Raw genomic sequence first — 288358 nt, 5'->3', positions numbered from 1 at the left:
ACCTCTCTCTGGGGACCCAGAGCCTTTTATATTAAAATAGCTAAAATGGACAGCAGATAAAAAGAAAGAAAATCTTCTAGGACTCTTCTTGTAAGACCAAAACTTGTTGATTGGATCCTAATGAAAACTAAAAGGTATAAAAGTTGACAGAAATGAGATGGAAGTGTATCAAATTAGTACACTTAAATAGGGTTAAAAAGATTGTTACATCACTTTTGCTTAATTATACTGTGGGTTGGACATGTTTCACTGTAGAATACTTCCCCTGTGTGGTATTATAAGACAAAGCATAAAGATCCGCCCTTATTAAACATACTAAAGGAAAACCAATAGTGTTACTCAAGCTGTACAATAAAGTAAAAACTGGGAACTAATATTCAGGGACTAATAAAAATAATAGTAGTGATTTTGCTCTGGGTTTAACTTGTGCACTCAGAAAGTGGGCCCTTGTTGAATGCCTTATGTAAGCTTTTGAAGGTATGATAAATTAAACCCTAAAGTCTAGAACAGAGAACTCTTAAATTTCAGTTTAGTTTGAAATCTTCTTACTGTTATAGAAAAGCAAATTAGAGAACATATATAGTTGGACAAATCTATCTTTTAATATCTCATCAGTGACAGACCAGTTCTTTGGGGAATTAAAAGTCTTTGTCTTGAAAATCTCTACAAATCAGAAATGTAAATACAGCCCATAATGACCTAATTAGCTCAACCAGGTACAACCTGAAACCAAAGGGCAAACAAGGAAACAATGGCCTTTTAAAACTCAAGCCACTAGAAAGTCTCCCTCAGCCGAAATCTGGCCTCCTTAAAGGCCTATCAAGGAAAAATACAAATCTTTTTTTTCTTAATTTATTTTTTTATTAAAGTATAGTTGATTTACAATGTCATGTTATTTTCAGGTATACAGCACAGTGGTTCAGTTCATATATATATATATATATATATATATATATATATATATATATATATATATATATATATATATGATCTTTTTCAGATTCTTTTCCCTTATAGGTTATTACAAAATATTGTATATAGTTCCCTGTGCTATACAGTAGGTCATTATCCATTTTATATATAATAGTGTGTATATGTTAATCCTATCCTCCTAATTTATTCTTGCCCCTGCACCTTCCTCTTTGATAACCATAAGTTTCTTTTCTGTGTCTGCATCTATTTCTGTTTTGTAAATAAGTTCCTTCATATTTTTTTTTCTTTTTTTAGAGTCAACATATAAGTGATATCATGTAAGGACAAAAACAAATATTAAAAGTCTTTTCCACAAATAGTAAAGCCTTAGCCATCTGAGCAAGCAAATTTAATTTATCCCAACTATTATTTATAAGCTATAAATAAATATATTTATATATTATTTATAGATTTATAGATTATTTATATTTATATTTTTATAGATTATTTATAAAAAATTAATTTATTTATATTTATATTGTAATACCTGATTCATAACTAAGTTTTTTAAGTGAAGCCATGAGATCTCTAGTTTAGTCTGTTTATATATCTGTGTACACATTATATATATGAGCTGTCTCTATTTCTAGAAAATATTATCAAACTTAAATTTATAAGAGCTCTATTTAACTGACTTAAAAGTAAGCTTTTACAAATTAAATATTTCTAAATATGAAAAAAGAAAAAGACCAAAATGATTTTCAGCTTCATGTGAACAGGGAAATATTCAATATTATGTTGATACCTTGTATTAAATTTAGTTTATTGATCTAATTAATACAGACATGTTTTCAGAGTCATCAACATTAAGTATAATACTTTTATTTTCTCTGGGTTTAATAAAAGTCAAATAAGATTTTGTTATATCTGTTACAAATTTGTCAATAAGAAAAATAACTTGGTGTGATGACATTCTTATATGTAAATTAAATGCAAGTGAGAGAAGAGCTTTTAAGTGAAATATTTTGAAATAATTATGTTTTAGAAATGTTTACTTAAAGATGATCTCTCCAGATGTTTGGTAACTTAAAATTCTAGAGTTGTGCTAAATTAAGTTAAATAATGTAAGTTTATTGAATAGCTAGGTCATTTCCAAAGAAAATAAGATACTGGAACATTAATTGCTAAACAGGTTTAAATTTACCTACTTATGAGAGGGAAACTAGAAGAAAGATGTTTCATGAGGCTATGGGATATTCCAGTCAGGAAATGCTGGTATGACAAACAGTTTACAATTACTTGTTGCTTGTCAGTTTTTCGTAGAGATCAGGTTTTTAAAAGTTACATTTGTAATATGTAATGAAAGCTACTAGAAATAATAAAGGAAACATTTCAGTATGCAAGGAAAGGAGGATTTTTGTTTTCAGCAAAAGAAGTATGAGGGGTGGAAAAATATTTTGTTAAGGGAAAAAAATTTTTTTACCTAGAGCTGGTTGTTTTTGGATGGAAAAATAAGGGACAAACTAATATGGATACAGAAAGTTTTAGAAGACTTGTGAAAAAAGAAACCTGAGAAAAGAGTTTTATGCATGGTCAGGATTAGCTAAACGTAGATTGAATTTAATTAAGTAAATTGATTTTGTCGTTAAAAGTAAGCTAGCACAAGACTGGAGTTTGATTTTCTCTCTCTGTTAAGAGAACAAATATTTCTTGGAATGCTGCTTCTGGTTAACAGATTGTGTGAGCTTCTTTGCTTTTAATTGATCTGTATTTTTTTTTAATCTTTGTCACTTTGCTTAACTGAATAAGTATTGTTTCACAGTGACTTCATGTGTTTTAAAATCTTTTTGATATTTTTAACAAACTTCTCAAATATCAAATTCTAACTAAAATTCTTTTAGCCTCCAGTTAACTCTGGGATGCTTCAAAGGAACCCTGAGACATCTCAGAGAGGAATGTTAAACTAGTTAGGCTTATTTAGTCTGTTAAAATTATTGTCAAGTGATTGGAGATGAATCTTAGGTTATATTGTGTGGGTAAATGTCATTAATATAGATATTGCAAAATTTATATGGAATTCCTATAATCTGATATGCCCTGATATAATGATATCAGTCATGATTCTAGTTATCCTAAAATGTTGTCTGTCACAGAAATGTCCAAGTTTCTAATCAATTGCATTATAATCAAATCTTTCACCATGCCATTTTAAGTCTTGTCATTTATACACAATTATTGGTTTACTCTGATGCTTTTGAAGATCTCCCAAGAAAATTCATAAAAAGGACTTTTTGACAAATATAAGTTTTTGATAACTTTTAAATCATACCACTGAACTGGGTAAAACAAAACAAAACAAAACAAAACAAAAAACTACAAAACTCTAGTGGAAAACTTGATGACTTCATCCAGATCTACAGGAATTAATTGCATGGGACTGATGAACTGATAAATATGATTTATAACTTTATGACTTTTGAAATATACTGGCTTTTAACTTTGTTTTCCAGAAAAACCTTTCTTCTTATGCTATGACCTGCCACAAGTTGATAAAGCATATCTTTGTAAACAAAGATAAAACATTTATCTTTAATTCTACCTGATCCTTCCAGAATTTGGCTTCTCCATCTGGCTTTCCTGTGGATTTGATGATTTATTGCACCTGGATTACAACTAGTTATATTAATCATTGTTTTAATTTGTTCTTTGTTTCCAAATTATTTCTGCTTTGTGTCTCTCTCTGCTTCACTATGACTTTATTAATGTTCCTAGCTGTATTACTTATATTTTTTTTATTTTATAAGATTATTGTCTCTTAAATTACCCTATGTGTAACCAGGCCTCCAACAAAATCAATGATGGCTAAACATCTTGAGGAAGGAGATCACATTTATAACTCTACACAGAATAATTGTAATGGTGTGATTCTAGGTATGGGAAGAAGCGATGAGGGAAAATATTTCCTGGATCATAATAAACTAGTAAGACAGGGGATCCAGAGAATTTTAAAGTATCAATGGGCTTAATTCAGAAATTAACACCTTGAGTGGCATACCAACAGAACTTTTGCTTGATCTAGGAATGAATCTTCCTAGCACTGTGGGACAAAAATTGGTCATGAAATGTCTCCCAAACTTTGGTTAAATTTATGACCAAAGTGAGGGACTGTGAATGAAAAAAATGCTGCCTGCCATATCAGTAAACAAAGGATGTTGTAGCCATCAAGCCATCACATTACAGCCACCCCTGACAGTGAGCCCTGAGGAAACTCAGGATGGAAACAGGATGCCTACCATCAAGCAGTCAGGCACTGCACGACCCACAACGATGCACCCTGAAGAGACTCAGGATGAGAAAACACAAGACACTGGCCCCAGACAGCTGAGGTGCATATCAAAGGAATGATTTCAATGAGCCAGGATTTTGGCATCTTCCCATACATAGAAAAGCATTAAATTCATTAACTTGAGATGTCTGATTTTCTTAAATTAACATTGATATTTTGAAGGTCCAACTACCTGGTCTTTGCTGCAAAAACTCCTATATATCCTGACTCCTCCTTTACCTCTTCAGAGCAGTCCCTCAGAAATATCCGAGAACTGGGGCTTCCCTGGTGGTGCAGTGGTTAAGAATCCGCCTGCTAATGCAGGGGACACGGGTTTGAGCCCTGGTCCAGGAAGATCCCACATGCCGCGGAGCAACTAAGCCTGTGTGCCACAACTACTGAGCCTGCGCTCTAGAGCCCGTGATCCACAGCTACTGAAGCCCGTGCACCTAGAGCCCGTGCTCCGCAACAGGGAAAGCCACCACCATTAGAAGCCTGCGCACCACAACGAAGAGTAGCCCCCGCTCACCGCAACTGGAGAAAGCCTGTGCACAGCAACGAAGACCCAACGCAGCCAAAAATAAAATTAAATAAATAAGTTTATTAAAAAAAAAAAAAAAAAGGAGATGCCGCACGGGGCAGGCACCGCGGGGCCGCACTCGGCGTTCCTAAGCCGCCGCCGAACTTTTCTCCGAGAGATCTCACATTTGGGGGCTGGAGGAGCAGGGCGGGGAGGGGAGAGCGGAGTTTCTGGAAGGAGCCGCCGCCGCTCCACAACATGGCCTCCTCCACCTCCTTGTCTCCGGCTGGCGCCGAGAGCGCCCCTCCTGTGCAGGGGGGCTTCCCTGGTGGCACAGTGGTTGAGAACCTGCCTGCCAATGCAGGGGACACGGGTTCGAGCCCTGGTCTGGGAAGATCCCACATGCCGCGGAGCAACTGGGCCTGTGAGCCAGAACTACTGAGCCTGTGCGTCTGGAGCCTGTGCTCCACAACAAGAGAGGCCCTGATAGTGAGAGGCCCGTGCACCACAATGAAGAGTAGCCGCCGCTCGCCGCAACCAGAGGAAACCCTCACACAGAAACGAAGACCCAACACAGCTATAAATAAATAAATAAATAAATTTATTTAAAAAAATTTTATATTAGAACCTCTGTAATCTGAAATTTGATTTTACATGATTCAAATTATTCATAATAGTAATTCTGACTAGAAAAAAAAAAAAAGAAAGAAATATCCGAGACTGTGTCCCAGGCGCTGAGACTTAACTCCTCAGTTTTGACCACCAAATAAAACATAATTCTCAACTTTTAGGTTTTGCATTTTTTTTAGTCAACACTATCCTTAATGTGGGTGAGCTTCTTTGGATTTTTGAGGCAACATATTCCTCATTTGGGTGCTACATTTGCATGCCCATTTACTAAGTGACTGGAAAAGCAGCCAGGTTTAAATAGGGCCTAGAATAAGAGAAGGCTCTACAACAGGTCCAGGCTTCCATGCAAGATGCTCTGTCACTTGGGCCATGTGAACCAGCAGATCCAGTGATGTTTGAAGTGGCAGTGACAGATCAGGTTGCTGTTTGGAGGCTTCGGCAGGCCCCTACAAGTGAACCAGAACCCAGGCCCTTACAATTTTGAAGCAAAGTCCTGCCATCCTCTGTAGATAACTACTCTCCTTTTGAGAAAGAGCTATTGGTATGACAGATTTTAATCCAATTATCCAATCATATCAATCATTATATTAAATACAAAGATTCTAAACATGACAATTAAGTGATAGATTGTCAGGTAAGATTTTTTTTTAATTTATTTATTTTTGGCTGCATTGAGTCTTCGTTGCTGTGCACGGGCTTTCTCTAGTTGCGGGGAGCAGGGGCTCCTCTTCATTGCGGTGCGCAGGCTTCTCATTGCAGTGACTTCTTTTGTTGCGGAGCACGGGCTTTAGGCGCACACAGGCTTCAGTAGTTGTGGCTCACAGACTCTAGAGCTCAGGCTCAGTACTTGTGGTGCATGGGCTTAGTTGCTCCACAGCATGTGGGATCTTCCCAGGCCAGGGCTTGAACACGTGTCCCCTGCATTGGCAGGCGGATTCTTAACCACTGCGCCACCAGGGAAGCACCCAGGTAAGATTTTAAAAACCCAATAATGCGAATTCTGCAAGAAACTCATTTTAGGTAAACCATCTAGATAGGAGAAAAGTAAATGGATGGAAAAAGATATACTTACAGGGGAGAGGACAAGATGGCGGAAGAGTAAGACGTGGAGACCACCTTCCTCCCCACAGATACATCAGAAATACATCTACACGTGGAACTGCTCCTATAGAACACCCACTGAACGCTGGCAGAAGACGTCAGACCTCCCAAAAGGCAAGAAACTCCCCATGTACCTGGGTAGAGCAAAAGAAAACAAACAACAGAGGCAAAAGAAGAGGGACAGGACCTGCACCAGTGGGAGGGAGCTGTGAAGGAGGAAAGGTTTCCACACACTAGGAAGCCCCTTCGTGGGCAGAGACTGCGGGTGGCAGAGGGGAGAAGCTTTGGAGCCACAGAGGAGAGCACAGCCACAGGGGTGCGGAGGGCAAAGCGGAGAGGTTCCCGCACAGAGGAGCGGTGCCGACCAGCACTCACCAGCCTGAGAAGTTTGTCTGCTCACCCGCCAGGGCGGTCGGAGGCTGGGAGCTGAGGCTCAGGCTTCTGTCAGATTGCAGGGAGAGGACTGGGGTTGGCGGCGTGAACACAGCCTGAAGAGGTTAGCACACCACAGCTACCCGGGAGGGAGTCTGGGAAAAGGTCTGGAGCTGCCAAACAAGCAAGAGACTTTTTCTTGCCTCTTTGTTTCCTGGTGCGTGAGGAGAGGGGATACAGAGCGCCGCTTAAATGAGTTCCAGAGATGGGCACGAGCCGCGGCTATCAGCGCTGACCCCAGAGACGGGCAGGAGATGCTAAGGCTGCTGCTGCCACCACCAAGAAGCCTGTGTGCGAGCACAGGTCACTCTCCACAACTCCCCTCCCGGAAGCCTGTGCAGCCCGCCACTGCCAGGGTCCCGTGATCCAGGGACAACATCCCTGGGAGAACACACGGCTCTCCTCAGGCTGCTGCAACGTCACGCAAGCCTCTGCCGCCACAGGCTTGCCCCGCATCCATACCCTTCCCTCCCCGCCGCCTGAGTGAGCCAGAGCCCCCAAAGCAGCTGCTACTTTAACCCCGTCCTGTCTGAGTGAAGAACAGATGTCCTCAGGCGACCTACACGCAGAGGTGGGTCCAAATCCAAATCTGAACCCCGGGAGCTGTGCAAACAAAGAAGAGAAAGGGAAATTTCTCCCAGCAGCCTTAGGAGCAGTGGATTAAATCTCCACAAACAACTTGAAATACCTGCATCTATGGAATACCTGAATAGAAAACGAATCATCCCAAATTGAGGAGGTGGACTTTGGGAGCAAGATATATTATTTTTTCCCCTTTTCCTCTTTTTGTGAGTGTGTATGTGTATGCTTCTGTGTCAGATTTTGTCTGTACAGCTTTGCTTTCACCATTTGTCCTAGTGTTCTGTCTGTCCGTTTTTTCTTGCTTTTGTTTTTTTTTTTACTTTAAAATTTTTTTTCTATTTTCCTTAATAATTATTTTTTATTTTTTTTAATAACTTTATTTTATTTTATCTTACTTTATTTTATTTTATCCTCTTTCTTTTTTTTCTTTCTATTTTTTCGCCCTTTTATTCTGAGCCATGTGGATGAAAGGCTCTTGGTGCTCCAGCCAGGCATCAGGGCTGTGCCTCTGAGGTGGGAGAGCCAACTTCAGGACACTGGTCCACAAGAGACCTCCCAGCTCCATGTAAGACCAAATGATGAAAATCTCCCAGAGATCTCCAGCTCAACACCAAGACCCAACTTCACTCAACGACCAGCAAGATATAGTGCTGGACACCCTATGCCAAACAACTAGTAAGACAGGAACACAGTCCCATCCACTAGCAGAGAGGCTGCCTAAAATCATAATAAGGCCACAGACACCCCAGAACACACCACCAGACGTGGACCTGCCTACAAGAAAGACAAGATCCAGCCTCATCCACCAGAACACAGGCACTAGTCCCCTCCACCAGGAAGCCTACACAATCCATTGAACCAACCTTAGCCACTGCAGACAGATACCAAAAACAACAGGAACTACGAACCTACAGCCTGCAAAAAGAAGACCCCAAACACAGTAAAATAAGCAAAATGAGAAGACAGAAAAACACACAGCAGATGAAGGAGCAGGGTCAAAACACACCAGACCTAACAAATGAAGAGTAATCAGGCAGTCTACCTGAAAAAGAATTCAAAATAATGATAGTAAACATGATCCAGAATCTTGGATATAGGATAGACAAAATGCAAGAAACATTTAACAAGAACTAGAAGACCTAAAGAGGAACAAAACAACGATGAAAAACACAATAAATGAAATTAAAAATACTCTAGAAGGGATCAATAGCAGAATAACTGAGGCAGAAGAACAGATAAGTGACCTGGAAGATAAAATAGTGCAAATAACTCTGCAGAGCAGAATAAAGAAAAAAAATGAAAAGAACTGAGGACAGTCTCAGAGACCTCTGGGACAACATTAAATACACCAACATTCGAATTATAGGGGTCCCAGAAGAGGAAGACAAAAAGAAAGGGACTGAGAAAAATTTGAAGAGATTATAGTTGAAAACTTCCCTAATATGGGAAAGGAAATAGTTAATCAAGTCCTGGAAGCACAGAGAGTCCCATACAGGATAAATCCAAGGAGAAACACACCAAGACACATTTTAATCAAACTATCAAAAATTACATATAAAGAAAACATATTAAAAGCAGCAAGGGAAAAACAACAAATAACACACAAGGGAATCCCCATAAGGTTAACAGCTGATCTTTCAGCAGAAACTCTGCAAGCCAGAAGGGAGTGGCAGGACATACTTGAAGTGATGAAGGAGAAAAACCTACAACCAAGATTACTCTACCCAGCACGGATCTCATTCAGATTTGATGGAGAAATTAAAACCTTTACAGAGAAGCAAAAGCTGAGAGAGTTCAGCACCACCAAACCAGCTTTACAACAAATGCTAAAAGAACTTCTCTAGGCAAGAAACACAAGACAAGGAAAAGGCCTACAACAACAATCCCAAAACATTTAAGAAAATGGGAATAGGAACATACATATCGATAATTACCTTAAATGTAAATGGATTAAATGCTCCCAACAAAAGACACAGACTGGCTGAGTGGATAAAAAAACAAGACCTGTATATATGCTGTCTACAAGAGAACCACTTCAGACCTAGGGACACATACAGACTGAAAGTGAGGGGATGGAAAAAGATATTCCATGCAAATGGAAATCAAAAGAAAGCTGGAGTAGCAATTCTCATATCAGACAAAATACACTTTAAAATAAAGACTATTACAAGAGACAAAGAAGGACACTACATAATGATCAAGGGATCAATTCAAAAAGAAGATATAACAATTATAAATATTTATGCACCCAACATAGGAGCACCTCAATACATAAGGCAAATACTAACAGCCATATAAGGAGAAATTGAGAGCAACACAATCATAGTAGGGGACTTTAACACCCCACTTTCACCAATGGACAGATCCTCCAAAATGAAAATAAATAAGGAAACACAAGCTTTAAATGATACATTAAACAAGATGGATTTAATTGATATTTACAGGACATTCCACCCAAAAACAACAGAATACACATTTTTCTCAAGTGCTCATGGAACATTCTCCAGGATAGATCATATCTTGGGTCACAAATCAAGCCTTGGTAAATTTAAGAAAATTGAAATCGTATCAAGTATCTTTTCTGACCAAAACGCTATGAGACTAGATATCAATTACAGGAAAAGATCTGTAAAAAATGCAAACACATGGAGGCTACAGAATACACCACTTAATAACGAAGTGATCACTGAAGAAATCAAAGGGGAAATCAAAAAATACCTAGAAACAAATGACAATGGAGACACGACGACCCAAAAGCTATGGGATGCAGCAAAAGCAGTTCTAAGAAGGAAGTTTATAGAAATACAAGTCTACCTCAAGAAACAGGAAACATCTCGAATAAACAACCTAACCTTGCACCTAAAGCAATTAGAGAAAGAAGAACAAAAAAACCCCAAAGTTAGCTGAAGGAAAGAAATCATAAAGATCAGATCAGCAATAAATGAAGAAGAAATGAAGGAAACAATAGCAAAGATGAATAAAACTAAAAGCTGGTTCTTTGAGAAGATAAACAAAATTGATAAACCATTAACCAGACTCATCAGGAAAAAAAGGGAGAAGACTCAAATCAACAGAATTAGAAATGCAAAAGGAGAACTAACAACTGACACTGCAGAAATACAAAGGATCGTGAGAGATTATTACAAGCAACTCTATGCCAATAAAATGGACAACCTGGAAGAAATGGACAAATTCTTAGAAATGCACAACGTGCCGAGACTGAACCAGGAAGAAATAGAAATTATGAACAGACCAATCACAAGCACTGAAATTGAAACTGTGATTAAAAATCTTCCAAAGCACAGGGAGATCAACTCGGTGCTTTGTGACTACCTAGAGGGGTGGGATAGGGAGGGTAGGAGGGAGGGAGATGCAAGAGGGAAGAGATATGGGAACATATGTATATGCATAACTGATTCACTTTGTTATAAAGCAGAAACTAACACACCATTTTAAAGCAACTATACTCCAATAACGATGTTAAAAAAAAAAAAAAACTTCCAACTAACAAAAGCCCAGGACCAGATGGCTTCACAGGTGAATTCTATCAAACATTTAGAGAAGAGCTAACATCTATCCTTCCCAAACTCTTCCAAAATATTGCAGATGGAGGAACACTCCCCACCTCATTCTACGAGACCACCATCACCCTGATACCAAAACCAGACAAAGATGTCACAAAGAAAGAAAAGTACAGACCAATATCACTGATGAACATAGATGAAAAAATCCTCAACAAAATACTAGCAAACAGAATCCAACAGCACATTAAAACAATCATACACCATGATCAAGTGGGGTTTATTCCAGGAATGCAAGGATTCTTCAATATACGCAAATCAATCAATGTGATACACCATATTAACAAATTGAAGGAGGAAAACCATATGATCATCTCAATAGATGCAGAGAAAGCTTTCGACAAAATTCAACACCCATTTATGATAAAAGCCCTGCAGAAGGTAGGCATAGAGGGAACTTTCCTCAACATAGTAAAGGGCATATATGACAAACACACAGACAACATCATCCTCAATGGTGAAAAACTGAAACCATTTCCACTAAGATCAGGAACAAGACAAGGTTGCCCAGTCTCACCACTATTATTCAACATAGTTTTGGAAGTGTTAGCCACAGCAATCAGAGAAGAAAAACAAATCAAAGGAATCCAAATTGGAAAAGAAGAAGTAAAGCTGTCACTGTTTGCAGATGACATGATACTATACATAGAGAATCCTAAAGATGCTACCAGAAAACTACTAGAGCTAATCAATGAATTTGGTAAAGTAGCAGGATACAAAATTAATGCACAGAAATCTCTTGCATTCCTATACACTAATGATGAAAAATCTGAAAGTGAAATTAAGAAAACAGTCCCATTTACCATTGCAACAAAAAGGATAAAATATCTAGGAATAACCTACCTAAGGAGACAAAAGACATGTATGCAGAAAATTATAAGACACTGATGAAAGAAATTAAAGACGATACAAATAGATGGAGAGATATACCATGTTCTTGGATTGGAAGAATCAACATTGTGAAAATGACTCTACTACCCAAAGCAATCTACAGATTCAATGCAATCCCTATCAAACTACCACTGGCATTTTTCACAGAAGTAGAAAAAAAATTTCACAATTTTCATGGAAACACAAAAGACCCTGAATAGCCAAAGCAATCTTGAGAACAAAAAATGGAGCTGGAGGAATCAGGCTCCCTGACTTTAGACTATACTACAAAGCTACAGTAATCAAGACAGTTTGGTACTGGCATAAAAACAGAAACATAGATCAATGGAACAGGATAGAAAGCCCAGAGATAAACCCACACACATATGGTCACCTTATCTTTGATAAAGGAGGCAAGCATATACAGTGGAGAAAATATAGCCTCTTCAATAAGTTGTGCTGGGAAAAGTGGACAGGTACAAGTAAAAGTATGAAATTAGAGCACTCCCTAACACCATACACAAAAATAAACTCAAAATGGATTAAAGACCTAAGTGTAAGGCCAGACACTATCCAAATCTTAAAGGAAAACATAGGCAGAACACTCTATGACATAAATCACAGCAAGATCCTTTTTGACTTACCTCCTAGAGAAATGGAAATAAAAACACAAATAAACAAATGGGACCTAATGAAACTTCAAAGCTTTTGCACAGCAAAGGAAACCATAAACAAGACCAAAAGACAACCCTCAGAATGGGAGAAAATATTCGCAAATGAAGCAAATGACAAAGAATTAATCTCCAAAATTTACAAGCAGCTCATGCAGCTCAATAAAAAAAAAAAACAACCACCCAATCCAAAAATGGGCAGAAGACCTAAATAGACATTTCTCCAAAGAAGATATACAGATTGCCAACAAACACATGAAAGAATGCTCAACATCATTAATCATTAGAGAAATGCAAATCAAAACTACAACAATAGATATCATCTATTATAGATATCATCTCACACTGGTCAGAATGGCCATCATCAAAAAATCTAGAAACAATAAATGCTGGAGAGGATGTGGAGGAAAGGGAACCCTCTTGCACTGTTGGTGGGAATGTAAATTGATACAGCCACTATGGAGAACAGTATGGAGGTTCCTTAAAAAACTAAAAATAGAACTACCATACGACCCAGGAATCCTACTACTGGGCATATACCCTGAGAAAACCATAATTCAAAAAGAGTCATGTACCAAAATGTTCATTGCAGCTCTATTTACAATAGCCAGGACATGGAAGCAACCTAAATGTCCATCGACAGATGAATGGATAAAGAAGATGTGGCACATATATACAATGGAATATTACTCAGCCATAAAAAGAAACAAAATGGATTTATTTGTAGTGAGGTGGATGGAGTTAGAGTCTGTCATAGAGTGAAGTAAGTCAGAAAGAGAAAAACAAATACAGTATGCTAACACATACATATGGAATCTAAGGGGAAAAAAAAAGGTCATGAAGAACCTAGTGACAAGATGGGAATAAAGACACAGACCTACTAGAGAATGGACTTGAGGATATGGGGAGGGGGAAGGGTAAGATGTGACAAAGTGAGAGAGTGGCATGGACATATATACACTACCAAACGTAAAATAGATAGCTAGTGGGAAGCAACCGCATAGCACAGGGAGATCAGCTCTGTGCTTTGTGACCACCTAGAGGGGTGGGATAGGGAGGGTGGGAGGGAGGGAGATGCAAGAGGGAAGAGATATGGGAACATATGTATATGTATAACTGATTTACTTTGTTATAAAGCAGAAACTAACACACCATTGTAAAGCAATTATACTCCAATAAAGATGTTAAAAAAAAGGTATACTTACATAAGCACTAATCAAAAGAATGCTAAACTGCCGATATTAATATCAGAAAAATTTGAGAATGTATAAACAAACTATAGCACATCCATCAGTGGAATTACTCAGCATTAATAAGGAAAGAACTACTGATACATGAAACAACATGGATGAATCTCAAATGCATTATGTTGAATGAAAGGAACAAGACCCAAAAGACTTACTTTCATTTATATGACATTCTAGAATACATAACTCTGTAAGGACAAAAACAGATCAGTGAATGTTGGGTACTGAAAGTGGTGCAAAGGGTTGATTACAAATATTTTTAAAGGAATTGGGGGGAGTAATTGTTGCTGTGTATCTTGTTGTGGCAGTTACACAACCATATGCATTTGTTAGAACTCAGAGAACCGTAAAATACTTTAGTGTTACTGTATCTAAATTATCCCTTAATGAAAACATGAAAAGAATACAGCCTCTAAAAATAGGCAGATGCATAAAATTAATACAAACAATATGTGATATCTGTTTTATGACTTTGGCATCCATTTGCGGAATCCTATGGAAGAATAAATATTTTTCCTATGTAATGTATTGACATATCGTTGATATTTGATTTATTTTTCTCATGTAATAATTACAACTGCTCTCTCATATCAAGGCATGCTTCCTGGTTAAGTGCTGAGAAAACAGATACACTTAAAATTTTCAATTATCTGTATTATTCGCTAAAAAAATATTTTTATATAAATAAAATTGTAATCAATCTTATTCACATAAAATCAATCACTTTGTTAATAATCATGAAATTTTATTATTTCAAAAGTTTTAATATATGGCAAGTATTATTTTTAATGGAATAGTACTATTGTAGAAAAATGAAGAAACTTTCTTTAACCAGCTCAGTTTTAACAATAATTCAGAAAATATTTTCATCTAATAGGATTTGTATTTCTTTCTGTTTTGCGAGAAATACCTTGCTGTACAAAATATTAAATATATCTGTATATCAAGCAGGGGAACTTACAACTGAAAGAGAAAAAATAAAGTTAGTTGTAACTTCTTCTTTAGCTGCTGAGTTTTGATCAAATGATTAAGATACAAACATAATAGAGAGGGAAAAAAACCTTTTTTTTGCTTTTTGCTTTGAGTCACCACAATAGTGCAAAATGCTCCACAAATAAGAAATAAAAATAGAAATTAAAATAAAATGACATGAATACAACACTAAGGCTGAACCAAAATATTACAGGAAGAATATTATTTATAAATATTCTGCAGAAATCTACTCACAGACATAGAAAACAAACTTATGGGAAAAGGAGAGGATAAATTAGGAGTTTGGGATTAGCAGATACAAACCACTATATATAAAATAGATAAACAACCAGGTCCTACTGTATAGCACAAGGAACTATATTCAATATTTTGTAATAAACTATAATCTGAAAGAGAATATATATATATGTATATATCTGAATCACTTTGCTGTACACCTGAAACGAACACAACATTGTAAATCAACCATACTTCAATTAAAAAATAATAAAATAAATTCCAAAAACAATTTCTTCCTCCCTCTTGCTTTCTTGTGGGGTTAGCCCTTCAGGGCAATCATTTTGGTGATCTGCTGGAAAGAAGCCCTGAGACCTACTGGCCACATTGTACAACCCAGTCTTCAACTTGTGCATGTTTCTTGAGAGGCTCCTAGATAATGATGGTCATCAGTACATTTCTGAGAGGGAAATCCACTGGTATCCATAGCCTCTTCTTTGGACTAACTGAAAAAAAAATGAAACATTGTGATTGTCACACAATCGTCCTTATAGGCAGCTTTGAATGTTCTTTGTTTAGGTTGACTGTTCACTTGGAGACAACTGCTGTTTCTGTCAAATGTATCTAAACATTGAGGAATTTCTGGAAGTTTCAGTAAAAAGCAGCAGTAATTTCTGACTGGGTAGTTGATAGGTGTGATTTGAAATAAAAGTTGAAGCTAAAACTGAGTCTGTAAAGTAAACCTATCAGAATCTATTGTCTACAATAACTTTAAGAAGAGTGAATAAAGATATTCTGCTCTGGCCACAGTGAAAGGACAGGGATCAAATATATATTCCAACCTAGAACAACCAGGAAACAAACAGAATATATGAAAAATAGTCTTCAGACGTGTGAAACAGGCATCACAGGATAGTGATTCCTGAGAGAAAGGAAACAAACAAGGTAAGTCCTACAATTACATCAATTTACTGCCTGAAGTCAATCTACAGGCCATAGAACAAAAAGAAAGAACTCAAAAAGAGCCCAGTAATCTTGATGAATTGAAGGGACAGAAATCAAATCAGAGTTCACAGAGCCCAGGACTGCTAGAATTTGTGGCCAATGAAACAGAGAAGAGGAAACCAGAGATCTGCAGAGGGATTGCCCCAAGTCTTTGTCTGAATTGTGTATGAATTAAAGAAACTACCTGAAACCAGGGGAAGAATAACTTTAAAGGAGCAGGAAGAACATTTCTTGGAGCCCACACAGAATGAAACATTGAGTTTAATCCTAAAAATGATATAGCTATAGTAATGGGGCTAAATTGGCCCTAGACTAAAAGCTTCCCTAGACTTATCCTAACAAACCTTAAAAGACTTGAGAAGATCTAACAGATTCTAATTAACTCAAATTTATGTCAGAAAAACATCCAACATTATATTTAAAGGAATACAACAAAATGCAGCAATGAATACTTTAAAACCCACAATGTACAGTAAGTGATAAAAAATAATCAAATAGGAAAATATGGCACAAAAATGGTGGTGGGGGGGAATAATCAATAGAAATATATCTAGAAATTATGGCAATTATTAAACTAGTAAAGAAGGACATTAAAACAGCTATTATAAATATAATTTATACTTTCAAAAAATAAAGGAAAAATAAGCACAACAAAAAGAGAAATGAAAACTATAAAATAGACCCAAAGTTCATTTCTAGATATAGGAAATATATCTAAAATACACCAGATGGGATTAATAGCATATTAGACAGTGAAGGTAAAAAGATCAGTGAACTTAAAGCCATAGCAATAGGAACTATCCAAAATAAAGCACAGACAGGAAAAAGACTAGGGGGAAAAAAAGAGGCTCAGTGAACTATGAGACAACATCAGCAGTCTAACATATGTATAATTGGAGTCCTGGAAGAAGTGGAGAGCTAGAAAATTATTTGAAGATATAATGCTGGAGTTTTTCCAAATTTAATGAAAATTATAAGACCACAGGTGCAAAAAAATCAAAGAAACCCAAGTAAAAAAAAGGAAACCACTTCAAGTCACATCATTATAACTTGCTGAAAAGCAGTGATGAGAAAATCTCAATAAATGGATAAATGCAGATGTCTCTCCCTCCCCTATAAATATTCTCCCTTTCAAAGAACAAGGAACTCTACCATCTCTTAGTCTACGTACAAGAAGAAATGTCCTTAAAGAGTGCTTGGCATAAAGCAGATCCTAAACGTTAGCCTATGGAAACAGGCCTGGATGAGGTTCTCATTAAGAACCAAGGGGATCCAGCAATTTGAAGTACAGGGAACAGAAAGAGTATGATTAGCATGAAAATAAGAGTTGAGAAAACAAACTTAGTTGTCACAAATGTACCCAATACAATTAATGTAATCATTTGTTATTTTTATTGGCAATGTGCTAACATTAATGCTTTTTGAAGTAAATTCTATCAGGACACAGAGAATAGAGGAATTCAATCTCCTTAAGTTGGATACTGATGACTCAGAGACACCAATCTCAACAACTGTTATCTAGTAGTGAACTGGAACCGTGGTTTCAGGACTCTTAGCCAGTTTTTCTAGAGACATCATAAAGAGGAGCTCAGCTGAGATGTACAACTTGTTAAAAAATCTGGGTGTTAGAACTAGTAATCATTGTCTAGTTGAGTATTTCCTTTAGGAAAAAAAAATCAAACCTTTATTTCCCAGGAATAGACTTTAGTTCATGACCATAGTTGTCCATTAATTAACATGTATTGTTCCCTGTCAGCAAGATTTTAAATAATAATGTAATTAATTAAAGGAACATATATTTTAGCCTCATCTCAATTACTTTTGGACAGGAGACTCAATTAAATGACCAATTTCTATATGCTTTCAAATCACATCTCCTTAGTGGAGTTATTTCTCCATCAGGCTCCCTGTATTCTCCAGTTCAAATTACCAACATAGTCTCAAAGTGTTTATAAAATTTTGTAATCCTAGATAATAATCAAAACTCCATACTTGATTTAAAATTAACATCTCTTTTTCAGCCCCTCCCTCCCCAGCTTGCTGGGCATGGTTTTGGACCCCATGGCCATGCTTGCTCCTCAGGAAGGAGTAGCAAGAAAGTCCTTACTTCATTCAAAATATAAGAAGACTTTGTTTTCAAAACCTCTGGGCTTCCTATTTAATGATAATGCTTACTCTCTGGGAAGATTATCTGACTGAAATTTCTGTAAAGCTGTTGATAGATTCTATTCTTGCTTTTCACCTGTCAGTCCTCAGGTTTCCAGCAGTCAACTCCATGGAACTCTCTCTACTGGAGTCCCATCTCCCTTCCTTTACCAAAATACTCTGGGAGAGCAGCAACTCTCCTTTGCTTAGTCTCCAAAGGGCCCTTCTCTCTTGCCCATGAGATTCTCCAGGCACAAGTCAGACAACATCCAAGGAGCCCTGAAAAATAGGAGGGAGGAAGGGAAAGTCACACATTAAGCTCTTCGGTGTTTCCACTGAAGCCCCCCTTACTAGGCTTGCTTTGCAGGATTGGACATTCTCTACTCCACAGTGCAGCTCTCTCCAAAGTAATTTTTTTCAAATCACTCCTAAACTTCCTCATCCTAACCATTCAACCATTTTATTCACTTTTGAAGGGTCTATTAAGTTTCTAGAAATCTACTTGGAAATTTTTGCATCATAGTGTATCTTCTAAATCACTTTTAGACTCTGATATGTATCATATCTTGATTCTACACTTGACTCTTCCATTTTAACATGTGTTACCATTTTAAATTTTTTTATTACAAAGGTAATATGTATTCACAATAACAAGAATATATGAGGAAATATTCCCTTATCTTTAGTCTCTAGCCCAATCCTACCCCCAATTTCAATCCCTGTGAAATAACTAATACTCTCAGTTTGATGTGTCTCCTTCTCCACATTTATTTATGTTCTCTGTATATTAAGAATAATAACAACTTTGTTATTTTTTCCATTCTAAGTTTTATCTTTTGAGCTTGTTTGTGTAATCTTTTGCCAACAAATATATGTGTTTTACATAACCAGATATCCCTATATTTTTCCTCAGGGTTTCCCTTTTGGTCTCTTGCAAACAGATATTTTGCCACTAATTTTAATAGTCAAGAACTTACTCTAGGGACTTCCCTGGCCGTCCAGTGGTTAAGACTCTGCACTTCCACTGCAGCGGACACAGGTTCCATCCCTGGTCGAGGAATAAGATCACACATGCCACACTGCGTGGTCAAAAAAAAGAAAAGAAAAAATAATTAAAAAATAAATTAACTGAAAGAGCATTGTAAGTAACTTTTTCAAATGATCCACATTATCTTAAAATGAATATTCTTTCTATGTTAATTTGACTAGAAATACAACATTCTGGTTGTTATTCCTATATTGTGAAATACTGTAACAAACTACTATGGGAATTGCCTTTTACACACAAGGATGCCATCACTTGTATAGAAGAAGGTTATTTTACCTAGAAACAGGAAATGCATTCAAAAGATGACCTTGGAGGTTATTCCCAAGTCTTTGGGAATGGCACATAAATTTTTAGAAAGCTCTAGGAATCATATACTCAAACTGGTACAACAGGTATAATAAGAGCTCAGTGTTAATCACTTAAAACTCCTCTTAGCCTGTGGTTTATTAATAGGGACCACAGAGCAACCTGTTAAAACTGCTTTCCCATCAACTGCATCTTCTAAGATCAGCGGCAAGAAAAAAAGAATTAAGCTTAGGGCATATAACCCTAAAATGTTAATGCATTTAAAAAATCCAAAGTAGAAAGTGTTACTTAAGCCTACCAAACAATATATATTAAGATGCTTAATAGAAAGGTGACAGAAAAATAGAAAACTGCTCAGTGGTGGCAGGAGATCCCACTAGGAGCTGGCTTCCCTAAAATCACTGCCCTATAATCACTGTCTGAACCCTTTATTTCATAACATGGCCCAATTCAGCAGTCACTTTTGATACAATGTTTCTAAATACTACTTGCTGCTCCCTCATGCTGCTGTGATTAAATTTCTTCGACTTTACTCTCCAAAGCAAAAATATAAGTTTCAGCTTTATGGAAACTACAGGAAAATTTGAACAAATGTTTTCTCTATTTTTGCCCATTACTAACCTGATTGCTCTTCAATCCCAAATCATCACTTTGGGATTGTTCTTCAGCCAACTTGTTACAGATGTTTATAAGTTTATCCTCAAACATTGAACTCACCTAGTCTATCTATAAATTTTAATACAAGAGGGATTATGGCAAAGCTTTTTCAAATCAAGGTATGTTTTCTGGCTTCCAAAGTTTTAATAAGTTTGTAAGGAAAATTATATCTCATTAGCATTACACTACCAACAAAACCACTTTGCAAATATCAATCTGTCACAATTCTAGTTCACTACTCCTCAAACTTGGCTATAATGGAATGATCTGGGAGGTTTAAAAATTACTGGTGGCTGGGACTCATCCCCAGAGATTCTGATTTACTCTCACCTTTCGAGTATGTAAATTTAGAAATACTCTAATACTCAAAGTAATTATAATATAGGAGTCCAAATTTATTCATGAATCTCAGATGTGCAAAATCAAGTAGTTATGTTTGTTTCTAAATCCGATTTCACTTTGTTCTTGAGTCTTATTTCTACTGAAAAATTAGCTGGACAAAGTTATTTCTGTTTCTTCTGGCTTTAAATAATCTCTATGGGTGGGAGAGGATGCTTTCTCTTCTGAAGAAATACTTAAAAATATCAAAGTTCAAAATTTCTCACAAGATTTTTATCTTTTCTCTCAAAATATATCCCTTGTACCCTTGCTTCCCAAAATACTATCTAGTTTGGGGAGGACTTACATAGCTCAACTTGGGAAGGGAGAAGAATGAGAATGTGGTTTCCAGTCTCATTATCTTCTTAGACATCCATCTGATTATGATTCCTGGATACCATAAATTGTACAAAGTAAATAAAAATTCAAAAACAAAAGACTGGAAAATAGAGTCCAATAAAATTTCCAAGATATGTACAAAAAGACAAAGTGACAGGTAACATGAAGGAGAAAGGTATAGGATGTGGCAGTAAGTTCTGAACACTAAAGAACAAAAGGGCACAAAAAAGACACTATGAAAAAGTCAAGGTCCAAATATAAAACAAAATTAAGTGTAGCATTATTTTAAACAATTGGAACATCTTTGCAATAGAAGAGAAGAAACATAATCATTTTATCCCCTAGTCACAAATTGAATTTTATGTACGTTGTTATAATAATATCATTTTCTGTATCATTGTCCAGCATTGGATTTAACATATGGACAAAACATGGAAGATTTTGGTGTGGTTTCTGAACAGAAAACAAATTTTAATAACCTTTATAACATAAAGCAAAATCTTAATTGGTAGTACCATAAAGTAGATGATAGAGAAAGGAGGAAGATCAGACAAAAGGAGAAGGATGTTGTATTTGTATCTTACATAATAGGATGTCAAAACACCCCATGGAAAGTAAATAAAATAAGAAACAGAGAATTAAAGTTACTATTTAAAGTTACAAGGTTAAGGAATTCTGAACTATGAGAGTAATATAACCATTAGACACAGGCAGGAAGAAGTAGAAGGAAACAGGAGGTCAGTGAAACCAAAGCCTCATCTTTCACAACAGAACTCCAATCAATGTTATCTATTTTACACTTTTATCTAAATTGATAATTATTTATTGATAAAGTAAAAAGAGAGATATAGTCATATTTTCTGGTTCACGGAAGTAATGACCAAAGGATGAAACAGAAATTATCAAAGAGTTTACCTCTAAGTTATGTGTTTGGAGAATAGGCAGGGGCAAACAAGAGTTTATTGCTTTTCATTGTATAAGGAATTAAATTTTAAATTTAAAATTAGTGAAAAGGAGAAACAAAAATGGAAATGAATTGAGGAAATAAAAAAGCAAACCGGGATCAGCAGGCGGATGCTGTGGCATAGGCACCCAGCCAGCTCTTGGTTCCTGGCGGCTCGCACGATACAGTAGAAATACATCTACACGTGGAACTGCTCCTACAGAACACCCACTGAACGCTGGCAGAAGACGTCAGACCTCCCAAAAGGCAAGAAAATCCCCACGTACTTGGGTAGGGCAAAAGAAAAAAGAAATAACAGAGACAAAAGAATAGGGATGGGACCTGCACCAGTGGGAGGGAGCTGTGAAGGAGGAAAGGTTTCCACACACTAGGAAGCCCCTTCGTGGGCAGAGACTGCGGGTGGCAGAGGGGGGAAGCTTCAGAGCCACGGAGGAGAGCGCAGCCACAGGGGTGTTGAGGACAAAGCGGAGAGATTCCCGCACGGAGGATCGGTGCTGAGTAGTACTCACCAGCCCGAGAGGCTTGTCTGCTCACCCGCCGGGGCGGGCGGGGGCTGGGAGCTGAGGCTCGGGCTTCGGTGCTAGCCGGCAGGGAGTCCGGGAAAAAGTCTGCAGCTGCCGAAGATGCAAGAGACTTTTTCTTGCCTCTTTGTTTCGTGGCGCGCAAGGAGAGGGGATTCAGAGTGCCGCCTAAACAAACTCCAGAGACAGGCACGAGCCGCGGCTATCAGCGCAGATCCCACAGCAACAGGGGCACAGAGGGAAAAATGGAGAGATTCCCACACAGAGGCTCGGCGCCGAGCAGCACTCACCAGCCCAAGAGGCTGTCTGCTCAGCCGCCGGGGCGGGCGGGGGCTGGGAGCCGAGGCTCAGGCTTCGGTCGGATCTCAGGGAGAGGACTGGGGCTGGTGGCGTGAACACAGCCTGAAGGGGTTAGCGCACCACAGCTAGCCAGGATGGAGCCCGAGAAAAAGTCTGCAGCCGCCAAAGAGGCAAGAGACTTTTTCTTGCCTCTTTGTTTCGCGGCGCGCAAGGAGAGGGGATTCAGAGCGCCGCCTAAACGAACTCCAGAGACGGGCATGAGCCACGGCTATCAGCGTGGACCCCAGAGGCGGGCGTGAGCCACGGCTAACAGCACGGACCCCAGAGACAGACACGAGCCGCGGTTATCAGCGTGGACCCCAGAGACGGGCAGGAGACGCTAAGGCTGCTGCTGACACCAAGAAGCCTGTGTGCAAGCACAGGTCACTCTCCACACCACCCCTCCCGGGAGCTGGTGCAGCCCGCCACTGCCAGGCTCCCGTGATCCGGGGACAACTTCCCCGGGAGAACGCACGGCGCGCCTCAGGCTGCTGCAACATCACGCCGGCCTCTGCTGCCGCAGGCTTCTCCCGCATCCGTACCCCTCCTTCCCCCCGGCCTGAGTGAGCCAGAGCCCCCGAAGCAGCTGCTCCTTTAACCCCGTCCTGTCTGGGCGGGAAGCAGACACCCTCAGGCGACCTACATGCAGAGGCGGGTCCAAATCCAAAGCTGAACCCCAGGAGCTCTACGAACAAAGAAGAGAAAGTGAAATCTCTCCCAGCAGCCTCAGAAGCAGCGGATTAAACCTCTACAAACAACTTGATGTGCCTGTATCTGTTGAATACCTGAATACAAAACGAATCATCCCAAATTCAAGAGGTGGACTTTGGGAGCAGGATATATTAATTTTTTCCCTTTTCCTTTTTTTGTGAGTGTATATGTGTATGCTTCTGGGTGAGATTTTGTCTGTATAGCTTTGCTTTCACCATTAGTCCTAGGATTAGGCCCGTCCGTTTTTTTGTTGTTGTTATTTTTTCCTAATAAATGTGTTCTTAATAATTTTTTCCTTATTTTCTATTTTTAGAAATTAAAAAATAATTTTAATAAGTCTTTTCATATTTTTTATTTTAAAAAATTAAAATTTTTTTCTTAATTGTTCTTATTTTTTATTATAAAAATTAATAAATCTATTTTTAAAAATTAAATTTTTTTTTTCTGAATACATTTATTCTTAATTTTTTTCTTATTTTTTATTATAAAGGCTTTATTTTATTTTATTTTATCCTCTTTCTTTCTTTCTTTCTATTTTTTTCTCCCTTTTATTCTGAGCAGTGTGGATGAAAGGTTTTGGTGCTCCAGCCAGGCATCAGGGCTGTGCCTCTGAGGTGGGAAAGCCAACTTCAGGACACTGGTCCACAAGAGACCTCCCAGCTCCATGTAATACTAAATGATGAAAATCTCTCAGAGATCTCCATCTCAACATCAAGACCCAGCTTCACTGAACGACCAGCAAGCTACAGTGCTGGACACCCTATGCCAAACAACTAGCAAGACAGGAACACAGCCCCATCCATTAGCAGAGAGGCTGCCTAAAATCATAATAAGGCCACAGACACCCCAAAACACACCACCAGACGTGGACGTGCCCACCAGAAAGACAAGATCCAACCTCATCCACCAGAACACAGGCACTAGTCCCCTCCACCAGGAAGCCTACACAACCCACTGAACCAAACTTAGCCACTAGGGACAGATACTAAAAACAACGGGAACTACAAACCTGCAGCCTGTGAAAAGGAGACCCCAAACACCGTAAGATAAGCAAAATGAGAAGACAAAAAAACACACAGCAGATGAAGGAGCAGGGTCAAAACACATCAGACCTAACAAATGAAGAAGAAATAGGCAGGCTACCTGAAAAAGAATTCAGAATAATGATAGTAAAGATGATCCAAAATCTTGGAAATAGAATAGACAAAATGCAAGAAGCATTTAACAAGGATGTAGAAGAACTGAAGAGGAACCAAGCAACAATGAAAAACACAATAAATGAAACTAAAAATACTCTAGATGGGATCAATAGCAGAATAACTGAGGCAGAAGAACGGATAAGTGACCTGGAAGATAAAATGGTGGAAATAACTACTGCAGAGCAGAATAAAGAAAAAAGAATGAAAAGAACTGAGGACAGTCTCAGAGACCTCTGGGACAACATTAAACGCACCAACATTCGAATTATAGGGATCCCAGAAGAAGAAGAGAAAAAGAAAAGGACTGAGAAAATATTTGAAGAGATTATAGTTGAAAACTTCCCTAATATGGGAAAGGAAATAGTTAATCAAGTCCAGGAAGCACAGAGAGTCCCATACAGGATAAATCCAAGGAGAAACACGTGAAGACAGATATTAATCAAACTATCCAAAATTAAATATAAAGAAAACATATTAAAAGCAGCAATGGAAAAACAACAAATAACACACAAGGGAATCCCCATAAGGTTAACAGCTGATCTTTCGGCAGAAACTCTGCAAGCCAGAAGGGAGCGGCAGGATATACTTAAAGTCATGAAGGAGAAAAACCTACAACCAAGATTACTCTACCCAGCAAGGATCCCATTCAGATTTGATGGAGAAATTAAAACCTTTACAACCAAGCAAAAGCTGAGAGAGTTCAGCACCACCAAAGCAGCTTTACAACAAATGCTAAAGGAACTTCTCTAGGCAAGACACACAAGAGAAGGAAAACACCTACAATAACAAACACAAAATATTTAAGAAAATGAGAATAGGAACATACATATCAATAATTACCTTAAATGTAAATGGATTAAATGCTCCCACCAAAAGACACAGACTGGCTGAATGGATACAAAAACAAGACCCATATATATGCTGTCTACAAGAGACCCACTTCAGACCTAGAGACACATACAAACTGAAAGTGAGAGCATGGAGAAAGATATTCCATGCAAATGGAAATCAAAAGAAAGCTGGAGTAGCAATTCTCATATCAGACAAAATAGACTTTAAAATAAAGACTATTACAAGAGACAAAGAAGGACACTATATAATGATCAAGGGATCGATCCAAGAGGAAGGTATAACAATTGTAAATATTTTTACACCCAACATAGGAGCACCTCAATACATAAGGCAAATACTAACAGCCATAAAAGGGGAAATCGACAGCAACACAATCATAGTAGGGGACTTTAACACCCCACTTTCACCAATGGACAGATCCTCCAAAAAGAAAATAAATAAGGAAACACATGCTTTAAATGATACATTAAACAAGATGGATTTAATTGATATTTATAGGACATTCCACCCCAAAACAACAGAATACACATTTTTCTCAAGTGCTCATGGAATATTCTCCAGGATAGATCATATCTTGGGTCACAAATCAAGCCTTGGTAAATTTAAGAAAATTGAAATCGTATCAAGTATCTTTTCCGACCACAACGCTATGAGACTAGATATCAATTACAGGAAAAGATCTGTAAAAAATACAAACACATGGACGCTACACAATACACTACTTAATAACGAAGTGATCACTGAAGAAATCAAAGGGGAAATCAAAAAATACCTAGAAACAAATGACAATGGAGACACAACGACCCAAAACCTATGGGATGCAGCAAAAGCAGTTGTAAGAGGGAAATTTATAGAAATACAAGCCTACATCAAGAAACAGGAAACATCTCGAATAAACAACCTAACCTTGCACCTAAAGCAATCAGAGAAAGAAGAGCAAAAAAAAAAAAACCCAAAGCTAGCAGAAGGAAAGAAATCATAAAAATCAGATCAAAAATAAATGAAAAAGAAATGAAGGAAACAATAGCAAAAATCAATGAAACTAAAAGCTGGTTCTTCAAGAAGATAAACAAGATTGATAAACCATTAGCCAGACTCATCAAGAGAAAAAGGGAGAAGACTCAAATCAATAGAATTAGAAATGAAAATGGAGAAGTAACCACTGACACTGCAGAAATACAAACGATCATGAGAGATTACTACAAGCAACGCTATGCCAATAAAATGGACAACTTGGAAGAAATGGACAGATTCTTAGAAATGCACAACGTGCCGAGACTGAACCAGGAAGAAATAGAAAGTATGAACAGACCAATCACAAGCACTGAAATTGAAACTGTGATTAAAAATCTTCCAACAAACAAAAGCCCAGGATCAGATGGCTTCACTGGAGAATTCTATCAAACATTTAGAGAAGAGCTAACACCTATCCTTCTCAAACTCTTCCAAAATATTGCAGAGGGAGGAACACTCCCCAACTCATTCTACAAGGCCACCATCACCCTGATACCAAAACCAGACAAAGATGTCACAAAGAAAGAAAACTACAGGCCAATATCACTGATGAACATAGATGCAAAAATCCTCAACAAAATACTAGCAAACAGAATCCAACAGCACATTAAAAGGATCATACACCATGATCAAGTGGGGTTTATCCCAGGAATGCAAGGATTCTTCAATATACACAAATCAATCAACGTGATACATCATATTAAGAAATTGAAGGAGAAAAACGATATGATCATCTCAATAGATGCAGAGAAAGCTTTCGAGAAAATTCAACACCCATTTATGATAAAAGCCCTGCAGAAAGTAGGCATAGAGGGAACTTTCCTCAACATAATAAAGGCCATATATGACAAACCCACAGCCAACATTTAAAACCATTTCCACTAAGATCAGGAACAAGACAAGGTTGCCCACTCTCACCACTATTATTCAACATAGTTTTGGAAGTGTTAGCCACAGCAATCAGAGAAGAAAAAGAAATAAAAGGAATCCAAATCGGAAAAGAAGAAGTAAAGCTGTCACTGTTTGCAGATGACATGATACTATACATAGAGAATCCTAAAGATGCTACCAGAAAACTACTAGAGCTAATCAATGAATTTGGTAAAGTAGCAGGATACAAAATTAATGCACAGAAATCTCTTGCATTCCTATATACTAATGATGAAAAATCTGAAAGTGAAATTAAGAAAACACTCCCATTTACCATTGCAACAAAAAGGATAAAATATCTAGGAATAACCTACCTAAGGAGACAAAAGATTTGTATGCAGAAAATTATAAGACACTGATGAAAGAAATTAAAGATGATACAAATAGATGGAGAGATATACCATGTTCTTGGATTGGAAGAATCAACATTGTGAAAATGACTCTACTACCCAAAGCAATCTACAGACTCAATGCAATCCCTATCAAAGTACCAAAGGCACTTTTTACAGAACTAGAACAAAAAATTTCACAATTTGTATGGAGACACAAAAGACCCCGAATAGCCAAAGCAATCTTGAGAACGAAAAATGGAGCTGGAGGAATCAGGTTCCTTGACTTCAGACTGTATTACAAAGCTACAGTAATCAAGACAGTTTGGTACTGGCACAAAAACAGAAATATAGATCAATGGAACAGGATAGAAAGCCCAGAGATAAACCCACGCACATATGGTCACCTTACCTTTCATAAAGAAGGCAAGCATATACAGTGGAGAAAAGACAGCCTCTTCAATAAGTGGTGCTGGGAAAATTGGACAGGTACATGTAAAAGAATGAAATTAGAACACTCCCTAACACCATACACAAAAATAAACTCAAAATGGATTAAAGACCTAAGTGTAAAGCCAGACACTATCAAACTCTTAGAGGATAACATAGGCAGAACACTCTATGACATAAATCGCAGCAAGATCCTTTTTGACCCAGCTCCTAGAGAAATGGAAATAAAAACACAAATAAACAAATGGGACCTAATGAAACTTAAAAGCTTTTGCACAGCAAAGGAAACCATAAACAAGACCAAAAGACAACTATCAGAATGGGAGAAAATATTTGCAAATGAAGCAACTGACAAAGGATTAATCTCCACGACTTAGAAGCAGCTCATGCAGCTCAATAACAAAAAAACAAACAATCCAATCCAAAAATGGGCAGAAGAACTAAATAGGCATTTCTCCAAAAAATATATATAGATGGCCAACAGACACATGAAAGAATGCTCAACATCCTTAATCATTAGAGAAATGCAAATCAAAACTACAATGAGGTATCATCTCACACCGGTCAGAATAGCTATCCTCAAAAAATCTAGAAAGAATAAATGCTGGAGAGGGTGTGGAGAAAAGGGAACACTCTTGCACTTTTGGTGGGAATGTAAATTGATACAGCCACTATGGAGAACAGTATGGAGGTTCCTTAAAAAACTAAAAATAGAACTACCATACGACCCAGCAATCCCACTACTGGGCATATACCCTGAGAAAACCATAATTCAAAAAGAGTCATGTACCAAAATGTTCATTGCAGCTCTATTTACAATAGCCAGGACATGGAAGCAACCTAAGTGTCTATCATCGGATGAATGGATAAAGAAGATGTGGCACATATATACAATGGAATATTACTCAGCCATAAAAAGAAATGAAATGGAGGTATTTGTAATGAGGTGGATGGAGTTAGAGTCTGTCATACAGAGTGAAGTAAGTCAGAACGAGAAAAACAAATACAGCATGCTAACACATATATATGGAATCTAAGGGAAAAAAATAAAAGGTCATGAAGAACCTAGTGGCAAGATGGGAATAAAGACACAGACCTACTAAAGAGTGGACTTGAGGATATGGGGAGGTGGAGGAGTGAGATGTGACAGGGTGAGAGAGTGTCATGGACATATATACACTACCAAATATAAAATAGATAGCTGGTGGGAAGCAGCCGCATAGCACAGGGAGATCAGCTCCGTGCTTTGTGGCCACCTGGAGGGGTGGGATAGGGAGGGGGGGAGGGAGGGAGATGCAAGAGGGAAGAGATATGGGAACATATGTATATGTATAACTGATTCACTTTGTTATAAAGCAGAAACTAACACACCACTGTAAAGCAATTATACTTCAATAAAGATATTAAAAAAGAAAAAAAAAAGCAAACCAAGAGTAATTGCACTTTTAAAACTATCACTGTTTCCTATAAAGTGGATGACACAGAGATTTCGTGTTTTAATGCTAATTTCTTTAAGAGTTTCTCGCTGATTTCTAGTGATTTTTTAAACTATCAGTCTGAAATAGAAAATGGTGATGAAAATACACCTTGCTTACTTCCACTTCAAGATATTTTAGGAATAAATTTGTAGGTTCTTTTTTGACATGAAAGAACAAATCCATCTGCTCCATAGGATTATTGACAACCTGTCTTCTACCATATGGATTTCATTTTATGCAACAGCACGAAATTTCAATTCTGCAGTCTAATTTTCTACCTTTTATTTTCTTCTTTCTTTCTTCAAAAAAAAAATACATGCTGATTCTTAGTCAGAAATTGAATTCCTACTTGGGTTTCCTTCTACTCTTTGGTTTCTTTTTTTTCTTTTGAGGGATGTAATGGATTTCTATTATCTTGAGCCACATTATCAAGCAGTACAGTACAGCACCCACAGATGGCATATTAGACATATAAAAAATAAATCAAGCAAAAAGATAAAGTCAAATAAATTCTTCAATGAAAATATTATAGACCACAAAAATAGTCTGATCTTATTTTTGTATGCATCTTAATGTGTCAAGGTTTAGAAAATGACATTTAATGATTGATCTGGTGGGAGGGGATATATTCTGGCACAAGAGATTAAATAGCAATTGTCAGTAAGTAACTGATTTTATTTTTTTTTAAATTAGGTTTTTAATCAACCCAAGTCAAGTCCTTCAATTCAACAAAGAACTCTAGAGCAATTCATGTAAGCTTTGACCAGGGAAAACACCAAAAGAGCATAAGAGTTTAAGGGGTTAACAACGTTATTGAGAAGACACTTGTATGTTGACAAAATTGAAAGACAATCAAAGATTAAATACTTAATTGAACACAAACAAACCTCAAAATGCCTGGGACATATGAACTTATTTCTGAAATATTCAGGGGGAGATAAGAGTGAGATGGGCCCTTGAAAGCACTTAACAATTCCACCCTACCTCGTCTTACCACAGGTAAAAATTTGGAGAATGTGGGAAATTACAAAGTCCAGCACAATCAAAGCTGAGAAACCACATCTCACTACTCTAAAGAAACACTAAGACCTCAAGTCTCTCTGTCCTCCTGTTCTATTCAACAACTCTCCAGCTATTGCCCTAATTGCCCAGCCTGATGCACAGCAAGGTCTGCATGCCTTGCCTCCACTTCCTCCTCACTCTTTCTGGTTTGGTTCTTTGTAACACTCTAACAACCTCCACTACCTTTACTCTCACTAAAGTTACTAGTGGCTTCTCACTGGCCAAATCTGAAGTCTAACTTTCAGTTCTTATTGTTTCTATACTTTTCAGATTATTAACCACTCTTCCTTGAAAATGAATTTTCATTGAAATGGTTTCTATTTTGCTTGTTCCCTAACTCTATGTTCATTCATTTGAAAAATAGTTATTGAGGTCTTATTATGTGGATACAATAGTAAGTTAAACAGTCAATCCTTGATCTCATGGAACTTTCATTATAAAGGGAGACATAGAAAAATAAGTAAACTACTTAGTATACTAGAAAATGAGAACTGCTAAGAAGAAGAAAAATAAAACAGGAAAGTTGGGATAAAGAGTTCAAGCAGTTTGGGGTTGTAATTTTAGATAAAGTGGCCAGAAAATGTGATATTGGATATTGATTAAAAACCTGAAGAAAGTAAGGGAGTAAACCATGTTGATTTCTAGAGGAAGATAAATCCAGGCAGAGAGAACAGTAATTTCAAAGGCCCTGAGGCAGCATGTGCAGGGCATATTAGAAGAACTTCAAGACAAGTGTGATTGGTGCCAAGTCAGCACAGGGGAGAGAAGCAGGAATTGAGTAAAGAGAAGTATTTGGGAACAGATTATATAAGGCCTTGTATTACCATCGGAAGGAACTACCTTTTAGCAGAGAAGTACTTAAGATGTATTTTAACAAGATAACTGGCTGCTCTTTTGGAATAGAATGAAGGAGTTCATGGGTTGAAAGAAGAAGATCAATTTGGAGGCCACTGCAATATTCCAGATGGTAAATATTAGTAGTTTTCATCAAGATGTTAGCAGTGAGGTGATAAGAAGTAATTAGAATCTGGATGTACTTTTAAGTAGAGCTGCCAGGACTTACTGCTTTTTAGCCTAAACAATTGGAAGAATGGAAATGTCATTTGCTGAGATTGGGGGAGACTCAGGTGAAAGAGGTTTAAGTGAGAGACGATGATAAAGTGTCAGAAGCTTGCTTTTGACCATGTTAAATATGAGATGCCTGTCAGACATCCATGTGTACACGGCAGTTGGTAACAGGCAGTTGAGTGTATGAGTCTAAAATTCAAGGGAGAAGTGAGCTAGAGATATAAATTTGGGAATCCTAAAACATACGTGATATTTTAGGCTATGAAACTGGATGATAAACAAGGGTAGTGAAGAAAGATAGTAAAGAGAAGAGCTCCAAGGACTGAGCTCTGGGTCACTCCAACGTTTGAAGTTCTGCTTCTTCTTTCACCAGTCCAGTACACAGGGGTGAGCCCCAAGTTCTGCTCTCACTCTACTCTCAACCAGCACCACTGGACAAAGAACAATCTATTTCTCCTTTCTCCTCATCTTCCTCCAAGCCATAGGCTTGGGGTAACCAATGTGACTTCTATTTCTTTCCCATTTCATCTTTGATCTTCATATGAACCACATTTCCTGTATAGCACTCATCACAATTTGTACTTGTTATATTTGCATGTCTTCTTATTTACTATCTGCTTATTTCACTATACTGAACCTTTCATGAGCACACAGACCAGTGTGTTGTTAACCATTTGTACCCCAAGCACATAGCACAAGGCCTGACATACTGAAGGAAAATATTTATATTTGTTGAAAGAATGCATATCAGCCATTCACTGATGACTCCTCAGTATGTAATCCCAATCTCATTTTTTTCCTAAGCTTAAGAATTCACCAAATTGGCTATGAGCTTTTCGTTTAGATGTTCCACAGATTCCTTAAACTCAATATACACAAAAAGAACTATTAATATTGCTTTGCAAAACAACATGGCCCCTCATTTTCTAAAGTAATCCTAAACTGTTGGTTTAGGATTTGATTACCAAATCTTGCCAATTCTTCTAAATATCTCTTAGCTTTATCCCTGCTACTTTTGCTTTAGTTCAGCTTCTCAATTTTTATTTCAAAAGCCTCATAATTACTCTTCTTGACTCTATTCTAACCTCCTTCAATTTATTCTGCTCATTATATCCAGAATAATCCTTCCACTAAGCAAAGCTGATCCCATCAATCACCCTTTTAACATTTCACATGGCCCCTTTCACTTCCCATGGGATCAGAAAACAAAGACCAATACAGTCGATGTTTAGTCTGCCCCATACATTTGTTAAGTAAATTTGAATTTGTTTTCAGCATTTAAAATTGGAATATTTTGTGTACAAAAATTATGGCTCCACTTGAAAAATCCAAGTGTCTGGTAACACTGGACACAAATTTCCACATAGCAACCACCTGGAAGTGAACACCACCTACTTCCTGTAGAATGGGAATGTCCTGAGCTCCAGTCCACCATAGTCCGCCCCAACCCACATCACTCAGGTTATATGACTGGATCCATTGGCCTAAAAAGTAAAATTCAAAAACCTTAACATGGCATACAAAGCCATCTAGATACACATCTGCTGGGCAACCTTTCTGGAATCCTCCTCTTCCAGTTGCCCCCTCACCTTCTGATGCCCATCTCCAACTGACCTCACCCTATATACTTTAATCATGACAAACAGTGTTTGGAGAACTGTTCCCTCTAACAGGAATGCCTTTGAGCACCTTTAAAATCCTACTAATCCATCCAAGAATAGATAGGTTTTGATGGGTCTGCAGGCTCATGTCCTTCACTTTGGTTAGATTAGCAAAGAGCTGGCTCAGCAGGTCTGAATTAGTGCAAAAAAAAAAAAAAAAACAACCCTGGGCGATACCAGCTGCTAATCTTCAGAGGTTCCCCCTTTCTAACAATGTAACAATGTCACCCACTGTTACTTAGTCACAGACGTGTCCCCTGTTCCTCTAACCCTATAAATATGTAGAGTTATAGGGCTGGAACCCCTTTTAACTGGAATATTGGCCATCACATATGCAGTCTAGCATTGGCCTGAACTGTGGGTCAGTGAGAAAGCAGAAGATTGCATGTGCTCTACTAATTTTCTGCTTGTAAGTTTCCTCCCAGTAAACCCTTTAAAATACCTGCTCCATGCAGTGGTGTGTGTCCATGATCTCTTGGCACAATACCTTCAATTTCCTGCCCAAGACTTCCTTAATTTGTAAAGCTTTCCCTGACTTCTGCAGGAAGACTCAGATCTTTACTCAGATCCTTGACACCTTGCTCATTCTCTTAGAGTTCACCCTACCACTTAGAAGATTTATCAATTCAATTGTAATTCTTTGTGTGACTTCATACTTTATTCATGTTTCTAATACCACACTAGGCACAAAACAGAAACTCAATAAGTGTTCATGTGAATTCACTGAAATATATCAATAGAGTCACTCAGATAACTTACAACATTTATTCACAAGACAAAGCAGTGAGTCTTTCCATCTAATTTTGTAAGAATTGAAAATGATCTGGTGGGGCACAGGGTACACCAACTTGAAGCAGAATCTTACTTCCCTGACTGGGAATTGAATCCTGACCATGGCAGTGAAAGCACCGTATCCTAACCACTTGACCATGAGGGCCAGTGGGCTTCAAGCAGAACCTCGGTTCTTGTCTTCTTTGAAGAAAGAATTCAGCAAAGAGACAGAGACAGCCATAGTAAAACAGGTAAAGTGCTTATTAAAAGCAAAGTATATGTGGAAGAACACACAGACAGACTCAGAGAAAGAGATGTGTGCCAAAGGGGTAGTTTAAATCACTTATAAAAGGGGCAGTTTTCCATGTTCCCTCTGACCAATCATCTGGCTCGTGTCCATATTTGGTCTGACTCAGGGCCTTCCCTGATGTGTGTGTGCATCTTTTAGCCAAGATGGATTCCAGCATGAGGGTTTCTGGGAGATTGGCAGGACATATTATGGGCTGGTGCCCCCTCCCTTTCCTGACCCCTAAGGATCCTTTCTATGCATGTGTGGTCTGGGAGGTCTCCTTGACCCCAAGAATGAGAAATGTGTGGCCTCCTTATACTGAAACAGGGCCCAGCACCTGTCTGAGCCTGCCTTATCTTTATCTTGAAGTTTCTACAGGAGACAAATTTCAGCTGCTCAGCCTGGGGCCCAGCTATCTCCTGTCTCAAAATTAATGGCATTAGGTTTCATTTTTCTTCATTTCTTAGTATCATATTTATTTTTATTCTTTATGAAATAAGCTCATGGAATTTTTATAACGATTAATTTCAATAAGACATCTAAAAATGCCTAGCAAAGAGTGGGTGCTCAGCAAAACGGTACTACACAGGGAGGCAGCATTTGAAGTAGCTGAAAACAAATGCTTTGAGCTAAACAAGATTCCAGTCCTGGAGCTGAAACAGTGCAGATCCCAGAGCAGGCACTGAGACTTGTTGAATAAATGAATGCATCAGTGAATGGGCAAATCCTGGCTCTACCCATTATTCTCGGGTTGCCTCCAAACCTTTGCACTCACTGTTCTCTCCACCTGAAACAATCTTTCCCCAGATATATGCCCTAGGGCTCTGTTCAAATGTATTCTTATTGAGAGGCCTTCCTGGCAACATAAATGAATTAGAACCCTGACATTCCCTTTCCCCCTTACTCTACTTTCCTCTCCCATTTCTTACCCTCCACAACACTATACAGTTAGTTCTCCTCCAGCTGAAACTTAAGCTCAAGAGAGCATGGACTTTATCTGCTTTGTTTACTTCTGTATCTCCACCCAGAACAGTGTCTGCATGAATGAATCCTGAAGAATTTTGGCATGACTCCTCTTCCTCATTTGTAAAGTAATGTGGAGGAAATAAATGTACTAATGCCTTCTAGATGAAACTTTATATGATCCATTTCTCTTAGCTCTTAGCCCATTGAATACAGGAAGGAGCCTTCTTCTTTTATAATTAAGTTCAAATTCTGTGTTGCCAGATAAAGTTGGTAAAGGGTTCCCCCTCCATGTCATGCTGAAAAACATCTTCCACAGAGTTACTCTGAGCTGTCAATCTGGTAGCTAAATCTTACAGTATGAATGATTTGTGTTTTCATATAATTTAGAATTTTATGGTTGTGATGAATCCAAAATCTCACTTGGACCAACTGACTCTCTTTGCAGATATGAACTGTAAAAGAGCAGAGGGGCCAAATGACTTAGTCAAGATGACACAGTTAGTGGCAGAGCCAGGAAAAAAAGCTCAGATTGCAGGATCCTAATCCATACCCATTACAGTAAGTGATGGTCCTCTGTCATTAAAAGGGCTGCACCAGGATTTAAATATCTTCTTCTGATTCTGAGTCTATTCCTCTTTCTACCATAACCATCATGGCTCCTCAGTCTTGCTAAAAGGCCCTGCCCATTAAACTTACCCCAGTAGAAACATAGCTTATTCTTCCAGCAACCAAATCTCTCCTTGAAAAAAAGAAGGACCATGTGATGCCCTCCTGGGTACAAATCCTTTCCGTGTCCCTCATTTCTTGTTTTTTGGAAAAAATACTTCAGACTCCTGGACGTTCCCTGAGTACCAAAGTTCAAACAGTTGCTAATCAGGGAAGTAAGGGAATGCAGAAACAAAGGAGGAGCAATCAAGAAACAATAGTGCAGTAATTAAAGCAGGATCCTGGTTCCTCCTCAAGGGATATATATATATATATATATACATATATATATATATATATATATATATATATATATATATATATATATATATATATATATATATATATCTGTGAGTTCTTCTGCAAGAACTAAGGCCCCCACCCAGGTGAAGGATGGCAACTTCAGGCTGAGCACGAGATTCCAGGAACACCACCCTGTTACCCCACCAACAACCAATCAGAAGGAAATCACACACCTTACAGACCTCACCCCAAATTTTGCCTATAAAAACTCCCCAAAAACCACCAGGGAGTTCAGGTGTTTTGAGCACGAGCCACCCGTTGCTTTAATTGGCCCTGCAGTAAAACTTTCTCTGTTCCAAACTCCGATGTTTTGGTTTGTTTAGCCTCACTCTGCACCAGGCACACGGACTTGTGTTCAGTAACATCCTGACTAGCTAAGGTGGAATTAGTGACAAGATGGAGGTTGAATTCATTGAGTTCAGAGGTAATTCTCCCTTGCCCTCTGTACTACAAAATTTGCTCCTTACAGTTTAATGCGACACATAATTCTTGCCAAATCAAAGTCCTCAGACTTCCTATGGCTGCTAGATAGAAACTTCAAGAATTATGAATTTTCAGTCTTAAGATAAGTACTCAATTTAACCAACTGTGGCAAGTGAATTAATCAAGTGGCAACTCTGGTTTAAAAGACTCTATAGTTCTTCAGGTGCAATTTAGCCTTCCTCACTCTATCTTCTGCTGAAATTCAGTTCCAAATCTACCCCAATGTCCATGGGCAGTCAGAATTAAGCAGTTCTTCCCACTCACACCCACTTCAAGTCAAAAAAAAAAAAAAGATAAATTTTTCTATCCACCCATAGTCACCAAATTGTAGACCACCTCACTGTCCCCTGGTGGAAATACTAAAATCTGTTTCTGAGAATGTTCCCATAAATATCAAAATCTTCGAAAGACAAGAACTTTCTGCAAGCTTATCAAGAAAAAACTAACCCTTTAGAAATCTGCAAGTTAAAAGGTCATGGGATCTTACTCACTATTATTCGATTTCCTTTTCCCCCTCTCTAATCTCTCAACCACTGACTCAGCCTCAGGCACCTATAATTCATCATCAGATAGTCTCTAGGATAAGGACCCTGAAAGACTAAAATCTCTCTTAGACAAAGTACCAGTGATCACTTCTTGACAAAGTTTGTATTCATAAACTAAAATTAGTACACTATTGGAATTTATGGAGAACTCATTCATGTATGTACAAAAATCTGGCTTCTGTACAAACTTAGCAAATTTGCAAATCATGTCTTAATTTCTTCCTAATTTTTCATGTTCTTTTTCCTGTTAAGAAAGATGAAGAGTGGGTAGGAGTGCCTCAGGGACTATTTTTCCTCTTCCTGTGGATGTAAAAAGAGTATATGAACCACTTTCATAGAATAAGCCTTCCCCAACTTTATTCCTTCTTTGCACTCCAGAATTCTTATTTTCTAAGCCTGTGGATGCCAATTCTGATTACTCAGCAGAGTCATCTGGAGACTTTGTTGTTTTGTTATTGTTGTTATTATTTAACACTGATTCCCAGGCATCATCCTTACTTACTGAATCAGGATGTCAGAGAATACAAAACCAAATTGTTTTCATGAATGAATGAAGTCCCTAAGTAAACTTTAAACTTCATGAGATAAGCATTTCTTTTGTATTTCTTACATAACTAATGCCATGACAATTAATTCTCTTTTCTCTTTCCTAATTGCCACCACTTTCATTCATACATCACCATCATCTTGTGCCTGGGTTATTGCAATGGGTACAGTATATTATGAGAACAGATATACATTCCACCTATCCTCTACACTACTTTCAGAATGATATTTCTAGAGACCAATTCAATTATTTCTCTACATAAAACCCTCTGTTTGCTCTCCATTAGGTGTATGGTAAAATTCTTATTTCTTCACATGACATGCAAGAGCTATGCTTCAATCATGACCAACAACTTACAGCTCCTCTGAACACACCACACCATTTCAAGCCTCTAGGTTTTTGCTGAAGGTTCTTCTTGGACTGCCTTTTCCCCATCCCTTTCTACAGGACTAACATTTATTATGTTTCAAGATTCTTAAGGATCTTCTTTTAAAAAGCATTTTTCTGACATTCTTCCCCTTTCAAAAATGAGTTGGTCAGAGTACCTATAATGCTTCACTGTAATTTCTTGTTCATCTCCCTCTGGTAAACTATACCTTCTATGAGAATGAAAGAATTATATCTGAATCATTTTTATATCTCTACAACAAATTACTGTTGAGTGAATTAATAAATGAATGAATAGAAATGCCTAATACGTGCACAATTTCAGCTTTGACTCTCAATTTATCACTTCTCCATTGATAAATGGATGAAGAAAAACCTGATGTAAAGTCATATGATTGAACAGACCGAATTAAACTCAGCATTCAAGAGCTCCTCCTTAGGTGGAAGGTGAAAACAGCAACTTCACTGGACAGGTCACAATGTGGACTCCACACCCAAATGGGAGTAATCAGCACAGATAGAGGAGCTAGACCCTGAGAGTGGCCACTGCTCCCCCCCAGATTCTGTAAGAGTTTGATTCAGTTCAAGCTCTGAGTAATATTTAATCATATAATTAATAACTCATCAGGATATCACTTTAATTGTATCATAATTATGCTTGCATTTTGCTATGTTTAATTATAACTATCACATAGACTTATGATGGGTAATCAATTTTATTTGTAAACCTATACTCCTCTAATGAATAATTGTTAAGAATCAAATAACAAAAACTTTTGAGCATTCTTTTTAACATCAAATAATTATACTACTACTACTAAGTAGTAATACTACTAATAATAAACATTGCCCTCCAGGCTCATAAATACATGGGAACAGAATGCATTTATATTGACATACAACTGCATACATGTATAATCATTATTAAATAGATAAATTGAGTTATTCCTCCTTTAGATAATCAGTCTTTGGCAGTGACATATATTGCAATAATTGAAAAGTGGATCAACCAAAGTTTTATAGCCTGCTCTCTCTAGGTTTGAAAAGAGGGAGGAAAAAGAAAATAAAAGACAAATGTATCAACAGGCAGAAAATGCAGTTATTGGTCTTCATCCACAACTGGAATAGTTCTCTGATTTGTCTATTCCTAAGATAACTTTTGCAGTAAATCGAATAATTTCTTCCTTCTATGGTACAGCTAGATCTAGATTTCAATTACAAAGAAGAAAAAGTGTAAACGGGGAAGAAGGAATAACATTGGTATGCCAAATTAATTGACTTTGAAGCATAAAACCATCCCTTTAATTAAAAAAATAAAAGCAAACAAAACAATACAAACAAGAAACTGAATATGAACATATCCTCTGTCAACCTGGACAACCTCCTGGGAGATAGAAACCCTTATAAATTTCCATTACAGTGGAGGAAACAGTAGAGTTTCCAAGGCCTCTACATATATGTTGACTAAATGCCCCAGTGACCCAGGTCAGTCCAAATTCTAATTTCACTTCCTTCCTCATTTCAAGAGTAGGAAGCTTTGGGGGAATTCCCTGGGGAACCAGTTATTAAGACTCTGTGCTCCCAATGCAGGGAGCCCAGGTTCAAACCCACCTGCTGTAACTAAGACCCGGCACAAGCAAATTAAAAAAAAAAAAGATCAAGAATCTTCATCTCCCATTTTTTAGGTTAGTTTCTGGGAGAAAAATTCATAAAAACATAAATTCCCAATTCTGAGCTCATAACTGAGGAATTCACTCCTGGAGGAGATAATTCAAGATCAATTGCTTACAACTGTGCTGTCCTGATACAATAGCCACTAGCTACATATTGCTGTTGAGTGCTTGAAATTTGACTAGTGCAGCTGAGGATAGGAACTTTTTATTTCAGCTAATTTTAGTTAATTAAAATTTAAACTGAAAATAATGACGAATTCAGCCAATGGAAAGATTTTAAGTATGTGTTGAACAACTTCAATATGTGAATTTCCTTTTTTAACTCTAAATTCTATAAAATCTAAATGCAGATAAAATATTTCCAGTGAAAATTTAGTGTCTAAATTGAGATGTGCTTTCAGTGTTAATATACCCTAGATTTTGAAAACAGTGAAAAAAGGAATACAAAATATCTCATTAATTTTTTATATTGATTGAATGCTGAAATAATATTTAGATAGATTGTGCTGAATAAAATATATTATTAAAATCAATTTTACCTATCTTTTTTTACTTTCTTTTAGTGTAGCTACTAAAAAAATTTAAATTACATAGGTGACTCACATCATATTTCTAACAGATAACATTGGCTTAGAAGAATTCTCCATAAAATGAGTTGAACCAGACCCCTCTCACACTTCACCTGCTTCGTCACCTGACCCTACCCCAGCGGGAGACCTCTCCATACAAAGATCAGATCTGTATTTGTTCTCAGTTTCCCATCAGCATCACAGGGTTCTCCTAATATGTTTACACATACAGTTAAGGTCATTACCTGATATAAGTACCAAGACTACAAGAGTGAAAAGAGTAAGTAAGATGCCTCAAGTAAAATAACTAGCCCTGATAAATGTGTCTGGTCATATTTCCCACAGATACAATTATGCAATGCATAAAGCGTCTTAGCAGCAGAATTTAATAGGCAAATACTTGGTATTCTCAAATGATAACATCAATAAGAGAATATGCAAGCCCTAAATTAATAATAAAGTTTGTCCTCTATGCAGAGGTGCCATTGTATCACTCTAGTAATCTTGTGTCATAATCTTTATTCAGCAGCAAAACACCAGCATTCTTTCCTGTCTTAAAAAACAACAAAATGTATGTAATTGGTATATTTTCCTAAGGGACCATTTGGTTTTGATAAGAAGAAAAATTGATAGGAATATATATTTTCCTTTCTTTGCTGGACAATTGTCAAGAGTATCAAAATTCACAGGTGAATGTCAAGTATATTCCCTAGGCAACATTAATCAAATTATGTCACTGATAATTTCCTTGCATGTTGACATTTTAATATTTTGATGACTTCGTAAATCAAAGTTTTATTACTTTTGACTCTGAATAGGCTCCTTGTTGTACAAGACTGTAAATTAACAAACCACTTAAAAATTTTGGTTTAATGAGAGTATTTTCCTTACTGCCTGGTGGTACAGATATTATATGACTTTGTGTTCATATCCTCATTGGAGCAGATTATAGTAGGAAAATCCTGTAAGAGAAAGTGATCTCACCTCAACTCCCACAGATATGCCAGTGACCCATGACTAGGGTTCGTAAATCGCTAAGCCAGACAGCTGAGAAACTTCATTTTACCAGATACATCATCGGTAATTTATCTGATTAGGTTTCCTCTTCTCCCAGGTGCTCTGATCTCTGTCTTGGTTCTATTCACAGTATCCTCTAGCCCAGAGTTTGACAAAATTTTTGATCATGACCCACTGTAAGAAATACCTCTAACATATCACCTCTACTCAGAGACACACATACATAAAACCAAATATGTTCTTCACCAAAAACATTACCCTTACCAAGAAAGATGCTCTCTGATGTTTTCTATACTATTATTAGTTATCCATTCTTTTTAAAGTAAATTGGTTTCAAGCCACTGAATTGATTTCAGAATACACTAAGTGTTGGAACCCACTGTTAGAAAAACACAACACTAGTTTCTGCTGAACTACATTATTAGTCAAGAGAATTTTTGAATACAGGAGTAAGATGGCTCTCCAAAGAATATTTTTAAAAAATATACCTTGTTCACTATTTGGTACTATTATTAATCTTTTCAATAAATGAAAAATGAAAACTTACATTATAACCACATGATATGGCATGTTTCTTTCAGATATATTTGAAAATTTAAATGAGTTCTTTCTTAAACTTCAAAGAAATGAAATCAATCCCAGTAAAGTGAAGGGAAAGACCACAAACCTATGTAATTTTTAAAAAAATTGTTCACTAAGGATTTTAGTTTTCATCTTTGCAGTATTTAGCCAAGTTTTGGTTCAAAGACACTGTTTTAGAAATCTATCACTCTCATTTGTATTATATTAAATATGATAGGATGATTCGATTTGAAGATCTTTATAAACCTAAAAACTCAATAGCATGATAAACTCATTGAAATGGATATTAAATATATTGACCAATGTACTCAGGAAAGGTTAATAATCTTGAAGTCAAGGAGCAATTTTTTCAGTATAAAATTTTCCATCTAATTTAGATTTCCATAACCATTTGTTTGGAAAGAAGTCAAATTACTTTTTACAGCATTTACAACTACATACTGTAGTTGAAAAGTCTTCCAGTAAAGTAGTGCAATTATGAGAAAAGCAAGAAAACCAACTGAAAATACCAACTGCAATCTGTTCTGCTATAACTTGTGTTCTCTAAATGTGCATTGTCTTATATCAAATGGACCACCACAGGAAATGGTGACAGTATACCAAGGAAGTGATGTTGGTTTATGCATATGTTTTACAATTAATTTCCCACAATTAAAGAAAAAATTTAGCAAATTATGAAGACTTAAGAGCTGCAGAGCCTTCCTTTGGTGTAAATAGTGGCTGATTTAGTGGCTTCAAGAATTGGAACCCTTTTCATTGGCTAAAGCTGCAGGCATAAAATATGTTACTGGGACATTTTCCATGTTGCTATAAAACTTGTTGAGGAAGTTTACACTATGAATTAGTCTTGTTTTCATGAAACTGCTCTCTATTAGAAGCAAAAGCCCTTAAGTTCACAAATCTCAAAGAAAGAAACAAGAGCCCCAGAACATAAAGTCACAAATATTTGTTTAAGTGGGATGCTGGGGGGCAATGCTAAAAAGGAGGCCTTTGGGTTTCTGTTGGTTACTAGGATTATGGTTGTTTCTGTTATTGCTTTGGTTAAACTCCCAAACATCTGGAGCAGTCTGTTTCCCCCTTAAGCCCTATTATTTTCACTGTGCAATTTTGTAGGACTTCAAAAATGCATATATTATGGCCACTAAAAAACAAAAACAAAAACTAACGAGTGTTGGTGAGAGTGCAGAGAAATTGGACCCTTTGTATACTGTTGGTGGGAATGCAAAATGGTTCAGTCACTATGGAAAATCGTATGGAGGTTCCTCATAAAACTAAAAACAGAATTACCTTATTTTCCAGCATCCCACTTCTGGATATATAGTCAAAAGAGTTGAAAGCATCTGCACACCCATGTTCATTGCAGCATTATTCAAAATAGCCTAGAGCTGGAAGTAACCCAAATGTTTATTGACAGATGAATAAAGAAAAGGTACGTATATGCAATGAAATATTATTCAGCCTTTAAAAAAAGAGGAAATCCTGTCACACGCTACAACATGGATGAGTCTTGAGGACATTATGCTAAGTGAAATAAGCTTTTACAAAAAGACAAACACTATATAATCGCATATGATGTACCTAACGTAGTCAAACTCATATAAACAGAAAGTAGAATTGTGGTTGCCAGGGGTAAGGATAAGGGGAAAAGGGGAGCTGTTGTTCAAGAGGTATAGAATTTCAGTTTTGCAAGATGAAAATCTTCTAGAGATCTGTTGCACATGAGTATACTTAACACTACTGTACTCTATACTTATAAATGGTTAAGATGGTAAAGTCTACATTAAGTGTTTTTTACCACAATTTTTAAAAATCCATATATTTTATTATGGATTATAGCCGAAATATATTAAAATCCATATATTATATTATGGTATTATATTATAATTATATTATTATATTATATTATGGTATTATAGCAGAAACTCCTGTATTATTAAATTATCTGAGACACTAGGAACACAGTAATCATGTTGAATTTTATTGATAAATGTCACTTTCTTATTTATTTATTTATTTATTTATTTATTTATTTATTTATTTATTTATTTATTTTTGGCTGTGTTGGGTCTTCATTGCTGTGCAACGGGCTTTCTCTAGTTGCAGTGAGTGGGGGCTACTCTCTGTTGCGGTGCGCGGGCTTCTCATTGTCGTGGCTTCTTTTGTTGCGGAGTATGGATTCTAGGCACACAGGCTTCAGTAGTTGTGGCACATGGGCTCAGTAGTTGTGGTTTGCAGGCTCTAGAGCTCAGGCTTAGTAGTTGTGGCGCACGAGCTTAGTTGCTCCGTGGCATGTGGGATCTTCCCCAGCCAGGGCTCGAACCTGTGTGCCTTGCATTTGGCAGGCAGATTCTTAACCACTGCGCCATCAGGGAAGCCCGATAAATGTCACTTTCAAACATTTTTTAGAATTGACATCTTGTATGTATGTACATTTTTAGGTAGAATTACATGACTGTGTCTTGTGAAAATTACACATTGATTTAAGAAAAATTTTAGTTACTGGTTAGTTATTAATCTTTCAGTCATTAGAGATCTACCATATCTTCTCTGCATTGTCTTATTTCTTTTTTCCAATCCGTCTTCTATTTCCCATTGTTTAGCAAAGATATGATCTCCAAAAGTTTTTAAGAACTTCATACTGAATACATACTTCCATATGATAAGACTTCCATATGATAGCTATGTTTTCTATACCCTTTCTTTACCCTGTTCTATTTTATGATATAGGAAACTATTTTGATACTAATAAATAACACACAGCACATATGTGGGAATATAATTTCCTCTTCATTGTTATTGTAAAGCTTACAAATAAGCTATTATTCAAGGGGTTACTCTGAAACTTATTAATAGCACTGCTAAAATGACATTCACAAATTTGGGGAAATTTCTCTAAGATCTGTGATGATTAAGTGTTGACACTGGATAAAGCATCCAGTACTACTTTTCTTAATTTAGTATGCCCTCATCCCATTACCAGCCTCACTCAGTGCTCCCTGTGTCTGTGCAAGCAATAGGTTTGGCAAAGAAAATACTTTTTCTCATAATATAGCTTTTAAAACTCTCAATGTTGACAACCCTTTTGTATCCATTGTCAGTAACATTAAAATAACATTTCCTCCCAGGCTTTTTCAATTCTTATGAATATTACATGAGTGAACAGGAAAACATCCTTTTATGATCATTTTATCCTCCTGTGGTGATCATTATTTTGATTTTTTTTATATCTTCTTCATCTCATTGACTATTCTCAAAACCATATTATAATTTAATGGAATAGAATAAATTAATTCATTTGAGGTTCTTTCCATCATAGCACTAAAAACTTCTAGTACAGAGGATAATGTTAATTTTTTCTTCTTTATTGTTGGCTTATCACATTTTGAAATAATTTGTATAATTCTTTGGCAAAATGATTTTTTTCTTATATTTTTAAACAGTTCAATGACAGGGGCACACTGTTTAAATTTTCCCTTTAAAGTTCAGAAATATGAAATATCTGCCAATATTATCTGCATGTTGATTTGTAAAATATTCCATTAATTTTGACATTTTCAGTGCTATAATAAAAAAATATCATTGGCACTTTAGGCTAACACTGGAAACTTCTCACTTGTGAGCAAGGCTATTAAACCCTGTCTCAAATATTCCATTGAGTAATATCAACCTTTTTCTTCATTTTGGACATTTTGAACCTGCCCTCTGTAAAACTAGCTGCTAGATACTCCTTTGGGTTTCCTGCAAGCATCTCAGTCTCTGATATCCAAAAGAAACTCATGATCTTGCTCCCAAAACAAATTCAATCTTTCATCCAACAAATATTTATTGAGGTCTTTTTATGTGACAGGCACTGTGTTAAATGTGGAGGGTGAACAAGATTAAACAGACCTTTCTCTCAATGAGTTGGCAGTCAAGTAGGGAAGACACACAAATCAAATAAGCACAATAAGTAATTACAAATTGACATAAGTTATGTGAAGAAAGGGACATAGCTCTTTGTTGTAAAGGAATTTTTTTTACATTCAGAAATTATGACTTCCTGAGGAAGTCAAGCTTGAAATAAGATTTGACGGATGGACTGGAATTAATCTATTAAATGCAGGACATACCACGTGCAAGGACTCAGTGAGTAGCTGAACAAAGGCTGATCTGCATGGAGGCCTGGTCACAGAGAGCTGAGCCCCAAAGCCCTTGGTCTTTGGCCAGAGAACCATGGAAATCCTCTGAACTATTCTAAGCAGAAGTTGACTGAAATAAATTTTCATTTGGAAAACAGTTTGGAGAAGTGATATGAATGGAAGAGAAGAAACCAGAATGTGAATACAGCAGAAGCTGATGGTGGGTAGTGGCAGTAGAGATGGAGGAAGGTTGAGAGATGTGAGGAATTTGGTGCAAGATCTGACATAATACCTGAGGGAGAAGAAGGTGTCAAAGATGACTTCTAGGCTTTGGCTTCTGTCTCCTTCCTATCCTGACACTACATCCATCCAACTAACTCACAAGAGATCCCTGTGACCCTTCATCTCCTTTACTTCAACATCCCAATCATCCTTTTAAAGAGGCCCTTATAGTTTTCTCTCCATTTTCAAGATTGCTGCCCTACTTCATGCCCTTGAAACGTCTCACCTGGGTTATTCCCATAGCCTCCCTGGAGTTTTCCTGTGTACAATATCTGCTTCAATCCATTCTCCATAGCACCACCAGAGTAATTTGTCATTAATGTATTTAGAAACCTTTGTTGTCTTCACCATGGTGCATCAAAGCTCAAACTTTTTAACTCAGCACATGAAGTTTGTTATGATCCGGCCCCTGATTTATAACTCATTATTCCCCCTGATTTATAACTCTTTATTCTGTCTGGAATTCTCTTTTGCCTTCTCCTTCCTATTTTCATTCTTCACTGCTACCTTTGCCAATTGAAACTCAAGCATCATCTCTCAGAAAAAAAAGAGAGACCAACCTTTATTTTTCTGTTTACCTGAGATAAAGGTAGATCAAATCCAGCCTAAGACTTTTAACCAAATTAAAGAAAGCTTCTACTTAACCCACTCATCAAATTCTTTCAAACTGCATCTTATTTAACTGCATGTATAGATACATCTCTCCTGGTAACATTGTTTCAATAGGATGTTTTCAAGGGCTGGGAAAGAAACCCCAGCTTTTATTAATAAGAATATATCATCTCACATAGTGGGACTCCCAGGTTTTGGTAGATCTGAAGTCAGCCTGCTCTGACATTCATATCACTGTAATCATTCCGAAGCTGGATTCCTTTGTGCTTATAGATGGCTTCCAGTAGAAGATGGAGCTACATGCTTACTAAACTGCTGCAGAGGGAGTGTGCTGTCAGCTTCTCCAGTCATGGTATAGTAGTCCTTCCCCTCAACAGACCCAGGAACTAGATCAGGAGTCCTTAGTTAGACTAATAGCCTTCCCCAGGGGATTACTGATTTTGATTGGTCTAAACCAGTTTCCTGAGCAAATGGGAATAGAATCAACTTAGACCAGTGATTTTCAAAGAGTGTGCCCTTCACCAGCAGCATCAATATCATCTTTGAACTTGTTAGAAATGTAATTTTTTTTGAACCAGTAATCTGGGGGTGTGATTAGGCAACCTGTGCCTTAACAATCCCTCCAGATGATTCTGACTGACACATGCTAAAGGAAAAGCTCTGGTTTAAAATTCAGGGTTTCCCTGAATCACATAGACTATGTAAATGTAGAATGAACTCCTGATTTAGAGCTTAAGAAAAATGTAATATGTATGCATCTTAGCGTCTGCCCAATTTGAGACTACTTCTCCACTTTAAGGTTGGCTGTACTTTGTTTTTATTGTAATAAGACAAACATTTCAGAACACTAAGAGAGACCAACTAAACGATTTTCATGTGCCCATTATTCCATACCAAATGCAATGCACAACAATTTTTAGATATTACACTTTTTCTATCTGAAGGTGGGAGTCTTTAATTATTCAAAAGAGTTGCCAAGATATTATTGCTCATACAGTGATAGGGGCAGTTGGCCATTTCTTACCCCCCCCCACCCTATATTTAGTCCCTGCAGGGACTACCAGAACTTGTTCCAGTAAACAGCAGTGTTCCTGGTCTATGAAATGTGTTCCTTAAGGCAGAAATGATGGGCTCAAGGAGAAATCCAGCTACAACTTTTGACTAATTTGGGATACAAAAGGACAAGATTTCCTATTTATGGAAAACTGAATATCAAATACAGCAACTAAGCAACAATACTAAATAAAGGTGCTTTAAGCAAGGGATTGCAGAGGCATTTATTCTCAATGCAAGTAACTAGTCATCTAGCAAAGGACATAGTGATCTTGGCATGCCTTGCTTAAGCAAAATAGTCAAAATATATTAATAATTCTTGAGATAGAAAAATGTTTATAATGGAAGGACCTATAATCTCAGATCCCTTCTGGAGATTTTTCTGTGAGTCTCTCACAGGACTGTGAAATAGACAAGGCTACTTTAATTCAGGGAGATGCTTAAAGTGAACATATCAGAAAAATGAAAATGACCTATATTCACTTGTTCTCTGTTGCTGACATTTGTGTCACTTCCAGGGAGTGGAAACTCAGTTTCCAACAGATCTTCATCCTTTGTCTTAGCCATTGATCCAGTTTATAAATAGGGGTTCTTAGCTGCAAATAACTGCAACCTACTCTGCTAGTTCAAACAAAGAGAAATTTACCAGAGGATATTAGGTAATGTGCACAACATCCAGAGGGGCCAGAAAGTGAGGTTAGGAGGCTATATAACCAGGAACAATGTCCAAAATCATCCTTCACAACTGGTTACGTCTTTCTTTCTTTCTTTTTTTTTATATTTGTTTATACAGCAGGTTCTTATTAGTTATCCATTGTTATACATATTAGTGTATATATGTCAATCTCAATCTCCCAATTCATCACACCACTACCACCTCCCCCCCCCCACTGCTTTCCCCCCTTGGTGTCCGTACGTTTGTTCTCTACATCTGTGTCTCTATTTCTGCCCTGCAAACCATTTCATCTGTACCATTTTTCTAAGTTCCACATATATGCATTAATATACGATATTTGTTTTTCCTTTTCTGACTTACTTCACTCTGTATGACAGTCTCTACATTCATCAACGTCTCTACAAATAACCCAATTTCGTTCTTTTTTATGGCTGAGTAATATTCCATTGTATATATGTACCACAACTTCTTTAACCATTCGTCTGTCGATGGGCATTTAGGTTGCTTCCATGACCTGCCTATTGTAAATAGTGCTGCATTGAACATTGGGGTGCATGTGTCTTTTTGAATTATGGTTTTCTCTGGGTATATGCCCAGTAGTGGGATTGCTGGATCATATGGTAACTCTATTTTTAGTTTTTAAAAGAACCTCCATACTGTTCTCCATAGTGGCTGTATCAATTTACATTCCCACCAACAGTGCAAGAGGGTTCCCTTTTCTCCACACCCTCTCCAGTGTTTGTTGTTTGTAGATTTTCTGATGATGCCCATTCTAACTGGTGTGAGGTGATACCACATTGTAGTTTTGATTTGCATTTCTCTAATAATTACTGATGTTGAACAGCTTTTCATGTGCTTCTTGGCCATCTGTATGTCTTTTTTGGAACAATGTTATTTAGGTCTCCTGTCCATTTTTGGATTAGATTGTTTTTTTAATATTGAGCTGCATGAGCTGTTTATATATTTTGGAGATTAATCCTTTGTCCATTGATTCGTTTGTAAATATTTTCTCCCATTCTGAGGATTGCCTTTTCATCATGTTTATGGTTTCCTTGGCTGTGCAAAAGCTTTTAAGTTTCATTAGGTCCCGTTTGTTTATTTTTGTTTTTATTTCCATTACTCTAGATGGTGGATCAAAAAAGATCTTGCAGGGATTTATGTCAAAGTGTGCTCTTTCTGTGTTTTCCTCTAAGAGTTTTTTTTTTTTAAACATCTTTATTGGAGTATAATTGCTTTACAATGGTGTGTTAGTTTCTGCCCTATAACAAACTGAATCACTTATACACATAAACATGTTCCCATATCTCTTCCCTCTTGCATCTCCCTCCCTCCCACCCTCCCCATCCCATCCCTCCAGGTGGTCACAAAGCACCGAGCTGATCTCCCTGTGCCATGCGGCTGCCTCCCACCAACCATCCATTCCACATTTGGTAGTGTATACTTGTCCATGCCACTCTCCCACCCCATCACATCTTACCCTTCCCCCTCCCCATGTCCCAAGTCCACCCTCTAGTAGGTCTGTGTCTTTATTCCCGTCTTGCCACTAGGCTCTCCTTGACCTTTTTTTTCCTATAGATTCCATATATATGTGTTAGCATACTGTACCTGTTTTTCTCCTTCTGACTCACTTCACTCTGTATGACAGACTCTAACTCCAACCACCTCACTACAAATACCTCCATTTCATTTCTTTTTATGGCTGAGTAATATTCCATTGTATATGTGTGCCACATCTTCTTTATCCATTCATCCAATGATGGACACTTAGGTTGCTTTCATGTCCTGGCTATTGTAAATAGAGCTGCAATGAACATTTTGGTACATGACTCTTTTTGAATTATGGTTTTCTCAGGGTATATGCCCAGTAGTGGGATTGCTGGGTCGTATGGTAGTTCTATTTGGAGTTTTTTAAGGAACCTCCATACTGTTCTCCATAGTGGCTGTATCAATTTACATTCCCACCCACAGTGCAAGAGGGTTCCCTTTTCTCCACACCCTCTCCAGCATTTATTGTTTCTAGATTTTTTGATGATGGCCATTCTGACCGGTGTGAGATGATATCTCATTGTAGTTTTGATTTGCATTTCTCTAATGATTAAGGATGTTGAGCATTCTTTCATGGGTCTCTTGGCAATCTGTATATCTTCTTTGGAGAAATGTCTATTTAGGTCTTCTGCCCATTTTTGGATTGGGGTGTTTGTTTTTTTGTTATTGAGCTGCATGAGCTGCTTCTAAGTCGTGGAGATTAATCCTTTGTCAGTTGCTTCATTTGCAAATATTTTCTCCCATTCTGAGGGTTGTCTTTTGGTCTTGTTTATGGTTTCCGTTGCTGTGCAAAAGCTTTTAAGTTTCATTAGGTCCCATTTGTTTATTTGTGTTTTTATTTCCATTTCTCTAGGAGCTGGTTCAAAAAGGATCTTGCTGTGATTTATGTCATAGAGTGTTCTGCCTATGTTTTCCTCTAAGAGTTTGATAGTGTCTGGCCTTACACTTAGGTCTTTAATCCATTTTGAGTTTATTTTTGTGTATGGTGTCAGGGAGTGTTCTAATTTCATACTTTTACATGTATCTGTCCAATTTTCCCAGCACCACTTATTGAAGAGGCTGTCTTTTCTCCACTGTATATTCTTGCCTCCTTTATGAAAGATAAGGTGACCATATGTGCGTGGGTTTATCTCTGGACTTTCTATCCTGTTCCATTGATCTATATTTCTGTTTTTGTGCCAGTACCAAACTGTCTTGATTACTGTAGCTTTGTAATATAGTCTGAAGTCAGGGAACCTGATTCCTCCAGCTCCATTTTTCGTTCTCAAGACTGCTTTGGCTATTCGAGGTCTTTTGTGCTTCCATACGAATTGTGAAATTTTTTGTTCTAGTTCTGTGAAAAATGCCTTTGGTAGTTTGATAGGGATTGCATTGAATCTGTAGATTACTTTGAGTAGTAGAGTCATTTTCACAATGTTGATTCTTCCAATCCAAGAACATGGTATATCTCTCCACCTATTTGTATCATCTTTAATTTCTTTCATCAGTGTCTTATAATTTTCTGCATACAAGTCTTTTGTCTCCTTAGGTAGGTTTATTCCTAGATATTTTATTCTTTTTGTTGCAATGGTAAACGGGAGTGTTTTCTTAATTTCACTTTCAGATTTTTCATCATTAATGTATAGGAATCCCAGAGATTTCTGTGCATTAAGTTTGTATCCTGCTACTTTACCAAATTTATTGATTGGCTCTAGTAGTTTTCTGGTAGCATCTTTAGGATTCTCTATGTATAGTATCATGTCATCTGCAAACAGTGACAGCTTTACTTCTTCATTTCCGATTTGGATTCCTTTTATTTTTTTTTTCTCTGATTGCTGTGGCTAACACTACCAAAACTATGTTGAATAATAGTGGTGAGAGTGGGCAACCTTGTCTTGTTCCTGATCTTAGTGGAAATGGTTTCAGTTTTTCACCATTGAGGACGATGTTGGCTGTGGGTTTCTCATGTATAGCCTTTATTATGTTGAGGAAAGTTCCCTCTATGCCTACTTTCTGCAGGGCTTTTATCATAAATGGGTGTTGAATTTTGTCAAAAGCTTTCTCTGCATCTATTGAGATGATCATATGGTTTTTCTCCTTCAATTTGTTAATATGATGTATCACGCTGATTGATTTGCATATATTAAAGAATCCTTGCATTCCTGGGATAAACCCCACTTGATCATGGTGTATGATCCTTTTAATGTGCTGTTGGATTCTGTTTGCTAGTATTTTGTTGAGGATTTTTGCATCTATGTTCATCAGTGATATTGGCCTGTAGTTTTCTTTCTTTGTGACATCTTTGTCTGGTTTTGGTATCAGGGTGATGGTGGCCTCGTAGAATGAGTTTGGGAGTGTTCCTCCCTCTGCAATATTTTGGAAGAGTTTGAGAAGGATAGGTGTTAGCTCTTCTCTAAATGTTTGATAGAATTCACCTGTGAAGCCATCTGGTCCTGGGCTTTTGTTTGTTGGAAGATTTTTAATCACAGTTTCAATTTCAGTGCTTGTGATTGGTCTGTTCATATTTTCTATTTCTTCCTGGTTCAGTCTCAGTAGGTTGTGCATTTCTAAGAATCTGTCCATTTCTTCAAGGTTGTCCATTTTATTGGCATAGAGTTGCTTGTAGTAATCTCTCATGATCGTTTGTATTTCTGCAGTGTCAGTGGTTACTTCTCCTCTTTCATTTCTAATTCTATTGATTTCAGTTTTCTCCCTTTTTCTCTTGATGAGTCTGGCTAATGGTTTATCAATTTTGTTTATCTTCTCAAAGAACCAGCTTTTAGTTAAATTGATCTTTGCTATTGTTTCCATCATTTCTTATTCATTTATTTCTGATCTGATATTTATGATTTCTTTCGTTCTGCTAGCTATGGGGTTTTTTTGTTCTTCTTTCTCTAATTGCTTTAGGTGCAAGGTTAGGTTGTTTATTCAAAATGTTTCCTGTTTCTTGAGGTAGGTTTGTATTGCTATAAACTTCCCTCTTAGCACTGCTTTTGCTGCATCCCATAGATTTTCGGTCGTCGTGTCTCCATTGTCATTTGTTTCTAGGTATTTTTTGATTTCCCCTTTGATTTCTTCAGTGATCACTTCGTTATTAAGTAGTGTATTCTGTAGCCTCCATGTGTTTGTATTTTTTACAGATCTTTTCCTGTAATTGATATCTAGTCTCATAGTTTTTTGGTTGGAAAAGATACTTGATACGATTTCAATTTTCTTAAATTTACCACGGCTCGATTTGTGACGCAAGATATAATCTATCCTGGAGAATGTTCCATGAGAACTTGAGAAAAAAGTGTATTCTGTTGTTTTTGGGTGGAATGTCCTATAAATATCAGTTAAGTCCATCTTATTTAATGTATCATTTAAAGCTGGTGTTTCCTTATTTATTTTCATTTTGGATGATCTGTCCATTGGTGAAAGTGGGGTGTTAAAGTCCCCTACTATGATTGTGTTGCTGTCGATTTCTCCTTTTATGGCTCTTTAGTATTTGCCTTATGTATTGAGTTGCTCCTATGTTGGGTGCAAAAATATTTACAATTGTTATACCTTCCTCTTGGATCGATCCCTTGATCATTATATAGTGTCCTTCTTTGTCTCTTGTAATAGTCTTTATTTTAAAGTCTATTTTGTCTGATATGAGAATTGCTACTCCAGCTTTCTTTGGTTTCCATTTGCATGGAATATCTTTTTCCATCCCCTCACTTTCAGTCTGTATGTGTCTCTAGGTCTGAAGTGGGTCTCTTGTAGACAGCATATATATGGGTCTTGTTTTTGTATCCATTCAGCCAGTCTGTGTCTTTTGGTGGGAGCATTTAATCCATTTACATTCACGGTAATTATCGATATGTATGTTCCTATTCCCATTTTCTTAAATGTTTTGGGTTTGTTATTGTAGGTGTTTTCCTTCTCTTGTGTGTCTTGCCTAGAGAAGTTCCTTTAGCATTTGTTGTAAAGCTGGTTTGGTGGTGCTGAACTCTCTCAGCTTTTGCTTGTCTGTAAAGGTTTTAATTTCTCCATCAAATCTGAATGGGATCCTTGCTGGGTAGAGTAATCTTGGTTGTAGGTTTTTCTCCTTCATGACTTTAAGTATATCCTGCCGCTGCCTTCTGGCTTGCAGAGTTTCTGCCGAAAGATCAGATGTTAACCTTATGGGGATTCCCTTGTCTGTTATTTGTTGTTTTTCCCTTGCTGCTTTTAATATGTTTTCTTTATATTTAATTTTGGATGGTTTGATTAATATCTGTCTTCGCGTGTTTCTCCTTGGATTTATCCTGTATGGGACTCTCTGTGCTTCCTGGACTTGATTAACTATTTCCTTTCCCATATTAGGGAAGTTTCCAACTATAATCTCTTCAAATATTTTCTCAGTCCCTTTCTTTTTCTCTTCTTCTTCTGGGACCCCTATAATTCGAATGTTGGTGTGTTTAATGTTGTCCCAGAGGTCTGAGACTGTCCTCGGTTCTTTTCATTCTTTTTTCTTTATTCTGCTCTGCAGTAGTTATTTCCACCATTTTATCTTCCAGGTCACTTATCCGTTCTTCTGCCTCAGTTATTCTGCTATTGATCCCATCTAGAGTATTTTTAGTTTCATTTATTGTGTTTTTCATTGTTGCTTGGTTCCTCTTCAGTTCTTCTACATCCTTGTTAAATGTTTCTTGCATTTTGTCTATTCTATTTCCAAGATTTTGGATCATCTTTACTATCATTATTCTGAATTCTTTTTCAGGTAGACTGCCTATTTCCTCTTCATTTGTTAGGTCTGGTGTATTTTGACCCTGCTCCTTCATCTGCTGTGTGTTTTTTTGTCTTCTCATTTTGCTTATCTTACTGTGTTTGGGGTCTCCTTTTCACAGGCTGCAGGTTCGTAGTTCCCATTGTTTTTGGTATCTGTCCCCAGTGACTAAGGTTGGTTCAGTGGGTTGTGTAGGCTTCCTGGTGGAGGGGACTAGTGCCTGTGTTCTGGTGGATGAGGTTGGATCTTGTCTTTCTGGTGGGCACGTCCACATCTGGTGGTGTGTTTTGGGGTGTCTGTGGCCTTATTATGATTTTAGGCAGCCTCTCTGCTAATGGATGGGGCTGTGTTCCTGTCTTGCTAGTTGTTTGGCATAGGGTGTCCAGCAGTATAGCTTGCTGGTCGTTGAGTGAAGCTGGGTCTTGATGTTGAGATGGAGATCTCTGGGAGATTTTTGCCATTTGGTATTATGTGGAGCTGGGAGGTCTCTTGTGGACCAGTGTCCTGAAGTTGGCTCTCCCACCTCAGAGGCATAGCCCTGATGCCTGGCTGGAGCACCAAGAGCCTTTCATCCACACGGCTCAGAATAAAAGTGAGAAAAAATAGAAAGAATGAAAGAAAGAGGATAAAATAAAATAAAATAAAATAAAGCTATTATAATAAAAAATAAGTAAATTTATTAAGAAAAAATTTATGAAGAAAAAATTTTTTTTAATTTTTAAAAATAAATTTAATAATTTTTATAATAAAAATAAGAAAAAATTATTAGGAAAATAATTTATTAGGAAAAATTTTTTAAATTTTTTTAAAATAAAAATATGAAAATACTTAGTAAGAAAAATTTTTTTTTAATTTTTAAAAATAGAAAATAAGGAAAAAATTATTAAGAAAACATTTATTAAGGAAAAAAATTTTTTAAGTAAAAAAAAAAAAAAAAAACGGACGAACCGAACCCTAAGACAAGTGGTGAAAGCAAAGCTATACAGACAAAATCTCACCCAGAAGCATACACATATACACTCACAGAAAAAGGAAAAGAGGAAAAATATATCCTGCTCCCAAAGTCCACCTCCTGAACCTGGGATGATTTGTTGTCTCTTCAGGTGTTCAACAGATGCAGGCACATCAAGTTGTTTATGGAGTTTTAATTCGCTGCTTCTGAGGCTGCTGGGAGAGAGTTCCCTTTCTCTTCTTTGTGCACACAGCTCCCGGGGTTCAGCTTTGAATTTGGATCCGCCTCTGCGTGCAGGTCGCCCGAGGGCGTCTGTTCCCCGCCCAGAGAGAACGGGGTTAAAGGAACAGCTGCTTCGGGGGCTCTGGCTCACTCAGGTGGAGGGGAGGGAAGGGTTCAGATGCGGGGCGAGCCTGCAGCGGCAGAGGCCGGCGTGACATTGCAACAGCCTGAGGCGCGCCGTGCGTTCTCCCGGGGAAGTGGTCCCTGGATCACGGGACCCTGGCAGTGGCGGACTGCACAGGCTCCCGGGAGGGGCAGTGTGGAGAGTGACCTGTGCTCGCACACAGGCTTTTTGGTGGCGGCAGCAGCAGCCTTAGCGTCTCATGCCCGTCTCTGGGGTCCGCGCTGATAGCCGCGGCTTACGCCCGTATCTGGAGTTCGTTTAGGCGGTGCTCTGAATCCCCTCTCCTTGCACGCCGCGAAACAAAGAGGCAAGAATAAGTCTCTTGCCTCTTCGGCAGCTGCAGACTTTTTCCCGGACTCCCTCCCGGCTAGCTGTGGTGCGCTAACCCCTTCAGGCTGTGTTCATGCCGCCAACCCCAGTCCTCTCCCTGCAATCCGACCGAAGCCCGAGCCTTAGCTCCCAGCCCCGCCCACCCCAGCGGGTGAGCAGACAAGCCTCTTGGGCTGGTGAGTGCTGCTCCGCACCGATTCTCCCTGTGGGAATCTCTCCACTTTGCCCTCCGCACCCCTGTGGCTGCGCTCTCCTCCGTGGCTCCTGAGCTTCCCCCCCTCTGCCACCCGCAGTCTCTGCCCGCGAAGGGGCTTCCTACTGTGTGGAGACCTTTCCTCCTTCACGGCTCCCTCCCACTGGTGCAGGTCCCGCCCCTATTCTTTTGTCTCTGTTATTTCTTTTTTCTTTTGCCCTACCCAAGTACGGGGGGGAGTTTCTTGCCTTTTGGGAGGTCTGACGTTTTCTGCCAGTGTTCAGTGGGTATTCTGTAGGAGCAGTTCCACGTGTAGATGTATTTCTAATGTATCTGTGGGAAGGAAGGTGATCTTCGTGTCTTAATCTTCTGCCATCTTGCCCCCCCCTCTCCCCTCTAAGAGTTTTATAGTGTCTGGCCTTACATTTAGATCTGTAATCCACTTTGAGTTTATTTTTGTTTATGGTGTTAGGGAGTGTTCTAACTTCATTCTTTTACATGTAGCTGTCCAGTTTTCCCAGCACCACTTATTGAAGAGACTGTCTTTTCTCCACTGTATATCCTTGCCTCCTTTGTCGTAGATTAGTTGACCATAGTTGTGTGGGTTTATCTCTGGCCTTTCTATCCTGTTCCATTGATCTATCTTTCTGTTTTTGTGCCAGTACCATATTGTCTTGATTACTTTAGCTTTGTAGTATAGTCTGAAGTCAGGGAGTCTGATTCCTGAGCTCCGTTTTTTTCCTTCAAGACTGCTTTGGGTATTCTGGGTCTTTTGGAACTCCATACAAATTTTAAGATTTTTTGTTCTAGTTCTGTAAAGAATGTCATTGATAATTTGATAGGGATTTCATTGAATCTGTAGATTCCTTTGGGTAGTATAGTCATTTTCACAATATTGATTCTTGCTATCCAAGAAAACGGTATATCTCGCCATCTGTTTGTATCACTTTTAATTTCTTTCATCGGTTTCTTATAGTTTTCTGCATACAGGTCTTTTGTCTCCCTAGGTAGATTTATTCCTAGGTATTTTATTCTTTTTGTTGCAATGGTAAATGGGAGTGTTTCCTTAATTTCCCTTTCAGATTTTTCATCATTAGTGTATTGAAATGCAAGAGGTTTCTGTGTATTAATTTTGTATCCTGCAACTTTACCAAATTCATTGATTAGATCTAGTAGTATTCTGGTGGCATCTTTAGGATTCTCTATGTATAGTACCATGCCGTCTGCAAACAGTGACAGTTTTACTTCTTCTTTTCCAATTTTTATTCCTTTTATTTCTTTTTATTCTCTGATTGCCGTGCCTAGGACTTCAAAACTGTGTTGAATAATAGTGGTGAGAGTGGATATCCTTGTTTTCTTCCTCATCTTAGAGGAAATGCTTTCAGTTTTTCACCATTGAGAATGATGTTTGCTGTGGGTTTGTCATATATGGCCTTTATTATGTTGAGGTAGGTTCCCTCTATGCCCACTTTCTGGAGAGTTTTTTATCATAAATGGGTGTTGAATTTTGTCAAAAGCTTTTTCTGCATCTATTGAGATGATCATATGGTTTTTCTTCTTCAGTTTGTTAATATGGTGTATCACATTGATTTATTTGTGTATATTGAAGAATCCTTGCACCCATGGGATAAATCCCACTTGATCATGGTGTATGATCCTTTTAATGTGTTGTTGGATTCTGTTTGCTGGTATTTTGTTGAGAATTTTTGCATCTATATTCATCAGTGATATTGGTCTGTAATTTTCTTCTTTTGTAGTATCTTTGTCTGGTTTTAGTATCAGGGTGATGGTGACCTCATAGAATGAGTTTTGGAGTGTTCCTCTGCAGTTTCTTGGAAGAGTTTGAGACTGATGGGTGTTAGCTCTTCTCTAAATGTTTGATAGAACTCACCTGTGAATCCACCTGGTCCTGGACTTTTGTTTGTTGGAAGATTTTTAATCACAGTTTCAATTTCATTACTTGTGATTGGTCTGTTCATATTTTCTATTTCTTCCTGGTTCAGTCTTAGAAGTTTATACCTTTCTAAGAATTTGTCCATTTTTTCCAGGTTGTCCATTTTATTGGCATAGAGTTGCTTGTGCTAGTCTTTTAGGGTGCTTTGTATTTCTGCAGTGTCTGTTGTAACTTCTTCTTTTTCATTTCTAATTCTATTGATTTGAGTCTTCTCCCTGTTTTTCTTGATGAGTCTGGCTAATGATTTATCACCTTTTTTTATCTTCTCCAAGAACAAGCTTTTAGGTTTATTGACCTTTGTTACTGTTTTCTTTGTTTCTATTTCATTTATTTCTGCTCTGATCTTTATGATTTCTTTCCTTCTGCTACCTTTGGGTTTTGTTTGTTCTTCTTTCTCTAGTTCCTTTAGGTGTAAGGTTAGATTGTTTGTTTGAGATTTTTGTTGTTTCTTGAGGTAGGCTTGTATTGCTATAAACTTCCCTCTTAGAACTGCTTTATCTGCATCCCATAGGTTTTGGGTCCTCGTGTTTTCATTTTCATTTGTCTCTAGGTATTTTATGATTTCCTCTTTGATTTCTTCAGTGATCTCTTGGTTATTTAGTAACGTATTGTTTAGCCTCCATGTGTTTGTGTTTTTTATGGTTTTTTCCCTGTATTTTATTTCTAATCTCATAGCACTGTGGTCAGAAAAGATGATTGATATGATTTCAATTTTCTTAAATTTACTGAGGTTTGATTTGTGACCCAAGATGTGATCTATCCTGCAGAATGTTCCATGCGCACTTGAGAGGAAAGTGTAATCTGCTGTTTTTGGATGTAATGTCCTATAGATATCAATTAAATCTATCTGGTCTATTGTGTCATTTAAAGCTTGTGTTTCCTTTTTAATTTTCTGTTTGGATGATCTGTCCATTGGTGTAAGGGAGGTGTTAAAGACCCCCACTATTATTGTATTACTGTCAATTTCCTCTTTTATAGCTGTTAGCAGTAGCCGTATGTATTCAGGTGCTCCCATGTTGGGTGCATATATATTTATAATTGTTATATCTTCTTCTTGGATTGATCCCTTTATCATTTTGTAGTGTCCTTCCTTGTCTCTTTTAACATTCTTTATTTTAAAGTCCATTTTATCTCATATGAGTATTGCTACTCTGGCTTTCTTTTGATTTCCATTTGCATGGAATATCTTTTTCCATCCCCTCACTTTCAGTCTGTACATGTCCCTAGGTCTGAAGTGGGTCTCTTGTACACAGCATATATATGGGTCTTGCTTTTGTATCCATTCAGCAAGGCTGTGTCTTTTGGTTGGAGCATTTAATCCATTCATGTTTAAGGTAATTCTTGATATGTAAGTTCCTATTACCATTTTCTTAATTGTTTTGGGTTGTTTTTGTAGTTCCTTTTCTTCTCTTGTGTTTCCCACTTGGAGAAGTTCCTTTAGCATTTGTTGTACAGCTGGTTTTGTGGTGCTGAATCTCTTAGCTTTTGCTTGTCTGTAAAGCTTTTGATTTCTCCATCGAATTTGAATGAGATCCTTGCCGGGTAGAGTAATCTTGGGTGTAAGTTATTCCCTTTCATCACTTTAAATATGTCATGCCACTCCCTTCTTGGCTGTAGAGTTTAACAGCTGAGAAATCAGCTGTTAAACTTATGGGAGTTCCCCTTTATATTATTTGTCGTTTTTCCCTTGCTGCTTTCAATAATTTTTCTTTGTCTTTAATTTTTGCCAGTTTGATTACTATGTGTCTCACCATGTTTCTCCTTGGGTTTATCCTGTATGGGACTCTGTGCTTCCTAGACTTGGGTGGCTATTTCCTTTCTCATGTTAGGGACGTTTTCGACTATAATCTCTTCAAATATTTTCTCGGGTCCTTTCACTGTCTCTTCTCCTTCTAATCCCTACAATATGAATGTTCTTGCATTTAATGTTGTCCCTGAGGTCTCTTAGGCTGTCTTTATTTCTTTTCATTCTTTTTTCTTTATTCTGTTCCTCAGCAGTGAATTTCACCATTCTGTCTTCCAGGTCACTTATCCAGTCTTCTGCCTCAGATATTCTGCTATTGATTCCTTCTAGTGTATTTTTCATTTCAGTTATTGTATTGTTCACCTCTGTTTGTTTGTTCTTTAATTCTCTAGGTCTTTGTTAAACGTTTCTTGCGTCTTCTCGAGCTTTCCCTCCATTCTTTTTCCGAGGTCCTGGATCATCTTCACTATCATTATTATGAATTCTTTTTCTGGAAAGTTGCTTATCTCCACTTCATTTAGTTTGTTTTTGGGTGTTTTATCTTGTTCCTTTATCTGGTACATAGCCCTTTGCCTTTTCATCTTGTCTATCTTTCTGTGAATGTGGTTTTTGTTCCACAGGCTGCAGGATTGTAGTTCTTGTTTCTCCTGTCTGCCCTCTCACAACTGGTTACTTCTTCTCTACTAGACACAGGCTCCACAGTTTGCACCATTGGTTCTGACACTCAAACTTCTGCCATTGCTTTCATGGAAAATGACATTAGCTCCCACTACCTCCATCATGGGATTCAGTGATATGCCAACATTTTGTATCACTAGTTTCCAATTCAAAGTCTGCTGTCAGTGGCTCTAAGAAGCCAAGTCTATGTCACATGCCACCCTGGCCACAGGATGAAGTTGGGAAATTGAATCAATGCTTCTCACCTATAGTGATAAACAATAAGGTGTGAATACCCTTAGCATAGACAATTGTTCAAAGAAAGGGATCCAAAAGTGTGGCAAATAGGAAAGTGATCAAGATGAGAGTGTAGGAAGACACTGAGCTCACCCCCTCCCATGTGCACATCAAAATTACAACTATTTACAGAGCAACTATTGATGAGAAAGACCAGAAGACTAGCAGAAAAGATCTACAACTAAAGATATGATGGAAGGAACCAAAATGAGACAGGTGAGAGGGGCAGAGATGTGGTATAGTCAATACCCATTCCCCTGGGTCACCCTGGGTTGGTGACCTACAAACAGGGGGATAATTACAATTGCAGAGGTTCTCCCCAAAGAGTGAGGGGTCTGAGCCTCACTTTGGTCTCCCCAGCCTGGGGGCCTTGAACCAGAAAGAAGAGCCCCCAGAACTTATGGCTTTGAAGGCCAGCAGGATATACTTTCAGGAGGGCCAGAGGACTATTATAGGACACACAAACTCTAACATGCTCCAGGGCCCAGGGCAGAAGCAGTAACTTGAAAGGAGCCTGGGTCAGACCCATCTGCTGATAATGAAAAGCCTCCCAGAGAGGCAGGAAGCAACTGGAGCTCACCCAGGGGACAAAGACACAGGTGGCAGCCATTTGGGGGAGCTCATTCTACCATATGGATGCTGGTACTGGTAAGCACCATTTTGGAATCCTCTAACTTATTATTGCTGGGATCCAGCCCTGCCCACCAGCTTCTTGGCACCAGTACTTAAAGGCCTCAGGCCAAGCAGGCAGGGACACAGTTCCACCCACCAACAGGGCAGCTGCCTTAAGACCTCCTATGCTCACAGCCACCCAGGGACCTAGCCCAGTTCACCAGAGGATTCAGGACCTGGCCCCACCCACCAACAGGCTGAAACCAACTTCAGAACCCACAGGGGCCTGCATCAAGACCCCAGGACATGGCTTTACCTACCAGTGAGTCAGAAATAGCCACTGGATCACCTTTACCCACCATTGGGCAGGCACCAGCTCTGGGATCCCCTGGGCACCAGCCCTGACCACCAGAGGCAAACATCAGCCTCAAGACCACAGCAGCTCTGCACCTGCCATGTCAGAATCCATCCCATCCACCAGCAAACCAACACCAGCTCTTGGACCCCCAGGGCCCTGCAGCCAGCTCCCTCGGGATCTGGCTCTGCCCACCAGTGGGTCAGCACCAACCCCCAATACCCATCCAGGCCTTGGCCCAACCCACCAGCAGGCCAACACCAGCTATGAAACACCTTGGACCATTCAGCAGGTGCCCGAGGATCCAGCCCCACTCACCAGCAAGCCAAAACCAGCATTGGTATACCCCAGACCCTATAGCCAGCAGGTCCGAAATTGGTCTCACTCACAAGCAGGCTGACACTAGACCCAGGACACCTAGCCCTGCAATCACCCACCCCAGAACATGTCTCCAGCCACCAGTGGACCAACACTAGCCCTGGGACACCCTGGGGCTCTGCAGAAATCCACCTTATGACCAAGCCTTGCCAACCAGTGGCCAGGAGCCTCAATACAAAGCAGGGCCTGGCAATCAACCAGACTGGAGCAAGAAACACCTACCAGAAGGCCAACAGTAGTTAGCCCACCACAACAGAAGGACCCATGCAGCCTACAGAAGGGCACCTCTAGCACATGTAGCTCTGGTGACCAGAGGAGAATATGCTGCTGGGACACATAGAAAGTCTCCTACTCCTAAAAAAGGCCACTTCTCCAAGGTCAGGAAATACAACTAACCAACCAAAGACATATAAATGAAAACAGATAATTAGGCAAATTGAGTAAAGAGAAAAGTAGGTTCCAAATGAAGGAACAAAATAAAACCCCAGAGTAACTAAGTGAAAGGGAGATAAGCGATCTACCCAATAAAGTGTTCAAGGTAATAATCATAGATGTTCAAAGAACTCAGGAGAAGATTAGATGAAAAGAGTGATACGTTAGAAGTTTATAACAAAGAGTTAGAAAATATAAAGAAGAACCAAACAGAGCTGAAGAATACAATAAATGAAATAAAAAATATACTAGAAGGAATCAAAGTACATTAGATGATACAGAGGAATGGATCACTGAGCTGGAAGACATAGTGGAAATCACACAAGCTGAACAGAAAAAAGAATAAAAAGAAATGAGGACAGTTTAAGAGACCTGTGGGACAACATCAAGTGTACTAACAATCACATTATAGGGATTCCAGAAAAAGAAGACAGAGAGAAAGGGACAGAGGACATAGTTGAAGATGAATAATAGCTGAACACTTTCCTAAACTGGGAAAGAAAACAGAAATCCAGGTCCAGGAATCACAGAGAGTCCCAAACAAGAAAAACCTAAAGAGGAGCACACAAAAATACACTGTAATTAAAATGGAAAAAATTAAGGATACAGAGAAAATCTTAACTGCAGCAAAGGAAAAGCAAAAAGTTACATAAAAGGAAACTCCCATAAGGCTATCAGCTGACTTTTCAGTAGAAAGTCTGCAGACCAGAAGGGTTGTACTCTATGGTACATTTAATGTACTGTATGATACATTTAAATGATGAAAGGGAAAAATGTACAACCAAGAATATTCTACATGGCAAGGCTTTCATTCAGATTTGATGGGGAGATCAAAAGTTTTACAGACAAGCAAAAGCTAAAAGAGTTCAGCACCAACAAACCAGCTTTACAACAAATGTTAAAGGGACTTCTCTAAGCCAAAAATAAAGCTCACTACTATAAATATGAAAATTATGAAAGGAAAAATCTCATTGGTAAAGGCAAATATACAATAAAGGTAGTAAATCAAACATGTATAAAGCTAGTAGGAAGGTTAAAAGACAAAAGTAATAAAATTGTCTATATCTACAATAAGTAGTTGAGAGATACGCAAAACAGAAGATGTAAAATATTATGTCAAAAACAGTGACTGTTGGGGACAGTACAAATGCAGGATTGTTAAAATGCATTTAAGCTTAAGAGGTCAACAACTTAAAGAAATATATATACATACACACCTCATGGTAACCACAAACCAAAAATCTATAATAGATTATAGGACATGCACAAAAATGAGAAAGGAATCCAAACATAACACTAAAAACAGTCATCAAATCACAAGTGAAGAGAGCAAAAGCAGAAGAAAGAAAGAAAAAGAAATACAAAAACAACCCAAAAACAGTTAACAAAATGGCAATAAGTATCTACTTAATAATTACTTTAAATGTAAATGGACAAAATGCTCCAATCAAAAGACATAGAGTGGCTGAAATGATACAAAGAGAAGACCCATGCATATGCTACCTACAGGAGACTCACTTCAGGCTTGAAGACACACAAGAGACAAAGTGAGGGGATGAAAAAAGTTATTTCATGCAAATGGAAATGAAAAGAAAGTCAGACTTATATCAGACAAAATAAACTTTAAAATACAGACTGTAACAAGAAACAAAGAAGGCCATAACATAAAGATCAAGGGATAAATCCAAGAAGATAGAACAATTGTAAATTTATAATCACCCAACATAGGAGCACCTAAATACCTAAAGCAAATATTAACAGATATAAAGGGAGAAATTGGCAGTAACACAATAGTAATAGGGGACTTTAACACCCCACTTACATCAATGGAGAAATCATCCAGATAGAAAATCAATAAGGAAACACTGGCCTTAAAGACCAAAGAGACTTAATAGATATATACAAAATATTTCACCAAAAACAGAGGAATACACATTCTTTTCAAGTAAACATGGAACATTCTCCAGGCTAAGTCCAGGATAAGTCATATGCTAGGCCACAAAACAAGTCTCAATATATTTATGAAAATTGTAATCATATCATGCATCTTTTCCCACCACAATACAAAAAAGATAGAAATCAAGCACACAAAAAAAGAACAAATACCACAAAAAACCCAAGCCCGTGGAGGCTAAACAATATGCTACTAAACACCCAGTGGGTTACTGAAGAATACAAAGAAGAAATAAAAAAAATACCTGGAGACAAATGAAAACAAAAATAACTACCCAGAATCTATGGGAAGCAACAAAAGCAGTTCTAAGTGGTAATTTTTATAGTGATACAAACTTACATCAGGAAGCAAGAGAAATCTCAAATAAGAATCAAACCTCACAGCTAAATAAATTAGAATAAGAAGAACGAGCAGAAATACATGAAATAGGTACTAAAGAAACAATAGAAAAGATCAATGAAACTAAGAGCTGGTTCTTTGAAAGATCAACAAAATTGATTAACTTTTAGCCAGACTCATCAAGAGAGAAAGAGGGGGGGGCAAATGAATAAAATCATAAATGAAAAAAGGAGATATTATAACCAAGACATTGGATACAAAGGATCATAAGAAATCATAAAAGATGGCTCTGAACAATTATACTCCAATAAAACGGACAAAATAGAAGATATGGAAAAATTCCTAGAAATGTACACTCTCCCAAGACTAAACTAGGAAGAAACAGAAAATGTGAACAGATCACTTACCGGTAGATGAAATTGAATCACTTAATAAAACAACTCCCAACAAACTAAAGGCAATGACCAGATAGATTCACAACTGAGTTCTAGCAAACATTCAGAGAACAGTTAACACCTACCCTTCCCAAACTACTCCACAAAATTTCAGAGGGATGAATGTTTCCAAACTCATTTTACAAAGCCAGCATCACCCTGATACAAAAACCAGACAAAGGTATCACAAAAAAGAAAATTACAGGTCAATATCACTGACGAACATAGATGCAAAAAAAATCCTCAACAAAATATTAGCAAACTGAATTCAAGAATACATTGATAGGATCACACACTATGATCGAGTAAGATTTATCTCCAGGGATGCAAGAACGTTTCAATGTCCACATATTATTTAATGTGATACACCGCATTAACAAATCAAAGAATAAGAGCCATAAGCTCATGTTGATACATGCAGAAAAAGCTTTTGACAAAATTCAACATACATTTATGATTAAAAACTCCTCACAAAGTGAGTATAGAGGAAGCACATGACAACATAATAAGAGCTATATAAGACAAGCCTACAGTGAATATACTCAACAGTGAAAAGCTGAAAATATTTCCTCTAAGTTCAGAAACAAGGCAAAGACACACATTCTTGCCACTTTCATTCAACATAGTATTGAAAGTTCTAACCAAAGCAATTAGACAAGGAAAAGAAATAAAAGGAATCCAAACTGGAAAGGAAGAAGAAAAACAGTCACTGTTTTCAGATGACATGGTACTATACACAGAAAATCCTAAAGATGCTACCAAAAAACTACTTGACCTTAATAAATTTGGTAATCTTTCAGGATACAAAATTTATATACAGAAATATGCTGCATTTCTATACACTAGCAACAAACTATCAGAAAGAAATTAAGAACACAATCCTATTCACAATCATATCAAAAAGAATAAAATACCTGGGAATAACTCTAAGGAGGTAAAAGACCTGTACTTGGAAAGTTATGAAACAAATTGATGAAAAAAATTGAAGGTGACACAAACAGATGGAAAGACATATTGTGTTCATCGATTGGAAAATTAATATTGTGAAAACGACCATACTACCCAAGGTGAGATACAGATTCAATACAATCCCTATCAAAATAGACATAGCATTTTTCACAGGACTAAAACAAGTAATTCTAAACTTTGTATAGAAACACAAAGGACCAAAATAGCCAAGACGATCTTGACAAAGAACAAAGCTGGAGGATAACACTCCATGAATTCAAACTATACTGCAAATCTACAGAAATCAAAACAATATGGTACTGGCAGAAAAACAGACACATAGATCAATGGAAGAGAATTGAGAACACTGAAATGAACCCACACTTTATAGGCAATTTATATATGACAAAGTGGGCAAGAATATGCAATGGGGAAAAGTCTCTTCAATAAGTGGTGCTGGGAAAACTAGACAGCTACATGCAAAAGAATCAAACTGGACTACTCTCTCACACCATGCACAAAAATAAATTCAGAATGAAATAAGACTTAACTATAAGGCCTGAAACTATGAAACTTCTCGAAGAAAACATAGGCAGTAGAGTTTTGACATCAGTCTTAGTAATATTTTTTTGTATGGGAAGCAAAAATTAAAATAAACAAACAGAAATGCATCAAACAAAAAAGGTTTTTCACAGCAAAGGAAACTATCAACAAAACAAAAAGTCCACCTACTGAATGAGAGAAGATATTTACAAACAGTATATCTGATAAGGGGTTGATATCCAAAATATATAAAGAAACCTTACCACTCGACATCAAAAAAACAAATAACCTGATTAAAAAATGGACAAAGGATCTAACAGACATTTTTTCAAAGGAGGAATACAGATGGCCAATAGGCACATGAAAAGATGCTCAACATCAATATTCTTCAAATAAATGCAAATAAAAAACAAAATGAGATATCCTCTCACACCTGTCAGAATGGCTATTATCAAAAAGACAACAAGTAACAAGTGTTGGTGAGAATGTGGCAAAAGGGAACACTTATGCACCATTGGTGGTAAGGTAATTTGATGTAGCCACTATGGAAAATAGTATGGAACATGCTCAAAAGATTAAAAAGAGAACTACCATATCATGCCACTATCCACTGCTGAGTATTTATCCAAAGGTAATGAAAATATAAATTGGAAAAGTTAAATCAGACCGGTGTTCATTGTAGCACTATATACAATAGCCAAGATATGAAAGCAACCCCAGTGCCCATTGATAGATGAATAGATAGAAAAGATATGGTCTCTGTGTGTGTGTATGTATATGTATATATAATATATATTTATACAATAATATATATTTAAATATTATAATAATATATATTTATATATAAATATATGAAATAAATTTAAATATAATTTATAAATTTAATATATAATTATATATAATTATTTATGCTTATTTATAATTTATACATATAAATATATATGTATAAATTATATATAAATATACATTATTTTGCAAACGAATCAATGGACAAAGGATTAATCTCCAAAATATATAAACAGCTCATGCAGCTCAATATTAAAGAAACAAATAACCCAATCCAAAAATGAGCACAAGACCTTAATAGACATTTCTCCAAAGAAGACATACAGATGGCCAAGAAGCACATGAAAAGCTGCTCAACATCAATAATTATTAGAGAAATGCAATTCAAAATTACACTGAGGTATCACCTCACACCAGTTAGAATGGGCATCACCAGAAAATCTACAAACAACAAATGCTAGAGAGGGTGTGGAGAAAAGGGGACCCTCTTGCACTGTTGGTGGGAATGTAAATTGATACAGCCACTATGGAGAACAGTATGGAGGTTCCTTAAAAAACTAAAAATAGAATTATCATATGATCCAGCAATCCCACTATGGGGCATATATCCAGAGAAAACCATAATTCAAAAAGACGCATACACCCCAATGTTCATTGCAGCACTGTTTACAATAGCCATGTCATGGAAACAACCTAAATGCCCATTGACAGACAAATGGATAAAGAAGTTGTGGTACATATATACAATGGAATATTACTCAGCCATAAAAAGGAACGAAATTGGGTCATTTGTTGAGATGTGGATGGATCTAGAGACTGTCATACAGAGTGAAGTAAGTCAGAAAGAGAAAAACAAATATCGTATATTAACGCATATATGTGGAACCTAGAAAAATAGTACAGATGAACCAGTTTGCAGGGCAGAAATTGAGACACATGTAGAGAACAAACGTATGGACACCAAGGGGGGAAATCGGCTGGGGAGTGGTGGTGGTGGTGTGAATTGGGTGATTGGGATTGACATGTATACAATGATGTGTATAAAATTGATGACTAATAAGAGCCTGCTGTATAAAAAATAAATAAAATTAAATTAAAAATTTGAAAAAAGATTTGAGGCATAATTTATAAATGTATATTTTAAATTACATACATAATTATTTATATATTTATCTATAATTTATATATTACTAAATAAAAATAAATATATATTATAAATTATATGTTTATAAATAATAGATATAAAGAGATATGTTATCTTTCTGGCAGGCACGTCCATGTCTGGTGGTGTGTTTTGGGGTGTCTGTGGCCTTATTATGATTTTAGGTAGCCTCTGTGCCAATGGATGGGGCTGTGTTCCTGTCTTGCTAGTTGTTTGGCATAGGGTGTCCAGCACTATAGCTTGCTGGTCGTTGAGTGAAGTTGGGTCTTGGTGTTGAGATGGAGATCTCTGGGAGATTTTCATCATTTGGTATTACGTGGAGCTGGGAGGTCTCTTGTGGACCAGTGTCCTGAAGTTGGCTCTCCCACCTCAGAGGCACAGCCCTGATGTCTGGCTGGAGCACCAAGAGCCTTTCATCCACACAGCTCAGAATAAAAGGGAGAAAAAATAGAAAGAAAAACAAGAAATAAGATAAAATAAAATAAAGTAAGATAAAATAAAGTTATTAAAATAAAAAAGTAAAAAAATAATTATTAAGGAAAAAAGAAAAAAAATTTTAAAGTAAAAAAAAAAAAAAAAACAAAAACAAGAAAAAACGGTCGGACAGAATCCTAGGACAAATGGTGAAAGCAAAGTTATACAGACAAAATCTCACACAGAAGCATACACATAACCACTCACAAAAAGAGGAAAAGGGGAAAAAATAATATATCTTGCTCCCAAAGTCCACCTCGTCAATTTGGGATGGTTCGTTGTCTATTCAGGTATTCCACAGATGCAGGTACACCAAGTTGATTGTGGCGCTTTAATCCGCTGCTTCTTAGGCTGCTGGGAGAAATTTCCCTTTCTCTTCTTTGTTCGCACAGCTCCCAGGGTTCAGCTTTGGATTTGGCCCTGCCACTGCGTGTAGGTCGCCTGAGGGCGTCTGTTCCCTGCCCAGACAGAACGGGGTTAAAGGAGCAGCTGATTCGGGGTCTCTGGCTCACTCAGGCCGGGCGGAGGGAGGGGTACGGAGTGGAGTGCGGGGAGAGCCTGCGGCGGCAGAGGCCGGCGTGACGTTGCACCAGCCTAATGCACACTGTGCGTTCTCCCGGGGAAGTTGTCCCTGGATCACGGGACCCTGGCAGTGGTGGGCTGCACAGGCTCCTGGGAGGGGAGGTGTGGAGAGTGACCTGTGCTTACACACAGGCTTCTTGGTGGCGGCAGCAGCAGCCTTACTGTCTCATGCCCATCTCTGGGGTCCGCGCTGACAGCCGCGGCTCGCGCCGGTCTCTGGAGCTCCTTTAAGCAGCGCTCTTAATCCCCTCTCCTCACACACCAGGAAACAAAGAGGGAAGAAAAAGTCTCTTGCCTCTTCAGCAGGTCCAGACCTTTTCCCGGACTCCCTCCCGGCTAGCTGTGGCGCACTAACCCCTTCAGGCTGTGTTCATGCCGCCAACCCCAGTCCTCTCCCTGCAACCTGACCTCCGAAGCCCGAGCCTCAGCTCCCAGCTCCCTCCCGCCCCGGAGGGTGAGCAGACAAGCCTCTCGGGCTGGTGAGTGCTGCTCGACGCCGAGCCTCTGTGCGGGAATCTCTCCGCTTTGCCCTCCGCACCCCTGTTGCTGCGCTCTCCTCCGTGGCTCTGAAGTTTCCCCCCTCTGCCACCTGCAGTCTCCGCCCGCGAAGGGGCTTCCTAGTGTGTGGAAACCTTTCCTCCTTCATGGCTCCCTCCCACTGGTGCAGGTCCCATCCCTATTCTTTTGTCTCTGTTTTTTCTTTTTTCTTTTGCCCTACCCGGGTACGCAGGGAGTTTCTTGCCTTTTGGGAGGTCTGAGGTCTTCTGGCAGCATTCAATGGGTGTTCTATAGGAGCAGTTCCACCTGTAGATGTATTTCTGATGTATCTATGGTGAGGAAGGTGATCTCCACGTCTTACTCTTCCGCCATCTTCTCCTCTCTCCCTTGCCTATCTATATAGATTTTTATACTATAATATATAGTATAATATACTATATATCGTATATAATATAAAAATCATAGAATGTAATTGTATATATTAATGAATTATAATTATATATAATTATGTATATAAAATATAATATTAGATTAGTTATATATTATATATATTCATTATTATACGTAATAATATAATATGTAATTTATACATAAATATATATTATTTATAAATATATAAATATTATTATAAATATTTAAGTATTGTTTATAAATATTTATGAATATATTTATTATATGTATGTACCTTTACATTATATATACTATATAATCATATAGTATATAATTATATTATTTTATTTATAATATATTATATTAAATAATTATATATTATATAATTTTCTTATGTATATATTATATTTATATATTTATTTTTATAAATATATAAAAACATACAAATAATATAAAATATAAATATATAAATATATTTATAAATGTAAATATTATACAGAAATATATATAATGTATATTATATATAAATTAAATATATATAAATTCATATATATTTATGTAAATATATAATATATTCATTTATTTATTTATATATATCATTATATATTATATATATATTTGTGTGTATATATGATGGAATATGACTCAGCCATAAAAGAAGAATGAAATCTTGCCATTTGCAAGAACATGGGTGGAGCTAGAAGGTATTATGCTAAGAGAAACAAATCAGACAGAGGAAGACAAACACTGTATGATTTTGCTTCTATGTGACACATAAGAAACAAAAAAAATGAACAAGCAAAACAAATCAGAAACAGAGTTACAGATACAGAGGTGAAACAGGTGGTGTTCAGAGAGGAGGTGGATCAGGGGGAAAAGAAATAGGTGATGGCGATTAAGAAGTACAATCTTCCAGTTGCAAGGTAATGCTTATGAAATATACAGTGTGGGGAATATAGTCAATAATTATGTAATATCTTTGTATGATGACCGACTGAACCTAGACATATCATGGTGACCATTTTGAAATGTATAGAAATATCAAATCACTATGTTATGTAACAGGATTTATTATAGTGTTGTAGGTCAATAATACTTCAAAACCAAACACACAGAAAACTTATAGAAGAGAGATCAGTTTTGTGGTTACCAGAGGTGGGATTTTGGGGAAGGCGGAATTGGATGAAGACCATCAAAATGTACAAACTTCCAGTTATAAGATAAATAAGAACTAAGAATGTAATGTACAATATGATAAATATTTAACACTGCTGTATGTTACATATGAAAATTGTTAAGATAGCATAGCCTAAGAGTTCTCATCACAAGGAAAAAGATTTTTTACATTCATTTAATTTTGTACCTATATGAGATGATGGATGCTCACTAAACTCATTGTCATAACCACTTCATGATATATAAAACTCAAACCATTATGCTGTACACCAAAAACTTATACAGAGCTGTATGTCAATTATATCTCAATTACACTGGGAGAATAAAAAAAGAGTGATAACTATCTACTAGATCCAGACTTAGGATCTTTTATGTGTTTACACTCAGCTTTCATTTTCCTTTTGGCCCTCAGGTATGTATGGAGGAGGCAAGCAAGTACAGAAGTTACACATTGCCCAAGGGCACATTTGTGGACTTTTTAGCATCTTAGTGGAGATGATAGAAAGCAAGTGCCGTCAATGTTCATTGCAGCTTTATTTACAATAGCCAGGACGTGGAAGCAACCTAAGTGTCCATCAACAGGTGAATGGATAAAGAAATGAAATTGAGTTATTTGTAGTGAGGTGGATGGACCTACAGTCTGTCATACAGAGTGAAGTAAGTCAGAAAGAGAAAAACAAATACCATATGCTAACACACATATATGGAATCTAAAAAAAATAATAAAAAGGCATGAAGAACCTAGGGGCAGGACAGGAATAAAGATGCTGACATAGAGAATGGACATAAGGACATGGGGAGGGGGAAGGGTAAGGTGGGACAAAGTGAGAGAGTGGCATGAACATATATACAATACCAAATATAAAACTGATAGCTAGTGGGAAGCAGCCACATAGCACAGGGAGATCAGCTTGGTGCTTTGTGACCACCTAGAGGGGTTTGATAGGGAGAGTGGGAGGGAGACGCAAGAGGGAAGAGATATGAGGATATATGTATATGTATAGCTGATTCACTATGTTATAAAGCAGAAACTAACACACCATTGTACAGCAATTATACTCCAATAAAGATGTTTAAAAAAGAGAGAGAGAGAGAGAGAGAAAATTAACTAAAACAAAGAAAAAAAAGAAAAAAAAAAAAAAGAAAGCAAGTGCCTTAAGAGTGCCCTGCCCAATGGCTGCCATGTTACCCCATAGGATCCAGAGACAACATAAGAGAATCTGTATTAAATAAAATTCTTTTCAAAAATTTCAGTTATCCACAGAATAATTGGTTATTAGTTCTAGATGAGCTATTAATACGCCATCTATTCAAACCTTTCCATTTAAATAGCTATTTTTATCACATTATTTTTTAAAAAGCATGTGAAAGAAAATATTGTGATTCTTAAATTTTTAGTAAAAATTACATGAAGCCAGAGTTTCCTGAGCAAGCAATATTTTTTAAGGAAAGAAATTCATTATTTTGTAACTGACCTTACATAACAAGGAATGGAGATCAATGGTCACTAGTCCATAGGCACACTTGTTCAAATTAGAAAAAAATGCCTTTCTGAATAGACTTTTTTTCCATATGTTGAAATTATCATTATATTCTTTTATTTTTAAGAACAAAATGACTTACTACCATCCACTCTAATTTTTTTTTTTAAATTGGGGTATAGTTGCTTTACTATGTTGTGTTAGTTTCTGCTGTACAATGAAATTAATCAGCTGTATATACACATATAGTCTCTCCTTCTTGGACCTCCCTCCCCTCCCCCACATCCCACCCATCTAGGTCACCACAGAGCACCATGCTGAGCTCCCTGTGATATATAGCATGTTCCCACTAGCCATCTGTTTTACACATGGTAGTGTATATATGTCAATCCCAACCTCCAAATTCATCCCACCCCTCTTCCCCCACACCATGTCCATACATCCATTCTTTACATCTTCATCTCTATTCCTGCCCTGCAAATAAGTTCATCAGCACCATTTTCCTAGATTCCACATATATGCATTAATATACAATAATTGTTTTCCTCTTTCTGACTTGCTTCACTCTGTATGACAGACTCCAGGTCCATCATGTCTCTACAAATGACCCAATTTCGTTTCTTTTTATGGCTGAGTAATATTCCATTGTATATATGTACTACATCTCCTTTATCCGTTCCTCTGTTGATGGGCATTTAGGTTGCTTCTATGTCCTGGCTATTGTAAATAGTGCTGCAATGAACATTGGGATGCATGTGCCTTTCTGAATTATGGTTTTCTCAAGGTATATGCCCAGTAGTGAGATTGCTGGGTCATATGGTAGTTCTATTTTTAGTTTTTTAAGGAATCTCCATACTGTTCTCCATAGTGGCTGTATCAATTTACATTCCCATCAACAGTGCAAGAGGGTTCCCTTTTCTCCACAAGCTCTCCAGCATTTACTGTTTGTAGATTTTTTGGTGATGGCTGTTTTGACCAGTGTGAGGTGATACCTCATTGTAGTTTTGATCTGTAGTTTTGATTTCTCTAATAATTAGTGATGTTGAGCATCTTTTCATGTGCTTCTTGGCCATCTGTATGTCTTCTTTGGAGAAATGTCTATTTAGGTCTTCCCCCCATTTTTTGATTGGGTTGTTTGTTTTTTTGATATTGAGCTGCATGAGCTGTTTGTATATTTTGGAGATAAATCCCTTGTCAATTGCTTCATTTGCAAATATTTTCTCCCATTCTGAGGGTTGTCTTTGTCTCATTTATGGTTTTCTTTGCTGTGAAAAAGCTTTTAGGTTCAATTAGGTCCCATTTGTTTATTTTCATTACTCTAGGAGGTGGGTCAAAAAAAGATCTTGCTGTGATTTGTGTCAAAGAGTGTTCTGCCTATGTTTTCCACTAAGAGTTTAGTGTCTGGTCTTACACTTAGGTCTTTAATCCATTTTGAGTTTATTTTTGCATAAGGTGTTAGGGAGTGTTCTAATTTCATATTTTACGTGTAGCAGTCCAGTTTTCCCAGCACTGTTTATTGAAGAGACTGTCTTTTCTCCATTTTATATTCTTGCCTCCTTTGTCATAGATTAGGTGACCATAGGTGTGTGGGTTTATCTCTGGGCTTTGTATCCTGTGCCATTGATCTATATTTCTGTTTTTCTGCCAGTACCATACTGTCTTGAATACTGTAACTTAGTGTAGTCTGAAGTCAGGGAGCCTGATTCCTCCAGCTCCATTTTTCTTTCTCAAGATTGCTTTGGCTATTCAGGGTCTTTTGTGTTTTCATATAAATTGTAAAATATTTGTTCTAATTCTGTGAAAAATGCCATTGGTAATTTGATGGGGATTGCATTGAATCTGTAGATTGCTTTGGGTAGTACAGTCATTTTCACAATATTGATTCTTCCAATACGAGAACGTGGTATATCTTTCCATCTGTTTGTTTCATTTTTGATTTCCTTCATCAGTGTCTTATAGTTTTCTAAGTACAGGTTTGTACCTCCTTATGTAGGTTTATTCCTAGGTATTTTATTTTTTTTCCTGCAATAGTAAATGGGATTGTTTCCTTAATTTCTCTCTCTGATATTTTGTTGTGAGTGTATAGGAATGCAAGAGATTTCTGTGCATTAATTTTGTACCCTGCAACTTCACCAAATTCATTGATTAGCTCTAGTAGTTTTCTGGTGGCATCTTTAGGGTTTTCTATGTATAGTATCATGTCATCTTCAAACAGTGACAGTTTTACTTCTTTTTTTTCCAATTTGGATTATTTTATTTCTTTTTCTTCTCTGATTGCCATGGCTAGGACTTCCAAAACTATGTTGAGTAATAGTGGCGAGACTGGACATCCTTGTCTTTTTCCTTATCTTAGAGGAAATACTTTCAGCTTTTCACCATTGAGAACAATGTTTGCTGTGGGTTTGTCATATATGACCATTATTATGTTGAGGTAGTTTCCCTTTATGCCCACTTTCTGGAGAGATTTTTATCATAAATGGGTGTTGAATTTTGTCAAAAGCTTTTTCTGCATCTATTGAGATGATCATATGGTTTTTATTTTTTAATTTATTAATATGGTGTATCACACTGATTGATTTGTGTTTATTGAAGAATCCTTGCATTCCTGGGGTAAATCCCACTTGATCGTGTTGTATGATTTTTTAATGTGTTGTCAGAATCTGTTTCCTAGTATTTTGTTGAGGATTTTTGTGTCTATGTTCATCCGTGATATTGGTCTGTAATTTTCTTTTTTTGTGATATCTTTGTCTGGTTCTGGGTGATGGTGGCTTTGTAGAATGAGCTTGGGGGTGTCCCTTCCTCTGTAATTTTTTGGAAGAGTTTGAGAAGGATGGGTGTTAGTTCTTCTCTAAATGTTTGATAGAATTCACCTGTGAAGCCATCTGGTCTTCATTTGTATGTTCACGTTTGGCTCATCACCACTGTTTCCACATCTTAGTTAGTGCAAAGGGTACAGTTAAAGTAAATGTCAAGGAATTCTTTTTTAAAAGTAAGATCAGAGGTTGCACACATCACTTTCCCTTAAATCACAGGGCCAGAACCATGGCATATTGCCATGGCGAACTGCAAGTTCAGGTGGGAAATGTAATCTCTGTCTGGGCAGCCATGTGCTCAGCAAAAATCCTTAGACTTCCATTACTATAAGTAAGTGAGGTAGTAACTGGTAGTGGGTAACTGGTAACTGCTCCAAGTACTACACAAAATCCTCCTGATTTCCTCAGTGGGTGTTTAGTTGTTTCAAACAATTAAAATATCTCATCCTTCACCCACCCCACATATAAGGATAATTTTCATGAAGTGCTTTTCCTCTGTGGGCATTCCTATCAACAGCCAACAGAGCTTTTAATAAAAGCAAGCAAAAAGCTGAGAGAAGAGGGAGTAAGGAAAAGGAAGTGGGAATAGGGAACAGGATGGGGTAAGACAAGAAGGGAGGTATTTTAGGATCCTTTACTTAATGGCCAAAGTAGCTGAAAATGACATTACTAATGTCCTTGGCCACTTAATGTCTTTGCTGAGGAGGCTTGTGGAAAGCACTCCTAGTTGCCTGCCTTATAAAAACTGTATAATAGTCTAACCAGAGGGTAGTAAACACTAGTCAGTTTCCTGGTTCAGGCAGGTGAATCCAGTCCTAACTGATATTGGGCTTCTCATCATCCTGTTTTTAATTTTTGGATATTTTTCAGTGACGGTGTTAAATAGTTTCAGTGGGTAAGGAAGCATGAAACTGTATCTCTGATACTCTCTGCTTCAGCTGTTGAATAAAACACCAGACAGTTCTGAAAGCCTGAAGAGTCTGTCTGTCTAATAGGGTTGTCAGAGACATTAGGAAAGAAGACAGAGGAAGAGCAGCACCTCTGAATGCCTGTCGTCCTGGGAGACATGCAAAATCTTCCAGGCCCAGTAGAGCTGTGAGACAGCTGCACATATGGCAGAAGGCTAACACCTGCAGATTAGGAGGCGAGCAGAGTGCTGTGTCCCCGTCACCAGTCTGTCCTGACCACCCAGGGTCAACAGAATCATGAGTGGACAAAGAAAACTAAGAGCAACTATACCTAAGAGGGACTAAGCAACTGGAGAATGGAAGACAAACAGAATAACTGGTGGGGTTTCCTAGCAAAACAGAACTGCCAGATGGGAGAAAAGAGGACTAAAAGACTAAAAGAGGACATAAAAAGACTCTGGGCAACTAAAAGTATTGTTTTCAAAAATTAAGTGGCTTAAAAACAATTAAATATGTTAATGAGAAAAGAGTATAGTCATTCTTGAGAGCTGAAATAGTGTCCAAAAAAATTAATGGAAGAAATACAGTATCTTAAAACACAGGTCACAAAGAAGTGCATCTTTTAGTTCAATTGCAAATACAAAAAACATTTTAGCTGATTTAAGCAGAAAGGCATTTCATAGAGGGCAACAGGTGCTTACAAAATTGTGAGTAGGTGTTTGTTAGGTTAACCCCCAGAACTAGCCCACCAAGTTACCATTTCCACCACAATTAGGAAGATGGGTGATGGAGTGAGGAAACCACGGCCCTGACTGCAGACTTCAGGACTACAGCCTCAGCCGGATGCCAACAGAAAGTGTGCCCTATGCCCTGCCTCTCAACACCTGTACCTTGTGCCAAAAGCTGGGGCCCTGGCACTGCTTCCACTGGAGAAACAAAGGCCTTTCCAACTTGCTGCAGAGGCACTGATTCCACTCAGTCCACTTTGTGCCTGGGTTCATGTGCGTGGTGGAAACCAGGTTAAATGTAGAACCCATGTGGAAAGAAAAGTCTGAGAAATGTAGTCTTCGCTTTTCCTAAATCTAACATAGACAAAAACATATTAGAAGGGGTTTGAAATCATATTATCTGCCATACATGACATAGTGGATATTTGTCGCTATTTTTGTCTGTTTGGCAGAATCACCCATAATACTATACTTCATCAATTCTAGGATGTATTTCACCAATACTGGATTTCACCAATTCTAGGATGCGTATTTTTTCACAGTTAAACATCTCTGAAATCAGGTGTTCCTGACTCTTATGGCACCTTAGATTCCCCCCATTTCAGGGATGCCCAAACAAAGGGGAAAATAAATGCTCAGTAAGTGTTGGCTATTACAATTATTAACTTCATCTCAAAAAAAAAAAAAAAAAAAAGGGAAATTAATGGCAGCTGTTAACATTTTAAAGTTAGTTGAGCATTTCATTATGGTTAGAAACTAGATGGATAGATAACTCTTATTTTTGTACCATGATGCTCATATAGAGCTATCTGTACATTTTATATCTGTAATTTGCAAATACAAAATCCCAACTATCAACATCTGCATGATAGTTGGTAAATCAAATCCTCAACAACATAGCAAGAACACAGTCTATTCTGAGGCTGAAAACAGAATTTGAAAAAAAGATTCTGAGTTAAAGTATAGGCAATGCTTAGGAAAAAATTACAAACAGCAGCATGGAACACTTGTTACCTGCTGATTATGTTAATTTAAATTTTTATAAAAGACCCCACATCAGCTGGGAATTAAATAAATGTGGACATAATTAATATGCAAAACTTTGCTGTTACTCTTTAATTAAAATGCAGACATTTTGATTTGAAAGAAGAAATAGTATCTTCCAAAGGAAGATGCTATTCTGGGAGGACAAGGCATATATTTAATACAGTGAGGAATAAATCATATTTAATCATAGTTAAGTTTTAGTTAACTCTTAACTATTTTAAGAGTTGTTGTTAACAATTCTGGATGGGATCTTTAGGGGTTAACACTATCTTTTGTTGGTTCATAAACCGGCCCCCGTACATGGAGGGCAAGGAGAGACTGAAGAAAGAGGCAGACCACTCCAGATTGGTACGTGGCAGGTTTAATAAGCAAGGGAATTTGCAAACAAGGCTAAACTTGGTGGCCACAAGATGAGCTCTTCACCCCTGCCCACCAGAATTTAAAAGTGTATATAGAGGCCTTAACTGGGTTCAGTCATATATACCGTCCAGATGGTCTCAAATAACACATTGCTCTCTCAAGGCTGCATCCTTGAAACAGCTCTGGCTATGGGAATGGTGAGTGGAAGGTACGTGAGTGGAATATACTTTACAAGGACAGGGAAGGGGGTGAGAAACCTCTAATTGCCTAGGTCCAGATTGAGAATCAATCGGCGGCCATGTCCTCTTGATGAACTCCTCCAACATTTTTCAAAATGTAAGTCTTTAAGAGAACTGCCTCATTTACATATTCATTTAAATTACTTGATTCATATTAACTCTGAGCCTCCAGCATTTTAAAAGGTAAAATAGACACTGGGCTTTGTGTTCTGCATAAGCAAACACAGTGCTCAGGACCACATAAAAGACCTCTAATTGAACTCACAATTAGGGTCGAATGCCTTTAATAGGTATCGAGCACCTGGATTTTCCTTATCAGAGCACTTACTAGGCTGTTGTGTAATTATCATCTCTCTCCACCCAGAGGGCAAGCATCATCTCAGTCTTGTTATTTTTTCCATCTCCAGTACCTGGCCCAGTATATGCTCAATAAACGTTTATTGAATAAATTGTCCAGAAAATGAACTGTTGAGCAACAGTCCCATGAAAAGAAACACCCCAAGAGTATTTAAATTCAAAATAGTCCGGACAATCTCTCTCAGGTATTGGCATAGTATCTTCCTCCAGGGAAGGAGGCAAAATTACAAATTACAAAGTAGCTGAGTTTCTCTTTATAGGAAAATCCCTTCTTTAAGTATATATATATATATATATATATATATAACTTATAAAGAAGGGATATATATATATATATATCTCACTGTGAAATATAGCATACGTATATAAAATAGGAAAGAAATACATTACAGTTTAATATGTCACTTAGGACTCAGGTCACGAAATAGAACATTTCTAGGACCTCCACACCCCTCTACATTCCCAACTCACCTCCTGCAACACCTGCCAGTCACCATGCCTTCCATTTCCTCTCCAAGTAACCAAGGTCATTATTGTCCTAACTGTTATGGGAATATTTTTCACTTGTTCAACCATCTATGTTCAAATCCCTAAACTATATGGTTTGATTTAATTCCTTTAAATAGTGAGTTTCCTTGGTTCCTCAAGATTAAGTTATGGTTTATATTTTTCAAGAATATTTCACGTCTAGTGAGCAAAAAAAGGAATGCATATGTAGCACTGGATAACAAGAAAATGTCTTTCCTTATATCACACAGATAAAATAAAGTTTTACAAACAAACACTGGCCATTTTCATATTAGGAAAAGAACAAGAGAATAAAAATAATTCACAGCGACATGTTTATTTAAGCCCTAGCTAAGCTTTCATTTACAGACAAATATTTTTGGGGAAAAAGATCACAAGACAATATTTCAAGTGTCATACCATCCACATAAAAACTAAACTTGCAGAATTTACAAATTAATATTCTGAGCAGACAGATAAATTATACATCCTTTTGCAAAATCCAATCTACAATATTTAAAAATTCATAGTTACAACATAAGACATTCTTTCTTTACAATCTACCTATTTACATAGCTTTCCTCACTGAAGGTGATATAGTTCTCATCATAGCTACCAAGGTTTGCAAACACAGTACATTTAAAATATATTTAGCAGCATACAAAAAATTAGATAAAAAGGGAAAGAAATACTACTATTAAATAAAAATGAAATTAAAGGGTGATAATAGAAACAACTCCATAGGAAAATAGATCAAAATATATTTCTGTTAGGACATCAAAAATGTTTCCCATCACAGAATGTATGCACAGCACTAATAAAACAATTTAACAGCATTTTAGTCCTGAGCACAGAATATAGCACACCTGCAAAACTTTGGTCAATACAAGTAAATGTCGACATCTATCACAGTCTGTTTAACATTCTTTGTTAGCAGATTAAAGTTAATTCCATTTTATGAAAAATCACCATCAATAATATTCTCATACCTTTTTTCCATTACATTAAAAGAGCTTTTAAATTTGGGAACCCTCTGTAGACTGATATAAATACCAGACAAACCAATGTTTGATTAACATTCTCAATATGTTTTAAATATGTAAATCATCTGAACAGACTATATGAATGAGTTAACAGTGGGTTGCTTTGTATTCCAAGTGTATTTTCTGACTGTCACAAAAGCAGACATGTTGTACTTCAAATAATTTGAAGATGTTCTTTATAGCTAGGCATAAAAATCCAGCCACGATATAAGTGCAAATCAAGCAGCATATCAATTATAGGTTATATATGCATTGGTAGATATTAAAATTAAGCACACAGGATAGTACACAATTTTATTAGAATACCATTTATATTCAGCAGTTGGATTCAGATATATTTTCCAGTTAATCCCATTCACAAGTTTTTGCCTAATAAATGCAGGACAACATTTTCCATAAAGAACATAGAGTATAATCACAGTATTCAGTTTATGACTATCTTCATTCATGTTTAACTACTGGCAATATCTTCCACCGGATCTCCTGTGTCAAAGAGCTGACCATCTTGCAAATTTCGACTCTTCCAAATTCTCACAGTTCGATCACTACACAATAATAAATTAAAAATGAACATGTGAAAAGAGGTGGAAAGATAAAGAAATAGTTCATAGAATTACTTATCATGGAAACATTTTCTGAAAAGATCTCTAATAGATGTAAGTAAAAATATACATTGTCCCATAGGTATATCAAACAGGTACCCATAATAATGAAATTAAAAATAGTTCATATTATCAAGGGCTTACTGTATGCCAGGTATTGTTACTATGTTTCCCTCACATACATTAATGCATTTAATTCTCTTTACATATCATAAGATATAGATAATGCTATTCTCCCCTATTTATTGATGAGCAAATTGAGGTCCAAAGAAGTTAATTAATTTGCCCAAGATCGGGCTTCCCTGGTGGTCCAGTGGTTGACTCTGCCCTTCCACTGCAGGGAGCGTGGGTTCGATCCCTGGTTGGGGAAGTTCCACATGTCTCAAGGTGCGGCCAAAAAAAAAAAAAAAATTTGCCCAAGATCACAAAGTAAGTGATAGTGCCAATATTTGAAACCAGGCAGTCTGGCTCCATCTGTTAAAGACTTTACTGATATGACATGGTCAGAGGTCTTCAGGCATAAGAGCCCAGAGTAAGATCACAGTGAGGGGGCCAGGGCAGGAATTCCAGGGAGTTGGTGAATCTGTTGATATTCAGGAAGAATTATGTTCAGGTTAAATCAACATAAGCCCACAGAAAAAGCAGGAGGCTACTAAGAAGTAGTCTAACATTCTGCCTATCATAGAACATAGACAATTCAAAGCTTTTCTGAGAAAACTTATTTTTATTCACTTAACATGTGGGCTTTGGGGACTAGTCATTACACAATCACATTTCTTACCATGTCTCTCGTGGCTCTAAAAAGTGAGTGTTGCTTTTCTCCCACTTCCTAACAAACCCAAAGCCAAAAGAACGAGTTGCCATAGAATTGTATAGTTAAAAAGTATTTCAAAGATTATGTAGTCCATTTCGAGGATAAAGAAAGTTTAGTGACTTGTTCAATGTAATATAGTAGAGTACAGAGCTGAGCCTAGAATCCAGGCTTTCTAATTTTTAATCAACAATCTCCTCATCCCTAAGAGTTCTTACCACAAGGTAAAAAAAATCATATTTTTTTCTTTTCCTTTTCTTTTTTTTTTTTGTATCTACATGAGATGATGGATGCTAACTTATTGTGATAATCATTTCATTATATATTTAAGTCAAATCATTATGCTGTATACCTTAAACTTACACAGTGCTGTATGTCAATTATATATCAATAAAACTGGGGGGAAATAATAATCTCTCCCCATCCCACACAGCACATGTAACTGAAAACAGAAGGGGATATGTTCACTCATCCACCCATTTATCCATTCCATTTATTTATACAACCATCCATTCAACAAATGTTTATTGGGAACTTGCAGTGTTCTAGGCATTATTCTAGGTGCTTGGGATCAATTAAAAATAAACAAATAAATAAAAAACACAACCTTATGCCTTTGTAGATCATATATTCTAGCAAAAGGAGACAGACAATAAAACTTAATAAATAATTAAATTACAAAGTTTATTAGAAAGTAATAAATGTTATAGAGAAATTAAAGAGTATGGCAAAGGGGATCAGGATCAGGAGTGGTAGTTGATAGGAGAGATCACAATTTTAAATAAAATGGCAAGGTTATTCTTATTGAGAAAGAAAGACATTAGAAGATCAGGATCTCTGAAGGCACTTTGGGCAAATGTCCTAAGGTTGGAGTGAGCCTGATATGTTCAAGAACCAGCAAAGATGTTATTGGTGTTGTAAGAGAAGGAGCACGCCAGAGGGTACTAGAAGGTAAGGTGAGAGATAAATGCTCGAAGGGTCAGATTAAGTAATGGCCTCTACTTTAGATAAAATGGATGACCAATGCAAGGTTTTGAGCAGAGAAGGAATAAGATCTGACTTGTATTTTTAAAAAATTACTCTGGTGTCTGTGTTGAGAATAGACTACATATGGGCAACGGACCTTGTTTAGGAGGCTACTGTAGTAATCCAAGAGCTGATGGTGACTAGGGTCAGTGAGGCAGCAAAAGGCATGGTGAGAAGTGGTCAGATTCTAGATATAATTTAAAGGTAGAACACCAACAGAGTTTGCTGATGAATTGGATACGGAGTGTGAAAGAAAGGGAGGAATGAAGGTTTCTAAACTAAGCAACAGAGAAGACAGACAAGCCATAAACTGAGATGGAGAAGGCTTTAGGATGAGCAGGTTTCTTAGGAAGGTCAGGAGTTTTTGGACATATGAAGTCTAAGATGAACAAACTTACACTACTAGTCATGACAGAGTAACTTGTGCCAGGTTAGCGCTCCTGTTGTAAACAAAATGAAAACTTGACAGAATATATGGAACAACTATTTTCAGAAACTGGGCAATGGGTAGTTCAGGCCTGTAATCCCTGAGAAAAGGGAAACAGAGAAGGTGAGCTCTGTGATGGCCCTGGTTCTCAGTCTGGCAGCACTTTCTAGACTACAGCAACATGGGGAAACCAAGCAGAAAAATCACAGAATCAGAGTTGAAGAGATAGTAATAAAAATCTGGGAAGTGTGAAATAGTTGGAATTTGTAGAACCAGATAGAGAAGAGAGAGAACTATGCAAAAAGAACTATGGAGCTATATAGGAAAAGAATTCCATCAATCTACATAGGGGTCCCCTAATGCCTTTGACTGAAGGCTAAGCTGCACATGAGTAGAATCAGACTATAAGGCCAGACCAAAAAACTACTAGTGAGTATAAGTCAAACAAATCCCAGAGTTCACAAAGGGCTGTGAGATGTTCAGGGAACATTCAAGACATTCAGTAGAACTCCAAGAAGAGTTAAAAACAAGTCTCAAAAATATGAGCTGAACCACAAGTAACTTATGTGCCTGACAAACAAAGCCCAATACTCTTTAAAGGAATACAACAAAATCCAGATACTCAAAACACAATACTATAATTAATGTTCAACATTCAATAAAATGTTACTTGACATAAAAGCAGAAAAAATAAGACCCATAATCATAAGAAAAATCAATCCGTGACAACAGATCCAGAAATCAGATATGATAGAATTACTTATACAAGGACTTTGAATTATAAAGTCCCACCTATAAAATAGGGATTATAATAATACTCACCTTCTAGAGTTCTTATGAAGACTAAATGAGTTAAAGCCTGAAAACACTTCGAACAATGCCTGGTAGATACTAAGCCCTATACAAACATTTGTTAGATAACAAATAAGGAGCACCAATTTGAAAATAGGCCTTCTGATTTTATTGACTATTTTCCTGATTTTATGTTACATGGTAAATACATCTGCATCTGATGCTCCATGGGTAAACTGAGAAAAATTTCAATTCTTCAAAAATAAAACTGTATCAGTGATACATAATACTTTTATAGTCTTATCTTGTGTGTCCCACAGTTTTGAGGGATATTAATTTATTTCCCATAAATTGTGAGGACAAAACAAATTTCCAAGGGAACAAATAAAAGTGATGACTCTTAAGAAAGTAATGCATCTTGGAAATAGCATCAATGAAGCACCAAAGGTAAGCACCTTAGAAAAACACAAAAGAAATTGGCTTTGATGTACTTTAGAGATGAGAGAAAGTAAATCTAAATGAGAAGAGGGATTCAATGGAAACAGCACAAATAATAAGAGACACCAGAGAAATATAGCAGAGGTTTCAAAATAAAATCAGGGTAATCGTGCATTTAGGACAGACGAATCAAGCATTCGGTCAAATTAAGTAACATAATTGGTATGCAAATCACATAGGGAGATTTTCAAGATAGATATTCATGAGAAATTACATTTTATTTGAATGAGATGAACACCTCACATTACAGTTAGTATATATGCTTTCCTTTTCAAAGTACTTATATACATGTTATGTCATTTTTATGGTCACATCTCTACACCTCCTTCAAACATCTTCTTAAATGTCACTTTCTCAGTAAGGCCTTCACTGACCACTCTATTGTGTAACCCCTGCCCCCCAGTGATGCTCTCATCCCCCTTCCCTGCTTTATTTTTCTCCATAGCACCTCTCACCATGTAACATATTTTACTTATTTATTTTCTTTACTCCTCCTTAGAATGAAACTACGGTTTGTATCTATTTTGTTCACTTCTCTATTCCCAAGGGTCTGGAACAGTGCCTGGCACATAGGAGATTCATCTTGAATAAGCAAATGAGCAAATAAATTAATCAATCCAGCCATCTTAAGAGGGAAGTAGATATTATTACTATGTACTTAAACTTTAAAGGAGGTGGAAGATGCACAAAGTTTTGTTTTTTTTTTTTTTTAATGAATTGGTCTAAATGTGAAGAATGACAGGTTTGTTGCCTTTCTGGAAAAACCTTTTAGAAACTAGTCACTTATGAATGATTTTTTAAAAATTAAAATCGCCAGGGGAAGATCTGGCAGCAGACTTCTTAGTCTAATCAGAGAGCCGATATAGGAGTAACACTATTACCATGTAACCAGGGGAGCCCAAACTCAGTGCCCACAGTGTATCTCAGAAAATATAAATAAGACATCACAAATAGACATTAGAATAACTGTAATAAAATGATTCATATGTTCTACATTTCCAGATACTTACAACTTACAGGGTTTATTAAATCTGAATACAAGTAAACAATATAGAGAAAGATCACATAGGAGAAACTTACTCAGCTGCAGTAAAAATGTGGGTGGAATTAACACATATGGCATTGATAGGACTCTCATGACCTTTCATCTCTCCAACTGGCACAAAGGTATCTATGTTCCAGAGTTTCAGAATGCCCCCTCTGCAGCCACTGAGCAAAACTGGGTGGCCTGGCATCACCCCAAGGGCACAGACCCAATCCTTATGTGCATTTGGAACTTGCTGAGAAAAAAAGGAAAAATCAGCAGTTTAAGGGGAGTAGTCCAAACTGACATTTTCATACCAAAATAAGTTACAAAAGTTTTTATTGACAAAATTCAATATTTGGAACACTGAACTGGCCTGGAAACCATAAAAAACATTTTCTGTGAAGTCACTCTTCATGATTTAAAGAAATAAATCTGTAATTTGCTCCTAAATTTGCCTCACTAGTTATCATCAGTGTTATCAGTATTAAAGGCCTAGAATGTTAAAAAAACCAAATCTATAGAATCTAAAACACCTGGAAAATATACAGGATTTTTCAAACATCACTTTCTCTTCAAAGGAGTAACTATCTTACCTTTCTCCAAAATGTATCTCATGCAACTAGTTTGAAAACTACAACCTGGTGTGTAGACTATAAGGGTTGTCTCATAAAATCACTGCCTTAAATTTTGGAAGAGAACATAGAGGCCTAAAGGTTTTTGTTGAAGGCTGGAGCTAACCTATATATTTCACAATGAGTAAACAATAATTATAAGCTCAGACTATACACCATATTTTATGCATAAATATATTTATATACATAACATAAAAGTCACATCCAAGAATGTATATCTATAAAAGAAAAGCTTTTGAGTGCAATATATGCATCTGTTGCCAGGTTTTTTCTATTAACATTCATGCTACTTGTTCATTTTGTTTTCATCTGGTTTTAAGCAGGAAAGTAGGAGTAATTGCAATACATACACATGCATACATTTATAAGGAAAAGCCTGAAATTGAGTACAATTTTATCTGTTAACTAATTTCTTCCTCTGGGAATTAGGAAAAGCCACCAATGTTTGATTGTATTGACAGAACACTTCAATCCAACTATCATTCTATAGGAAATGAGAGAACCACCGCTGTTGAATGTATGAAAATGAGATGAGGAATCATTTAGACTGCTTTGACCTTAGTGAAACTTGGTACTCTTTGGAATATGTGTACATAAAACAAAAAAACAAAAACAAAATGAGAAACTGACTGCTTTACTCCAAGACTGATTTCATTTAGTAAACAGAAGCATGGGCAATCCCAGATCTTCCAACTCTTATCTATTCCTCTTTTATTTAGGAGATATCATTAAATGTTGAATGTTGCCCTTTTCATAATTAGTAACTCTGGTGGCTGATGATGAAACACTTTTTAAGAGGAAGCCCTGTTTGATACCAACCCTAAACTATGAAAATCTAAATAGAGGCTCTTCGCGTTCTTATATAGAATACTGATGACTTTGAAATACCCACTCCATCCCATGAAAAGGTTTTGCATTACCTGTAGAAGGTCTTTTTGAGCTAAATCCCATTTCTTGATTCCATTATCTCTGGAACCACTAAATAGGTTATCCCCTTGTATGGTTAATGCTTCAATGCCATCATAATGAGGGGGCTCGAAATTGTGGGTGGGACTCACAGCTCCAAGAGCCCCTTCAGTTACATCAAACATCTAAATAAAAGCAGAAAGGAAGCAGTCATCCTATTTAACTTACAAATAAGCACCTATATGTGTTCATTCATAGAAACACACACACATATATTAACCAGATATGATTTGTTTTATTTTACTAAGTTAACTAAAATAACCTGCTATGAATGACTCAGGATGAACCTGAGCCTTATCTTCACACTACTTTTGCTTACATGTCACATGTTTACAAGACTGTAAGCTCTTAAGAAAGGCAACCAGTTTTCTCATGTGTGAGTGTACAAATGATACGTTAAATAATAAAAATGCTACATATCAATCCAGTTGAAATTCAAATAAATGATATGATTGTTATTTAAACACTATTAGGTAGCTCTGCAATCTTGGTGGTCATCTCAAATTCTCCAAAGCTGCTATTCAAAACCTTTCACTCCCCTCGGTTGCTCTCATCTCTCTTAACTGTTGAACTTGTGATTTCCTAAAAAGGTTAGTATGACCAAAAATAAACTTTCTGGACCATCCTCCCAGTTACAAAAGTTTCCTTTTATTCTCAAACATTCTCTTACCCTTCCCTTCTTTTCAGATGCTAAAGTGTACCTACTTTTTCCCAAGGTTCACATCTTTGATCTGATTCACCAATTGCTACCACTTCACTCTTCACACTTTCCCTCTCCACTGAGCCCATTTCCTGAGCATATAAACATGCTCAAGTCTACCAAATATAAAATCCTCTCACCTTAACCATTCTATTGTCAAGTCACTAACCGATTTCTCATCTCTTAATCTAAGTTTCTAAAAAAGAGTACTTATACTCTTCCTATCTCTCTTTATTACTGTTTCCTCTTTTTATTCCCGTTGGTTCTTATAGGATTCCCCAAGGCTGAGTCATATCAACCCCTCTCCTTTGGCCGTGTCAACTACTCTAACTCCTTAACCATCTGCTTCTGTTTGAACAGCTCTGAAACATACATGTCTAGTCATAACTTATCTTGAGCTCTGGACTTGCCTTTCAAATGGCCTACTGGACTACATGAGAAGGTCCTCTATTAAGCATCTCAAATTTAACATCTCCAGAATCAAACTATGCTTCTCTCCTCATCTTATCTGCTACTTGCATAAAATATGAAGACCATAACATGTTCAGCATTAAAGGTGGTGATGATGAGACTTAAGCATTAGTTGGATGACTGAGCCAAAAAATTTTTTTAAATCCCTCCCAACCTATCTTCTATGAAAAGTGAGAATACATATTTAAATAATAAGACAACACAACCAGGAACCGAGTGAGGAAAAAAAGATCAGGAAGAAAAAGCAAAGGTTAGAAATGAGAAAAAAGAAAACTGATTAAGAGAAAAGGGTCCCAGGTGCATCTCAATACTTCAAATCTATCATTTAATAGGAGAATGTAATTAAACAACTTTATTATACACACTTTGATATAATGATCCTTGGAGCCAGTGATGATTAAATCTTGTCCACTAGAAATCTGATCTACAGTAAGACACATAACAGGGCCTAGGTGTCCCGTTAACTTTCCTGTGGACTGAAACCTTTAAAAAGAAAGAAAAATAATTATGTTTGAAAATATTTCTTAGCATGCTGAGCCTAAGCCTCAGCAAAAATAATCAATAGTCTTTGCTAAAACTGTTCTTTTTGATTTAACTCCACCTCTATGCAACTCTGTTCAAATTAAGAGTAAAAATAATGGCCAAACTAATCAATTCTCTGATCGAAGTGTGAGGAGTCCTAAATAAGTTATTCCAAGGCAACTAATATCATTCATGTAGTAAAAAAAAAAAAAAAAAAAAAAAATCAAAACTCCAAAAACTTGCTAAAGGCTAATTTTAACTAACCTAAGTCCAGGTAAACCTTAATCTGTTAAATGTCTCAACATGTTATAGACATATGATTGATGTTATTAGGGCCAATTTGAAATTTGATTAAAACAACTATGTCACTGATATAACTAGAAAATAACAATATGAAGAAAGTAAGATTATTTTACTACACTAACATATATTCTCACATATACACATACACATATATGTACACCCATCATATATACACATACACACATACATGTATGCACACATATGTGTATATACATGTATGTCAGAAAATAGGTAGTCCATTTCATCAGTTATTACAAAGACATGAAAATGACCAGGAATATATCTGACTGGTAGAAAAAACATGTGATGCCCATTGTTAGGGGGTGACAATGAACCTTTGTTTCATAGTCCTACCTCAAATCAAGCTGCTGGAATACAGAGATGTATTTGTCTTCTAGAATATTATTATTTCTTGTAACTCTTTTCTTAGTTACTTTGTTAAGATGAATCTGTATTTAATCATGTTGCTGAAATCAAGCAACTTGAAAAAGGATCTAACTTTTCAGCAGAAAAGAAAGTAAAGATTTTCAAAAGCTGATATCTTTTCTGCCTCATGTCATGGCTTTGAGTATCTTCCTTCATGGTACTACAACTACAAATCAAGTTTAATATCTTCAAGAATAAACCCAGTCCTCATCTCATTCCTAATTTTCTTAAACAAGCACTGTTTTCAATTTTCTACTTTTTATTTCTAAAACAGTACTCAGGACTGTTTCTTCTTTCTCTTTCTCTCTCATTTATTTATCTATAAATTATGCTTATAATACTTTCTCAGTCATGCGTTAAAATGTTACAAGTTATAACCAGTTTTCCTCAGAATTTCTAAAATAAATTTCCCTTTGTTTTACTACTGACAAAGACCTTCTAGATGGGATTATTACCTGAATTACCTATATTACCTGAATTACAAACTTTACTCAAAATCTTGTAATTGCCGGGCTTCCCTGGTGGCGCAGTGGTTGAGAATCTGCCTGCCAGTGCAGGGGACACGGGTTCGAGCCCTGGTCTGGGAAGATCCCACATGCCGCAGAGCAACTAAGCCCGTGAGTCAGAACTACCGAGCCTGCGCGTCTGGATCCTGTGCTCCGCAACGGGAGAGGCCCACGCACCGCGGTGAAGAGTGGCCCCCGCTCGCCGCAACTAGAGAAAGCCCTCGCACAGAAACGAAGACCCAACGCAGCCAAAAGTAAATAAATTTATTAAAAAAAAAAATCTTGTAATTGCCTTTTTTTAAATATAAATTTATTTATTTATTTATTTTTGGCTGCGTTGGGTCTTATTAAAAAAAAAAATCTTGTAATTGCCTTTTTTTAAATATAAATTTATTTATTTATTTATTTTTGGCTGCGTTGGGTCTTCGTTTCTGTGCGAGGGCTTTCTCTAGTTGCGGCGAGCGGGGGCCACTCTTCACCGCGGTGCGTGGGCCTCTCCCGTTGCGGAGCACAGGATCCAGACGCGCAGGCTCGGTAGTTCTGACTCACGGGCTTAGTTGCTCTGCGGCATGTGGGATCTTCCCAGACCAGGGCTCGAACCCGTGTCCCCTGCACTGGCAGGCAGATTCTCAACCACTGCGCCACCAGGGAAGCCCTTGTAATTGCCTTTTAATGGCCTTTATCCTCCATTACAAGATGAGTTCTAAGAAGATGGACACCAAATTTGTCTTGCTCAGTCTTTATCCCCAGTACCTACCACAAGTGTTGGTATAGTGCCTGCCATAATTGATATTGAATAAACATGTTAACTAATAAATAAATATTCCCTTGCTGCCAAAATTTTAAGAACTAGAAAAGAAGCTAAAATAAACACTCAAATGAAGGATAAAAGTTCATACTTCACGGCAAATAAAAAATCAAGTCAAAGATGTAATGCCTTACATTTCAATTTATCAGTTTTCTCTTTGTATTCACTTCATCTTCTTAATACTTCATCATATATATGTGTATATATATATAATCCTATATTTATAAAACTCCCGTGAAGATTTACACTTAAAGTTATATGGTTTGTAAACTGAACATTTTGAGATAATGATGCATAAGTGATGTTACAAAAAATAATTCTTTCAAAGATTTCTGTTTACCAGAAATCTTGTTCTCTTTCTGGTAAACAACACAACTTATAGACAAATATTAAGAAAGGCTATTTTCCTTCATATATATTTTTCCCAGCAATGGAGATTAAAAGAAAGGAACATTGTGAGTTTGCTAACGAGGACATAGACATTCAGAGGTGCTGAATCAAACAGAAAAGTCTAGGTTTTTATATTAACTTCTGGGGTTACACAAATTAGATTTCACACACACTAATGTTATTAATGTGTGAAAACTGCATTTGCCATATACAGGAACTACATTTTCTTTAAAATTCTACCTTTTAAGATCCCACATTCTGACAGCATTTCCAGAAGCTGCATAGAGGAAGGTGCCAGTTGGGTTCAGTGCAATTTGATTGATTTGGTTTTCCCCAGAAGGAATAGCAACTGTCCGGCTGGTGGTGGCAGAACAAGCATCTCCAAGAGTAACTTGACCTGAAGACCTTAACAGGGACAAAGTAAAGCAAAATAAGTCACATTTCTGGACAAGAGTTAGTCTTAGAATTCCTTAAATTCCTAGGAAACTGGCTGTAGACAACAGGAAGATCTGTGTTCTTTGGTGACTGTATGCACTGTGCCTAGCACAGCACCTCATACACACTAATAAATAAACATTTTGATAGTTAAATGAATAAATGAATGAAGAAAACAAGATGACATGGCTTAAAACTCTTAATTTGCAAGTTACTATAACACTAGGAATTCTGGGCCCTGTTAGGGATGACTTAAATATGAGTCAGAAAAGATTAGATGACAAAGACAAAAAAAACTCAAGAAATGATACAGTGTCACAAAATTAGTTCATTTTCCTGCAGCTTCCAGAAGTTCCCTGAGGAACAAGCCTACCAGTATTCCTTTCATATATAAGATTTGCCCTTATGAATTAAAGACATTAAGGACTTTTTGTTTTCAGTTTTTGTTTATTTTAACCCAATCATATAAGGATTATTTACTATATGCGAAAGACTTAAATATGATTTATTTCTATTTCCTCAGCTAAATTCTAAATGGTAAGTATATTTTAAAATTCTGAAACATTTTATTAGCAAACTTCTAAAACACCAAGTTATAATCAATCTTTTCAAATTTGATTTTAATGAGTCAACTGGATTGGTAAATTTCTAACATAAGATACAGTGGTTTTTTTCTACAAAATTTTCCACAAGAGACCTGTATTCATTTCAGTAAATAATTAGTAATTCTCAAAATATAAAATAGCACTCAAATGTTAATAATCCTCACTCTACAAATTAGTAAAAATTAACCATTCCTATGCTCCCTTCTCTTATTTAAACCAACAGAGTTCACCTTAATTTTAATTATGTAAAACAGTTCATCAATCTTACAGCAAAAAGAATCACTATTTGCTCTATATTTTAAAGACATACATATATGATAACAGACGTAGAAAACAAATTCATCCTCCAATTATCCAACATAACCTACAGTTATGAAATATAGGCTAGCATCAAAGCAGTGTAAGTCTTAAGAAAACTCCTCAATTAATTAGCATGTATTATTCAATACATGCTAATTAAATTTTGCAAGTACTTCTTAACAGTCTATAATGGTGATTTCAGCCATTTTCCAAGGAGTGGTACTCATCTGAAGCAAGTAATGTAAATCATTTAACTACATCAATTAATGAATACTATGAAAATTTAATTCCTTAGTTATTTGGGAGGGAGGAAATATGAAATGTGTATTTAGTCACAGATCAAATATGACTTCTCCTTTCCTGTTTAATATTGAGCTATTGTATTTTATTTTCTCAATAGTTTTTTTTTCACCTTATTTTATCTGTGTTCTTATTATAAACACTTTCATATTCTTTGCAAGTGGATAGGTATAAATAAACAAAAATGCATAAATAGGCCTATCTTTTCTTACATTTTGTAAACAAGAACTATTTGCCCTTTATGCTGTTTGTCTTTAAGTTACTTACGTTAGCGTTCGAATGCACTTTGCTGAATCTCTGATATCCCACACCTTAATATAAGATGTTGACACAGTGAAGACCAAACTTGTATAATTACAGTATTTTACAGATACTACATTGTTGGGATGACCTCCCAGTGACATTATCTCCTGCCCAGTCACCAGATTCCATACTTTACAAGTACGATCTAAAAACAAACAAATAAAAAAGAGGAAATACTGTCAATATGAGCTAAATTAGATTCTCTTAACAATAACAATTTCTCTTCTATGAGAAAAAAAATGAGATAAGAAAACAGTAATTATTTAATTAACTTGCAGCAGGCATCCTAACTCTATCCTTGACACTTTGCAGCAGGTTCAAAGGCAAAGTAGGTATAAAGGATTCGATGAAAGCCAGGATATCTGGTGTATGCATTATGTGGTATTAAAAAATAATTATACAAAATTTTGAAATAGACATATTAAGAGGATCTTGTTTCAAATTGCTCCTGAATTTAAAATGGCAATCCCAAATCAGCCTCTTTGAGACATTTTGCTTTGATCACTCTTTTATGTACTCACCACACTCCACACGTGGGAATACACACAGCTTTCTTTTCCAGGGGTCACTGATTGATTTCATTTTTGACCCAAAAACATAATCATAAAACTATTCTATTTTTTTTTTGACATGCTAAATATCTAATTATCCTGGACTAATAAATTTAATTTGAATCATTAGAAAATTCTTTTACAGAGCAAATTTTTTAAATTGGGGAATTACTTGCCATTATTCACAATTCACAAGTTCTAGCTAGACTTTCCCCTCACTTTGTAACATCCCTAAATGCTAAAAAGCTTTGACTAGCTTCCCAAATTCCTGTACATGCTTCCTTCTCACTTTTCTAACCTCACTGTCCACCACTGCCCCTACATATACTCTACTTTTCAATCCAACTGAATTCAGTTTCCAAACCCACTTCTACCTCCAAGTCTCTGCTTACACTGTTCTCTAATCTTGGTTGCCAATTCTTACCTGTCAAATCCAAACAATCCTGTAAGGTTCATCCTAAATGCCTCCTTATCAAAGCCTTCCTTATTTTTCACAATTTAGCATAACCTCTCCCTTTTCTGAAACCCTGAAACTCTTTGTCTATAACTCTTCAAATCGTTTACAGTTAATTTCTATTTGCCTACAATTGCACCAAAGGGGTTAAGAGTGCAGGTTTGGAGATGAGTAGACCTAGGTTTCTAATCCTGGCTCTTTCACTTACTAGTTAAGTTTATCTGGGAAAATTATTTAATTTCTTGAATCTTCAGCTTCTTTATCTGTAAAATTAGGATGCAACATGTATTTCATTGGGGTTATTGTGAGAATTAAATGAGATAAAATTTGCATAGTCTCTGACATAGAGTAAGTGCTCAAGGAATGGTGGTTGCTACCCATCTTATTCTCTTTACCACACTGTACACTGTAATGGCCTTTTGTAGATTTTCATATAGCCTGCATTACTAAGCTCAGGGCTTTGCATGTATTAGGTGCTCAATTACCAAAAGGAGATGTATTCCCTCACCATTCTGTTCACATAACATCAACACAAGTTTTACTATCTTCCCAACTATGCAATGATTTTATATTTTATATAATTCAGGAGTTGAATGAGATTATCTCTCAGGTTCTTATGTGTCTTAAGCAGTTTGACATTTTTAAAAACCTGTTAAAATGTAATCATTAAAAAAAATATATGTTAAATATCCACATGGCACAACTACTAGCACCTTTTGATCCAGTGAAGAGAAGATCATCAGTAGAATCGACACAGAGCACAGCTTTTGTATGCCCTTCAGCTATGTGAATACACTGAAGTGGAGACGCTCTGATTCCTTTCGAAGCTGGAAATGGGTTGATTATGCCCCTGAGGTGGGGGAAAAAAGTAAGATTTACTTTAGTAGCTATATCATGAAACTACTTTTAATTTTTTTCTCTGGCTTTAAGAAGTCTTTCTAAATAATTAGTACTGTAATAAAATCCAGATTGCTCCCTTGTCTCTTTTTTAAGCAAAAGGACAGAGACAAAGTGTGAAATTATAATAGTAGTGATGGAGTGCATCAACTAATTTGGCATCAACTAGCAGGTGCATTCTGCAAAGAGCAAAGTCATGATAAACTGGATTTTCTTATTAACAATTTCATCTCTTCAAAATTTAATGAAGTAATATTGGGAGCTGTTCAAATATAGTGAATTATGAAAAATGAGAAAGCATAAATGATGGATAACTGGAAGATGTGACTATCAGCCTGGAATGCGACTCTATGTCAAAAAAGACATTCTAGGGCTTCCCTAGTGGCGCAGTGGTTAAGAATCTGCCTGCCAATGCAGGGGACACGGGTTTGAGCCCTGGTCTGGGAAGATCCCACACGCCGCGGAGCAACTAAGCCCGTGAGCTACAGCTACTGAGCCTGCGCGTCTGGAGCCTGTGCTCCGCAACGGGAGAGGCCGCGACACTGACAGGCCTGCGCACCGCGATGAAGAGTGGCCCCCGCTCTCCGCAACTGGAGAAAACCCTCGCACAGAAATGAAGACCCAACATAGCCAAAAATAAATATAATAAATAAATAAATTTAAAAAAAACAGAACAACTTTTTTAAAAAAAAAAGACATTCTAAAGAAAGTATAATACATACCACCTAAAATACTAAGGAAGCAAATTTCAAACAAATTTGAATAAATACAAGAATGATTGCATAGCCAGAAATTCTAAAGGGAGAATGGCTCAAAAATAACAAAAACTTTTAAAACTCTCACCATCTCAAAGAAGATTTCTAAAAAAGAGTAAGATTTTAAAAGAATAGTGATGCTCTTTAGGGAGATTTCTCATAATTTTAATATTTCTGGAATTTCTGCTTTATGCCACTAGACTATGAACTGTGAAAATATAAAATTTATCAAAACACTGTCCCTATCCCAAAGGAGGTTAAGACAGGATCTGAACTGAAATAATTGTATTGGGAAGACTAAAAATGAGAGTGAATTAAGAAATGATAAATATATAAGTTGGATGTATCTTTGCTCAGAGCAGGAAGAAAAATTATGTTGAAATATGTCCATTATATAAGACAGATGGCATAATGTTAGGACAGATTCAGGAATAAAACAAAGCTGTCTGTTTCCATCTTCCTGATGAATGAGAACAACCTTTAAGATTCAAGGGACAGAAATAATTAAGAAGAAATGTAAGCCCAAGATACATTAGATCTGACAATGAAGACTTATTCAGTGAGTTCAAGTATTTCTGTTTTTACATCATTAGATCACAGGGTTGTGAAAGTATATACCATTGCAGAGACAAAAATCATTGTTGGTATACTAAGAGGATCAATAAAGGGGATAAAACATGTAGACCCAATTTTCCAGAAAGGAGAAAAAAAAGTGGATTTCAGAAATTACAGATGAGTAAAACTTCTTGTTGAGTCTCACAGAGGAAAATATTAAACAAATAATTACAAACACTTAAATGCTCATCAGTAAGAGATAACATCTCACAGGGGAAGTTCCTTGTAGAATTAATAGGCAGGAGATTAGGGGAATGTCATATTCACAATATATGTTGATTCCAATAAGGTCCATACAAAAAGCTTTTCAAATGATATCCCTATGGACATGTTGGGTAAGTATGAAACTGTTGTAGTAAGGTAGTTCCATCAGTGGCTGAAGAGTCACCCCTAAAGAGTCAATGTTCCTCTCAGTCTAGAAAAAGGTCTTCAATATCTAGTCAGTCTTTCCCCAGAACTCAAGACAGATATGGCATGTTTATTTAATTGATATTTTAAAGAGCTGTATTGTCTAGAAAAATTACCCAAAAAAATCCATTTAAGTATGTACTTAGCACTAAAATATTCATTGGATAAAATTTAAACATAAAATTTATGTTGAAGATAGAACAGAATGCTCCAAGTAGGAAAGGGGCTTAATTAGATTTTAAAAGCTAAAGAAATTTGTTTATTGAATACAAGATCAATGGATCAACAATTTATGATTCCTCCACCAACACTTTCAATGACTTGTGCAATAGAAGTAAGTATTTCAGGAGAAAGAAAGCAATAGAGCTACTATATTCTGCCAAGGCCACATCTGGAATGAGGCTGAGTTCCAGATGCCACATTTTAAAAACAGCTTTGAAAAATCAGAGATTTTCCAAAACAGTGGAAGCAGAAAGAAGGATCTGCAGACAATATCACATTAGGAACAGATGAATCTAAAACTATGGAGCTGATAAGAGAACCTTCATCGGAGAGAGCATACAAAAGCACAGTTAAATAGCTGAATATTTAAAGAGCTGGCACATACACACAAAAAAGGTATACTGGATTAAATCTAGCATAGCTCAAGAGGGTTGATGACAGACCAATGAATAAAAATTTAAAGGAGGTAAATTAGGCTTAGGATTTAAAAAGAAAAACTTTATTTTTGGGATTTAGTTATAATGATTTCAAAAAGTCAAGGGAGTTCCCCATTACCAGAAATAAGACCAGGAATTGTTACCACATGGGTGTATAATTACAAAATAAAAAGTAATATTTGCATTCACACATCAATTTGAGATTCTTGAAATTAATGCTCAGTAACTTGTTAGATTACCAATCTAAGAACTTAACCAGATTAAAACTGAAATGGTAGCAAAACCTCCTCAAAAGCCTAAAACTGCCATTTTGAAATCCTATCAATATTATGTGGGGTTTATAGCTATGAACTGAAGCCATTAAATTATAACTATTGCTTCAAATGTTGAAAAGTTATGATCTAATGCATAGTCAATTGCTGCTCTTCTAAAACATTAAATATATATGTATGTATATTCTAACAAGCTGATTATAAAGAAAAGAATTAATGTTAATAACCTAAGAGCTGTTTTGATCTGCATTTAATGACACAAATCATCCTAAGAAAAAAGCTAAACAGTACCCTTGGTTATTTAGCACTATGTCTCCAAATGAGTTCCTTCCTTCAGATTACTATCTTTATCCTAAGAATCTATTAACGTTTCCTGATGATATAATGTGCAACACAATTCTGTCATGTCAAAGGTTGTAATATTACAAAAGTGAATATTTGCCTCCAGTAACTTATGTATGGCATAGCCCTAGAGACCAGGATGTGTCTTTTTCATTCTTATGTGTTTTATTCATTCAGACTTCTGAAGAAAAATAATTTCAACATTAAATATAGCATCATATTTATTAGATACTGAAAGATACTCTCAAATATTCAGAATGTTAGAGTTAATATTTTATAGAGATTACCTTATACAAAAGATAATAGAAAAAGTACAGAAATTGGAAACATAAATCCATGGTATTTCTTTCTCTATTAAAATTAATCTATCCACATTCTGAAGTATATAAATCAACTTTAAAATAGTTTAAGGTAAGGTTAAATATTGCAAACTTATACAACAGATCTGATGTGAAGGGAAAAAATGCTTATTTCTGATCCATGCAAAACCAGTAAAGTCTTGTAATACTGTGAATAAGATTAATTTCCTCTCCCTTCCCCTGCCTACCTTCTGGAGGATCTACTGATGATCAGGAAAATGGCCATAAAACATGGGAAAGAAGTGCAAAGTGAGAGGAGACAAACTGATTAGTGGGAAGAGGAAATGAAAGGAAAAAAGAGAAATTAGGGGTCCAAAAAACCCATAAACATGAAAAAACGCAACATTGTTATTTGAAAAACAGCATCTACCAGTTAAAACTATTTATTATGCTTTTAAAATTCTTTTACTTTCTATATCTTTCTATATTTTAGGTACCATAGTGTCCTTTTTTTCCCTAGTATACCTTTTTTTAAAATCACAAAGCCTGCCATAAACTTTTTATTTAAAATCAATAAATCAACATGAAAAAATACCTTATTCACTTCCCATGCCTTGAGGTGGAAAAAACCATTGAGGAGCAAACCTTTACATTAATTTTCATAGAACTTAATTTCTTTAAAGAAAAGTTTTAGATTATAGACAGAATATAAATAGCACAAATTTTTATGCTATTATATAAAAAGTTTACCACTACTTTGAAAGGTATGATCACAAAAATATATTAAAATTAATGTTTAAAAAATCAGTGTATTTATATGGTTTATAAGTTATGAATGCAACAAAAATGAGATTTGTTTAAAGTTTCTAGGAAGGCATTTTAGAACATCACTGAAATGCCAGAACGTAGGAAAGAAAGAAAGTACCTGTGTACCTCCGACAGAGAGGAATCACTTTCATCAGACCTACAGTGAAAGAGTTAGAATTATGAGGAAAAAGAATACAGATGTCAACAGGTAAAGACACTGAGATTGAACTGATTCAACAGTATGAATAACAGAAATACAGCAAACATTTCCTTTACAGTGTCCTGCTTTTCTATTTGCACTGGATATCAGCAAATTCAGTGACAGCTAAATTAGTTAAAATTTTGTGCTTATGTTTTCTACCAAGATTTGGGGGGAAAAACTTTCTCTTACTGATCCACAGAACCCAGCTATCCTCACTTTCTAAAATGTAGGCCCTGAAAAGGAACAACATCAAGCAAGTGAAATACATCACTTCAAGACTCTATTTAATTTGACTAGTACTAGAAAAATTTTTCGGTTTCAGTAGTCATTGACGAACTTTATTCCTCTTGATAATTACTTTAGATTTAGACTCTCACGTGGAAGTTTCACAAATACATTATATGTTTGCATGGAAAGCAAATCATTCAAAATTTAATAACCTTTGATTTTAATTCATCTCAAAAACATGGAGTTCTTCTGATTAGGCAGTCCCTCAGTAATAGTTGGGAGGTTTTACTGGGATTTTAAAAACAGGTGAGCCACTCCTGTCAGCCTTAACCTGAAACCTCCAGGACTGACAATAAGTCTGGTTATCATGAAAATCTATTTAGCTTGTATTGTTATATAATATCCTTGGGAAGAATGAGGATAGAGTGAGTGCTGGCATATATGTAATCAGAAACAATGTGTGGGACCTACTTCTAGCTGGTGAAATATGCTAGACTCAAAAAGGAGACCAAAGAAAGTCATTAAAAAGGTAGGTGAGTTTTTTGAAAGTGTAGTCAGTTATTCTAAGTTTTAGTTTATAGAGACTACAACAGAGTTAAATGATTGGTAGGTAGCTCATAAACTATTTCAGTAAAAAATATGGAACTATAATTAGATTGTCAAGATTATCAAAAGACCAACAGAAAAATTTTATGACTGTGAATGCAAGGGAGACAAAATTTAGTAATTCTTCATCATCGCTAGTGAAAATGGACTTCCTAAAGACATTCTTAATGTTCTTCTACTCTTTCTCAATTAAATGAGAGGTATGATTTAACAATGTTCAAGAGTCTTTTTTTAAATATATTTTTTAAAAATATAAAAAAAAAAAAACCTATCTAGATCATTTGAAAGGACATGTCATCTGATTAAACTATATTAAAATCTAATTTTAATATAGTTTAATCTAACTGATTAAACTATATTAAAATCTAATCAAAAATGTTATCCAAAAATTAAGTAGATTAAAGAATCTTTCAAAATGATGGTGTGTCTCTCTAAGTCTATAGAGCCATTTGGCATGATCTAAACATGCCAGACAGATCTTAAACAATACCCTGTAAATTTCAGAAATCGTTGATATATACAGGGAGATTATAGCATAGAAAACAAAGAACTGGTGTGGGATACTGAATATCAAGTACATATATTATCCAAAATGCTATCATTCAAAATCAAAGCAGACAAGTCAGAGTTAATAAACACCTTATGGCAACACTGTTAGTATGAAATTCTTGCAAGAGAGATTCTGGCTCAGTGTGGGAATATTTTTCCACTTCAAATTTAATGAAAATTATATTTTCCATACCCCTCCAACTTCTCTTCCCCAACAACCCCTGAGAACCCCTGAGTTCTACCCCCTCTACCCATAAAGGTACTCTTTTATCCCAAGAATACAATTACTCAAGTTTTGTGGCGGATTTGTAGAACAACCAAATGATAACAACATGTTACACATATGGCAATGCTTTTGTAAGCTGTTATATCCACCAAAGGTAAAATAATTTGCCTCTTTTCAAAGCAGGCTATCTGGATTAGAGGCTTTTATAGGCTCAATGAGCTGAAAAATCCCAAGAAATGTAACTTCAAGTGGTCTCAAAGATTTTTCAATCCCAATTTACTTGTAAAAGAAAAGGTAAGACAAGTGCTTAGTATAGCAATGCAAATCTATAGCAGGGAATAATGTTCAGCAGGAAAATTAATTTCTCTAATTTTGTCTATATGGTTCATTTCCCATTGGAAAAACACATGAAATATGGCAAGAGTTCACAAGTCAGACTCCATCTCCCACACAGAGAGAAGGCTAAATGTTTTCTAACAGACTGTATTGAAAGGTTCAGAATATTATAATGAATAATTGGGGCTCTTTTACATAATGACTTACTTATCCTGCTGAACTGATGTGTTTCCCTGAGAAACAGTAAGACGATTAAAAACATTCAGTTCATTACGGGGCCGGCTTGGTGGGGAAGAAGGAGGTGAAAGACTAGCCTCTGAGGTTCCAGAATCTGAGCTACAAGAAAAAAAGAACATTAAATAGGTGGCTTTAATTGGCTTTGATTTGTTAGAAATGTTGTAAGAAACATGCTTTTTTAAAAAAGCTTTTCATTATAGAATTCCTTCCTTGCTTCCTTTCTTCCTCTGTTCCTTTTTATAAGATAAAATGCACTCTGAACAATTTAATTAAAATTTTTTTTCCACTGAATCTTGTTACACTGGCCACAAGATGGCACTAAAGAAAAAGTTCTGTCTGCTAAAATCTAAAGTCAGTATAAATAAAGCAAGCCAAATTTAAAATTATACAATTTTAGAGTTGAGAGCAAGTTGTTCACTTTACAGATGAGGAAACAGACCCTGAGAGTTTAAGAGGAATTTGCCTATTCAATTGATTCATTCATTTATTTTTAAATTACTTATTTGCTCCATCCCCTACCTCCTGCTTATTCTTAAGACATTCGATTCAGTAGAAACAGGTAAATTACATCTTTAAATACAGGAAACAAGGATGATTAGAAGAGCAACTTCCATGACATTCACGTCAGCTAAACCAGTGGTCAAAGTAGAGAGTGTGCATGTTGGTACAAGGGAGGAGGATGGTATAGGATCATCCACTTGGGTACAGAAAATATATGAAAACTTCTTTCATAATTATTTTTATGTTAAAGAAATTGGCTTTATCAATACTTAAATATAGATTAGTATTGATACTCCTACTCAAGAGCATGTCAGAGATCTACCTGCCATATGCAGCTCCTTAGGTGACCTGAGGGAGATCTCAGTGTGCCACAGGGTAGAAAGGTGACAGTGGCTCTAACCCATTTTTAACTTTCTGTGTGTTGTGGTGTTGTAATTTACAAATGCCCACGTAAGTGGACCATCAGATTATATTGTGTACTATTAAGCAAACTAACCCTCACAAAACACACAAATAGCTTTTAAAATATTTCAACAAAAAAAACAATTAAGGATAATACCAATTTAAACATAAAAGAACAGCAAGAAAATGGCACAAGTCACACATCTTCTAAAACTAGATTTCTGTTAACCACTTTAAAGAGGTGAAATCAATGTCAGTTTTATCAGATGACAGTCAAAATTAATTTCAAAACTTTCTAGAAGACTATTTGAATTGTAGTTTTAATAAACCTCTCCTCAAAGGTATATTAATTCCAAAATGATATGCACAAATAATTGAAAAATAAATCAGACTATATGAATGGGGACAAGTGCTCAAATTTATTTATAGGTGTTACCAAGAAAGTTAGACTACTTATACAAGCCAACAGCGGACTTGATTGTCTTGATTAGTCAAATCAGTCACAATCCCAGAGTCAGTCTGAATACGGAAAATAATTTCACTATTGTGCTTTAGCATCTAAGTGCATCAGACATTTTATACAATCTAGTAGATAAAAAGCATGGGTAACTTACTGTTTTTGTTCCTTGGCCTTTGATTTTTCCCCTTTCTCATATGCCTTTCTCCTTGTTACAGGGGAAGGCTCTGGTAGCTTTTTTTCTGATAAAGATGACTGTCTGGAACTAAGAGAGAGAAAGGTTCTGTAATCATCTAATTTTAAATATATACATATAACTTTGGCAGATAGTCAACCTAAATTTTTAATAGATTAATAACTGGAACTTGAGAAAGATTATTTGGAAATTAGAACTAGGACAGGAAAATATCACATGAGTTATTTTTAATTAATGGGAGCTTGATAACTATATATTTAATTTTTAAACTGGCAATTTTGTCAAATACATACATGCCCATTATCTTTGAATGTAAACATCAATGCTATACTGCCAAATAGCTAAAATAATTTTTTAATTTTAAACATTAAATGTTTAAGTTTGATTAGAATTGCTTCAGTTGAAGAAAAATTGTCTTTATAGTTTTGCAAGAACAAAAATATTAGAATATCAGAATATGAGAAACAAAGATTTAATGAATTAATATTTACACAGTCACAAAAGAATACTACAGGTAATCACAAAAAACTACATTTTACTTAACTAGTATTTAAGTATTAGTTATCTATATCTATTTTAGTACTAAAAATATTTGTTTTATTATAGACTTTAAATGTTCAATAGTGGCTATGTAATTAACAATTTAAGACTATGATTTTTGTGTACAGTGGTAATGAATTTTAATTGAAAAAAATGAATTTTTTGCTATCCTTGACTACTTTTATTAATAAGGAAAAAAACCACTAAGGAATTAGCAAGCAGGATCCCCAGAATGGGCTTACAATGATTCCTATTTGAAAGTGAAAACTAAATATAATTAAACTTCACGTGCCTGATTTTTCTAATTAGAGGAAATCACATTTTAGAAGTTCTGGATCATTTAAATCATAAGGCCCACTTGAGTAAATTCTTTTACTTTATGCAATGGAAGTCATGTAGTAATGGGATATAAGAGTTACTGCACCAAGCACATGACCAACTTTTAAATTTGTACAGAATTACACAAGCATCTTAATTTATGAAAACTTGATAATAAATCATGTGAAGAGACAGTGTCTAAAAGACATTTTCTACAACCTGTCATAAATGATACATTTTTAAAATGAAAAACAAAAGGGCAAAAAGAAGGTATTACCTGAATTCTGGATTCCAGGTCATAGATTTAGTCTTGAAGTTCCAAAAGTCTCTATTCATCTGATAGACTAAATGCTGAACACATAGGCGTCTCTAAAATCTGTTCTCAGTTCTATATCACTACCTTCACCAAAAGCATTTTTCTACTGTTATCTTATCAAAAAAGCACTGAAGCCATAAGCTATACTGGTTAGCAATCTCCAAGAGCAAATCTAATAGTTAATTACATAAGTCACCTCAAGCACATGCAAGATAGTTCTGTCATTAAAACTAATTTTGGAACTAAAGGTAGCAGATGGGCTTACTGAATGGAAGACAGTGAAAATATCTTCATAAGATGAAGAAAGTTATGGGAAACAGATGTTCAAGTTAGGGTGGAGAGTTTGTTATATTTTATTATTTACAGAGTCATATAGTATGAACCATTTTTTGGGCAATATTTCCCAATGCAATGATGTGTTCATTCAATAGATCATTTGCTAGATCACATGTGAGAGTTAGTTTGGAAAAAAGCCATTAAAAATCTTTACCAGTGAATGACTGATGTAATTTTAATATAACTAACAAAACACATACACACACACACACACACACAGGCCTGTGTAGGGAAATCTTTGTTCTCAAGATAATAATGAAGAATTTCTAAATAAGTTTTGTTTTGAATGGAATGTTTTTTGCTAAGATTATCATAGAGAGGAGAGGTAATATTTCCTCCTTCAAATCTTTAATAATACAATATTTATACTTTATGTGTACACTCATCCCAGACATGCAATGTGCTTCAAGGCAAAGAATTAGGAAAATTCAAAATGTATTATTTGTAACTGATATTTGTATTTTTCTTTGAAAGTGTCAGCAAAGGTTTACTGTCTTGACCAGGCTCTTAGAACTACGATATAATGTAATTTAGAGTAAATTTAAGAATCTTTAAAGCTTCTGTTTTATATAATGGTTTTATAGGTATAACTTTAATCTAGTTTAGGTGTTTCTAAATAAATTTTGTCTGTAATTCACAACTTAGCCTTTATAAAAATTATAATCTTTAAGAAAGACCCTAAAACTTAGAAATAAGACTAAGCAATTCAACAAAGAACATCTCATTTAAATTATTTTGAATGTCCAAAAATTTGGAGACACAACACCTAACAGAAATTACTTTGAAAACTAGAGATCTTATTTACATAAATTTTTAAAAATAGAAATAAGAAATAAGCAACATGCATTTTTTTTTTTTTTTTTTAAAAGAGAAAGCCAAAAGAAAGGAAGTTAGTGTAGCTGGGCCAGACTTACATGCTGCCTATCTTAGAAGGGAAGCCAGATGGGGGAGGGAGCTCTTTTTCCCTAGCAGAAGTACTTGTCTCTGTATTCATTCCAATCTCTTGCCCTTCTGCAACAGGTGTAAGAGGGCCAGGCAAGGAGCCATCTCCTGTACTAGTGTCTGAAGCTAGTTCACTGCTATCTGCATACAGCAATTCCATTTGAGTGGTGGTTCTCCTTCGGGCCTAGTCAGAGAATGGAAGGAAAAGCAATCATGTGCACATTTTCGCAGGAAAGATGATTAGGCGATATTTAATATTAGTTTGAAATAGGTAAAACATTTAGCGTGTCTTTTCCTAGCAAGTGTGTCAAACATAACATGTAAGATAGTGGCAAGCCAGAGCTACAGCCAGGTAAGACCTTTAGAGGCCATAATAATAGCCAACATTTCTATTGTATGCCAGAAATTGTTCTAAATACTTTACTATATTAGTATATACTATCATTATCCCAATTCACAAATGAGAGAACTGAGGCACAGAGAAGCTAAAAGTCCAAAGTCACACAGCTAGTAAGTGGCAAAGCCAGATTCAAAACCAGGCAATCTGCCTGCAATATTACTGTGCTATCCTGCCATTCATCGCCAGCTCCCTCAACATATCATTAAAAAAAAAAGAAAGAAAGAAAGAAAGAAGAAAGAAATTAAACCAAAAGATAGTTGCAGGGACATTCAACTAAATTCTGATGTTTCCCAGGCTTAGATGATTTATTTAATATAAATTTTAATTTCATTTTACTATCAATTTTTACATCTGTTTCTCCTTTTTTATGACCCTGCCCCCCTGATGCTTTAATTGGGTGTTTAATCTGCCTGCTGGATATCTACCACCAGTCCACACCAGCTTTTGGCAGCATGGTGAGGCAGGTGAAGGTTATTTTCCTAGAATCTAAATTTACCATAAGCATTCCCTTCCATACTCCTGAAAAACCAATGGGACTATCTTGTTGTTAATGCTTAGAGTTGGCTGCTATGGCTAATGTATTAACAGATAATCAAGGTGTTTACCAGATTAGAAACCTCTAAAGGGCAGACAACCTGTTTTATTCAACTTTGTATCCCCTGCATTTAACATAGTGCTGGTAAATACCTATTTAAAATACATACTCAACTTCACTTTTTCAATGAGTGAAAAGTAAATAATATGAGATCCTTTTAGGCATCTTTGCAGTTCAAAAGGAGTGGTAGATATTACCAGAAAACTTTTGGAAACAGAAAGCCCTGCAGGCCAACCTTTTACCCTGTCAGTTCTCCCTACTGCAAATTGAGTCATTTTCTTGGGAATTCCTAACCACAGTGGTTTTTTTTAGGAGATGACCTTCAGGCTACCACTTCACATTTCTCTCTGGCTTTCACAGGGCCTGAAAGACCAAGTTACCTTAGGAGATTCTCTCTTCCACTTAAGACTGGATCCAAACTATACTAGAATGTTTTCTTTGAGTTTGGGTAACTTCTACTTAGTCACTTAGAATAATAAAACACAAACCACATGTCACCAAGCCAGTAGCTCAAGGACCATACATAAAGACTGGAGATGTGTTTCAGTTGGCTAGCCCAGTATTTTAAAGATAAGGAAATTCTCCATTTAAATACATATTTAAAGCTTCTCTTTAAAAAGTTGAGGATCTGGTAGCCTTAGGCCCATATTCCATCATGGCAAACATAAGCAGTAGTTGAGTGGTGGCTATTTGCTTTAGATGGAGCATGTCCACTTCAGGTAATCATAATGACCCCTATTAATTACCTTACATCCAGCCAAATTACTCATTTATATTACCTGGCTAGCCACTGTTGCCCTTAAATCCATCCTGTCCATTAGCACAGTACTATTCTTTTGAGTCCTGATTTCATCCATTCATTCAACTAATATTTACTAAGCACTGCAAGAATTCTTTGTTTTCAAACATGTTAAGATAGTTAATTCATCTAGTATCAAATGCTACAATCAATCTGAAATATACCATGTGTTTCTTACACATTTAACACTATGTATCCTTTATTTTTTTAAGCTTCATAAATATACATTATAGCATCAATTTTCAATACAAAATGATGATTAAGAGTTGGCCTATTCAAATCACCTCAAGACACAGTTAAACAAAATAAATAAGGAATACTTAAGGACATACTAGAATGTTAAAATTTCAAAAATCTCCTGTCAATCTAAATTATTTTTAAGGATTGTTTTCCATAATCATATCTTATCTAGTGGAAAAAGTACAAGAATACAGTAAATCACAAGTTTCACAAAGGAGCAATTTTTCAATAAAAATTTTTTTCAAGGGGGAATATGATAAAGAACTAAATTTCTTACACATGAAATCTTTGGTAAAAGCATGCCTACTTGCTGACCTATTAAGAGTCAAACCGGAGGCCTATGTGATTAATAGTGACAATAAAGAACAGCAGAAAAAATGTTTACCTGGTATTTTCAATTCTCCTTACCTTGTTTTTAGGTTTCACTTCACCACAAAGCTTCATAAGGTCTGAAGAGAGTGAGCTATGTGCAAATAAGTAATTAAACACATGATTAAAAGGGAACTTATAGAAAACTGTATGTCCTCTAATGAGTACAAGTATGGAAAAAAATTTATATGCCTACAGAAAACACAGAAAGACAATATTTAAAATCAAAATAAACTAAAATAGTCCATTTTCCTTCCTTAAATATCCCAGTATTTTTATTTTAAAGTTTTTGATGGTTAAGCATTACTTAGTTTGGCTTCCATATTACTGTTTCTAGTTCTCTTCACTTAGCCATAAAATCCAAAATTATTTGTTTTATGGTAATTGTTTGATGCACAGGATAAAAGTATTAAAAATATTACAGAAATAAGTCAAATCTATAAAGTTTCTAAAGCCTCTCTTACCTTCCTTCTGATCCTGGGCTGTTCAAAGGTACATCCTCATCAGTGCTGTCCTCTACATTTTCTAAAAAAATGTCCAAAATGTAAGTATTATCCACATGTCACAATTTGAATGATGACTGTAATCCCTATGCTATAATAAGCATCAGCCTAAGTTCTCTCAATATGGGCACTTTGGTTTTAGTAACTGAATCAAATTAGAAATGTAAAAAAATATTTCTAAGAAACTCCTTTGATTACATGTCCTAGGATGAGAAAAATATGTTCAAAATAGGAAAGCTATGAGTTGAATGGTAAAACAAAGAACAGCATTCACAGGATGGAAATGAGATCATGTATTTATCAGAGTATGTATAATTATTTATATATTTTTCAGAGTATGTATTTATCCCACACCATCCATTTATCCCATGTATGAAAAACCACTGAGTAAAACAGAAGATTAAAGTAAATGCTGCATGCGCTCCCTTTAATGTACTGAGCCAACTTCAAAAACCACATAGGTATGAACATAGTTGTTGTACTTTATCAGTATTCCAACTTATATATTTTCCTTTATTTTTATTTTTGTTTTCAAGTAGAGAGAGGGCATGTGTGTGTGTGAAGGTATTCAGGAGTTACATACCAGCATGCAGCTCATTCACATGTACATAAAAGACTAAAACTACAGGTTTCCATGCAACAGTTTTGTAGATAAATACAAACAAACCACTGCTATTTCAGAACAACTGTAGCACACTAATAAAAAGAGAGGAAAAAGCAAACATATAAAACTAGTAGGAAGTCAGTAAATAAAACAGCCACTGAAAGTAAATTATTTAAAATGTCAGTGAGCCCCTAACACAGGTGCAAGTTTTCAAAACTTATACATTTTATTATAAAGCCATTCCACAAAACTAAAGGCAATATTATCAACAATATATACGTTGGGGACCTCCCTGGTGGTCCAGTGGTAAAGAATCCGCCTTCCAATGCAGGGGATGTGGGTTCCATCCCTGGTCAGGGAACTAAGATCCCACATGCCGCAGGGCAACTAAGCCCGTGCGCCACAACTACCAAGCTTGCGCGCCTCAACAAGAGAGCCTGCCTGCCGCAAACTACAGAGCTCATGTGCTCTGGAACCCACGCGCTGCAACTACAGAGCCCACGTGCCCTGGAGCCCGTGTGCCACAACTAGAGAGAGAAAACCCACACACCACAACTAGAGAAGCCCAGGCGCCGTAACTAGAGAGAAACCCGAGCAGACTGTGCACCGTAATGAAAAGATCACTTGTGCCTCAACAAAGATCCCACGTGCCACAACTAAGACCCGATGCAGCCAAAAAAATAAGGAAAATAAATAAATAAATAAATATTAAAAAATAATTATATATATGTCAATGAAAAATATACAGCATTCATCCCCCTTTAACTTTTACTTTTATATCATACAGGTGGATTATGCTCATAAGTCAACTAATTCCTTTCTCAGATGCTCCCATTCTTCCTCACTGTTTAGCAGGTACTTCAATAGAAATTCAGTAATACTTGATAGCATTATCTAAAATGGAGCCCATCTAGGACCCACACAAAGGGAGTTTACTTTCTGAAATAAGCAAAATGGTGGTCTTTAAGGCAATGTGTATCTCAAAGCCCACGCTTGCAGGCTGGAGGATGTTCTTCACAGAAAGGATAATTGAGTGCTAAGGTGACTGAATTAGTCAATAACATAGAAAATGTAAAGAAATGACAAATCTAGTCTATATTTTTCCATGTATAAAAGCAGGCTAAGATTGACTAGTAATTTTCTTGTAGGGAGTGATGAAACAAGTTAGTATATTAAATATCATATGAGTGCTCAGTAAAAACTACTTAGCTCCTGCATATGCATATATGCCTTATTTAGAGATAATTACAGTTTGACATAACCAACCTAGCCAGAGGATACAACCCTCCACCCAGGCATTCATCAAATTAGACACCTCTTCAGGACTGAGCTTTGTCTGTAGCACTACAGCCATCTGGGCAGCAGGACATGCCATCACCTCACTGCTCTACTCTCAACTCTAAGAACATAATTCCAGCCCAACACCAGCTTCTTTTCTCATCACTGAGCATTAAAGCTAAAAACAGAGACTTAAAACTTCGAAATGCTTTAAAGTTCATCCATATTGGTACATAGCTGCATAATCTCACATCACTAGAAGTTAACCAAACAGTTACTATTAAAGTCTTTTTTAAAGTTTATATAGGTATATAGATATGTATATATGTATGTATATGTGTGTGTGTATATATATATATACATATATATATGTATATATATATATATATATATATATATATATATATATGTAGTGTACGGAATAGAGTTAACATAGCAGCCCAGAGACTACTATCCTTAGAAAGGCCTTCTTGCAAGGTTGGACTTTGTCTGTCATCTGAAACTTGGCTCTCAGAGTATCCCTAGTCATCAGTTAACTAATGAGGGAAGTTCATTACACCTAGAACATTTGTGCAAACAATATGGCTTATGCTGAGAACTCTTGCTTTCCTTCTGGAGTCTGAAATTCTGGTATATACTAGACAAAGTATGCCTATGTGACTAGTTCCCAGTAAAAACCTCAGGTGCTGAGTGTCTAATGGACTTCCTTGGGTGTAAACTATGCACACACGTTGTTGCATTTTCATTCCAGGGGGAAAAGTGCACTCTGTGTGATGTTTCCTGGGAGGGAGAGAGCATAAGGCAGCCTGGACATGGATTCCTCCTGACTCCATCTGCGTCTTTTTCCTTTACAATCTTGTTGTGTATCCTTCCTACATTGCTCTCATGAATCTTTGCCATGAATACAACTATATGCTGAGCCCCCTGAGTCTTCTAGCAAATCCCCAAACATAGGGAAAGATCCTAGGAACACCAACATAGGTAGGGAAAAAAGAAGGGGCAAATAAAGATGTTCTTCAAAGGCTACAACAATACAAGCCTATTAACATGGAGTACCGGCCCTTGCTCCCCCTCTAGCCTTATGTTCATCATCCTATACCACATACTTGTTGCTCCAGAGCACCAACCTGCTTGAAGTCCTCATGCATACAATATTTTGGTTAGATGTCCAACCTTTAACTTACTCGCTGCTCAGAGTGATGCTTCTGCCCAGCCCCTTTCCACCTTGTCTCTTGCCTGGCTAAATCTTTTTCTTCATTTATGTTTCAGCTCAAATTTAACCCCCTCCAGAAGGCCTTCATCAACTCCTCCATTCTTGTTGGGTAGCCCCATTCTGTGCTCCCATAATTCCCTGTACATATCTCAATCTCTGCCCTCTCTGCAATGTATCATAATCTGTTCATGGTCTGTCACCCTCAGCAAGGTATCAAGTCCATGAGGGCAAGATTCTGTGTCTTATTTATCTTTGAATCCCAGCACCCAGCCCAAAGTTGAGATAAATTGAAACTAAATAAATATTTTTTAAAGCAATGAATATAATATGACTGTCTAGTTTCTGTGTATTTAACTTCCATGTTTTTCTCCTTCCATGCTTTTCTTCCAAGAACCTCTGGTCTAGATTATGGCCTTAGGGAAAATTTATGCCATGAGTCACAGGTTATATCAGCTGAATGTGTTTCCCCTCTCTGCTTTTGACCCTTCTTTAAGCTACAGATAATTGAAAGTTGTTTGAAAGCTGTGAGAAAGTAACAATGCACATCAAATAGCAGTTTAATATTTTCTGCACAAAAGGACATCAAAGAGGGCACTGCATTTTTCTTCCAAGTTAAAAGAGATAATGGACTTAAATAAGAATTTACTTATTACTATAAATTGAGCCACTAAGATGAAGAAGAACAAAGAAAAGTCAGAGGAGGAGGAGGGGGAGAAGAACAAGAGGAAGGAGGAGGAAGAGGAAGAGGAAAAGAAACATGCTTAATGGCACATGGAATGGCAAAAATTCTGGTGATAATTCAGAAATTTGGGCAGCCTAACATGATTCCTTAATATAACCAATCCTTTTTCTACCTGTTTTTGTTATAGCTTGAGCAGGATAAAAGTTGTAGCCTGTCCATATCTGTATTATGGAATTGATCTCAAGGAAATACTATTTTGAGATTTAACACACAGGGTAAACGTCTAAAAAAATCAAATAGCGCATGTATTTTATTTGCATCGTTTAAAATAAATTCAGATTCATAGGTTATGTTTATTTTAATAACCCAGAGAGGAAATTACATTTAATCTTTCAGTTACATTCCTCTCCGTCAAGTATAAGTATTAGAAAATTTTGACAGCTGCGTGATTAGAAAAAAAAAGTTAAGATCAGATTTTGACATAATTTTAATAAAAACTGCTCCAAAATAATCATTCAGGAAAATTGCAAGTAATAAAATTACACTGATACTCCTGATCCTTCATGTATATAACCACTAGGAGGAGTATAGATATTACTCATGAATGGGCGTAGTTCACATGAATGTTGTAGTGGCAAGGGAGAATGTCAAAAATCTCAATACTCAGTGATCTCTAAAGCTCTAACTTGAAAATATTATAATTATAAATAATGTTTTAATCTGTTCATATAAAATCCTTTGGATAGTTTTATTCAATTTACAATATTAAAATATACGTGGCTTAATTTTATAAAACTTAAGAACAGCTGAGAATCTAGCAAATATATATGAAAGACAAATATATATAAAAGATAAATAACACAGAAAGTTATTTATGAGGGTAAAACAACAGATTCAAGTTAACAGATAGATTTAAAAATTAAAAAGGAATATATGTTCCATTTTTTCCTACAAGAAAGAGGGGCTTATGAAACTGGAACCAAATCTGGAGTTCAAATAATAAAATAGAAAAATAAACATACTTCTTTAAACATCTAAGAACTTAAAAATCAGGAAATGTGTAAGAAAGACAAAAGACTTAGTATGTTTGTGGTCACAGATACATTTCATAAAAGATCATGCAAAAACCAGCTGGCTGCCAATAAAAATTTTTAAATAAGATGTACCACAATTAGTGTACATGAACAATTAGTAATTCATGCAGCTGTAGGGTACACAGAAAGCTAAACATACTTACCTAATGGTACGCTATCTAGATCTGTGTAAATAACAGCAAAAAGGAAACAAAAAGCAATACTCCAATCAAAACAAATCCAATGTTAAGAACTCTCATATAAAACAAGATTATGTACCATTTATAAGATATGTAGAATAGATGCCATAGCAAACACTTATAAATTTATTTTTTAAGGCAGTTAGATATGTAAAGTAATGAAACTTGGTTAATACTTTAAATAATTTAAACAACCAATTCAGAAGCATGGTTGATCTTATTTATTCATAAAAACTAATTGCTTAATAATGCTAAGTAAGCCTTTTTAAGTTGCTAATCATTTCTTGCAATGACAATAATTACATCCCCCAAAATTTATACATGCAAATTAAAGCAGGAATAATTATCAAAAGCATAAGTAAATATAGCATCTATTCAGTCAAGCTATAGGGAAAAAAGGTAGCATATAGCATACTCAAAGAGCAAAGTTACCATGCAATTTATTTAACTAAAATTTAATCCAAATTACCTTGTAAAGCATGACCTAGTAAAGCATCTAGCTCAGGATTTAATTCTGCTTTCTCTTTCAACATGTGGAATAAGAGCTGGTTTTGTGTAGCACTGGTTATTTCAGTTTGTTTAAGCCGACCTTCAAGTACTTTAATTTGAGCCTCTTTCTGGGCAGCCTGAAGACCCTATAACAAACCCCCCCCCCAAAAAAATTTATCTTAGATTATACAAAACAGAATCTACCACACAAAGATCTGTATCAAATAGCAAATGCGTATGATGTATGGACTTTGACATTAAATAGATCTCGATTCATCCCAGCTCCTGCACTTGCAAGCTCGTTAACCCTGAGCAAGTTACCTTATCTTTCCGATTCTCAGTTTCCAAATATGCAAAATGATATGAATGATTCTTACTTCCTTCCACATTGTGAGGATTAAGTGAGAGAACAAACCATTAAAGGTCTAGCACAGTCTCAATGTGGGAAAAAAGGTGAGTCAGAAATTATCACCTTTAACATTTAGGCAGAAGTTTCTGAAGATAAGGAGAGTGCAACTGTATTTTTTCCTTTCTGATTTTTTTGAGCTGTAAAGAATCATTATTAAATCAAAATTATGATACTAAATTTGTCTGCACCCTAAGAGATTTTTCTTTTAACTTTTCCTTTGTTAAAGTGAAAAAGAAAGCATTTATTCTTTAAGTTGTTTACCTGTTCTAATACACAAGCACAATAGATGAGAAGCTAACGGAATTGATGTAAATACTGCTGAGTTTTCTTAACTCTAAGGAAAGGTAAAAGGAACACTTTCTATTTAAAAACAATCTTCCTCCTTATTACAAAGGAAAGGGTCACTAGAGAAAGATAAGCAAAATTGCAATGAATTAACCAAAGCTTAGGTTTTCAATAATAGTGTAGTTAGAACTTACCTTATTGATGCCCATTGACAGGAAGTGATCTAGCAGGTATCTGGCTTCTGTAAGTGTACAAGCATTAATGACTGCAGTGACATCCAACGTTTCTCCTTCTTCCTACATCAAACCAACATATGATGTATCATTACCTTGAGCTGAATGTATTTAACAGAAGACAAAGCCATTGTTTCATGCATTTATTTGATATTATTGGATTAGCTAATGTGACTCCTCAGAAAAGTATAAAATATGATCCCTACACTCCAAGAAACATATGGTCTAGTTTAAAAGACAAGACATTTGAACAGTTAAGAACTCAAGGTTGATTAATAAATTATATATGTCTTTTGTAAACAATAATAATATCACAGAATATGCAGAGAAATGGAAAGCAGGCAGGGAGTGGTATACATGCAAAACCTAAGAATCACATTAAACCATAGATAGAAAATCCCTTCATATAAAAATTCAAAGTGTTTTTAATAACAAAAAATACTTCTTATTAAGTCATTAAACATTTTTTTAGTTACAAACCTTTGCTTCTTCCATCTGCATGATGTTGGCTTGACAATCAGAAATACTGTCATTGATATAATCTATATTAGCAGTTAATGACTCCATCTCCTCATTGATGTTAACCACATTTTTATCTCCCTCTCCATTTTCCTTGACTATCTTTTCCCTTCTTTTTGAAAGTTTCTCTCGTCTTTTTGTGAGTTCTTCCCTTTGCTATTGAGAAAAGAGATTGGATTTTAAGAAATTATGTTCATCTAGGACCTTGAGAACATTATGCCAAATGAAATGAGGCAACAGAAGGGCAAATACTGCAGGATTCCACTTATATAAGGCAACTAAAAGAGTCACACTCATAGAAGCAGTAAATAGAATGGTTGCTACCAGGGGCTGGGGGAAGGAGGAAATGGGGAGCTGCTGTTCAGTGGATATAAAGTTTCAGTTATGAAAGATGAGTAAGTTATAGACTTCTTCTTTACAACATTGTGCTTATAGCAAACAACACTGTGCTGTACATTTAAAACTGTGTTAAGAGGGTAGCTCTCATATTATCTGATCTTACCACAATTAAAAAAAAGAAATGGAGATAGCCTCATCCACCAGAGGGCAGACAGCAGAAGCAAGAAGAACTACAATCCTGCAGCCTGTGGAACAAAAACCACATTCACAGAAAGAGAGACAAGATGAAAAGCAGAGGGCTATGTACCAGATGAAGGAACAAGATAAAACTGCAGAAAAACAATTAATTAAGTGGAGATAGGCAATCTTCCACAAAAAGAATTCAGAATAATGATAGTGAAGATGATCCAGGACCTCGGAAAAAGAATGGAGGCAAAGATCGAGAAGATGCAAGAAATGTTTAACAAAGACCTAGAAGAATTAAAGAACAAACAAACAAAGATGAACAATACAATAACTGAAATGAAAACTATACTAGAAGGAATGAATAGCAGAATAACTGAAGCAGAAGAACAGATAAGTGACCTGGAAGACAGAATGGTGGAATTCACTGCTGTGGAACAGAATAAAGAAAAAAGAATGAAAAGAAATGAAGACAGCCTAAGAGACCTCTGGGACAACATTAAACTCAACAACATTCACATTATAGGGGTCCGAGAAGGAGAAGAGAGATTGAAAGGACCAGAGAAAATATGTGAAGAGATTATAGTTGAAAACTTCCCTAACATGGGAAAGGAAATAGCCACCCAAGTCCAGGCACACAGCAAGTCCCATACAGGATAAACCCAAGGAGAAACATGCCGAGACACGTAGTAATCAAATAGGCAAAAATTAAAAACAAAGAAAAAGTATTGAAAGCAGCAAGGGAAAAACAACAAACAACATACAAGGGAACTTGCATAAGGTTAGCAGCTCATATCTCAGCAGAAACTCTACAAGCCAGAAGGGGGTGGCAAAATATACTTAAAGTGATGAAAGGGAAGAACCTACAACCAAGATTACTCTACCCGGCAAGGATCTCATTCAAATTCGATGGAGAAATCAAAAGCTTTACAGACAAGCAAAAGCTAAGAGAATTCAGCACCAACAAACCAGCTCTACAACAAATGCTAAAGGAACTTCTCTAACTGGGAAAGACAAGACAAGAAAAGGACCTACAAAAACAAACCCAAAACAATTAAGAAAATGTTCATAGGAACATACATATCGATAATTACCTTCAACATGAATGGATTAAATGCTCCAACCAAAAGACACAGGCTTGCTGAATGGATGCAAAAACAAGACCTATATGTATGCTGTCTACAAGAGACCAACTTCAGACCTAGGGACACATACAGACTGAAAGTGAGGGCATGGAAAAAGATATTCCATGCAAATGGAAATAAAAAGAAAGCTGGAGTAGCAATTTTCATATCAGATAAAATAGACTTTAAAATAAACAGTGTTACAAGAGACAAAGAAGGACACTACATAATGAGCAAGGGATCAATCCAAGAAGACATAACAATTATAAACATATATGCACTCAACATAGGAGCACCTCAATACATATGGCAACTGCTAACAGCTATAAAAGAGGAAATTGACAGTAACACAGTAATAGTGGGGGACTCTAACACCTCACTTACACCAACGGACAGATCATCCAAAATGAAAACAAATAAGGAAAGAGAAGCTTTAAATTACACAATAGATAAGACAGATTTAATTGATATTTATAGGACATTCCATCCAAAAACAGCAGATTACACTTTCTTCTCAAGTGCGCATGGAACATTCTCCAGGATAGATCACATCTTGGGTCACAAATCAAGGCTCAGTAAATTTAAGAAAATTGAAATCATATCAAGCATCTTTTCTGACCACAAGGCTATGAGATTAGAAATGAATTACAGGGGAAAAAACGTAAAAAACACAAACACATGGAGGCTAAACAATACGTTACTAAATAACCAAGAGATCACTGAAGAAATCAAAGAGGAAATCAAAAAATACCTAGAGACAAATGACAATGAAAACCTATGGGATCCAAAACCTAAGGGATGCAGGAAAAGCAGTTCTAAGAGGGAAGTTTATAGCTATACAAGCCTACCTCAAGAAACGAAAAAATCTCAAGTAAACAATCTAACCTTACACCTAAAGGAACTAGAGAAAGAAGAACAAACAAAATCCAAAGTTAGCAGAAGGAAAGAAATCATAAAGATCAGAGCAGAAATCAATGAAATAAAACAAAGAAAACAATGGCAAAGATCAATAAAACTAAAAGCTGGTTCTTTGAGAAGATAAACAAAATTGATAAACCATTAGCCAGACACATTAAGTAAAGGAGGGAGAGGACTCAAATCAATAAAATTAGAAATGAAAAAGAAGTTACAACAGACAGCGTCAAAAAACAAAGCATCCTAAGAGACTACTACAAGCAACTCTATGCCAATAAAATGGACAACCTGGAAGAAATGGACAAATTCTTAGAAAGATATAACCTTCCAAGACTGAACCAGGAAGAAACAGAAAATATGAACAGACCAATAACAAGTAATGAAATTGAAACTGTGATTAAAAATCTTCCAACAAACAAAAGTCCAGGACTAGAGGGCTTCACAGGTGAATTCTATCAAACATTTAGAGAAGAGCTAACACCCATACTTCTCAAACTCTTCTAAAAAATTGCAAAGGAAGGGACACTCCCAAACTCATTCTATGAAGCCACCATCACCATGATACCAAAACGAGACAAAGATACTGCAAAAAAAAGAAAATTATAGACCAATATCACTGATGAATATAGATGCAAAAATTCTCAACAAAATACTTGCAAACAGAATCCAACAACACATTAAACGGATCATACACCACGATCAAGTGGGCTATATCCCAGGGATGCAAGGATTCTTCAATATATGCAAATCAATCAATGTGATACACCATATTAACAAATTGAAGAATAAAAACCATATGATCATCTCAGTAGATGCAGAAAAAGCTTTTGACAAAATTCGACACCCATTTATGTTAAAAACTCTCCAGAAAATGGGCATAGAGGGAATCTATCTCAACATAATAAAGGCCATATATGACAAACCCACAGCAAACATCATTCTCAAAGGTGAAAAACTGAAAGCATTTCCTCTAAGATCAGAAACAAGACAAGGATGTCCACTCTCACCACTATTATTCCATAGTTTTGGAAGTCCTAGGCATGGCAATCAGAGAAGAAAAAGAAATAAAAGGAATACAAATTGGAAAAGAAGAAGTAAAACTGTCACTGTTTGCAGATGACATGATACTATACATAGAGAATCCTAAAAATGCCACCAGAAAACTGCTAGAGCTAATCAATGAATTTGGTAAAGTTGCAGGATACAAAATTAATGCACAGAAATCTCTTGCATTCCTATACACTAATGATGAAAAATCTGAAAAAGAAATTAAGGAAACAATCCCATTTACCACTGCAACAAAAAGAATAAAATACCTAGGAATAAACCTACCTAGGGAGACAAAAGACCTGTATAAAGAAAACTATAAGACACTGATGAAAGAAATTAAAGATGATATCAACAGATGGAGAGATATACCATGTTCTTGGATTGGAAGAATCAATATTGTGGAAATGACTATACTACCCAAAGCAATCTACAAATTCAATGCAATCTCTATCAAATTACCAATGGCATTTTTTATGGAACTAGAACAAAAAATCTTAAAATTTGTATGGAGACACAAAAGACCCCAAATAGCCAAAGCAGTCTTGAGGGAAAAAAACGGACCGGGAGGAATCAGACTCCCTGACTTCAGACTATACTACAAAGCTACAGTAATCAAGACAATATGGTACTGGCATAAAAACAGAAACATAGATCAATGGAACAAGATAGAAAGTCCATGAACCCATGGTCAACTAATCTATGACAAAGGAGGCTAAGATATACAATGGAGAAAAGACGATCTCTTCAATAAGTGGTGCTGGGAAAACTGGACGGCTACATGTAAAAGAATGAAATTCGAACACTCCCTAACACCATACACAAAAATAAACTCAAAATGGATTCGAGACCTAAATGAAAAACCGGACACTATAAAACTCTTAGAGAAAAACATAGGAAGAACACTCTTTGACATAAATCACAGCAAGACCTTTTTTGATCCACCTCCTAGAGTAATGGAAATAAAAACAAAAATAAACAAATGGGACCTAATGAAACTTCAAAGCTTTTGCACAGCAAAGGAAACCATAAACAAGATGAAAAGACAATCTTCAGAATGGGAGAAAATATTTGCAAACGAATCAACGGACAAAGGATTAATCTCCAAAATATATAAACAGCTCATGCAGCTCAATATTAAAGAAACAAACAACCCAATCCAAAAATGGGCAGAAGACCTAAATAGACATTTCTCTAAAGACATACAGATGGCCAAGAAGCACATGAAACACTGCTCAACATCACTAATTATTAGAGAAATGCAAATCAAAACGACAATGAGGTTCACCTCACACCAGTTAGAATGGGCGTCATCAGAATATCTACAAACAACAAACACTGGAGAGGGTGTGGAGAAAAGGGAACCCTCTTGCACTGTTGGTGGGAATGTAAATTGATACAGCCACTATGGAGAACAGTATGGAGGTTCCTTAAAAAACTAAAAATAGAATTACCATATGATCCAGCAATCCCACTACTGGGCATATATCCTGAGAAAACCATAATTCAAAAAGACACATGCACCCCAATGTTCATTGCAGCACTATTTACAATAGCTAGGTCATGGAAGCAACCCAAATGCCCATCGACAGACGAATGGATAAAGAAGATGTGGTACATATATACAATGGAATATGACTCAGCCATAAAAAGGAACGAAACTGGGTCATTTGTTGAGACGTGGATGGATCTAGAGTCTGTCATACAGAGTGAAGTAAGTCAGAAAGAGAAAAATAATTATCGTATATTAACACATGTATGTGGAACTTATAAAAATGGTACAGATGAACCGGTTTGCAGGCCAGAAGTTGAGACACAGATGTAGAGAACAAATGCATGGACACCAAGGGGTGAAAGCCGCGGGGGGGGGTGGGGATGGTGATGTGATGAATTGGGCGATTGGGATTGACATGTATACACTGATGTGTACAATATTGATGACTAATAAGAACCTGCTCTATAAAAAATGTTTAAAAAAAGAAAGAAATGATATTCATCTATTCATATACAATGCAGACACCACCCTGCAAAAAAAACTTGGCAAGTATTCAATTTACCCAGGGACCAAATTTAGAAAACTAAAATTAACAGTTAAGGGAGAGCATATCTACTTTCTATTTTCCACACCTTGAGGAGCCTATTCATATCAGCCTCCATATTGGAAATAGTCATTTTCTGCATGATGATGTCTGTGACCCTGCGTTCAAGAAGCTGCCACTTCATGCGAGCTGTCTTAGAAGTAAACACTCGGCCTGTCAATCCTTTCCTCAGATATTTTTTTCTAGAATCATATAAAAGCAGACAAACATAGTTACTTATTTGCTTATTTGATTATGTACTGCCAAATAATGAGCTGTTTTTCATTTAAGTTCAACATTCAGTAATGCAAAGATTATGTCAGGAGGAATAGAAGAATCATGTTGACCTGGTTCCATTTGTCGTGGGTGTTGGTAAGGCCTGGACTCTTGCCACAGGAATTCTCATTTTCTGCTGGGCTCCAGCCCTTGATGCATCTGTTTCTATGGTGGTTGCACTGGAACCTGTGTCCTGAACAGGGGTATCAGATGAGCTCAGCTTCCGAGTGACTTTCCCAGCCACTTTATCTGACATGGGCCTTACTTGCCGACGAAGAGCTGTAACCTGAAATAGCAACAGAGATTGACTCATGCTCTTAGTCTATAGAAATACATCATTTATCTCAAAGCCAGAATGTTTCCTCCAAATGGTCAACTTGCCTCTTCTGTTTTGCGACGAAGAACCACTTCTTGGTTTCTTTTTTGGGCTTCTAGAAGTCTAAGTTGATGCTATAAAATAATATTGAATAAGTTAAAATAGGAAACTGAGAGATATAATACTTCCTACTCCTGCATTAACATGTTTCCCCATTCCACTCGGAACTGTAAGGGTTCTTAGCAGCATCTGAGCTAACACTCAGCTTGCATCCATTACTACAGATATAGATATTTTATTCCAATAAACACAAAGGCATACTTATATAGCCATTTCTCTATGAAAATAAAAACTTATCTCTGTGACACATACTTTTATTTAGCAAACACTTATATAGGGCTTACTATATACAAATACTTTTCTAAACGTTTTACAAATATTGTCTCATTTCATTTTTGCAGGACATTTTGTTTTGGTTGCTGGCTAAGGCATGATTAGGAAAAAACACAGCTTAGAATATTTTCAGTATTCTAAGAGGCATCTTACAATATATACAGTAGTTATAAACTATTTTAAACATAGGGAGAATATATATTACTTGTATTAGCACTTTATAGTAACTTTGGAAATGTTATTTCCAAATAACATTGGAAATAAATGTTTTATTGTTGGACAATAAAACAAACTGGCTACCAATTTGTTTTTTAGGTAGTCTATATGATAAAGACAATTAATTATTAATTATTTTAAGCCACTTTCTAGGGATATAATTTAGGAAATAATCTTGATCACAATAGTCTTGATCACAGATAGCCTTGATCACAAATGTCACTTCTAGGGCTTTAATTCTGTGATGTAACAAATAACTCTCCATGTTCTGTATCCCAAATTCAAACAGATGATACATCTCAAGTTTATACATATTCTTATGTTATCAGATGGGCATTCTTTGAGAAAAGGAAGCTATCTTATCACTGACATATCTTAATTGCCTACACAATAATAGACATAGAAGCAAAGTTAATAAACCTTTTTTTAAATGAATGAACTATCAAAAACTAAAATTAACCTATAGTTTTAAGCTTCTTACTACATTTAATTTCTTCATATTAAAAATCAAATCTCAAGCTCATTCATTTTTTTTTGTATGATATACAAACATATTTGGTTCTCTAAGTGTTCAAAGTTGAATATTACAAGAAACAATATAGACAGGAGTTGAATATGCACACAAAGCAACAAATTAAAGGGAGGAGAACATCTGAAATGGTAGCTTTGTATGTGATTAGCCAGCCTCTGATCTTTATAATAGAATAGAGACATCATATGTTGTGGATAAGATTCAAAAGTTCAATCCCAGGAGTTAATTGTTCAATATTAATCTCTCTATAAATCATATGAATTAGTAATAAAGAAATAGGTAGCATACATTGTAAGGAAATTATTCCTGTTATCCAAAAGTTTTCATTAAAAACAAAATAAATAGCCCAAAAGTCAAAACAACCTAAATGCCAGCCAATCGAGGAATGGATTAGCAAAATGTGCTCTATACATACAGCCATAAAAAGGAATGAACTACTGATACATGCTATAACATGGATGAACCTTGAAAACATGCTAAAATGAAAGAAGCCAGACACAAAAGGCTACATATTGTATGATCCATTTTTATAAAATGTCTAGAATAAGCAAATCCATAGACAGAAAGTAGATTAGGAGGCAGGGAGGAATGGAGAGTGATTGCTAATGGGTATGGGGTTTCTTTTTGGAGTGATGAAAATGTTCTGGAATTAGAGTGGTGACTGTTGCACAAATTTGTGAATATACTAAAATCTTGAATTGTATCGTTTAAAACAGTGAACTTTATGGCATATAAATTTTGTTTTTTTAAAAAAGCAGAAAAAAAAGACTAGACAATATGTTAAAATGTACTTCTACTCGATTCCAGTAGGAATGTATTGGTATAAACAAGATCTAAAATGCCCAGGAATTGAAAGTGATAAAATAGACTGATTATTAAAATACATTAATATCCTGGGAAAATAAATAAATAAATACAGTGATAAATATGGGAGTCATCTGGCTAAAATATCTACTTTTCTATCTCATTGCTCACTCTTCTCTATCCCCTTAATTTCCTCTTTACCCCCCAAAGTAGATTTCTATTTTCTAAAATATCCTGTATGTTTATGTTTTCTTCAGGGCGAATTTAGAAAAAGTTGGTGAGAAAAAAAGAACAAGGGCTGAAACCTAACTGATATTGTGGAAAGGAAGGTGATGACTTCTTTTTTTTAAGAAAAAAATGTCATAAGAAATAACTATATTGCCAAAACTTTGGAAAGAAAAAAATCCAATCAACTATAACCTATAACCCTAATACAACCACATTTAGCATATTGATATGTATCCTTCAAATTTTTCCCTCATTGTAAACAAGCATGCATATATAAAATGTTACTTTACACTTAATGTGAAATCATAGTCATTTTTCATTTTACTATGCAGTTTCCAAATCCTAATTTTTAATGAATGAATAACCACCTTTTAAATGGGATGAACCATAATTTATTTAACTGTTACCCCTACTGACACACATCTTAGTTGATTTTACAGTTTTCATTACTGCAAATAACCTTAAAGTGAAGATTTTAACACACTGTAATTTGTCTTAGTTTAAATTATTTACTTAGTCTGAGTTCATGGAAGCAGAATTCTTGGGTCAAAGAATATGAAAATTTTTATAGCCCTTAGTAAAGCCTCTTCTAGTGAAGCCTGGTTATTATTCCAGGAACATTTATAAAAATCTCTAGTGGAAGCTGTCTTTGGAACCATCTTAAAATTACTATCTTATATAATACTGCAACTACTTCCTTGGTCTCCCTAGAAATAACCAGTCATTATTTGTCATTTTCTTCCATCTGATCATCTAGGAAATACGCCTCCAATAAAATTTATAATAATATTATAGTGTTTTTTCATAAACTTTTATATGGAATTACTATAATCTACATACTATAATAAATGCCAAATTATAAAATGCTTATTTATTGTCCTTAACTGTATTTAATAAAGTTATCAAAAAATTTCTTTCATTTATTGAACAATCTTGTTGATGTACAATGTTCTTACATAACTGAGAGTTAAAGTCCACTCACATCTCTTTTACGTTGATCCTTTTTCAATTGAGCAATCTCTCTGTTTCTTCTAGACTCTGTCAATCTGGCTTTTTCTTGTTCTTCTTTCATTTGTTTCATTAAGCGAACCTAAAATATTAGGTAAATACATCTATTGCGATTACCCTATCACAATATTCATTAAATAAATCACCTGTATGGAAAAATGTTCTTAGGATTCTGAATATTTAACAAGAAAAAAATGTGGAATTTTGCTACACATTAAATGGTCAATTCTTATTTTTGTAAGATTAATATATTTATATTTCTAATACATTTCTAACATACTTCTATCAAATTGCTTAGTGTTCTATGCTTTTTATATTCAACGTCCAACTGTTCTATAACTTGAATGATTTTTTGGTATCTAACTTATTATCAGTAGCTGTGTGACCTTGAACAAGTTACTTAACAACTCTAGACTTTGGTTTTCTCATCTATAAAATGGAGGTAATAGTTCTATGGGATTGGATTCCTCTGAGAATTCAATGAGTTAATACCTGCACTGTGCTTATAACAGTGCCTGGCACATAGTAAGCACCTAGTTATTTTAGCCATTTTTGCTGTCATCAGCAACTACACAACATAATAATCTACTTCTTAAATCATTTCCACATTTCCTATTTTAAGGAAACAACATTGATTTTCATGCCAAAAGTTAAGAATAATCCATTCCACCACAAAAACAATAACAGATTAGAATTCACATACTCTCTCTGGTCAAGGGAAGAAAACTTGTACTTTTCTATTCATGGGAATGACAACCACCAAATTCAAGATAGTGGTTACCTCTCAGGGAAAAGAGAATATGATCAGGAAGAGATATATTGGAAGCTTTGTGCATATCAGCAATGTTTAATACCTTAAACTAGACAGTGGATATATTGTTCATTATGTTATTATCTGTGCTTTCTTGCATGTTTGAAATATTTTATATTTTTGTTAAGTTTGTATAAGAGTTTTGTTTTGTTTTGTTTTTAAAGTCAGAGAAGGCTTGCTGACCACAGGATTTTCAGCTACTCCAAAGAAAGACTTTGACTATAGATGACTTAACTGCCAAAAGGAAGTGCATCATTTCTAAGACTGGGTTACCTTTTATTGAATACAGGAAGAACCACAATAATTTTTTTTGGTCCCAAAAGACACAAGCATCACCAACATCTACCGTTAATGGAAAATATAATCAATACCTTTGTTTTTTTCATTTCCATCACATCCTGCTGTAATTTCTTCAATTGCTTTTCATATTGGGACTGATTTTTAAGCAACCTTGCATGCTCTTTTTGAGCTGTCTGAAGTCTCTGCAGTTCTTTATTCATGGCTTGCAGTTTCTTTTCATATTCAGACCTAACTTTTTTTGCTTTTTCTTCTGAGTAAGATTCCACTGAGCCTAAATGACCAAACAATATTTGTATTTGTTTGTGTGAGATACAGATTTTTATTTCACAGATTTACAACTCATGACCTTAGACAAGAACTACCTCCTAAATACAAACCTCAGGAGGCCAGGATGCCTTTCAATCACTCTGCCTTTTAATATCTACTCTTATTTAACAATTATTGAAGTTTTTATCTTTTTAATTTAAAAAAAGTTCCCAGCATAAAGCAAGGCATTAAAACAATTAGCCACAACTTTGGAAAAAAAATTAAATAGCCTAGACAGGTACCAGCATGAAAAAACAAAATAAACAGTAATATTTAACATAATGGGACAAATTAACATTTAATGTGACTTCTAATATAATTTTTTTCTTGTAAAGGAAGACAGGATAAAAATCTATTTTGACAATTTAGTTTGCACTTTAATTTGAATTAAATATAATTCTTACCTAAGTTTTGAAGCACCTGGTCTCTTTCAAGCTGAGTGTCCCGAATTTTATGTTGCAGCATCATTAGCTTCTCTTCATACTGCTTTTTCAGTGTCTGCAGTCTTTTCTGGCTGTTTTCTAGTTCATCAATCAGCTTTTGCTTGATTGCAATTTCACAAGTAATGTTTGCTAAGTCTGCCTGATAATTGGCTATTATAAAAGAGGAAAATAAAAATTCTGGGATAGGCTATAATAAGAGCATGACAACCATCGTCTGTATCCAAGTATTCACTTGGCAGCTGTAAGGAAAATATCCTGAATATACCAAAAATTAAAAAAGGTCAAAAAGATACAGAGTGTTCACTTTGGTCAAGGACAAGAGATACCATTTGCAGCAAATAAGAATGGAAGTTACACAATGACTAAATCCAATAAGAGAAGAACATGAGCCTTGGAGGGCATATATAGGCCAGCAATTATAAAAGGTGCTTTCATCAAGGATGAAATGGAGAATGCTAAGAGTTTTCTGCCATGTTTTAAACAAGTGCCCAAAATAAATTTTTGTCCTTGTACCAAAGGACAAGTACCTTTTTCATCTGATTCGGAATCTGATTCATCAGAGCTTTCACCCCCTTCAACGTCATCTTCTTCCTCCTCCTCTTCCTCTTCCTCATCTTCATGATCACTCACTTCTTGACTTTCTTCCTAAAATGTCATTTGTGTATTAATAGCACAATATTGGCAAAGCAAACTGAGTACCTCATTAAGAGAGACTGTGTGACAGAATTAGAACAAAAATTTTTACACTTTGTGTGGAAATACAAAAGACCCCGAATAGCAAAAGCAATCTTGAGAAAGAAGAACGGAGCTGGAGGAATCAGGCTCCTGAACTTCAAACTACACCGCAAAGCTACAGTCATCAAAACAGTATGGTACTGGCACAAAAACAAAAATATAGATCAGTGGAACAGGATAGAAAGTCCAGAAATAAACCCACACACCTATGGCCACCTAATCTATGACAAAGGAGGCAAGAATTTACGATGGAGAAAAGACAATCTCTTCAATAAATGGTGCTGGGAAAACTGGACAGCTACATGTAAAAGAATGAAATTAGAACACTCCCTAACACCATACACAAAAATAAACTCAAAATAGATTAAAGACCTAAATGTAAGGCCAGGTACTATAAAACTCTTAGCCAAAAATATAGGCAGAACACTCTTTGACATAAATCACAGCAAGCTCGTTTTTGATCTACCACCTAGGGTAATGAAAATAAAAACAAATATAAACAAACTTAAAAGCTTTTGCACGGCAAAGGAAACCATAAACAAAACAAAAAGACAACCTTCAGAATGGAAGAAAATATTTGCAAATGAAGCAACTGACAAGGGATTAATCTCCAAAATATACAAAGAGCTCATGCAGCTAAATATCAAAAAAAACAAACAATCCAATCAAAAAATGGGTGGAAGACCTAAACAGACATTTCACCAAAGAAGACATACAGATGGCAAACAAACACATGAAAAGATGCTCAACATCATTAATTATTAGAGAAAAGCAAGTCACCTCACACTGGTCAGAGTGGCCATCATCAAAAAATCTACAAACAATAAATGATGGAGAGGGTGTGGAGAAAAGGGAACCCTCCTACACTGTTGGTGGGAATGTAAATTGATACAGCCACTATGGAGAACACTATGGAGGTTCCTTAAAAAACTAAAACTAAAGCTACCACATGACCCAGCAATCCCACTCCTAGGCATCTTTCCGAAGAAGACCTTAATTTGAAAGGATGCATGCACCCCGATTTTCACTGCAGTGCTATTTACAATAGCCAGGACATGGAAGCAACCTAAATGTCCATCAACAGTGGATAAAGAAGATGTGGCACATATATACAATGGAATATTACTCAGCCATAAAAAGGAATGAAATTCTGCCATTTTCAGAGATGTGGATGGACCTAGAGATTGTCATATAGAGTGAAGTAAGTCAGAAAGAGAAAAACAAATATCATATAATAGCGCTTATATGTGGAATCTAGAAATATGGTGCAGATGAACTTATTTGCAAAGGAGAAATAGTCACAGATGTAGAGAACAAACTTACGGTTACCAAGGAGGAAAGGGGGGAGGTGGGACGAACTGGGAGATTGGGATTGACATATATACACTTATGTATAAAATAGATAACTAGTGAGAACCTACTGTATAGCACAGGGAACTCTACTCAATGATCTGTGCTGACCTAAATGGGAAGGAAATCTAAAAAAGAGTGGATGTATATGTATACATATAACTGATTCACTTTGCTGTACAGCAGAAACTAACACAACATTGTAAAGCAACTATACTCATTTAAAAAATAAACAATAAAAAACAAACAAAAAAACAAAATCAGAGTTAGAATTTTTCTTCCTCCCTCAATATTATGAAGTGTGCCTAGCCATATGACTTAATTTTGCCCCAGCTTCTATTATGGTGCTTTATATTTAATATGCACAATATAGTCTCAATGAATAAATGCAAAAAAAAAGAGAGAGAGACTGTGAGTATAAAGTACAAGAGCACAAAAATTTCACTTTTCATAAGTTAAAAATATCAATCCACAATTTTAAGGTTATTTTACAATAATTCTGTCTTAAATCAAAGAGTACTTCATCTCTCTTAGTATTCTATCACCCCATACACAATGCTTTCACAGTGCACAAGATTGTGAGTTGCTAATATTTAATAGCTCACATTTCTGAAGAAAAGAAGTCCTCAAGGACACAATTTAAAATGGATGTATGATAACCGAATCTCTTTTCTACGTATAAGTTAGTACAGTTATCAGCAACCAAGAACAACCTAATCCAGGGACTAAAAATTACAAGTTTATTCTCTCATACTTACAACTTCTAATTCATTGCTTTCTCTTTCTGAAATACCCTTTTCTTCTTTCTTCTCTTGGTCAGTGTCTGCATTATCCTCTTTACCAGCCACACTAAAAAAAAAAAAAGAAGCAAAAGTGTATGATGTTAAAGTAGAGAGGAAAATTGTTCACTTTTTTTTCTCCCAGATTTTTAAAAACCATCATTATTTTTTAAAACAAACTAGAAGAGTTCATCATTTAACTTAGTAAAGTTATCATGTCTGATGCTTCAGAGGAAAATTGAAACTGCCATTCAACTCATAGTACAGTGATTTATATCAATGGAGAAAATCTTATTTTCTAGAAACACTGAGGAATAGATTATACCCTGGAGCATGACACCTGATGAGACAGCTAAGAACTAGTCACCGTAACATTCAATCAACTAGAATGTAGGCAAATTAAATTCAATGGAAATAAAAAATATTTTTGTTTTCTCATCTAAATATATAAATTTTTCTCATCTTAATACAAAGATATAGAAACTGCATTTTTTATTAATGTCCTAATACATTTAAGAATAAATTTAAAGATCAGAATACATCTGCTCACAGTAAGTTTGTCTATACCGGCTGCATCCATCCCAGTGTTCAGTCTCCCCTGGTAATAGAATAGTACAGGTTCTTTTCTCCTAGGTCGTACCTGTAGCACAGGGCTATTTCTCATAATGTTCTCACAGAAATGGGTCTCTGCTCATCAGAACTGTCTGAAGTTCTGCCTGACCCCTGATTGAATAGGAAATTCCAGGATCTGCCACAAGATTCACCATACAAATAAAAGCTTCCTCTTCAGGTATCAGTAGAGCAGCCCTAACTATTGATATATACTAATGTCACATAATGTTATAGCTAAACTAATTACTTCAGCCCTAGTGGCCATGAGAAAAAGAAGACTCTATAGTGAGCAAAGTTTTTACATAGTTAAATCACTCTGACTCTTCAGGGTTTAGCAACCACCATCAATTATGCACAGAAGTTACACTTCCGTTCATTAGACTCCTACATTTTATCAAGCTAAATAATATTAAGAAAGTGAACTTTAAATGAATCTACATATGAAAATTTTCTTCTTGTGCTATAGTTAACTTTTTAAATCATTAAGAATAAGAAGAATACTTGAATAAAGCAATATTCTCCAAATAAAATTCTTCTAGAAAGAGCTTAAAATTTTTATCAGAATAACTTTATAACAGCTATCATTTCTTTCAGATATTCTGCTACATTAAATAATTGCCCTAATACATGGACTTATTTTTAGCTTCTAGTTTAAAAAATTAGTCTCATTTATGCGCTGGTATTATTATTAAACTCTAATGTTTAACTCTAGGTTCCAATTCTCAAAGACATTTTTGAACTCAGAACAAGATGAACACAAATATTTTTCCTTTGGAAGCACTTTTCAGAGTTCTTAATTTATGTTTATTTAGGTAGTTATTTCTGTAATTTCTGTCTTCCCCATTAGACTGTAAGCCTCATGAGGGAAGGGATCATGTCTGTTTGGCTCAGCATTACATGCCCAGTATCCAAGGGATGTGCATAATAAATGTGCATGAAGTATTTGTTAAATATATTAATCTCTATGATTGTGCATGAGCACCTCTGTTTGGAACCTCTGCCTATGTGTCTCACACACTAATTATGTTGGAGTAGAATAGTACAAATTGAAGGATGCATAAAGATGCATGGAAGACAGCATATCTCTAGAGTGAGAAGAAACTACCAGTAAGAATATCAATAAAATCCTCTTAACTGGAGAGGAATCAAGTAAACTATAACAAGGTTCCGTGAGTTTGTTAAATCACTTGTTAGAGGAAAATGTTAAATATACTGAATGCCTATCTAACATCAGTTGTATTATAATAGGACTGTTCATTTTCCATCATCACACATTTCAAGATGAAAATCTAGAAAGAAACTCCCCCTTCATCCAATCATCTGATTTAAAGGCCAGCACCATGTACTCAAGTAGTGCTATACTTGAGATAGGCCTAAGGCTTAAGACTAAGAAAGGAGCACGTGTTAGGAAAGATATCTCCCATCAGCATTTCTTATCCCCTCCCCTATGTAGTCTCCCTTCCTCACCTGCAACTCTGCAGCATACAATTTTTGTTATTGTTAGTTCCTTCATTACTTCAAGCTCCAATACAAATTCCCTTTTATTCAGGTTTATAGCCATACAACCACCTTGTTTCAAATACTTGACCTAACACACCCTCCTACACCCTCCAAGTCACCAGAATCCAGCTTCACAAATGTTATTTTCACTTATATATGAAGTTAACTCATGTATTATAAGCTGTTTGTGCCAATTCTGATGCAGAAAAATCAGCAGTTGTTAACTTTATATTATTAATTTACCTTTATAAATCACGTAAGGCTTAAGCTTTTAAAGTACACAATTTGATACTTTATGATTATTGTACAGCAAATATTCAAGTTTTCTTCAATAAAGTGGGGAAATTTTATATCTAAAATAACTATCTAAGCAGCAATGAAAAATATGTAAGTTGGCACTTTACATAGAATCAGAATCTTGGAGCTGGAAGGAACACTAGTGATCAAGTAATTTAAACCCTTTGACATTTGACAACCAATGTCAACATTTTTGTTGACAACCAAAAAAGAAACTGTGGCCTGGTGAAGCTTATCAACTCCAGGGGACTTAAAACCAGGTGTCATGACTCCAAAGCCAGTATTCTGGAATATTGCCTCAAAGTTCAGTTCACAGACAGAGAAGCATCAGCATCACCCAGGAGCTTGTCAGATATGTAGACTCTCAGGCTCCATGTAAGTCCTACTGAGTGAGAATCTTCATTTTATCAACACCCCAGGTTATCTATCTGCACATTCATGTTTAAGAAGCCCTGTCCTAGAACACCAAACAACTCTGCTTTTGTTATCTATTAGGCATCATATAAAAATTGGAGGCAAATGCTATTCATTAAGTATATTTAAAGGACTTAACTATTTTAAGGTGGGAAAATGTTTCCATTACACTACTTTAACTATGCATCTTATTTTAACCTTTCAAGATAGAAAATTTTTCACATTTTAATGCTCTAATTTAACTCCAATGATAAACATAATGTCCTAAATATAAACTAATTAGGTGAGTCCTAAGATGACCTACAGATAGAATTATATTTTAATTATAGAATTATATTTTAATTTAACTATATAATTAAAATATAATCCTAGAATAAATTATAGAAACCTTAGAATACTATGTAATATGTAGGATATAATTGTGGAATGTAAATTATTAAATAACTTAAAGAAAATATAATTTGTGGTTTCAGCTATTTAAAGTAAGAGATTAGTTTAATTGTTGCACAGTAAAAGTTTTCAAAAGGCTTATTTTTAGTAAGAAATAAAATTATAATGTGATGCTTCTAAAATAGTTAATATTATTCTGAAACCAGTTTATTTTCTTAATCATTTTGATGGTGTAATCATGAGACGGTTAGAAAAATCTATAAAGAGAAGTTCTAATAAGAAGTAAAATACTACTTGATACTTGGTTAAATAATCATAATACTGAATGAATAAAATGCAAATTTTTATTATATTGGGAGTTCACAAGTAGTGCTTCTAAATTTTGCTCAAATTTCAAATGGAAAAAAAAGAGAAGATCCTGTTTTTGATGTTGACTTCAGATACATTTTAAAAGCAAAACTTGTTTTTCTAATTCAACCTTAAATATGCCTTATAAATCTGTAGTAAGGCCACAGTTTCCTTTTACTTTGTTGCCATTTTAATGTTGTTTTCCCTAGAAAGATTACACAAAATAAGGAAGAGATGAGAATGAGCCCACCCATGACTTAGCATGTGCTGCAACAAAATGCGAATTCCCACTGAATTAATAATTCCCTGTCTGTTTACAAGTTTCCGAAAGGTATATTCTGAAAGTCAAAGGGTGGGGTTCTTGAGCCATTTTTAGCCATCAAAATTATGATAATCTATTCTAAATTCACATGAAATTCCTGAATTTTAATTCATATAACCACTGGCTTTTAGTCTCAAAAAGTATTTTTTTATATTTTCAGTGTTTTTGTTAATTTTATAAAATCATCATTATTTTTAGGAGCACCAAGCTAATCTAGTCTGAAACAATCTATAATTCTACAGCATATATCCTTTTGAATGGCAACTAGTATTTAAATGACATTTTAATAAAAAACCTGGGAAATATTCCAACCTTCTTTCTTCTCGATTGCTTTCCTCAAGTTTCTGTAGCCTTCAAAATCACGAGGCACAGTATTGGAAGGCCAAGCCAATGAAGGACAAACCAGACAGTAAAAAGCGAAAGTGATAAGAAGGTAAAAATGATACATGAGCTTGAAGACTTTAAAATAAATTTTAAAAGATATCATCAAAGGACAATACACAGTAAAAAGGCAATACATTTTGTATGAATAAAAAGTAAGAAAAACAAGCAGCATTACATCTAAGAAGAGTATATATAGACTATCAGTTGAAATTATTCAGCAGTAAAATGTACAGTCTCAATTTATAAAGTTGATAAACAGTAAGAGTATTTGGATGCCATTGCTTTTTTTAACCTGAAATGGATCAATTTTCTCAGCTTCCAAAAAAAAAGCCTACTTCCAATGATATCCTCTCTTCCTTGTAAACCTTTACAAAAGACCTTTTCATGGCATCATTAAAAGAGCTACAAAAAGTAATGCCTTTATACCATAATATGAAAATACCATTAATACTACATACTAGGATACTAATTTTTAAACTTGTTTTCTATTTCAATATACTACATGTGAACATCACTAAATCTAAAAAAAATTATATTTCAAAATTATACATGAAATGGTATTATGGTCAAATGAATATGATTGTTATGATATCAGTGGAAAACTGTAATTTTATTAACTGAAAATTAATATCACTGTACCAATTACTAGACTACCAAAAGGATATATATAAGGCAAAGGTGGCAATAAAATGGGAAATGTAGTACTTTCCATTAGTAAGATTATTTTTCAACCAGCAAAGTATGAGAAAAACTATAAATATGTATTTAAAAGCTTTAACATTTAAAGAATATTCAATACACAGAATTGGGAATCTTTACTCAATGGAATGTACTGAATACCAGTATCTCTCATGTAGACAAAAAGATAGATGTGCTAGGCTCTGATTAAGCATATAGCAATCTTGATATAGTACACTTCTGCCTGGATTCCAAAAAAAAAAAATATTTTTTCAGAATCATCAGTATTTTAAAGTGAAGAGATTGAGTCTTAGTTATGAATTATTTCATCAAGGCAGTTCTCATTTTAATTTTATAACATGATTTTTATTTGCTGGCCTGTGATTGTTTTTCACAATCAACTTATATACTGCTATTGCAAGAAGAGACTAGCAATCTTTCTGAGAAAAAAATTCTGCAGAGTGATATTCACCAGAGATCAAAATGTCCAGTATAATGGCTAGAAAAGGGTAAGAAAAGCCATCGCCTAAGAAATCTCTGTGTTTCTAGAGTTTCAACCTGACACCACTAAATACAAATACAATGCAGTCTGATGAATGAGTGAATTTTTTATAATGCAAGTCATTTAAAGCTAGATAGCCAAAAATATGGGGATTAATGTATGAATGGTAAATTTTCTTTATCCATATACACCAAAAAAAGTAAAAAAAAAAAAAAAAAAAAAATCTAATCTAGGCTTATAATGATGATAATGAGCTATAATGACTCAAAGGATATGTTTCCCTGGCAAAAACCCCAAATTTTCTATTTTCAACATGAAGAAATTTTGTTTACCTTACACTAGAGAGCTATATTAAAACATATGGATAATGTGAGCTAATAAGTAGATAAACTTTAGGTGCCTTCCCAATTGTCTCTTTAAAAAAACACTGCAATCAATAGTTCCAAATGACAGTAGAGGGGCAGAGATATAAACTAATAATCTGATATTTCTCCATAATTTAAAGGAGTTCAGTCTTTATTTCATTTAGTTCCATTTATAATACCTCTTCCATAGTTAAATGGGGGGGGATGACAAATCTTGCTAACCATTCTAACATTTGTGTAACTAAAAAAAATAGGCAATGTAGTCTATTCGATTATTCTTCCTTATTTTCTTACTACCTACACTTTTGGATTGTTTTACAGCTCAACAGAAAATAAATACAGAAAGGAAGAAGAGCCAACCTTTAAACCACACATCTTAGCAATTGGTTGTAGTTTAGATAAAGACTTTGACAAGAGGGTGAAAATTTCATGTAAAACAGGACTTATGGCATCCTCCCTGAACACAAATGAAGCTTCTGACATAAAAATGATACAGTTGCCACTACACCAACCAACACTTAGTGTCAGAGGCCCTGTAGTCACTACAACCAAAGGCTAACAGCACAAAACAAAGTAAATTAAAAGACATGGAGCTTCTAAAGAATTTGTGGATTCAATGGGAGAAACAGAAGTAGCTATGAGAACTGGGACAGCTGAGCAAAGCTGAACCCAAAGGCCAAAGAACCTAGTGGCAAGACGGGAATAAAGACACAGACCTACTAGAGAATGGACTTGAGGATATGGGGAGGGGGAGGGGTAAGATGTGATAGGGTGAGAGAGTGGCATGGACATATATACACTACCAAATGTAAAATAGATAGCTAGTGGGAAGCAGCCGCATAGCACAGGGATATCAGCTTGGTGCTTTGTGACCACCTAGATGGGTGGGATAGGGAGGGTGGGAGGGAGGGAGATGGAAGGGGGAAGAGATATGGGAACATATGTATATGTATACCTGATTCACTTTGTTATAAAGCAGAAACTAACACACCATTGTAAAGCAATTATACTCCAATAAAGATGTTTTAAAAAAAAAAAAAAAAAGGGTAACAAAAATCTTCCCTACACTATTTAATTTTTTTTCTTCATGAGGTTGCTGCCCAAATTTTCAATAGTTGGATTAATGCTTCCTCTTTCAAAATTACAAATATCCCTAGAGGAATGTTATTAGTTATAAGTCATTTCCACTGGAATGAGTTCCTTTCTTTAGTCAGATGGCTTTGTTTCCAACTTTGAATTTAAGGAGATGAGAGAAGAAAGTAGATGATTTTGAAACTGGGAGTACTTCGGGCTAGGGAAGAATTACATGAGAACTGACCTCATAAGGGAGGAATGGATCAAGGTAGCATGGGGACACAGAAGGTCAGTAGGTAGGAATAAGAGAGAATGGCTAAGGCAGAAATTCATATTTTCCCCCAAAGTTTGGTCTACATTCATGGAAGGGAAACGAAGTTTCTTTCACCTATTTTCCTTTTCCTATTCCCTTTTGAATTGCTCTTACCACACTATAGAATGAGTAAATATCATTTCATGTGAGTGAGTTGGGAAACCTGGACATTATGTATTTGTAACACTTTCTAGAGAAAAATTAGTTCCAAGTTCCAAACAATTTTAAATTGAACTTACTTACTATATACGCAAGGCTGAGGTAGAACCAAATTTTGCAATGTTCTCTTTGATAAATAAAATAAGTAAATATGAGGCATGTAATACAGCTTAACCAGAATCAATACATCCAAACAGAAGCTACTGCCTCCATAGAGTTCCTGTAGAAGACTAATCACTAACTTCAGTAAAGCTGCTGTCATTCTAAACACTTTATTATGTTTTGTTTCAACAAAAACTCTTTATTATTTTTTGTTTCAACTGTAGCAAATCCTTTGGCTAAAATGAGAGCTTACCAATATTTTTAAAAAAAGAAATTTACATTACATACAGTTAAAAGTTATTGGTGATAAATGAAATGCTTTATCAAGCTGAGTAAAATAGTACTATTTATCAGTCAAAAACCTTACAACCCTGCATTGTCACAGAAATAACCTGCATCAGAGGTATAAATTTAGGGTACCTATGATCACTATAAAAACGTCCAAAGAGCCTAGGTTTCTATTGGGATCCCTACCTGTTTTTTATTATTCATACCCAACAGGTGATTATGGTAACATCTCTAAATTTACCTCAAAAGGAAAGAGCAGAATTAGCTCATGACCTTGTGAAATATACCCTTGTTTATCCTTACTTATTATTCATGAACACAAACCACCTACACCTTTAAAAACAAGTCATACCATTTCACATTTTGACCAACTACACAACTGAATTTTACAAATAAATGATAAGTCATGTGCAGAAGTCTCATTTACATTTCCACAGTATGTTGGGTCAAACCAGTTTTGATAATTCTGTGAACACTGTTACAGTTTTAATTGCCCTGCATAAGAACTAATCATTATATATTTCTTAATGCTGCCATAATCAGCCATCCATGAGCAACATCTTTTAAGACATTAGTATCTTAAGAATGCAATTTCAATTGCAGTGTCTCCTAACCATAGATGTGCAACTCCTTGTTTTAATTATTCTAATCAGTCCTTTTTAACTCAAGGACAAACAGCAGAACTAATTTGGAGAGTTTAAACCTCTAATAGCTTTGGTCAACTGACTATTCAAAGAAGAAATGCCTGGTTGTCAAAATAAATTTCTAAATAAACTAAGCAAAGCAGCAGCTAGACTAAATGTCAATAGTAATTCTAAAAAGTGCACCTCCATAACAAGCTATTTGACAAATAAGATATCTTTTCCCCCTTTGGAATATCTAGCCAAAAATGCTTAAAATTAATTTGACTGGTATGTTCAAAATATATTCTACGTAAGTAATTTGACTGCACCATGGAATCAATATGTAACCATGTAAACAATTTATGAGGTTTTAACCACTCACAGATTACAAGTGGTCATATTTTAATTTTCCTCCTCTTCTTTGCATCCAGTTGATTTCAGAGGGAGATATTACCAGGATGCAAGGAAAAGGAAGCCTAGAACAGCGGTGAAAAGCTGAGTAACTCCTTGTTGGAAGAGTCAGAAAGCCTGAAATAACATAAATAACTTTCACATAATCAAATTAGAGCCCGCAGAAAATACTTAAGAGACCAAATGATATTAAATGACAGTCTGATGAATTAGTTTAGCCTTCAGTTAAACTAATCTAGACAGGAAGCAGAATATATCAATGAGACTATTTAATTGTATTAGAAAATGGAAAAAAATGAAAATATTGAGTAATGGTAGAACAAGCTTTGCAGAAAAGATGAATGGAATGCAAAAGCAGCTATTTGAAAAAATAATAAAATAATTTCTAGTAGTAATTTTACCTTGTCATAGTCTAAATAAAATTCACTACCATATTATTATAAATAATTTTTTTACATACAAGTAGAGATAAATCTTTAAAAGTATATAATTATAATTGTCACCTATGTTAAATGACATTTCATTTATTAATATACTTACGAGGCTATGTATACTCATTGCAATTGCAAACTAAAATATCCTGAAAAGTAATTAGCAGTATAGCAGTGATTTTATAGCACTACCTTTTTTTCTTCTTCTTTTCTTTCCTTTTCAGCTTTTCTAAATCCTTCTTAGCTAGGTCTATAATCTCAATGGTCTCTTTGTCTGAGGATAGTATAGTAGGAGAGAAAGCTGATGATCCGCTGAAGTATGGCGATCTTGCTGTGGCTCTTGTCAAGTTTTTTCGAAGGTTCTCATTCACTGCTTCACTTTCTAATAATTTTGCCCTAGTGAATAAAAATATATTTAAGTTGGAAACATTTTATTATTGTGGTAAATAATACTTAACATAAAATTTACCTCCCTAACCATCTCTAAGTGTACAGTTCTAGAGCATAAAGTACACCCATACTGTTGTGCAACCATTGCCACCATCTACCTTCAGAACTTTTTCATCTTCCCCAATTGAAACTCTGTACCCATTAAACACTAACTCCATTCCCCTCTCCTCCCAGTCCCTAGCAATCACCATTCTACCTTCCATCTCTGCAAACTTGACAACTCTAAGAATAAACAGGGAACATTTTAAATGAGTTGTTTTGCAAGCTAAAAAGTTTCCCAAAATGTATTTCAACATTGCTACAAAGTACGGCTTTTTTAACAAATGTGTTCACAAACATTAGTGTTTAAGATATTTTTAAAATTTCCTGATTAAATAATTGTAAATTTGAAGTAACGCTCTTAGTGCTCAAAAGTGCCAGTGATAATTAGATTACTTGCATTCTGGTCAATAGGCACTAGTTATCCTTGCTCTGTAAACTCATCTTTGAAACTTAAAATGTGCAAGCAACATGGTTCCCTTCCTTCCCGTTCCTCATTCATCATGCTATAATAACATTTCCAAATCTTTGTAAGGAATAGTTAGTCAAACTTGCCCCTAACTTGCTGAAAGATATCTGGCTCCTGAATATGGCATGGGAAAAGATGAAATCTCCAAGGAAACCTGAGTTTCATAATTAAAAACATTCTTTTGTTTGCGCAAGCGGTCCTCATAATGACAGGAAAATAATGTATGTGCTGTCAGTAATAACACTGAATGATAAGATCCTAAAAGAGCCTGGATTCTTGAGACTACAAGGGATTCAGAGAGTCCTCTAGGCCAGTTCCTTTAGTCCATTTGATTTAAACCATAAAGAACACAATTATCTACTTCAGTATAATAAATTTCCCAGGTCAATTTGGCACAAGGGTGATTGAGACAGGGTTATAAGGAGAAAATACTACCTACTGTCTCTGTCTCAAAACTATATTACTAAGCGCTTTTGCCATATGTTCAAACGTTTCAGAGGAAGGTGCTAGATTATTTGCAACTACTGAGCTCTAGAAGGCACAGTCAGCTCTGTGTTTTTTCACTGCCTACCAAAATTATTCATGACACTGTTGAAATCAACTAGAGACAGAATATACACAAATCAGTGAATATATGTTACAAATAAGTGTCTTATATATTCTTTAATGAAATTGTTTTACTTTATATTTGGTGTTGCAACAGTTACAATGTTTTAAAATGGTTAAATAGCTGTGTACAAACTTTTAAGTTAAATGATTTCAAAATTATTTTAAAGAAAATTCTGAATATAATGCTGTCATTTTTTAATAAGAGGGCAACCTAAGTATAAAAACTCAGCTTAATGATAAAAACTCAAAGTCAAAATTTACACTTTTCTATATTTTCAATATCTAGCACAAAGCCTGGGTACATAATAATGAATGTTAATAATGAATGAAGGTGACTTCCCTGGTGGCACAGTGGTTAGGAATCTGCCTGCCAATGCAGGGGACACGGGTTTGATCCCTGGTCCGGGAAGATCCCACATGCTGCGGAGCAACTAAGCCCATGAGCCACAACTATGGAGCCTGAGCTCTAGAGCCCACACACCACAATTACCGAGGCTGCATGCCACAACTACTGAAGCCCACGTGCCTAGAGCCCGTGCTCCACAGCAAGAGAAGCCACTGCAATGAGAAGCCCGCGCACTGCAATGAAGAGTAGCCCCGCTCGCCACAACTAGAGAAAGCACGTGCGCAGCGACGAAAACCCAACACAGCCAAAAATACAAATAATAAATAAATAAATTAATTTTTTTAAAAAGACCCTTTTAAAAAAAATGAATGAAAATATAAATTAGCTATCAATTAATGACCTGTTTTTAATTGGCTCATTTATATAATAATCAGACAATTTGTGTTTGATTATTACCTGATTTTAAAAGTCTGCGTTTGGTAAGGGCATATTTTTAATGCTTCTTCCGTCCTGGTGCTAATAAAGGCTGAAACCTTTAGGGCTCACCTCCAACTCCACCAACCCCACACTACATTAGTAGGTCCTGCTTTTTGTATGGGCTGTAGAGATAACATCTCTTTCTTTGCCTCTCCTTCTCTTCCTACTCACCCAACCACACACTTGTTGCTGTCTGCACTTCATTTAATAGGAGACCAAGCAGTGAGGCATGAGGGGAAGTACACAGACTTCCTTGGGAAGGAATAAACTGAGGTTTGCATCTCAGCTTTTTCACTTACTGAATCTCATCTCAGCTTTTTCACTCACAGAATCTCTAAATCCTCCATTAAAAGGAGATGAAAATATATACTTCCCTAGGATGGTTATGAGGATGATGATACTATGAATTTAAAACTCACCTGACTAATAATGTTTTAAACAAATAATAACTATTCTTATCAAAAAGTTGGAAACAATATAATTATCTAACGGTAGGGGATTAGATAAATAAATCAATTACAACCCATGAGACAGTACTCATGGAGCCATGCAAAAACCATGTTAGAAAAATATTTAATAACATTGAAATATGATCCTAATATCTTGTCACATTTCAAAGAATAGATAGCAAAGCAATACACACACCCTGATACAAATTTTGCTAAAGTATGCGTTGAAAAATTATTGAAGAGATACACCAAAATGTTAACATCAGTTCTTGGAATGGTGAGAATATGGATGATTTTAGCTTTTTAAAAACTTTCCTATATTTTCAGAAATTTCTACAAAAATTTTAAACTCCAGAAAACTAAGATTAATTAGTGACTATTATCATTTCACAACAAACAATGTGATGTGTAAATTTATTAAAAGGTAATGAGTATTATTTTATAATTAAAATGATAAGACTTAAAATATAAACATTCCCATGTAGCAATACATTTACGTAATTTACATTAAGTTTAAGTAGCTGTGAATGAATGTCTTCCTAAGAGAAAGTATTGATTAAAATATGGATTGGAGTAGAATTTGGTAGATGAAACAGAATATGAGAACTTGGACCTAAATAATAATATGTTAGACCTTTACAGTATTTTTCAATTTAATAATTTTTACATCCTGTTGTTTTATTTGAGCCCCATAATAACTCTTTGAGACTAGCAGGTATTACCTCATTCTTACTGATAAACACTAAAGATCAAAGATGTTAGGTAATTTGCCCAAGGTCATATACTTAATAAACAGAAGCTTAAAAATTTCAATGCAGGTAATTCAATTTAAATTCAAAGCTCATTTATGTTTATCCCATATGTAAATTATTTTTACATTATAAATTACAATCCTGAGATCCGAGAAGACTACACTTTATGAGTGGGACAAACTGAATAAAAGAGCCATCAAACAAAAGTTGGGAAAGTGGAAAAAGCTATTAACCTATAGCACGAAAGATTTGATCACTGACTGAACTCAAGGCCTAAGAGTCATCATTGTTCTCTAGATGGCTTAAAGAATAGTCTTAACTCAAGAACTTGAAGAAGAAAGATATTAGATGCTCCTTTTAGCTACTAGAAGGAATGGAAATGATTCAGTCAGTTTTCTAGGAAATAATGACACTAGTCAAGCCATTCATCAAATAGCGAGATCAAGCTTAGATATGGTCTTAGAATAACATGATGGAAGAGAGGAAATCAAGCCCAAGAACCAGAGTATGGAATCAGCCTTAACAATTGACCAGTGCCAAGAAAATAAAAAAAGATAAAAAGAAGCAGACTAGGAGGAGGAAAAGAATCTTTAGGAACTAAAAGACAGAGATATTAGTTTTGTCTGAAGGAATGGTAAAGATGGGGTCTACAGAGTCAGGAAACAACACTGGAGACTGGTCAGAGGACAAGTTTTTGGCAGTAGGCAGGAAAGAGCACTGCCAACACAAGATGGAAACTACAAGTCCAGTTTGGCAGCTGACCAGAACTACAACCTAAGGTCCCAAAGGTCTCCATCAAAAAGGTAAAGTTTGGAAATATATAAACAGAATAAAAGTAATAGTTATTTGAGTAACTTCATCTATTGCTACATCAGATGTTTTCTCACTGGTTTTTACTTTTTGAAGCTTTTAAGGGACCTGGTGTGCCTTACGGAGGCAAAAACAGTACAAACACTACTGATCTCTGTTTAAGAATCTTTAGAATAGCCAGAGGAAGAGAGAGGGAAATAGAACACAAATACAGGACAGAGAATTGTTAGGGTAGCTGTGAAAGATAATCTCTCACTTGGTTATTTTCTGCAAATGGATAGCAGAAGTGAGATCTGAGCTATTTAGATGCTCCCAATGGAGCTGACTGTAGTTTTACTTCAAGAGAAAGCAGCTCAGCCATCAGGGCAAACCATGGAACCTGAAAATATTATAGAAATGATTAGTGTCCCTGATCTACTTTCTGACCCCTATTCTCCCAGTCTGTGCTCAGTGGTCCCTGATCTACTTTCTGACCCCTATTCTCCCAGTCTGTGCTCAGTGGTCCCCCCCATATTCCCACACCAGGCATGGGTGTTCTATTTACTGATTTCTGTCATTCCATTTACTACATGTGACTATTTATGTAAGTTGACCCACCTAGACTGTGAACTCCTTGTTTATGTCTTACTTGTTCAGTCCATGGCATGATGCTTGGCATACAGTGAGTATTTGCAATATGTGTGTGAAATGTGGGTGATGAATAAGCCTTTGTACGTACCAGAGAGGCAGGCAAATTGGTAGGGATGCAATGACTCACACATATAGAATAGCTGAAGAAATATAAGGGAACAGGAGTAATGGGAGATTTTAAAAATTAGAGATGACTTATTGATGTTGACCATTCCCAAATGGTGGGTGAAGAGGCACAGGGAGGTAACTTCATTGACATCAATTATGCCTGTTGTTATATGAGGTTAGGCAAGCTTCCAATTAAGGGTATAACAACAAGAGCAGGAGGATAAACCAGGAAGATAATGTGGGAAGAGGAAAGTAGTTTGTGACATTATGTTCCCATATGTTCTGTTATAGGCAAGTACCTATTCCCCTAAAGTTAACCTGACCAAAGGGCTGAAATATCACTGTGAATAGTTACTACAAAATAAGCCCAACAAATAGCAATAATACTTCACTGCAAAACCCAAACTACATGCATTATATATTACAGAACGTGAACTGTACCTGAGATCTTCAATTTCTTTAATATAATTGTGAATCATATTACTAATCTCTTCATTCCCTTCACCTGCAAGATAAAATAAGGAAAGGGGGAGAGGGATAAATTAGGAGATTGGGATTGACACACACATACTACTATATATAAAAATAGATAACTAATAAGAACCTACTGTATAGCACAGGGAACTCTACTCAATACTCTGTAATGACCTATATGGGAAAAGAACCTAAAAAAGAGTTAATATATGTATATGTATAACTGATTCACTTTGCTGTACAGCAGAAACTAACATTGTAAATCAACCATACTCCAATAAAAATTAATTAAAAAAAGAATTTCCTTTAAAATTCAACAGAACAGAATGAGAGAAAAAACAAAGTTATAGAAACAAACAATAATGCTTTGAAACATAATTTAAACAGCAAATTTCCTGCCCTTAATTACATGAGCAGAAAGTAAGATAATATGATGAAGCATAGGGCATATTTTGTTTCTGTAAGAATGTATTACTTACAAATTAAGTATTAACTTAAAATCACAGATTGTATACACAGAGATTGACTTTTTCACTTCAAATATTCCACAAAATTAACAAACATGAAGAATATTTCCTGCTCTCCAAAAGTAATCCCTCACTCATCCCACCCTACACACATACCTGCTCTGGCAAGAACTTGGTTGGCCTGATCACTAACAAGCTGTGTGATTCTGGTCCTCAATACATCCACCGTCTCTTGCATGGCTTTAATTCTTACACGCAGGTTGTTATTTTCAGTCTGTAGCATAGCATTCTCATGAAACATATCATTGATGCTTTCCACACCCTCCTCGTCGATTATTCTTTTACCCTAGAAAAGAAAAATATTTCCCTGTTGGTTGAGAAGTTTTAAATACACAAGAGTTTTGTTGAAGGATACTGCAGGATTATGCAATTCTACAACCAAGAGCCCTTTTGTCTTAACAGCCTCAAGGCAAGAGATCCTTTTCCCTCTACTACATCTCTCCTTTGAGCATTTGTCACTAAAGAATCTGATTGGGAAGGAAGTCTTTTGAAACAAGAGGCTGGTCAAGTTGTTAGACTGAACATTATTAAAGGCACGTGGAAAACTAGAGAATTCTACCTCCAAAAGGAAAGATGCCCCCACTATGACAGAGAAGAGACTCCAGAGATATATATGTGCAAGCCATCGCAAAAAGGTATCATTGTGTACACAAAATGTATCACAAAATGCAAAGTCAAAACCATTAGCTTACTGTTTTGTACTCCATAAGCTCCATCTGAAGTCGTGTGATCTCACTACGGAGCGCATTGATCTGCTGACTAGCTCTGTCCTGATTGACCATCACCTTGTTCTTGATATTTCTAGCTCGATTGGCATATTTCAGGGTATTTAAAGTTTCCATAAAATCTCTGTCTGAAGGGCTGACACATGCTATCATGATTGTTTGGCTGAAAGTTACAAAAAATAATTAGGTTTACAGATAAAAGCAAATAAAACACTGAAATAATCATTTTAAAGTTCCTGCCTTTTGAATAATATCTCTCCTTCAAGATACCAAAAGATTGACATTACTAACTTAAAAATAAAGGCAAATTTATAAGCCCCAATGCTTTAAGACTATCTTAAGGAAAAAGATTTTGTTTACTTGGCTAAAATTGGGGAAAATGAATTTATATTATCCTTTTTTGACTCATAATACCATATACTCATAATACAAGTGCATATATTTATTTCTCACCTCTTTACAAAATTTTTTGAAGCAATATACATAGAATAATTCTAAAATTTAATCTATAATATGACATGTTGAAATTCAAAAATCATTGCTTTCATTATCTACTTAATATTTCAGGATTTTATTTTTAAATTTGTATTTATTTTTGGCTGCTTTGGTTCTTCGTTGCTGTGTGCGGGCTTTCTCTAGTTGTGGCTACTCTTCCATGCGTGCGCAGGCTTCTCATTGCGATGGCTTCTCTTGTTGTGGAGCATGGGCTCTAGGCATCAGGGCTTCAGTAGTTGCAGCATGCGGGCTCAGTAGTTGTGACATGACGGCTCTAGAGCGCAGGCTCAGTAGTTGTGGCGCATAGGTAGTTGCTCCACAGCATGTGGGATCTTCCCGGACAAGGGCTCTAACCTGTGTCCCCTGCACTGGCAGGCAGATTTTTAACCACTGTGCCCCCAGGGAAGTCCCTATTTTAGGATTTAAGTTTTTTTTTTTTTTATTTAATCACTTGCATCCTGATTTTTTATTTCAACAAAAAATTTTACAGAAAATCTTATCACCTGATCAAGAAAAGTATTTAGTATACCCATATGTTTCACAATATGAAACGTCATTTGTGATTGACTGTCAAAGTTTCAGAGTTTCTGGCTAGATTACACAGGAAAAATGGGAAACATTATTTTATTGTCATGATCAATTGCTTTACCAACTGAAGAATAGGATAATAAAATGCTTATTATGCCTAAGCTATTTCTGTCAATGAAAAAGACGTGGAGAGTCTAATGGGCACTTGCACACTAACAGTTAAGAAGCTAATTTACCCACCCTGGTAGGAAATTTACACCTATCAATTCTAATCTATAGCCTCCTAGCTTCCTGCTTCCACTCCTGCCTTCTCCCAATAATATCAACACAGCACTCATAGTAACATTTTTATTTTCTTATTTTTTTTTTTTTAGTATTGTCAAGCTTTATTTTTACTCATTTTAGATGTGTAGTAATGTCTCTTTTTTTTTAATTTTTAAAATTTTTATACAATTTTTAAAGGTTACTTTCCATTTACAGTTATTACAAAATATTGGCTATATTCCTCATGTTGTGCAATATATCCTTGAGCCTATCTTACATCCAACGGTTTGTACCTCCCACTCCCCCACCTCTATATTGCCCCTCCCCACCACTGGTAACCACTAGTTTGTTCTTTATACCTGTGAGTCTGCTTCTTTTTTGTTATATTCACAGTTTGTTGTATTTTTTAGATTCCACATATAAGTGATATCATACAGTATTTGTCTTTCTCTGTCTAACTTATTTCACTTAGCATAATGCCCTTCATAGCAACCCTTTTAAAAGGGGTCCCATTCCACCTATCTTTATTCCTTTGTGAACTCTTACTCATCCTTATTTACCCTTACTTTTACTATTATTCAAGATTCAACTCAGAGATCATGTAGTCCAAGAATCCAACCCTGAGTTTGGCTGTACTCTTTCTCTCTGCTTTCTCATACCCTTTGCATACCTCTTTTTTGTTGATTATGATTATATTGAAATTTTATAGATCCAAACTCTTAGATACTAAACTCCTAGAGGACAAGGATCATCAAATATTTTTTATTCATCAGACTACTTTGTACAACACAATATTTGGAACATATTAAGTCATTACTATTTGTTTGTGTTACTTGGAACATATTAGGTCCCTAATAATTGTTTGTATGTCGTGCATATATTATATGTATTTATTTGAAGTCAGAAGTTAAGATAATTCATGCATCTCTGTTGATGAAGAAGATAAGGTAATCCAGTGAGAGTGATGATTATGGATACTGATTAGAGGATAGGACTACTCAAAATGTTATCCCCAGTCCAGTGCCAGTCTGGCAAATTCATGACAAGTACAGAAATTAAGAGTAAGCATTTTGGCAACTTTTACAACATTTGAGCTTGCTGTAATCAATGAACTCATTTCACTGAATAGAGTACAGACCAGTTCAAGTATTTTCAAACTCACATAATGGGACAAGCTGAGTATAGTCATGTTCAATATCAACCTGGGAAGTGGGAAGGAGGAGAACTCTCCCTTATTAAAAATATTTTGAGAAGTATTGGGATCAAGTGCTTAGAAGAATAGTGAAATTAGGAATGAGAGGAGCTAAGACCTACTGTATGGGAAAAAGTTCACATATTAAAACTCAAATGATACAAATTTCAAGAATAGTTATGTTTATGAAAAAAAAAATTTTAATGAAAGTTGTTTATTTTTATATAAAACCATAACTCTGTCTTAAAGGAAACCATATAATATATAATTTAAATATATTAGGGAGTTTCCTGGTGGTCTAACAGTTAGGATTCGGCACTTTCACTGCTGTGGCCCGGGTTCAGTCCCTGGTTGGGGAACTGAGATCCCACAAGCCATGCGGTATGGCCAAAATAAACAAACAAATAAATAAATAAAGTTATTTATCTTATATATTGTTATATCATATTATACATTAGGGAGGAAATACATCACAATGTTAACAATAGTTACTTACAAGTAATAGAAATACAGTTGATTTTTATCATGTTTTATATTTTTCTGTATTTTTCTGAATTTTTGCTACAAACTTTAAAAAATGTTACATTAAACATTATAAATGTATAAAAGCCAGCTTGCTGTTTTAAAAAATCACCAAACTGTACACATAAATATATGCAGCTTGTTTCCATAAATATCTTTGATTTAATTTTTCTTTTAAGAGAAATTTGTACAAACATCACAACATGAAGGAATTTTGTTTTCCAATGCTTATGCAAAGTTTAACGCTTTTGAACTAGGCGTTCAATCTCACAATTTTAAGCAGGAATCAAGGGTCACTGAGAATAAGAGGCGTTACCACTAGATAGAAAATGGGTGAGGAACATCTGAAACTCTTTAGCTATAGCTTAGATAAAACTCAAGAGGGATTCAAAACCCACAGTGCAAATATCTTAGATTGTTACAGGGCAAGCAAACTCTCAGAAATACTGAAGTATTCAAAAGTATTGACACTTGCAAGGGGAAGATGTTTACTATCTCTGCTTTGTTAAAAAACGAAGCTGTATTATAAAGCTAAGAAATAAACACAGGAAAAGGCTACAATTTAACAAACTTTAAAAATTTATATTTGGTTTAAAAAACAAAAATTTTTGTCCTGTTATAATAAGACCCAGATTGATATTGAAGGTCAGAATGAAAATATAGACCAGAAGTAAGAAATATGTAACAGTGGAAGCAATACAAAGGATATGCTAGAAGACAGATGAGTTAAGTCAATGTCAATATTATACGAAAAGAAGGAATATCAAAATGATACTCTTGAATTCTATAAAACAAAACTTTATTTCTAAATCCATCCAACTTCAGACCTAAATAAATTTAACATTATCAAAATTCTTTGAATAATAGTTGTTCAAAAAGAAAGTCTGCAAGTTTAATTTTACAGCATCTAATGATCATTTTACAGCATCTAATGATCATTTTATAGCATCAGTAAACATGATGTTAGACCGTTGAAAACACTGTAAAATAGATTCACTGTAGTTGTGTGTAACTTGTTGAACTGTGCTATGATTGAATTTAAATGCCAAAAAAGTTACCACTTTTAAAGCCAACATTCTGATGCTTATAAAAAGGAATGCATTACCAAAAGAATACATTTAGCTGATGAAACATATCAGGATGATGCAAAGTACAGAAAAGGAGGAATATCAGTGATTCTGGCAAAGTTAATAACCAGCAATCACCCTATATTTCATTCAATTAACATTTTAAATTTTTTTCTCAAATGTAAAAAAATCTTTAATTTTTAGAAGACTTTGTAAAGAAAATCAATAATATTTAAATTACTTTTTAATTACTTAGAAGACAGCATTTACTTTTCAACAAAATTTTATTAGGCATCAACTATGTGCCAAGCACTTAAAACTGAAACAATGGTATAGAGAAAGAGCACATGCCAAGGATTTCATTTATAAGCTAAGGGACTGAATAAATTACTTAACCTCTCTGGATTTCAATTTCCTTATTTATAAAATAGGAATAATAACACCTGCCTCAAGAGGTGTTATAAGAAATATGTGAAATAACAACATGCAAAAGCACTCACACATTTGAGGCACTTAATAATTATTAGTTCCTCATCCTATTAATTTGCTTTACAGTAAAAACAGTTCTTATAAATCACTTTACAAACTTATTTTAAAAATAATGAATAACTGAAATTCAGGAATATGGAGGATAAACACTTATGCATACCTATTACCCCCAAGAGAATCCTGCAGTAGTCTTGTCAGCTTAGAATCTCTATAGGGAACATGAGTGGCCCTCTTGCTCTTGTCTCCCAATGCACTTATTACATTGCCAAGTGCCAACTAAAAGAAAGAGAGAGAAAAAAATGATAAAAATTTACTAATTATAACACTTTTAAATAATGAAACCTTATAGAAAATAATATGAAGCCATGGCAGAATTGAGAACATTTGTGTTTGGTTTTGTTTTACATTTGTATTTTCAAATATAAAGTAAACTTGGAGCTTTCCACATAACTACTAAAAACTGACACCACTCAAAATTTAATGCCATATATATACCCATAATTCACAAATACTTAAACTTCTATGCAGAGATTTTCTTTAGAAATAGAAATGTTATAAGATTGATGACTTCTGACCATTCCTAGTATTACCAGAGCATCATGTTGTATACCCCACAAAACTGCCAATTCATATTGCAAATTCTTCTCCTCAACTCAATGAAGAAACAAATTGTTTGCTAGTTTAACAGTTTCATAAACTTTCTTGTTGTACTATAGCTTCCTCATGGGAAAACAAAATTTCCTTTAACCACAATAAAAATATCAGTATGATATCTCTGAACAAGGTATTCCTAATGCAAGTATAGCCACACTTAGAAATTCAATGAATCTATGTGCTAAGCATCCAATATTTTAAAAACTAAGTCAAATTACAGAACTGTTTAGTCACTCCTCCTGCCACACCCTACTACTTTTCCTACCGTCACTGAACCAGCACCTACAGCATAAGCATTTTCCTAAATGCTGGTCACACTCGCCTTCAGTAATCAAAACCATGTCTTTGTTAGAGCCAATGGATCCTGCAGCGAGTGCATCAGCATCACACTGTGTCTTAGTCCCCCTTTTCCAGAGTCTGCAATTTTAACCACTGGCCACACTGAATGAACCTCTACCACGTGTCTGAACATGCTTTAGTAGCCTGAACAGGAAAACAGAGCAATGGCTTTTGTCTTTTCCGGACAGCACAAATGTAAATACCACCATGATTTTATCTTCTAAGATATTCAAAACAATACACAAAGTCCAGGATCCTGGTCGCTCACTTCTTTTAACACATATTCAACTATATGGTGGGAGCATCAAGATGGGTAGTTGGGAAGGCCGGCTCTCTCTAATCAGTCTCAGTTGATAATTCCCCCACAGAAGGGTTGCAATCATATAAAAGTAAATATTGGGCAATAAACAAAAAAATGACCATATGCTTGGAGCCCCTGCTCTAGGAAGAAAGGGAGGGAAGCAAAGCAGAAAACACCTGTCCTGATGCTGTCAGCATCACAGAAATTTAGGACACCATTACTTTTAAGCAGGAACAAAGAACCAACTTTTTAATGAAATCAATAGGAAGAAAAGATTTATTACATAAAAATGTGGTTCTAAAACGTTTTCTTCCATATAATAGAAGCTTTAGGCTAACTCAAACACAAGGTGTTTTCCAATCAAAAACACCACTAGATGGCATGGTATTAAAGTTAATTCCTAATACAATCCAGAAAAGTTCTCATTTTGAAACAATCATTACTAAAAAACATTTGATTGTAATTTCCAAAATAAAGTCTGTCACATAATGTTAGCAAAAAAGCTACTTTGAAAGTCATCCCATAAAATGTTTAATATTAAAACAGTAAATTTGTGAGAAGAATTTTTAAATTATTTCTATTATATATATGCATAGATTATTTTATGCACACATCATAAAATTTAATCCAACTAAATTTTTACACATGAAGAAAATTTGCAATGTAAAAAGGAGAAAAAAGCTGACAGCCTGAGGAGGTCAAAATTCAATGCATTACTCCTAAGTTTACAGCAACTTTCATTTCTCAGCTCAGTGCATGAAGGATTTCCACTTGGGTATTATGTATTACAAAAGTGAAAAGGACAATAAAATAGCCCTGTTATATTCTCAGCACAAAGCCTTAGCGTTAGTCTTACAAGTCCACAGTTGATGGAAATGCCTTCTTTTGCCCTCTCGCCTGTAGCTCCAGTACGCTTCAGTCTTTCTGATCCTGCCAGATCAACAAAATGGAACTTTGCAGTCAGAGTTTCAAATTCATTCATCTGTGATGATTCAGAAATCACCTTATTATCAGTTGCACGTTCCTGCAATTGAGGAAAATAATTGAAAATATTTTATTAATGTGACACTAAATATCCTTCAATCCCACATCCCACCTTGCCCTCAGTATACATATAGCCAAGTATAGGCATGTAGCCAAATAAATATAAGTACAAAAATGCCTGCTGCAATTAGAAGCTTAGACAAAGTTAGGTCAAAGAAGGTCAAAACCTAACTGTTATCAACTGAGGCTTTGCCTGTGTTGAAGAGAAACTTGTAGCATATAGCCCTCAAAAGCAAACGGTCCCAAGTAATGACATCCATTACCATATGGCCACAGCACACTTTCTGGCTATTGCAGACATATATACTCAATTTTTAATTTTACATGGTTGGCCAGCTTTAGCTTAAACAAGATCAGGGACATCTCAATTGGAAAAGGAATGATTAAACAAACTAAATTTGGCACAGATGTTCTCTTTGAATATTTTCATGGATTTTACAGAAATGAAATCTGAAAGCTTAAAAAATTAGAACCAGTAACTCACAGCATCTATTTGGGGACACATTCTGGTTTGACACAAGTGAATGGTAAAAATGGCATGTGAACGAGAGCTCTGAACATTCATTTGGGTACTAGCAGTGGTCCGGGATAAAGCACCCAGCTTCAAACACTGCATCATCTAGAAAAGGGAAAGAAAGAGGGGTTTTACTTGAACAATACTTAGACTAGGTCCATATAATCAGAAATCTGAGCTATTGGTTAAAATCCACCATATTAAAGGATGTGAAAGATAGATTTTCTTATTATTTTATTCACAGGCACTTTTTGAGCTGAACTTCTCAGTATAATAGTGTTGGTTTTTTTTTAAATAGGAGAAAATACTGAGATTCCACCGTTTGCCATTTGCTGACATTTGCAGCTTCTATTTCAAAACTATTACAGTAGAACACTTTGGAACAAACTAAGCAATAACTGGAATTACTCACGCTCTTCTGTATCTTATTTTTTGTAACTTTTTTTTTGGTCACTCCACGTGGCTTGCAGATCTTTGTTCCCTGACCAGGGATTGAACCCAGGGCCATGGCAGTGAACGTGTGGAGGCCTAACCACAGGCCTCGCAGGGAACTCCCCATTGTAACTTTTCTCATGTCTCTCCTTAAGGAGCCATGATACAGGCCTACATATGTTACAGCAAAAAGTACAAAAGGACTGTGGCCTCATCCTTCACTTAAAATTATCTAACCCTCTTTTTCTAGGTGTGAAAGAAAACTGTACATAAAATGCCTTAGATTCTTTTGATGTTACAATAAATGCCCTGACTTTATCAAAACTGTTACATTTTAAATAATAAAATCCTGGAAAAAAATGAAGAAGATTTTAACTCCATGTTACACTCAAGGATACAAATTTCATATCATGAGCAGCAGAGCTGACTATTAAATAAAGCCAAACATGCTCTTTTTTTTTTCCTGTGGCCATGCTGCGCGGCTTGCAGGATCTTAGTTCCCCAACAAGGGATGGAACCCATGCCCCCTGCAGTGGAAGCGTGGAGCCCTAACCCCTGGACCACTAGGGAATTCCCCAAACACGCTCTATTTTAACTATAACATAAATGTCACCTCGGACTCTGTAATCACTGTACGTGTTGTGACGCCCACAGTATAAATTCCTCCGGCTGAATCTTCATGAATCCTTATATTTGATTTTTTATTTTTTGCATCAATATCACGAGTGGTATCAAATAAGTCAAGAACCTCTTCGTTATACAGCTATCAAAAAGAAATATTATAAGTTTAATGTTAGCAGAAATTGCCTCATGGCTGTAATAACACATATTGCATGTTATCTTTCAAACATATCTTAAAAGTTCTTCCAAATACATGTATTTCTTCAAAATAAAACATAAAAATGATCACAAATACAAACAAATGCCAGATTTCTTTACAAGGGTAAGAACAGTAAAAGACCTAATCATAACTAATGAGTTAAAGACTAGCTAAAATCATCCACTAATCCTTTGCAAGAGATAAATAAATATAAATAAATACAAGCAAATACTAAAAAATATGTATCAAATGTAAACAAATCCTAAGCTTAGGTAAGTTTTTAATAATTTTTACTACTTGAACTAAAAATATATTTTCTTTTGCCCTACAACCCTTCTTAGTGTGCCTAAAAATAAATAGTATTTTTGCAAGGTCGGCAATATAGTTTCTGTATTAATAGAGGCTGACAAGATTGTGCTACCACCTTAGAAGAGGATGCATACAACTATTTTTCTATCAATATGCTTAAAGTCACAATGTCTAATAAAATTTGGAGGGAGAAGGGGAAGATTGAAGAACACCATTTCTTCCCTTTTTCCATCACTAGTTACCTTTCTTTTGGTAGAAACACATAATTATATTCTTGGTTTTTACTAAATTGGAATGCCCATTAAAACCAGCAGTAAGATAACTGATGTTAATTTGAATTAAGGTTTCTATTTTGTACTATATAATGCTGAATAAAATGTTTCATCGATTATCAAAATGATTAGCTCTGGTGATCGAGATTACAATTAGACTAGAACACTCTTTGGACCAAGTTTACAGAATTATAATGGCACTGTCCACCCAAGTGTAACATTGCTCAAATCCTAGATGTCCTCTTACTGGTATGTCCCTCCCACCAGCATAGACTTCCCTAAATCCATACCTACCCCAACCTTTGCACATTGCATCAAAACATCTGCCTATCCTTGTAGGAATACCAGCTTCTGCCACCAGATTAGTGCTACAGCATCAATCCTATTATTCCTCACAATCTCCCCCTCCCTTTTGGTCTCAGTCACTGTGTTCCCAGTACTTTGTGAGCCTGCCTACATTACAACAGTAATTCTCAGATAAAGAAAAAATCTGAAATAAACAATATTAATTGTTTTACTCTGTGGACACTGGTCAAATGTTTATAATCTTAAATGCTAACAAGTAAGGAATACTTATAACCTATTATCTCTTGTTGCTATTACCTATAACCTAATGCTAATTTACTCAACATTTACTGAACACAATATGCCAAGCAATAAAATGGAAGCGGGAGTATAAAATCATAGGGCTATGGTCTTAAGAACAAGATTTAAAGGAAACTAATGACTCTATTAGACTATTACCTCTAAGAATTGGGCATTCACTTTAAAATCTGGAGGAGGAAGTCCATTTTTAATGGAAGTGTGTTTTTTTTCTTCGATACTCTTGAAAAGGTGTTTAACAGCACGAGAAATAATACCCTGTTCTTCCTCAATGATGTTAACATCAAATCCTGTTCCCATTGTGTATGTTTTGCCAGCTCCAGTCTGAATAAAAGAACAGAGAAAAATGGATGCTTGATCTTAATAACATAATCTCAAGTGACAGAAGTGAAAGTGCAATTGAATTGACACTTCTGAAAAGTTACAGCTTCTATGAAAATAATTTGGTACTTACTTGTCCATAAGCAAAAACTGTAGCATTATATCCTTCAAAACAACCTTCAATTAGTTTTTCTATACACTGAGTGTAGATCTGCTCTTGCTGGGAGTCAATGTCAAACACATAATCAAAAGTGAAAGCTTTATCTTTGCCTAGGAAGACCTGAGGTTCTCCCGGTGTGACACATGTACAAATATGGCAACCTTCAATCCTTTCTTTGGCAAGCTGTGGTCTTATTCTGTGAGAAAAAAATCAGGAAAAAATAAAATAAAATAAGACAAAATAAATGGAAAAAAACTGAAGAAGTAGGATTTTGAAATTCCTAGCAAATCTTTAAAATCACTAATGTAATCTAGTACTTACTCCTTGAGTTGAAAAGTTTAAATAAGTTAAATTATACTGTCAATTTCAATATGAGTTACTTAATCCCCCAAAAAAATCATGAACAAGAGTAAAATTAATCTTAAAATTAAATATTTTTGTGGGTGAATACCTTTCCTCAACTCTATAAAAGACTCAGTTAAATAAATTAAACTACCAAAATGCTATTTGTTGTTATCTTTATTTTAGATTTCTTCTCTTTATTTCCAGAGAGGATGATATCCAAAAATGAGAAATTAAGGACATGGTATTTATCTTGATGCCATTGACTCACCTTTTTTGCAAACTCTTCACTAATGGTTCCCAAACTTATTTGACCATAACCTTCTGTTAGCTTAACATGTTTAAGCATAATCACACAACATACAATACGAATGAATATATATATTCATTTGTAAATATATGCATGTACTATATTGATTTGTCATATATTATGACATACACAAAAGCAGAATTGTGAAAATAAAGAAATTAAAAATAAAAACAAATAAAACTTCTAATATTTTCTCTCCAAAACCACTGAATCATCATTTACATCTCCTAGGGTGTCCTCTGTCCACTTGGAAGACCACAGCGCTATACCTGCCCTACACCCAACCTTCATCTACTTCAGATTCTAGGACCTTCCTCTTTTGCCTTATCTTCCTGATTTCAAGGCCTGTTTTTCAAAGAAGGAAAGTAAATATGGTGATATGTTACTAACAGAACAAAGCAAAATCTGGCCCTATTCTACTCACTCCATAATCAGGACCATCCTAGACATACACGTCACTGACTTAACGGTACTTAGGTATTTTAGAGGTTCCTATTTGCCATGGAGAAGGAGAAGCAGTTTAGGGAAGAAAGTAAAGACAACCAGTAATGGAAAATATAAAACGATACAGAGAGAAAATAGAAAGGATTTTAAAGGGATCTTACTTTCTGAGATACAGAAACAGAGATCTATAGAAGCAGAACGAGTTCATCTATCTGTTAGAGATAAAGCTAAGCCTAAGTCCAGATCACCCGAGTTTTAACCCTTGCCAGTTCTTCAGGGTGGAAGGTCAATGGAAGGATAGGAAAGGCAATACTGAGAAGCGACTGAATTTCTGTAACCCTGGTTATCTTAAACAGCATTCTGTATTAGCAAAGAAGTGTTAAGTAAAGAATATATTTATTTATGCAATTTCCCCTTCTTCTGTGATAATGATGTTTTTCTTACATAAAGTCTTCAACTTCATTTATTTGTTTTAATGGAATGCAATAATCAATGTGGAGCTGGCTAGGTACTATGGAAAGAGTGATGAAGTGGCCTTTATGAGACTTGGATTCTACTACTTCTCTCACTCCACAGATATCATGTGGTCTTCTCTCAGAGCTACAATTTCCTCACCTGTTGACAGAAACTATCATTTCCAAGGTTCCTTTCAGATCTAATGCTGAGAGAAGAACACTATATTACAAAATGGGAAGAGGAAAATAATATTTATATACTGTTATAAAGATAAAATGATATTATAACAAATAAAACAAATGGGTTTCTTACAAGAAGCTACATCCATGGACTATAAAAACAGCCCATGGTAGTAAGCAGCTTTGGCTTTCTGGCTCCACATTTTCTTGATGAGTGGTCTTTCTCAAAGTTAATATTCCCTTCTTTCCAAACTTCCCTTCTCCTGTCTCACTTCATCCATTCATGGGGCTAAAAATCATAAATCCCATCCTCCTCAGGAGAGTCATGGGGAGAAAACCAAATCCCCCATCCTCCTTGGAAGAATCGCCATCCTGTCTGTTGGAAAGCTAGAAACAAGAGAGTCAGCCTCAGTTATTCCCTCTTCCCTATTCCATCCACCTAATCTATCTCTAAGAGCTATTAATTATCTTGGAAATAGCTCATCATTTTCTTTCCTTCCTCATCAATACCACCCTAATCAAGCCACCATTATCTCTTACTTGGATTATTGCAAAAGTCTCTCATCACCAGTCAGCCTGCGTCAAATCTTGCCCCCACCAATCTGTTCCACAGATTGCAATATCAGTGATACTTGTAAAATATGAAGTTGATCACTACCTTGCCTAAAACCCTGTAGTATATCCTTAAATCGCTCTATAATCTCCTCTTGCCATGGTCCATCTTTGCATCAAAGGATTTTAGTTAGTGATGGTGGTGGTGCTGATGGTTTATTTTTAACAAGTTTCACTAACAAAGTGTGCTCCCTCTAGCCTCTATGCCTTCAAATATGTTTTTCTCTTCTCCTGGACACTCTTCCTTCTCAATTCGCAACTACTTTTCCAGCCTGAACATCTTATGTTTTCGACCTCTGTTTAGATTTCACTCCTTTCAGAAGCTCTCACCTAACTCTTTGCATTCCACCATAAAGTCTTATCTGAGCCCAGGTTGTTCTGTCTCCTGAAAGCTACCTCATTTACACCAGGATTCTGCTCTCTCCCTGATTTATAGCTGCACTGTGAAGTTTAATAAATTCCATGTAATAATAAAGAAAAACATAAAAACAACTATCTAAATGAAAATGACTATTGTTTGAAATCAGTGCCTCATTAATTTTAAGTAAATGATTATAACCATGGGCTATTAAAATACTAAGCTAATTTATTTGGCTATTAAAATACTTTTAATTTAATTTCTACATAAAGAATAAGTACTATTTGAATTGCAGATATTACAGCCAATTTTAGAATGCCAATGTCACTCAGAACTTAATCTCCTAACCTCTAAGGAGGGGTGCATTTGAAAGACGGGTGATATGCAATCACACCACCTGCATGGGTGGGGAGACAAAGTGGCTTTAAAAACCAACAAGATGGGTGGAACCCTTTTCTACTGGATGCAGGCAAGGGCAATTTCCCAGCAGGACTAAGAAAATCCCACCTAGGAGGGGATGGTCTCTGGCACATGCAGATAATTGGAAGCTGACTACATTTCAAAGTTTAGAGATATATTCACCGTCTCAATTCCCCTTCAAAAATTCAGATTTTAAACTCTCCAAATCCTTAAATTTATACTAAAATCAAGAATTCTCAGATGAAGTCTTAACCCAAGCCAATTAACCTGCTTTAATGATGTAAAGAGTTTGAAATTTACATAGCTACAAACTTCAATTTAAAAACTATAATTTGATGTTATATATAGACAAAATATAACAACCTCCCGGGAAAAAGAAGACTAAAACTAAAATCTGACATTTATTACTTTAAAAATTTAGAAATATCTTCTTTCTTAGTATTTTTATATAAAAATAAGAACATTAAACATACTCATCTAATCCCAACACTAAGAAATAATGAGGGTTAACATTTCAGTTAATACTAAGAAATAGTAACAAAGCCTTGCAGGCTTTTTAAAATGTGTAATCATACAACTAGATATATTTGAAAGTACCTCTTAAAGAAAAACAACTATGCATAAAACTTATGTCATAAATATTTAGGATAAGATTCTAATATTACACAGCAGTATTATATTATAAAAGCCAATAACGATGTGGGTTCTATCTACAATAGTAATTTGCTAATGGAGATGGGGTTTTTTAAAACGTTACAATGGGGCTTCCCTGGTGGCGCAGTGGTTAAGAATCCGCCTGCCAATGCAGGGGACACAGGTCCGAGCCTGGTCCGGGAAGATCCCACATGCTGTGTAACAACTAAGCCCATGCACCACAACTACTGAGCCTGTGATCTAGAGCCTGTGAGCCACAATTACCGACCCTTTGTGCCACAACTACTGAAGCCCGCACACCGCAACTACTGAAGCCTGTACGCCACAACTACCGAAGCCTGTGAGCCTAGAGCCCGAGCTCTGCAACAGGAGAAGCCAGCGCAATGCAATGAAGAGTAGCCCCTGCTCACCGCAACTAGAGAAAGCCTGCGCACAACAATGAAGACCCAACACAGCCAAAAATAAACAATAAATAAAATAAATTTATTTTTAAAAAAAAGTTACAATGGAAATGAATGTAGGTAGGATGAGGCTGTTATGGAAAATAGTGACAGTTCCATAGATAATGTGTTTTTTTCCTTAGCATAAGGTATGTAACCTTTTATCCTTTGTGGGCCACTGACCAATAGGGTGGGATCTGAAAGGGAAAACCCATGAAGAGTCATACAGAAATAAATGTAATTTGTTATAACTAGTTTGAGAAGGTTGAAGGTTTGAAACAGAATATGATACAAACTGTCAATTATTCAGATTTAAGATAAAAGGACATGAACAAATGTTGTATCCATTTTCTGAATCTTTCCACCAGCAGAAAGCAGCCATTTTGCTTCTGTTCTCACACTCTATTGAAACTGCTTAGACAGAAGGCATCAATGACCTTTTTATTTCCAAATAAAATGGACCCTTTTTAGTCTTCATCCTACCTGACACATTTGATCCTATTTACAACTTGTAGGGGAGGAAAAAACTTCTTCCCTCTATCCTTCTAGATTCTCCTGTTTGGGACCTTGTTAATTAGATTGACAAGGCAGATTAACAAAATAAAAACAAATAGAAGTTTATTAACTCGCGTATCAGGCATACACATGGGAATATTCAGTGATGAGTAAATGAAAGAGTGGTTACAACTTGGATTTATATAGCATCTTAACAAAAAGAAGAAGGACTTTGAGTTTCTAGGACAGCAAATTGTGGGAATATAAATATATGTAGGAACTAATGGAAGATAGGGGATAATTAAGTAAGGTTTGTTATGTAGGATACTTTCATGCAGTCTCTGGTAATTAACTTCTGTCCTTCCTGGTAGAGAACAGAGGCAGAATACCTTTATAAAAGCTATGGGCTTCTAGGCAAATATCTGCTTCTTTTAATTGCTTTCAGCTCAAAACAATCCTTACGTCATATTATGGGGTGGCATTTTCTGCTACCCTTCAAATACCGTATTTCTCAGCAGTTGGCTTTTGTGACATTCCTTTTTTTTTTTTAACTGATTCTGATTTCTGAACTCATCGTTTCCTCTTATACCTCATGTACCAAGTTGCCCCCCAAAAGTGTCCAGAGTATTTAGCATGGTATCTAAGATTTTCCTAATTTGGATTCTGCTTGCAATTCCACTCTCAAATCTAGTTACACTCAGCTACATCAAACCACTGATCATTTCTTGATCAACTTATATACTTTCATTCACCATGCCAATGTACGTGGTTCTCTCTCTGCTTGGAATGCTGGACTTCCACTTCTCTGCATAGAAACTTCATTGTAATTCTTCAAGACCTAGCTCAAATATCTGTACATTTATAAAGCTTTCCCTTCCCCCCACCCAACTTGAATTAATCTATGCAATTTGTACAAGATTTTAGAATAATAGATATCAAATTGAATTCTTATTGATCACTAGTAAATGAATTCTTTGAGGACTGAGAATATATCTTATTCAATCATAAAAGTAATTCAACAAATGTTACTGACTGACTCCTATAAACTGCTCTAGTTAAAGGGGAGTAACAATCCAATACTGGGCACGTGATTATCACAATAATCTAACTTTTGCCCCGTCACTTTACTCTGTTACTAGAAACTTGATCCTGAGCAACCATTTAACAATTTTATGTCTTAATTTTCTACTCTATAAAATGAATATAGGAGTCTGGATTTAATATTCCTTAAGTTCTTTCTAACTTCAAACTCTATTTTAAGTATTCCCTTAGGAAAAGCAAAACCCTGACTTAAAAGAGGTATCAATAAACAACCTTTTACTTCTGTCACACCTTATATCCATCATTAGTTACACCACTCATCCACATTTCCTTATAGTTCCTATTATTCTCTCCAGTTTTTATAGCAAATGCTACTGTGGCCATAGGGACAAGGAACTTCCTTTATGAAAACATTATTATGGCTCTTTGCAGTGGCAGTATCTAGTGAAGACTAGAGGAGAGTCTGAGACTAAGACCAGTAAGTTTCCTTAAACTGGGCCCTGTTATCTGTTCTCTGCCTTCAATAATAACCATAACTGGATTTAGTAACTGAGTATATCAAATAAGCTACGAGGACTAGTTGCAAGATGTCCTGGATAAGACAGAAAAATAAGATAAGTATATCTGGGGGAAAAGGGCTTCCTTTTCAGCTAGAATTTAAGTCATGATACAGTAAAACTATATTTAAGGTCTAATTCTGCCACATATTATTGGAAGAAGCATCCCACCATGAGACCTGAGCATCCCTGCACATCCTTGCTGAGTATGCCAAGAATGCAAAACCCTGACTACTCTTTTCATGGATCACTTCTCAAGGTTGCATTTGCAGCAAGCAACCTTTAGGGATAATGTCTTCCACCTGACAAAGAGCTGGCTTGCTTCAGCAAAGCAATGGAAACAGTGAATAAACAATAAAAACAATGTATCCCCAAGTCCAGTGTTTCTTTTTTTTCTTCCAGTTTCATTGAGATATAATTGACATACAGCACTGTATACAAGTTTAAGTTGTACAGTATAATGATTTGACTTACATACATCATGAAATGATAACCACAACAGTTCAGTGAACTTCCATCATCTCATATAGATACTAAAGATATATCAATAGATATTAAAGAAATAAAAAATATATATTTTTCCATGTGATGAGAAGGTTGGTGTTTCTTGATATGCCACTGCTTGCACAGCAACCATGTAATAGTTCTACCTGCATTGCCTCCTTTGGATTAAGGGGGTGGGGATGGGGAAGCAGTTCAAATCAACATGAGACTCATGATGCTTACTGTACTGTGAGTAATAAAAGTCCTTTGCCTCCAACTCAGGAGTCCTGTGTCTTCTGCCACTACACATGAAACAGTGAAAGACTAGCTTGTTAACTTGTAAATAGGGTAAAATCTCAGACTCTGCACAGGTCTTAACACATACTGTAACCTTTGGCAAGTCACTCTCTTAGCCTGTTTCCTTATCTATCAAATGGTAACAGTCACTACATCCACATCACAGCATCTTGAATAAATCAGATAATGTGTGGCAATGAAAGCCAATATAGGTATAAAGTGTTGTCGTTGTTGTTGCTGTTGCTGTTATAGCACCACTTGAAAATTCTCCATGTTGGTTCCTTCATAAGGCACGTTAATATCTTAAATCCATCTGGGCCTTCCAGCATGTTAAATAATCATGATTTACTCTTTGTCTTTCCAAACTATTGTCATATCTTTCAAAATACCCTTTGGGTATGCTGAGTCTTTACAACAATTAAATGTAAAACTGTTATGTCAGAAATAGAAGTATAATACAACAGTGAACATTACCTAGATATATGTGTACATATATATACAAATATATATACACATTGCTATGCAGAGATAATCAAGCTGAATAATGTTATACCTCCATTTGCAATGAAAAGTCATAATCCCAAAGTTAACCCTTTTATAGTAATAAATAATCAAGCCTCATTATCCTGCTATTCATATCAGCACAGAGTACAATAGAAGCCAAAATGTGAATTTTTATTCTTTCAACAATTTTATCATTTTTACTATCTCCATATAGCCAGTAAGGAAATTTCATTCAGAATGGAAAAGAACCAAGTACCCGAGTAACAGGTTCTTTTAAAAAGCAGAATTAAATTGTTATGGCATATTTTGTCCTCATACTATACTAAATTTGATTAAACGCTAGTGACGAGAATTTTGACTAATAACTAATCAATGACTTGTAGTTACTGAAGTGATGTTGCTTTAAGGAAAATAAATAAATGCACATAAATAAAATTTATAACCTCCCAGGACTTGTGCAGACACCTGTAATTTTTTTTTAATTAGAAAAGTAGCGCTAACATCATTCATTAACCTAAGTACAAAGATTCATGCAATCCAACCTATATTTCTAATTTAAAGACGTGCAGTTTTGTTTGTTTTTCCAGACTTTTTCATACGCCCTCATCTCTCCTATCCCTCTGTTTCCTGTTTTATTAAAATCATCACAAGACATAAGCCTTTCTTTTGCTAGGGGATTGGTCAAGTTATTTTTATTTTTCCCTACAAACAAAAAAAGAATAAGACACAAAATATCTTCCTTTTTGCAGTTGGTCACTGCTAATCTCTTGCCCTCTTAGAAAACACCGCTGTCCTTAATCTACAGTTTCATAGACATGACAAAATTTTCCATTACCTAAATGTCTTTGTAAACTGTCTCTTCTTTTTTTGCTTGAGTTATTCTGATCTCATCCCCACACGATTGTGGTAATTTTCTAGTTTACTCAATAATGTGACCTGATTCCCACTTTGTGTGGCTCTTTCACTTACAGCTATCTGTAACTAGCACACTTGGCACCTTATTAACACCTTTGTTCTTCTTACAGGACACCAATAAATCTGTTCCCTGAACAGATCTTTTGCCTTTCTTTATCTCATTTGTCAGTAGATGGCCATTATATTGGACGACACATATAAGTATTCAACTTGATATCTTAATGTTAATTATATCTTACTAATTTCCTCCCTTCCATTTCTTAAAAGTTAGGGCACTTTGTCACCACAAAAAAGTGGCTGCAATTTCTGTCCCTTGTTTGATTCTCTCCTAGTTCATTCCAGTTAGTAGACACACATTAAGAATCTGAACCACTTTAACCCTCTACCTTCTATTCTAGAAGAGAAATTCTGACATGCTAGAGGGAATTGCTAGGCCATAAGTGGCCTTGCTGAATTATTTTACTAAAAGATCAGGCACTGCATAAGTAATATGTAACACAAGCCCACAAAAAGAAATTCCCCCAAGTGGATCTTTAATTACAATGATGGCTGACGGGAAGAAACATATTTCTTCAAAACATTCAAGAAAGAAACAGAACTAGCTACTGGACAATCGTTAACAGGAAGACACTGGAACTCACCAATAAAGATATCCCACATCCAAACACAAAGGAGAAGCCACAATGAGACAGTAGAAGGGATGCAATCACAGTAAAATCAAATACCATAACTGCTGGGTGGGTGACTAACAGACTGGAGAACACTTACACCACAGAAGTCCACCCACTGGAGTGAAGGTTCTGAGACCCACGTCAGGCTTCCCAACCAGGGGGTCTGGCAACAGGAGGAGGAATTCCTAGAGAATCAGGCTTTGAAGGCTTGTGGGATTTGATTAAAGGACTTTGACAGGACTGGGGGAAACAGAGACTCCACTCTTGGAGGGCACACACAAACTAGTGTGTGCATCGGGACACAGGGGAAGGAGCAGTGACCCCAGGGGAGACTGAACCAGACTTACCTGCTAGCGTTGGAGGGTCTCCTGCAGGGGGCCGGGGGGCGGGGGGAGTGGCTCACCGTGGGGACAAGGACACTGGCAGCAGAAGTTCTGGGAAGTATCCCTTGGCATGAGCCTTCCCAGAGTCTGCCATTAGTCCCACCAAAGAGCCCAGGTAGGCTCCAGTGTTGGGTTGACTCACGCCAAACAACCAACAGGGAGGGAACCCAGCCCCACCCATCAGCAGTTAAGCAGATTAAAGTTTTACTGAGCTCTTCCCACCAGAGCAACAGTCAGCTCTATCCACCACAAGACCCTCCCATCAAGCCTCTCAGATAGCCTAATCCACCAGAGGGCAGACAGCAGAAGTAAGAAGAACTACAGTCCTGCAGCCTGTGGAAAAAAAAACATATTCACAGAAAGATAGACAAGATGAAAAGGCAGAGGCCTAGTACCAGATGCAGGAACAAGATAAAACTCCAGAAAAACAACTAAATGAAGTGGAGATAGGCAACTTTCCAGAAAAAGAATTCAGAATAATGATAGTGAAGATGATCCAGGACTTCGGAAAAACAATGGAGGCAAAGATCAACAAGATGCAAGAAATGTTTAACAAAGACCTAGAAGAATTAAAGGACAAACAAACAGAGATGAACAATACAATAACTGAAATGAAAAATACACTAGAAGGAATCAATAGCAGAATACCTGAGGCAGAAGAACGGATAAGTGACCTGGAAGACAGAAGGGTGGAATTCACAGCTGTGGAACAGAATAAACAAAAAAGAATGAAAAGAAATGAAGACAGCCTAAGAGATCTCTGGGACAACATTAAAGGCAACAACATTCACTTTATAAGGGCCCCAGAAGGAGAAGAGTGAGAGAAAGGATCCGAGAAAAGATTTGAAGAGATTATAGTCAAAACTTCTCTAACACGGGAAAGGAAAGAGCCACCCAAGTTCAGGAAGCAGAGAGAGTCCCATACAGGATAAACCAAGGAGAAACACACCGAGACACATAGTAATCAAACTGGCAAAAATTAAAGACAAAGTATTGAAAGCAGCAAGGGAAAGATGACAAATAACATACAAGGGAACTCCCATAAGGTTAACAGCTGATTTCTCAGCAGAAACTCTAAAAGCCAGAAAGGAGTGGCATCATATACTTAAAGTGATGAAAGGGAAGAACCTACAAGGAAGATTACTCTACCCGGCAAGGATCTCATTCAGATTCGATGGAGAACTCAAAAGCTTTACAGACAAGCAAAAGCTACGAAAATTCAGCACCACCAAACCAGCTCTACAGCAAATGCTAAAGGAACTTCTCTAAGTGGGAAACACAAGACAAGAAAAGAATCTACAAAAACAAACCCAAAACATTTAGAAAATGGTCATAGGAACATACATATCGATAATTACCTTAAACGTGAATGGATTAATGCTCCAACCAAAAGACACAGCCTTGCTGAATGGATACAAAAACAAGACCTATATACATGCTGTCTACAAGAGACCCACTTCAGACCTAGGGACACATACAGACTGAAGGTGAGGGGATGGAAAAAGATATTCCATGCAAATGGAAATCAAAAGAAAGCTGGAGTAGCAATACTCATATCAGATAAAATAGACTTTAAAATACAGAATGTTACAAAAGACAAGGAAGGACACTACATAATGATCAAGGGATCAATCCAAGAAGAAGATATAACAATTATAAATATATATGCAGCCAACATAGGAGCACCTCAATACATAAGGCAACTGCTAACAGCTATAAAAGAGTAACACAAAAATAGTGGGGGACTTAAACACCTCCCTTACACCAATGGACAGATCATCCAAACAGAAAATTAATAAGGAAACACTGCTTTAAATGACACAATAGACCAGATAGATTCAATTGATATTTATAGGACATTCCATCCAAAAACAGCAGATTACACTTACTTCTAAAGTGTGGATGGAACATTCTCCAGGATAGATCACATCTTGGGTCACAAATCAATTCTCACTAAATTTAAGAAAACTGAAAGCATATCAAGCATCTTTTCTGACCACAATGCTATGAGATTAGAAATCAATTACAGGGAAAAAAACGTAGAAAACACAAACACATGGAAGCTAAACAATACGTTACTAAATAACCAAGAGATCACTGAAGAAATCAAAGAGGAAATCAAAAAATACCTAGAGACAAATTACAATAAAAACACGATGATTCAAAACCTAAGGGATGCAGGAAAAGCAGTTCTAAGAGGGAATTTTATAGCTATACAAGCCTACCTCAAGAAAGAAGAAAAATCTCAAATAAAGAATCTAACCTTACAGCTAAAGGAACTAGAGAAAGAAGAACAAGCAAAACCCAAAGTTAGCAGAAGGAAGGAAATCATAAAGATCAGAGCAGTAATAAATGAAATAGAAACAAAGAAAACAATAGCCAAGATCAATAAAACTAAAAGCTGGTTCTTTGAGAAGATAAACAGAATTGATAAACCATTAACCAGACTCATCAAGAAAAAGAGGGAGAGGACTCAAACCAATAAAATTAGAAATGAAAAAGGAGAAGTTACAACAGACACCACAGAAATACAAAGCATCCTAAGAGACTGCTACAAGCAACTCTACGCCAATAAAATGGACAACCTGGAAGAAATTAACAAATTCTTACAAAGGTATAACCTTCCAAGACTGAACCAGGAAGAAACAGAAAATATGAACAGACCAATCACAAGTAATGAAATTGAAACTGTGATTAAAAATCTTCCAACAAACAAAAGTCCAGGACCAGATGGCTTCACAGGTGAATTCTATCAAACATTTAGAGAAGAGCTAACACCTATCCTTCTCAAACTCTTCCAAAAAATTGCAGAGGAAGGAACACTCCCAAACTCATTCTATGAGGCCACCATCGCCCTGATACCAAAACCAGACAGATACTACAAAAAAAGAAAATTACAGACCAATATCACTGATGAATATAGATGCAAAAATTCTCAACAAAATACTAGCAAACAGAATCCAACAACACATTAAACAGATCATACACCACGATGAAGTGGGATTTATCCCAGGGATGCAAGGATTCTTCCATATATGCAAATCAATCAATGTGATACACCTTATTAACAAATTGAAGAATAAAAACCATATGATCATCTCAATAGATGCAGAAAAAGCTTTTGACAAAATTCAACACCGATTTATGATAAAAACTCTCCAGAAAGTGGGCATAGAGGGAACCTACCTCAACATAATGAAGGCCATATATGACAAACCCACAGCAAACATCATTCTCAAAGGTGAAAAACTGAAAGCATTTCCTCTAAGATCAGGAACAAGACAAGGATGTCCACTTTCATCACTATTATTCAGAATAGTTTTGGAAGTCGTAGCCACGGCAATCAGAGAAGAAAAAGAAATAAAAGGAATACAAATTGGAAAAGAAGAAGTAAAACTGTCACTGTTTGCAGATGACATGATACTATATTTAGAGAATCCTAAAAATGCCACCAGAAAACTGCTAGAGCTAATCAATGAATTTGGTAAGGTTGTAGGATACAAAATTAATGCACAGAAATCTATTGCATTCCTATACACTAATGATGAAAAATTTGAAAGAGAAATTATGGAAACACTCCCATTTACCATTGCAACAAAAAGAATAAAATACCTAGGAATAAACCTACCTAGGGAAACAAAAGACCTGTATGCAGAAAACTATAAGACACTGATGAAAGAAATTAAAGATGATACCAACAGATGGAGAGATATACCATGTTCTTGGATTGGAAGAATCAATATTGTGAAAATGACTATATTACCCAAAGCAATCTACAGATTCAATGCAATCCCTATCAAATTACCAATGGCAGTTTTTACGGAACTAGAACAAATCATCTTAACATTTGTATGGAGACACAAAAGACCCCGAATAGCCAAAGCAGTCTTGAGGGAAAAAAACGGACCAGGAGGAATCAGACTCCCTGACTTCAGACTATACTACAAAGCTACAGTAATCAAGACAATATGGTACTGGCACAGAAACAGAAACATAGATCAAAGGAACAAGATAGAAAGCCCAGAGATAAACCCACACACCTATGGTAAATTAATCTATGACAAAGGAGGCTAAGATATACAATGGAGAAAAGACGATCTCTTCAATAAGTGGTGCTGGGAAAACTGGACAGCTGCATGTAAAAGAATGAAATTAGAATACTCCCTAACACCATACACAAAAATAAACTCAAAATGGATTCGAGACCTAAATGTAAGACCGGACACTATAAAACTCTTAGAGGAAAACATAGGAAGAACACTCTTTGACATAAATCACAGCAAGATCTTTTTTGATCCACCTCCTAGAGTAATGGAAATAAAAACAAAAATAAACAAATGGGACTTAATGAATCTTCAAACCTTTTGCACAGCAAAGGAAACCATAAACAAGACGAAAAGACAACCCTCAGAATGGGAGAGAATATTTGCAAACGAATCAACGGACAAAGGATTAATCTCCAAAATATATAAACAGCTCATGCAGCTCAATATTAAAGAAACAAACAATCCAATCCAAACATGGACAGAAGACCTAAATAGACATTTCTCCAAAGAAGACATACAGATGGCCAAGAAGCACATGAAAAGATGCTCAACATCACTAATTATTAGAGAAATGCAAATCAAAACTACAATGAGGTATCACCTCACACCAGTTAGAATGGGCATCATCAGAAAATCTACAAAGAACAAATGCTGGAGAGGGTGTGGAGAAAAGGGAACCCTCTTGCACTGTTGGTGGGAATGTAAATTGATACAGCCACTATGGAGAACAGTATGGAGGTTCCTTAAAAAACTAAAAATAGAATCACCATATGACCCAGCAATCCCACTACTGGGCATATACCCAGAGAACACCATAATTCAAAAAGACACATGTACCGCAATGTTCACTGCAGCACTATTTACAATAGCCAGGTCATGGAAGCAACCTAAATGCCCATTGACAGATGAATGGATAAAGAAGATGTGGTACAATATATACAATGGAATATTACTCAGCCATAAAAGGAACGAAATTGGGTCATTTGTTGAGATGTGGATGGATCTAGAGATTGTCATACAGAGTGAAGTAAGTCAGAAAGAGAAAAACAAATATCGTATATTAACGCATGTATGTGGAACCTAGAAAAATGGTACAGATGAACCGGTTTGCTAATATTTGAGACTGTGATTCCTAAACTAAGCTACTCAGTCTCTGGCTTGCAAACCAGTTGGAAGAGCAAAGATTTATTTTCCTCAAGTGCAGTTCTGCATTGGCTAATTAGGGAGAAAAAGTGGGGGGAAATAGGATGATGAGACATTGTGCCATCTTCCTCTGAATTTCACTCCCAAGTATCATACATTTTTATCCCCATGTTTCAACTAAGGATACTGCATGTTGAGAGAAGCTCTCTCTTAAGTGACAAAACTAGTATCTTTCACAGGGTTTGAGTACTAGATGTTCAGAGAACTACATTGAAATAGTGCACAGCAGCTAACAAAATAAAGGAAAAAGTAGCCAATTTCTGGATTTAGAGAAAAGTCCAATCCTCTGGATCCTGTAATTAATCCTTTTAGAAACTCTGGGGCTTTCTTCTTTGGCAGCTCGCCCAGAAATATAAAATCTTCTACTCCAAAAAACTAAGGGAATAAGGAAAGGGGGTACTTTAAGTGATGACATGTTCCACCTGCCTAATGCCCAAAGTGCTCATAAAATTTCTGTTGTTGCTGGTGACTGTATGTGGTAGCATATCTATAATCCTAGGCCATCAGAAAACTTCACTGAGTCAACAAATCCCTGTGGAGTACCTACTAAATGTCAAATAGTGTGTAAAGCAAGGACTTTTAAGACAAAAACAAAAAACTTGAAGAGGGTAGGCAAGGGAGAGGATAAAAAAAAAACAAAGAGCTAGAAGAAAATTAAATATGTGCTCAATTGAATATTATATACAAGGGAGAAATGGAATAAAGATTAGCCAGAGGCTAATGCATAGGTACAGGAAAAGCTTCAACAGGAAATTATATTTGACCTAGATTTTGAAAGGCGATTAGACGTTTCCAGGCTGAGAAGGGAGATAAGGTCAGTCCAGGCAAAACAAAGACAAAGATACTTAAAGTATATTTGTTCCTTGTTGTAACACAGTATTTTGGAGTAGAAGCAGAAGGATAATGAGTTACTAGAATTTAGGAATGTTTTATTAATGTTATGACACCACCTAAGTAGGCCTCCCAACTAAGACATTATCCTCTAAATGAACAACCTAGTCTTGCAGGATGAAAGATGCCACAAGCCATTTTAGAGATCTCTGCCAAACACTTTTTAGTTTTCCCCTCCAGATGTATTCTTCACTCATCTTCACCTTACCCTGTGCCCTAGGAGACTACCCGTCATGAGCTACAACAATGGGTTTCCTTGCCCTCAGCTTCCAGTAGGACTCACGAATAGGACATGGTAGGGCAGGAGAGGAATGAGGTCAGGGTATTAATTCTCCTGATTCCTTCCCTGCCAGGTCCTGGTGTGGGCTGTATCCCTCTAACAAAGGCCACACCTCCGATCAGGACACCACAACAATAGGTGTCCCCCTACTATTGCTAACATCAGAGTACTGCCTCATCCTTTGTAGCATCCCTTAATGCTGCCCAACCTCTACAACACTCTCCCCAATCATCTTGTCTGAATGTATCATCTGTTTCCTGCCAATATGCCAACCAAATCAGGATTAGTCTCAGAAAAGGGCAACAACCCTTTTTTAGCACTACCACTGTCACCAATCCCTTTCACTCCGATTCCTGTATAAATATTGACCTAAAACAGAGAGCTGCCAAGGTCCCTACAATTCTCCAGCCCTTCACAAGCAAGTCATTAACCCATTCTCTTTCCTGAGAAGAGCTGGAGTTTGGGATATAAGTAATGGATGTTACTGTTAACTGTGTAATAGGTAATAGCAAAGTTTAAAAAGCGTCATCTCTCTTGGTCAATAGAATTAGTATTTTTAATACTTACAATTTACAAGATTTAATTAACACTTCAGTTTTGTTTTTAAACTTGAAGGAATGGTGGAAGAAAAAGCAAGAGGGGAAGAGTAAGGAGAGGAACCATCTCAGAATGAGAGTATTGTGATAACTAGATGATATTTCAACTCTGAGATCAATAGGTTTCTAATACCATCTATTTTTCTTATTATACTCATCCTAGTTATATAAAGAATTTTCAAAAATATTCCTAAAAAGTTTTTTTCAAGATGAAACTACTTGTGTTATTGAGGAAAAGGGGAGGTCTCTTTCTATGCTTAATAATTACTATATGTTTATTAAACTCTCTCATCATGAGAAAAACTGGTATTATGACTTTATATAATGACAGTAGTACATCCTTTATCCCAAGTGTATATTACTTGTGTTTATAATCATTCTTTGGAAGGGAAAAAGACTTGTCATTTCAGCTCTGCTTCTTAGAAATGGAAATAATATTTTATAAGTATGATACTGTGTAGATGAAGATTCTGGTTATAAACAAACGAACATACGTTACTGATAACCAATTTTTACCATGAAGAAAAAATAATTATCTACCATAAAGACTAAAATAAGTCATAATTCTGTCATCTCTCAAGAAATCCAAAGTAAAGGTCAAAACCAAGGTAAGGAAAACCTATTTTTCTAAAGAAAGTGTGGTAGGTAGAGTTTTAAGATGATCTGCAATGATCCACACCCATATTTAATTTTTGCCCCTTAACTGTGATAGAACCTGTAAATATGATGGGATATCACTTCCAATTCAGTTACTAACCAGTTGATTTGGAGTTAACCAACGAGAGATCACCCTGGGTGGCCCTGACCTAGTCAGGCAGGTGCACTTTTAAAAGAAGATGAAGCATCAGAGAGACAAGCTCCTGCTGGATTGCAGGAAAAGGGCTAATAATCATGTCTCGAATGGCCTACAGAAAGGGATGTCTTTAGGAGATGAAAGCAATCCCCTAACAATAGTTAGCAAGAAATGGAGACCTCAGTCACAAAATCACAAGGATCTGAACTCTGCCACCAACCTGAATGAGCTTAGCGGAAGCCAGTGAGAACTACGTGTGAAGTATAGCCCTGACTGACACCTTGATTACAACCTTGTGAGATCTGAGCAGATAATTCAGCTAAGCTGTGCCTGGACTCTTGATCCACAGAAACTGAGATATAATAAATGTGTGCTATTAAAGTCACTAAATCTCTGATAATTTTTTATAAAGCAATAGAAAACTAATACAGGAGGATACCTTATTACTCTTTATTACACTGAATCCTACTATTTTAAGACCATAATCATTAAAACTACTGTTTACGCTAATTCTGAACACAGAATAGTCAGATGGGTGACATCTGTAATACTGCAACGACAGTAATAAATAAGTCAAAGAAGCTCAATATAACAATAGGTTGTACCTTATAGCAGGCTGAATAATGGTCCCAAATTCCTGGAATCTTACATGGTAAAAGAGACTCTACAGATATGATTAAATTAAGAATTTTGAGATTATCTCGGATTATCCAGGTGGCCCAATGTCATCACCAGTGTCCTTATAAGAGGCAGGAAGAGGGAGATTTGTTATAGCAGAGGAATGTCAAAATGATACAATATGAGAAAGTCACTGCTGGCTTTGAATATGGAATAAAGGGCCAAAAGCCAAAGACTGCAAGCAACTTCTAGAAGCTAGGAAAGTCAAAGAAAGTGATTCTCCCCTAGAACTTCCCAAAGGAATGTAGTCCTGCCAAACCATTTTAGGACTTCTGACCTCCAGAACTATATACTACATTTGTGGGTTATTTTAAGCCACTAAATTTATAGTTAATTTGTTACAGCAGCAACATGAAACTAATTAACTTCATATTAACAATCTGTTCCTAAAAACATAGGTCAGTTAGGGTGACTATAAAATTTTACTGTCCAAACCAGGATACTTTTGAAAGGGAAAGTAGTACTATTAACCACCATACTAGGACAACAGTCATAAATTAGGACAGTCCTAGGAAAACTGAGACGTATAATCCGCCTACTCAAGGTACACTCATAGCAGAGAATTCAATCAAATTATAGAGGTGTACATTTCAGCTTAAAATAAGGAAAAAGCTTTTTAAAAATTAATCCATCAATAAACAGATGGATTGCCTTAGGACGTAAGGAGGTATGCACATTAGCTACTGACAACAGATAGGTAGTACAAGTCCTCAAACCTGGGTTGCATGGGAGAATCACCTGATATGTTTCAGTGTGTTTATTTCTTTTGTTTTGTTATATTGTTAATTCATATTGCCAGGTCCCACCCCAGACCTATTGAATCAGAATTTCCAGATGTGGGACCCAGAACTTAAATTTTTAATTAGTTCTCCAAGTGATTCTAACACAGTGTCAGCCCAGTACCAAACTTTGGAAGCAGTGGTGAGCAATATTTTTATGTTATTTTAGTAATGAACCCTCCCACTCTAGGGTCCTCATACACACACACAGTCAATACTTCTACTACCTGCTTTCCTCCCAAACACAATCTTAGTCCTGAAGCCCAATATGCAAAAAATATAAAAACGAAATCATTCCTACTGGAGGTATCCCAGGGATTCCTTGCCACTAGGCTCTCCACACACAGCAGCCCCTAAGGCTTCTCCATGAAATCCAGGCCTCCTCTGAGAACAGGCCTATGAAAACCAAGTGTCCACATTATTAGAGGCAGGCACCTTCAAGATGCCCATAGTTTGTTGTAACTACTCAGAGATGCAGCTGTCTTTTAAAATTATGTATTTGGAGTTTGTCTCTAATATATTAAGTTTGGGCTTTGTCATTCAATTTTGGAATAAATTACCTTTCTTTGGTTTTCAGCTCCTCTGCCTGAGGGTACTTCAAATTGGGGTGTGGTGGAGGGTGAAGAACCTATTTTTCATCACTCTCTTTAAAGCATGGCAGATTCAGCTTCTTATTTATTTGTATGATTTTATTTTAGGAAATGGATTTTGGGGTTCATAAAAGAAGTTTGAAAACCATTGTTGTAGAGGAAATTCCTGTATATGGTGAGAGATGAACTAGATGATTTTAAAGTTCCCTTCAGTGTCAGCTCTAAAATTCTAAAAACTTCATATTGTGATAATTCTAAGAACAATTATAGGTAATCTGGTTGCCAATAAAATAAAAACATTAATCATGTTTGTGAGGGCAAGGCTGCCCATATCTCTTAACTTCCAAGGACACTCTGTATTTATTAAAATAGATTGCACTCCAATGGGACATTTTTAACAGATTCAGCAGCCTTGGATTTTTAAAATTATTTTCACACTATATCAATGAATTGAAAGTATCTTCCCAAAATTCATATGTTGAAGTCCTAATCCCCAGTGTGATGGTATTTGGAGGTGGGGCCTTTGGAAAGGTAATTATAATTTGACGAGGTCATGACTCTGGGGCTCCTGTGATGGGATTAATGACATTAATAAGAAGAGGAAAAGAGACCAGACCTTTCCCTCTCTTACTCTCTCCCCACCATGTGAACACAGAGAGAAGATGGCCATTTGCAAGCCAGGAAGTGGATCCTCACCATGAACTGAATCTGCCAGTACCCTGATCTTGGACTACCCAGCCTCCAAAATTGAGTAATTTGTACTACAGCCACCCAGTCTATCGTATTTTGTTATAACAGCCTAAGCTGACTAACACACGGGACTCCCTCTGTGAAACAATTCTAATATCTCATACTATCATGTTTGCTAAATGCTATGAGGCAGGACTCACCATGAAAGAGTCTCACTCAAATAGAATTTTTAAACTAATTTTAGAAGTCCCCCACCAAAACAAATAGGTAACAAATACTTTTCTGAACACAAACACACACATAGTCACACGCAGACAGACAGACACACCCCATACAATACCATGTAGAATGAAATTACCTCTCAATAAAATTAACCTTCCAATAGTTCAATTCCATAAACTTGCTTCACTTTTTACAGATTGATTGTTTTTTAGAAAGCCAGCTGAATATGATTTATGGATATCATTTTATTTCATGAAGTATCAGGAATGGAACATGCAAATAGCATTTCCCAAACAATTCTCACCAGTTTAATTTGGTCTATTACCAATTTTTCTTCCAATGTAAAAAAATTTGAGAGTACATAAAACAAGATAAGAAGGAATTGAAAATACCCCTGGCAGGTGGGCAAGAGGAGGTATCTAAGAAAGCTGGCTGTCTCTCAGACATTTTAGCCCATGAATATAATAGATAAATATCAGAGAACAAAGTATCTCTGATAAATGCATAGAATGCACTTTCTCCTCTTCTTGAATTGAAGGTCAGAGGAAGTAGATAAATCTCATACATTAGCATGGATACCAAAAGAGTTAGTACAATCTACATTTGCACGTTCTGAAAAAACAATCTGAGTGTTAGGAATTGAATAAAAATGTCATTAGAGATTTGTGAACCACAGTGAACTCTAATCCATTAGCTTTCCCTTTCCGGCAGAAGTCTAACTGTTAAGTAGATTATGAAAGTTCCTGCTCTATCAACAAAATGATGTCCCAAGTATCAGATATTTAAAGCTAACTATAAGAATTAGAGGTTTCCAGAGACTAGAAATAAATTGTCCTAGAGTTGAGTCAACTTAACAAATAATATATTGTGTAGGTTACTTTTGATACCTCTATATGTAAGACACCATGCTAGGCACTGAAGGAGAAATAAAATGAATAAACGCCTAGTTTCCAACACCTAGGAATTTTTCATTTAAATGAAGAAAATGAGGCAAATACAAAAATAAGTGTAATCCAACATAATATATTATACTATTAAATACTGTAAAAGAGGCTTAGAGCAAAACTTCTCAAACTTTAATGTATATATGAATTACATGGGGGGCTTATAAAAATACAGATTCTGATGTTTAGAGTGTGGGTGAGAGCTGTGAATCTGCATTTCTAATAAGCTATACATCATGCTGATGCAGCACTCTTGAGTCAAAGCTTTATGGTAAAATAGGTGAAAGGTATCACCCCAAGTTAGAAAAGGCAAAAAAGTATAATCATGACAGGAAGGGAGAAGATGACATTTCATAGGATTCTTGAATAGCTAGGATTTTGAGGAAAAAGAAATTAAATGTATAAATGAATCAACCAAAGAAACATGTGCTTTGGAGAAGGTGGATCAAGATGGAGGAGTAGGAAGACGCTGAGCTCACCTCCTCCCTCGGGCACACCAACATCACAGCTACTTACAGAGCAACTATCTCTGAGAATAACCTTAACACTACCAGAAAAAAAGATGTTCCACAGCTAAAGATATAAAGAGGGAGCCACAAGAAGGGTAGGAGGGGCAGATGCACAGTTAAGTCAAAGCCCACACTCCCAGGTCAGTGATCCACAAGCAGGAGAAATGTCACAACTGTGAAGGTCCTCCCTGGGTAGCAAGAGGTCCAAGATCCACATCAGTCTCCCCAGCCCATGTATACTGCACTAAGAAGATGAGTCCCCAGAAATTCTGACTTTAAAAACCTGAAGGTGGGCTTCCCTGGTGGCGCAGTGGTTGAGAATCTGCCTGCCAATGCAGGGGACACGGGTTCGAGCCCTGGTCTGGGAAGATCCCACATGCCGCGGAGGAACTCGGCCCGTGAGCCACAATTACTGAGCCTGCGCGTCTGGAGCCTGTGCTCCGCAACAAGAGAGGCCGCGATAGTGAGAGGCCCGTGCACCGCGATGAAGAGTGGCACCCGCTTGCCGCATCTAGAGAAAGCCCTCGCACAGAAACGAAGACCCAACATAGCCAAAAATTAATTAATTAATTAATTAAAAAAAAAAAAAAAACCAGGGATTAAAAACAAAACCAAAAAAAAAAAAAAAAAACCTGAAGGAGAGCCAGGAAGGCTGTAGGAAACTGAGACTCCACTCTTAAAGGGTGTGTACAAAATCTCACACACTCCAAGTCCCAACACTGGGGCAGCAGTTTGAAAGGTGTATGGGTCAGACCCACGTGCCTATCTTGGAGGGCCTCCCAGAGAGGCAGGAGGCAACTGGGACTCCCCTGAGGGAATGAAACACTGGTGGCAACCATTTTTATGAACTCATTCTACTGTGCTGACATCAGAGCTGACAAGCACCATTTTGGATTCCTCCCTCAGGCCTACTACCACCAGCCTGGTCTGCCCCACACACCAGCACACACTCACCAGCTGCATGATGCTAGGGCTTACAATCAGCTGTGCCAGGGGGCCCATCCCACCTACCAGTGGGTCCACAGCAATCACATGATACCAGGTCTCACAGCCAGCCATGCCAGGGGCCTACCCCAACCATCAGGATGACCTCATCACACTCAAGCAGCCAGGCCTCAGCCAGCCACACCAGGGGCCTGCCCACAGCAATGGAAGAGGACTGGGTGTTCTACTCACAGCAAGCTGCCCAGGAGGCCTGATTCACCCACTAGTGCGCATGCAGAAACTGCATGAGGCAGGGACTCACAGCCAAACAGACTAAGGGTCAGACCCGCCTACTAGGAATCCACAGTAATTGGGCCTACCACAACCAAAGGGTGCATGCTGCTCACACAGAAGGCACCCCTGGAGCACCAACCTCTGGTGGCCAGAAGGGAGCATGCTGCTGGGCCACATAAGACATCTCATGTATAAGGCCACTTCTCCTAGCTCAGGAAACATAACCAACCTACCTAATACATAGAAAAAACCCCACAGAGATTAGAAAAAAATGAGAAGGCAAAGGAATATGTTACAAATGAAGGAGCAAGACAATACCTCAGAAAAAGAACTAAACAAAATGGAGATAAGCAATCTCCAGATAAAGAGTTCAAGATAATGATCATAAAGATGATCACTGAACTATGGAGAAGAATAGATGAACAAAGCGAAAACTTCAACAGAGAATTAGAAAATATAAAAAAAAAGCAATCAGAGCTGAAGAATACAATAACTGAAATGAAAAACAGGAAACAACAGTAGATTACATGACCCTGGCATACCAAATGGTTTCCAAATTGGTCAACTTAAATTCTTTGCCTGTTTTTGAGAAAAGCACTGGATCAAGAATGTCATTAAGTGTGGTTATGCTAGAGGTTCCTTACTAAATCTATTATGTTACACATTGAAAATAAGACTTAATATAGGGAAAGAAATGTCTCCCATTTGCTTCTTAAAAAAAAAAAGAAGAGACCAGCAATCTGGAAGACAAAGTATAGGAAATCAGCCAAGCTGAAAGGGAAGAAAGGGGATTTTAAAAAATGAGGACCTCTGTGGCAACATCAAGCATACCAACATTTGCATTATAAGGGTCCCAGAGGAGAAGACAGAGAAAGAGGCAGAGAACCTATTTGAAGAAATAAGAGGTGAAATAATAGGTGTAAACTTCCCTGACTTGGAAAAGGAAACGAACATACAAGTACAGTAAGCAGAGTCCCAAACAAGAAGAACCCAAAGAGGTACGCACCAAGATACATAGTGAGTAAATGGTAAAAATTAAAGAGAATATCTTAAAAGCAACAAGAGACAAGCGACTACTTACCAACAAGGAAACTCCTATAAGAGAGTTAACTAAATTTTCAGCAGAAATTTTGCAGGCCAGAAGAGAATGGCACAATATATTCAAAGTGATGAAAGGAAAAAATGTACAACCAATATTATAAGGATATTCTATCCAGCAAGGTTATCATTCACAATTGATGGAGATAAAGCTTTTACAGACAAGCAAAAACTTAAGAGTTTATCACCAATAAACTGGCCTTATAAGAAATGTTAAAGAAACTTCTCTAAATGGAAGAGAAGGCCACGACTAGAAATAAGGAAATTATGAAAGGAAAAATCTAAAGGTAAAGGCAAACATAGTGTACAGGTAGTAGATCAACCACTTATAAAGCTAGTAGGAAGGTTAAAAGACAAAAGAATGGCTGCTGTACCAAAGCCCAGGGGACACAGTTGTAGCCAGTCTTACGTTCAGCCCGGCTCTACCTTTGTAAAGGCCAAGGAGTTGCACTGACACATTCCCTGAGACTAAGATACATCCTGGGTGCTCATACCTGTTTTATCTCCACAAGGAAGGGAAGGTAGACTTTTGGCCCAGCGTAAGAAAACGTACAGAAATACCGGTAACAATGGGAAGCATTTGGCGTTCCTAAGTCCCCTAGACCTGACTAGGTGATTCCATGGGTAATGCTCTGCACCGCATGCAGTACCCAGGTGTCCAATGTGTCATTATGGAAGGGCCCAGTATGTCCCCACAGTCTCCAGTAATCAGTCAGAGAGTGCTGGTAAATGCGCTGTGGGATCATGTTGGTAATTAGAAAATGTCGGGAAAAGCCGCTTTTCCTCTTTTAGAAAGTGACTTGGTTGCTGCTTCAAAACTGCCTGAAAAACACGCTGCCCATTCGGCTTCACTCCACAAATGCCTCTGTGAGGGACAGCGAGTTTTCCGGAACGAAACCAGGTGCTTGTCATTCTTGACCACGAGCTCATCCCACAGCATTCAGTACCTAAAGTGCCAAGAGTACGTAACCTCTGGTCTCGAGGTAAGGTGCACTTTTTCCCATCTCCCAAATTGGCGGTGCAGCAGTGTCCTGGAAGCCTTAGTCAATGGACTGCTTTAGGTCTAGTATGCCGCACATGGCTTTGGACCGCGCGTATATCACTTCTTTCCTTGGAATACACTATACACCAGAAGCCTGCTGAGCACCATCGAGGGAAAAACAGTTCAGGGAACAACCCTCTCTTTGCAGTCTGAAGAGCCAGGAGTGGCTTTCTACTTTGGATGGGTAGCGTTCCTCACCTTTCATACAACCTCAGGAAGACGGGTCTAGGAAGGCTTTCTTTCAAGTGCGGATAGTTGAGCTGCACGGCAAAAAGCCACCAGGCTTCCAATTCATTTGTGAAGCTCAGGCCCGACATCTCTCTGGTGGAAGCAGAAACTTGGCTACGGGTCCCACACAAAAGTAAGCAGAGATATACCCTGAGCCATGCTAGGCCTTGGAACATCCAACACACCTAGGCCTAATGTGGGCATTTAGATGATTAGGCAATGCACCACACTGAGAGCACGCTAGTCCAAAAGTGTCATCGTGGAAGGGTGAAGTTTGTTCTCAGTGTCTCCAGTAGCTGGTCACAAAAGGGATGTAAATGTGCAGTGTGATCCACTAGGCACAAGGTAAGCCTGGGAAAGGCAGTACTACCCATTCCAAAACTAGATAGTGGAGACGCCAAGGCTGCTTGAAAACCACTCATGTTGCACGGCTTTTATTCACTTCCAGGAATGCCTCTGGGAAGAAGCCCTGAAGTCTCCAGTGCTTGCCGGGAGCTCCTCCAACGAGCCTCCCTGCCTAGAGTGCGAAGAAAAGGTGACCACAAGCCACAAGGGAAGCCCCAGAGTTTTCCATCAGCAAACTTTGGTGTGCAGCCTGCTCAAGAAACACTGAGTCGATCGAGTGCTGTAACTCCTGTATGCTTTTCACAGGCTAAAGACAGTCGTGTATGAAATCATTTCCGAGAGAGAACGTCTCTCCTGTGATTCTGTTGTGTGTCTTTCAAGTAACAGAACGGGAACCAGACTGTTGGTATCACCTCTTTCTATGCAGGTGGAAGCGCAATGAACTGGTTTCTTGCTTGCACAGCTTGCTTTCTACAGCTTTACAACAGCCCCGGGGATGCAGTTCTAGCCAGTCTTACGTTCACGTGGCACTCCTTTGTGACGCAGCCTGTGTTGCACTGTAATAATGCCAGTGAACTACGTACATCCTGGATGTTCATACATTTGGTATCTCTACCATGAAGGGAAGGTAGTCTTTCAGCCCAGCCTGAAGAAAGAACCCAACTACCGGGAAGAATTTGAGGCATTTGGACATTCCGAAGTCACCTAAGCCTGACTATGTCATCCAATGGGAAAGGCGATGCCTCGCATGCAGAACTCAGGCGTCCAATGTGCCATCATGGAGGGCCCAGTGTGTCCCCAACGTCCCCAGTACATGAGAGAGAGAGTGCTGGTAAATGTGCTGTGGGATCAAGTTGGTAATTCGAAAACGTCGGGAAAACGTGCTTTTCCCCTTTTGGAAAGGGACTTGGTTGCTGCTCCAGCTGCCTGGAAAACACATTGCCCATGTTTCTTCATTCCACAAAAGCCTCTATCGGGAACACTTAGTTCTCCCAAAAGAAACCAGGGGCTTGCCACTCATTCCTGAGGGCTCATCCCACTGCCATCGGCAGCTACATTACCATCAAAAGTGACCTCTCGTTTCGAAGGAAGGTGGACTTTTCCCCATCACCAGAGAGAGGGGTGCCTCCGTGTGCCGGAAAGCTAAGTCACAGGACTGCTTTAGCTCTGGTATGCCTCTCACGGCACAGAAGTCTCGCGTGTGCCCCCTTCTTTGTGGTGGTACACTGTATCCCAAAAGCCTTGTGAGCACCATGAAGGGAAAAGCACCTCTGGGTACAAGCCTTTGTGTGCAGTTGGAAGAGCCAGGATCGGGTTACTCCTTTGCATGGCTAGCATTCTGCAGCTTTCATACAACCTCAGTAAGTCGTTTGTAGGGAGGCTTTCTTTCAATGCGGGTCTGGCAAAGTGAGGATACCTGAGCCACACTGCAGAAAACCAGTGGGCTTACCATTCATTTGGGAAGCTCATGCCCGACGTCTCATTAACTGAAGCAGAAACTTAGCTACAGGTCCCACCCAAAAGTAAGCAGAGATACACGCTGAGCATTGCTATGCCTTTGGAACCTCCAAAGACATCTAAGCCGACCGAGGGCATTCAGACGATTATGCAATGCACCACACGCAGAACACGCCATGGCCAGAAGTGTCATCGTGGAAGGGTGAAGTGTGTTCAAAGTGGCTGCTGTAGCACACACTATAGTAGTATAATCAGTGGTTCACAGGATGAGCTCAGACAAGAAAGCTCAACACAAGTTGACAGAAGTTGAAGTTTGTAAACCTTATTCTGGATTGCATTCCCCACTCCACTATCCTTGGACAAGGCTGCCTCAGCTGTGGACAGACACAACTACGAGGAAGGAAAGTAGGATGTGGTATTTGGATTTTTCCCCCTCAAGCAACATAGGACTCCTAATATCTAAATTCATTTTATTTTGCTGTGTATTCAATTTCTATAAGCTTAGGGCCTAAGACAATACACATTTATTATCTCACAGTTTCTGTAGAAAAGAAATCCAGGCTGAGACCTCTGCTCAAAGTCTCACCAGGCTGATATCAAGCCATAAGCTGGGCAGCATTCTCAGCTAGAGTTTCAGGATTCTCTTCCAAGCTCATTAAAGTTAGTGGCAAAATTCAGTTGCTTGAAGTTGTAGGACTGAGGTTCTTTTTTCCTTGCTGGCAGATGAGGAGCTCTCAATTATCTCATTCCATTGTCAGGTCCTAGCTGTATGGCCCTCTCAAAACATGACAGCTTATTGCTTCAAAACTACCAACAAAATTTCTTGCTCCAGTCTGCTAAAACTGAGTCTTAAATAACATAACGCAGTCATGGAGTGACTTCCCATCACTCTTGCCAAGTTCTACTGATTAGAAGCAAGTCACAGATACTGCCCAAACTGAAGCAGAGGGGATTACAGAAAGGCATGAACACCAGGATGCAAGGATCATTGAATGTCACCTTAGCGTCTCTCTGCCATGGTCAAGAAAGTTATTTCTCAAAAATATGACATTTGATTTGACACTTCAAGAATGAGGAATCAACCATGTGAAAGCAATGGGCTGAGGAGGCATCCACTGGGAATATAGGGAAGGGGAAATGGGATAAGGAAGGAGATAGACCTGAAAATGGCTCCCAGCAGTAACCATATCAGTTATCTTTTCATTTCATCACTGGTTGCTAATGAATGTAAATAAAGTATATAGTGTGAGTTTTATAAATCTAACTACCCACGTTCTCAATGATTTCATGCATACCCCAAGAGGTATGCATTAATGTAAGAGACACAGAAAAAATGATGTATGTCTTCCTGGAGTACCAACTTTATATTTGGTAAAATAAGTAATGTAAATATTTTCACATTAAAAACAAACATATTTATAGAATGAGTATACAAAATGGAGTATAATACAAAATTTGTACTAATTTTTAAGATAAAACTTGAGGCCTCCCACCAAGAAATTTCCAATTTGAGAGTACATTACTCATTTTCTCTCTCTGCAATTAGGGGAACTTTGGTGGAAATGCTTGACACTCAATGTTATTATGCTTCTACTCTCTATTTCATACCTCATTAAGTATTAAAGAGGAAAAAACACAACTCTCAAGTGAAGAAATAAATTTTTAAGCCCATAATCTCAAATGTAATGCACATGAGCATATTCACTGCAGTCTCTGCAAGGCAAACTGCAGACTAAATTGTTATAAAGACAGTTAAATTTATATATCATGCAGTCACCCTAGCATTGAAGTCTTGGGTATTGTACTTCACAATTATCCTATCTAGTTTCAATGTGATAATAAAGGCTTTTTGTTTGGTTATTGGTTGGTTTTGGTTTTGTTCTTGTTCTTAAAGATCCAAGTGTGTATCCTATGTTTTGTGACATGAATTGTTAACAATAGTCCAAAATCTATTCTACACTTTGTCTTTAATAACACTTTTACTATTAACAAAATTTTTATCTGAATACCCTGCATATTTCAAGCCTCTTGCATCTAGATATAGCCATGTGGTTAAGTTCAGGTTAATGTGAACAGTATAGAGCCTTAAACGGAAGGGATGGGCCTTCCCTTTTTTTTTTTTTTCTCTTTTCACTGGCTGAAATGCAGAAGTGGTGGTGGTGCACCATCTTGGAACATGTAGACAAGAGCAACACTCAAAGGATGGTGGAGCAACAAAACAGAAGGATCCTGGATCCCCAACATAATGGAACTTAGCTCTGGGCTGTGTATGCCTGGGCTGTAAGGTGGAAGAGAGGTAAATCTCTATTTTGATTAAGCCCTTGTAATTTAGGGTCATTGTTACAGTGGCTGAACCCACGTCCTAACTAACATAGAATTTGATGGCTGCCCTATCAGAACCTATATAATATATGGTACTGACTTGGAGATTGTGCAGTAGGTGATGATGAATGGAGAGCAAGATGAAACGTTGCTGACTCTTGCGATGCCACAGCAAAATGTTTATTCAAACTGTCACCTTGAAAGTTAGTACTTTAAAAGAACTAACCAAGCCTCTAGATTGAGAAAAAGTAAGAATGTTAGTGTGCATTGGTTACTTCTTGATGCTTCCAACAATATCTTTCAAGAGATATAAACTCAGCCTAAATAAAGAAGTCTCAAGCAGATATGGAAGAGAACTCAGCTCTACTAAAGAAAACTCACCCCACCTATAGCTTGAAACCTAAATTGACTGAGGGACTGGTGAAGTATGGCTTCATTGGGTTTTAAACCTAATTCTTCTATATTCTAATCACACATAGTTAAAACAAGAGGTTCACAAGGCTCTGCCTAAGCTGATATAAGCCTGAGACTCCACGAGTTCAACAGCCAGACAATGGGATCCAGCCCAGAAATCAGGAAGATATTAAGGGCACTTCCTTCTCACCTAAGCCTCAAGGTAACTGACCTTGATTTAGAAACTGGGAGATTTGCTGAGCACAAAGGCCAACAATTAAAATCCAGTTATTTATCTAGGAAAAAAATTATGTCTTGATTAATATTGGGCTATGGTTACTTGCACTTGAAACTAATCAGAACAAATAGGCAGAAAACCCAGTAAGTTTTTCAGGGGATGTATTACACACACACACTTGGACTATAAAAGCCTATAATTGTTCAACCCAAAGACAACCCCTAGGCTCTTACCTGCACTAGCAGGAAGCCAACTTTGAAAGCTATCTAATGCCTACTAAGGGTATACTTTTTTAATGCCCACTTTAGATCTGCACATGGAGAATAACAGACAATAAAGAATCTCCCAAAGGACAAAGCCAGGAGCCACAGAGAACAAGGGCAGGGGGACAAGTTTGCCAGGAGGGCTAACAAAGAAACTTTTCTACTACCAGGATAAAAATCTTCATGATTCCTACACACAGGATTTGACCATTGCTGAGTGACTATTGGGTTTCTGATCTTCCCCTTTTCCAAATGGGAGTGTCTTATCCTGTTTCTCCTCTACCACTGTCTTTTGTATATGTTAACCTGCCTTGTATTTACCACTGTATATTGGATGTGCATTTGGGGGGAGGGGTGAGCAAATGGAAGATAAAGTGGCTTTCAGATCAGATGTGCCAACCATAAGAAGTAATATCAGGGCTTGAGAGAAAGAATAGACTTTGCATCACACAGATATAATAAACTATGAGATGAATGAGACCTAGAGAGGGAGTAGATAAGTTTCATGGCTGGGAGATAAGAGTGCACATAGCAGAAACTGTTAGATGTTTCCCCAAACCCATGTTCTCTTTCTTTTATAGTAATAGGAATTTTAGCTAGGTATACAGCATCCTACATTTCCTAGCTTCCTTTGCCGCTATATATGGTGGTATGACTGAATTCTGACTAGTAAGATGCAAGAAAAGTGATGTGTGCTACTTCCAGGTCAATCCCTGAAGAAGAAAGGAGCATGTCCTCCCTTTTCAGTTTCTTGCTGGGAGGCAAACATGGTGGTCTCCATCCATAAACAAAATCAACATCCAAGGGACAGCAAAGTGAAAACATAGAAGGTGATTGGGTCCTCTACACTGTGCAGATTCCTTGCTAACCCTGGACTAGCATAATAATTTCTGTCTTATCTAAGCAACTGATGTTTTGGATCACTGTTATGGCAGTCAAGCCTATATCCTAACTTATACATGCTTATAAAACTATACCAAGGAACTTTTCAACCTAATGTATAAATATGAGTAGAGACACAGAGAATAGCTTTAAAAGCCTATTCCAGGGCTTCCCTGGTGGCACAGTGGTTAAGAACCTGCCTGCCAATGCAGGGACACAGGTTTGAGCCCTGGTCCGGGAAGATCCCACATGCCATGGAGCAACTAAGCCCGTGCACCACAACTACTGAGCCTGCGGTCTAGAGCCTGCGAGCCACAACTACTGAGCCCACATGCTGCAACTACTGAAGCCCACACGGCCTAGAGCCCATGCTCCGCAACAAGAGAAGTCACCACAATGAGAAGCCTGCGCACTGCAATTAAGAGTAGCCCCCGCTCACCACAACTAGAGAAAGCCGGCGCGCAGCAACGAAGACCCAATGCAACCAAATGTAACTAATTAATTAATTAATTAATTAAAAAATAAAAAATCTTTTTAAAAAAAAGCCTATTCCAACTAAACTGTTAGGTAATTTAGATCATGACTCACTATGGTAATTCTATGTTTTATAAAACCGTTTGTTACAAGATAATAATAGTAGTTAAAATACAGTGATAAATTACCACTTACTTTAAAAATTTAAGAAAACTCTAAACATTCTGAAATCTCACTGAAATGAAATGCATTCTGTAATAGAAATTTGTAAGCAAAATAAGAACACCCTGAATTATAAAATTTAGAAAACTGATTTGTCAAGGTGTCATTTCTTAATATATAATTTTTGTATTAGCACATACGTGTTTTAGAGTTTGTTAGAACTGAAATTTTTCATCAGCTCATCTCAATTTAAAAAAATAACTTCAAGTGAAAAAAATTTGTCATATAAATTAACTTAATATTTACTTAATATGTATTCAATAAAAGCTTATATACATATTGACATTGCCTAAAAGTCTAAGAACAAAGAAAAATAGTTAGGAAAATAACATATATGTGTTTATCGTGTCACAGTTCACATAATGCTTTTCATGTATCTTTTACATACAGAAATTTGCTTTGTTCATTTGAGCGTTAAATAACAATAAAATATAATATTATATCATCTATAACACAGTTTCAAAAGAGCAACATGTGATATAAACTGATAGACACCATGTTTCATGGTGCACTAGCTGGCTGCCCTAATTGGCAACTAAAATATAGGCTCCCCACAGATCTATTTTCACTGGGTCTGATTGCCATAGCCATCAATGAAGAACCCTTATAAGCCAAATAATAAGTCAGTAAGAATTTAAACCATGAAAGAATTTGAGGGCAGACACATTTACCATAATTGGGTGTCTTCCATTAGCCTTCAGGGCATGCCAAGGTTCTGGGGGTATTAGGAAAATAACCAACCTCTTGCTAGGAGCAAATCACTCCTGGCACATCCTTACCCATTATTTTCTTGGAGAGCAAGGCACTTTTTTTGAGGTATCTACTTTTATAAAGATAAAAAGCCTTTAAATGTTACATTCTCAGAAGCTTAAATAATTTAATTCCATTTCCATTGATGATTACATGTTGTAAACATTTATAAGTGGTTTCCACCATGCAGCCTATCCCTCTGTCCCTAGATCTGGTGGGATGTCATGCAATTTGGGATTTAAAGGCTTAACACCTTCTTCTTCTCCCCTTACACCATCCACCCACACTACACACCTTACCTTCACGTGGTACATCTGTCTCTCTCCCACGCACATTTCCACTCAAACTGTGCTTTAGGGGATGGTAAAAACTGTAAAAATATCTCTGATTCATCTAGTTGTATCTCTTCTCCCATTTAGAACTATGCTTTCCACCTTGTAGGTTCTTAGAGGGGTGCGAGAGGGAAGACTATGGAAACAATTCAAATGGCAAATAATGAGTTCTCTCCTAGCTGTGCAATCCACCCAAGGTACAACCTTTACACAGTATGGGTATTCAGATCATTCCTCCCACATTTTCATGAAAGTTATTCAATAAATAGCTGACTGTTTGCTTTAAAGAAGGGGAAAACATAATTTGTAAGGATTGAATGTGATGATTAATAATATTGATGGAGATAACAATAATATTTGTCATTCATCAAGTGTCAACTACATATGCCAGTCACTTTACATATACTATTTTATGCCTGCAGCCACAGCATGCCTCTACCATCATTTCTCCAGCTCCTGTTCATACAACTGCTAGCCAGTCCTCTCAGGTTACAGTGATGCGCACTGATGCCTTTTGTTGTGCATAAAGGAGGTTACCATAGGGTTGCTCAGCATTTCCTTGAAGAATCTCACTGAAAACTTGCATTACAATCCAACGGTTATTCCTTTGTTTCTTTGTGGAAAACCCAGCACTTGTACACTTTTTATCAATCATTTAGTTTGCCAGAAAGTGAAATAAATGGCAGTGGAGAGGCCAAAGTAAAGTGCATGACACTTGGCATAGCTCCCTCAGCTCAAGGAGTCAGTTGGTGCTCTCATTAGCTGACAGCATTTGCAGCACAGTGCTTCACATTCAAGGAACAATGCACCACCGTCTGCTGACTTGGCTCTCACTGGTAAACAGCATAAAATAAAATTCAGACCATGAGAGAAATATATACTATAAGGAAACTATACTAGATGTTACACATGCAAGGATTATCATTTTAAAAGAAAATGTCTCAGAAACAAATAGCATTATAAAGAACCTGCTGTGCAATGAACCCAGTTTTTGATCTCTGCAGATGTTTCAGCCCCACTAGCATCTCCTAACACTTTCAGCTATCTCAGGCTTACCTGGAGAAAGGGCTGGGCTCCTGGTGCTGCCCTGGAACTGCAGCAGCTTGGCACCAAACTTGTTCTGACTAAACTCACAGAGGCCCTGGCACCTGCCACTGCTTCTAGACTCAGAGGCAAACAGTGACCAATAAATGACAAGAGACAGGAAGAAGACACAGATAAATTGTTCCACTTTCCTCCCCCGCAGAGATTGTTGTGAAATGAGTGTTTCCACATGGCTTATCCAGAGACATTCCTGACAACATGGCTATGTTTACAACTCAATATGTGTACTTTGTATTTACTATCCCATTTTTGATGCCTTGCTTAATTTTTCCCTCACTTTTGCTACCCTGGGACTGTACTCCTGGCAAAGCATTAGCATGCTCCTAGGCTTTGCCTCAGCTCTGTTTTCTAGGAAACTCAGGGTAAAATAAGCAGCATTAAACTAACTGAGGCATCTTTTTGATACTTTCCCCAAAGGAACAAGAGAGAAGAAATAGCATTTTAACTATTGCTGTGCTTGTAGTGGAGTAAGGAGAAAGGGAATTAATACGGGTTGAGCATTTACAATGTACCTGGCACTATACTGGATTTTCATGTCATTTCATGTAATCTCATTTAATCCTCACAATACACCATCTAACATTATCATTGAAAAACAAGGAAATATAAGAAAAGTGGTTAAGTTTTTAACTTGTATAACACTAAGTTCAGCACAGCAGTACAGGCAACACAGCTTGGATTCAGTATACTAGTGAGCCAGATGAGTCCAGGTATATTCCAGAAATTGAGAATCTATAATGCTAAACCAAACTGCAGGAAATCCTTTAGCCCTCTTTTCCCCCTCATTCTGAATGTTTGGTTTCATCTTTTCCATTTCACTATTCAGATGATAATCAAAGCTCAGTGGCAGCCAAAAAGCACTTTTCCTAAACCAATTCTTCTGTAAATTTGGCAAAGCATGGAACACAGATGTCATCTTCATGTCAAATGTCACAGTCTTTGTCTATCTGCCTTTTTTAAGGACAAAATCTGTTGAACTTCAGCTACTTCAACTTCATTCTCTTTAACAGGGTCTTTAAAGAAACAACTTGTGTTTCTATCCAAGCAATCTCCATGACTGTTTTTGGCAAACCTATTTACAAACAATTAGGTATAAATAAAACATTAGCTTGCAATTTTGCAGAGCAGCAGACAGAAAGACAAATGAAGAAAAATGAAAGCAACATACAAGATCTATGGATTAATATAAAACATCCCAATATATACATAAGAGGGGTTCCAAAAGAGAGGAAAGAGAGAAGGAGATCAAAATGTATTTGAAGAAATTATACCTGAAAACTTCCCAAACCTAAAGAAGGAAACAGATCCAGGTACAAGAAGCACAAGGGTTGTAAAAAAGATAAACCCAATCAAGCCCAGACCAAGACCTATCATAATTAAACTGGCAAAAGTTAAAGATGAAGAGAGGATTCTAAAGGCAGCAAGAGAAAAACAAAGAACCATTTACAAGGAAACCCCTCTAAGGCTATCAGTAGATTTCTCTGCAGAAACTTTTCAGGCCAGAGGGGAGTGGCTTGATATATTCAAAATCCTGAAAAGGAAAAACCTGCAGAATTATTTTAGGGTATTCTACCCAGCAGAATTATCATTTAGAAGAATAGAGATAATTTCTCAGACAAGCAAAAACTAAAAGAATTCAGCAATACTAAACATACCCCAAAAGAAATGTTTAAGGGTCTTCTCTAAATGGAAAAGAAGCAAGAATAAATAGAAAAGAGAAAATCTCATTAAGAAAGACAAATATATAGTAAGGATTGAAGATCACTTAAATAAGTCAGTATGTAGATTAGAAAACAAAAAAAAAATTGTAAAAGTGCTTTTAACTACAATAGACAGCAAAGGGATAGGCATGAAGATGTAAATTAAGACATCAAAATCACAAAATGTGACGGGGGGGGGTAAAAATGTAGATCTTTTAGAATGTGTTTGAACTTGAATGACTATCAGTTTAAAGCAAGTAGATATAGTTATGGGTCAACATACATGAACCCCATGGTAACCATAAATAAAACCTACAACAGATTCACAAAAACCAAAAAGGAAGGAACTCAAACATATTACAAAATAAAATCATCAAACCACAAAAGGAAAAACAAAAAGAAGAAAGGAACAAAGAAGAACTACAAAATCAACTGGAAAACAAGGAATAAAATGGCAATAAGTACATACCTATCAATAATTACTTTAAATGTCAATGCACTAAACGCTCTGATCAAAAGACATAAGGTGAAAAAGGATCTTGCTGTGATTTATGTCATACAGTGTTCTGCCTATGTTTTCCTCTCAGAGTTTTATAGTGTCTGGCCTTATATTTAGGTCTTTGGTCAATTTTGAATTTATTTTTGTGTATGGTGTTAGAGAAAGTTCTAATTTCATTCTTTTACATGTAGCTGTCCAGTTTTCCCAGCACCACTTATTGAAGAGGCTGTCTTTTCTCCATTGTATATTCTTGCCTCCTTTATCAAAGATAAGGTGACCATATGTGCATGGGCCTATCTCTGGGTTTTCTATCCTGTTCCATTGATCTATATTTCTGTTTTTGTGCCAGTATCATACTGTCTTGATTACTGTAGCTTTGTAGTATAGTCTGAAGTCACAGAGCCTGATTCCTCCAGCTCCGTTTTTCTTTCTCAAGACTGCTTTGGCTATTCGGGGTCCTCTGTGTTCCGCGCACCACAACTACAGATACTATGCACTCTGGAGCCCCCATACCACAACTAGAGAGAAGCCCGCACACCACAATGAAAAGCCAGCATGCTGCGACGAAAAATCCCAGTGCCACAACTAAGACCTGTTGCAGCCATAAATAAATAAATAAATAAATAAATAAATAAATAAGTAAATAAATAATGGGTCAACAATGAAATAAAGAAGAAATCAGAAAATACCTTGAGACAAACAAAAATGAAAACACAGCTTTATGAAATGTATGGGATGCAGCAATAGGAGTTCCAAAAGGAAACTTCATAGCGATACAGGCCTACCTCAAAAAATGTAAGAAAAATCTCAAACAAACAACTGAACCTACCAGCAAGAAGAATTAGAAAAAGACAACAAACAAAGCCCAAAGTCAGCAGAAGGCAGGAAATAATAAAGATCAAAGAGGAAATAAATAAAATAGAGATTAAAAAAAAATAGAAAAGATCAAATAAACCAACAGATGGTTTTTTGAAAAGATAAACAAAATTGACAAACCTATAGCCAGGCTCACCAAGAAGAAAAGAAAGAGGACCCAAATAAACAAAATAAGAAATGAAAGAGGAGAAATAAGAACCAATACCAGAGATATACATAAGAGAATACTTTGAATAGGTATATGCAAACAAATTGGACAATTTAGAAGAAATGGACAAATTTCTAGAAATGGATTACCTGCCACGACTGAGTCAAGAAAAACAAACAATTTGAACAGAACAATCACTAGAAGCAAATATAAACTGTAACTTAAAAACTCTCTGCAAACAAAAGTCCAAGACTGGACAGCTTCACCAGGGAATTCTACCAAACATATAAAGAACTTACAGCTATTTTTTTCTCAAACTATTCCAGAAGATTGAAAGAAGGGAACACTCCCAAGTTAATTTGATGAGGCTTCCATTATCCTGATATAAAAACTAGACCAAGACACTACAAAGGAGAATATTACAGCCCAATATCGTTGATGAATATAGACACAAAAATCCTCAACAAAATATTAGCAAAAGTAATCCAACAATACATAAAAAGGATCATACACTATGATGAGTCTGGATTCATTCCAGGGTCACAAGGATGGTTCTAAATATGCAAATCAATTAATGTGACAAACCACATTAACAAAAGGAAAGAAAAAAACCACATGATCATCTCAATAGATGCAGAAAAAGCATTTGACAAAATTTAACACTCATTCAGGATAAAAAGTCTCATCAAAGCAGGTATAGAGGGAACATATCTCAACATAACAAAGGCCATTTATGAGAAACCTACAGCAAACATCACTCTCAATGATGAAAAGCTGAAAGCTTTCACACTATATTGAGGAAAAAGACAAGGATGTCCACTTTCACTGCTTCTATTTGACACAGTATTAGAATTATTAACCACAGCACTCAGACAAGAAAAAGGAATAAAGTGTATCCTAATTGGAAGAGAAGAAGTAAAACTGTAACTATTTGCAGGTGACAGGATACTCTATATAGAGAACCTTAAAGTCTACACACAAAAACTATTAGAACTAGTAAATGATTTCAGCAAGGTAGCAGGATACAAGATTAATATACAGAAATCTGTTGTGTTTCTCTACATTGACGATGAAATATCAGAAAGTAAAAAAAAAAAAAAAAAAAAAAAAAAATCCAGTTTAAAATTTCATCAGAAGAAAAAGAAAAAAAAAAAACCTACGAATAAACTTAACCAAGGAGGTAAAAGACATATACTCTGTAAACTATAATACACTGATGTAGGAAACTGAAGATGACACAAAGAAATGGAAAGATATCCCATGCTCCTTGACTGGAAGAATTAATATTGTTAAAATGGCCATACTACCCAAAGCAATCTACATATTTAATGCAATCCCTATCAACATACCCATGATATTTTCCACAGAACTAGAACAAATAATCCTAAAATTTGTATGGAATGACAAAAGACCCAGAATTGCGAAAGCAATCCTGAGAAAAAAGAACAAAGCTGAAGGTATAATCCTTCCAGAGCTCAGACTATACTACAAAACTACAGTAATCAAAACAGTGTGGTACTGGCACAAAAACAGACACATAGATCAACAGAACAGAGCCAAAAGCCCAGAAATAAATCCACATACCTATTGTCAATTAATCTATGACAAAAGAAGTAGGAATATACAATGAAAAAAGACAGTCTCTTCAACAAGTGGTGCTGAGAAATCTGGACAGCTATATTTGAAGCAATGAAATTAGAACATTCCCTCACACCATATACAAAAATAAACAGAAAATGGTTTAAAGACCTAAACAAATATAAGACGTGGCACCCTAAAAATCCTAGAAGAGAACACAGGCAAAAAATTCTTTGACAGAAATTGTAGCAATATTTTCTTATATCAGTCTCCCAAGGTAAAAGAAATAAAAGCAAAAATAAACAAATGGGACCTAATCAAACTTAAAATCTTTTGCACAGCAAAGGAAATCATCAAAAAAATGAAAAGACAACCTATAGAATGAGATAAAACATTTGCAAACAATGCACCCAACAAGGGGTTAATATACAAAATATACAAACAGCTCATACAACTCAATATCAAAACAAACAAACCAATCAAAAAATGGGCAGAAGACCTGAACAGACATTTTTCCAAAGAAGACATACAGATGGCTAACAGTCACATGAAAAGATGCTCAACATCACTAATTACTAGAGAAATGCAAATCAAAACCACAAATTATCTCACACCAGTCAGAATGGTCTATCATCAAAAAGTCTACAAATAATAAATGCTGGAGAGGATGTTGGTGGGAATGCAAATTTGTACAGCCACTATGGAAAATAGCATGGAAGTTCCTTAAAAAACCAAAACTAGAACCACGATGTGATCAAGCAGTTCCAATCCTGGATATACATCTGGAAAAACCGAAAACTCTAATTCAAAAAGATAAATGCACCTTAATGTTACAGCAGCACTATTTCCAACAGCTGAGACATGGAAGCAACCCACATGCCCATAAACAATTGGCTTAAGACGATATGATACACACAGGCGTGCACACACACACACTCTCTCTCTCACACACACACACACACACACACACACACACACACACACACACACACAGTGGAATATTATTCAGCCATAAAAAGGAATGAAATGTTTCCATTTGCAGCAACATGGATAGACCTAGATAATATAATGCTTAGTGAAATAAGTCAGACAGAGAAAGACAAATACTATATGATATTAGTTATATGGGGAATCTAAAAAATAATAAAAATGAATTTATATACAAAACAGAAACAGACTCACAGACATAGAAAACAAACTTATAGTTACCAAAGGGGACAGGCAGAGGGGAAGGGACAAATTAGGAATATGGGATTAACAGATACAAACTGCTACACATTAAACAGATAAGCAAAAAGATTTACTCTATACCACAGTGAATTATACCCAGTATCTTGTAATAACCTATAATGGAATATAATCTGCAAAAAAAAAAAAGAATCACTGTGCTGTATACCTGAAACTAACACAATATTGTAAATTAACTATATTTCAATAAAAAATAAAAGGATCATATTCATACACATAAAAAAATATAATCTTATAGTTTTTTAGTTCAAAAACCCAAAATGGGTATCACTGGACAGGGCATTCTGGTGGCTCTAGAGGAGAATTTATTTCCTTGCCCTTTTTAGCTTCTAGGGGCCACCCACACTCCTTGACTCATGGTCTTCCTCCTCCATCTTCAAAGCCAGCAGCAGTGGTTAATTTCTTCTCATCACACCACTCTGACCTCTTCTGCCTCTCTCTTCCCTATTTAAGGACCCACTGGGCCCACTCAAATAATATAGGTTAACCTGCCTATTTTAAGATTAGCTGATTAGCAACATAAATATTCCATCTGCTACCTTAGTTCCCCTTTGCCATGCAAACATGCAACATTCACAGGTTCTGGGGATTAAGAATTGACCATTTTGGGGTGGGGGGGGGCATTATTCTGCTTACCATGAAAGGAAAGGTGGAAAATGATATATGATATGATATGATATATGATGTAACTCCACATCAAGTAAACTTCTACTGATAGATTATCAGTGAAAAAGAATATTAAGTGATTTCAATCTGCATACATTATCACTCTATTATATATCAGCAAATATAGAGGCAGGAAAGTCTGGCAGAGGAACCACAGGATGTTATAAGACCTCTCCTCATGTAGATAAGTCAACATATATAGAAAGTTAATTGATTCTTCAAAAGAGACAAAAAGTCATTAGCAGCTGAAAAGTTGACAACATGCTATCTGAGAAGCATCTAACTACAATGTATTCTAACTACTGAAATAACCTAAAAGTTGGTTAACTGCAAGAAATAAATTTGAGGGGACTCCTGAGAAAATTTTTCAATTCAAACCCAGGATATGGAGGGGTACAGTGACAAGGAAAGATGATCCTAGACTAGAGTTATTATAACTGAAAATAGGAATTACTGTTTTTATAGGCTAATCACACTGGCTTTTTTTCTTTTCTAAAAATTTATCCTTTGGGAATATATATGAATGAATGATAAACACATAGCAGTAAATCTTTACAACCTCAGATTTGACAACTAATTCTTAGATATGACACCAAAAGCATAAATAGCAAAAGAAAAAATAGATAAATTGGACTTGATCAAAATTTAAAACTTTTTTGCATCAAAGGAAATTACCAAGAAGGTGAAAATACAACCTTGAGAATGGGATAAAATATTAGTAAATCATGCATCAGATAAGGGTCTAATATCCAGAATATAAAAATAACTCTTACAACTTAAAAATAAACAAATAACCCAATTTAAAAATGGGCAGGGCTTCCCTGGTGGCACAGTGGTTGAGAATCTGCCTGCCAATGCGGGGGACACGGGTTCGAGCCCTGGTCTGGGAAGATCCCACATGCCGCGGAGCAACTAGGCCCGTGAGCCACAATTACTGAGCCTGCGCGTCTGGAGCCTGTGCTCCGCAACAAGAGAGGCCGCGATAATGAGAGGCCTGCGCACCGCGATGAAGAGTGGCCCCCACTTGCTGAAACTAGAGAAAGCCCTCGCACAGAAATGAAGACCCAACTCAGCCATAAATAAATAAACAAATAAATAAAATTAAAAAAAAAAAAAAATGGGCAAAAGATGTGAACAGATATTTCTCCAGAGAAGAAATACAAATCGTCAATAAGCACATGAAAAGATGCTTGATATCCTTGACCATTAGGAGAATATAAATTAAAACCACACGGATACCATTACATATCCAACAGAATGAACTATGACAAAAAAGACAGAATACCAAGTGTTGACAAGGATTTAGAGAAACTAGAACCCTCATATATTGCTCATGGAAATATTAAATGGTACAGCTAATCTGGAAAACTGAAAATATCTTAAAAAGTTAAACATACACTCACCATAGACCCAATAATTCCACTCCTACATACCTACCCAACAAAAATGAAAGCATATATCCACACAAAGACATGTGTGCAAATATCCACAGCAACATTATTCAAAACAGCCTAAAACTTAAGAACAATCCAAATATCCAACCAATTTGTGAAGAGATACGGTATAGCCAGACAACACAATATTAGTCTGTAATAAAAAGGAATGAACAATTAACACATGCAACAACATGGATAAATTCAAAAACATATTACTAAATGAAAGCCCTCAGATTCAAAAGACTAAATATGATATGATTCCATTTATTAAAATATTTCTAGAAAAGGCAAAACTATAGAGACAGAACACAGATCAGTGGTTGTCTGGGACTAAGTCTGGGAGGAGGGATTGACTGCAAACAGGCACAAAGAAACTTCTTGGGGTGATAGAAATGTTTTAGAACTGGCTTGTGGTGATAGCTGCACAACTGCGTAAATTTACTAAAGTTTATTGAACTCTACACTCATGTTGGGTGAATTTTATAGACTATAGATTTTACGCAAATAAAACTGTTTAAAAAGTTATCCTTCAGTTCTTTATAATTCACAACAGAATGTGTATGCTTAATTTTAAATTTGAAGAAACACAATTAATGGGAAATCATATTAAATTACCATTTAAATTATAATGTCTACAAATAGTGTTTCTCAAAGTGTGATCAAACACATACCATAATACTGAGAACTGGTAAAATTGCACTCCCATCTCCACCTCCCATTCCTAACCCTCACACATACCACTCTCTACAATGCTAATCCACCTTAACCAACTCTATATTTTTCCATAGCACTTATAATACTCTAACGTATCATATAATTAACTTATTTATTATATTATTGCCTTTTTCCCAGAAGTGACCCCACACACACATACTCACACACACATATACAACAGTGGCAAAAAGGCTTCAAGAGAGAAGATATTTACATATTCTTATCACCTAGAACAGTTCCTGGCACATACAGGTCTTCCTCAACTTACAATGGGGCTACCTTTCAATAAAGCCAAGCTGAAAATATGGTAAATTGAAAATGCATTTAGTATACCTAACCTAACTGAACATCATAGCTTCACCTAGCTTACCTCACACGTTCTCAGAACATTTACATTAGCCTACAACTGGGCAAAATCATCTAACACAAAGCCTATTTTATAATAAACTGTTGAAAATCTCATGTAATTCATTGAATACTGTACTGAAAGTGAAAAACAGAATGGTCGTACAGGTACAGAATGGTTCTAAGTATAACAGCTGTTCACCCTCGTGCTCAGCACAATGGCACTGCCCGGCATCAGAAGAGAGTAATGTACTGCATATTACTAGCCCAGGAAAAGATCAAAATTCAAAATTCAAAGTGCACTTTCTGCTTAGTGCATATTGCTTTCACCCCATCATAAAGTAGAAAAATCATTCAAAGCACTGTAAGTTGGGGACAATCTGTATTATAGGTACTCAAATATTTGCTGACTGAGTGAAATTTAGGTTCCTGAGCCTCACTGCAGATCTACCAAATAAACTTTTGGAGTGGGGCCCTGAAAGGTACATCTTTCCCAGTTCTCCCGAAAAATGGCAAATTAACATTTGGGATCTACTGGCCCATGGGGAACCCAGCCCTTCACACAGAGCCATAGCAACCTGAGTGGTGGCACAAATAATCTAACGCCAAGCACTGTCCACAATGATATAAATAGCTGAATACTGAGCTTACAGACTTAACACAATATTAGATGGAGTGAGCAAATTCCTCAGTTTTGGACTATGACTTACAAAGTTCTGCCTCACATGAAGCCACCCACATAAATCTAACATAATACTATTAGCCAGACATTTATTTTATTTATTTTTTTAACATCTTTATTGGAGTATAATTGCTTTACAATGCTGTGTTAGTTTCTTCTTTATAACAAAGTGAATCAGCTATACATATACACATATCCCCATATCTCCTCCCTCTTGCGTCTCCCACCCATCCTCCCTATCCCACATCTCTGGGTGGTCATAAAACACCAGCTGATCTCCTGTGCTATGTGGCTGCTTCCCACGAGCTATCTGTTTTACATTTGGTAGTGTATATATGTCCAGGCCACTCTCTCACTTCGTCCCAGCTTACCCTTCCTCCTCTCAATGTCCTCAAGTTCATTCTCTACATCTGTGTCTTTATTCCTGTCCTGCCCCTAGGTTCTTCAGAACCATTATTATTATTTTTTTTTTAGATTCCATATATATGTGTTAGCATACGGTATTTGTTTTTCTTTTTCTGACTTACTTCACTCTGTATGACAGTCTCTAGGTCCATCCACCTCACTGCAAATAACTCAATTTCGTTTCTTTTTATGGCTGAGTAATATTCTATTGCATATACGTGCCACATCTTCTTTATCCATTCATCTGTCGATGGACACTTAGGTTGCTTCCAAGACCTGGCTACTGTAAATAGAGCTGCAATGAACATTGTGGTACATGACTCTTTTCGAATTCTAGTTTTCTCAGGGTATATGCCCAGTAGTGGGATTGCTGGGTCCTACGGTAGTTCTATTTTTAGTTTTTTAAGGAACCTAAATGCTGTTCTCCGTAGTGGCTATATCAATTTACATTCCCACCAAAAGTGCAAGAGAGTTCCCTTTTCTCCACACCCTCTCCAGCATTTATTGTTTCTAGATTTTTTGATGATGGCCATTCTGACTGGTGTGAGGTGATACTTCATTGTAGTTTTGATTTGCATTTCTATAATGATTAGTGATGTTGAGCATGCTTTCATGTGTTTGTTGGCTATCTGTATATCTTCTTTGGAGAAAGGTCTATTTAGTGCTTCTGCCCATTTTTGAATTGGGTTGTTTGTTTTTTTGGTATTGAGCTTCATGAGCTGCTTGTAAATTTTGGAGATTTCTCCTTTGTCAGTTGCTTCATTTGTAAATATTTTCTCCCATTCTGAGGGCTGTCTTTTCCTCTTGTTTAAGGTTCCCTTTGCTGTGCAAAAGCTTTTAACTTTCATTAGGTCCCATTTGTTTATTTTTGTTTTTATTTCCATTTCTCTAGGAGGTGGGTCAAAAAGGTTCTTGCCATGATTTATGTCATAGAGTGTTCTGCCTATGTTTTCCTCTCAGAGTTTTATAGTGTCTGGCCTTATATTTAGGTCTTTGGTCAATTTTGAATTTATTTTTGTGTATGGTGTTAGAGAGTGTTCTAATTTCATTCTTTTACATGTAGCTGTCCAGTTTTCCCAGCACCACTTATTGAAGAGGCTGTCTTTTCTCCATTGTATATTCTTCCCTCATTTATCAAAAATAAGGTGACCATATGTGCGTGGCTTTATCTCTGGGCTTTCTATTCTGTTGTATTGATCTGTATTTCCGTTTTTGTGCCAGTACAATACTGTCTTGGTTACTGTAGCTTTGTAGTATAGTCTGAATTCTGGGAGCCTGATTCCACCAGGTCCGTTTTTCTTTGTCAAGGTTGCTTTGGCTATTCAGTGTCTTCTGTGTTTCCAAACAAACTGTGAAATTTTTTGTCTAGTTCTGTGAAAAATGCCATTGGTAGTTTGATAGGAACTGCACTGAATCTGTAGATTGCTTTGGGTAGTATAGTCATTTTCACAATGTTGATTCTTCCAGTTAAAGAACATGGTATATCGCTCTATCTGTTTCTATCATCTTTAATTTCTTTCATCAGTGTCATAGTTTTCTGCATACAGGTCTTTTGTCTCCTCAGGTAGGTTTATTCCAAGGTATTTTATTCTTTTTGTTGCAATGGTAAATGGGAGTGTTTCCTTAATTTCTCTTTCAGATTTTTCATCATTAGTGTATAGGAATGCAAGAGATTTCTGTGCATTAATTTTGTATCCTGCTACTTTACCAAATTCATTGATTAGCTCTAGTAGTTTTCTGGTAGCATCTTTAGGATTCTCTACGTATAGTATCATGTCATCTGCAAACAGTGACAGTTTTACTTTTTCTTTTCCGATTTGGATTCCTTTTATTTCTTTTTCTTCTCTGATTGCTGTAGCGAAAACTTCCAAAAGTATGTTGAATAATAGTGGTGAGCATGGGTAACCTTGTCTTGTTCCTTATCTTAGTGGAAATGGTTTCAGTTTTTCACCATTGAGAATGATGTTGGCTGTGGGTTTGTCATATATGGCCTTTATTATGTTAAGTTCACTCTGTGCCTGCTTTCTGCAGGGTTTTTATCATAAATGGGTGTTGAATTTTGTCAAAAGCTTTTTCTGCATCTACTGAAATGATCATATGGTTTTTCTCCTTCAATTTGTTAATATGGTGTATCACATTGATTGATTTTCGTATATTGTATAATCCTTGCATTCCTGGGATAAACCCCACTTGATCATGGTGTATGATACTTTCTTTCAATGTGCTGTTGGATTCTGTTTGCTAGTATTTTCCTGAGGAATTTTGCAACTATGTTCATCAGTGATATTGGCCTGTAGTTTTCCTTCTTTGTGACATCTTTGTCTGGTTTTGGTATCTGGGTGATGGTGGCCTTGTAGAATGAGTTTGGGAGTGTTCCTTCCTCTGCTATATTTTGGAAGAGTTTGAGAAGGATAGGGGTTAGCTCTTCTCTAAATGTTTGATAGAATTCACCTGTGAAGCCATCTGGTCCTGGACTTTTGTTTGTTGGAAGATTTTTAATCACAGTCTCAATTTCAGTGCTTGTGACTGGTCTGTTTGTATTTTCTCTTTCTTCCTGGTTCAGTCTCAGAAGGTTGTGCTTTTCTAAGAATTTCTGCATTTCTTCCAGGTTGTCCATTTTACTGGCATATCGTTGCTTGTAGTAATCTCTCATGATCCTTTGTATTTCTGCAGTGTCAGTTGTTACTTCTACTTTTTCATTTCTAATTCTATTGATTTGAGTCTTCTTCCTTTTTTTCTTCATGAGTCTGGCTAATGGTTTATCAATTTTGTTTATCTTCTCGAAGAACCAGCTTTTAGTTTTATTGATCTTTGCTATTGTTTCCTTCATTTCCTTTTCATTTTTTTCTGATCTGATCTTTATGATTTCTTTCCTTCTGCTAACTTTGGGGATTTTTGGTTTTTGTCCTCTAATTGCTTTAGGTGTAAGCTTAGGTTGTTTATTTGAGATGTTTCTTATTTCTTGAGTTAGGATTGTATTGCTATAAACTTCCCTCTTAGAACTGCTTTTGCTGCATCCCATAGGTTTTGGATCATCATGTTTTCATTATATTTTGTTTCTAAGTATTTTTTGATTTCCTCTTTGATTTCTTCAGTGATCTCTTGGTTATTAAGTAGTGTATTGTTTAGCCTCCATGTATTTGTATTTTTTACAGGTTTTTTCCTGTAATTGATATCTAGTCTCATAGTGCTGTGGTCAGAAAAGATACTTGATACAATTTCAATTTTCTTAAATTTACCAAGGCTTGATTTGTGACCCAACATATGATCTATCCTGGAGAATGTTCCATGAGCACTTGAGATGAAAGTGTATTCTGTCGTTTTTGGATGGAATGTCCTATTAATATCAATTAAGTCCACCTTGTTTAATGTATCATTTAAAGCTTGTGTTTCCTTCTTTATTTTCATTTTGGATGATCTGCCCATTGGTGAAATTGGGGTGTTAAAGTCCCCTACTATGATTGTGTTACTGTCGATTTCCTCTTTTATAGCTGTTAGCATTTGCCTTATGTACTGAGGTGCTCCTATGTTGGGTGCATAAATATTTTCAATTGTTATATCTTCTTCTTGGATTGATCCCTTGATCATTATGTAGTGTCCTTCTTTGTCTCTTGTAATAGTCTTTGTTTTAAAGTCTATTTTGTCTGATATGAGAAATGCTACTCCAGCTCTCTTTTGATTTCCATTTGCATGGAATATCTTTTTCCATCCCCTCACTTTCAGTCTGTATGTGTCCCTAGGTCTGAAGTGGGTCTCTTGTAGACAGCATATATACAGGTCTTGTTTTTGTATCCATTCAGCCAATCTATGTCTTTTGGTTGGAGCATTTAATCCATTTACGTTTAAGGTAATTATCGATATGTATGTTCCTATTCCCATTTTCTTAATTGTTGTGGGTTTATTATTGTAGGTCTTTTCCTTCTCTTGTGTTTCCTGCCTAGAGGAGTTCCTTTAGCAGTTGTTGTAAAGCTGCTTTGGTGGTGCTGAATTCTCTTAGCTTTTGCTTGTCTGTAAAGCTTTTAATTTCTCCGTTAAATCTGAATGAGATCCTTGCTGGGTAGAGTAATCTTGGTTGTAGGTTTTTCTCCTTCATCACTTTAAATATGGCCTGCCACTCCCTTCTGGCTTGCAGAATTTCTGCTGAAAGATCAGCTGTTAACCTTATGGGGATTCCCTATGTGTTACTTGTTGTTTTTCCCTTGCTGCTTTTAATATTTTTTGTATTTAATTTTTGATAGTTTGATTAATATGTGTCTTGGCATCTTTCTCCTTGGATTTATCCTGTATGGGACTCTCTGCACTTCCTGGACTTGACTATTTCCTGTCACATATTAGGGAAGTTTTCAACTATAATCTCTTCAAATATTTTCTCAGTCCTTTTCTTTTTCTCTTCTTCTGGAACCCCTATAATTCGAAATGTTGGTATGTTTAATGTTGTCCCAGAGGTCTCTGAGACTGTCCTCAATTCTTTTCATTCTTTTTTCTTTATTCTGCTCTGTGGTAGTTATTTCCACTATTTTATCTTTCAGGTCATTTATCCATTCTTCTGCCTCAGTTATTCTGCTATTGATTCCTTCTAGAGAATTTTTAATTTCATTTATTGTGTTGTTCATCATTGTTTGTTTGCTCTTTAGTTCTTCTAGGTCCTTGTTAAACGTTTCTTGTATTTTCTCCATTCTATTTCCAAGATTTTGGATCATCTATCATTACTCTGAATTCTTTTCAGGTAGACTGCCTATTTCCTCTTCATTTGTTTGGTCTGGTGTGTTTTTACCTTGCTCCTTCATCTGCTGCGTATTTCTCTGTCTTCTCATTTTGCTTAACTTACTGTGTTTGGGGTCTCCTTTTCACAGGCTGCAAGTTCGTAGTTCCCGTTGTTTTTGGTGTCTGCCCCCAGTGGTTGGTTGGTTCAGTGGGTTGTGTAGGTTTCCTGGTGGAGGGGACTAGTGCCTGTGTTCTGGAGGATGAGGCTGGATCTTGTCTTTCTGGTGGGCAGGAGCACATCCGTTGGTGTTTTGGGGTGTCTGTGGCCTTATTATGATTTTAGGCAGCCTCTCTGCTAATGGGTGGGGTTGTGTCCCTGTCTTGCTAGTTGTTTGGCATAGGGTGTCCAGCACTGTAGCTTGCTGGTCATTGAGTGGAGCTGGGTTTTAGCACTGAGATGGAGATCTCTGGGAGAGCTTTCGCCGTCTGATATTACGTGGAGCTGCAAGGTCTCTAATGGACCAATGTCCTGAACTCGGCTCTCCCACCTCAGAGGCACAGGCCTGATACCCGGTCAAAGCACCAAGAATCTCTCAGCCACGTGGCTCAGAAGAAAGGGGAGAAGAAAGAAAAGAAAGAAAAGAAAAGAAAAGAAAAGAAAGAAAGAAAGAAAGAAAGAAAGAAAGAAAGAAAGAAAGAAAGAAAGAAAGAAAGAAAGAAAGAAAGAAAGAAAGAAAGAAAGAAAGAGAGAGATGAAAGAAAGAAAGAAAGAAAGAAAGAAAGAAAGAAAGAAAGAAAGAAAGAAAGAAAGAAAGAAAGAAAGGAAAAGAAAATGAAGTAAATTTATTAAAATAAAAAATTAAAATTAAAAATAATTATTAAAAACAAAAAATTTAAAAGTAATAAAAGAAAGAAATAAAGAAGAGAGCAACCAAACCAAAAAACAAATCCACCAAAGATAACAAGCACTAAAAACTATACTAAAAAAAATGAAAAAAAACCGGACAGATAGAACCCTAGGACAAATGGTAAAAGCAAAGCTATACAACCCTAATCACACAAAGAAGCATACACATACACTCACAAAGAGAGAAAAAGAAAAAGTATATATATATCATTACTCCCAAAGTCCACTGCCTCAGTTTTGGAATAATTCATTGCCTATTCAGGTATTCCACAGATGCAGGTACATCAAGTTGATTGTGGAGATTTAATCTGCTGCTCCTGAGCCTGCTGGGAGAGATTTCCCTTTCTCTTCTTTGTTCGCACAGCTCCTGGGGTTCAGCTTTGGATTTGGCCCTGTCTCTGCCTGTAGGTCACCTGAGGTCATCTGTTCTTCACTCAGACAGGACGGGGTAAAAGTAGCAGCTGATTAGGGGGCTCTGGCTCACTCAGGCTGGGGGGAGGCGGGGGTACGGAATGCGGGGTGAGCCTGTGGTGGCAGAGGCCAGCATGACGTTGCACCAGTCTGAGGCACACCATGTGTTCTCCCGGGGAAGTTGTCCCTGAATCAAGAGACCCTGGCAATGGCGGGCTGCAGAGGCTCCCAGGAGGGGAGATGTGGATAGTGACCTGTGCTTGCACGCAGGCTTCTTGGTGGCTGCAGCAGCAGCCTTAGCGTTTCATGCCCATCTCTGGTGTCCACGCTGATAGCCGCAGCTCGCACCCATCTCTGGAGCTTGTTTAGGCAGTGCTCTGAATCCCCTTTCCTCGTGCACCCCGAAACAATGGTCTCTTGCCTCTTAGGCAGGTCCAGACTTTTTCCCGGACTCCCTCTCGGTTAGCTGTGGTGCACTAGCCCCCTTCAGGCTGTGCTCACACAGCCAACCCCAGTCCTCTCCGTGGGATCTGACCTCCGAAGCCTGAGCCTCAGCTCCCAGCCCCCACCTGCCCCAGCCGACGGGTGAGCAGACAAGCCTCTCAGGCTGGTGAGTGCTGGTCGGCACCGATCCTCTGTGCGGGAATCTCTCCCCTTTGCCCTCTGCACCCCTGTTGCTGTGTTCTCCTCCGTGGCTCTGAAGCTTCCCCCCCTCGGGAGCTTCCCTCCCGTCTCTACCAGTGAAGGGGTTTCTTAGTGTGTGGAAACTTTTCCTCCTTCACAGCTCCCTCCCCGAGGTGCAGGTCCCACCCCTATTCTTTTGTCTGTTTTTTCTTTTTTCTTTTGCCCTACCCAGGTACGTGGGGAGTTTCTTGCCTTTTGGGAAGTCTGAGGTCTTCTGCCAGCGTTCAGTAGGTGTTCTGTAGGAGTTGTTCCACATGTAGATGTATTTCTGATGTATCTGTGGGAAGGAAGGCAATCTCCACGTCTCACTCCTCTGCCATCTTGAAGCTGCCCCCATTTTATTTTTGCTTTTTTAATCTTTTTGTCACTTTTTTTTTTATTGGAGTATAACTGCTTTCAAATGTTGTGTTAGTTTGTGTTGTACAGTGACATGAATCAGCTATATGTATACATATATCCCTTCCCTCTTGGACCTCCCTCCCCCTGCAATCCCACCCATCTAGGTCATCACAGAGCACTGAGCTGAGCTCCCTGTGCTATACAGCAGGTTCCCACTAGCTATCTATTTTACACATGGTAGTGTATTTATGTCAAACCTAAGGGGTTTTTATTTAGTCACAAGTTAAATTAACAACTAAAAAGGATTCTTCTAACTGGAATTTTAGCTGCAAACTCAAAGTAACTGACAGATTTTTATTTATCCGTGGTGCCAACAATATTTTACATACTATTCAAAATATGCACTGCAGAGCATTCTGGGAAATTTATAATCTAGGTTTAAAGAAACCATCCTAAGGAGGAAAGGTCATTGATTCTTGGCTTAAAGTGTCCATCTTTGGGATCAGATGATAGCTCATGGATAAGATTTTACAAGAGATCATGCATAGAAATATAAAGAAATAAGGAAAAATAGACTGCTAATAGAAGACAATACCACAATTCCTCATCTGTCAAACAAAAATAAGTAGAATCTAATCTGGTTATCTACTCAGGTTGTAGTGAGATTAAAATGAAATCATTAGAAGGTACTTAAAGAGTCTAACGAAATATGTAAATAATTTGTATTCATAGCATACATTTTTGACATGGTTCTTTTATCTATCCTCTCAGACTCCTTGTAGACAGTGACTCTAATCTTTGCTCTGAAATGCAAAGGGTTCTCCGTGATGTAAGAGCCATCAAAGAAACATTTTTGGTAGAATAAGAATTCTGAGACAAAATACTAAAAAGTTTCTTTCCTCTCTGCAAGATGCTTACCTTTACTCCATTATATTTAAAAATCAAATCTTAAGTTTTGCTAATTTTAGCACTCTCTCTATATGAATGTTTTCCTCTCATATGATAGCCAAGATGAAGGAAATGGAATCGTGCATAACTATAAGAGAAAGAAGGAGAACAGACATGCTTAAGGGAGTTGAAATGTGGGGAATATGCCTTTTCAGACATTAAGATGCAAATGTTTTTATTTTGTGCCAGTCACCTGAAACACTTTAACATATTTATGTTAGCCACTGATGATCCCTCAATTTCAGATGGAAATCTTAATATATTCTGAGAGCTATAACTTAAGAAGTCATTGCATATAATATCCAATGGTGACAAACACAAAAGAGAAAACTAAAGCAGAAAAGGGAGTAGGGGATGAGGGTTGAGGAAGCAAGCAGGTAACTATTTTACATACGGTGGTCAGAGAAGGTCTTACAACTAGTGAGATAATTTTTGAGGTGATATTTGAGCAAAGCCTTGAAGAAAGAGAAGTCATATAGATATCTGGAGGAAGAGTGTTACAGACAAAAGAGAGCAGCAAGTGTAAAGGTCCTCTAATGAGCATTTGCTTTTTAGAATATTTAAAGATGAATAAATGTGTAGTTTATAAGACATAGGTGAAACTTTAAAGGTGTGCCAAGCACAGAAAAGTAGTTAGTGAGTAGCTTGTAAGACATAGACAGAATTCATGACATGCTAAATACACAAATGGAAGTAGTTAGTAAGTAAAGCATGTGTCCCTAAACAGAGATAGGAATGTAAGAAGGACCAAGAGAAACCTAAATTCATGAGGCACTAAATACACAAGAGGCACCTAATATTCAAGAGGCTCTAAATACGATACCTGATGCACTAAATATTCATGAATACTAAATAATCATAAGGCATATGAGGTATTTTATATATACAAGGCCTTAATTTGGTTATCCCACATGCTCTCTGCCCAAGAAACACAAAGAAAACAGCTGCTTAGTGATCTAATTGGCAAGCTACAGGTAAGGCCGGGCATATTAGCACCTGTTCCTCTCTTGGTAGAGCAAGCATATGACACTGGTATTACCCAGGCATCACTTATCTGATTGGGACTCTCACTAACTGCAATTCTGGTCCTCTTGGCTGTTAAGGCAGAGAGAAAAAACACGAAAACTGTGTAACCCAAGATTCAGGTAATGTGATCCTTCATTTACTTGTGCACTCTCCTAAGTGTGTTAACTTTACCCTATTTCTTGCCCCTTCCTTCTCATAGTGTGTTTTAAATCAATTTAATAAACTCATGTGTTTGAGCATCTTAATTTGCCCAGTGAGCCTTTCTGTTCCATCACCTGGTATTGCATTTGAAGACTACCATTTTCTAAACAGGCCCTCCAGCTGAGCATTGTTGGCAGGTTAAAGGAACAGTCTGGAGGCCAGTAGGGAGGGACAGAGTAAAAGAGAGAAAAGGAGAGAGCAGGATTTCATATTTCAGAGACTGTATCATGGAGGACCTTGTAAGCTATCGTAGAGACTTTGGCTTTTACCCTCAGTAAGATGGGAAGCTATTACAGGATCCTGAGCAAAAGAGTGACATAATCTGACTTCCATTTTTAAAGTATCACCATATAGAGAATAGACTGTAGAGGGTCAGAAACAGGGAGGTCAATTTTTAAAGTATTTGATACAGGCAAGAAATGATGGTGACTTGGACCACAGTGGCAACAGTGGAGGTGATGTGAAATTATTTGAATATATTTACCATTTTAGAAGGTAGAGCCAAAGGATTTGCTGATGGATTCAAGATAAAATGTGACAAAGGAAAATCCAAGATTATTAGCCTGAGCAACTAGGAGTATACAGAATGGAAAGACACATGTCATAAAGACTAGAAGAGGGAAATTTGATCTTAGTCATGACACTACCAAATAAGAAACTATCAAATCTATTTAAGGTATTGCCCATGTGAATGGAAATAACCTTCTTTTTAAAAGTATATAAATAGTATATCTACTTAATTACCCTAATTGAGTTAAAAATTTGAAAATAGAAATGATGTATATGGCATATATGTATCTGTGTTTGTATAAAGTCGACAATACTACATCGACAAGTAGTATTCTCTGAGCTAGAATATAGACACTTTTTATCTTCTTTTTGTATTTCTTGTATTTTCCTAAAATTCTATAACATAAATATAACTTCAAAAGTTATAAGAAATGAATAGAATTATACATTTTCTATATATATTCTGTGTTCTGTAGAACAAAAAAATTGATGGAAACCTTGACCTCATAAACTCTAGGTGATGTGCCTAAATAACATGGGGTCAATAAAGATAAGGACTTGAGAGTTGGGGCAGAAGGAAACCCTGCAATCATGAAGACTGCTCTTTAAGAAGGTAATTAGGTCCTTCAGGCAGTCCCTCAGGAAATACTAGAGACTCAATCAAAATTTAGATGTTGACACATACTAGATAATAATCCGTCCGTGCACATGGGCAAGTAACTGAATCTCCCTGTGCCTCAGTTTCCTTGTCTCCAAAATAAGGATATAGTTACCTACCTCCTTTAGTTGTTAAGAGGATTGGTTACATGTGCATATTCAGTATTAAGCAGGCTTGGATTCAGGGTCCTGGATCAGGAGCAGCCTACCCAACATACAAAGCAGCAGAGGAAAATAAGGAATGATGAAACCTTCTACTGCAAAGGCATCCAGGCTCAGTCCTAATTCAGACTCCATAGGAGGATTCCAGGGGAGCTTAGCAGTTACAGGATGATTTAATCCTAACCTGTTTTGGACAAGATGGGAATGGGACAAGTTATAGAAATAGACTTGGAGGCATCCCTGAAGACAAATGAGAGGGAAATCAATCTAAGCTAGGAAAAGAAGGCAGACCCTTTAAGAGCCTGAGTTGGGTGCCCCAATTCACTGATGAGGACACTGAACCTCTGAGAGATAAAGCAATTTATCCCAAACCACATGGCTAGCAAGAATTTCATCTGTGATATGGAAATACACTTCATGAAAAGTACAATAACTTCAGCAATAAAAACTCAAATTTTGGGCTTCCCTGGTGGCGCAGTGGTTGAGAATCTGCCTGCCAGTGCAGGGGACACGAGTTCGAGCCCTGGTCTGGGAAGATCCCACATGCCGCGGAGCAACTGGGCCCGTGAGCCACAATTACTGAGCCTGCGCGTCTGGAGCCTGTGCTCCGCAACAAGAGAGGCCGCGATAGTGAGAGGCCCGCACACCGCGATGAAGAGTGGCCCCCGCTTGCCACAACTAGAGAAAGCCCTCGCACAGAAACGAAGACCCAACACAGCCATAAATAAATAAATAACAAATATTTAAAAAAAAAAAAAAAAAACTCAAATTTTCCATTAGGGCAGAATTAGGCTGATGCTTGATGTCTAAAATGCAAGGGGACTCATACTGTTTTCTCAACAGTCACCTATCAGACATTAACTGGCCTTTCTGAAAAGATGGATTTCATATACCTGACAACCAAAGGTAAAAAGCATTTATTCAGTAAAAGTTAAAGGAATTTAAACATATTCTTATGTGATCCCTCCCCAATTAATTTATTCTTAATCTTACTGGAATCAAAGGTGAAGAATAGGGATTAATTATCATCATTTTTCACTATTTATTTATTGCATTTACCATTTGTGCTTCCCATGTACAGTAGTCACATAAGACTCTTTTGCTAATTAGTGAAAACAGTAACATAGAAACAAAGAAGAGTTGATGTGATAAAAAGTGCTCTTCCTAGTTATAGTGAAAATCCCCAGTCCCAAGGCTATAAAGTTATTTACCTCTGTCCACCACCGTCTTTACCCATAGCTGAATGCTCAGCACTTACTTTAGGTAATGGAGAAGGAAAATAAAGTCCAGGATCTTTTAAACACTAGAACAGGAGGGTCTTCAACTGCTGCTACTTTCTTGCTAACTACAGCCTATTGCTGACAGTGTCAAATACTATCACTGGGTACAGCAACAGAGAAAGGACTCTGTTCTTCTGGGAATTTACCTTGTTCCTTCATCTGAAACATATTCCTTTGCCACCTCATTTTGTCTAAATTTCCATTTGTATTTTGGGGATAGTTACATTTCTCAACCTTGGAGAAGTGGCCCTCTGTAGATGATGTCCTATGCGTCCCAGCAGTGCACTTCCCTCTCATCACCCAAGGTCCAGGGGCCAGCTGGTTCCAGGGTAGTGTCTAGCCTGCAGGACTGTAGGTTTCTTGCTTTTGGTGGCTGTCCCCTGGTGGGTGAGGCCAGTCTAGAGGCTGCACAGGCTTCCTGGTGGGAGGGGCTGATGCCTGCCCCCTGGTGGGTGGAGCTGGATCCTGGCCCTCTGGTGGGCAGGGCCATGGATAGGGGTGTATCTAGAGGCAGCTGTGGGCTCAGGAATTCTTTAGGCAGCCTGTGTGCTGATGGGTGGGGCTGTGTTCCAGCCTGCTTAGTTGTTTGGCCTGAGGCATCCCAGCACTGGAGCTGTTGGGTGGGGCCAGGTCTTGGTGTTAATGACCCAAGCAAGATGTCTACCTCCAGGAGAGTTCATGCAGATGAATATTCCCTGATATGTCTACCACCAGCTTTTATGACTCCAGACTGAGCCACAGGCACCCCCTCACCCACGGCCTCCCCAGGAGACCCTCCAAGATCAGTATGTAGGTCTGGCCCAGGCTCCTATGAAATTACTGCTTTTGCCCTTGGTCTCAGTTCATATGAGATATTGTGTGCACCTTTTAAGAGTGAAGTCTCTGTTTTCCCCAATTCTGTGGAGCTCCTTCAATTAAGTCCCACCAGCCTTCAAAGCCAAATGCTCTGGGGGCTCCTCTTCCCAATGCCAGACCTCTGGGCTGGGGAGCCTGACATGGGGCTCAGAATTCTCATTCCTGCGGGAGAGGCTCTGCAATATAATTATTCTCCAAAACTCTGAAGACTATCTTATCTCTAAAGGAAAACAAAAGAGAAATGTACCACCAAAGATATGTACAAAGATGGCACATCAGAAATCAGGACCAAAAAATCTAAAGCAGAAAATGGCTAATTATACCAAAGGAGTAAAACATCTTCTGTATAAGTTTTATAAAGGTTCCTGAAGACAAGTGGCTTTATAGAATTATATTAATGGAAACCAGACTAAAAGATTAATTTAAACCAAGAGAATAAATATTTATTGAGCATCCACTTTTTGAAAAGTCCTGTTTGGCACTGGTGAGAAATAAAGGTAAGACAAGAGTTTACCCTCACAGAGCTTGCATTTCAGAGAACACAGACACAGTCCTTAAAAAAGAATAAGATAAAATGATAAATACTGAAAAGGAAAATCAAAAAATGTTCTAGGAATCCAAGGGGAATTACTGTCAAAAAGAAAACAGGAGGCAATATTTTATAATAACTTTAAATGACATATAATCTATAAAATTTTTGAATCACTATGTTGTACAGCAGAAACTAATATAATAGTGTAAAACAACTATATCTCAAGAAAAATACATAAATAAAAATAATTTTTGAAAACCTGAATTTTTTTTAAAATATTTATTTATTTATTTGGCTGTGCTGGGTCTTAGTTGCGGCACATGAGATCTTCATTGTGGCATGTGGGATCTTTAGTTGCAGCATGTGGGATCTAGTTCCCTGAACAGGGATTGAACTTGGACCCCCTGCATTGGGAGCATGGTGTCTTAGCCACTGGATCACCAGGGAAGTCCCAAAACCTAAATTTCCTAAACTATAAAAGTGGGGTGTTGGGCTTCTCTGGTGGCGCAGTGGTTAATAATCTGCCTGCCAATGCAGGGGACACAAGTTCGATCCTTGGTCCAGGAAGATCCCACATGCCGCGGAGCAACTAATCCCATGTGACACTGACGCCCACGTGCCTAAAGCCCATGCTCCACAACAAGAGAAGCCACCGCAATGAGAAGCCCACACAACTCAATGAACAGTAGCCCCCACTCGCCGCAACCAGAGAAAGCCTGTGCACAGCAATGAAGAGAAAGCCTGTGCACAGCTACATGTAAAAGAATGAAATTAGAACACTCCCTAACACCATACACAAAAATAAATTCAAAATGGATCAAAGACCTAAATGTAAGTCCAGACACTATAAAATTCTGAGAGGAAAACATATGCAGAACACTCTATGACATAAATCACAGCAAGATCCTTTTTGACCCACCTCCTAGAGAATGGAAATACAAACAAAAATAAACAAATGGGGGGCTTCCCTGGTGGCGCAGTGGTTGAGAATATGCCTGCCGATGCAGGGGACACGGGTTCGAGCCCTGGTCTGGGAAGATCCCATATGCCGCAGAGCAACTAAGCCCGTGCGCCACAGCTACTGAACCGGCGCGCCTAGAGCCCGTTCTCCGCAACAAGAGAAGCCACCGCAGTGAGAAGCCCGCACACCGCAACGAAGAGCGGCCCCCGCTCACTGTAACTAGAGAAAACCTGCACGCGGCAATGAAGACCCAAAAGCAGCCAAAAATAAATAAATAAATAAAATAAAAATTTTTAAAAATAAATAAATAAATAAATAAATTGGGACCTAATTAAACTTAAAGGCTTTTGCGCAGCAAAGGAGACCATAAACATGACAAAAAGACAACCCTCAGCATGGGAGAAAATATTTGCGACGAATCAACTGACAAAGGATTAATCTCCAAAATTTACAAGCAGCTTATGCAGCTCAATATCAAAAAAGCAAACAACCCAATCCAAAAATGGGCAGAAGACCTAAATAGACATTTCTCCAAAGAAGATATACAGATTGCCAACAAACACATGAAAGGATGCTCAACATCACTAATCATTACAGAAATGCAAATCAAAACTACAATGAGGTATCACCTCACACCGGTCTGAATGACCATCCTCAAAAAATCTACATACAATAAATGCTGGAGACGGTGTGGAGAAAAGGGAATTCTCTTGCACTGTTGGTGGGAATGTAAATTGATAGAGCCACTATGGAGAACAGTATGGAGGTTCCTTAAAAAACTAAAAATAGAACTACCATACGACCCAGCAATCCCACTATTGGCCATATAACCTGAGAAAACCATAATTCAAAAAGAGTCATGTACCACAATGTTCACTGCAGCTCTATTTACAATAGCCAGGACATGAAAGCAACCTAAGTGTCCACTGACAGATGAATGGATAAAGAAGATGTGGCACATATATACAATGGAATATTACTCAGCCATAAAAAGAAACGAAATTGAGTTATTTGTAGTGAGGTGGATGGACGTAGAGTCTGTCATATAGAGTGAAGTAAGTCAGAAAGAGAAAAACAAATAATGTATGCTAACCCATATACATGGAATCTAAAAAAAAAAAAAAAAGGTTCTGAAGAACCTAGGAGCAGGACAGGAATAAAAATGCAGATGTACAGAATGGACTTGAGGACACAGGGAGGGGGAAGGGTAAGCTGGGACGAAGTGAGAGAGTGGCATGGACATATATACACTATCAAATGTAAACAGATAGCTAGTGGGAAACTGCTGCATAGTACAGGGAGATCAGCTTGGTGCTTTTTGACCACCTAGAGGGGTGGGGTAGGGAGGGTGGGATGGATACGCAGGAGGGAGGGGATATGGGGATATATGTATAGATATAGCTGATTCTCTTTGTTATACAGCAGCAACTAACACAAGAATGTAAAGCATTTATACTCCAATAAAGATGGTAAAAAAAAAAAAGTAAATTTTAACTAAAAAAAAAACAAAAATGAGTAAGGTAGGCAATTAGAATACAAAGACATAAAATACACAATCCATGCCCTTATACAGCCCAGTCTAGAGTTTGTAAGATAAAGCATATTTACTGTCTAAAATCGTGCTAAAATCTAATCAGCATGTTAACTTTTCTAATTAGAAAACTTCAACCATGTCTGATGATGTAATGTATGTGTATATACATAGTTGTGCAATAGGTATACAGGCATACCTCAGACATATTGCAGGTTTGTTCCAGACCACCACAATAAAGCCAATAAAGCACAACATACAAATTTTTCTGTTTTCTAGTGCACATAAAAGTTATGTTTACACTATTCTATAGTCCGTTAAGTTTGCAATAGCATTATGTTTAAAAAAACAATGTAAGGGGCAGGGTGGTGGTGGGATGAACTGGGAGATTGAGATTGACATATATACACTAATATGTATAAAATAGATAACTATTAATAAAAAAGAGATTAAAAATTTTAAATTAAAAAAAAAAAAACAAAAACAATGTAAGGGGACTTCCCTGGTGGTCCAGTGGTAAAGAATCCACTTTTCAATGCAGGGGACGCAGGTTTGATCCCTGGTCGGGGAACTAAGATCCCACATGCCATGGGGCAACTAAGCCCACCGCCACAGATACTGAGCCCACATGCCTCGACTAGAGAGCCCATGTGCTGCAAACTACACAGCCCACGTGCTCTGTAGCCCGTTCGCCACAACTAGAGAGAAGCCCGTGCACCGCAGCAAAGAGCCCGTGCACCACAATGAAAGATCCCATGTGCCTCAACTAAGACCTGATGCAGCCAAAATTTTTTAAAAAACAAAGAATAAATAAATAAAACAAATATTTTTTTAAAAAACCTTTCATTAAAAAAAATAAATAAATAAATAAACAGTGTAAGGACTTCCATGGTGTTCCAGTGGCTAAGACTCTGCGCTCCCAACGCAGGGGGCCCGGGTTCAATCCCTGGTCAGGGAACTAGATCCCACATGCCACAACTAAGAATTCACATGCCACAACTAAAGATCCCATATGCTGCAACTAAAGATCCCACGTGCCACAACTAAGACCTGACACAGCCAAATAAATATAAAAGTGTAAATAAAAAAATAAAACCTATGGACATTTTTTAAAAAACAATGTAAATACCTCAATTAAAAAATATTTTATTGCTAAAAAATGGTAACCATCATTTGAGTTTTCAGCCAGTTGTAGTAGTAACATAAAAGATCACTAATCACAGACCACCATTACAAACATAGTAATGCATAAGTTTGAAATATTGTGAAAATTACCAAAATGTGACAAAGAAACACGAAGTGAGCAAATGCTGTTGGAAAAATAGTGCTGATAGACTTGCTTGATGCAAGGTTGCCACAGATCTTCAATTTATAAAAAACACAGTACCTGTGAACACAATAAAGTGCAAAGTGCAATAAAATGATATGCCTGTACACATAAGTGTGTATACACAAACACACACACACATAAACACATTTTTTTTTTAAACTCTTCAATTCTATATAGCTTATATGGTGTGATGTCATGGAAAGAGCCCTGGTCTAGGGGTCAAGACCTACATTCTAGTCAAGCTCAACTGTTTCTTAGTAGCTACCTAGGGCAGGTCACTGAACTTTTACTAGCCTGTTTCCCAACACAAAAATTAAGATAATAATACCTGTTTTACCTACTTCACAGGCTTGTTATGAAGATTAAATGGCAAAAAAATGTAATAGTGCCTATTCAATTGTAGAACTCTATACGAGTGCATAATGTATTGTAATCCAAAAAATAAGAACTTCTTATTTCAACGTCCAAAGCTTTTAAAATAGCTAAAATACCTTCATGTAAGGTTTTCAAGCAATCTCAGCTTAATAGCAAAGTCTTACTCCTTTGCAGACTAGTGTTGAAGATGTAATGAGAATTGAGTTAATGCTGCAGAACACCACCTGGCCAAAGTTTCTCAAAGAAGCAGATATATCCTAATCACTTAAGAGCATGTTAAACATACTGACTTATAAATCTGATTTCTAGAGGGATGAGTTCAGGAATCTACAAATTTATCAGGCACACAGGAGATTTACACACATTAAAATATAAGAGCCACTAACCTATGGCAAAAGATCACCTTATCCTTCTGACTTTACTAGCAAATAAGATTAGGAAAAAAAGGTGTTTTGATTAGAAAATAAAACATCACATAAAATAATAACTGCATTTTCCAGCTCCTTTAAAAATATTTTTTAATTAAGAAAGAATAACATGTTAAATAACATGCTTAATTAAAAAAGAATAATTAGTTTCACAACTTACATAGTGCTAAAAATAATCTTAGTTGTTACTCTTTATCATAACTAAAAATCACATCCAAAAGCAATTGGGAAATATGCAGTAAGCATTTTGGGCCATTAATATAAAAATCCTCTTTTCTGTTGAAAGAAGACAATTTAGCATAAATGCCACCAACTCCTTGCAGTGTAATACTACCATCATGGTTCATGATACAGATAACAAGATAAAAATATGTAGTCAATAGTTCTGCAAGTATGCTTTCTACAATGTCAATAACAAATGAGAATTCTTACGTTTCTAAATTGAATTTTATATAAATACAATACAAAGAAAATAATGGAATTTTAAGAGTTCTTCTTGGCAAATTAAATATAAAATTACTAATACCGATATGCTATTTGAGCAAAATCTATACTATACCAAATATCATATATTCCTTACTGAGTCAACACAAATTTCAAATGCACAGTGTTAAACAAATTCTGCTTATGTAAACTAATGTTTCAAAAGGTGTTTTTTTAATTAAAAAATAGATAGTGGATGCTATTAAAATATATAATGAAGAATTTAAAGCTATTTATGTAATAAAATTATAGTTGAGAATTTACTTTTTAAATTGTCTTAATATTAAATGTTATTTTAAAAGATAAAAGATAAATTAGAAAAATATATAGAATTTATTGTCAAAATAATTACAACATTTTTAAGGATATCTGTATAAAACATATATTTGTTTATATAGTAAAAATATCTAGGATCTTTTGTAAAATTGTAGCCATCTAGTAAAACTGAAATGCAAAAAAATTTAAATAGTCAAATAAAGGCACTGCTGAAAAGCTTCATACAGTTCTTTAAATAGTCCTTACATTAACATTTAAGAAACAAAAACCTACACACACTTTTCCTTGCAGCTGCTTTATAAAAGTGTATATAAAGTTCCAAAACAAACTACTAAGAAAAGCCCCACATTATTGTTGCATGTCTCTTACTAACAGAAGTTTCTCTGTTTGAAACAGAAGGCCTCCTGTTCACTGAAATGACTGAAAACATAGAGTTGGTCATTCTTAACTAGGCCATGAGGAAAAAAAAACTGTGCAATAAGAAAAATAATAAATTCACTCAAATAATGGATAAAATAGTAACAAGATAATTATAAACCTATCATATTAATTATGTGACTAATATTTTATTTTGTATACAAAAAACATTTTCTTTATTTCATATGTAAAGTATGTTTCTATATATTTCCTTCCTGGCCACCCTTCTTGTTCAAGTCAAAGAACGCTTAGAATACTCAAAAAACACTCCTGTAAGTTCTAACAGAAATCTGAAGTTACAGAACATAGCCTGTTAAAAAAAATTATTCCTTTACTCCCTAACATCACCCCCCAAAAAAAACCTCTAAAAAATAATATTTCCAAGTTTCAACAATTTTTCAAGCAATATATTTGGTACATAAAATGGAAATTAAGATAATTCAAGGTCATTACAGTATGATGATATTTCCTTTCAGGATGACTGTAATGTTGTATTATCTTCAGAAGGAAATGGACAAATCTGTGTTTCTATCCACCCAACTACACAGGAAGTAGAATCCATAGATAAGGAATTCAAAGACTCTGGGTGAATAAAGCACAATACTAAAACCAAAGAGATGCTAAACGTTTATCCTATTGGCATCTACACATTCTTTAATGACCAATGATCATTTCCCACTAAAGCCACCCATTGTTGCCCAAAGTGTTTGCTCTCTCCCTTGAAGGGACAAAGCCTGCGGTCTAGGTAATCTATCTGGCATTTATCTTTTGCTTATTTATGTGTTCTTTTTGGATGTGGATCACTTAACTTGGTAGGTAGACTTTAAGCTTTTCAAGGGAAAAGACTGTCTTATTCCTTTCTTGGCTTCATCAGGTTAATTCACCTTTTATTCCTTCTCAAAGATGTTGAGCTCCCTATCTCCCTTTTCTCTCTAGTCTCCACAATCCCCACTTTAAATTTATTATCACAATCTTCAAATGAGCCCTTCATCTATACCCAAGTTAATTCACTCACCCAGTCTCCAAAATAACTATTTCTTCTCCTCCAACATTTCCAACCATAATCTAAGCTGATCCCCTTGTTTCTTATTTCAGTGAAAAAGTACAAACTGTCAGAATAAATCTTATTTTCCCACTCCCAAATCTAAACATATACTTTGCTGTTAAAATGAATGCACATTCCCTGTTTCTATCAAAGGTCAATTCCTCCACTTACTGCATTCCATCATTTCTCACTTACTTGAAAACTTTATTCCTGGAAATATCCATTCAAATCCTGCATTCTTCCCTCTCTACTAAATCATTTTCAGCATACAAATATTTTATAATTGCATTCCTATCTTTATGCCTCAGACTCAATGGGAGTAAAAAGAGTACCTACTTTACAGAGTTGCTGTGAAGATTATTATGATCATAATTATTATCATACCTTAAATCCATCCCTTACCTTCATGTCTTCCTCTGCCTACCACATTTTTCTAATCCCCATTACAGCAATCTCAAAACAGTGGCCAATCCTTACTGTCTCTAATTCCTCATTCTCTCCTGAACCTCCTCCATCCATTCAGGCATTTGTCACCATCATGCCCTGAAAACCCACTTGACAAATACACTAATGACTATCAGGTAACCAAATCCACTAATGACTACCATGTAACCAAATCCGATACTCTATCCTCAGTTCTCAAAGAACACATATCGAACACTTACTGTGCTGCCAGACATACTCATTTAACCCTCACAATAACTCTGTGGGATAGATACTGTAATTATCTCATTTTAAAGAGGAAACCAAATCATCATGAAGTTGAGTAACTTACTCGAGGTCATGGTTTACTCAATCTCTCAGTTCTAGAGAAAATCCCACTATCTGGCTCTACTCAACTATTCATTTTAACAAATATTCCCTACCCAATTCCTTCACAAGCAATAGGCCAGTGTCCTTATGTCCCTGCACTATAATATTCACAATGATTCTCAATCTTTCTTAATCCATGGCCCATTTCAAAAAAACAAACAAAAATCTTCTACTGGTCTTTTACACATTATATCTGGCATACAATCAATAATGTCAAGACATGAATAGAGGAAGGAAAATGTAACCATTAATCAAGAGAAAAAATGGAAAATGGAAACAAATCAACAGATAATCAAGATGTTGTAGTTAGCTAGGAGGATCTTAAAATAACTATTACCTATATATTAAAGAAAAGATAAACTAAATAGATTAAAAGAGAATTTCAAGAGAGAATTTGAATTTTAAAAAATAGATGATAATCTATAATTGAAAAATACAATATCTGAAATCAGAAACTAATTAAATAGGTTTAATAGCAGCTTGGACAAAGAAGACATGTTTGGCTAGCTCAAAAACAGATCAATAGAAAATATCCAATCTGAAGCACAGAAAGAAAAGAGAGTGAGAAGAGAACAGAGCATAAAGGAGATATGAAACAGTCTCAAAATATAACATACATGTAATTGGAGTCCCAGAAGGGGAGGAGCAAGAAAATGAGACAATAGCAATACTGGAGAAGGTAATCGCCAAGAAATTTCCAAAACTATTAAAAGACATAAGCTCAGAGATTTAAGGAACTCAGTGAACCTTAAGCAAATAAAGTAGAGCGTACGGCAAGAAATAGTACTAAAGATACAGAGGAATATTTCATAATGATTATAGGACTGTGATAGACAGAACAATGCCCACGCCAAAATGTCCATTTCCTAATTTCCGGAACCTGTGAAAATGTTACCTTATGTGGCAAAAAGGGACTCTGAAAATGTGACTAAATTAAGGATCTTGAGACGAAAGATTTTCCTACATTACCAAGTATCAGATGTTCTGCATTACATCATGTAGGCATAATCTAATCACAAGAGTCTTCAGAGAAAAGGCAATGTGAAGATGATAAAGAGGTAGAAGATGCTATTCTGCTGGCTTTGAAGATGGAGAAAGGGCAAGGAGCCAAAGAAAATAAGGATTGCAGCAGTAGAAGCTAGAAAAAGCAAGGAAAGGAATTCTCCTCTAGAGCTTCTGGAGCACCTTGGTTTCCACCCAGTGAAACCTATTTTGGACTTCTGACCCCCAGAAGAGTAAGAATATTAATTTGCCTTGTTTAAGCTGCTAAGTTTGTGGCAACTTGTTACAGCAGCAGAAAACTAATAAAAAGATCAATAAAACAAGAAAATATAATAATCCTGGATGTCTCCACCAATAATATGGCTTTAAATATAAAAAGCAAAAATTGACAGAAAAGGAAAATCAATAAATTCATTATCATAGTTGGAGAATGTTAATTCACATCTCTTAGTAACTAATAGAACAAGCAGATTTTAAACAGTAAAGAATTAGAAGATTTAAGCAATACTATTAGTTATCTTGACCTAGTTGATATTTATAAAACACTAAAGGCAAATATTGTAGAATACACATTTGTTATGTGTGCATGTAAGATTAAACAGACCATCTGCTGGGTCATAAAGCAAGTCTCTACAAATTTCAGAGAACTGTAATCATACTAAGTATATTCTCTGACCGGAGTGGAATTAAACTAGAAATAAACAACACATAACTTTAAAACTCCTGAATATTGGAAAATTAAACAAATTACAGAGCTCCCTCTCCCCCCTCCCCTCACACCAAATTCTCATACCTTAGAAGCTGGGGGGAGAGAGAAAAAGAGGAAGAATGCTTCTCCCTGCTCTGAAAAGTCACTGCCCTCATTCAGACTCATCTTCGTTCGTAACACTGCTGTGTTCTATGCAAAGCCTTCCCTTTTGCCTTTCCACCAATTCCTGTCTCCCTTCAAGTCCCAGCTTTTAACCTTGGCTTTACCATGGAGTAGTCCCTAATTAGATCTCAACTTCCCCTCAACTTTTAGACTAAATATTGTCGTATCTACTTTAGCTTTCAATCACCTTATCTTGAAGTACTTTTTAAATATTTCACATGTATAAACACTAATTTTTCAATAACAATGTCAGGTATTCAATGACATAATCTATACTTCTGACTTGCTACTCATGCACCAGCAACATGACTGTCAACTGGGGGAGCTTGTTAGAAATGCAGAGTCTCAGGCCTCACGCCACTACTAAATTAAAATCTGCATTTTAACTGATCCTCAAGTGACTGGAATGCATACTGATATTTGAAATGTTATGCCTTACAGTGATTCTTTTTTTTTTTTATAATTTTGCTTGTGCGCTTTTTTCAAGTTTATTTATTTATTTATTTATTTTTCGCTGTGTTGGGTCTTCGTTTCTGTGCCAGGGCTTTCTCTAGTTGCGGCAAGTGGGGGCCACTCTTCATTGCGGTGCGCAGGCCTCTCACTGTCGTGGCCTCTCTTGTTGCGGAGCACAGGCTCCAGACGCGCAGGCTCAGTAGTTGTGGCTCACGGGCCTAGCTGCTCCGCGGCATGTGGGATCTTCCCAGACCAGGGCTCGAACCCGTGTTCCCTGCATTGGCACGCAGTTTCTCAACCACTGCACCAGCACCACCAGGGAAGCCCCGACAATGATTCTTTTTAATCCATCACAATCAATTGTATGTAGAAGCAATTCAATAAATACCATTCAAAATGATCTAAAAACATATGCATGCTTTTACATTTTTAGCATACAAAAAGCACACAATAAATTTAAGGTCAGGAAATCTTTTAGGAATGTTTCCTCTATTTTTCAGGGCAAACACCAATCTTGACCTCTCTGAACATCTTAAAAAAATTAATATGGCACCTGAGAATAGACCATAAAGAATAAGTAAAATTTCATTATCTTGACACAGTAGTATCTAAAAATCTTCATTTCTAGTTTAAACAGATAAATTAGTAGTTTATATTGCATGCCCAGTTTCTTACCCCAATTTTGGAAACAATTGGTTAATTCTTCCCTCCTGCTCCTGCCTATTCAATGCTTTTCCACTAAACAAAACATCAACATCTAATCCTTGAGTCCCTTTGAACAGGCAGGTTCTTCAGGGACAAGAAGAAAGTGTGTCCAAACAGATGCCTACTGTCATACCTCACTTTTTGATCTAAGAGAACAAAATCAGTTCTAATGGATAATCATTTTGAAGTCCTACAAGGAATCACTAATTCAGATTACTTCAAAACTGGTGGTAAAATAGGAACTGAAAAAAATCATATACATAACATAGGATACAAAAATATATTCAGGCCATGTCCTTTTTATTGTCATAATGATAAATAAGACCATTAAATGTGACATACAGAATTAAAGCTATATTAAAATGTAAATATCTCAGAATTATTTTCCCATAGGAAGATGTAAATTTGACAGTCCTGACAGATAAGATCAACAAAATGCCATACAACAAAAATAATAAACCTATTTGTTGAAGCTAATAAAACTATTGCATCAACACCCACAAAATGGACATAAACGTACTATATGCTTGATTTCACAAAGGATTCAGATGTACTCGAGTTTAACTAAATTTCTACTCTATAAGAACCTTAAAAGAAAACATGGTATACATAACAGATTGACTAAAATTTATAAGACTATCATTTTGGACCATCTTATATTAAAATTCGACATCACTTTTGCGGCCTTGTTTGGATGGCTCAACCTCCTTTAAAATAAAAATCATGGATATTTGAATTGATATTTTCTTTTTTTTTTTACATATTAGCAGAAACATTCTAAATCATTCTATAGACTTAATATATTTTACTTGAAGATTTAGACATAATTATTCTTCCTGTTGCTGGGGATAGTAACATAAAGCTTGTGCTTCACTCAACTGTCCTTTTTATTCTCTCTTCCCTCACAGTTTATTCAGTGAGAGAAGTGCAGCTGTGCAGTAAGCAGACCAAAAAAGATCACACTAGGAAACCGCTAACTGCTATTACATCACTGTCTCTGGTACTTTATTGTCAAAAGATCTAGCTGGTATTTGGTTAACAACTATGTATTCCAAACACAGAAAATCATTTTTTAAAAAACAATTAAAAAGCTTCTAAACAGCTCTTAAAGAATTCTACACAGGCTTGGTAAACATCTAAACATATGCAGTTAAACATATGACCTAAAGACCAAACAGATACATGAGGACTTGATAATCAGGGGGTGTTGGCAGTACCACACAATAGGAAAAAATCCATGCATGTAGGCAAGTGATAATAGGTAGGCCTAGCAGGAGGCAGAGAACAACGGCAAGAATATGAGGGCAAGCAACAGGCAGAAGTCTAAGCAGACATAGTCCGCTTATGTTGGCAGGTATCAGAGAGTCAATCACAAAGATTTATTTTATAACAAAAGGTTATAGAGTCAGTCAATAAATATTTATTGGAGGTCTCTCCTGAATTAATCACTGTTCTAGACACTGTTCCAGTTATGAATAAAACAAAAACAACTGCTTACAGGAGTCTGTGCTAAACATTCTGTGAATACAAGCGTTACTTTTGTCATTGATATTAGCTCAAGAGACAGTTTAATGATGAACTAAGCAGTAAACAAAGGCAGTAACTAAGACACATGGATCAACAAGACAGAGTACAAACTACTGGAATAGTGATCAAGGCAGGGTTCAGTTCCTGGAATCAAGCTACTAAAAGCCTAGTAATACAGGTTCAATTCATTCAGCAAAAAAAGTTTATGTCTGTACTAAATATTAGAAGTGAAAAATTAAAAAGATACGACAAAACTGATCTTCTGAGACGCCTGGTGTTTAAGAACAGGATCTGTCCTAGAGTCTGAGGTAATGATAATATGCAAGTGTTAAGCAGCCTAACTTCAAAGAGTAGAGATATAAATGTGTTCAAAGCAGGGCTTTAGGAAAGAATAATCTGATAGCAATGAAATAGATTAGAGAGGGACATAAATAAGGCAGAAGGCATAATAGAAAGAGCATGTGATTGGAAGTCAGAACACCTGGTTCTAGTCCCTGCTCTTTTACTTATTATTCTCTGACACTTTCAGAGTCTATGTTTTGTCATCTCTAAAATAGTAATAACAAGCTGATTAGAAGGCTTCTAATGAGGATTTACTCCCAATCTGCAAAGAACCATACAAATGTTTTGTTCAGTCATGATTATACTTTCTAATATCAATGATACTTGCACTTGTAGTTTTTCAGATTTTACAAAATTTTGATCTATTTTTATTATATTACAAAACAAAGAATGAAAAAATGTACCAGCTGGCTATTTTTTAACTTGTAAGGGGAAAGTGCTGTGATGCTTCTTCGTATTACTTTGCAAATGTAAAGGTATTGTTTCCTTCATCTTGTCACCTGTTTGAGTTCTGGAAAGGCTACATCCAACAAAACAATCCTTAATAACTCTAGATTTGATGGTCAGATCATCATGGAAGGAAGTTTTGCTCTTCAGAATGGTCATATCACACTGGTCCACAACATTAATGAAAACACCATTATAATCGTTCAGGCATTAAATAATTTAAAACCTGAACACTAGGTTGGTGGCAAAGGGATGGAAAAAATGGTATAGATATAAGACACTGGAAACAACACATCTATACATGAATATGGAATGACAAACACTGCCTGGAATCCAATTAGGTCCCTCTTCTGTGCAATGTCTAATTCTATCATTTAAATGAGCAAAGGGGGGACTTCCCTGGTGGTCCCGTGGTTAAGACTCCATCTTCCAATGCAGGGGACGGGGGTTCGATCCCTGGTCGGGGAACTAAGATCCCACATGCTGCGGGGCAACTAAGCACACGCACTCTAGAGCCTGCATGCCACAAGTAGAGAGCCCGCGTGCCACAACTACTGAGCCCGTGCACCACAACTAGAGAGCCCACGTACTGCAACTACTGAGCCTGCATGCACTAGAGCCCACGGGCCACAACTAGAGAAGCCCACGCACCACCACTAAGACCCGACACAGCCAAATAAATAAATATATTTTTAAATAAAGAAAGAAATAAATGAGCAAAAGGTAGCTGTAGACAGAATAGCATCCAGAAAACACTGGTTTTGTAAGGTCTAATCAGCAGTCCCCAACCTTTTTGGCACCAGGGACCAGTTTCATGGGAGACAATTTTTCCACGGACAGGAGTTGGTGGGCGGGGATGGTTCAGGCTGTAATGCAAGCGATGGTTCAGGCAGTAATGCGAGCGATAGGAAGTGATGGGGAGTGGCAGATGAAGCTCGCTTGCTTGCCCACAGTTCACCTCCTGCTGTGCAACCTGGCTCCTAACAGGCCGCGGACTGGTACTGGTAACCGGTTGGGGACCCCTGGTCTAATCTATGTCTGAACAAAGATAATTAGTAATAGTTTTGAGGTCTACCTAGTTAGTAATTCAGTATGAATAACACATATACTTGTAGTGACACACTGAGTAATGAAAAGCATAGCACATATTGATGATCAGTCAATGATGATGTTGATGATCAATGATGATCATCAGTGATGATTAGTCCTCCAACGATGCAAGTACTACTTCTCTTAACTTGGATATCTGATATATGAAAACAATATAGGGTTTCCTGGGGTATTCTATAAGTTCATTGTTGATCCTAATATCTTATTATAATACCTCACCTGAACACATAAACATGAGGGCATTTGGGAAATACCGGATAACTACAGAAGCAACAAAAACTATGAACCAAAGCCATTTAATTCAGAATGTTCTTCAATGAGCAGTGAATACTCAAGCATCAACAGTAGCATCAGTGAAAATTAGCCATTAATAAGTAAAAGAAAGGTCTGGTTTTGAAACAAGAGCTAGTTGCTTAATGTCTATGATGATGATAATATTTCATAATTATATTTTATTAATAAAGCACTAGAGTACCCATGAATCACCAAGAATTTAGCAATAATATGGCATAATTAGTGGAACTCCAAGGATATGTTCAACTGGCTTAATTGCCCTTAATACTTGTTAAGCAACTACTATGTACCAGGAACTATACTTAGAATCTACATCTGTTACTTTATTTGCTATTTGCACAACTAGTTTCTCAAACTGTAGTTATTTTCTCCTCTCTTTAAAGAAAAAGATACATTACCTACCTTGTATGTGAAATTGGTGCGATGAATGGATTCATATGAGTAAATAGAGTAGTATTTGTTAAATGAATCAACTGATGAAAAATAAATTAATGGAAAGGAAAAGAAAGAAAAGGAAAGGTAAGGTATGGTAATGGGAATGGGAATGATATGGTATGGTATGGTATGGAATGGAATGGTATGGAATGGTAATGGTATGGGATGGGATGGGATGGTAATGGGATGGGATAATGGTAAGGTAATGGTATGGTATGATATGGTAATTGGATGGGATGGGATGGGATGGCATGGGATGGTGATGGGATGGTGATGGGATGGTGATGGGATGGGATGGGATGGGATGGTAATGGGATGGGATGGTAATGGGATGGGATGGGATGGTAATGGCTCTATTCTGAAAGTTCCACTTCCATGGGTAATCTGTTGACAAGTTCCTAGAGTGGTGTAGTAGTAGGAATACTTTGCAAACTGATTCATCAATTTTAGAGCCAGAAGGAATCTTGGAGGAAATACTTTAGTCTAACTTTCATTTTAAATATGAGACCAAAAGAAAATATGTGATTTGCCTAATATAACTCATGTAGTTACTGAGGGAAGCAGGGCTGAACCCCAGGTCTTCTACCTTTCATTCCTGTAGTATAAACAGTTCCTCTTTTTCACCACTCCCTTGGGAGTTAATTGGAGTTCCTTTGTGAAGGAGCCATACTGACCAGCAATATTTACTATGAAATCACTCTACTAATTCATATAATAAAACACTAGCAGTTATAACAAGATAAAGAATGGAATTTTTCTTGTTGTCTCATAATTTCAACTATAAGCCTTGAGAAAAGTTTCTAGACACATCCCTACAGCATTTACAAAGAGCTGACCAAACTGGCCCTTCAACTATCAGTCCTTACCTCTTATCTTCAGGCTATTTAAGATAAGGCTAAACATTCATGGTGGGGATACTCTGAAGAGAATTCACAGATATAGAGAACACTGTTTTCTCTTTTCCTCTCCAAAGTATAGTGAAGAAAATGTTTCTTCTCTATTAAGCCAAGTGAGTGGGTGGTCCAAGGTTTTCTTTGCTTACAGAGATTAAAGAGCTATAAAAAGGGGATTGCAGCAATTCGCTTCTGCAGAATGCAGAGTGCCCCATCTCAAAATGCCCATCTCATAAAGTTCAGGCCCATTTCAGAGTGTCCATCCAGAGAGGAGGGGTGAGAGAGTTCCTGGGGAAATCTGATGCATGTCCTTTGGAGTCTAGTTACTGTTATATATATACCTGGAAAAGTCTGAAAATAGGAGGTTAAAAAAAAAAAAAAAGAGGGTAGTAACTGAGCAAGGAAGCTGCACATCTGCTGTTGAACAAGTCACAGATATATGATATTTCTCATTGCCCAAGTGGACAAAAAAGAGAGCAGCCAAACCACAAGCCATTTCGTAGGAATTTTGCCAAGGAAAGTTGACTACCACCAAGGCAAATGGACATTCAGTGTAACAGGCTATAGGTATATGAGGAGAGTAGGAGGGAAAAGGAGCTAGAGCATCCCCAAAAGGTCAGGCAGAGAGTGCAACTCTCATTACAGATATAGCAAGGCGGTTGTCTTCAAGAGGCTCTACAAAGAACCCAAGTGCATAATGGTCAGCTAGGGAAGGCAAGAAAGAACTACAAAGAGCCCCAAGAAAAGAAGTACAAAGAACATTAAGTTAAAAAAAACCTGTTCTTCTTCCTTAAATGTCTCCCCACTCCCTCTTTGGAAGGCCCAGAAGAGGCAGAGAGAGGCAAAGGAAGGAAAAATGAAGAGCAAATTGAGGCAGAGTAAGATGAACAAAGAGAGTCCACATTTTCCACTGTAGGGAATTAAGCCTGGAGTCAGGACTGGGCTGGATGAAAACAGAACAGTGAATTGGATGCTTTTGGTTTAGATTGGGCAGGACTTTAATTCCTGAAAATGAAACCATTCTTACAGCTGAAAATAACCTGACAGTAATGGGACCTAAGAAGGAGGTTAGAAAGAAAAATGAGACATTTTTTAAGCATTAATTCAGACATTCATCCCTGAAAGACAAATTTTGATTGAAGCATAAAGCAAAGTTTCCTAGCTGTAAGCTACCAAATTCAGCCCACTCAACAAACCAGTTACACAGGCTTTAAGAATCAGATTTGAGAGTACCACTTAATGACCTAGGGAAATAATCATGAAATTTAAAACTGTGAAGTGAAAAAAAAAAAGATGGAAAACTGTATATGCAATAGGATACAATTTTTTATTATTTTATATAAATGAGAGTATAGTAAAATATAATAGCAAAAATATAATATGTTCTTATTTATCTGGGTGGTGAAATTCTTATAAATTTTCTAAAATGAACAGAAAATACTTTTATAATCAGAAAAAAAAACACTGTTAAAAATGTTTGCAAGTAACCTTGTGAAAAAAATGTGAAATTTTTTAATATTAAAATCAAAAAAAGTGTCATTAGTACTGTTCTGAATCTTGCAGCCAAAAGCAGTTGCCATAATAACGTCAGATGTTGAGAACTATAACAATGCTTGAATTTCAGGGCTGGGGAGAAAACTGGTCAATATTATGTTCACCCAAGACTGTCAAATGAGCTCTCTACAAGACAATGACATGGCAGGCCACTGCTACCAGAATATAGATAACCAATTGCCCTTCTACCTCCTCTCAGTGGTGTCACCAGCTACCTCAAAATTTTCATTACCCGCTTTCTTCCAATTAGCAAAACCAGTCCCAAGTCTTTGGTCTAAAATATAGAAAAAGCTCATCAAACTCCTGTTCACCAAACTAGCTATCATAAGTCCAAGCTTCCCAAATCACCCTTCAACATGAAAATGATCATTTGATACTACACTGCATAGCCTCTAATTTGGTCCCACCATCTATCCTTCACTTCCCTCCTAAACACTATGTGTTGGAAATCATGCTCCATCAGCAGCAGTAGAGACCAATGGTTAAGCCTGGAACACTGGCTGAAACCAAGTTTGCCATCCCTGTCACTTACAGCTGTGTGACTGCAGGCAAACTGCTTAACTTCTCAATTTCCTCATTCATAAAGTGGGATTAATAATAGTACCTATAAGATTATTGTGAGGCCCATGTGAGTTAATCGTGTTTTAGAGTTTAGAACATTTGCTTCTGCCACATAATGAGTGTTTGATAGTTCATTGATTTTGATTAGAAAACTCACCTATACTCTCAAACTGAAACCTTACCTTCTCATCCCCTGAGGACATGGCTCTTACTGAAGTGCTCCCAAGTAAGGCTATTTTTTCTTCCACACCACATGTGTATAAGACATTGCCTGGAAGTGAGGTTTCTTCTTGCTCCCTAGTGCAGTTTCCAACCTATCTCTCCTCATTCCTCTTCCAAAGATCCCATCTTCTTGAAGCATGACATGAAGCACATGTCATCATATCTTGCCACAAGCTGCCCTAGTCACACTGCCTCATCCACTGATGTCACTCACAGGCTACAATATTCCCTTCACCACCACTTCTATCAGCATTCGTGGCAACTTCAAATCCCTTAGGTGATACACCCAACAACATTATCTCACAGTTCTTTGGCCTACTTAAAACCAGTCTCATTTTTGTTAAAAGGAAGGAGAAGAGGGAGAGGGGAGGGGGAGGAGGAAGGGGGAAGGGGGGGAGGAGGAAGAGGAGGAGAAGGAGAAGGAGAGGAGAAGAAGAAGACGAAGAAAGGAGGAGGAGGAGGGGGCGGAGGGGGAGGAGGAGGAGGGGAGGGGGAGGGGGAGGGGAGGAGGGGGAGGGGGAGGGGGAGAGAGGAGGGGGAGGGGAGGGGGAGGGGGAGGGGGAAGAGGAGGAGGAGGAGAAGAAGAAGAAGAAGGAGAAGGAGAAGAAGAAGGAGAAGGAGAAGAAGAAGAAGAAGGAGAAGAAGAAGGAGAAGAAAAAGAAGAAGAAGAAGGAGAAGGAGGAGGAGGAGGAGGAGAAAAGAGAAGGGGAAGAAGAAGATGGAGAAGAAAAAGAAGGAGAAGAAGGAGAAGGAGAAGGAGGAGGAGGAGGAGGAGAAGGAGAAAAGAGAAGGGGAAGAAGAAGAAGAGAACTACTTCATCTTCATGCTCCCAGATCCAAACTATATTGCATCTATACCCACAAATTCTGGGGGGGATGGGGGTTCTGTTAAATTAGAAGTGTCACTGCTTCTATCTAAGGCCATTCTCTCCACTTTCTCATCCCTAGTCTCCTTCTCTAGGACTTCACTCCTACAAAAATCTCCTCTCTTTCTTATACCATCAATCTAAAGAATCTACTTGATTCTTCTTTCCCTCACACCCTTTATCAGCAAGTCCTAACAGCTCTATCTCCAAAATATACCTCAGATCTACTGTTCACCACCTGTGATGCTACTGTTTAGTCCAAGCTGCCTCCATCTCTCTCCCGGAACAAAATAGCAACTTTCTCACTAGTCTCCCACCTCTATTTTTAACTCTTATAGCACAGTCCATCTTCTACATAGCAACCAGTTATCTTTCTGGTAAATCATATCATGTCGTATCTCCACCTAAAGCTCTCTAAAGCCTTCCGACTAAAATTAAGTCCAAAATTCCCATTCTAGACTACAAGGCCCTAAACAATCTGGCTCCTGCCTACCTCTCTGTTATTATCTCCATCCTCTTTTTCATTTGCTGTATCTGGCTATCCTGCTTCTTACCATTCCACTAACATGTCAGCTTATTTTTCATGGCTTCTGCACTTGCTTTTGCTTAGAATGCTCTTCTCTCAGATCTTCTCACGGCTCACTTTTCAATATTCACATTTTAACTCAAATGTCTCCTTCCCAGCCAAGGCCAATTAGCCTCAAGCATATTGTCTTATCGTCGCCACAGCACTTATCAGCATCTGAATTTTTTTTTTATGTTTATTGTCTCTATCCTCACCCAATGTTAACTCCTTGAAAGTAGAAACACTTGTCTTGGTCACATCTATCAATATATCCTCCACACCCAGAACACCCTTCCTGGAACATCAATGGCTGTCAAATACTTTTGACAGACTGACTAAAGTCTCCATAATAATCAGGAGTATACTATATTTTTCTCCTCTGGTGTTGAGGACCAAGTCTGACATGCCTACTGATGTGTTAAGCACTTCACAGAGAAGGACAAAGAAGAAATAAAAGTACCGCTACTCTTAAATAATTCAAAATCCATTTGAGGAAGAAAAGAAACTAACCCAAGATACTAAAGACAACTACACTTCTAACCCAAGATACTAAAGACAACTACACTTGACCCTTGAATAACACAGGTTTTAACTACGCCTGTTGACTTATATGTGGATTTTTTTAAATAAACATGTACTACTGTACTACACAATCCAAGGTTGGTTGAAACCATGGATGCAGAATTGCAGATAAAGAAGGATGATTGTAAAGTTATACAAGGATTTTTGACTGTGTGGAGGGGAGGGTCAGCACCTCTAACCCCTGTTTACAAAGCAAACTATCATGTATCGTACATTAGGCTTACATATGTAAACACAGTAGAATTAGGCAGGAGAGGAACCCTTAGAAAAGAATAATTCCATGAGGTATGTATCATTTTATAGATGAGGAAACTGAGGTTCAGGCAGCTTAAACAATTCACCCAAGGTTGAAAACTAAGAAAGGAGTCAGGTTCAAACAAGTCTCTTGATGTCAAAGCCCATTCTTCTCTTAGGAACCTGTTTCTGCCACTTCCTTATAACAAGAGCTGGCAACTATGAAAGGTACATCTAACAGAAGTAAGACTGAATAATATCTGTCAAGAACATCTAGAAAACTATAACTCTACCAATATTAAATGCTCAAAGTGCTTGGGTCTTTGGGTCTTGAAAGATAAAACAGATCATCAGTCCCCTGAAAAAAACACAGCCTATTACCCACAGGACACTAGGACTGATGAAGTAATGCACACAAGAAAAAGATATGCAATTAACAAAGGGATTTTTAAATTTTATTCAAACTATTCTTAGAAATGGAATATTTTAGGAACCTTTCCATAGAAGCTTCCTGCCTCACTCAGATCCAAGCTAGCCACTCTGAATGAATTAGTTATTAACTAACTGTATGGGAAAAGGATGTGTGTTTACATGTGAGTACGCACAGATGTGCATGTATGTGCATGTATTCATGTCTTTGTATGTGGGAATGAGCTGTTGTCAATAAATTTTTGCCATTAATACCTTATGAAAATAGGATGAAATTTATGGAAAGGGATTTTTTTAATGGAATGAGCATGAAAATTAGGAAAGATTAGAAAGGATAAGTACAGAGGGGAAATAAGCAAATAGATGAACAGGGCTATGTTAAAGATTAGGAGAAGGGAAAGATCAGATGTCATGGGACTTAAATTTATTAAGAAGAGTTTATATTACTATTTTGGAAAATAAGGAGTCATTTTTCTGTTTTAGAAAGCGTGCTAATGTGGTCACAATGGCTATAGAGGTAAACTACCCTAATAACTTGAACATAATGTGTTTAAACTTAATTGTTGTCATGTTTCATGGGAAAGCCATCTTGTAATGACATGCAAGACTCTCCCAACTGGACTGAGTTTGTCAAGGGCAAAATCCACATCTGATTCATCTTGCATTTCCCAGTGCCTAACAAAGTGTTTTGAGTGCACTTTTTAGTGAGTGCACAATTTTAGTGGGGTTTTATTGAGTGAACAATTTTAGTGTGCAAAATTGAGTACACAATTTTAGTGGGGTTCAATAACTAACGAATTTTAACTGGACTAAATTGAAATACATTGAATTTATTTGGTCAAATTGAATTAGAATGGTCAGGGATGGGAGCTACTAATTATCCTCACAAATCACTTTTATTCCTCCATTTTAGATATCAAAATATACTTAAGTAACTTCTGTTTTGCTTACAGTGAGCTTGGAGTAATAGCCTTCTTTTTACGCTTTTACTATCTACACTTTACAAAGAGGCTGTAATGTACATAGCAGAAGTATAATCCACTTTACACATAGATGAACCTGAGTCATAGAGAAGCATCGTGTTATTTTTTCACAGGGTTACTCTTACATCACTGCCACCTAAAAGTGAGTCAGTGGAACAGAAGAGATCTGAACTCAAAGTCCAAAAGCATTACTTTCATCACGAAAGTTCATCTTAAAAGATTCAATCATAAAAGGAAAATTATGTAATGTACAAATAAACATATTTGATAGTCAAAAAAAAGGCACAAAGATGACTGCTTTTGGAAACAGAAATTCCTGTTATTGCATCCTTTTTTCACATAAAATAGAGAGCATGGTCCTTTGAATGTACAGAAAACAAATATATAAGCAAGGGTAGGGAATCTAACATGATTTTGAAGAATATCCATCCTCAGTTACATTACTCTATCTCTACTGCTGTGTTTATTATTTTGATAACTGATATTTGGAGTATTTTTCTGCTTGTCAAAGACAGCAAGTGGGGCTTGTCTTAAGTTTTAAGGCTGTCTTAAGTCATCTTCAGTAGTTCACTTAACTTTCTACCACATATTTTTTAACTTCATTTGTTATCAGAGTGTTTCATTTCACAGTAAACCAATTTGTGAAGGCCACAAAAGGTATTTATTTTACCAGTTCAATCAAGTTTGTTTTCTAAACAGGTTTGTTTTAAAAAGTGAAACTTGTTTTCAGGGTCATTTGTGTTTCTGACTTCGTTTGTTGATACTGTATCAGAAACTTATTTTTCAATGCAAACAAAACTAGTCATCTAGTCAAAGGTTTCAGCAGCTAATATTGCATAAAAATGGAAGACCTGATTATTGAATAAGGTTCTAAGGAAAAAAAGAGTCACAAATTGATTTTATTCTTCTCTAATCACAGTAATTAAACTAAAAATTTGCAAAATGACATGTCTCATAATATGAACTACTAAAAAAGGAATGCCAAAATTAATCAAATGTCTTAAGTTAGCAAAAGAACTCTGTCACCTCAATCAAATCTTTCAATTACCTCACATCAGGTGTGGAAATAGTAAAATGTTCTCCTACAGCTTATATATAAAATGAGTGTGTATGTATGTGTGTATACATGTATGTGAGCATGTATGTATATGTACATGTGTGAGGGTGTGTGCATATATACATACACGTGAGGGTGTGAGTATGTGTGTATTTCTGGTCACTTTTGGGGTCTTAGTAAAAACTCTTGGCATACGTAGAGTGTGCTCAGGTTAATGATATAACAAGCAATATACTTAAGCAGTTTAAGGATTAACATGTCGGTCAGCTCACCTTGCCAGGTAAGCAGTTGGAAATCAATAAGTATTTCCATGTCCTTAAAGATAAACAAGAAAGGAATGTTAATTCCTTACTTACAACAGAGGACAAAGACTAAGAAAATATTTTATTCAACCTGGTCAAGAAAGCATAATGATCTCAGTCTTGACTTTCACAACTCAATGTATTCAACAAACCAAGACATCCATTCTACCATATAAATACAATGCTAATAACATCAGCTGGTAACATGACGTCATATACTATCTAACATAAATGCACTATTATCATCCTTTTTTACAGCTTTATTGAGATATAATTGACAAATAAAATTATGATATTTAAAGTTTACATTATGATGATTTTGATATACATAAACATGTGAAAGGGTTCCTCCCATCAATTTACACATTCATTACCTCACATATTTGCCTTTTTTTTTTTTTTTTTTTTTTTTTTGGTAAGAACGCTTAAGTTCTCCCAGCAAATTTCAACTATACAATACAGCGTTATCAACTTTAATTACCATGTTATACATTAGGGCCCCAGGACTTATTCATCTTATAACTCAAAGTTTGTGCCCTTTTACCAACCTCTCCCTATTTCTCCCACCCCCCATTATCCCTTTTCTTCATCGTTAGAGACAGACATAATAAATTGTAAAAAGGGTCCCCAAGTAAAGACTTGAAAGAATCCCTGCTAAAGAAAGAAATTTTTGCAAGTGAATGACTACAGTTGATATCTGTTGAGGCCTATATATGCCAAGCATTATTCTGAGTGCTTTATAAATATGCCAGTTAATTCTCATAACTATCACATGAGATTAGTATTCTTATGCTCTCCACTTCACAGAGAAACTAAGAAGGAGAACAAGAGCTCACCAAAGGAATTATCCATGCCTCGAGGTGATTAGAAAGAAATAGTGGTTAGTCACTACAAGTCTTACCCAGAAGAGGAAGAGATTTAAATATATTATTTACATACATATATATATATATAGAGAGAGAGAGAGAGAGAGAGAGAGAGAGAGAGGATAGAGGTGGTAAGAAGAAGGAAGGAACAATTCTAAAAAAGGAAAAAAGAATCTGACATCTCCCAAACACTTCTAAATGCAATGCATTTACAACATTCATATAATTTTAACAGCCCTATAAAGAAGGTATTAACTCCATTTTACACAGGAGAAAACTAAGGGTCATAAAGGTTGAGTGGCTGTCCTAAAATTCTGAACTCCAATCTTTGTGACTCTAAAGTCTATGCTCTTTTCAATAAGCCATGCTGCAAGGGAAAATAAAATAAGGCAGGGATGGAGTAAAGGGATAATAAAGAATGTGAACCCAGAAAAAAGAGAGGAGATGAACCAGTTTTTGGAAGTTCCTTGATGGATACTGGATACTGGGAGCCATGATGCTTTTAATCTAGAATGCAGGGCTGTCAGGAGCCAGAATGGCTACTTGATTTCAAGAATCAGTGCCCTTGATCTCTTCAACATTACTCTTCTTGCCTATCCCATCTAATTGTCAGTGAAGCTGCTATGAGAAAAAGCAATGGCCAACTCACCTAGATGTGCCAGTCCCATACTGAGCAATTGCAGAGTGCATACAAGTGGTCTGGCCTAGCTCAACACACCGTCTATGGACAGCTTTACCCAAATTGAGGTGCCAGTCCATCACTGTACATATGTTATATGGCCACAGCAGAAGCCAAGAGAACATTTTCATATCAATGTGAAGGTAGGCACAGTTCAGGAGTGACCAAAATTTTACATTTCAGAATGACAATCAAGAGAGCCATAAATGAGGTCTCAAAACTTCAAAGTTTTCTGATAATTCCAATATATCATTTTTGACCAAAATATCATAGGTACAAGTTGAGAATCTTTTCCATCAACTGAGATTAAAAAACAAATATCAATTTATTCAATATTTTGTTTATTAACGTTAATATATTTTATACTATATTGGCCAGATTTATCAACTTCTAGTGGATTTTATCTTTTTTGGGGGGTGGGGGTCGTGTGTATCTGTGTGCGTATGTGTTTCATGTCAGTCCCCTACCAAAATCACAGCTTCTTGATCTCAGGTAAAATCGGTCTCAAAACGTACTGGGGCCTCCAGGCTGGCATGGGTTAAGGAAGAAAGTTGGACAGCTAGCCTGGCCAGGGGCCTAGGTGACGTGGAAGTGAAGTGAGGTCCAGGGTGACTCAGGCTTGATCAGTGCCAGCACATGTACAAAAGTAGATTCAACCTGGTGGTGGCTTCCCATTCTGAGTGGCCCACATGAGTTGAAGGACACCCCAGTTGGAAAAAAAGGGGATGTTTCCCCTCCACAGAAAGGGGGCTTCCAATAATTTCACTTAATTGAGTGGATTTAGATTCAAGATATGAGAAAGGGGATATAAATCAGGAAACCAAAACAGAAGCCAAGTCTGGACAAATAAAATAGGAGGTTACAGGGAAAGCTCTGACCCCAAAAGCATAGGCATTTAAGTTTGGAGCAGCAAAACAAATTTCAAACTAATGGGCAGGTGGGGCAAATAACACTGCTCTGATTTACTTGTGGCTTTATTTGGAACTGACCAAGAAACTCAAAGGTACTGAGGAGAGAAAAATAATGAAATTAAAATGACAATACTACTACTTTTTACAAAACATTTAGTAAGTACCAGTAGTATAAGGGTTTACATATATTATCTTATTTAATTCTCACAACAAACGTATGAGGTAGGTCACTTTCTCTTATTGAGCCCCTGTAGACTTTGAATATAACAATATTTCCTGGAGTTCCTATAGACATTGAATATAAAGTATTTTCAGTCATAATAATCTAAGGAAGGGGATGAAAATTCTGGAACATGGTTGGCAGTATTTTTCACCAGCATTAACCAATTTGTACTGAGTCATCCTCACTAATATCCAGCTGCTGCTTCTGAGATGCAGTATTTATTATAATTCTAAAGGTTACATTAAAAAGCAGCAAAGGGACTTCCCTGCTGGCACAGTGGTTAAGAATCCGCCTGCCAATGCAGGGGACATGGCTTTGAGCCTTGGTCCGGGAAGATCCCACATGCCGCGGAGCAGCTAAGCCCATACGCCACAACTACTGAGCCCACGTGCTGCAACTACTGAAGCCCGCGTGCCTAGAGCCTGTGCTCCGCAACAAGAGAAGCCATGGCAATGAGAATGAGAAGCCTGCGCACTGCAACAAAGAGTAGCCCCCACTCACCGCAACTAGAGAAAGCCCAAGCGCAGCAACAAAGACCCAACGCAGCCAAAAAATTAAAAAAGAAAAAACAAGCAGCAAAGCTAACAAGCTCATCCAAGGATCAAATTAATAATCTTGGCCTTATTACCATCACACTGAAATCAACTGGACTTACAGATCATCAGTATACACAGCACACAATAACACAATTTCTTCACACCTATTTTTAAATAGAACAAGGTAGACTCCTAATATTGAAACATATAAAATGAAACCACAAAAACGATGTCAAAACGTGCTCAAATTTAAAACTGCAAAATCATCAACAGTCTTTGAGTTACTCTACGTTGAGAGCTGTAGTCACAGAACACATGCAAAGGTAAATAAAATTATGACGAGTTATACTAAGTTAGTACAAAATTAAGAACCAAAGAAAACTAAGGAAACCCTATACTCAAAGACAGGAACTGAATCTGCTACAAAGTTAACAGTCCAATTACACTTATGTAACAAAATAGGTAAGAATATAATTAAGGACAGATGGAATGTTGCCAATCTAATGCCAAGTTGGAAAACTAAAATTCAAAAGTATCATTTTGTAAATTGAGACTTGAAAATGTCACAGATGTCACATCTGAATTAACCTTAAGTGGCAGGCCAAATAACTAGGAATGAAATCTGTAATCTCATGTTTTATCAGCAGTGGACAACTTCCATTTTACGGCAGGACAGATGCAGACACATTACCAACAGGCTGCTCAAACAAAATTGTTTTGTGTTGAATTAGGTGAACACAAGCAAATTAAAACACTTTAGATATGCACTGATTTTCAGGTTCAAGTTTCATGGTTATAGATCTGTTTTTGATTTACTTTACCATCAGTGGCTTAGACTAATGTGTTGAGTGAAAGTGTATTATACTAATACATTATTTATGTTGCTATAGATATAACTGAAAAATTAAAAATTTTATTATCAATACATCTTTTTCTGAAAAGCATCCTCAGTACCATAACATTTAATCATATATTCTGGGTAAGAAGCACTACCCTCCCTCTTCAATTCCAAGAAATAGTCATTTGTAGACTTTGTGCTCATCAGTGGAAATGAAAGTGTTACCAAGAAACATAAGACACTGCACAACTCTTAGAAAATGAAATTAACATCCTTATTAGACAGTAAAGGCTTGACAATTAAATTACTGTTTGATATATGGAATTTAATAGAAACTGAATTGAATTAATGAAATAAGGCAGATGATGTGTAATATTTAGCATGTTAACTCAAAATGCCCTCTTTAATATAAAGACATGGAAAAATTCTTATCCTTTATAAAGTAGTAAATATCAGGCTATAAAAGTGTATACACATTGCAGCAATTTAAAAAAAATGTAAGTACACATATGAAAAGATTAAAAATAAATATACAAAATGCTAGTAGTAATTATATCATGGTGGTAAACAATGATTGATTGCTTTTCTCATCTTTTCCCAGATACTTCTTCTAATTTGATTACATTATTTCAATAACAGAAAAAAAATCAAATAAAAATAACTTATGAAATTAAAAGCTGATTTTGGAGACAGACTATGCTTGCAAGATCTATTTTCTGCTTCTAAGTATCAGCCTTCTTTTAAAATGCTTTCAGCTAAGTTTTCACATACATCTATCAATGAACTCTGCAGGAACATTGCCCATCAGCTCTAGGTGCCAGAAAAAAATTTTATAGAAAATGTAAATAAATTTTTTAAATTCTGTGTTTTTATTACTTCTAGTCTTTTTACTCAGTTTCCTCCTTACAATGCTCTTTAATCCACAACTTGGTTTAGTGTATTGTTGCCAAGGTTGATGAGACACAGCAAGGAAAGCATTAGCAACATTTTCAAAAATCTGGTGCAAGCCAATTCAGAAGGAAAATTCACACTATTATTAACCAATTTAGTCATCATTGTCTTACATCAGGTTAAGCAACTAATGGAAAATATAACAATATTATTGTTAATCTCACAAAGTATATAGTAGTAACTTTACAAACACTAAAAACCATACCAACTGAAAGTCTTGTGTGAGAAGAGAAAGGAAAGAATAAAAATGGTGGATTTTACTAAACTATATAAAAAGGAATTTGGTAAGATAGAGAAGGATAGTATGTGATTTACATGTTGAAAACAAAATGAGAACTAGGAGACTGGGTAAAGTAAGGTTTTTGGAAGTATTTATATGCATTTTTTTGTTACATTCATAGTGGTGTAAGTAATAGGCACTCAAAAAGCAAGAGAACAGACATAACACCTATAAAGTACCTTGCAAATTCAAGTTATGGCTTACATATTAGAGAATGACTAATCTAATTGCTAGAGTTTGGAATATAACCAATATATTCATCATTGGTTATATATCAAACTCATCTCTAATAGTATTACTGCCTGTGTTTGTGTAAAAACCATTTTCCATATGCTTTCCCACGGCTGTCTCTGTTGTTCTTTTCCCGAGTCCACTGAGGTAGGTGGATAACTATATACAAAGCCAAGTTTATCATTGGTAAGACCAAAACAGTTTTCTAATCATCCAATGTTCGTTCTATTATATCACATCGTTTCCAATTGCTTTAATGCCTCCAACTTATGTGATTCCAGTACACAATAGACATTCAATAATTATGTAATAAATGAATGAATTTTGATCTAAAAAAGTAAATTAACATTATAAGGCATACAACTGAGGGTAGAGGTGCCCTATGCCTCATTAGTACACCATGTGATCAACATACCACATCATAATAATTAACTACAGCTTGACCCTCTCCAGGGTTTCTTATTCCTATTTGCTGAAAGAAAAAGTCTCTTATTTATTCTATGTAGCTGTGTCAAATAATGTGAATGTCTACTCTGAAAAAATATAATTCATTCATCCTACTCAGAAGAACTGATATTGTCATGCCTAAGTGATAAACAAGCTCCCCCAAATTGAGAATAAGGTCAAATCCAATCTCGAAAACTAAAATTTTACTACATACTAAGAGATCCAAAGAGTAGGGAATAAACTTTAAGCTGTCCTTGATTTAGCCCCTGGGTGGGTTCATGATGCCCACCTCTCTAAAACCAAGTTTGAAAAATTTCTTGGTTTCCTTGCTCTAAATAGTACCCAAGTAAGTTAGACTGGGGTTAAATTCTGAATGACCTTCATTCCAAATCTGGACATGTAGATATCAGCTTGTTTCAATTCAATAACCCCAATGTCCTTCAAATGTTCTATTGTAATAGTGCTGTCAGTATATTATCACCTTCTTTTTAAAAAATGTCAAATATTCTCTCAGTTTGAGGGACATTTCAAGCTGAACAGTGAAAATCATAATATTATGTATACCTCTCCCACTGGAATTTGAGAGAGAGAGAGAGAGAATCACATACAGAAGGTCTGTGGCCCCAAAAGGCAGAAATTTCCCTGCATGAAGTCTAGAAAAGCTTCAAGTAGAGGTAGGATTTAGGATATTTTTTGGATGACAGGCCTCCAGTATGGCCAAAATGTGTTGTATCCTTTACTTCCTTCTAAAATAAGGATAGGAGGGACTGAGACGTTATATAAAAGTTTAAGAACCACCTTTCTAGTGAAGTAATACTCAAAAGTGTTTTTTTTTAAACCACTCAGATTTCTACCTCCAGCTCCATTTCCAGATCCCAATAAATATACCACACTGACCATACCCTACCTCGACCCTTCCCCACCCTCCAGCCATCCCTCCACAGTGAGGCTGCCATTATTACTGGAATGTGCTATAACCCTCAAATCTGTTGGGGTAGGAAAAAAAAAAAGTTTTAAGAACCAAGGTGAGGGGAGAGGGAGAAGGCCACATGTTCCAGGGCTAGCATTCACAAAATCCTCCTATTTACATAATTAATACTATTTCCAAATTAAGCTACACAGACATTGTATTTCCATGGTGGTTGTTAAAGCATTAATATGTTATATGTATATGTTGAAAATAGTCTATATTATTTTTATAACCTAGTTCTGGCATTTCTTCACATTTTAATATAATAGGAACCTCAAAATATAGACCTGGATTTCTACTCCAGGGATCCCTCTCTCTCTACCTCTTAAGAGGTTCTTTTTAGAATCACTGGTCTAGTTTCTAGAATTGAAGCAATCACAAAGCCAAAATAATGGGCACTGAGATTGGGAGCACTCACTGAAATGTCAAATTAAACTTTTAAAGGGAGCACTTAAGGGATTAAAACTGTAGTTCATAAAATATAAATTTATTCTATGTCTGAGATGTCTGCCAGCAAAACATGAAGTCCTAGAAAATCCACAGCAACAGTCAATGGAAGACTTGAGCTGCTAGTTGTGGAACTTCAAGCAATTCCCTCAACTGCTCAGTGTCTCTATTACCTCAATCATCTTAAAGAAGGGGCCTCAACAAGCTAGTCCCTTCAAGGTCCCTTTCAGTTTTAAAATCCCTTTTAAATCCAATAATTATAGAGGTACTAAAAGTTATGTTCAATTATATAAATGTCTAATAATTTCAGAAAAACTAAGAACAAAGGAACCTCAAATATAATTCTTAAACATTAAGAAATATCTTATAATTGTAGGATGTCATCAAAATGGTCCCCTTTGGCTTGTCTGTCATTTGCTTCAAATAAAGCCCGAGCCACAAGAAAACTATTTTAACACCCTGAGAAGATTAAATAGTTAATCCACTGGGAAACCAAGTTCAAAGACAGAATTCAGAAATCCGCTCTCCAGAGAGAAGTATTGAAACTAAAAAACATCCATTTTATTTTTAATAAAATTATTCTAATGATACACTGAATACAAATTATGTCATCTAGCATGCATTTTCATTGATGTATTTTCCTTCCTAATCTGAAACTTAGATAAAAGTAATGTCTAATGTTGACAGAAAATAACCATTTATAAGTCAGGGTCACACAGGGAAGCTGTAACATGTCTTGCGGGAAAACATCCATAATAAGGGATATTCCAAGTTCACTTCTTTGAGGAGAAATGGATGAGAACTGGAAGATTGGGCAGATTATGAAATTAACTACCAAGATAATTTCTGCTTTCATGGTTTCACTAACCTGGAATTTCTAGAGCATCATTTACTACCCCATAATTATGCACCAAAATATTAACTAATTAGCAGGTAAGAGCTCAAGAGGTAGTAATAAATAGACATGAAATCTGAACTTCTGTGGAGTTCCAAATGACAATCAGACCTACCACACTATAAATTTAATAAACCTTATCTGAAGAAAAAGTATCAGTTCATATTTAAATAAATAACTTCATTGACTTTCAGCTCACATCATCTACAAGCTCTTTAGTCTCCTCTCTTTCATTTCCCTTACTTTATGATCCAAATACAAAGACATACAAGTAGGGCATACATGTTATATCATACATACAAAGATAGAAATAATATCCTTCTAATGCACAGGCTTTGGAGTTCAATTTTTGTATGAAATATGCTTGGATGTAGGGCATATTTTTTGTTTTTTAAATCACTGTTCTGGAGGAATATATGAACTAAAAAAATGCTATTAAAAAAATAAGAGATAAATAAAAACTAAACTGCAACAATTGTCTTTAATTTCTAGTTTGTGCTGTTGATATGTTTTGTGTTAGGTCCTACATAGTTTGTGCATTTAAAAAGAGCCTCACACTGCTAGGTCTAAGCTCCATGAAAGCAGGGACCATGTCTGTCATGTATGTCGTGTACCCTCAGAGGTAGGAAAGTGTCCAGCACATAGTAGGCACATGATAAATGTCTGATGCATGAAGAAAGGAATAAACAAATGACCAACAGCAGATAACCACCTGTTTCCATGAAACATTTGTAAAAGACTTGCTCATCTGCCTCTACATTCTCTAAACATTAAATTGTTTCAAATAATTTACCTCATGTGTATATTCGTGTTTCAGCTTGAAAGATCCTTATTACATTGAAACTAGTATGTGAAATATTGGGTTGGCCAAACAGTTTGCTAGGGTTTTCCCATAACATCTTATGGAAAAACCCAAATGAATTGTTTGGCCAACCCAATATTTTGAAAACATTTGGAAATATTTTTAAGAACAGAGAAACAGGTACCAGAAGCCTGAGTTTGAGTTCCAATTCTGGTATTTAGTGGCTGAGAAACCTTGAAAAGGTCACCTAGTATCTTTGAGACTCACTTTTTCATCTGTATAAGGGGGATAGTATCTATCCAGCCTACCTCATAGTGTTTTAATGTAGATTAAATAAAATACTGCATATTTGTATTACAGCCAGAACTGGACAAAGAGACCACAAAAGTCTAAATGTTTCCTCTTAAGTAACAACAGTACCCATGATAAACATATTGTGGGAAAGTCAAGTTTGAAATGTTAAAATAGGTCCTTCCTGTCAATATAGAGGCACCGTTAGTACCAACAGTTTGGCTAACGACAAAAAAGTCACATATTTAACAGACTGCATACGGAAAAGTTCTTATAACCCTTACCTTTACACTGCCATCTCAGCATGAGGGAAAAGAAAAGTTCAGGGAGGTCACATTGCAAATCAGTGAGCCAGTGGCAGACCCAAAACAGAGCTTTTGACTATCCAGTCAGCACTTAAGCTAGCTGAGCAATGCCACTTCTTAAAAGTGCTGTAGTAAGGTAAAAACACAGCAAATTAGACAACATTACACACTAATCCAAACTCACTGTCAAGGATATGTCCTGTTCTCTGCCAAAGCCAAGAAAAAAATTGTAGCTCACAACCACGTATAGACAATGACATGAAAACACAATGGTCCTTTCTGTATCTCCATTTTCTTTCAGCTCTTGACATATTTTGCAAGCTAAAATTCTTGGGGAAAATGTTTCAAATGTTACATCAGCATTCAGACATAGTGGGAAAAAGGGAAAGTGTGAGCTGCCCATTCCCCTCGCTTGGCCCCACGGTAGGCGCCTTGCAACAAACACTGTACTTTCTTTCCTTCACCACATCATTTCATAAAGTCTTAGATTTAGAATTCAAAATGTTTGAGTTTACTATTTTAAGTTAACTGAATGGTTCAATTCAGTATACTACTTAGATAATAAAAATAGAATATACACTAATAATTGCTCACTTTTGTAGGTGACATTTATGAACTTACTACATTTTCTAGGAAGTCAGCTATCATCAATCTACTATCGATAACTTTCTACACCTATGCACCCAGAGGGAAAAAATGTTGCTGTTAAATCAAATCTTACATGTACATATGTGCATAGATATGTGCGTATGTGTATATATAACCACTCTAAAAACAGACACCCAATATTTTGGTATTTTCTTGATCTACAGAAAATACCAGATCTATGATGTGGTGGCTATGAACATTTTTATTCTATACTTCTTCCTCACATTTTTTTAAACTATAGAGCAGCACTATCCAATAAAAATATAATGGTAGCAACATTATATTTAATTTTAAATTTCTGGTAGCCACATTTTAAAAAAGGAAAAAGAGATAGATGAAATTAATTTTAATATTTTATTTAACTCAACATATCAAAACACTATCATTTTAACATGTAATATAAAGATTGATATATTTTTCATACTGTTTTTAAAATCATATATATATATGATTTATGAATATTTATATATTACACAGGCAATACATGTCAGTTAGGAGGCTCAATTTTCATCAGAAATACTTTATAAGTATTTACATTTCATAAACTTTACAGATAAAAAATAGGTCCACATAGCCACATTGTTCCAAGCACACCTAGAAGTTTTCCAAAAACTAAATGGACAGCTTTTAAATTTAATTAAAATTAAATAAAAATTAAAATTTAGTTTCTCAGTTGTGTTGAAACCAAGCAGGACCCTGCAGGGTCTTCCCGGGGACAGACACCCCTCCCCATGTCCCTGGCCTCTTGTTTGTAGAAAAGCTTTAGCCTCCTAGGCCTTTCCCAAGTTCCAAAGAGCATATTTAATCAGAGTAATGCAGACACAAAGGAAAACAGTCAAGCAAGACAAAATAATAATAGTTTTATTTTTATTAAAACAAAGTCAAGGGCCCTTAGTTCCTCAAGGGCTATAGATAATATTCTGAGCCATATCCCTGAGTGGTTTTACAGATACTAAAGCCCCCACCAGGTGGAGGAAGTTAACTGCATGCTGACCACAAGCAGGTAGACCCCAGGCCAGTTGGAACCAGAAGGTTGATGATGTTAACTCCTGAAATACCACCCTGTTACCTCACCACCAACCAATCAGAAAGATATCCACAACTGATCACACACCCTGAGACCCTCTCCCTCACCTTGCCTTTAAACACCCTTCCCTGAAAGCCATCAGGGACTCTGGGTCTTTTGAGCATGAGCTGCCCATTCTCCTTGCTTGGCCCCACAGTGGGTACGCCTTGCAATAAGCTGTGCTTTACTTCACCACAACCTGGTGTCAGTAAATTGGCTTTGCTGTGCACTGGGAGAGTGGAACTAGGTTTGGTTCAATTACAGCATTAATCATAATTCAAGTGCTCGATAGTCACATGGGGTTGGATAGCGGGAGAGGGAGGGTGATCTGAATCCATACCTACCACAATGAAAGATACCCTACAGAACACCTCAGATATACTCTGCCAAAAGGCATTTTCAGAAACTGAATTTAAAATGTTCTTCCTAAATGAAAAACTTTCTGTTTAACTTCTTTTCCCCAAAGCTTTATATGACCCATGCTCTTATTTTGAGAAACCTAAAATAGAGTCATCAGCTTTAACATACTGATAAGTCTCCATATCTAATTAAGCACAAGAACCTCTAGGACACAGTGCATTTACATAAGTAGAGTCAACTCTTTATTATTTGTTATTACATTATTCATTGAAGGGGAAAAGTAAGTCAAGTGCTCTGATCATTTGTGTCTATGTGTTGATTTATTTATCCTGCTGATGAAGTCTATCACAAACTGGAAGGTAAGACTGGAGGTCATTGGAAAGATTAAAAAATCGGAGGAAATAGTTTAGGTAAGTTCAGGTTCCCCCTTTCTGAGCTCTACCTTTTCTAGGAATATCGAGGTATGAATATCCTGTCAAAGTCATTCATTTGTAATTAAATTAGTTCAGAACCAGGAAGAGGCAAGTGACCTTAAGCTAAGTAAAGTTTTGCGAAGCATGTTCTTGCCTCTTACCTATGTAGATTTAATGGTTAAGAACTTGAGCTCTAGAGTCAAGCTGTCTGGGTTAGAACTCTGTTTCTGCCACTTGCTACCAGTTTAACTTGGGGAAGGTTACCAAATCTTTCTGTGTCTCACCTATAAAATGGCCATAATAATAACAGGACCTAAGTCAAAGATTGTTATGATGAATAAATGCAATTTCACAGGATGTAAAACATCTTAACACACAGCACTGACCCTGGCACATACTATGTGTCCAATCATTATTGCTATTTTTAGCTCAGAAATTAGGACAAAAGAGACGGGATTTTATGTTCAATAAATATTTGTTTTAAATGAAAACATATGTCCATACACTTTATAAATGCCAAAGTGCTATATAAGCTATTTTTATCCTATGCAAAGTTTAGAGAGTCAATCTATTCAGACAATGTATTTAATGGAAAAAAAAAAAAAAGATCCTCACAATGTGGCTTACTTTACGTGTTTTTATAAAGCCTTTCCCCAACAAACAGACCCACACATATTCCCTTAAAAAAGTGCTAACATGCATACCAAAACCAAGTATAAGTTATTTATCTGTCAACATCACTTTAGGGTGATTCATGACTCTGTTCACCTCCACTGCAAGCAGCGTCAGTTTTAAAAGCATGGTCAATAAACTGCCCTGTGATATTCTAGAGAATTCACAGATTAAAAAAATATTAACTCTCTAACAACAGTTTCTCTGACAGCCAATTTTCTTTTTTTTTTTTTGTTTTCATTACTATTTTATGCTCCTTCTTTACCCTCCTTGACCAGACCTGCTAATTAACAAAACTGCATCTTACTGGGTTTCCTCTTTTTCTCTCCCCTTCATCTGTCAGGTACAGTCACTAATAAGCATTAAAAGGCCAAAAGAGAGGTAGTAGCAGTAAACAGGAGAAACTAATCCAGCAATTAGATAAGTAGCCCTAGAATAACCAAGAAGGCCAAATTAAAGCTTCAAAAGCTTTATAACAGGTGGTTCTAAACAGTCATAAAACAGTCACCTCCATGGGTGGTCATCCCCTGGTCTGTAAAGGGAATGAAAAAATAATCTTTAAAATTCATTTTATTCTTTAGATGATTAAAGAGACAAAGTATATATAAAACTACCATTTCTATACCTAACCAAGATTTGTCACTAAAATAGCTATAGAAATACTGACATGATAGGATTTTAAGAATAACTTTTCAGAAAGACTAGAAGGGTAGAAAATTTTTTAAAATAATTTCTCAGAGGACAGATTATTTTTATAAATCTTTAATGTATACATAAAGAGAAATTAATTCACAGACTGTAAGAGCTATAAAAGCAACGCCACTTACTCTACCATGAATGCTTCATTAATATTTCAGCGATGATGTTGCAATTTTCCATGAGCAACTGTCAGAGCTCTGCTTCTTGATATGTATCAACAATCCAAATTACATTCAATACTCGGGTATCTGTCCTTGACCAAATTACAATGTTGATGTATCTAGTATTTCAAAACTCTCACCCAGGCATATGTAATTTTACATTGTAACCATCCTGCTGAACCTCAGTATGTTTCTTTTTCACCCAGTCACCCATTTAACCCTTACACTTGCTGAGGAGTTTTCTTCCTTCTACAGACCTAGCACCAGGGAATTTTCCCTTAAATATAATATCCCTTCCAACGCCAGAAATGTCTTCAATACCCACACGCTGGTGCTAGCTAGTCCCCGCCGGTGCTTAACGAGACGTCCATTTGCACAGAAATCTAGACCCCCACCGTTGTAAGGCTTTGTCTCCTGTCTCCGAAGGCCGGAGTTGCAGGTACACGTAAAGACAGTCACGCTACAAATATAAGAGCACCACAGCCCAGGAGAGCGGCAGCTCCTCCGGGCAAAGCCAGACAGGCGATCGCCCGAGGCGGCCGAACCTGAGGCAACTGTTCCTCGGGGGCACGACCCGGCGGGGACGGGCGGCGACGGCTTCTCCGCCTAGAGGAGTCAGGCGCCCCCGGGACCAGGCGCCGCGCAGCCGCCCGTCACCTGCAAACTCCCGGGGCCCGAGGCGAGAGGCTTCCCAGCCAGCACTCGGCCGCGCGCGCCAGGCCGGCGGAGACCCGCCGCCTCCGTTTCCAGAGCCGCCGGGCCCCCGCCGGACCACCTCTCAGGTCTCCGCAGCGCGGCGGCCGGTGCCCCGGGCCAGAGCAGATCCTCGCCGCGCCCGCAGCCCGCCCGCCGCCTCGTCCGTCCTCACCTGACAGCCACCCGCACAGAGCTCTCGTCCGGGGCGCCCCACATGCCGGCGGCAAGCGACAGCCGGGCCCCTGGGCCTCCGCACCGCAGAACTGAGGCGCCGCCGGAGCCGCGGCGGTCGCGCGCAGGAGGCTGGAGCTGCAGGGGGCGGACGGCTCACCTCCGCCGCGCTCCAGCCATGTTGGGCGACTGAATGGAAAGGTGGCGGCGGCGGCGGCGGCGCTGAGGCAGAAGGAGGAGGAGGTGATTCACCGCTCGCGGGTGCCCGCCCCTTCTCCCCAGCTCAGCCCCCAGCACTGGGGCGGAGACGCAGCGCGCTGAATGGCTAGCGCGGCGACGGCGGAGCCAGCAGGCCGCTCAGGGGCCTCCTGCTGGACGGGCGAGTGCGCCCTGCCCCCTCTGATGGGGACGCGGCCTGCGGGCGGACGGGCTGAACGCGCCACACCCGCCCGGGCTCTCCGGGCTGCTGGCCCCGCACTGCGTCAACGGCGGCCTCGCTGCCGGCCCCACCTAGCGCTGCCCAGCCTGCGCCCCGCCCTGCCCTCGGCGGGCACTGCCAGGCGCTGCTGGCCCGGAGGCGCGCGGGGGAGGGATGCCGGCCGCGAGCTGCCCATGCCCCAGGGCGACGAGCCCTGCGCCCCTGCAGGCTCTTCTGTGAGAATGCCGCGGCTAGAGCCCGCCCTGCTGCAGCCTGCCTCTTTTCTAAAAGCAAAGCTTGATTCCCCAGCGCAGCGCCAGCAATCTGCCAGCTGCCGCTCTGGTTCGCCTTTGTTTCCACCCTTAGCTTATTGTCCTCTCTCCAGCTTGGACTCTGACCCCTATCCCCAGCCCCCTATGAACGTTCTCCTTCCCAGGAGTCAGTCATTCATACTAAACCGGCTCCCGGATTTGGCCACTGCCTCTGGGCAGCTGGGTTCTGCAGTCCATCGCCCATTTACCAGCCCGTGTGGGCTATGGAAATGATGGACCCTTGAATGCCCTTCTGTTAAACCATTTGTACACTGGTAAATGAACTGCACCCTGGTACTGCCAAGAGTTCCCAGAACTGAATATCCACCAAGACCTGCTGTGTAGTAAATCCTTCTCAACGGACTTTCTTTCCCTTCTGGCCTTCAAAAAGCACCTCCCAATCCAGGGATTCTATCAACATTGACCCATTGTGGTTTCTGCTTGTGGCTATTGTGCTTCCCCATTCCTTTAGATAGCTCTGTGGAAACAGCCTTTATTAGCTTTGCCACAGAGTATCTTTTGTGGGCTGCCCCATACATTTCTCTAAATTAACATGTGGGTTCCTACAAAATAGTATAATACATTAAATGGCACCATCCAAATAAAGACACTGTCCCAAGTACCTGCAATCTAAAATGGCACACGTAATCATCCTTATCAGCAGAGATACAGCAGCATGGGTCAGAGACAGCAGCACAGATTGGGACAAACAAGAAGTGTTTAATGATTTTAAGTGAAGGCCTATGTGATATATAATTATAGAAGTTTTAAATTTATTCCATCCCTTAACCTCAATACTCCTGAGTCTTAACAGACATAACTAGGAGGTAAAGAGGGTAGAGATGGTGAATACCTTCTGCAGATCAAATTGGTGGCAAAGCTCTCCTGCCCTCTGGAGAACCTCCTCTTCCTCAGTATTTGTCTGTCAGCAAATCAAAACACCATTTCCTCCTTCCCTGGCAGTCCCACATCTGGGTGGATCTGGACTGGCCACCTTGGTTCTCGAATTGATAAAAGCTACAAGGAAGGCAAGTAAAGCCAAGCAAACTTAGCGAGAAAACTAAAGAGAAGTATGTCTAATTTAAGAACTTATTATATTAAAAAAAAATTCTCATTTAGAATAGTACTAGTATATACATGTTTCAGTAGGCGCTGTCAGAAACACAAATGCCACCAGGAGCCAGGCAGGGAATTTAAGTGAGTGGAGCAGGCAGAGTGAGGGCTGTGATAAAATAGAGAACATAGGCTTCTTGCAAAGGCTGTGGCCCTCCTTGGCTCTGGCCAGCTGGAATGCAGACCCAATGCCGCCAAGCTTTTTGTTTGCTTCTATGTTTGTTACTTCTCAAGAAATAGAGAAAAGTCAGACTTTTTTATGTGAAAATTCCTTAGTTTTAAATATCAATAACTAATTCAGCACCATATTTACATACCATGCAAACCAATCAAAATAGGTCTCAGGCCAACTTCAATCCCAAACCATCAGTCTGGAACATCCGGCCAAAACATTAGCACCAATAATAGCTGTGTCTTTGGATACATGTTGCACATGGGTTCAGGAAGTTAGTATAACAATTCAAATTCCTATTGATGACTCAGTATTTTTCTCCCAAATTTCAAAATTTATAAATCAACTGTATATTTTGTATTTACTTCAGATTCCTTATGGCTGCTATAACCCCTTTCTTTATGGCTCACCTAATTAATTAATTATCTTAACTTGAAGAAAATTCTGAGGAAAGAGCTTTTACCATAAGAGCAAAAAATCCTTTCCCCATTATTCACTCAATAAATATTTAATAAGCAGCTGCAATATGCAAACAATGCTGGACACTAGTGATATGGAGAGAATTAAGAGTGTCTTACAGTCTAGTTCAGGGAGACAAATTTGAAAATCCGTAAGTGCAATAATAGAAATTATGACAAGAGTATGATAAATTCCATCTGGAAGGGTGAGGAATTCTTTAGATATAGACCACTCAGGATGATCTCCCTGAGTCCACTCTTGCATCCACACTGCAAAAAAGTGATCTTTTAAAACATAAGTCATTTATGTTATTCCTCTGCCTGAAACTTTCCAATGGCTAACTAAAACAAGTAGAATAAATTCTTGTAGATTTTAAGGCTCTGGCCTCTCCAAACTCTAGCCTTATCTTTTGCCACTCCAAGTTTTAACAACTACTTTTCAGTGAAACTGGCCTTCTTTCTGTTTCTTGAAAACGAATTTTTTTCCTGCCTTAGGACATTCCCACTAACTAGTCCTTCTACCTGGAATGTTCTTTCCCTGAATCTTCCCATAGTTGGCTTCTTTTGGTCTTTTAGGTATCAGCTTAAATGCAATCTCCTCAGAGGGACCTCTCCTGATAATTCAATCTAAAGTAGCACTCCCACAAGGCCAGCTCACATGATTTGCGTGGCCCAGCGCAAAGTAAAAATGCAGTGTCTTATTATGAAAGCAATATAATAATGTAGTTAAAGATACTAAAATAAAAAGTTTTTTCCTTTCTTCTGAGCTCTCCCATTAAACAGTAAGTAAAAACACTATTTAATGTCATTTTCCATAAAGAAAAATTTTAAATTTTAATTATTGGCATAATTTTACCATTCATCTTTTATTGTTCAATGCCAGCTTTAAGTATGAAAAGCACTTAACGCATATGTGGAATTATAAATTATACAATTCCTGTTGTGTAGTGCATACATGCATGTGAATTTGATTCTTAACTGAACCATGGAAGCATTACACAAAACTAACTCAACTGTTTTTATTTTACTTCTTGATATACCTACATTCTACTAACAATTTCTCACCTTTGGCTTGCAGATGAATAAGGAAGAACTGAAAGGAAGAGGAACTACCTTTCCCTGTCTTTCTTTACCTTTTATGTCATCATTTTCAGAGTCAGTGGTTGGCAGCTACAGGGAAGTGTAAATAAGAAATAAGATAGGGTTCTTGTTCAATGTGCTTCTTAGAATGCCATTGCCTTCTTTTACATTTGAAGCAAGTTCTGGTTTGAGGGAAGCATGGCCTCTCAAGGTGTCAGCATCCCTGCTTAGTCAGTCAGAGATGTAACACTTTTACCTCGTACTTGTCCTGGCTTTGAATCTTACTTAACTTCCGTACATCGTGCATCAACCAAGATTCTGTGCTCACAGGGCATCACAAAAGCTATGAGAATGGTGTGCCAAGGAATGAAGGTTATGGGTATTGCACATATGTCCTCTACTTACCCACATGCTCCACTGTCTTATCAGACCTCCTTTACAAAACAAATCCAAAGATAAAATTATTAAGAATTTCAAGACAGTGCTAGCAGGGCATTAAACAAAAGTAGGGTCCCTCTAAGCGCAGGGCCCTGTGTAGCTGCACTGATTGCTCACCCATGAAACCAGCACTGTACCCCCAGTTACTCGCTATCACATCACTATTTTATTTCTTCATAGCCCTTATCACTAACTGGTATCTTCTTGCTTTTTGTTTATTTCTTGTTTATGGTCTGCCTCCCTCCATTTGAATTTGAGTCCTAAGATGGCAGGGATCTTCTCTGTTTTATTCACTGATGTATCTGTAGCTCCTACAACATGTATCTGACACATAGTACAGGTCATTAAATATTAGCTGAGTGACTATGTGAGTTTGGGCAAGATGCTTTTGTATGTAAGTAATGTATTTTCTGCCTTATGGAGTTGTTTTGTAGATTGAGAGCTTTGCTTATCATATGTTAATCACAGCACTAACTCACAAGAAGTACACAATAAAGCTAGCTATAAAAAGAGCTACATACGTATATAATATATAATATAAATACATTTGTAAATATGAATTGTTTTACAAAGCAGGTACTGATGCTTTAGTTGCACCTGTCTAAGGTGTATTTGGGCAAAAGATACATTCTAGCACACCCTAAGCAAGCATCCAAAAGGAAGCTACAACATTCATGAGGGCAACTATCACCAGTTTTTTTTCCCTCTAGGCTATCTACCCCGTGTTTTTTCTGGTTTCCACATTCTAATCAGTCATTAAAAGTTATTTGCTACTTCCTTTTTGCTGCTAGCAGAAAGACTAAAAGAAATAGTACTGATTACAACTCCATATGCAAACAACTGGCTTTGGGAGAGCATGGCTGGACAAATATCTCCTCAGAAATCTTTTTGGGAAAAAACCTTAAGAAAACTAATCCTTAATACCATAATCAGAGATATCAATTTTCCTTCATGATTCATTTTGTTTTATACATTTTCCCTATTAATAACAATGGAAAGCATTTATAGGGCTTTTCCACCATGCCAGTGCAATGTGCTAAGTGACTAGCACGCATTATTTCACTTGATTCTTTCAATGACTCTGGAAAGTGGGTACAATTACTACCTCCATTTTACATGTGAGGAAACAGAAGCCTCCCCAACAACTCTAACTATTAAAATCTTGTCTATATTTCAGGCCCAACTCAAAAATTACCTCTTTCTTCAGACTTTTCCTGATTTCACTCCTCCTCTGGACCAGATGTATGATATTTTCCTTCTGCTAAATCTCCGTTGTACTTCATGTATGTCTTTGTTATTGTTGTAATTATTAGTTTTTAACTCCTCAACTACATCATAAATTCCTAACGGGCAGAATTTGTGGAAAATTCAAGAGTGCAGCCAATGCTTACTTGTATAAGTCAGCGATTACCAGAAGAAGGGCATAGTCAGCGATTACCAGAAGAAGGGCATGCTATGCTTTTATTTCAATACAGAACAAGTTTTCATTGTAGATCATCTGCTGCCCATTGATTATGGTTCTCTGAGAGACTGTTTCCTGACCATAGTGTCTATGAAAAGTGGCGTTCAAACTATCAGGAAGGAAACCAGAACACCTGAGCCCAGCAAATGTAAGCAAGGTTTCATTAATTTTGGAGATGGAGGACATTTTACAATTCTAGTTCACCCCTTTCATTTTACAGATAAGGAGACAGTTCCTGAGAGAACTGACCACCGTACCAGTTTCCCCTCCTCCCAACACACACACATATTACACAGGAAATTAGTAGCAGAGCTAAATAAAAATCCAGGCATCTTGACTCTCTGTTCTGGCCTCTTTGTTCTTCACTGTTAGTTTCACTATACATTTTATTCTTTGGGCTTAGAAAATCTCAGCCTACACTACAAGTGTTTGCATATGAAGAATATATAACTGGAAAGTAACGCAAGGCAAGCTTAAATACTTATAGTAGTAGTTTACCTCATGATAAAAGCAGTTTAACATCTTGTAAATTTATTTTTAATGACATAACATTACTAAAAAATCAAACTTTTAACTATATACACTTTTTTCATTTATGTTTATTTTAAATATTGGTGAGAGTTATTTCTGCGTGGAAAATAAAGGTTTGAATGATTTTTTTCTTTCTTTGTATCCTTCTTGAAAATTTAAAAATACATAAATCACTTTTACAGGAACAGTGAAATTACTCTTTAAAGAGAAAAAAATGGCAGGTAGCTAAACTTCTCTTTATTAACAATAAACAACTAGATAAAGGCTAAATTTCATTGTTCACACTTAAAATCAGAGTTTGAAATCTAAAATTGCATATAAAGTCTTGGTCCTGAGTACCAAATCTAAGAGGAATTCAAAGAATACTCTTCTCTCCAGTACTAGGACTTTTTTTGAGTTTGCAGCATATGTGTATTTGCAGGCAGCTTGATTACCCCCAAAGTACTGGCCCAGTTAATTGCATTCAAATGCAAATTACAGCTATTAAGTCATGCTGGTCTTGAGCCAACATCTCGAGCCAAGCTAGTAAGAGGAGAGTGTTTTTTTCTAACTGGGCAGGACTGAACTTGAGAAGCAGTTTGGGATAGTCTTCCATTAGAACCTCATTCTTTGTGTGGTTTTGTTTTTTAATTTTGGAATATTATAGAACTGAATCACCAAAAGATAATTTTATTAGTTATTTCTAATTGAGAACATTTCACCATTTACTAGCCCATACCCTTATTTATTCATCAATACCGCCTTTCTTTTCCTGTATCTGTTGATTGAAATTCCTGCCTTTGTTTTCTCTTTTCTAAACATTTTCTTTTCTTGTTACCTCCACATGGGTATTTTTCAAATTCTCATGGTTCTGGATACCCTGAAACCAAAAGATTAATGAAGTTCTGGATTTTTCATCCTTATTCTATTTTTAAAAGACCTCCAGCAATTAAAAATATGAAGTTAAGGTTAATTATAATTTATATGACAAATATTTCATCAACTTTTGCAATAAACGTGTGCTTAGCTTTATCTCAATAAAGGTACCCATTTGGTAGAATCAGTGCTTTTTAAGGGAAAACACACAAGTTAAACTTGTAAGATGCTTTACTTAAATCAGTATCTAACTCTGCTCTTACTTCCTTGATTTGATCTGAAAACAGTTATTTCACAGTAGACTCCACCAAGAAAGGCCTCCCAGACAGGAGAAACTGGTGACATTTGTATTTATTTTATGATCCCAAGCCACCTCTTCAATTTTTGCAGAAGTATAAAAGGGAAAAACCATTTCTAATAGGAGAATTGTTGTTACACTTTCTTTTTAGCCCAAAATGAGTATTTAAAGGACTTCTTTCTGCTTCTGACAGTGGCAACAAAGATTAAAAACACAGATATGGACAAAATAAGATGCAATGTGCAGCAAATTAGCAGCAAGCTAAGGGCAGCCCCTAAACACACTTGCTTATGCATACACCACAAAAAAGAAGGTGTGTTTCAATATCAATGAGAAGTAAGGTGGGTAGAATCTAGAAAGCAGAGGAGTTTAGATTGATAAAAGCAGAATATAGGAAACCATTTAGATCTTGTGAGTATAACAGTAGTAAGACAGAAGCAGTATTTTTAAATATGCAAAATAAAATAAAATTTTAAAAAGAATTATGAGTCTGGTCCAAGTCTGTGAGATGAATTTGGGAGACTCAGTCAGGCAACCATATCATACTAAATTAATTATGACATGGTAAGGGCCTAAACTAGGCATCTTAATAGACTATGGTGAAAATGGAGAAGTAGGACTTACAAGTGAAAGACTTCCTTAAGGAAGAATTAACAGGAATTAGCAATATGGGAGAAGAATAAAAGGGGATTAGATATTACATTTACTGTCATTGAAAATGTTCAAGCATAGGCTAGAAAACCACTGCATGAAGAGACCACCAAAAAGATACAAGCATCAACTGGGAGAACAAGGGAGACATGTCAATTAAAGGGCCTCAGAGAGTCCTTCAATTAAATATTGTGAATTTATAAAGTAGTTTTTAAAACTATCGCTAAATACAGGTGTTTATGAAAAGTTAATAGTTTAAGAAAGAAATGGAAAATTTTATTTAAGCCAACATGAGTATTATAACCCAAGAGACAGTCTCTCAGAGAGCTCTGACAACTGAAGTGGTAAAGCGGGAAGCCAGTGTATATGTGATTTTTGCCAAGCGGATACATGCAATCAAGCACACATCTTGGTGCAAGGTCACTGTTATTTGCAAGGAACGTACACCTTAGTTAATGGTTTTAGTGCTTTTCTAAGTATTGGGGAGATGCAAGTTCATAAAATTTTCTCCTGGAAATAGCTAACTATCTGAGGGCCAGTTTTGTCAGTTTTCCCAGAGCACAGAATGTCTCATCCTGATCTTCACCCTGAATTCCTTTCAGGGTGTATTGCCGGTCAGCAACAGCAGTGGCTAATGACTTGATTCTTGTAGAACTGGATGTTGGGCAACATTCTCTATTTTACAATCCCCTCCCTTTCAATCTTAATTTCAACCAAGTTTTGGGAGACATCTCATGACCAATTTGTCCCACTGTGCTAAGAATTCCCAGATCAGGGGAGGATTTCTTTGATAGGCCACTCCATGTGCTAGTCCTAGACTAAGCCCTATTACCAGTAGCCAAAAGCCTCTGGACTAGTCCGCTATGGTCCAGGAAATGGTTCCCTCTCATTCCTACCTCCCATATCTAGAATTACACTATTACAATCACTGATCTTATAGAACTATGTATTTGATCAATAGTTTCAAGTTGTCTAATCATCGTTAATTTTATTTGAGACTCAGTCACACATTTGGTAATGCAATAAACATCAATCTTGTAAAATAGACAGAATACAAGTAATATAGCTAGTAACATTAATATGGTCTAAAGTAAGTATTTAAGCTAAGAACTTCTGTTAGGCGCAGCACAGTATTTCCCCAGGTCATCTGACCAGTCTGTTCTGCACCAATTGATATTTTTAAAGGAAATGACATATTGGCATTGTACATAAAATTCATCAAAGATGTCTGCACATACAAGGCGAGAGATGTGTCATCCTGACCCTTTATATGGTCGAGAAAAGAATGTTATCTTCTGAGGAGTTACATGGCTGGCGCCAGAAGTAGAAAAATCGCTCTTTAAGGTTGAGCATGTATTTCTGCTATTGGGGAGGTCTGGTGAAGACACAAGGCAAGTGCACAATGCACACTAGAGGGGAGGGAGGAGGCCAAAGGGCAAAGAAAATGGTTTATGTTTAAATTTTTCTTGTCTTGCCTTAAAATTTGGATTTTTATTTCATCATAGGCAACTGAGAGAATAATTGTAGTGCTACTAACTAAAACAAGCAAGTTGGGTGGAAGGAAGGGAGAGCTCATTTGGTAGAAGAAAGAGGAAAGAGAAAGTGAATAGTAGAAGGAGATCTTGGGTTGAAACAATGTGACAAAAATAAAGATAGAGACAATGTCAAATGGTGGGTAGAACACAAGCATAAAGGCACTGGAGGAACCAAAGGGAATGAGGACAGAGGAAGAATCAATGGAGCTATCAGTTCAACACAGCTAATTGTAACCATAGAGAGTAGTTTTAGAAGGACAGGGGAAAGGAAAGCTAGGTGTCCAGGGATCTAAGAATTGTTGATAGGAAGCCAAGAGGACAGTTATTCCTTTGAGGAGTTTATAATGAAGATAAAAAAGAATTTGAATTAAATTTTATTCCTACTTATAAGTCATTAAATCAATTCAGTAAGTGTTTTAGTTCTTAAATGACATCATATTTAAAACTACTTTCATCAGCTTATCTCCATTCTACCCCTTATTTCTTTGGCCAAATTCTACCCGATCTTGAAAGTGTTCTTAGACTCTTTTCTTTATGCCCTCACACTTAGCTTAGACCAAAGAGACCTCTTTTATATATTCACAGTGTACATGGGCATAATTAAAATGGTTATTAAATTGTCTTTGAATTTATCTGTTTAAAAATCTCTCCCACTAGATTGTAAGCTCACTATATTTACATCTCCAAATACAATGCATGTTATTTGATACTTAGTAAATATTCACAGATGACTGAAAATCCTTCTTTATTGTTCTTGAATTCCAAATAGCAATTAAGTGTTGGCTGTGCTCTTATTTTTCCTGAGTACTCTCTACATTTAGACCAGTACTTCAGGTGACTGTATTTTGGGCTTCTTTGCAGGCCTTCACTTCCCAGTTTGTAAATTTTGAAGCTCTCAAGTCTTGGTCCAAGGTCCTTTTCCCTTTCTTTTTATACTTTATTCCACTGCTTAAATTCAATCTATACGGTGATTACTAACAATTCATGCAAACATTTACTCAGCAACTATGTTTTGAGTGTCTACAGTGTGCAGAACATGGTTTCAGACACTGGAGATACAGCAGAAAACAAAATGGGCAAAAACTTTTGCCCTATGCAGCTTGCATTTTTAAGAGAGAGAAAGACAATAAGCAATATAAATAAAATGTAATACATGTTTAGTGGTGTTTCATGCTGTAGAAAAAGAGGCTACAGAATGCTCAGGTGGTGGGAATGTTTTGTATTTTAAGGAAAATAATCAGAAAGACTCTCAATAAGATGACATTGAGTAAAGACCTGAAAGAAGCGAAGGAATGAGACATGAGGAAACTAGAAGAATAGCATCCCTGGTAGAGGGAACAGTAAATGCAAAGACCTTCAGGTGAAAACATATCTGACCTTTGTTTAAGGAACAATGAAGTGGCCAATATGGCCAGAGCAAAGTGAACCAGGGAGAAAAGAGTGTGAAATGAGATTAGAGAAGTGGAGGATAGTGATAGAATAAGGAAGAAAAGGCCAGATGATCATCAAATTATTATGTAAGGTAGATCTTGTATGCCACTGAAATTGGTGAGTGAGATAGGATGCCACTGGATCACACTGAGCTAAGTAATGACATAGCTCTCTATGTTTTAATAGGGTCTCTCTGAACAGGGGGTTGAAAATAAACTGAGGGAAGCTAGCTGTGGAATGTGGGAGATGTTTAGGTGGCTATTCCTATAATCTAAGCAAGAAATGATCTGACCAGTAGCAATAGAGGTAATGAGAAGTGATCAGGTTCTGGAGATATACACACACACATACATACATAAGAGTATGCGTGTACATTCATTAATATTTAATTTTTCATTTTGAAATAATTTTAGGCTTACAAAAAATAGAACAAAGAGTTCCCATATGCTCAGCTCCCTTAATATAATAACTTATATAAATATCCTATAATTATCAAACCAGAACATCAACATTATATAAATATTGGAAATAGTCTATTAAAAAATAAGTCAGAATTTTTAAAAGAACATAAAACTTCAATAAAATTTTTAAAGTGTCTACATACTTTGGTTATCTAATATTAAAATATAGAGGTAGAAATTATATATTTGTAAGACATAAATGAAAGAAAATTATTAACTCTAACTTCAAGCAATTGTCAAAACTATTGCATTTTCTTCCCAAATAGTAACTTTGATTCCAGTCTAACTTCAATTCATTCCACACATCAGTGTCAGAGCACCAGAACAGCTGTCAAATTAGCCTCAAATTCTTTTTATATTGTTAAGATTTTGGAAATATTTATTTGAGTGTTTGGTTAAAAAAATATTTAGTGAACATATAAAATCAAAATACTAATAGTGTAATGTGCTATATACACGTGCATTTTTCTAAAAGAATACTCGGTGCTGGGAAAACTGGACAGCTACAAGTAAAAGAATGAAATTAGAACACTCCCTAACACCATACACAAAAATAAACTCAAAATGGATTAAAGACCTAAGTGTAAGGCCAGGCACTATAAAACTCTTAGAGGAAAACATAGGTAGAACACTCTATGACTTAGATCACAGCAAGATACTTTTTGACCCACCTCCTAGAAAAATGGAAATAAAAACAAAAATAAACAAATGGGACCTAATGAAACAAAAGCTTTTGCACAGCAAAAGAAACCATAAACAAGAAGAAAAGACAACCCTCAGAATGGGAGAAAATATTTGCAAACAAAGCAACTGACAAAGGATTAATCTCCAAAATATACAAGCAGCTCATGCAGCTCAATATCAAAAAAACAAACAACCCAATCCAAAAATGGGCAGAAGACCTAAATAGACATTTCTCCAAAGAAGATATACAGATTGCCAACAAACACATGAAAGGATGCTCAACATCACTAATCATTAGAGAAATGCAAATCAAAACTACAATGAGGTATCACCTCACACTGGTCAGAATGGCCATCATCAAAAAAATCTACAAACAATAAATGCTGGAGAGGGTGTGGAGAAAAGGGAACCCTCTTGCACTGTTGGTGGGAATGTAAATTGATACAGCCACTATGGAGAACTATATGGAGGTTCCTTAAAAAACTAATAATAGAACTACCATACGACCCAGCAATCCCACTATTGGCCATATACCCTGAGAAAACCATAATTCAAAAAGAGTCATGTACCACAATGTTCATTGCAGCACTATTTACAATAACCAGGACAGGGAAGCAACCTAAGTGTCCATCGACAGATGAATGGATAAAGAAGATGCAGCACATATGTACAATAGAATATTACTCAGCCATAAAAAGAAACGAAATTGAGTTATTTGCAGTGAGGTGGATGGACCTAGAGTCTGTCATACAGAGTGAAGTAAGTCAGAAAGAGAAAAACAAATACCGTATGCTACCACATCTATATGGAATCTAAAAAAAAAAACAGGTTCTGAAGAACCTAGGGGCAGGACAGGAATAAAGTCACAGGCGTAGAAAATAGTCTTGAGGACACGGGGATGGGGAAGTGTAAGCTGGGACGAAGTGAGAGAGTGGCATGGACATATATACACTACCAAACGTAAAATAGATAGCTAGTGGGAAGCAGCCGCATAGCACAAGGAGATCAGCTCGGTGCTTTTTGTCCACCTAGAGGAGTGGGATAGTAAGGGTGGGAGGGAGACGCAAGAGGGAGGGGATATGGGGATATATGTATACGTATAGCTGACTCACTTTGTTATACAGCAGAAACTAATACACCATTGTAAAGCAATTATACTCCAATAAAGATGTTAAAAATAAATAAATAAATAAATAAATAAATAAATAAAAGAATACTCCCCAAAACAATTAGCTTTTACTACTTCTATGAACCTGATAAGAATCCACAGAACAGTGTGGTTTCCAAATTAAAATCAAAGAATAGTTTTATATGTATGTTTCTAAGACACACTATTTGCCATCTCCATACCTGAGATTTCTCTGCCCTTTTCAGAGTTCTCTATCCTCTTAACCATTTAAGCCTCCTTGTTCAAACTTCCACCTTGATCATATCCATAATCCTTGTTCTCTATCAAATCTATTTCTTCTTGCTGTATTCTGTTCTTTCTTTACTATTTGGCTGAAAACTCTACTCATTTGACTGTAATATCCAGCAAAGTATGGGCCATGTGTCTTGTTCACTCTTCTGCGGCCAATGTCTACCATGGTGCAATAGCACAAAGTAGATGCTCAATAAATATTTACTCAACAAAAGGATAAATGAATGCCACTTTCTTCAAGCCCAAACATTAACTAACACAAACTTTACTTAAGGAAAAGCTGCTCTCCATGGAACATAGCTTTATCAATTAAGTTGCAGCACCTTTTACTGCATGTACAGGGTATGCAGACGTGCCCATGGGTTTTATTTTAATCCTGCTATTTTTTAATTTGAGAAACAGCTCAAGAAAATACAAAAGAAGAGGTGGAAAGTCTCATTATGCCAAATATCTCTCATATCCTGAACTGAGAGTTTAGACTCAGAAGCAAATGTTAAATATAAATAAAATTTTATGGGTTTACATAGAAAAAAGCACTCATATGTGCACCATAATGCATTAGTACTTTTTTATGCTTCTCACAACAAAAAGTACTCATTAATGCATATTTGATGCTTTTATTTGGTAACACATAACAATATTGTCTAATTATTTAAAACTTATTTTAATTTCTTAGTTAATCTAAATACTAATTTTTTTTTTAACTGGTGGGTGGAGTGCTTTAAAAATGTCGTGTTTCTACACGCCCAGGCTCTGCACCTCCCATGTGGGACTCCAAGCCTGAGGTGAGGCCAAGGCCAGGACAGCAGTACCAAGGCCATGTGCATGAGACCCCTGCTGCTATCACCATAGTTGTGGTATCCAACATGCATCAGACGCTGGAGGACATGGACTTTGAGAGAAGAATCCAGTTGATAACCTTGAATGACAATGGCCACAATGCTCCATGTCATCCCAGCCATAATTGGCACTATGCTATATGCTACAGAGTGGAGCCAAGTGGTATGCCCAAACACACTGGGGTGTGACTGCCTCCACTGGGCCAATCGCTGTGGGCACACTGAAGTGGCACAGCTTCTGCTTTACCATGGGCTAACCTCTGGGCAGCATGCAGTTGCTGTGAAGTGTCAAGAGAATTTTCATTCCCTCTTTTGAAGCTCAGCCCAGCTCTGAAGTTTGTTTGGGATGAAAAGGAGACTTACTGCCCAGTAATAGTGACTGTTATCAACTGAATATTTGTGTCCCCCTCCAATTTATATATTAAGTCCTAGCCCCCAGTATGATAGTATTCAGAGATGGGACCTTTGGAAGATATTTAGGTTTACATGAGGTCACGAAGTTAGGACCCCCATGATGGGATTAGTGGCCTTATAAAAAAGACATCAGAAAGCATGCTCTCTTTCTCTCCCAATGTGCACAAAGAAGAGATCATGTGAGCATGCAAGAAGGCAGCCATATGGAAGCCAGGAAGAGAGTTCTCACTAGGCACCTAAGTCAGCCAGCATCTTGATCTTGGACTTCCCAACTTCCAGAACTGTGAGAAATAAATTGCTGTTATTTAAGCCTCCCAGTCTGTGGCATTTTGTTATGGCAGCTGAGCTAAGAAAGTGACTGTTAAGACCTGCTTGCCTACTGGATTGCCACTCTCCCTTCTCACACTGCCTTTCAATGGTGCTCACCTGGATGTCCATGTCCCGCCCCATTGTCAGCTTCCAAATGCAGGGTAGAAAACTAAAGCTGAGAAAGAGTTGATCAGATTATCTACTCCTATTTTTTAAGAGGCCACAATAGAGGTAAGAGGCAGATCTAGGGGGGATGTGAAGTACAAGTGATCAAGCCTGGACAGATGACCAAATTCCAGGTTATTCATGTGAAGATGTCTACTCATATGGGAAGAAAAAGTGATAACCATCTCTCATTCTATAGACAAAAATAAATTTCTAGGGTAATAAGTACCCACATAGAAAAACCAAAAGTATGTAGATATTAGATGAAAATGTAAAACATATGACGTAAATCAAAAGCCATGAAGAAAAACCTTGACAGACTTGAATACATAAAAATTTTAAACTACAACAAAAAAGACAACTTAAACAAAATTTTTAAATAAGTAACAACTAAAGAAAAATACTGCTCTGTATTACAAAGGATTAGTATCCAGATTATGTTATATAAAGTTCCTATAAATCATTATAAAAACACACACACAAAATTTACAAATGAGCAAAGGATATGAACTGACCCTTCAGATGAAATAATACCAAAAAAAACCCCAAAAACCCCAAACAGACAAAAACAACAACAAAAACACTACCAACAAAACCAAAAAGAACCACACACACAAAAAGATGCTCACCCTTACTAATAATTAGGAAAATGCAAACTAAAACAATAAGCCAATAGCATTTTTTAGCCTTCAGTTCATTAATAATAATGACATTCCGATGGAATATCAAGTGCCAGCAAAGGTTTGGTGCTCTTATGGACTTCTTACAATGTACCAACCTCTCTTTCTAGTACTTTACATATATCAACTCATTTAATTCTCATAAAAACCTTGTGGGTAGGTGTCATATTGTCATTTGCATTTTACAGTTGAACTGAGGGACTGGTTTAGTGACTTATACCAAGATCTCAAGGTTAGTAGGTGACTCTCAAGTCAACACTTTTAACCATTAGGCTATACTGCCTATAAATTGATAGCAATCTCTCTGGATGGCAGTTTGACTGTAATGAAAATTTTTTAAAGGACACACAAACTGCTGGGTCTTGAGTAGTCTGGGATCTGGAATTAAAAGACTTAGGTTGGAATCTGAACTCCACTAATTACTATACAAGTCAGTTTACATCTCTGGGTCCCAGAATTTTCATCGTTCAAATGGTTATATAACTTTCCCTATGTAAGCATGTTGTGAGAATTAAAATACATAATGTATATTAAAACATTTTTCAAACTGAAAACACTGTAAGATAGTCTCATCATTTTACTGCATTTTTGTTCTTTAGGGAAGCATCTCTTCTTGGTGCTTGAGTTTACTGAATAAAAATATTTTCATGGAAAACTAGTAGTCTTTCTCAAGTCTACGATCCCTGTAGTTAATTTTTTTTTTTTAATTTTGGAGTTGCTAATCATTATTTGTTCAAAACTAAATACTAACATAAGAATTCACTGGGGACAGGAAGTGGCAGACAACAGGGAAAGAGACTCACAATGCTTTCCCTTCAGAATTTATTATTTCCTTGGGGTTACTTAACATGCACAAAGGCAAGAACATTTACAAAATAGTATAGCAACATGTAACAAAGTTAACATTAAAATATGCAAACTAAAGACAAAATTACAGTAAAGTTCTTGAAAGCAGAAGGTTATTTGGTGTCAGTTAAGACCTAATTCATAATTCTGGCTCTCTTTAGTTTCATTAAAACAGAAAACACATCACCTACAAGGAAGGGTTATCTTGAAGATTAAATTAATGTAAGTAAAATGCTTATTATACACAGTGTCACGCATAAAAGTAAGTGCCTGTGCTATTATTTCTAGCTGCAAAGAGTAGTCAGAAATAAAAGTAGAAAAATGAGCACTCTTCAGAAAATCAAACAGTGATTCAGTAAAATGTACTGTCAGAAAAGATTTTCTGGAAGAAATGTGCTTAAAACATGCTTTAAGAGAGAAAAAATAGAAATGATATTTTTCAAAATACTACTCTCATTTAGAATGGGAATCTTTACATGTTGGGACAAATGAAGCTGAGAATGTGGTGACAGCACCAGTAGCCAAAATTTAAATGTGAGAATAGGAATTTTGATGAATAATATATGAAAATAAAATTGTACTGCTCTAGCTATCCATTTACATCTAGATACCAGTGAATAAGCTGTTATAAAATTTGTCACACTTTCAAAAAAAGGATGGCAACCTCTCTGATTTAAAAAAAAAATCAGGACTTCCCTGGTGGCGCAGGGGTTAAGAATCCTCCTGCCAATTCAGGGGACACGGGTTCGAGCCCTGATCGGGGAAGATCCCACATGCCACGGAGGAGCTAAGCCCATGTGCGACAACTACTGAGCCCTCGAGCCACAACTACTGAAGCCCGCGCGTCTAGAGCCCGTGCTCCACAACAAGAGAAGCCACTGCAATGAGAAGCCCACACACTGCATTGAAGAATAACCCCTGCTCACCGCAACTAGAGAAAGCCTGCACGCAGCAACTAACACCCAACGCAGACAAAAAAGAAAAAAAAAAAAAGAAAAATCAGGTTTTAGAGAAAAAAGGCAACACTGATGCCTTCCACTATTAAACTGAAGTATTTATCTAAAGGTGAGGAAGCGAGCAAAATTTCAGAGGAAACAAATTCAAAGTTTCCTATTATTTTTTTGAATTCATTGACTTTTTTTTTTAGCAGTTTTAGGTTTACAGGAAAACTGAGTGGAAAGTATAGAGTTCCCATATACCTCCTCAACCCTCCCCAGATTCCTCTATCTTGTGATAGTGGGGTACATTTGTTACAATCAATGAGCCAGTATGGATACATTGTTATTAACTAAAGTCCAGAGTTTATATTAGGATTCATTCTCTGTATTGTACACTCTATGCGTTTTGATAAATGTATAATGATGTGTATCCACGTTATAGTATCATACAGAGTAGTCTATCTGCCCTAAAAATCCCTTGCACTCCATGTGTTCATCTTCCCCTTCTTTACCCTATATAAACCCCTGGCAATGACTAGTCTTTTACAACTGTCTCCATATTTTTGCCTTTTCCATAAAGTTGCCTTTTTTAAAGCAAAATATTTATGTCACACCTTGGCTGAGAAACCTATAAAATCAGCTACAAGAAACACTGAACTACTGGAAAATTACTTTATGAATAACAAAGGTAGATGTCACTTAACATCAATATCATCACAAAGAACAAGGGTATATAGTTGAATGAAATCATGGATGTGGAGAATATTGAGTGAAATTACTTATGTGCAGAATACAAAGCAAATATTGACATCTGTGTGGCACATATATGAGGGACAAGGACTTGATAATTTTATTTTGTTACAGAAAATCTATGCCATTAGTGGAGAGATTTTCCTTTTGTTGTGGAAAGTGTCCTTCAACATCTTTATGATACAGGAGGTTTACCAGTGAAATAGAATGTTCAGTTTAGAACAGACATTTTTTTCTAATTTGAAATCTCAGACACACAATTTTTCCCATTTTCAATGCCTTGGTTGACTCCCTTCAATTATTTATGTACATGTCTATTTGTCCTACTAGATTACAGATTATCTTTGAAGGGTTTATTTATTTTTACATTTCCCAGTGCTTAATACGCTAGTAAGTGGACAACAGATGTCTGCTAAATAAACTTTTATGAACAAAACATGTATTAAAAATCTCCTTTTGCTCCCTTAACGTCTCATATATTCTCAATAAAACTGATGCACTTCTTTGTAAACATTAATTTTTAAAAAATCAAGACTTTTTCAAGATATTTTAAATAATAAATTTGAAATATATTCATGGTAAAAAAAAAGAAAAAATATACATAAAACAATATAAAGGAAAATAATACTCCTTCCTCATCATCTCATGATTTCCATTTCCCAGGTTATCTGATTTGTGCTTAGCCTTTCAGAAACTTGCTATGCATGTATACTTCTATTAATGTGTGAATGCATATATATTTAACAAGAAGTTAAATAGGATCTCTAGTTAGTAAGGCTCTAAAGCTGATAACCATAGGTGAAAAGTATAAGTACTCCTTTGATCCAAAGAGATGTGCTCTGCAGATTATGCTAAGATAGTTCGGTAGCCATCTCCCATTTCCAGCCTATATATGAGAAGGCTAGAGAAATTGGAAAGTGAGACTTTCTTTTAAGATCATTATTATTGTGTATACTTCTCCCTCATAACAACCCAGATAAGAATAGCATCAAGAAATATTTTTATTCAGAATAAGAGTGTCTGCTAGGAGGGGGACCTACATGTTATGTAGTCTTTTTTCCCTTTCCTTCCCACTCTGCCTGTCTAGCTATTTACTGAGCTGCAGAAACCTGCTGAACAAGTGCTGCAAGGCAGGAGTGGAACTTGGTGACAGAATATAGGAGAAGTCGACTGATGTCCACTGGAATTAATGTAGACAGAGGCAAGTACTTAACTCTTACCTAGAACAATCCAATGAAGAGGATTTCTGCTTCTAGCTGTGCAGTATACTAGAGGTTCAGTGAACCCCTTGTGAAACAATACATCAAACATTCTGGATAAAAACATATAGATAAAGTACCAAAGACATGATGCATGAAAGAAATTATTGAGAAGCTGGAATTCATTAAAATTAAAAACTTCTGCTCTGCAAAAGACTGTGTAAAGAGAATGATCAGACAAGCCACAGACCATGAGAAAATATTTGCAAAAGACACATCTGATAAAATACTGTTATCCAAAATATACAAAAGACCCTTAAAACTCAATGATAAGAAAACAAACAACCCAATTAAATATGGGCCAAAGATCCTTAACAGGCACATCACCAAAGAAGATATACAGGTGACAAATAAACATACGAAAAAATGCTTCACATCAATGTTATCAGGGTAATGCAACTTAAAACGAGATAACGACTACATAATTCTTAGAATGCCAAAATCCAGAACACTGACGACACCAAATGCTAATGAGGATGTGGAGCAGCAGGAACTCTTGTACATTGTTCATGGGAATGCAAAGTGGTACAGACACTTTAGAAGACAGCTTGATGTTTTTTTACAAAACAATACTCTTACCATGCAATCCAGCAGTTATGCTCCTGGGTATTTAACTAAAAGAACTGAAAACTTATGTGCACGCAAATATCTGCATGCAGATGTTTATAGCAGCTTTGTTCATAATTGCCAAAACTTGGAAACAACTAAGATGTCTTTCAGTAGGTGTATGCATAAATAACTGTGGTATATCCAGATGACGGAATATTATTCAGTGCTAAAAAGAAGTGAGCTATCAAGTCATGAAAAGAGATGGAGGAAACTTAAATTCATATCACTAAATACAAGAAACCAATTTGAAAAGGCTGCATACTCTATGATTCCAACTATGTGACATTCTGGAAAAGGCAACAGCATGGAGATGGTGAAAAGATCAGTGGTATGCATGTGTGTGGTGAGGGGGTGGAGGATGGAGAGGGAGGATGAATAGGAGAAACACAGAGAATTTTAGGGCAGTGAATTTATTCTGTATGATACTATAATGATAGATATACGTCATTACACTTTTTATATGTAATACATTATATATTTTACATTATATGTTTGTTCAAACCCATAGAACGTACAACACCAAGAGTGAACCCTAATGTAAATCATGGACCTTAGGAGATTATGATGTGTAGGTTCATCAACTGTAACAAATGTACCACTCTGGTGAGGGAGACCATGCACGTATGGAGGCAGGGAGTATATGGGAAATCTCTGTACCTTCCTCTTAATTTACTTGTGAATCTAAAAGTGCTCTTAAAAAATAGTATTTTTTTATAAAACATATATAAAATAAAAAATTTAAATGCATGACTGAGCTGAGGCCAGAAACAACAAAAATGTATAAGTCTATGGCAGTAAAAGACAACTGGAGATGGCATTTAACCTGGCACTATCTACCTATCAGTGTGGACAGAATCTGGGTTTTAATAAATCACCTGGATCATGAACAAGAGACAGAGTCTGGGGTCTGAGTATGTATAGTGAGATATCAGAGAGAAGAAAACTCGCATGAGACCAAGATCTGCAAAGAGTGATACCCTCACTGAGTAAACTGGGGAAAACCCCACCACACAACATAAGATTGTGACCATATGACCATGTTTTGTTTTTGGATCTAGATAGAAGATACCTACCCTGAAATTTCCTAATCGTAAGCCTGAGACCTACCTGTATGGCCCATAAAACTCCAAGTCAACAATTTAAAGAGTCAGATATGCAAGGACTGCAGTTACAGAAATTATGAGAAACAGAATACAAAATAACTATGTTTATACTTCAATAACTATGATATACTTCAAGAAATAGTAAATGGAAATGAAAATAAGAGGACCTAAAAGAAGATTATTGAAACTGGCTAATCAGATTTAAAAATGAACCAAATAGAAGCTCTAGAAATCTAAATATTAATAAGTAAAATTAAAACCTCAATAGATCAGTAAATTATACCTAGCTGAAGAAAGAAGGATGGACCTTGAAAATAAATCTAAAAACAGAATACAACTATAGCACAGAGAGACAAAGGATGAAATAAAGTTAAAGAGATCTTAAAAGCTATGAAGGATAAAGTGAAAAGGCCTTTTATATGCTTCATTCTAGGTCCCAGAGTGATTAAAGAGAATGAGAAAGTTATGGATTGACTTTTATTTATCTTGCTTATGATCTTTTGGCTCCCTGAATCTGAAAATGTATGTCTTTCAATAATTCATGAAAATTATCAGTTTTTCATCTTTTTAAATATTGCCTGTGTTGGTAGTAAATTTTTTCAGGTTTTATTTGCTCAAAATATTTTTATTTTCCTTCCTTTTAAAAGAGTTTCGCTGAGATACAGAGTTTTAAATTTGCTAGTTATTTCTTATCAACATTTTCAAAGTGTCATTTCAATATCTTTTGGTACCTAGTATTGTTCTTGGAGCAGCTGTCAATCTAATGGTTATTCCGTTGTAGGTTTGATGGATATTCTTTCCTCTACTTTTTTTTAAAGATAGTTGAAATACAACTTTATTCTAATTCTAAACAAAAAGGAATGGGAATGACAGTAACAAACAAGATTCCAGCACTGAATATTGTGATGTGACTGTAACAGTCTTACACTTGAAATTCAAGGAGGAAACCATTTGTTCCAAAACAGCTAAATATGCAGGTCCAAAAAATGAAGGTATTTTTTTAACTGCCACATTCACTCCGAAGCCCATTCATCTCCTTCAGTATCCCAAAGATTAAACACATGTTCTGCTTAACTATGTAACAAAGTGGCAAACACGCTGCACTACTGACATCACAGGACAGTTGCCTATAAAACTAGACTTCTGACACTGGGATCCAGCTTCACTTTCTCACAAGTCATCATCTTCATCCGGGAGAGCAGTTGTCTGAACAACCTCTAGATAATGCTCGTACTGCGCTGCCGTGGCTGGGTCCATGACCGCCTCTGGCGGGGTGAGAGCAGACATGGTGACGAACTCCAAGTTAGGGTCTCCGATCAGATTTCTAGCAAGCCAGAGGAAGGGCTTTTCAAAGTTGTAGTTACTTTTGGCAGAAATGTCATAGTACTGAAGATTATTCATTTGGTGGAAGACAATTGACTTTGCCTTAAATTTTTTCTGTCCTTAATATCCATTTGGTTTCTACACAACACAGTGGGGATGTTCTCACATAGTAGTACCAGATCTCTATGCCAGTTAGGCACGTTCTTGTAAGTAACTCTTGATGTTACATCAAACATTCATAACGGCACACTGAGCTTGGATATAATAGCCATCTCCCAGTCCAACAAATTTCTCCTGACCAGCTGTATCCCATATATTGAACTTAATAGGTCCTCTGTTGTTATGGAACACAAAGAGGTGGACCTCAACACCCAAGGTAGCTACATACTTCTTCTCAAATTCACCAGTCAGATGACGTTTCAGGACTGTAGTTTTTCCAGTACCACCATCACCAACCAATACAAGCTTAAACTGAACTTGGGGTTCTCCTTGGGCTGCTATCGTGATGTTACTTCCAGAAGTGTCTCCACCTCCATCTCTCTTTCCTCTACTTTTAATATCATCTGTTTGGGGTGCTACAGAAACTCAGTAAAGAAACTTGAGGGAGGGAAATAATCCCAGAAATGTATGAGATGCAAGAGGAATGATGAGCAAAGAAAAAAAGTAAACATAAAGCTAAAGAAATAATAAAATGTGTAATTATTGGCATTTCAAAAAACCAAGATAGAGAAATTCTTATGCCACATTCTCTAATTACGATGCAATTAAGTTGAAAATAATAACATAAATATAATTAAAATAATTCCAAATTTTTAGAAATTAAAAAACACAGTTCTAATGGAAATTTAGAAATATTATAATTAAAGCAAAAAATATATAAATATTACTTGTCAGAACTTGTGAAGGCAAACTTATAGCCTTAAAGTCTTATTAAAATAAAGTTGAAAATTGATGAAATAAGCATTTCAGTAAGCATTTCTAATTTCAATAAGCATTTCAACAAATTTCTAATTTGTTAAGCATTTCTTAACAAATTAGAAAAAGAACAACACAATGAACTCAAAGTGAAAGAGAGGATAAAATAAAGGAAAGAGCAGACACAAATGAAAATAGAAAACAAGATAGAGAGTATAAACAAAAAAATTGGAATGGTTAATGCAATTGACAGACTCTAATCAAAAACATTAAACGTCACAACAAAAAGATTAGGAATGAATAAATGAACAAAATAAAAACACAGGAGGTATTTTAAGTATTCTAAAAACCTTATGGCAAAAAATTTGAAATATATGTAAAATAGGCAATGCTCTAGAAAAATAGAAATTACCAATCTAAAATAGAAATCTGTGTTGTTATAAAGCAAGAAATACATTTATATGCTCATGTAGCAATAAAATAAATTGAATCACTAGATCAAAATAGTATCATAAAGAAAACCCTAGGTCCAGATAATTTTATGAATCCCACCAATAATTTAAGAAGCATATAATTTTGACCTTAATGTATTTTCAGAAAATATAAAAAGGGGAACATTCCCCAACTTCTTTATTAAAAATGGTATGAGCTTGATACCAAATTCAGACAAGAATACAAAACAAGGTAATTGTAGCCTGAATCTCCCTCCTGACTAAAGAATAAATTCTAAATGCACTTGAATTAAGCTCTCAAACATACTGTTAAGGAGTTAAAGTCATACTGTTATATGAAGTTAAAGTTGGTTTAATTAGAGGAATAGAAAGTTTGTTCAGTAGTAGAATATCTAAGTGTCTGTATTAAAATTTTAATGTAGAAAAACTTACTGTTATTGCAATAGATGCAGAAAAAACCATTGTATAACATTTAACAATTCTTGATAAAAGCTCTTAGTAAAATAGAAATAGAAACTTCCTTAATTTTACAAAAGATATATCCACACATACACACAAACATGCAAAACAGCAAGTATTCTACTTAACATCAGAAGCAAGAAAAGGTGTCCATTAATGGTTCTTTTTTTTTCTTCCAGTTTTATTGAGGTATGATTGATATACAGTACTGTATAAGTTTAAAATATAATGATTTGACTTACACACACCATAAAATGATAATCACATTCAATAAGTTTAGTGAACATCTCATATAGATACAAAATTAAAGAAAAAGAAAAAAGTTTTCTTTTGATTAGAACTCTTAGGATCTACTCTCTTAAAAACTTTCATACCTAACATACATCAGTGTTAATTATATTTATCTTTCTGTAAATTACATCCCTAATACTTATTTATCACACGACTGGAAGTTTGTACCTTTTGACTGATTTCATCCAATCAGTTCACCCTCCTCTCACCTCTCATGACTGGTAACCACAAATCTGATCTCTTTTCCCATCAGTTTGTTTGTTTGTTCATTTTTGAAGTAGAATTGACCTACAACACTGTGTTAGTTCCTGGTACACAGCATAATGATTTGGTACTTCTGTACATTTCAAAATAATCACCATGATAAGTCTAGTTAGGATATGTCAGCATACAAACACATTACATAGTTATTGACTATATTCCTCACACTGTACATTTCATACCTGTGACTCATTTATTTTGCAACTAGAAGTTTGTACCTATTAATCTCCCTCACCTATTTCTTTCCTCCTCCCATCCCTCTCTCCTCAGGCAACCACCTGTTTTTTTCTCTGTGTGTATAATTCTGTTTCTGCTTTGTTATGTTTGTTCATTTGTTTTATTTTTTAGATTCCACATATAAGTGAAATCATACAGAATTTGTCTTTCTGTCTGATTTATTTCATTTAGTGTAATGCCCTCTATGTTCATTCATGTTATCACAAATGGCAAAAATTCATTCTTTGTATGGCTCAGTAATATTCCATTGTATATATGTATACTACCTCTTCTATATCCATTCATCTATCAATAAACACATAGGTTGATTTCATATTGGCTATTCTAAATGGTGCTGCAGTGAACACAATGGTGCATATATCTTTTGGAACTAGTGTTTTTGTTTTCTTTGGACAAATACCCAGGAATGGAATTGCTGGATCATGTGATAGTTCTATTCTTAATTTTTTGAGGAATATCCACAATGTTTTCCATAGTGGCTGCACCAATTTACATTACAACCAACAGTGCAGAAGTGTTCCCTTTTATCTACATCTTCATCAACAGTTGTTACTTAGTGTCTTTTTGATTATAGCTATTCTGACAGGCGTGAGGTAGTATCTCATTATGGTTTTGACTTGCGTTTCCCTGATGATTAGTGATGTTGAGCACCTTTCTTTGTGCTTGTTGGCCATCTGTATATGTATATATTTTTAAATTTTTATTTATTTGGCTGTGCTGGTCTTAGTTGCAACACTTGGGGTCTTCATTGCGGCATGTGGGATCTTTGTTGCAGCATGTGGGATATAGTTCCCAGACCAGGGATCGAACCCGGGCCCCCTGCATTGGGAGCAAGGAATCTTAACCACTGGACCACCAGGGAAGTCCCCATCTGTATGTCTTCTTTGGAAAAAATTCTGCTCAGATCCTCTGTCGATTTTCTAATGAGTTTTTTTTTTTTTTTATGTTGAGTTGTATGAGTTCTTTGTATATTTAGGGTATTAACCCTTTATCAGATATGTCATTTGCAAATATCTCCTCCCATTCTGTAGACAATCTTTTCATTTTGTTGGTGATTTCCTTTGCTGTGCAAAAGCTTTTTAGTTTGTTGTAGTTCCATTTGTTTTTTTTTTTTTTTTTTTTGCTTTTGATTTCCTTGCCTGAAGAGACATATCCAAAAATATATTACTAAGACTGATGTCAAAGAGAATACTGCTTATGTTTTCTTCTAGGAGTTATACAGTTTCAGATCTTCCATTTAAGTCTTTAATCCATTTTGAATTTGTTTTTGTGCATGGTGTGAGAGAGTAGTCTCATTTGATTATTTTGGATGTAGCTCTCCAATTGTCCCAACACTGTTCATTGAAGAGGCTGTCTTTATCCCATTGTATATTCTTGCCTCCTTTGTTATAGATTAATTGTCCATATAAATGTGGGTTCATTTCTGGGCTCTCTACTCTGTTCCATTGATCTATGTTTCTTGTGTTTGTGCAAGTAATATACTGTTTTAATTACTATAGCTGTGCAGTATAGTTTGAAATCAGTGAGCATGACACCTCCACATTTGTTCTGCTTTCTCAAAATTGTTTTGGCTATTTGGGGCCTTTTGTGCTTCCATACAAATTTTAGAATTATTTGTTCTAGTTCTGTGAAAAATACCATTGGTCTTTTGATAGGGATTGCACTGACTCTGTAGATTGTTTTGAGTAGTGTGGTCATTTTAACAATATTAATTCTTCCAACCCATGAACAAAGTATATCTTTCCATCTGTTTGTGTCCTCTTCAATTTTTTTCAACAGCATCTCATAGTTTTCTGAGTACAGGGCTATTACTTCCTTAGTTAGATTTATTCTGAGGTATTTTATTATTTTTTAAAAATTGTAAATGGGCTTGTTTTCTTAATTTATCATTCTGATAGTTCATTCTTAGTGTATCAAAATGCAACAGATTTCTGTATATTAATTTTAGATCTTGCAAGTTTACTGAATTCACTGATCAGCTCTAGTTTTTTTTTGGTGGCATCTTGAGGATTTTCTATGTATAATATCATCTGCAAACAGTGACAGTATTACTTCTTCCTTTCCAATTGGATTCCTTTTATTTCTTTTTCTTGTCTGATTGCTGTGACTAGGACTTCCAATACTATGCTGAGTAAAAGTGGCAAGGATGGGCATCCTTGTCTTTTTCCTGATCTGAGGGGAAATTCATTCATTTAACATAATGTCAGTTGTGGACTTATCATGTATGGCCTTTAAAATGTATGGCCTTTATAATGCTAAGGTGTGTTCCATCTATACCCAATTTGTTGAGTATTTTTAACAAATAGATGTTGAATTTTGTTAAAGGCTTTTTCCACATCTATTGAGATGATCATGTTTTTTATATTTCAATTTGTTAATGTAGTGTATTACACTGATTGATTTGTGGATATTGAACCATATTTACATCCCTGAGATAAACCCCACTTGATCATGGTGTATGATCCTTTTAATGTATTGTCGAATTTGGTTTGCTAATATTTTGTTGAAGATTTTTGCATCTATATTCTTCAGTGATATTGGCTTGTAATTTTCTTTTTTTGTGATATCTTTCTCTGGTTTTGGCATCAAAGTGATGCTGACTTTATAGAATGAGTTTAGAAGCATTCCCTGCTCTGCAATTTTTTTGAATAGTTTGAGAAGAATAGGTGTCTATTTTTTTTAAAAAATTTGCTAAAATTCACCTATGAAGCCATTTGTTCTTGGACTTTTGGAGGATTTGTTTTATTACTAATTCAATTTCATTAATGGTAATTTGTCTGTTCATATTTTCTATTTCTTCCTGGTTCAGTCTTAGAACACTGTACATTTCCAGGAATTTGTCCATTTTAAATTGTCCACTTAATCAGCATATATGCTTATGGGCTGGGCTGGGCCACAAGACTGCTGGCTGAGAAGTTTCAGGGGTCCCAGGGTTATTGCTGGCCCACTGGTGGGCAGACCCAGATTCTGGTGTGGGTGATTGCATTGCTGGGGGTCCCAGATATATTGTTTGCCTGCTGGTCCATAGGGCTGCTTCCTGAGGCCAATGACTATGGTGTCTGTTGTGTCCCAAAGCTGGTGTTGGCCAGCTGATGAGTTCGGCTGAATACTGGGGTGGCTGGCTGAGAAGCCAGGGTGTCTCAGAGCTGGGATTGGACTGATGGTGGGTTGGCCTGGGGCTCCAGAGGGTCATGAGCCTTGTGTTGGCCTGCTCTTTGGTGGAGCTGAGTCCTGGCAGGTCCCATAGCAAGAGTAGGCTCACTGGTGGTTGGAACCCTGTTCCAAGGTCTCTCGCTGCAGGGCTCTGGGGGTTCTGGAGCTGGTGTCAGTCAGCAGGTGGATGAGGCTGGATTCTGCCATGGCTGACTGAGGGTCCCAATGTGTCCCAGAGCTGGTGGGTCCTGGAGCTGGTGTCAGCCCACTGGTGGGCAGGGCTGAGGCCCAGGGGGTCTGAGGGCTAGTGCCAGGTCACTGGTGGATGAGTATTGTCTTGGGGCTAGTGCCAGACCACTGGTGTGCAGGGCTGGGTCTCAGGAGCTCTGGGCTCAGGAGTTCTTAAAGCACCAGGTCTGGTGGGTGGGGCTGAGGTGTCCCAGCACTCGTGCCCACAGGCTAGTGAAAGGGGCTGGCACTAATAAACTAGAGGGATGATTCCACAATGGCACTTGCCAGCGCCAGTGTCCACGTGATAGAACAAGCTTCCCAAAATAGCTGCTGCCTGTATCACTTTTGCCTCCTGCCTCTCCAGGAGGCTTTCCAAGATCAGCAGGTGGATCTGACCCAGGCTCCTTTCAAATTACTGCTTCTGCCCTGGGTCCTGGAGTGTGTGAGATTTTGTGTGTGTCCTTTAAGAGTCAAGTCTCTTATTTCCCACAGCCCTCTGGCTCTCCTGAAAATAAGCCCCACTGACCTTCAAAGCCAAATGTTCTGGGTATTCATCTTCCCGGTACAGGACTCCAGGGCTGGGGAGCCCACTTTGGGGCTTGGGCTCCTTGCTCTTTGGGAACAACCTCTGCAATTATAATTATCCTCCTGTTTGTGAGTTGCCCACTTGGGTATATTGGTCTTGACTACACCATATCTCCATACCTCCTACCCATCTCGTTATGGTTCCTTTTATATATCTTTAGTTGTAGAAGGTCTTTTCTGCTGGTGTTCCAGTTTTTCTCATCAGTAGTTGCTCTATAAGTAGTTGAAATTTTGGTGTGCCCATGAGAGGGGTCTTCACACTCCACCATCTTGGCCACTCCCCGCAATGGCTCTTCTTTTCAACACTGTCCTGAAGAACCTAGCAGCTGCAATCTGGCCAGAAAAAGAAATAAAATGTATCAAGGTTGGCAAGAAAGAAATAAAACTGTCATTATTTGTAGCTGACTGTCAGTATTGAGAACATAAAATAATCTATAGACAAATTATTAGTATTAACAAGGCTGGCAGCTAGAAATCATCATTGAGAAGTCAGTCACATCTCTAAATACTAGTAACACATAAAATTTCATTAAGGAGAAAGAATGATTTGATTACAAACCTCAGAGAGAGACCCACAATTTGTAGACATTTAATCAGTGACAGAGATGGCACTGGAGATAAGTGGAGAAAGCACGAACTTTCCCATAAATGGCATTAGATAGATTGTGAATAAGAAAAAATATGAAAGTGGACTCCACCTTCACAATATACTAAAAAACATAATAAATTCAGGCACATTAAAGATGTAAATATAAAAGGCAAAATTATAAATATTTTGGAAGATAATATAGGAGACAGTATTCATGATCTCATATAGGGAAGGATTTCTTAAATAGGACTAAAAAAAAGAAAAAAACACCAACCATAATGGTAAATATTGATAAATTTGACTACATTATAATTAAGAACCTCTCTATCAAAATACAGAATCGGTGAATCAACAATTACCTCAAAATAAAATATTAAAAATTTTGCTTAGTTAAATTCAAACACATTATAAAAAAAGTAAAGGTAAGCAAAAACCTGGGAAAAGTTAATTGCTTACATAAAATTGACAATTAATTAGGATGCCATATTCCAATAATAGGAATACATAAGGTATCATTATTTATGTAGCAAAAGCCAGAAAATGGTAAAGATAAAGATGATCAAAGGATATGAATATCTTAAATAGTATCAATTTGGAAATATCTCAAATATCAATGGAGAGTAGAATAAATTATGGTACACTAGAATGTTAAACAGAGAAATTTAAAAATGAACCCCTGCCTTCGGTATAACATATAAATGTTTAAAAAAAATGATGTCAAATAAAAAAAAATAAAAAGATATAGTAGAATACACACAGTTTTTATTTTATTTAACAAACATTTTTAACATATAATTACCAGTGTTGGACCAGATATTTGATGATTATTGATTCACTTAATTCTCTAAACAATTCAACAATGTAAACACTATTATTGGCTTCAGTTTAGAGATGCAGAAACTGAGGCATAGAAAGGTTAAGTAACTGCCCAATGGCACACATCTAGTAATAGGAATGGGCAATCTGGTTCCAGGGTCTAGAGTATGATTCCATTCATATAAAATTCAAAAGCAGGTACAGCTATACAACATATTGTATGTGTGTGTGTGTGTGTGTGTGTGTGTGTGTGTGTGTGTGTATATATATATAACTATTTTAAAATGTTAAAAATAGATTAACGAAAAATACAGAGAGATTCAAAGAAATTGTCAATGTTCCTTTCCTTTCCCCCCCTAGTTTTATTGAGATACAATTGACATACAGCACTGTTTAATATGTACAGCATAATGACTTGACTTACATGTATTATTAAATGATTACCACAATAAGTTTGGTTAACACCCATCATCTCTTACATACACAAAAGAAAAAAAGAAAAGAACACAAATATTTTTTCCTTGTGATGAGAACTCTTAGCAACATTTTCTTTCTTAGGAGAGCATCTAGGAGGTGTGTATATGGCTGTCAATTTTATTATTACTATTACTTTTCTCCGAAGTGTACATATACATTATATATGGTATTTCTTGGTATGTTATATTTCTCAATTTTTCAAAAGGTTAAAAGAAAGAGGTTGACCCTGATCAGAGAGTCCCTGTAGTGGAAGAGAAACCCGTACTTTCAGAACTTTTCTGTGAGTTAAGCCTGTGCCGAAGAAGACTGAATCATCCTGAAAGAATCCTACCCAAGAAGACAGCCATGGAAGGTGAGGGAACCACAACAGAAACAGGGTGAGTGGGTAGGATCTGAGAAGCTGAGGTTTGTCTGAGGGAACATAGTATAAATGAGGGTGCTGGGCAGTGGGAATGGGGAGAGCTGTCCAGGGAGCTCACAAAAGCAGTCCAAGAAAGAAAAGCCAGCATCTGAACTTCTGCCAGATGATAATGGCATCACAGAAGCAGGAGCTAGAGGTAGTAGAGAGAGAAGGGATGAAAGGGTAGAAACATAAGTTAGAAGAGTAAAGAATGAAGGGGGAGGAGGGAATCTTTGACCTGGATAAGATTAAATTCTTAATATTAGATTGGACTGGACTTTATGATGCTTACAAATTAGGCTTTTTGGTAATTCATGTTAATGACAGGGAAAAGTTAAGGGACTCGCCCTGAGATAGTGTCCAAAATGGAAGACTTTATAGAACTTGTTTGAGGTCTAGGGGGAAGAATAAGTAAAGTTTCCTGCTTGCACTTTACCAAGTTCAATAAACTAACAAATTCAGATTATACATAAATCTCTATACCATTACCTTTTAAAAATAGGTTTACTGAGATATGATTTGAATAATTTAATATTCAATTTTTTAAAGTTTACAAGTCAGTGATTTTTAATATATCTACAAGGTTGTAAAGCCATAAAGAAAATTCCAGAATATTTTATTACTCCCAGAAAAGACACTATACAAATTATCAGTCATTCCCACTCCCACTATCCCCACCCGTGGCAACCACTAATCTACTTTCCATCTCTATGGATTTATCTATTCTGGACATTTCATATAAATGCGATCATGCAACATGTGGCCTTTTGTGTCTGGCTTCTTTTACTTAGCGAGGTGTTTTCAAGGTTCATCTATGTTGTAGAAGATACACCATGTTCCATCCTTTTTAGGGTTATATAAGTATTCCATTGTATGGCTATACCATATTTTGTTGTTGATAGATATTTCAGTTTCCACTTTTGGCTATTATGAATAATGCTGCTATGAACAATCGTGTACAGGTTTTGTGTGAACATCTACTTTCAATTCTCTTGGGTATATACCTAGGAGTGGAATTGCTGTAGCAGATGGTAAACTCTATGTTTAACATTTTGAGATACAAACTGTTTTCCATATGATTGCATAATCTTACAACCCCATCAGCAGTGTTTGAGAGTTCCAATTTTCCACGTCCTCACAAACACTTGTTGCCCATCTTTTATTTTACCCATTCTAATGGGGGTAAAAATAGTATCTCATTATGATTTTGCTTTGCATTCCTCTGATGACTAATGATGTTGAACATCTTTTCATGTGCTAATTAGCCATTTGTATATCTTCTTTGGAGAAATGTCTGTTTAGAGCCTTTGCCCATTTTTAATTAGGTTGTCTTTATTATTGAATTATAAGAGTTCTTTATATATTCTGGTTACAAATCCCTTATTATATAGATGATTTGCACATATTTTCTCCCATTCTGTGGGTAGTCTTTTTACTTTCTTGATGATGTCCTTTGAAACAAAAAATGTTTTGATTTTGATGAAGTTCTGTCTCTATTTTTTTCTTTTGTTGCTTGTGCTCTCGTCTCTACCTTTTTTTAAAAAAAATACAAGTGCAACCATACTATACTCATAATTCTTCAACCTGTTTTGTCTTAATAATAATTCTTGGGCATCTTTCCACATCTCTCTCTCTCTCTGACATCTCTATCTATCTGTCTATAATATATATTTTTAATGGCTGCAGATTATCTTACTTTATGGCAGTAAATAACAAGTTCTCCACTGATAGACTTTTAGGTTTTTACAACTTATTGTTATTATAGTGCCACAGCAAACATTCCTGAAAACGTATGTATCTTTCTATACATGGGTGTACACACAGTATGTTTCTAATTGTAGGAGTGTTGGCTTAAAGAGTGTTTACATTTAAAATTTTGAGAGGTACTACCGAATTATCTCCAGTATGTTATATACATATTTTTAATATACTATCCTCTAATAGTGTTTGAGGCTGTCTTGTGAACACATGGTATGATCACATTTTTTAATCTTTATGAATCTGATAAGTAAAAAAATCTTGTTTTGTTTTGCCTTCTTTAATGTGTTTGGGGTTGACCATATCTTATATGTTTATTGAGCATTTGTATTTCCTGTGGTATAAAGTGTTTCTTCATAATCTTTGTCCATTTTTCTAGTGGATTATTTGTCCTTTTGTTGAATTTTAAGAGCCTTTTGTATGGTAATAAAATTTGCTTTTTCTCAGTTATGTATGCTGTAAATATTTTTATTTTGTTATTTACTTTTTAGTTTCCTTATAGAATTTTTTTTCACAAACACACACTGTATTTTATTTTTACAAGAGATAAATAGACTGACACCAAGCATTGTACATGGATGACCACAACAAAAGCAACAATGATTGCAATTACCAAACATGAAACACACTCATACTATGTCATAATATTGACATTCAGTCCAGTAATCCTCCACTGTAACAGCTCTTTTACTTTGCAGTGAAAATTGATTTGTATATTCTTTGCCTCTGAGTCCTTGTGGGATTTTTTTTTTAATTCAAACAGAAAGTCACAAAAATTATACTCATCCTCATCAGTTCACTCAGTCCCATGTAATTAATTATTTTTTTTCATCTTGATCTTTTGTTAACACTTTTATGAATTCATCAGTTTTTCATTAGAGTTCTGAAAATGCTTATACATTCAGTTCAGCAGTACAGTCAGTTACCAGAAACCTGTACTTGTCAGAGTCTTTTCCATGAATTTCTTGAAGATGAAACCCTTTTATAGGAACATATTTGCAAAAGCATCATAGTACACCCAGAACTGTCTGTAAATGACAAAAGACTTAAAAATGACCACGGTTAAAGATTTGATGAAAGTTCATAATAATGCAGTTGACAAGAAAATTAGTTATTTCTGAGATATACATTTTAAAGTAATATCTAGAATTATGACTTATAACATTATACCAGAACATATAAGATTTTTAGAAATTTCATGTAATGTCTGAAACATTTATATTAACATATTTCCATACAAATAACCCAATGAAAGTTTAGTATTAGTTGTTTTGTTTGTTTGTTTTTTTATACTGCAGGTTCTTATTAGTCATCAATTTTATACACATCAGTGTATACATGTCAATCACAGTCGCCCAATTCAGCACACCACCATCCCCACCCCACTGCAGTTTTCCCCCTTTGGTGTCCATGTGTCTGTTCTCTACATCTGTGTCTCAACTTCTGCCCTGCAAACTGGCTCATCTGTACCATTTTTCTAGGTTCCACATACATGCGTTAATATACGATATTTGTATTTCTCTTTCTGACTTACTTCACTCTGTATGACAGTCTCTAGAACCATCGACGTCTCAACAAATGACTCAGTTTCGTTCCTTTTTATGGCTGAGTAATATTCCATTGTATATATGTACCACCT

General features: G+C 36.5%; 1 protein-coding gene and 1 pseudogene across 19 annotated transcripts; both read right to left on the bottom strand.

Moving 5' to 3' along the window:
• Nucleotides 1-81724: 81724 nt before the first annotated feature.
• KIF21A (kinesin family member 21A) lies at nucleotides 81725-254003 on the bottom strand. 18 transcript variants are annotated; one of them, XM_082419230.1, is made up of 38 exons: nucleotides 253544-254001; nucleotides 158202-158424; nucleotides 157889-158071; nucleotides 156357-156506; nucleotides 155282-155416; nucleotides 154610-154777; nucleotides 152620-152735; nucleotides 147870-148065; nucleotides 147274-147463; nucleotides 146618-146681; nucleotides 141230-141433; nucleotides 136020-136058; nucleotides 131804-131894; nucleotides 129488-129605; nucleotides 128922-129110; nucleotides 128283-128482; nucleotides 127075-127182; nucleotides 123985-124053; nucleotides 123675-123889; nucleotides 123377-123530; nucleotides 117603-117797; nucleotides 117084-117185; nucleotides 116176-116341; nucleotides 115671-115691; nucleotides 110618-110678; nucleotides 110193-110247; nucleotides 107723-107934; nucleotides 105260-105367; nucleotides 103713-103841; nucleotides 101477-101515; nucleotides 100800-100814; nucleotides 97018-97154; nucleotides 95264-95444; nucleotides 93597-93761; nucleotides 90767-90884; nucleotides 89185-89355; nucleotides 87686-87885; nucleotides 81725-82994 (listed from the first exon to the last, which is right to left on the bottom strand). In XM_082419230.1, the coding sequence occupies exons 1-38, from the start codon at nucleotides 253585-253587 to the stop codon at nucleotides 82901-82903; spliced, it is 5025 nt and encodes a 1674-aa protein (XP_082275356.1). In that variant the 5' UTR covers nucleotides 253588-254001; the 3' UTR covers nucleotides 81725-82900. The 18 variants fall into 18 exon arrangements, with proteins under 18 accessions (XP_082275356.1, XP_082275366.1, XP_082275360.1 ...); XM_082419240.1 differs by having other exon boundaries at nucleotides 100800-100811; XM_082419234.1 differs by lacking the exon at nucleotides 89185-89355 and having other exon boundaries at nucleotides 253544-254003.
• A 16843-nt stretch (nucleotides 254004-270846) lies between these two features.
• Nucleotides 270847-288088, bottom strand: LOC309640495 (GTP-binding nuclear protein Ran pseudogene; annotated as a pseudogene). The gene has a single exon. The product of its transcript is annotated as a GTP-binding nuclear protein Ran pseudogene (transcript).
• Nucleotides 288089-288358: the final 270 nt, after the last annotated feature.

The sequence above is a fragment of the Balaenoptera physalus genome (genome assembly GCF_965194825.1).
Source record: "Balaenoptera physalus genome assembly, chromosome: 13".
Classification (NCBI taxonomy): Eukaryota; Metazoa; Chordata; class Mammalia; order Artiodactyla; family Balaenopteridae; genus Balaenoptera; species Balaenoptera physalus.
The sequence above is the reverse complement of the archived record's forward strand: the minus strand, read 5'-3'. Positions and strand labels throughout refer to the sequence as shown.

Coding starts and splice junctions, on each gene's coding strand:
- KIF21A (XM_082419230.1), bottom strand. CDS start 253,587: ATGTGGGGCGCCCCGGACGAGAGCTCTGTGCGGGTGGCTGTCAG. Junction 101,516..103,712: donor ACATCAGTTCAGCAGGATAA/GTAAGTCATTAT, acceptor CTTTCACTGTAG/GTCTGATGAAAGTGATTCCT. Junction 82,995..87,685: donor CACATTTTTACTGCAGCTGA/GTAAGTTTCTCC, acceptor ATTATTGTGTAG/TGATCGAACTGTGAGAATTT.